This window comes from Bombina bombina, chromosome 1 (assembly GCF_027579735.1).
Source record: "Bombina bombina isolate aBomBom1 chromosome 1, aBomBom1.pri, whole genome shotgun sequence".
NCBI classification, from domain to species: domain Eukaryota; kingdom Metazoa; phylum Chordata; class Amphibia; order Anura; family Bombinatoridae; genus Bombina; species Bombina bombina.
Window position 1 is genome coordinate 1,165,543,011 of NC_069499.1, and position 288,358 is coordinate 1,165,831,368.

At 38.7% G+C, this 288,358-nt stretch overlaps 1 protein-coding gene across 8 annotated transcripts; it reads left to right on the top strand.

Annotated features, from left to right (window-relative positions):
• The first annotated feature begins 15,271 nt into the window (after nt 1–15,271).
• Nucleotides 15,272–144,002, top strand: LOC128646483 (G protein-activated inward rectifier potassium channel 1-like). Of its 8 annotated transcripts, none has more exons than XM_053699601.1 (5): nt 15,272–15,937; nt 45,100–45,108; nt 107,306–107,479; nt 115,830–115,875; nt 143,128–144,002. In XM_053699601.1, the coding sequence occupies exons 1-5, from the start codon at nt 15,272–15,274 to the stop codon at nt 143,727–143,729; spliced, it is 1,497 nt and encodes a 498-aa protein (XP_053555576.1). In that variant the 3' UTR covers nt 143,730–144,002. The 8 variants fall into 8 exon arrangements, with proteins under 8 accessions (XP_053555576.1, XP_053555577.1, XP_053555578.1 ...); XM_053699602.1 differs by lacking the exon at nt 45,100–45,108 and adding an exon at nt 110,379–110,383 and having other exon boundaries at nt 107,297–107,462; XM_053699603.1 differs by lacking the exon at nt 45,100–45,108 and adding an exon at nt 110,469–110,473 and having other exon boundaries at nt 107,297–107,462.
• Nucleotides 144,003–288,358: the final 144,356 nt, after the last annotated feature.

Sequence of the window (288,358 nt, forward strand, 5' to 3'; positions counted from 1 at the left end):
CAGAATCTTTATGAGTAAACCTTTACTGTGACTACTGTCAGTTTGTCTGTAGATGATCTGTAAGTGTTTCACACTAATGCCACCCTCATCTCTCCATAATACTTGTGGAATCTTTAATCTGCTTACAAATATGTTATTCTTGCCAATAGATTCTATGCTAAATGTGAAGGTGACCAAAAAGGGTAATCAATGGTTGACTTTACCTACAGAGTGATCGGTGAGTGAAATGATTGAGTAATAATGAAAATATACATTGCCTATAATCCGGAGAGATTTTAGTTCAGATGTAATGTGCCTTTCAGGGCAGTGGACCACATGCGTTTGTCCATGAGCTAATACACTAATACACTTGTGAACCTTCATGGTTGTTTTCATTTTATAAAGTTTCAATAGCCTGTTCTGTGTTTATTACTTTGCTACAACATCATAAGCATCAAATGTAAAGTTAAAGAAACATTAAACATCTGAACATATTAATATATTTTGTTTATTGTTATTATTGTTTGTATATTGCAAAGTTACAGTAAAACAACTTTGCAGTATACTTTAATTATTTATTTTGTTCTTTCCTGTAATTTAATTCTGAATATTGTGGGCTTTCTAATTCATATTAAACATGGGAGTTCAGACACAACTATATTCCACACAGTTATTTGTTGCACACTCTGGTAAGCCATTTATATGCCTCAGCAGAAAAGGTAACTTAAGTTACAATATGGCAGTGCCCACTGCTTTATGGACATTAGAATGTTAACTTTCGGCTATGGCCGAAGTCCTAAACGAAGTCGGGAGAAGTCTTCATCCAAGCCGGGCGAAGTGGTCCTCCAGACGGGCAGAAGTCTTCATCCAGACGGCATTTTCTATCTTCATCCATCCAGCGCGGAGCGGGTCCATCTTCAAGACATCCGACGTGGAGCATCCTCTTCTGCCGATGGACTAACGATCAATGAAGGTACCTTTAAGTGACGTCATCCAAGGTGGCGTCCCTTAGATTCCGATTGGCTGATAGAATTCTATCAGCCAATCGGAATTAAGGTAGAAAAAAATCCTATTGGCTGATGCAATCAGTCAATAGGATTGAGCTCGCATTCTATTGGCTGCTCCAATCAGCCAATAGAATGCAAGCTCAATCCTATTGGCTGATTGGAGCAGCCAATAGGATTGAACTTCAATCCTATTGGCCGCGACGTTGGGGGCGACAGATTTGGGGTTAATAAATGTAGGTAGGTGGCAGCGATGTTAGGGCCGGCAGATTAGGGGTTAATAATATTTAACTAATGGCGGGAGTGCGGCGGTTTAGGGGTTAATATGTTTATTATAGTGGCGGCGACGTTGGGGGCGGCAGATTAGGGGTTAAAAAGTGTAGATAGGTTGCGGCGACATTGGGGCAACAGATTAGGGGTTAATAAAAATAATGTAGGTGTCGGCGATGTTGGGGGCAGCAGATTAGGGGTTCATAACTATAATGTAGGTGGTGGCGGTGTCCGGAGCGGCAGATTAGGGGTTAATAATATAATGTAGGTATCGGCGATGTTGGGGGCAGCAGATTAGGGGTTAATAAGTGTAAGATTAGGGGTGTTTAGTCTCAGGGGTTCATGTTAGGGTGTTAGGTGTAGACATAAATTTTATTTCCCCATAGGAATCAATGGGGCTGCGTTACTGAGTTTTACGCTGCTTTTTTGCAGGTTTTAGACTTTTTCTCAGACGGCTCTCTCCATTGATTCCTATGGGGAAATCGTGCACGAGCACGTTACACCAGCTCACAGCTGACTTAAAGTGATGGTAAAGTCATCTGTTGTGCAGTACATTATCCTTTTTCTTTTACCTTAACTAGCACATCGATGTGCTTATATAAATAAAAAACAATTTATTCACTCTGTAATGATGATTTTATTTCCCCTCCGTAGAGTTTTTTTAAACAGCCTCTCTATAATTTTTTCACCGGTGCAGCTTTGATTGACAACGCTTTTAGCCAATCATCAGCTCACCATGCGCCCTATGTAAAATATGAACCGCACGCTCCCGGCATCTACACTAACTCTTTGCTACTTACTGCGCATGCGCACTTCTTACGCTAACTGCGCATTGCTATCTGAGAATACTCAGCTCCTGGTTTTAGCCGATGTAAGTAAACAGTAAATCATTCCTTTCGTAATGATTCACTGTTTGCTTTCATTTCTCTCATCAGCCAGATATTTTTCGATGTCTATATGTTTCAATGTTTGCTTTAATTTCTACCATCAATAATTTCTCTCTTCATATATAAAATAATTGTAAGTATTTTTTGCCCAAAAAATACTTACAATTATTTTATATATGAAGAGAGAAATTATTGATGGTAGAAATTAAAGCAAACATTGAAACATATAGACATCGAAAAATATCTGGCTGATGAGAGAAATGAAAGCAAACAGTGAATCATTACGAAAGGAATGATTTACTGTTTACTTACATCGGCTAAAACCAGGAGCTGAGTATTCTCAGATAGCAATGCGCAGTTAGCGTAAGAAGTGCGCATGCGCAGTAAGTAGCAAAGAGTTAGTGTAGATGCCGGGAGCGTGCGGTTCATATTTTACATAGGGCGCATGGTGAGCTGATGATTGGCTAAAAGCGTTGTCAATCAAAGCTGCACCGGTGAAAAAATTATAGAGAGGCTGTTTAAAAAACTCTACGGAGGGGAAATAAAATCATCATTACAGAGTGAATAAATTGTTTTTTATTTATATAAGCACATCGATGTGCTAGTTAAGGTAAAAGAAAAAGGATTATGTACTGCACAACAGATGACTTTACCATCACTTTAAGCAGCGCTGGTATTGGAGTGCGGTAATGAGCAAAATTTTGCTCAACCGCTCACTTCTAGTCTTTTAATGACGGTTTTGTAAAAATCCGTAATACCAGCGCTGCATGTAAGTGTGCGGTGGGCAAAAACTGCTCGTTAGCACCGCATAGCCTCTAATGCAAAACTCGTAATCTAGGTGTTTATTTCTTTAATATTTAAACAACTAATTTTTTTTTTTTAACCCTTTCGTGACTGGGTTAAAGTGTCTACATCGGATCAACTGTTCCGATGTAGACAAATTGAAACCACGCGATCGTGCACACGATCACAAGATTTCAATTATTGGATCGCGTCTCTGGGGCATCCCTACAACCCTAGGAACGCCCTCCAGACCGCGATCAAATCCTGGAAGCACAGAAGGCTTCAGGACAGTCGTTTGCTATGACGTTCTATTCCGTCATAACGGCTCAAAAGCCAGTGTAATTATGACGGAATAGAACGGCATAACGGCATTAAAAGGTTAAATACATGTACAAATTATTCCCAGGCTAAACTTTGCTTTGAATACATAATTCAAGCAATGATTTATTTAGTTTTTAACCCCTTAACGACCAAGGACGTACCAGGCACGTCCTACAAAAAATGGTCATAAACTACCAAGGACGTGGCTGGTACGTCCTCAGGGGTTTCAAGTGCGTTATCGCTTCCAGCCACTTTCGGGGTATTGCAGCGATGTCTCGATATTGAGGCATCGTGCAATACCTTCTGGTAAGCACCTCTCTGCATCGGCCAGTGATGGTGCTGATCGTTGGTGGCGTGGGAGGGATAGGAGGGAGGCGGGTGGGTGGCCCATCGCTGGAGGGGGCGGGAGGATGGTGGGAGGAGGCTTGAGAGCTCCATCAGAGGTGCTAGAGCGGGCGGGACCGCTACGGCAAGATATGGCAATCTCCCCTAATCAAAATTTATGATGAGACTCTAAATGTATTGAGGTCTCAAATATATAAATGGAGGGGAGTGGTGCTGTGCAGTGATAATAATTTAAAGAGCATTGTGGGGGAATGGACCATACAGAAAAGACTGCACTAATAGCACTCTATGCCTAGACTATAATAGGAGAGAACAAAAAGAGAGAATAAAAAATATTGTAGCAATTAAAATTATGGACCCACTTTTAAAGTGTTACACACTGGGTCCGTAATTTTAATTGCTACAATAAAAGTTTTTTTTCTCTCTTTTTGTTCTTTCCTATTATAGTCTAGGCATAGAGAGCTATTAGTGAAGTCTTTTCTGTAGGGTCCTTTGCCCCACAATCCTCTTTTAATTAGAGGACAATAAAAGTTGGGAAATGGATCTGGGAGGGGGGAGGGGGTATTGTGGGGGGCAGCTACACAACAGAAGAAAATGTTTTATTAACATTTTTATAAAAATAAAGCCCAATTTCTTTCATGTAATTAGCAAGAGTCCATGAGCTAGTGACGTATGGGATATACATTCCTACCAGGAGGGGCAAAGTTTCCCAAACCTCAAAATGCCTATAAATACACCCCTCACCACACCCACAAATCAGTTTTACAAACTTTGCCTCCTATGGAGGTGGTGAAGTAAGTTTGTGCTAGATTCTACGTTGATATGTGCTCCGCAGCAGGTTGGAGCCCGGTTTTCCTCTCAGCGTGCAGTGAATGTCAGAGGGATGTGAAGAGAGTATTGCCTGTTTGAATTCAATTATCTCCTTCTACGGGGTCTATTTCATAGGTTCTCTGTTATCGGTCATAGAGATTCATCTCTTACCTCCCTTTTCAGATCGACGATATACTCTTATATATGTACCATTACCTCTGCTGATTTTCGTTTCAGTACTGGTTTGGCTTTCTACAAACATGTAGATGAGTGTCCTGGGGTAAGTAAGTCTTATTTTCTGTGACACTCTAAAGCTATGGCTGGGCACTTTTTTTAAAGTTCTAAATATATGTATTCAAACATTTATTTGCCTTGACTCAGAATGTTCAACATTCCTTTTTTTCAGACAGTCAGTTTCATATTTGGGATAATGCATTTGAATCAATCATTTTTCTTATCTTAAAAATTTGACTTTTTCCCTGTGGGCTGTTAGGCTCGCGGGGGCTGAAAATGCTTCATTTTATTGCGTCATTCTTGGCGCAGACTTTTTTGGCGCAAAAAATCTTTTCTGTTTCCGGCGTCATACGTGTCGCCGGAAGTTGCGTCATTTTTTGACGTTCTTTTGCACCAAAAATGTCGGCGTTCCAGATGTGGCGTCATTTTTGGCGCCAAAAGCATTTAGGCGCCAAATAATGTGGGCGTCTTTTTTGGCGCTAAAAAAATATGGCCGTCGCTTTTGTCTCCACATTATTTAAGTCTCATTTTTCATTGCTTCTGGTTGCTAGAAGCTTGTTCTTTGGCATTTTTTCCCATTCCTGAAACTGTCATTTAAGGAATTTGATCAATTTTGCTTTATATGTTGTTTTTTCTCTTACATATTGCAAGATGTCTCACGTTGCATCTGAGTCAGAAGATACTTCAGGAAAATCGCTGTCTGGTGCTGGAACTACCAAAGCTAAGTGTATCTGCTGTAAACTTTTGGTAGCTGTTCCTCCAGCTGTTGTTTGTATTATATGTCATGACAAACTTGTTAATGCAGATAATATTTCCTTTAGTAAAGTACCATTACCTGTTGCAGTTCCAACAACATCTAATGTTCAGAGTGTTCCTGATAACATAAGAGATTTTGTTTCTGAATCCATTAAGAAGGCTATGTCTGTTATTCCTCCTTCTAGTAAACACAAAAAATCTTTTAAAACTTCTCTTTATCCAGATGAATTTTTAAATGAACATCATCATTCTGATTCTAATGATTCTTCTGGTTCAGAGGATTCTGTCTCAGAGGTTGATGCTGATAAATCTTCATATTTATTTAAGATGGAATTTATTCGTTCTTTACTTAAATAAGTTTTAATTGCTTTAGAAATTGAGGATTCTGGTCCTCTTGATACTAAATCTAAACGTTTAGACAAGGTCTTTAAATCTCCTGTGGTTATTCCAGAAGTTTTTCCTGTTCCTGGTGCTATTTCTGAAGTAATTTCCAGAGAATGGAATAATTTGGGTAATTCATTTACTCCTTCTAAAAGTTTTAAGCAATTATATCCTGTGTCGTCCGACAGATTAGAGTTTTGGGACAAAATCCCTAAAGTTGATGGGGCTATTTCTACCCTTGCTAAACGTACTACTATTCCTACGGCAGATGGTACTTCCTTTAAGGATCCTTTAGATAGGAAAATTGAATCATTTCTAAGAAAAGCTTATCTGTGTTCAGGTAATCTTCTTAGACCTGCTATATCATTGGCTGATGTTGCTGCAGCTTCAACTTTTTGGTTGGAAACTTTAGCGCAACAAGTAACAGATCATGATTATCATAATATTATTATTCTTCTTCAACATGCTAATAATTTTATCTGTGATGCCTTTTTTGATATTATCAGAGTTGATGTCAGGTTTATGTCTCTAGCTATTTTAGCTAGAAGAGCTTTATGGCTTAAAATTGGAATGCTGATATGTCTTCTAAATCGACTCTACTTTCCCTTTCTTTCCAGGGTAATAAATTATTTGGTTCTCAGTTGGATTCTATTATCTCAACTGTTACTGGTGGGAAAGGAACTTTTTTACCACAGGATAAAAAATCTAAAGGTAAAAACAGGGCTAATAATCGTTTTCGTTCCTTTCGTTTCAACAAAGAACAAAAGCCTGATCCTTCATCCTCAGGAACAGTTTCAGTTTGGAAACCATCTCCAGTCTGGAATAAATCCAAGCCTTCTAGAAAAGCAAAGCCAGCTTGAAGGTGCGGCCCTCATTCCAGCTCAGCTGGTAGGGGGCAGATTACGTTTTTTCAAAGAAATTTGGATCAATTCTGTTCACAATCTTTGGATTCAGAACATTGTTTCAGAAGGGTACAGAATTGGTTTCAAGATAAGACCTCCTGCAAAGAGATTTTTTCTTTCCCGTGTCCCAGTAAACCCAGTGAAAGCTCAAGCATTTCTAAAATGTGTTTCAGATCTAGAGTTGGCTGGAGTAATTATGCCAGTTCCAGTTCTGGAACAGGGGCTGGGGTTTTATTCGAATCTCTTCATTGTACCAAAGAAGGAGAATTCCTTCAGACCAGTTCTGGATCTAAAAATATTGAATCGTTATGTAAGGATACCAACATTCAAAATGGTAACTGTAAGGATTATCTTGCCTTTTGTTCAGCAAGGGCATTATATGTCTACAATAGATTTACAGGATGCATATCTGCATATTCCGATTCATCCAGCTCACTATCAGTTCCTGAGATTCTCTTTCCTGGACAAGCATTACCAGTTTGTGGCTCTGCCGTTTGGCCTAGCTACAGCTCCAAGAATTTTTACAAAGATTCTCGGTGCCCTTCTGTCTGTAATCAGAGAACAGGGTATTGTGGTATTTCCTTATTTGGATGATATCTTGGTACTTGCTCAGTCTTCACATTTAGCAGAATCTCATACGAATCGACTTGTGTTGTTTCTTCAAGATCATGGTTGGAGGATCAATTCACTAAAAAGTTCATTGATTCCTCAGACAAGGGTAACCTTTTTGGGTTTCCAGATAGATTCAGTGTCCATGACTCTGTCTTTGACAGACAAGAGACGTCTAAAATTGATTTCAGCTTGTCGAAACCTTCAGTCACAATCATTCCCTTCAGTAGCCTTATGCATGGAAATTCTAGGTCTTATGACTGCTGCATCGGATGCAATACCCTCTGCTCGTTTTCACATGCGACCTCTTCAGCTCTGTATGCTGAACCAATGGTGCAGGGATTACACAAAGATATCTCAATTAATATCTTTAAAACCGATTGTACGACACTCTCTGACGTGGTGGACAGATCACCATCGTTTAGTTCAGGGGGTTTCTTTTGTTCTTCCGACCTGGACTGTAATTTCAACAGATGCAAGTCTTACAGGTTGGGGAGCTGTGTGGGGGTCTCTGACAGCACAAGGGGTTTGGGAATCTCAGGAGGTGAGATTGCCGATCAATATTTTGGAACTCCGTGCAATTTTCAGAGCTCTTCAGTCTTGGCCTCTTCTGAAGAGAGAATCGTTCATTTGTTTTCAGACAGACAATGTCACAACTGTGGCATACATCAATCATCAAGGAGGTACTCACAGTCCTCTGGCTATGAAAGAAGTATCTCGAATTCTGGTTTGGGCGGAATCCAGCTCCTGTCTAATCTCTGCGGTTCATATTCCAGGAATAGACAATTGGGAAGCGGATTATCTCAGTCGCCAAACGTTGCATCCGGGCGAATGGTCTCTTCACCCAGAGGTATTTCTTCAGATTGTTCAAATGTGGGAACTTCCAGAAATAGATCTGATGGCTTCTCATCTAAACAAGAAACTTCCCAGGTATCTGTCCAGATCCCGGGATCCTCAGGCGGAGGCAGTGGATGCATTATCACTTCCTTGGAATTATCATCCTGCCTATATCTTTCCGCCTCTAGTTCTTCTTCCAAGAGTAATCTCCAAGATTCTGAAGGAATGCTCGTTTGTTCTGCTGGTAGCTCCAGCATGGCCTCACAGGTTTTGGTATGCGGATCTTGTCCGGATGGCCTCTTGCCAACCGTGGACTCTTCCGTTAAGACCAGACCTTCTGTCGCAAGGTCCTTTTTTCCATCAGGATCTCAAATCCTTAAATTTAAAGGTATGGAGATTGAACGCTTGATTCTGGGTCAAAGAGGTTTCTCTGACTCTGTGATTAATACTATGTTACAGGCTCATAAATCTGTATCTAGAGAGATATATTATAGAGTCTGGAAGACTTATATTTCTTGGTGTCTTTCTCATCATTTTTCCTGGCATTCTTTTAGAATTCCGAGAATTTTACAGTTTCTTCAGGATGGTTTAGATAAAGGTTTGTCTGCAAGTTCCTTGAAAGGACAAATCTCTGCTCTTTCTGTTCTTTTTCACAGAAAGATTGCTAATCTTCCTGATATTCATTGTTTTGTACAAGCTTTGGTTCTTATAAAACCTGTCATTAAGTCTATTTCTCCTCCTTGGAGTTTGAATTTGGTTCTGGGGGCTCTTCAAGCTCCTCCTTTTGAACCCATGCATTCATTGGACATTAAATTACTTTCTTGGAAAGTTTTGTTCCTTTTGGCCATCTCTTCTGCCAGAAGAGTCTCTGAATTATCTGCTCTTTCTTGTGAGTCTCCTTTTCTGATTTTTTATCAGGATAAGGCGGTGTTGCGAACTTCTTTTGAATTTTTACCTAAGGTTGTGAATTCCAACAACATTAGTAGAGAAATTGTGGTTCCTTCATTATGTCCTAATCCTAAGAATTCTAAGGAGAAATCGTTGCATTCTTTGGATGTTGTTAGAGCTTTGAAATATTATGTTGAAGCTACTAAGTCTTTCTGAAAGACTTCTAGTCTATTTGTCATCTTTTCCGGTTCTAGAAAAGTTCAGAAAGCTTCTGCCATTTCTTTGGCATCTTGGTTGAAATCCTTAATTCACCATGCTTATGTCGAGTCGGGTAAAACTCCGCCTCAAAGGATTTGCAAAGCAGCAACTTGGTCCTCTTTGCATACTTTTACTAAATTCTACCATTTTGATGTGTTTTCTTCTTCTGAAGCAGTTTTTGGTAGAAAAGTACTTCAGGCAGCGGTTTCAGTTTGAATCTTCTGCTTATGTTTTCATTAAACTTTATTTTGGGTGTGGATTATTTTTAGCAGGAATTGGCTGTCTTTATTTTATCCCTCCCTCTCTAGTGACTCTTGCGTGGAAAGATCCACATCTTGGGTAGTCATTATCCCATACGTCACTAGCTCATGGACTCTTGCTAATTACATGAAAGAAAACATAATTTATGTAAGAACTTACCTGATAAATTCATTTCTTTCATATTAGCAAGAGTCCATGAGGCCCACCCTTTTTGTGGTGGTTATGATTTTTTTTTATAAAGCACAATTATTCCAATTCCTTATTTTATATGCTTTCACACTTTTTTTTATCACCCCACTTCTTGGCTATTCGTTAAACTGATTTGTGGGTGTGGTGAGGGGTGTATTTATAGGCATTTTTTAGGTTTGGGAAACTTTGCCCCTCCTGGTAGGAATGTATATCCCATACGTCACTAGCTCATGGACTCTTGCTAATATGAAAGAAATGAATTTATCAGGTAAGTTCTTACATAAATTATGTTTTTACTATAAACTAGGTACTGACAGACAGTTGCCAATACCGAAGATGGCTGCAAATGGGTAGAGGGGGGGGAGTTAGAGAGCTGTTTTTTTTTGGGGGGGGGGGGATCAGGGAGGTTGGGGGGTTAGGGAGGATCCTACACTGAATAAACTATATATATTTAAAAAAAGCCTTTTATTTTAGTACTGGCAGACTAAAACAGGAAAATTACAGCTAAACACAAACACAGCAGAAATGTAAAAATAGCCCTGGTCCCTAACGGTAAGAAAATTGAAAAATGCTCTGGTCACTAAAAGGGTTAATATACCTTTAAGTCAGTTTTGTTATTTAACAAAGCAGGTAACTGCATTATGCAGCTGTCACTCAGAGGGGCCATTTTATATTTATACTCCATTCCCTTTTGTTTAAACCATGTGTGCCTTTTTTTGATTAATCACATACATGTTTATGTGTTAACCATATAACAATAGCAGGGTTTATCAAATTCTCCATCACTGTCTCTAATAAGATGTCTCAGTGTTCTAAAAAGAATTGTTGGTTGCTGCCGTTGAAAATAATAAAAAGCAAAATGACTTTCAAGTGTCACTGAGGGTTTTGTTGAATCTGTTTGTACCAGGATTTAATCTGGCACAAGTTGCAGTTCTTTCCATAATGGTTGTTGGTATGAAGTGGTCACAACATTCTAGAATGCTAGTCCTGTGTCCAAACCAATGAAGTGGTGAGACGCTCAAGTAATGTAATGGTTTTTTTTAGAAATATAATACAAATCAAGCATTTTGTCACAACTCACAATTGTAATGTCAATGTTAAGTCTTTTCTATAATATTCTAAAATAAAAATGTAAGCAAGTTCTAGAACTTTTACATTACAATAGTTATTATTTCTAAATGCTTTATTAATAAACAGACATGAAAATCATATTTAAACTTTCATGGTTCAGATCGAGCAAGCAGTTTTAAGAGACTTTTCTATTTACTTCTATTATCAAATTTACTTTGTTGACTTTGTACTCTTTACTTAAAAGCATACATAGGTATGCTTAGGAGCAGTAATGAACTAATCTGAGATATCTGTGACTGGTGGCTACACACATATGCCTCTTGTCATTGACTCGTCAGTTATGTTCAGCTAGCTACCAGTAGTGCAGTGCTGCCAGGGAGATGACTTAAATGTGCTTAAAGGGAAATGAAACCTTTTATGATTCAGATAGAGTATAGAGTTTTAAATAGTTTTCCAATTTACTTCTATTTTCAAATTTGCTTTATTCTCTTGTTAACCGTTGAAGGAGCAGCAATGCACTACTGGGAGGTAGCTGCACACACCAGGGAAGCTAATGAAAAGAGGCATAGATGTGCAGCCACCAATCTTCTGCAAGCTCCCAGTAGTGCATCTATCTTTCTGTCTGTCTGTCTGTCTGTCTATCTATATCTTAATGTAACTAGTGTTTGTGATGGTGTGGGTTAATATTCTTGTGAATTGCAATTGGATATTTTCCCTACAACTAAGGTTTGGTGAGCAATTTAAAATGGTCCTTTAAGTAACTTGATTGGGGGCAATTTATCTTCATCACTGTATTAAAGGGACACTATACCCATTTTTTTTTTCATGATTAAGGTAGAGAATACAATTTTAAACAACATTCCAATTTACTTCTATTATCTAATTTGCTTCATTCTTTAGATATCCTTTAATTAAGAAATAGCAATGCACATTGTGAGACAATCACAGGAGGCATCTATGTGCAGCTACCAATCAGCAGCTACTAAGCATATCTAGATATGCTTTTTTCGCAAAGAATATCAAGAGAATGAAGCAAATTAGATAATAGAAGTAAATTAGAAAGTTGTTTATAATTGTATGCTCTTTCTAAATCATGGGGAAAAAAAATTGGGTTTCATTTCCCTTTAAGTTTATGGGGCCGATTTAAGAAGCTGCAAATGCAGCTGTTTCCGCGCAAGCCTTTTGGCTCGCCGGAAACAAAAGTTAAAGGTAAGGTAAAGTTTAGCGCTATTGAAAGCCTATAAGCATTCTATTATTTAACAACAACGTAGTTGCTAACTTTTTTTTAATTTTTATTCTATACTTTTGATGCAATTGAATCTTTATTTTTCCTATCGTTTATTTGAATACTCCTCCCCCATGCCACTTCCGTGTTTCTCTGTATAATGTCAGAGAGCAGTCTCACCCTCTCTTTACGTCAGTTGAAAGCGCGTTCACAAAGTAGATTTCGTCTGCGCATGCGCCACTTGCCGATACAAATGCTTATTCTGAGACAAAACAGCGCAATAGTAACAGAGGTAGCACAGAGCATGCGCGTCTCACGAACGAGCACGGGTGGAACTACGATGATTGTAGTCATACGCATGGGCTCAGAAATCTAGTGACGTAGGAATGGATGGGCTGACCCCCTAATGGGGAAAAAGCTAATTGGACGGTTATATAGATCGAAACTGTTAATCAAAGTTTTAAAAATGGCGGGCGGACGAAAGATTGATGTCGGGAGAGTACTTGTAAGGTAGAAATATAAGTAATTACAATAATTATTATAATATTGATAAATGAAACGTATGCTTATTTTTTAATCTAAGTAAGATATCGTTAATTAGTGTGCTCAACTTTACCTTATCTTTAAGAAGCAGTTAACTCATTCTTTGAGGTGGTGGATAGCAATCATCCCAATCAGATATGATCGGGATGATTGACACTCCCTGCTAGCGGCCGATTGGCCATGGATGTGCAGGGGGCGGTATAGCACAAGTATTTCACACGAAATGCTTGTGCAATGATAAATGCCGACAGTGTATGCTGTTGGCATTTATCGAAGTCGGGCGGACATGATCTGCTACAGCTCCTATGGCTCAGGTGGTCTATAAGAAGTGATATAAACATAAACCAGAAGCCAAATTTGAATTTAGCTAGAGGGCAATTAACTTTACATTGATATACATTGATTTTAGTTAATAATTTATACCTCTAGGTTGTTAATTATTGCAAATATGATACATTTTGTATCAAAAAGATCTACGTGGTTCCACAATGTAATTGAGCTTAAATGTATTATTACTAAATGTGCCTTTATTCATTTGTAATATATTTCATCCAGGTTTGGTAACGGGTTTATTGCGTGCCATAAAGACTTGGGCATTACACTTCTCTAAAACAAGGGCCAGACTAGTAACTTGATTTCAAACTAAAAATCATTGTGAATTGGTTATTCACTTGGGAGGCAACAGGGAATTGGGTTGATGGACATTCCTTCCTAAATTTCCCTTGGGACAGAAAACTATGCTTTTAAAGTAATAGGTTCTATTATTTTCTCATTCTTTTTATCTGTTTGCTTTGTGTAATTTTGTTTGTAATTCTCATGTTTATGTAAATGCAACAATGATTATTTTTGTTCATAAAAAAAACATTCAGTTATTAAGTTGGCCTTTGCCTTATATCAGAACTACATTACCAAATATACAGATATAACAGTATTGTATTTTTACATAGATTTTTGCCAGATTGTGTTTTTGGGTTGTAACTATTTTTTCCATGATGCTCGACTAGACTGCAGAGCCTAAGCATCATGGGAAATGTAGTTCTAAAACATCTAGAGTGTCAAGGTTCGCCATCACTGGTCTATAGAGCGCTCCTTTTTTTTACCCATTTCTCCAATGAATCAAGCCACAGGCTCATCTGGTGTGGCCGCCTGTTCATAACAATATTTACAAATACTGTATATTTATTTGTCTGTTGGTGAGATGTTTTGTCTCAATTTCTTTTGTATCATTATTTGGCTGCAAGATATTTAATTTTCTATACTTAAAATTATAAAAAAAAAACAAAAAAACATAATTTTGCACTAATTTAATTGATTTATTGCTTATTTTGTTGCAAGTTAAAATGCTAGCAGTAGGATCAGACATGTTGACAGCACAAACAATTCTGAAAAAATATGGGTTTACTTAATATACATGAAATGTTCATTTATTTAATTGTTTTTATGTTTTTTTTTTACCTTTCTCTGTTAAAACAGCTTATTCAATTACAGGTTTTTGATAAAAAGAAATTCAACATAATAGACCCATTGAGACTGGAAAAACACTCTCAACTAGTATTTTAAATTCCCATGTTGTAGGTAGCTGGTCACTAAAGGAAATGCATCTCTCAATGTATTATGGACAGATTAACAGAAATAACCTTGGCTGTAGAGGTTATCCCAAGTTTAATTAATCTAGAGGACATTTTCAGTTATTTCTGCCTAGTATTTATCTTTTTTCATTTACCCCATTACCAGTTTAGCTGTAAGAAGAAGTTATTGTATTTTTGTCAGAATATTTTTTTAACAAGTACCATTTAATCATTTCATGAGTGCACTATATTTTAGAAATATATATATGTGTGTGTATGATTATACAATAGTAGAGAGATCCTCACTCATTGGAATTGTAGAATGTTTTAATCATTTATATATAAAATGAAAGTTTTGGTGTGTGATGCTGTGGTACTTTTTAACACACTAAAATACACACACACATATATATATATATATATATATATATATATATATATATATATATATATAGATATATATATATATATATATATAGATATATATATAAAATGGTATAGGTATTTTATTGTGTCAACACACATACAGTTGATGTCTTTTTAGTCCATTAACATTACTTTTTGACACATTCAGTAACATTATAATATTTCACAGAAAATGACATGGCAGAGATTCAGCTAAATCAGAACCAATTTTCTGAAATACAATGCAGAACTGTATCTAATTTTCACTATACTGCCTGAGTTATCCACTATGATGTGGCACATTATTGTTAGGACTCTAGAATCAGAATCACTGCATGTGATGGATTTCCAGTGTAATCGTCAGCATCCTTACATCTGCACTGCCATCTAGAGGCTTTTTGAGTGCACATGTTTTATTATTGTGTTTATAGCCAGTTTTCATTGATTGGCTTCGGGCATGCACACACAACACGTTTAGTTCAAGCTCTCTTGAGCAGCTTGTGATCAGAGCCTTCCTATTCCAAGCACACAGCCCGAGCATCAAGCTAAAGGGCTGAGGAAGCTGAATCAGTAACAAAATCAATTTTAACATTTTTTTTTACATATTCTGCAAACAGATCTCTGCTTCATTTTATTTATGTTTTTGGATAAAGAGATGGAGATAAATGAAAATTATCTATGAGGTTGATGAGAGAAAAAATAAACTTTTAACCCAATATCTTTCTTGTTCAACAAAGAAGAAAATATGTCGGCATTAAGAAGGAAATTTGGGGACGATTACCATGTTGTGACCACTACAGTGGGTGGTGGGTTCTTCCCTTCTGTTAAAAGGAAAAGACAAAGATTTGTAGACAAGAATGGACGTTGTAATGTGCAGCACGGGAACCTAGGAGGAGAGACCTCCAGATATTTGTCGGACCTTTTCACCACACTGGTTGATCTGAAATGGCGATGGAACCTTTTAATTTTTATTTTGACTTATACAGTAGCTTGGCTAGTGATGGCTTCAATGTGGTGGACTATTGCATACATACGGGGTGATATCAACAGAGGACAGGACGAAAATTATACACCTTGTGTGGCAAATGTCTATAACTTCCCTTCTGCTTTTCTTTTTTTCATAGAGACAGAAGCAACCATTGGTTACGGTTTTAGATATATTACTGAGAAATGCCCAGAAGGGATCATTCTTTTCTTGTTTCAGTCCTTGCTTGGTTCTATTGTGGATGCTTTTCTTATAGGCTGCATGTTTATTAAGATGTCACAGCCCAAAAAGAGAGCTGAGACTTTGATGTTTAGTCACAATGCTGTCATTTCTCAACGAGATGGAAAACTGTGTCTGATGTTCCGAGTGGGCAATTTAAGAAATAGTCATATGGTTTCTGCCCAGATAAGATGTAAGGTCATTAAGGTAAGTTTACTCTGTTCTTTATCCCTTAAATAGTTTTTATGTCTCCTATTAAAAATCTACAGTTTGAAAACTGTTTGCAAATTAAATGACTCGATGCGCTAAGTACTACACAAATAATTATTTTAAATAAGTGATTTTCTACTGGGAGGTAGATGCACCCTTTGGTGTCACAGCCTTTAGGGTTGTGAGTGAGGGTGTCACACAGAATTAGGACGAGTGTGAAAAAATCCAAACTCTGTTTATTTCTAGCTCTGCAGAATCTGTCGGCGCTCTACAAATAAATAATAATAGTAATAATAAATTACCTGAGTCATTATGATTTCAGAGGAGACTAATAAATAAGTAATGTTCAGTAAATTTTAAAATACACCAAATGATAGAGCAAAATAAGATTCCTTCAAAATAAATTAAAACCATGCACATAAATGGGGGAAGACATGTATATCACTGTAATGAACTGCACTACTTAATAAAAGATAATTAAGCTGCTTTAACCCCTTAAGGACCTGCGGCATACCATGTTTGTCGCCGGTCTCTCTGTAGAGATTGCGACGGCAAGACCATGCTTTTGCCAGTGACCAGAAGAGAAGGTATAACAGTATGGTCCCGCCGTTTGTGGTGGGACCCACGCTATTATAAACAAGAAAATCCTTAACAACCAGCGACGTACATGTTACGTTGCAGTCATTAAGGGGTTAACCAATATAACATAACAGCTTTGTCTAAACTTTGAAGATTATATCTAAACTGTGACAACAAAAATGTCACATCTGTGTGTGCTCCAGTTTACAAATACATAACTATTTTGGAAAAGAAGGGTCTCTAAATGTTAAAAACAGGGAATAATAATAAAGGTTGTCCCAAATACTTCAAGGGCGGAAAGTGGTACAAGGGGTTATTATCCTCAGCAGTAACTTAGTAATGCACTTCACACATCCCTCCCCCATTTACTTGTCTCTTTTTCCTGAGTAGAACAAGGACCATGTATAAAAGGTACTACCTTTCAAATGTAAGATTGTAATACCATTGAAAACTGGGGATGCCACAATAGCCACTGGAAATGCCTGGAGTCTTCAGCAACCCCTAGAACTGACACTGTTTGAAGCACTTTCATTGTTTTATATCATTAGAAAACTGCAACGTATGCATTTGCTTTTAGTTAGTCCCCCACCTTATAATAAACTCTGTTATGGATGATTGTCACAGGCTTATACTAGTTATGTATTGTATTTTGAATTGGTTTTACATCACTGTCAGGACTTCAGATTTAAACCAATGGAAATGATTAAATTCACATGGTTAAAGCAAACAATTAAACGCCTTCATTTTGAAAAATTAGAACCAAACCACACAATATATGTGGAAAAACATATGTGATAGTGAAACAAATGGGTAATGGAATGTCTAACACTCATCCTGCGATGAAGTGCACTTGCAGTATGCTGCATATTAAACAGTAGTTGCACATGGTAACGCAAAATGAATAATTATAACCCATGGAACCTCAATAAGGATTGATAAATCTCTTTTAATAAAAGCAGGAACTGATAAAAGATGGAAACAATTAGGGGAGGGGCTAAAGACAGAAGCAATTAATGATTGGCTGTGCTGATTGAACCTTAGACGTTATGTTCCTAAATCTATGTATTTGCTCTTCTCTTGCATCATTTTATCATCTTTTTTAAATGTGACTACAGAAGATTTACATGATAATAAAGTTGATAAGGATGTATCGTAAAAGAATATTAATCTAAAAATCTAACCCCTTTAAAATGGTACATTAAAGGGATAGTAAACATACAAAATAGTGCACATAGTGCAGAATTATATAACATTATCTTAGCGGCAGCTTTATGAAACTAAAGCATTTCCTGATTTTTTATTTCAAAGTTGGACTCCGCTCAAGGTCCTACTGAATGGGTCGTATTGTTCAAAATCGCTTCCCAGGTGCGCTGTCTAGTCACAGCCTGCTTGGTTGCGCCATCGAAGTGAATGTAGCTCGCTCCCGCTACCAGATCAGAGTGGGAGCGAGCTACATTCACTTTAATGTCGCAATCGGGCAGGCTGTGACTAGACATTGCGCCTGCAAAGCGCTTTTGAACAACAAGACCCACTCACTAGAACCTTGAGCGGAGTCCAACTTTGAAATAAAAAAATGACGCTAAGATAATGTTATATAATTCTCCACTATGTGCAGAATTGTATAACATTATTTTGTAGGTTTACTGTCCCTTTAAGTACATTCATTATTTACATTACGTGATTTTTTGTTCTTCTACATACAATTTACTAAATAAATATGATAATAAAAGTATGAAGTTAGAGGGTAATTTGCATCTTTAATTCATCACTTCTTTTTGAAGACTAAAATGCTTTTATATTTCTTATGCTTGATTAAAATTTAAACCTACACAGGCAGCTTGCTTTTTTTATTATTATTATTATTATTATTATTATTATTATTAATAATATTATTTTTAAATTTTTTGTTTTAGCTTTATCCAAAGTAGGCAATTAGAGGTGTCATAGAGTAGAAATTGAATGTGAGGAAACCACCCAAAACAGGCTAGTTAATGAGCAAGATAAAATAAATCTGTTTTAGTTTTGTGTAAAGAGCTTTTTATTATTGCAGTGTAATTTATACCTTATAGGAGCACTGTACTGTACAATTTGTTTCTGCTTAATATGTTCCCAATCCCTTGCTGTACTGTACTGCAGAGTATTAAATGTAGGGGAGATTGTTCATTTATTTTTATTTGTTTATCTGATATATTAGTTTTTGCTCATTACATCCATTACCTATTGATCTCAACATTATAACAATGTTAATGGTCTGACCCTTCAGAAAGAGCAAACCTGCTTATGTTATCTCTTTTTGTTCACAAAATCTGATAATTAAGCATTGTAATGTTGGTTAACTATAGGGGGTTCAATGAGCAAAAACAGCTATATCTCTCTTTTTCCCACCTCCTACTTTAAGTGTTTTTTGTATGCTGTTAACTCCTGTTTACATAACTTTTCTACAGAGAATACAAATTATTCATGTTTTCAGTACAGGTAGTGGTTTCAACAGGCAAAAAAAGCTTTTTCAAATGATAACTAAAAGGTAAAGAAGCTGTTTGCAAACATTTTAAAACACTCCAAAGGTAAAATGAATCAGAAACATATTGAAGAAGAATACATTTACAGAATAAAGTCCCTTTAAACCTGATACATAATTTCCATGTCCCATAAAGGCATTCAAGAATTACCAGTATACGCATAAAGCTAAACTAATTAATAGATTAAAACTCAGTTCCTTTAGGCAGCTAGATAAAACGGCTATACATATATATATATATATATATATATATATATACAGTGTATATATATATATATATATATATATATCATGTCAATTTATCATCAAAATCTATGTTTCAATGACAAGTAAAACACATAGCACATACAGAATCCACCAGTTCCTGCTCACATTTAACCCCTTGTCTCTTGGGGAACTGTGGCTGCCCTCTCCTAGAACTATGGGGTTAAAGTTTCAGTTTTTCAAAATATTTGACATTTTATATTCAAGATAATCCAGCACTAATCCTAACATTATTTATGTTTGCTTGCTATGGATGCTGGATCAGAGGGAGCTTTAGTCCAAATATCTCCATTCTGCAAAATAGGTCTTTTTACGTTTGCCATGAGACTGCCATCCTTAGAGGATTATCACTTAATCTGACAGTTTCTTTGGAATATTTTAACCTCCTTTACATATTAACCTGTTAAAGTATTTCTGCCTGTACAATATAATGTACAATATAGCTTAGTAACTAAACTGGTTTTAAAGATGTCCCTATCATCAGAATATTCATTTAGTTCTATTAAATAAGTGTTCATGAAATATAAAGCTTTATAAGAACATCACAGCTAAATATTAAGGAGTAAATGTCAATCTAGCAGTCAGTTAACTGATCTAATGCATCGGGTCAGGCTGCCTGATTGCAATCAGACATCTCTATAAATTGATGCTTGTCTTCCCCTTGATTTTCATCACTGTTTCCTGACCTGTCTGCTCAACTCCTGCAATCCACACAGCTCCATCCTTAATGTCTTCTGACAATTGTGCATCTTTCTGATTGCAATTCTCCCACTATCCTAATGCTCTTAACACGTGTCAATGCGAAAGAAAGAAAGAAGGAAAGAAAAAAAGAAAGAAAAAAAGAAAGAAAGAATGAAGAGAAGTCATGACCAAAAAAAAAAGAGAGAATGGACACTTATAAAGAGAAACAGTGAAATAGAGCTTTAGGGGCATATCTATCAAGCTGCGTATAGAGCTTGATGCCCCGTGTTTCCAGCGAGCCTTTAGGCTCGCCGTAAACAGAAGTTATGAAGCAGCGGTCTAAAGACCGCTGCTCCATAACCTGTCTGCCTGCTCTGAGGCGGCAGACAGAAATCAACCCAATCGAATACAATCGGGTTGAGTGACACCCCCTGCTAGCGGCCGATTGACCACAAATCTGCAGGGGGCGGTATTTACAAGAACTGCTGGTGCAATGATAAATGCTGACAGCGTATGCTGTCGGCATTTATCGATGTGCAGCGGAGATGATACATCCCCTTAGTCCTAAAGATTTTTATTTCTCCTTATATGATTTGATCTTTGACAACGTTATTTAGCAACCAGTGTATTACAGCACGACACAAGATTGACTTCAGCCTTGCTTCACTTATTTTCAGAATATTTACAAGAGGACACAATTGTGACTCTCCTTCAAGATGTGATGTAGATATTTAGGGGGAGATTTATCAAGCAGCTGATGCCGCTTGCTCCGCCCGATGTTTGTGGCTCACCGGAAACACAAGTTAAGAAGCAGCCATCGCCATTTAGGGATGTCGGGCTGACATGATTAGCTACAGCGAATCATGTCCTGCCGCCATTTGATAATTCGTCCCCTTAGACTTTTAATAGATGCAATGCTAGATAGTAGATAATCTACTGATTTTTTTTTTTTTAATTTCCCATTAAAGTCTAAGGAATGAGATGAACCCCTTTGTTGATAAGCTTTACTACAATGCAGTTCTTCTTCAGTTACGATCTTGTAGCGCATCATTTTTTGTAGCTGGAATTTACTGTTTAATTTATATCTAAGTAAATAAAAATTTCTCAACAGCAAATGAGAAAACTTAAAGGGATTCAGGTAGAACATAACATTTTACTCAGTGTTCCAATTTAATTATTTTATCTAATTGGTTTCATTATCTTGGTATCCTTTGTTGAAAGAGCAACAATGCAGTGTAAGGAGCACATATTGGGTGTGCCAATGAAAAGAGACACATTTGTGCAGTCACCAATCAGCAGCTAGCACCCACTAGTGCACTGCTGCTGTTAAGGCTACCTACCTAGGTATGCTTTTCAACAAAGGATACCAAAAGTATGAAGCAAATTAAGTGATGGAAGTAAATTGAAAAGTTGTTTAAAATTGTATGCTGAATCATAAAATAAACATTTGGACATTTCTGTCCTAGAGTATAACGTGCACATATGACCAAGATTACGAGTGGAGCGTTAAAGTGAAGGTAAACTTTGAAGAATGAAAGCACGTTTTTTTAAATACTATTAAAAACAGGGGCACTTTCATTCATCAAAGTTTAGAAAGCAGCCATTTTGGTTAAAAACTTACCTTTGTTTTTTTCCCAGTCAGGGCAGCTTCCCCCACCTGGAGATCCTCTCTTCACATGTCATTAATGACTAATCCAGCTTCCTCCAATCACGGACTGGCCTCAGACAATGACTACCCTGGGGGGAAAGCCGTGATTGGGGGAAGCCGGATTAGTCATTGATGAGGTGTGAAGAGAGGATCTCCGGGGTTGGGGAAGCAGCTCTGGCTGTGAAAAGAAAAAAAGGTAAGTTTTTAATCAAAACGGCTGCTTTCTAAACTTTGATGAATGAAAGTGCCCCTGTTTTTAATAGTATTTTATAAAAACGGACTTTCAGTCATCAAAGTTTACCTTCACTTTAATAGTTATGTGCAAGTGATTAAGGGTTAATCTCGAGTGTTTATGCATGCTGGGTTTTCCACTCATATTACAAGTTGAAAGTAAACGCGATTGCTTGATCGCAATTGAAGTTAACATGCATTGGGTTAGCGCAACCTCAGAGCTCTGATAAACTGTTTTGCAAAAAAAAGTCTCACAAATACATTACATTTAAACTCATAATAATACCATCTAATAATAATTAATAATAATAATAAAATTATTCAAAAACAATATTGCAGAAAAAAAAGTTATAAAGGCTCAAAGATATGAGGTCTCAGGTAAAGTGCTTTAACGTATAAATACACACACACATATATATATATATATATATATATATATATACTGTATATATATATATATATATATATATGTATATATGTATATATATATATATATATATATATATATATACATCACTAAAGATGTATATGTATTTTTATATATATATATATATATATATATATATATATATATAAAAGCATGCATATATATGTTAAAGGCCTTTACAGACTTTTTTTGTCAAACACCTTATAGCATATATCTTTGAGCCCTTATAACTTTTTTTTTAAAATCATTTTTATCAGAAAGTGTTTATATGGGTTTATGTGTATGTATGTTTATGTGTGTGCATGTATGTATGTTTGTGTGTGTGTGTGTATGTATATGTAAGTGTGTATATATGTATGTATTTGTGTGTGTATGTGTATGTATGTTTATGTGTGTGCGTGTATGTATGTTTGTGTGTGTGTGTATGTATGTATGTATGTATTTGTGTGTGTATGTATATGTAAGTGTGTATATATGTATGTATTTGTGTGTGTATGTGTATGTATGTTTATGTGTGTGCGTGTATGTATGTTTGTGTGTGTGTGTATGTATGTATGTATTTGTGTGTGTATGTATATGTAAGTGTGTATATATGTATGTATTTGTGTGTGTATGTGTATGTATGTTTATGTGTGTGCGTGTATGTATGTTTGTGTGTGTGTGTATGTATGTATGTATTTGTGTGTGTATGTATATGTAAGTGTGTATATATGTATGTATTTGTGTGTGTATGTGTATGTATGTTTATGTGTGTGCGTGTATGTATGTTTGTGTGTGTGTGTGTATGTATGTGTGTGTTGGTGTGTATGTTTATGTGTGTGTGTGTGCTTGCATATGTTTGTGTGTGTGTATATGTGTGTGCATATATGATATGGTATGTTTTATCATGTAACTTTGTAATAAATATTTATAGTTGTTTGATATATTCGTGCTTGGTAGCTTCTCTGGGAAATGGTCTGTTTTATATATAAATAAATATATGGGGTACGTACTGCAAAAAAATGCAGTTAACGGCCGAGGACGTACCCCGTACGTCGTTGGTCTTTGAAAGCGGTGGAAGTGATCCTGATTGCTTCCAGCCGCTTTCCTGTTATTGCAGTGTTGCCTTGATATTGAGGCATCTTGCAATAACTGTTTTTAACCATCCGATGCAGAGAGACACTCTGTGGCTACACTACAGAAAAATCGAAAAAAAAACCCCACAATTTTATTGTAAACTGGGTACTGGCAGACAGCTGCCAGTACCCAACATGGCTCCCAATAAGGTAGAGGGGGAAGATTAGAGAGCTGTTTGGCGGGGGGATCAGGTAGGTTGGTGGCTAAGGGGGATTCTACACAGCAGAATAATTAAAAACAAAACAAAAAAAACCTTTTATTTTAGTACTGGCAGACTTTCTGCCAGTACTTAAGATGGCGGGGACAATTGGGGGGTGGGGGAGGGAAGAGAGCTGTTTGGGAGGGATCAGGGGGTGTGATGTGTCAGGTGGGAGTCTGATCTCTACACTAAAGCTAAAATTAAACCTGTAAGCTCCCTACAAGCTCCCTAATTAACTCCTTCACTGCTGGGCATAATACACGTGTGGTGCACAGCGGCATTTAGCAGCCTTCTAATTATCAAAAAGCAACACTAAAGCCATATATGTCTGCTATTTCTGAACAAAGGGGATCCCAGAGAAGCATTTACAACCATTTGTGCCATAATTACTCGAGCTGTTTGTAAATAATTTCAGTGAAAAACCTAAAGTTTGTGAAAATTTTTGTGAAAAAGTGAACAATATACATGTCAAGGAATATTCAGGGATTCCTGAAAGATATCATTGTTCAATTGTAACTATCGCTAATTTTGAAAAAATGTGGTTTGAAAATAGCAAAGTGCTACTTGTATTTATTGCCCTATAACTTGCAAAAAAAGCAAAGAACATGTTCACATTGGGTATTTCTAAACTCAGGACAAAATTTAGAAACTATTTAGCATGGGTGTTTTTTGGTGGTTGTAGATGTGTAACAGATTTTGGGGTCAGAGTTAGATAAAATGTGTTTTTTTTCCATTTTTTCCTCATATTTTATAATTTTTTATAGTAAATTATAAGATATGATGAAAGTAATGGTATCTTTAGAAATTTAATGGCGAGAAAAACGGTATATAATATGTGTAGGTACAGTAAATGAGTAAGAGGAAAATTACAGCTAAACACAAACACAGCAGAAATGTAAAAATAGCCTTGGTCCCAAACGGACAGAAAATGGAAAAGTGTTGTGGTCCTTAATGGGTTAAAGACAGGAGGTCTCAGGTGTTAGAAAAAAAAAGCAGGAAAAGGGCTTTAACATTTAGATACATACATATACATGTCTAAAGATGTATATTTATGTATATATATATGTCTATATATGTGTACATATGTATTTATATGTGTATATAGGTATTTACAGACATATATACACATATTAACACATAAATACATACATATACATGCATAAACATATATCGAAGTGCATTTTAGCCTTTTGCATTTAAGTAGACAAAAACATGTAAAAACATATTTATGCAATATTTATATTTAATAAATGTCTTAACTATGTATTTATTCTAAATATTTCACATTCCAATGTTCTGTACATAGCATAATATGTTCTAAGTATTTTTAAATAGATATGGCTATATATACTGTATATATATCTGTATTTTTCTATATATATCATGTGTATATATAGATATAGCTATATACTGTGTGTTACCAAAATACCATCAGATATATGTAGAAATATGTATTTATGAATAAACAGAACATATTCTTGTATTTAAAGAACATTGAAATGTGTTCATATTTTCATGTCGGGTCAGCGTACATGAGAATATGTGATTGGGTTTGCATGCGAGTAGGGTGGGGTTTTTTCCACTTTTTTTTCTCCTTTGACTTATATGGGGGAAAACGTGAACGTGCATGCTATATTCTAAGTTCGGCTTTTTGCGCTCATCTGGTTAGCGTGCAAGAGAAAACAGTTTACTCTCAACTCGACAAGCACAAACAGCTTACTTGTAAAGCAGTTAACGCTTGAGCGGGAGCATTAATTAGCGCTCCACTAGTAATCTTGTCCTACATCTTTAGAAGCAATATACACCAACACCAGCTCTCTGAGCAAGTATGATGTTTGAATACCGGTTCACTTTCCCTCAACGGTGGCGTTGCAGTTCTAGGATTACATATAAGATGAATTGTGGAAATACATTATACTCCATTAGTCATTGGATTTCAAGCTGAATGACGTATTGTGCCTCATTCAATATTATTATTATTATTATTATCGGTTATTTGTAGAGCGCCAACAGATTCCGCAGCGCTATAAACAAAGGGGGAGGACAACAAAACAATTATAGGGTAGAGGGCCCTGCCAAGAGTTGCACTGTTGTAGTCAGCTCTTAAGAAGGTGATCTACAGACAGCTGGACTTTTAGGCTTACATGCTAAGAGGGTTCAGGGGATTGCAGTGGAGGAGAGGAACTGGTATTAGGAAAGGTTAGCGTAGGTTGTATGCGTCCCTGAACAGTAGAGTCTTTAGGGAGCACTTGAAGCTTTTAAAACTAGAAGAGAGTCTTGTGGAGCGAGGCAGAGAGTTCCATAAGATGGGAGCCAGTCTGGAGAAGTCCTGTAAACGGGAGTGTGATGAGGTGACAAGAGAGGAGGAGAGTAGGAGGTCATGAGCAGAGCGAAGGGGACGGGAGGGAGAGTATCTGGAGACAAGGTCTGAGATGTAGCGGGGAGCAGTGCAGTTGAGGGCTTTGTATGTAAGAGTGAGAGTTTTGTGTTTGATCCTAGAGGCAAGAGGAAGCCAGTGAAGGGATTGGCAGAGAGGCGCAGCAGATGAAGAGCGACGTGTAAGGAAGATGAGTCTGGCAGAGCCATTCATTATGGATTGTAAAGGAGCTAGGCGGTAGGAGGGGAGACCAGAGAGGACAGAGTTGCAGTAATCAAGGCGGGAAAGAATGAGAGAGTGGATTAAAATCTTAGTTGTGTCTTGTGTAAGGAAGTGTCTAATTTTAGAGATGTTTTTAAGGTGGAAGCGGCAGGCTGTAGCCAAGGACTGAATGTGAGGAGTGAAGGAAAGATCTGAGTCAAATGTGACCCCGAGACATCGGGCATGCGGGGTAGGGGTAATGATGGAGTTGTCGACAGTTATAGAGATATTGGGGGTGGAGATTTTGGAAGAAGGGGGGAAAATGAGGAGCTCAGTTTTGGAGAGATTTAGCTTGAGGTAGTGAGAGGACATCCAGGAAGAGATGTGAGAAAGACAGTTAGTGACACGGGTTAGCAAGGAAGGAGATAGTTCTGGTGCAGAGAAGTAGATTTGGGTGTCATCGGCATACAGATGATATTGGAAACTGTGGGACTTAATAAGGGAACCTAGTGATGACGTATAGATTGAGAAGAGAAAGGGACCGAGGACAGAGCCTTGCGGTACTCCGACAGAAAGGGGTGACGGGGCAGAGGAGGCCCCAGAGAAGGCTACACTGAAGGTACGGTTTGACAGGTAGGAAGAGAGCCACGAAAGGGCTGTGTCACAGATGCCGAAGGATTGGAGGGTTTGGAGCAAAAGAGGGTGGTCGACAGTGTCAAAGGCTGCGGACAGATCAAGGAGGATAAGCAGAGAGAAGTGGCCTTTTGATTTAGCTGTAAGTAGGTCGTTGGTGACCTTAACAATAGCTGTCTCTGTGGAGTGATAGGGACGAAATCCAGATTGCAGCGGGTCAAGAAGGGAGTTTAACGTAAGGAAATGGGATAGGCGTGCATATACTAGTTTTTCGAGAAGCTTTGAAGCAAGAGGGAGGAGGGAAATTGGGCGGTAGTTGGATGGGGTGGTAGGATCAAGGGAAGGTTTTTTGAGGATAGGTGTGACCAGTGCATGTTTCAATGATGAGGGAAATGTACCAGTGCTGAGGGAGAGGTTGAAAATGTGTGTTAGTATAGGGGTAAGGGTAGCAGAGAGAGAGGGGAGCAGCTGTGAGGGGATAGGGTCAAGGGGACAGGTAGTGAGGTGAGAGCGCAGTATAAGTGCTGAAACTTCGTCCTCAGTAACAGGGGAGAATGAACTAAGTTTCAGGTTATGAGGGTTGTGGTTGAGTGAGAGTATTTGAGGGGGGGAGAGAATGGAATTGTGTTGAGAGCTGATTTCATGTCTGATGGAATCAATTTTGTTAATGAAGTGACTGGCAAAGTCTTGAGCTGACAGAGAAGTTGTATTAGGAAGTGGGGGAGGGCGGAGGAGAGTATTGAAAGTGGAGAACAGACGTTTTGGATTTGAAGAAAGATTAGAGATAAGAGTAGAGAAGTAGTGTTGCTTGTGGAGATTAAGGGCAGAGTAGTAGGAGTTCAAGATGAATTTGTAATGAAGAAAATCAGCTGAACTCCGTGATTTTCTCCAATGCCGTTCAGCAGTACGGGAACATCTGCGTAGGTACCGTGTCAGAGGAGTATGCCAGGGCTGGGGATGAGTGTGTGATTTCCTAGCAGTGGTAAGAGGGGCGAGATTGTCAAGGACGGATATAAGGGTGGAATTATAGTGGAAGATAGATTGTTCAGGGCAGGAAAAGGAGGAGAAGGATGAGAGGAGCGGTTGAAGGGAATTAGCAAGTTGTTGCTGATCTAAAGACCTAATGCTTCTGTGAAGTTTGGTGTGAGGAGTAGAAGGTGGGAGAGTTGTAGGAAGGGATATGTTGCAGGTAAGGAGATGGTGGTCAGAAAGAGGAAAAGGGGAGTTTGAGAAGTTTGAGAGAGTGCATCGATAGCTAAAGATCAGGTCAAGGGAGTGACCGTCTTTGTGAGTGGGAGAATCAGTCCATTGTGACAGACCGAAAGAGGAAGTGAGTTGCAGAAGTTGTTTAGCAGATGAGGCAGTGGGATTGTTAATGGGGATGTTGAAGTCGCCAAGAATGAGGGCAGGGGTGTCTGAGGAAAGGAAATAAGGAAGCCAGGCAGCAAAGTGATCTAAAAATTGAGTTGGGGAGCCAGGGGGGCGGTATATGACTGCAACACGTATAGAGAGGGGAGAGAATAACCGAATCATGTGTGCTTCAAATGAAGAAAATGTGAGTGAAGAGAAGGGCTGTATTTGTTGGAAGGTGCAACGAGAGGAAAGTAAAATACCGACACCACCTCCTTGTCTATTGCCAGACCTAGGAGTGTGGCTGAAATGGAGACCCCCATGTGACAGTGCAGCAGTGGATGCTGTGTCTGAAGCAGAGAGCCAGGTTTCTGTAAGAGCCAGAAGGTTAAGAGAGTGGGAGATAAAGAGATCATGGATAGAAGTTAGCTTGTTGCAAACAGAGCGAGAGTTCCAGAGTGCACAAATGAAGGGGGAGGGGGTTTTAGATGTAAGAGGAATGCGATTAAGGTTACCAGAGTTTAGTTTATGAAGTCTATTGAAAGGCACACAAGGATGTGAAAGGTTAGGAGGTTGTGAGGGACCAGGATTAGGGGAGATGTCGCCAGCAGCTAGTATGAGCAAGAGGGAGAGTGACATGAGATGAGAAGCAGATTTGCAGTAATGAGACTGCTGTTTAACTGAAGTGCAGGGGGGAGAGAGAGTATTTAGGAATAAGTAGAGTTCATGAGTACAAAAGTAAGGTGAGTATAAGAGAGATGGGCTAATGAACAGTGCAGGTGGAGAGGGAAAAGGAATAACTGAGTAATGTAGTTTGTTGTAGAGACAAGAGGTAGCAAAAAGGAATATGAAGATATTGAGCATTATTCTGAAAGTGGGAACCAAGTAAACACATAAGACACAGTGTTACAGAAGCACTTGCAAGAGGATACAATGATATAAATAAAACATAGTAATACAAGAGTACTTGCCTTGTGTCTTGCCCCTTGCCCAATCCTTGTTCAATTCTTGTATAATTCTTAAAAATTAATGCCTCACTTATAAAATGTTCACTTTGAAAATGTGAACATATGCTATTGTTAAAAAGTAAACTGCCCTGTTACCAATGCACAAACCCCTGTGCAATGCACATCCCCTAACTAGTCTGAAATATATACAGGGATATATATAAAAGGGACAGAACTGTCCATTTTTTTCTTTCATGATTTAGATAAAGCATGCCATTTTGAACAACTTTCCAATTTACTTGTATTAGCAAATTTGTTTTGTTCGCTTGGTATCCTTTGTTGATGAGTAGACTCAGGAGCAACAATGCACTAATGGAAACTAGCTGAACACGTAAGGTGAGACAATGACAAGAGGCATATATGTGCAGCAACTAATCACCAGCTAGCTCCCAGAAGTTTATTGCTGCTGTTGAGACTACCTAGGTATGTTCTTTAATAAAGAATTTCAAGAGTACGAAGCAAATTTAATAATAGAAGTCATTTGTAAAGTTATTTAAAATTGTATGCTCTATCTGATTCATGTTTAATTTGGACTCGTCCCTTTTAAGTATTTTTTATATATGTCTTGTATATATCAACAAATGGGTGTTGCGCTCGTATTACAAGTTAAAAGTAAGCACGATTGCTTGAGCATAATTGAAGTTAATGCTCGTCAGGATAGTGTGTCCTCAGAGATCTGGTTAACTGTTTTGCAAAACAAAAAAGTGTCACAAAACACATCATAAATACATTAAAGGACCATTAATACAGTAGAATTGAGTAATTAACAAGTGCAAGACAATGCAATAACACTTACTGTGAATTTCACAAAAGCAGTGGGGGGTTTTTCTGGCAAATTTATTTTTCTCCCATTTTCCAGTCCCATGTACCATGTGACAGACATCAGCCAATCACAGACTAGTATAAATATACCCTTTAAAGAGACAGTCTACACCAAAAATGTTCTTATTTAAAAAGATAGATAATCCCTTTATTACCCATTCCCCGTTTTTGCATAACCAACACAGTTATATTAATATACTTTTTACCTCTGTGATTACCTTGTATCTAAGCCTCTGCAGACAGCCTCCTTATCTAAGTGCTTTTGACAGACATGCAGTGTAGTCAATCAGTGAAGACTCCTAAATAACTTTACGGGAGTGAGCACAATGTTATCTATATGACACATGTGAACTAACACTGTCTAACTGTGAAAAACTTTCAAAATGCTCTGAGCTAAGAGGCGGTTTTCAACGGTTTAGAAATCGGTTTGAGCCTAGCTAGGTTTAGCTTTTCAAAAATACCACCAAGGGAACAAAGCAAATTTGATGATAAAAGTAAATTGGAAAGTTGTTTAAAATTGCATGCCCTATCTGAATCATGACAGTTTAGTTTTGACTTTACTGTCCCTTTAACCTTGTGCACATGCTCAGTAGTAGCTGGTGCCTCAAAAACTGCATTTAAAAGATTGTGCACAATTTGATATTGGAAGTAAATTTGAAACATTCTTAAAATTGTGTGCTCTTTCTGAATCATGAAAGTTTATTTTAGACTTGAGTGTCCCTTTAATAAGTAAAGTTGCACTCATAAAAACACTATCTAATAAAAAAATATTAAAAAAAATAAAATTGCAATAAAAAGTTATAAGGGCTCAAAGGTGTTAGAAAAAAGCAGACAAAGGGCTTTAACACAGAGATACATACATATACATGTCAGACTCTAAGGCCTAGATTTAGAGTTTGGCGGTAGCCGTGAAAACCAGCGTTAGAGGCTCCTAACGCTGGTTTTAGGCTACCGCCGGTATTTGGAGTCAGTCAGGAAAGGGTCTAACGCTCACTTTTCAGCCGTGACTTTTCCATACCGCAGATCCCTTTACGTCAATTGCGTATCCTATCTTTTCAATGGGATCTTTCTAACTCCGGTATTTAGAGTTGTGTCTGAAGTGAGCGTTAGAATTCTAACGACAAAACTCCAGCCGCAGAAAAAAAGTCAGTAGTTAAGAGCTTTCTGGGCTAACGCCGGTTCATAAAGCTCTTAACTACTGTGCTCTAAAGTACAATAACACCCATAAACTACCTATGTACCCCTAAACCGAGGTCCCCCCACATCGCCGCCACTCGATTACATTTTTTTAACCCCTAATCTGCCGACCACTACCTACGTTATACTTATGTACCCTAATCTGTTGCCCCTAACACCGCCGACCTCTATATTATATTTATTAACCCCTAACCTGCCCCCCACAATGTCGCCGCCAGCTACCTACAATAATTAACCCCTAATCTGCCGACCGCAAAGCGCCGCTTCTTACGTTATCCTTATGTACCCCTAATCTGCTGCCCCTAACATCGCCGACCCCTATATTATATTTATTAACCCCTAACCTGCCCCCCTCAACGTCGCCTCCACCTGCCTACACTTATTAACCCCTAATCTGCCGAGCGGATATCACCGCTACTATAATAAAGTTATTAACCCCTAATCCACCTCACTCCCGCCTCAATAACCCTATAATAAATAGTATTAACCCCTAATCTGCCCTCCCTAACATTGCCGACACCTAACTTCAAGTATTAACCCCTAATCTGCCGATCGGAGCTCACCGCTACTCTAATAAATTTTTTAACCCCTAAAGCTAATTTTAACCCTAACCCTAACACTCCCCTAAGTTAAATATAATTTTATTCTAACAAAATAAATTAACTCTTATTAAATAAATTATTCCTATTTAAAGCTAAATACTTACCTGTAAAATAAACCCTAATATAGCTACAACATAAATTATAATTATATTATAGCTATTTTAGGATTAATATTTATTTTACAAGTAACTTTGTATTTATTTTAACCAGGTACAATAGCTATTAAATAGTTAAGAACTATTTAATAGCTAAAATAGTTAAAATAATTACAAAATTACCTGTAAAATAAATCCTAACCTAAGTTACAATTAAACCTAACACTACACTATCAATAAATTAATTAAATACAATACCTACAATTATCTACAATTAAACCTAACACTACACTATCAATAAATTATTTAAATACAATATCTACAAATAACTACAATGAAATAAACTAACTAAAGTACAAAAAATAAAAAAGAACTAAGTTACAAATAATAAAAAAATATTTACAAACATTAGAAAAATATTACAACAATTTTAAACTAATTACACCTACTCTAAGCCCCCTAATAAAATAACAAAGCCCCCCAAAATAAAAAATGCCCTACCCTATTCTAAATTAAAAAAGTTCAAAGCTCTTTTACCTTACCAGCCCTGAACACGGCCCTTTGCTGGGCATGCCCCAAGAAATTCAGCTCTTTTGCCTGTAAAAAAAACACATACAATGCCCCCCCCAAATTACAACCCACCACCCACATACCCCTAATCTAACCCAAACCCCCCTTAAATAAACCTAACACTAAGCCCCTGAAGATCTTCCTACCTTATCTTCACCATACCAGGTTCACCGATCGGTCCTCGGAAGTGTTGATCGAAGCCCAAGCGGGGGGCTGAAGAGTGACGTCCATCCTCGGGCTGAAGTCTGGATCCAAGCTGCGGCTGAAGAAATCCATCATCGGGCTGAAGTCGGAAGTCCATCATCGGGATGAAGTCTTCTATCAAGCCGCATCTTCAATCTTCTTTCTTCTGGAGCGGAGCGGAACCATCTTCTTCCAAGCCGACGCGGAACATCCTCTTCAACCGACGACTAGACGACGAATGACGGTTCCTTTAAATGATGTCATCCAAGATGGCGTCCCTCGAATTCTGATTGGCTGATAGGATTCTATCAGCCAATCGGAATTAAGGTAGGAATATTCTGATTGGCTGATGGAATCAGCCAATCAGAATCAAGTTAAATCCGATTGGCTGATCCAATCAGCCAATCAGATTGAGCTCGCATTCTATTGGCTGTTCCGAAAGCTTGTCTACTTATAAATGTAAGGTTAGTCCAATAAAAAGTATCATTGCTCAATGCAAAACTCTTGTTATTTTGCTATCTATTTAAACAATAAACATTTTCTAGTTGACTGTCCATTTAATTATGGCCGGCTAGGGCTAGCTGTAAATTAGGCTAATTCTCCAGTGCACTAAGTAGTTACTTGGTTGTTTTAAGATAATTTGCAGCATTTTGCAAAATACCTTGGTTACATAATTCCATTTGCCTTTGGACTCTAGGGACAATCGTGAAGAATGTTTACAAATTTGTACTCCACTAAAGGTGTTTAATGTCCCTTTAATCCACAGATATACAAAGCAATTTTCCATAGCACTTGCCCAGAATTAAAGTGTTGTTGGCTCCTAATTGACTGCAGACCTGTTCCCAGTCAATCCAGACCTGTAATTTTAAGGAGAATCCTTTTTGTGTTCAATGGAAAGCGTAACAGGCAGCTGTTCTTTAGATTTATTTTGACATAGTAAGTATATTTGTTTTTATACAAACAGATGTAAGGTTGGCAAGTGGAAATCACTTTGCATCTTTCTGGCCTCTCCAAAAAGTGAATCTCTTGTTTGCTATCAGCTGCAATTAACCTCTTCTCTGCCTGATTAAATGTATAATTATAATTGTAGCATTAACATAGATAACTGCCTTTTAGAATTGATCCATCTGAAAACCCTTAAAGGGACATTAAACCAAGTTTGAATGTCACAGAAAGGGTCAGATTACAAGTGGTGTGCTAATGGTAGCTCTGAACATGATACGCAATAACGCTGGATGGCATTAACTTTAGCATGTGACTTGATAATACAAGTCCATAGTAAAGCTGATTTACCAGAGAATGGTTGACGCGACCGACATTGCTCTGGCGCGACCTGTACTTTCAATAGAAATCGCAACCGCGCTAAAAAGTGCTCATATAAGAAGTTGAACGTTATAGGTTGCGCTCTAGCGAAAGACAAAGCTGCGCTAGAATATTTAGCTCAACTTGAGACCGTGGGGCATATTTATCAATGTGCGAGCGGACATGATACGAAGTAGCTGTCTGCATTTATCATTGCACCAGAAGATCTTGTGAATGTGAGAGTTTAATGACTCGTATAATAGTAAATTGCATGAATCCCAACTGTTAAAATAGCTAAGTGTAATAATTATCTTAGACTAAACTTCTGAAATTTAGAAAGTTCCTAGTACAATATTGCGTGTTACTGTGAAAAGGTAACTCTATGTAATGACATGTAAACGTAGAGTTAAGTAAATGATTTGTGACTGTGATAGGATTGTTAGTCACAGTGTTGCTCTATGCATGTGTAGTGCATGAAACACATATACAGTAAGTCTGAATAGGACAATGTGCTAAGAACACTAACTGTGGGAATACAAGGTACCAAACAAGATGAGATCTCAATACATAAACTGCTACAGGTGGAGACTAGAAAATAGCTTAAGCAAGTAACATGAGGGTGCTGCACAGACTTACTGTGTACAGATGACAGATCCGATGCAGCAGGAGCAAGCTGTGAAGTTCAGCAGTTAGGAGGAAGTCCGATCAGCTGATCGCTATAGTGGTGTTGTCAGATGCTGCAGAGAAGTCTGAGGTAGCTACACACTGATCCGTAAAACACAGCAAATACACAAAAGAAGGTAGGCGAAATAAACTTGAGAGGTAAATGGAATAACCGTTTAGGATAATATTCCTAGAAGACAGGTCAGCATAAGGTTTCTGTTAAGGTTTCTGTGACTGGAAATCAGCAATCTAGTATAACTTCGATAGGCTCAGGACTGAGATAGAATCAAAATACCAAGCATTTAGGAACAGGAAGAGGAGGTTTTTAAGAGATGGGTCTGAGAAGTTTACACCCAGTTTGTTAAAGGGACATAACCCTGACATTGAACTGCTGGTGCAATGCCGCCCCCTGCAGATTCACGGCCAATCGGCCGCTAGCAGGGAGTGTCAATCAACTTGATCGTTGATGATATCATTATTGTATGGAAGGGAAGTCCAGAATCCCTGAAAGAAATGTTTCTTTTGATGAATAGTAATGATAAGGGTCTAAATTTTACTTGCAATATGAGCCAGGACAATATAACTTTCCTAGATCTAGACATTGAGATTAAAGAAGGGAAGATAGAGACCAAAACACATTTTAAACAGGTCAACGCCAATAACTATATCCATGCTACTAGCTGTCATTTCCATAAATGGAAAGAAAACATCCCAATTGGTCAATGTTTAAGAGTTAGGAAGAACTGTACTAGAGATAAGGACTTATATATATAGAACGGGATATAAAGAAGAGAATATAGAAAGAGCAAAAACTAGAGCAAGGGAAACACCAAGGACAAAATTATTGGAAATAAAACAGAAAATAATAACCCAGAGAGACAATATAGAAGTCCCTTTTATAAATGAGTTTAGTGATGATCACTGGGTAATGAAGAAAATAATAAGGAAACACTGGCATCTTATTAAAAAAGATCCAGTAATAGGAGATAAGATCTCCACATACCCAAGAATTATTTATAAAAGAGCAAAAAATCTCAAAACGATCTTAGCACCAAGCGAATTTAAAAGAAAGAGAGGTAATAATGGTTTAGAAATGGATTTAAAAGGGGTTGAAGTGAAGGTTTTTTTCCCTGCCACACTCGTAGAGCTTGCAGATATAGCAGTAAAGTGAAAAAGATAGAGCTTCCTGGTCAAAATAAAGATTTTGAGATTAGAGACACTATCAGATGCAATAGTAAAGGAGTCATTTACATGCTAAAATGTTCGTGTGATTTTATTTACATAGGTGAGATTACTAAGATGCTTAGGGACAGGATAAGGGAGCATTTGTGTAGTATAGAGAGAGGAGTCACAAGCACACATCTATATAAGCATTTCACTGAAATCCACAATAAGAAAATCAAGGACTTAAGGTATTGGGGTTTATGTAAAGTCAGGAGAGATTGGCGAGGGGGGGATTATGAAAAGAAGCTGTTGAAGAGAGAAGCTGAATTCATCTATAACTTTGATACTCTGGATATAACCCCATTTTTGCACTAATTACATCAGACCCCCATGAATTGGATATATTCCATTTTTGAACTACTAACATCAGATCCCCATGCATAAAAAAATTATTTGATAATTTTTCAATTTTTTTTTTTCCAATAAACCATTGTAATTAATATGTGAAATAGTGATTATTTGAAATAAGAATGAATTTAAACTAAGGAGATTTTAAGAGATCTTTATAAGTTGTCTTTATGGTATAGAAAAATCTTTTAAAAATGAAATCTTTTAAATTTTAATCATGAAATGTTTTTATGTTTGTATTTATAAAATGTGAAAGGTGGCAATATTTATAACACTCTGCAACTATATAATTATATATAATCTTATTAGATAAGCTAGAATCTAATGATGAAATAAATATGGTATGGGAGTATACAAGGATAAAGTAATACATTGCGCTATAAGGAATATAAGAAAATAAGATCATGCACTGCACCAAAAAACAGAAATGAAAATATCCCTTTAAGAAAACATGGATTGAAAAAACCGGCCCTCTCTTTGTAACAAATCTGATAGGTTGAGACTGAGACCAATGAAAAGTAAGGATGACATTTAAAAGACTGAAATAAACCTCACACAGCATCTTGATAAAGCCCTAATAACAGGGGTGAAACGCGTAGAAAAGCTAAGTGTGAGAGTCTGGAATTGTGGAACTGTGGATCGTACTGAAAATAAAAATAACCCCCCCAAAAGGATCCGTATCTGTGGAAATCTGAAAAGTGGTCTGCGTACACATAGTACTCAAGTGCAGAGCCTTGAAAAGATATCGGACAGCGGTGAGGGTGGAGACTTGTATTTAGATTACTTGCGCAAGTAAGGAGTTCACCGACAGGAGAACATCGACATTGACGTATGAGGACGTCAAGTTCAATACACAGAATCACTGTTGTGGCGGGCTTGGAATAACGTAAGCCGACAAGTGAGGAAGAGTAACAGATGAGCACTACTCACCCCTTCCTCTTGTGTTCCTAAAAACCGTATGAAAAAGTATACAAAGAGAAGGTGTGGTAAGAAAACAAACCTTAACATTTAAAGAGCTTTTTAAAAAGTGCTTTTACTCGATAAGGAAAAATACTTAAAAAATCTGAACTTTTTATATATAAAAAAAAGGGGATTACGTTCTTACCAGTGCAAAATACGTGACTATTTACTATTTACTATAATACTATAATACTTTTAAGCAATAGCTAGCGGATATAGTATCCTAAAAACACCTGTGTCATATTTTCTGTGAATTATCAAAGTTGACTATATGAATTTGTTTTGGCTTAGAAATATCTATTTCGAGGAAAATCTATTTCCTCTTAATAATTATTTGTTCTTAGTTTTTTAATATTTTATCCAAGAGATTTGCTATTGTTTGTTTTACTCGTGCTACATTAATCTTATATTAAATGATCGTTATAATCATGAATTGTTTTAGATCGCTACATTTATGAAATATTTAAGATTGCTACATTTATGAAATATTAAATTTTTTCATTTTTATATGTTTCATATGCTGTTCATATGTTTTATATTCCCTATCTGGATGAATTAAACGTGAAGTAGAATTAAAAATATTTTTGAATTAGATATAGAGTCACTAGTCTCTCGAATGTACTGATAAATCCAATTGTCAGTTAGACGATTGCTTTTTATATTAATGTATTGAATCCATAGCTTAAGTGCCTTCTTATCCATTTATTTATTTTTGGCCTAAATGGTCCTTAATAAGATATTTTCTGTCTAACCTTGGTTTAAGGTTATATTGTCAGTTATATTATTGCTCCATTACCCTATAGCTGGAAGCGCCCTCTTCCTTTTTGTATTAATTAATTATTATACCTATATAGTATCTTGGAAGGAGATATTTTTAAGAGTGGCAATATAGGTTAATTTGCGCTGGTACGTTATACTTTTGTTTCAATCAACTCGATCGTATTCGATCGGGTTGATTTCTGTCCGCGGCCTCAGAGCAGGCGGACAAGTTATGGAACAGCGGTTCATACGGAGCTTGATAAATATGCCCCCATAACTAAAGTGTAGGGGTCAATTTATTATAGTGCGAGCGGACATGATACAATGTAGCGTATCATGTCTGCTGCACATCGATAAATGCCAACAGCATACGCTCCCAGCATTTATCATTGCACCAGCAGTTCTTGTAAATGGCTGGTGCAATAGCGACTCGTGCAGATTTGCCCATGATAAATATGCCCCTAAGGGTTAAAAATTTTTTTTCTAAAACATATTAAAATAAAGTATCACACTCATATGCTGGTTGATAGGGATAACTGACATACAAAATGTTGGTATTATTGTGCACAGGAACATTATACACACACACACACACACACACACACACACACATATATATATATATATATATATATATATATATATATATATATATATATTTATTTGAAACATTTCTTCATTATATTATATGAAAACAGAGAACAATATTGAGCACCATGTCCCTTTAAGGAATTTTATATTTTTAAAGAACATATATGCTTTTCATTTTACCCCACATTACACATATCCCCTCCCCTAGCCTTCTTTTGTCTAATCCATACCTCTCTGCATTGGATTTTTTAATTCTCTGACCACGAGTCTTTGGGCATAATGTGGCTGTCTGCTGAAGAAGCTTGGGGGTGGGCTAAACATGCAGAGATGGAGTATGGTTACTCCTGGGTTGGATTTTAACATTCTTGAGTGGGATTTGGTTGGTCCAAATTTTTAAATTAGGTAGAAACAGCAGGAGCTCTCAGTTCAGAAAAATCCTGCAAAGTACACTTGTTTTGCAAATATAAGGGTTAATAGAACTGTGCTATCCTACAGCGGAGAATCACAATTCTGTTTTAATTTCTTGCAACCTGTTACTATTCAATCTCAACGCCTTTTTTTTTTTTACACCTATTGTGACCCAGTATATAGAGTTTGCAATAGCGGAATAAAAACAGCTCAAATGCAATGTAAACAGATCAAATATAAATTCTATTCCACACTGAGTATACTATGGCCCTTATAATGTAAAGGGGATCAACTGATCCCACCAGACCCCCACACATTAAACCTTAACCATGATTCCCCCAAATTAGCCCTCATTAATAGTAACACCCAAGTAACTCTAACTGAAACCCCCACAGCAGGGGTTGAACTACCATTGGTGCAGAAGGTGCAGTGGCACCAGGGCCCAAGTGCTGGAGCCTGTCTATACAATAGGAGTGTGCAGAATGTGTACAATCCTAAATCCTAATGCAGGGGAGCCTTTTATTAGAGCAGTATCTATCTATCTATCTTTCTATCTATCTATCATCTATCTATCTATCATCTATCTATCTATCCTCAAAATCATTATACAGGACAGCATGTACATTATTACTATTGCTTACTACTGAGTTACCTATGGGGGACCCAAAAAAACTTTTCACCATGGTTCCCTGTTGACTCTGTTGATTAGGTCCACTACTGCCCCAAACCCCACCATTAACCATAACTGAACTGGCCCTCTAATGCTATTGAGCTCCTACCCCTCACATATCTAGAAATAAGTGATATTTGCTTTTCTATGGTATTAAATAATAGCAAATGTAGATTTAGTTTGATAATGAGTGAAATAAGATTTTTTTTTTCAAATGATTGTTTCAATTCACACAAACAAAAATAACAATGGAAAATTTGCATGAAAAAAGATAATACTGCTCATTCAACAAAATATTTAATTATATTTCAAAAGCTTCTTGTAATAAAATGGATGGTAAATATTATGCAGAAGATCTAAATCAAGTCGCTTAGATGTGCTAGAATTCTGAAATTGTACAAAAATAGGATATAAAAAGACTTCTTATGTTTTAGTTAATCAGCTCCGTAGGATAACATAAATTTGCAAATGAAATGAAATAGATCTGTGCTACAAGAGAGTGCTTTGGATTCGTATTCATGTAGACCACTAGGATGGCAACAAGATAAAGTTATAAAGGAAAGCAAGGATTTATAAAATAAGCCGACCCAGTCCCAGTGCAGCAGCAGAAGAGATCTGTGCTGGCAGCATCTACTCAAATGCAGGCTCTAATAGCAACAGCAGACTGCAGTCTACATACGGCATTGCTAGAGGCTGTTTGAAGGGGTTGAGATGACTGTTTATAATTGAATAATCATTTATTTATACAGTTTTAATTTATTCTACACATATTTAAAAAAAAAAAAAAATCAGTGCCTAACTGCAAATATTAGAACACACCAGAAGAAAGGTAGTCAGGGACCAGTGCACAGAATGTATATCTTCTATACTAAGAGCAATAGACACATGTTCAAATAGTGCCGCACTTTAGCTGCAAAGCGATGGAGTGGTTAACTACATGGGTGTGCTTAAAAGGACATTAATCTTAAAATCTATTTCATATAATATATTTTTGCAGCTGCTTTCTAAACGTTGGACAGTGTTATCAGTGTGTTTTTGCAGTGATCACAATCTAAAAATGTTTTTGCTACCTGCTGAAGTTCTGAATTATTACCTCCCCAAACTACACAAATAATTGTCTGTGTCGTAATCCAAAAATCAAATGTGCACAATTTATGACAAGCAAAAAGGCTGTTTGGTGGGTTTAGCAATTACATTACAGGTTAAAGGGATTGTATGTGTACTGCTCCCTTTCACTGGTATGTAGTGAAGCTAATAAAGGTGAAATGTGCGATTAACCTGTTGTGCTCTAAACCATAGAGATATGTGTATATGGCTTTTTAAGGAATGTAAATAGCATTGGTATAGTGGGCATGTGTGTTTTTTTATTTCTCTAATTTTTATTAACGTAAAAGTGCTTATTATTATTATCGGTTATTTGTAGAGCACCAACAGATTCCGCAGTGCTTATTATTACTTTTTAACTTTATTTGATTGATCAGGTAGCGTTTGTACTTGTTTGTTGATGTTGCTCCCTAAAAATATCCAATATGGCAGTGGTAATGCCAGTCTGTCTTGTGGATACTTTAAAACCAATGTTACATTCTAAAACTTTTTCTGGTACTTGGCAATAATTTAAACATATGCAGGTTTATCTAGTCTTTTTAGCAGCTGAATCTGATATTTGGAAACATAGTCACCAAATAAAAAAGAAAAAAAAATGCTAGTGATAAAATTTTAAATGGCCTATTATGAGTGTGTCAACATAAAAAAGACCATATGCAGTTTTTAACATGCAGATAGTTATCAACTGATTGCTTCTAATCAACCCCTTAATGTCAGTTTGACTTATTTGATTTTTAAGCAGATCTTTCAAAATGCAGAAATAATTGCAAATATATACTATGCATATACATGATGTTAAATACATTTCACACATTATTATTATTATTCTTTATTTATAAAGCGCCAACAGATTCCGCAGCGCTGTTCATAGGTAACAAAGATAAAAGGACAGTACAATATGAGACACCAGACAAAATTTAACAAACAAATACAGGAGGAATTGGGAGCCCTGTTCCCGTGGGAACTTACAATCTAAATGGGTAGGAGGGTGAGAAACAGGAGGTGGGGACTGCAAAGGTGGGAATGATGTTAGTGTGAAGTTAGATGAGGGCAACTATTAGGCAAGTGGAATTCATTAGCTACTGATTTGGTTATAGGCTTCCCTGAACAAGAAGGTCTTTAGGGAGCGTTTAAAGGAGGAGAGGTTGGGGGAAAATCTGACAGCACGAGGAAGTTGGTGCTGCACGAGAGAAGTCCTGTAGTCTAGCATGAGAGGAGGTGATGGTAGAAGAGGCAAGGAGTAGATCGTTGTTGGATCTTAGGGGACGGGCTGGAGTATATTTGTTTATGAGTGAGGACAGGTATAGGGGGGCTGCATTGGTAAGGGCTTTGTAAGTCAAAGTGAGAATTTTGAATTTAATTCTGCTGTGAATGGGGAGCCAGTGAAGGGACTCACAGAGGGGTGCGGCAGATACAGAGCGTCGGGAGAGGTGGATTAGCCTAGCAGAGGCATTTAGGATGGATTGAAGGGGGGAGAGGCGGGAGAGAGGAAGGCCAGTTAGTAGGTTGTTACAGTAGTCAAGCCGGGAAATTACTAGGGAATGGATTAGCTGTTTAGTAGTTTCAGCGCTCAGAAAAGGACGAATTTTGGAGATATTGCGTAGGTGGTTGCGACAGGATGAAGAGAGCGATCGGATGTGGGGTATGAAGGACAGATTGGAGTTGAGTGTAACTCCAAGGCAGCGGACTTGGGGTGATGGGGAGATAGTGGTGTCACCGACAGTGATAGTAAAGTTAGAAACTGGAGTAGAATTAGTTGGGGGGATTAGAAGAAGCTCAGTCTTGGACATGTTGATTTTTAGGTGGTGAGAGGCCATCCAGGAAGAAATGCCAGATAAGCAGCTGCTGATGTGGGAAAGGATAGACAGAGAGAGTGCAGGGGTGGATAGGTAGATCTGAGTATCATCAGCATAGAGGTGATAGTTGAAGCCATAGCTTCTAATAAGTTGACCCAGCGAGGAAGTATAAATAGAGAAGAGTAGAGGGCCTAGAACAGAGCCTTGAGGTACTCCAACAGAGGCAGTGGAGAGGATGAGTAACCAGCAAATGAGACAGAAAAGGACCTATTAGAGAGATAAGAGTGGATCCAGGAGAGGGCAATGTCACAGAGCCCAAGGGAGCTGAGAGTCCGTAAGAGGAGGGGATGGTCAACAGTGTCAAAGGCAGCAGACAGGTCAAGTAAGATAAGTATAGAATAGTGGCCATTGTTTTTAGCAGAAAGAAGATCATTAGTAACCTTGGTGAGGGCAGTCTCAGTTGAGTGTTGGGGACGGAAGCCAGATTGCAGGGGGTCAAGCAGTGAGTTGGAGGATAGGAAGTGTGTTAGGCGATCGAAAACTAGTTTTTCCAGGACTTTAGAAGCTAGCGGAAGTAGTGATATGGGGCGGTAGTTTGCAGGAGAATTGGGGTCGAGGGAGGGTTTTTTGAGGATGGGGGTGACCTTTGCATGTTTGAAGGATGATGGAAATGAACCAGTAGTAAGGGATCGGTTGAATATGTGAGTAAGAGCTGGGGTGAGGGTAGAGGACAGAGAGGGTATTAGATGTGAAGGGATAGGGTCAAGGGGGCATGTAGTGAGGTGTGAGGAAGATATTAGGGAACTCACTTCATTCTCAGTGGTTGGGGGGAAGGTACTGAGAGTGTTGGAGGGGGTGACCGGGGGCGCAGTTGAAAGGTTGCAGTCTTGTGGTGGGATGTTGCTTCTGATGGTAAGTGTTTTGTTGAAAAAGTAATCTGCCAAGTCTTGAGCACTAAAGTCAGATGAGGGGGGTGTTGCAGGTGGATAGAGGAGAGTGTTGAAAGTGGAGAAGAGACGTTTAGGGTTTGAGAAGTGAGAAGATATGAGAGAAGAGAAGTAGTTTTGCTTGGCTAAGCGAAGGGCAGAGGAGTAAGAATAAAGAATGAACTTATAGTGTAGGAAATCATGTTCAGAGCGGGATTTCCTCCAGGCACGTTCAGCAACACGGGAGCATTTTTGTAGATAGCGTGTTTGCTGAGAGTGCCAGGGCTGGAGCTGACGACGTGGGGTTTTGCGTATTTGTGGAGGAGCAAGGGTGTCGAGTGCAGAGGAAAGAGTATTGTTATAGTGGTTTGTAGCAAGGTCAGGGCAGGATACCATGGAAGTGTGGGGAAGGCATTTTTGAATAAGGTTAGAAAGTTGGAGAGGATCCACAGTGTGCAGATTTCTACAGGTGCGGAGGCGGGGGGTAGAAATAGGTTTAGCCTGTACATTGAGATTATAGGTGAGCAGATGGTGGTCTGAGATGGGAAACACATACAAAAGAGCTATCTAAATAGGCTTTATTTCAAGGACTATAGATGTAATTTCCATCTGCAAGGAAACTTCTGTCCTAGTAACAGCAGCTGCGTAAAGTTTCATTGTACAAACCACACGCAAGCTGAGCATTTACTGAGGTGTCAGGTTGCCATTTATAAGGGTATCCAAAACAAACAAAGATTAGTTAGTGCTATTATGGGCTAAGAAACATGGCTGTGGTTTTTACCTTCATGGTGATGTGCCTGCCTCAGTCATTACAAGAAAGATATAAACTAACGTGTCACCCAGTCACTGCACCCGCTAGACATCTCAGTTGGCTCAGAATATATGGCCTCTATTTAACAAGGTCTGGCGGACCTGATCCGACAGTGCGGATCAGGTCTGCCAGACCTCGCTGAATACAGAGAGCAATATGCTCTCCGTATTCAGCATTTCACCAGCAGCTCACAAGAGCTGCTGGTGCAACACCTCCCCCTGCAGATTCGCAGCCAATGGACCGCCAGCAGTGGGGTGTCAATCAACCCGATCGTACTAGATCGGGTTGATTTCCGGCGATGTCTGTCCGCCTGCTCAGAGCCTTTGTGACCGCTGCTTCATAACTGCTGTTTCTGGCGAGTCTGAAGACTCGCCAGAAACACGGGCCATCAAGCTCCTTTCGGAGCATGGTAGATAGGCCCCTAAGAGTCAGATGAGTTTAAAAAAAGTGAAATGTGTTGCTTACATTTAGGAGACGTGCTTGATTATTATGTGGAGGCATTATGATTAAATGGGCATGGAAATTATGCATTTAATTGAATTAATCACATTCATTTCAGACACTATAGTGTTAATTTGTTTTTATTGCATGATTAATTTATTCTTCATAAACATATAACATGTAACCCAAAGTACCTGCCCCAGAGCATAGCACAACAAATGCAAGAAGCATGACTGGCAAAACGGGGGAGCAAGAAGAATATGGTGTTATTAGCATGAATTAAACCTGGTGGGATCATTCACATGACTGGGCAGTTAAAGGGATATGACATTTCTTTTGTGATTCAGACAGAGCATACTGTTTTTTAAAAAATGTTTCCAATTTACTTCACTTATTGAATTTGCCTCCTTCCCATGATATTCTGTGTTTAAGAGATACCTAGGTAGACATCTGGAGCCCTACATGGCAGTAAATAGTGCTCTTGCAAATGGATAACATTCTTGCAAAACCGCTGCCTTATAGTGCTCCATAAATTGCCTGACTCCTAAGCATACATTCCTGCTATTAAAAAAATATATAAAGAGAACGAAGAAATTTTATAATAGAAGTAAATTAGAAAGTTGTTTAAAATCGCATGTTCTGTCTGATCCAAGAAAGAAACATTTTGGGTTTCATATCCCTTTAACATAGAGGTTTATACCATATTTATAAAGCATAGGGTTAATAAAACATGTATATTAAACCTGACCTTAAACCTACAATGAGGGAATATATATTATGATGATACAGGTGATAATGTAGAGACACTGTGAGTTGAAATAAAGAGTGGGGGGGGGGGAATCCCTAAACAGTATTATTAGATACATTGTACAAGCCCCTCAACATTAGTTAAATGGAAAAACTCAACTGCTAAAGCAAACAGGAAAGGCTGCTAATAATACCAGTTTTGTAATTATAGCAGATTTGAACTACCCTGAATAAATTAAGCCAATGAAACTCTCTCTCTCTCTCTCTCTCTCTCTCTCTCTCTCTCTTTTCCAGGTTTAGATGTAGTACACCCAAGGGTTCTAAGCGAGAAATAGCAACATCTTTATTTGTGCAGATGATATGACGTTGTGTAAGGTGATTAGATCAGTGCAGGATGTCATTGCTTTACAAAAATTGCATACTGTTTAAAAATGAAAAGAACATTTTCTTTTAGTGACGAACACAGGAATGGACGCGGTAATCATTCTAGTATAACTCGCTATTGCGCTCAAGTGATCGCGTAAACTTGTAATACCAACTGTAAACCCAACGAGCGCAAACACTTATCGCTTACGTGCAAGCATTAGCACTCCACTCATAATTTGGCCCATAGTTGGCCATTAAGTCGCTGTTTAAGGCAGTTGTTTGTGATAAGAGGTCACAATTTAAGGCTAGAGGAAAGGAGATTTAATGACCAGCAACGTAAATGTTTCACGGTAAGAGCAATCAAATTGTGGAACACCTTGCCTTAGATAAAATTAAAAATGTTTAGATACATTGCTATACAAAAACAGAATTCAGGGATATGATTGCTTGTGTTAAATGAGTATGCTTTCTAATTGTTTAATGAAAGTTCAATTGTCAGCTTATTTATTTAAAGTCTGCTAGGATCTGTATAGGTTGACTTTGATGAACTTCTGCCTTCTTTCAACATCATCTACTATTTTACTATATAAATGAAAGTTTGTTTAAAGGGACATGAAACCCAAATAAGTAGCTAAGTAGTGCCCATTTTACAAGTTAAAAGTTATAGGTTGCGCTTGAGCGCAAGCCAAAATTTGAACTAGCATATTTAGCCCGACTTGAGACTTGGGCCTCTAGTTATCAAAGTCTGGCGGACCTGATCCGACAGTGCATATTGCTCGCTGTATTCATCATTGCAACAGCAGTTTACAAGAGCTGCTGGTGCAACGCCGCCCCCTGCAGACTCGCGGCCAATCGGCCACCAGCAGGGGGGTGTCAATCAACCCGATCATACTAGATCGGATTGATTTCCGGTGATGTCTGTTATGGAGCAGCTGTCTTTGTGACCGCTGCTTCATAACTGCTGTTTCTGGCGAGCCTGCAGGCTCGCCAGAAACACGAGGCCCCTAGATGTCAAGAATAAGGGTTAAAATGCCCCTAGATGTCAAGAATAAGGGTTAAAAAACAAAATTCACAAAATACATCAAAAACATTTTAAAATAAAATATTACACTCATACACATTTTTAATAAAAAAATATATATAATTTTAAAATTTTTAAGGTTTTAAAAGGGATATGGTATATGGCAAGGTGTTTGACTTGAAAAATAATATATATATATATATATATATATATATATATATATATACAGGGCACTGTATGTGTATACACTGTATGTGTATCATGTGAAAATATGTACTGTATGTGCACACATACATATATACACATATATGCACACACATATATAAATATATAAATATATATATATATATATATATATATATATATATATATATATATACTTCTGAGCCCTTCCCAGTCAAATACCTTGAAACATGCAACATCATTTTTATTCAATCCTAATGTTTAATGTTTCTAAATGGAAATACCTTATATTCCTGTTTTCTTCAATTAACAAAAAAAATCTTTTTATTCTTAAATATATATACAGTTGTAATCAAAATTAATCAACCCCATTGCAAATCAGGGTTATTGTCAAAATTTACAGACTTTCAGTTGTTTGCAATGAACAAATCAAACAAAGCAATTGAAATAGCTCAACACAATGAATGCTTCAAGTGGTTTCCCCAATTGCAACTGAAAATGCTACTTTTAATGAATTCTGCAGTCTCAAAATTATTTAACCCCCAGAATAGAATCCCTCACAACAGCACAAATATGCAAAACCGGTGTTGTCTCAAGTACACCTAATGCAACTAATCAAGGGCTTCATTAGTTGCACCATGTGTGTTTGAGTTGCATGTTAGAAATATGGCCAGGGCCGGATTGGGGCCGGCAGCTGTACAGGGCTGGATTGGGCCGCCACATAGACAAGATAGAGGCTTCATGCAGCTTCACGGGCGGCACACACTCCAATATACCCCATGTAATCTTGGCATGCATGCTGGGCTGGCGCTATTTGCTCCTCCTCCTCCAGACCGGTCACGTTCCTACCTTCACAGCACATGGAACATGACTGACCTGACCAGAGACTTTGAAGAGGAAGAGGGAGGAGCCATCCAGCAGGTGCTGTGTGCCAAAGCACGGGTGGGCGAAGGAGCAGGCACCTGGTCCAGTCCGTGATGTGACAAAGATAGAGAAGAGAAGAAGAGCTGATTCTGGGGTAAGCAGATCATTCATACTACATCATGTAGTATTGTTCCTTGCCCGCTGGTCCAAAACTTTAGTTTACCCTGCCTGATTATCTGAAACAGTACCTCTAAGCTATGCAGGATCAGTTGCCTTGTGTCACGTCAATAGAACAGTAGTGTAGCCAGCTGTTGCATGTAGAACCATGGTTGTTTCGTGGTACAAGGCAGGGCTGGTACTTTTAGGGTTAATTGTGGTATAGGAAGCATAGCTTACAGTTTACAGTTATGAGTGATTGGTGTGTTGGATGTAGGAATGGGAAAATGTTTCGCAACATTCAAAAAATTAAACAAATTTTAACACATTAGTTTGTTCGAATCGAATTTCGAATATTTACATAACCTTCTAACATTCGATTTTCAAATGTTCGGTTTCAAATTTTATGATTACATTAAAAAAATTTCGGTTAAAAAAATTTGAATTTATATATTTGTAACAGTATTTCTAATGCTTTCTTTAAATATAATATTTGAATTATGCAATATTCGAATTAGAAACATTTGAATTTATATGTTTGTAATAGTATTTCTATAATGCTTTATTTAAATGTTATTTAAATGTAATATTCAAATTATGCAATATTCGAAATCGAAAGATTCAAATTTATATGTTTGTAATAGTATTTCTAATGCTTTCTTTAAATGTAATATTCAAATTATGCAATATTCGATCGAAATAGAAACATTCAAATTCATATATTTGTATCTATTATGTATCAATTTACTAGATTCCCTACCTTATGAACTATTGAATTTCTATTTAGTATTTGTTAAATAGAATGTTAAATTCGAAATTTCGAATGTGGACATTCAATCTAATTATAAACATTCAAAATCGAAAGTGGCATTCAAAAACTGTAAATAGCATTCGATTATAGAATTTTTAAGAATATTCGTTCATATCAACATCTGGATTTGTAATTCGAATTTCAGTAATAAAATTCGTTCTAACATTTGAATTCGGAAATTTACACATTCGCCTATCCCTAGTTGGATGGTGGTTTTAATTTTTATGGGGAGATGTCATGGTTATGGTTACTAAGGCAGTAACACTGGTACTTGTATAATAAACAATAGTCTAGCATAAGCAAAAATTAGTAGTCAATATGACTGGGCTGGAGGGGGCGTGGCTGGGCTGGAGGGGGCAGGGCTGGGCCGGTCTATACAAATTTCCAGGGCCGGTCTGATTTCCCAGTCCAGCCCTGAATATGGCTAAGTCAAAATATGGTCCAAAAAGTTAAGAGATCATCGTCCTTCACAAACAAGTAAAAGGATACAAAAAGATAGATAGAAGGCACTGAATGTTCCTAGAGACACCGATGGAAGCATAGTTCACAAGTTCAAAGTTAAAGGAACAGTGGTTACACTACCTGGATGGGGCAGAAAAAGGAAGCTATCAACTATTGCAACCAGATTTCTGAGAAGGCATGTTGAGAAAAACCCTTGAGTGACTGCAAAAGACCTGCAGCAAGGCTTGGTGGCATCAGTCACTGAGGTTTTCCGTTTTCACAGTAAGGCGCGTACTAAACACAGAAGGTTTCCATGCCAGAACTCCAAGACATACACCACTATTGACCCAAAAGCACAATATGCTCCAATATGCTCAAAATCATATAAATAAGCCACCAAAGTTTTGGGATTATGTTCTGTGGAGCGATGAAACAAAACTGGAACTTTTTTGCCTGATGGATCAGCTGTATTTCTGGAGGAAGAAGAATGAAGCATACACTAAAAAGAACACTCTGCCTACAAGAAGGCATGGTGGTGGCTCGGTGATGCTCTGGGGCTGCTTTGCATCCTCTTGCACTGGAAACCTATAGCGTGTGGAAGGCAAGATGGATTCATTGAAGTAACAGGAGACAATGTCATGCCGTCTGTGAAGAAGCTGAAGCTTGGGCGTCATTGGAGCTTCCAACAGGACAATGATCCCAAGCATACCTCAAATTCCACCAAGGCTTTGTTGCAGAAGAAGTCTGGAAGATTCTACAGTGACCATTACATTCACCTGACTTGAAACCTATAGAAAATCTCTAGTGGGATTTGAAGAAGGCGGTTGCAGCATGCAAACCCAAGAATATAACGCAACTGGAGGCCATTGCTCATGAGGAATGGGCTAAGATTCCTCATGAACGCTGTTAGAAGTTGGTGTCTGACTATGCATCTTGTTTGCAGCAGGTCATAACAGCAATAGGTGCTCTACTAAGTACCAAAGATGTTTGCCATGAAGGGTTTGAATAATTTTGAGATTGTAAAATTCATTAAAAGTTGCATTTTTAGTTGAATTTGGGGAAATCACTTGAAGCATTCATTGTGTTGAGCTGTTTCAATTGCTTTTCTTTTGTTTAATTTGTTTATTGCAAACAGCTGAAAATCTGGAAATTTTGACAATAAACATGATTTGCAATGGGGTTTGACTAATTTTCATTACAACTGTATATATGCAATACCTATCTACTGTATCTATTTCTCTATCTATCTATCTATCTATCTATCTATCTATCTATCTTCTATCTATCTATCTATCTATCTATAAATAAATAAATATATATAATATATAATATGTATATATATATATATATGTATATATTTATATATATTTATATAGATTTATAGGTATAGATAGATATTTTACAAAAAACATATTTTTATTGCACATCTGATTTGAGAATTGTATGTAAAGTGCAATATATATGATGATTCATTGAGTGCATAGGCAGCCTTTTGAATGATACAAGTAATCTGCCACTTCTTGTATTATACAGCTGTTTTGCATTCTGTTTAAAAATAAGAAGAACATTTTCTTCTAGTGAAGAACACAGGAATGTGAAGTATTCCTAAAGCACCTTCAGCTTTAGCGCAGTTAATCTGGGTCATATATTTTTACAAAAAAACACACACACATATATATATATATATATATATATATATACAAAGAATATTTTCTAAGTGAAGAACATAATAAATATTCCTAACGCACCTCCAGCTTTAGCGCAGTTGATCTAGTGTAGTGTCAGATTAGTGCTCAAGCGATAATTTAACAGGCTATCTTCATCGCACCCCTTAGAAAATCTACGGGGAAAATAAGTTAGTGCGGTTGTGATATTCCTGAAATTAGCGCGCCTGAGTCTTTTGCTTGAGTGCTAATTTTATATAACAATTTTTCATACTCCTGCTAATCCAGCCGCACTCATTTTTTAATTTGAGCGCAGTTCATGCCAGTTATAATCTGGGCTTGTGTGTAAATGTTACAAAGAAGTCAGTGGATGGAAAACACTTGAATTCAATGTTTAAAAATGTCCAGGTATTTCTAACATTCTTTTGTCTTATATCCAATAGAAATCTGTATGAAAAAGACAAGAAAGAATTTGTTGTTGTCTGTAGCACGTGTTTCACAACCCTGTTAAGAATAAAATTGTAAAATTTGCCCTAATCTGTTTAGACAACTCATAGTTTAAAAAGTTTGAGAAGCACTGGTCTAAGATATAATGATATAGTCCATATATATTATGTTTAGGTCTGTATAGTGGGTGTTGTATAATAGGGGCATGGTCCCTGTCTAGCTTTTTACTTATATCTGGAATAAGGTGTCCACAACAACACCCAGACCCCTTAAAAACTAGAAAGAAAGAATTATTATTATTATTATTATTATTATTATTATATATATTTTTTGTCTTCTTTTCTGGAAATGGCCATATGTTCATGATAATGCTGCCCTGTTGTTGAAGCTATCTGCAGCCATCTTGAAAGTTTATTGTTAGAACACTGAACCACACTGTACACATTGTAAAACTGATAGTAAACATATGAAAGAATATACAATAATTGCATTTTTATATATATTTTTTGCAATTTTGTATATAATTTGTGTAGCTCGAAATCACTAGAAGTAACAACTCAAACATGCTTTTATTTTCTTTTTGATTCTCTGGTAGGAAGTAAGTTAAAAGAAGTCTGTTATGTCTCAGAAATACATCCATAATTAAATGAAAAATATTTAAATGACAGATTTTGGACTCATTGCTCATTCAATACTATGCTAATCACTTGAATTTCCAAGCGAAAGACAATGCTGCAAGGAACATGTTGCACTATATGCAGCCTCAGAAATAGACATTTTTAAATACATGAACAGATTTCATGAAGTACAGCAGGGAATAATTTCAAAGTGCTAGAAATAAATAAATAACTAAATATGTTTAAGAGATGCCTGGGGAAGTGTTATTGTACAGAATGACATGCTGGTTCTAAGGACTGTCCGCTCATATAGTATTCCCAGGGTAACTGAATGATTAAAAATCTATGCAGTAATATTATATACACAGTTCATAAAGCATAGTAGCAAAATGAAGAAATAAAAAAATAATTAGTTAATAATTTTAATAATTACAAAATAAAAACATCTGCAAATAATTATTTCTAATCTAGTTCTCATGTATACTTTTATTTATAACATCTATAATAAGATGATACAAGCCACCATCTAGACAGCATGTTAAACTGAAGGGACCATTAGTCTGCATTTTAAGATCACCAGCGTTTTTTGCAACACTATACAAATAGACCCAGTGGTAAGCTCTGGGAGTCCTGGTACGTAACAAAATACCAGGACTCACTCTCCACTCCTATAAGTCTCCTTATTCCACTCACCCCAATAAACAAATGACATTAATGCACTTTTTATTGCACATCAGATGTGAGGATTATATGTAGTGTAACATTTTTGATGATTCATTGACTGCATACGCAGCATTTTGAATGATACGGGTAATCAGATGTATTACATACTGTAGCCCACTTGAATGTCATGCTTCAACTTTTTTTAAAAAAAAAGGGAAAACTGCTTTTTGAATATTTAGGTTGGCTGTCTTAAAATTATTTTGACAGGATGAAATGTGGAAAATAAATTCTAAGCTATGTATCAGCAAGATTACAAGTTGTGCGCTATACCAAAAGCGTAAAGAATGCAAAAAAATTAGCATTATCGCACTTTCCATAGGGCTGTCATTATGAGTTACTAAAAAACCTTCTCTTGTTGTACGGTACGGTGCGTTAAGCTCCATACCGCATAAAACCCAAGGACTGACTTTACATACTTGTGCACGCTTTCCCCCATAGACTTCAATGGGGAGAAAGTGGCAGAAAAAAATTAACACCTGCGATCGCAGAATGGCGATCGCTGTAACTCAACCCTATTGATGTCTATGGGGAAAAGAAAGTTATGTTAAAACCTAACACCCTAACATAACCCCCTAGTCCGCTGCCCCTGACATCGTCGGCACTAAATAAAGTTATTATTCCCTAATCCGCCGTTCCCTGACATCACCGACACTAAATAAAATAATTAACCCCTAATCCACCGCCCCCGACATCGCCGACACTAAATAAACCTAATAACCCCTAAACCACCGGCCCCCCACATCGCCAAAACTATATAAACCTATTACCCCTAAACTGCCAGTCCCCCACATCGCCAACACTGTAATAAAGTATTAACCCCTAAACTGCCAGCCTCCCACATCACAACTAATAAACAAAACCTAATAACCCCTAAACCGCCGACCCCCCACATTGCCAACACTATATAAACCTATTAACCCCTAAGCCGCTGGTCCCTCACGTCACCAACACTATAATAAAGTATTAACCCCTAAACCGCTAGCCCCCCACATCACAACTAATAAACAAAACATATTAACTCCTAAACTGCCGGTCCCCCACATAGCATCTAATAAACTAAACCTATTAACCCCTAATACACTGGCCTCCCACAACGCAAAACACTAAATTAAACTATTAACCACTAAACCTAACACCCCCCTAACTTTAAATTAAAAGTACAATATAACTATCTTAAAATGAATAAAAACTTACCTGTGAAATAAAAAAAAACCTAAGATTGAACTATAAATTAAACTAACATAACTATTCTAATAAAATAAAATAAACTACAAATTAAAAATCCTATATTACAAATTTAAATAAACCTAACACTACGAAAAAAAATAAAAAATCTAACATTACAAAAAATTTTTTTTAAAAAAATCAGCCAATAGGATGAGAGCTACTGAAATCCTATTGGCTGTTCGGGTTTACTGTTAGGGGGATTTAGTAATTTTTTAGGTAAAAGAGCTGTTTAACTCAGGGCAATGCCCTACAAAAGGCCATTTTAAGGGCTATTGGTAGTTTATTGTTATGTTAGGGGATGTTTTTATTTTGGGGTGGCTTTTTTGTTTTTATAGGGCTATTAGATTAGGTGTAATTTTTATTATTTTGGATAAAAAAGGTTTTTTTTTGTAATGTTATTTTTTTTTTTTTCGTAGTGTTCGGTTTATTTAAATTTGTAATTTAGGATTTTTAATTTGTAGTTTATTTTATTTTATTAGAATAGTTATGTTAGTTTAATTTATAGTTTAATCTTAGTTTTTTTTTTTCCCAGGTAATTTATTTTAAGATAGTTATATTGTACTTTTAATTTAAAGTTAGGGGGTGTTAGGTTTAGGGGTTAGTAGTTTAATTTAGTGTTTTGCAATGTGGGGTGCTGGCAGATTAGGGGTTAATAGGTTTAGTTTATTAGTTGCGATGTGGGGGGCTGGCGGTTTAGGAGTAAACTTAATACTTTATGATAGTGTTGGCGATGTGGGGGTGCAGCGGTTTAGGGGTTAATAGGTTTAGGCCTAGATTTGGAGTTCGGCGGTAAAAGGGCTGTTAACGCTCCGCGGGCTTTTTTCTGGCCGCACCATAAAATTAACTCTGGTATCGAGAGTTTAAACAAATGCTGCGTTAGGCTCCAAAAAAGGAGCGTAGAGCATTTTTACCGCAAATGCAACTCTCGATACCAGAGTTGCTTACGGACGCGGCCGGCCTCAAAAACGTGCTCGTGCACGATATCCCCATAGGAAACAATGGGGCTGTTTGAGCTGAAAAAAAACCTAACACCTGCAAAAAAGCCGCGTTCAGCTCCTAACGCAGCCCCATTGTTTCCTATGGGGAAACACTTCCTACGTCTGCACCTAACACCCTAACATGTACCCCGAGTCTAAACACCCCTAACCTTACACTTATTAACCCCTAATCTGCCGCCTCCGCTATCGCTGACACCTGCATATTATTATTAACCGCTAATCTGCCGCTCTGTACACCGCCGCAACCTACGTTATCCCTATGTACCCCTAATCTGCTGCCCTAACATCGCCGACCCCTATATTATATTTATTAACCCCTAATCTGCCCCCCTCAACGTCGCCGACACCTGCCTACACTTATTAACTCCTAATCTGCCGAGCGGACCTGAGCGCTACTATAATAAAGTTATTAACCCCTAACCCGCCTCACTAACCCTATCATAAATAGTATTAACCCCTAATCTGCCCTCCCTAACATCGCCGACACATACCTTCAATTATTAACCCCTAATCTGCCGACTGGAGCTCACCGCTACTATAATAAATGTATTAACCCCTAAAGCTAAGTCTAACCCTAATACTAACACCCCCCTAAGTTAAATATAATTTACATCTAACGAAATAAATTAACTCTTATTAAATAACTTATTCCTATTTAAAGCTAAATACTTACCTGTAAAATAAATCCTAATATAGCTACAATATAAATTATAATTATATTATAGCTATTTTAGGATTAATATTTATTTTACAGGCAACTTTTTAATTATTTTAACCAGGTACAATAGCTATTAAATAGTTAAGAACTATTTAATAGTTACCTAGTTAAAATAATAACAAATTTACCTGTAAAATAAATCCTAACCTAAGATATAATTAAACCTAACACTACCCTATCAATAAATTAATTAAATAAACTACCTACAATTACCTACAATTAACCTAACACTACACTATCAATAAATTAATTAAACACAATTGCTACAAATAAATACAATTAAATAAACTAACTAAAGTACAAAAAATAAAAAAGAACTAAGTTACAAAAAATAATAAAATATTTACAAACATAAGAAAAATATTACAACAATTTTAAACTAATTACACCTACTCTAAGCCCCCTAATAAAATAACAAAGCCCCCCAAAATAAAAAAAATCCCTACCCTATTCTAAATTAAAAAAGTTACAAGCTCTTTTACCTTACCAGCCCTGAACAGGGCCCTTTGCGGGGCATGCCCCAAGAATTTCAGCTCTTTTGCCTGTAAAAGAATAAATACAATACCCCCCCCCCAACATTACAACCCACCACCCACATACCCCTAATCTAACCCAAACCCCCCCTTAAAGAAACCTAACACTAAGCCCCTGAAGATCTTCCTACCTTGTCTTCACCATACCAGGTTCACCGATCCGTCCTGGCTCCAACATCTTCATCCAACCCAAGCGGGGGTTGGCGATCCATCATCCGGTGCTGAAGAGGTCCAGAAGAGGCTCCAAAGTCTTCCTCCTATCCGGCAATAAAAGGACATCCGGACCGGCAAACATCTTCTCCAAGCGGCATCTTCAATCTTCTTCCATCCGGTGCGGAGCGGGTCCATCTTGAAGCAGGCGACGCGGATCCATCCGCTTCTTCCGTTGTCTCCCGACGAATGACGGTTCCTTTAAGGGACGTCATCCAAGATGGCGTCCCTCGAATTCCGATTGGCTGATAGGATTCTATCAGCCAATCGGAATTAAGGTAGGAATTTTCTGATTGGCTGATGGAATCAGCCAATCAGAATCAAGTTCAATCCGATTGGCTGATCCAATCAGCCAATCAGATTGAGCTCCGCATTCTATTGGCTGTTCCGATCAGCCAATAGAATGCGAGCTCAATCTGATTGGCTGATTGGATCAGCCAATCGGATTGAACTTGATTCTGATTGGCTGATTCCATCAGCCAATCAGAAAATTCCTACCTTAATTCCGATTGGCTGATAGAATCCTATCAGCCAATCGGAATTCGAGGGGACGCCATCTTGGATGACGTCCCTTAAAGGAACCGTCATTCGTCGGGAGACAACGGAAGAAGAGGATGGATCCGCGTCGCCTGCTTCAAGATGGACCCGCTCCGCACCGGATGGAAGAAGATTGAAGATGCCGCTTGGAGAAGATGTTTGCCGGTCCGGATGTCCTCTTCTTGCCGGATAGGAGGAAGACTTTGGAGCCTCTTCTGGACCTCTTCAGCACCGGATGATGGATCGCCAACCCCCGCTTGGGTTGGATGAAGATGTTGGAGCCAGGACGGATCGGTGAACCTGGTATGGTGAAGACAAGGTAGGAAGATCTTCAGGGGCTTAGTGTTAGGTTTCTTTAAGGGGGGTTTGGGTTAGATTAGGGGTATGTGGGTGGTGGGTTGTAATGTTGGGGGGGGGTATTGTATTTATTCTTTTACAGGCAAAAGAGCTGAAATTCTTGGGGCATGCCCCGCAAAGGGCCCTGTTCAGGGCTGGTAAGGTAAAAGAGCTTGTAACTTTTTTAATTTAGAATAGGGTAGGGAATTTTTTATTTTGGGGGTCTTTGTTATTTTATTAGGGGGCTTAGAGTAGGTGTAATTAGTTTTAAAATTGTTGTAATATTTTTCTTATGTTTGTAAATATTTTATTATTTTTTGTAACTTAGTTCTTTTTTATTTTTTGTACTTTAGTTAGTTTATTTAATTGTATTTATTTGTAGCAATTGTGTTTAATTAATTTATTGATAGTGTAGTGTTAGGTTAATTGTAGGTAATTGTAGGTAGTTTATTTAATTAATTTATTGATAGGGTAGTGTTAGGTTTAATTATATCTTAGGTTAGGATTTATTTTACAGGTAAATTTGTTATTATTTTAACTAGGTAACTATTTAATAGCTATTGTACCTGGTTAAAATAATTAAAAAGTTGCCTGTAAAATAAATATTAATCCTAAAATAGCTATAATATAATTATAATTTATATTGTAGCTATATTAGGATTTATTTTACAGGTAAGTATTTAGCTTTAAATAGGAATAAGTTATTTAATAAGAGTTAATTTATTTCGTTAGATGTAAATTATATTTAACTTAGGGGGGTGTTAGTATTAGGGTTAGACTTAGCTTTAGGGGTTAATACATTTATTAGAATAGCGGTGAGGTCCGCTCGGCAGATTAGGGGTTAATAATTGAAGGTAGGTGTCGGCGATGTTAGGGAGGGCAGATTAGGGGTTAATACTATTTATGATAGGGTTAATGAGGCGGGTTAGGGGTTAATAACTTTATTATAGTAGCGCTCAGGTCCGCTCGGCAGATTAGGGGTTAATAAGTGTAGGCAGGTGTCGGCGACGTTGAGGGGGGCAGATTAGGGGTTAATAAATATAATATAGGGGTCGGCGGTGTTAGGGGTAGCAGATTAGGGGTACATAGGGATAACGTAGGTGGCGGCGCTTTGCGGTCGGAAGATTAGGGGTTAATTATTTTAAGTAGCTGGCGGCGACGTTGTGGGGGGGCAGGTTAGGGGTTAATAAATGTAATACAGGGGTCGGCGGGGTTAGGGGCAGCAGATTAGGGGTACATAAGTATAACGTAGGTGGCGGTCGGCAGATTAGGGGTTAAAAATTTTAATCGAGTGGCGGCGATGTGGGGGGGACCTCGGTTTAGGGGTACATAGGTAGTTTATGGGTGTTAGTGTACTTTAGGGTACAGTAGTTAAGAGCTTTATAAACCGGCGTTAGCCAGAAAGCTCTTAACTCCTGCTATTTTCAGGCGGCTGGAATTTTGTCGTTAGAGCTCTAACGCTCACTTCAGAAACGACTCTAAATACCAGCGTTAGAAAGATCCCATTGAAAAGATAGGATACGCAAATGGCGTAGGGGGATCTGCGGTATGGAAAAGTCGCGGCTGAAAAGTGAGCGTTAGACCCTTTAATCACTGACTCCAAATACCAGCGGGCGGCCAAAACCAGCGTTAGGAGCCTCTAACGCTGGTTTTGACGGCTACCGCCGAACTCCAAATCTAGGCCTTAGTTTATTAGTTGCAATGTGAGGGGATGGCGGTTTAGGGGTTAATAGGTTTAGTTTATTAGTTGTGATGTGGGGGCTGGCGGTTTAGGGGTTAATAGGTGTTGGTGATGTGGGGGGGTGGTGGTTTAGGGGTTAATAGGTTTAATATAGTATTTGCGATGCAGGAGGGTTGCAATTTAGGGGTTAATAGGTAGTTTATGGGTGTTAATGTACTTTGTAACATTTTAGTTATGAATTTTGTGAAACATTTTTGTTTTGCAAAATCCATAACTACTGGTCTCAGATCGCGGAATGGATCGCGGTGGTATAAACTATAACGCTAGAGTTATAGCCTGCCTGAACAACTAATACGGCGCAATGGAAAATTCTGCACTCAAACGTAATTTTTTGAGTGTGGAATGGATTGTTGCATTACAGGCTAAGATGCTTGCGGTATAGCTATACCGCTGCGACTTGTAATATGAGAGACCTGCCATTCCATGCGCAATGGCCAATTTTTCAGCAGTATAGCCGTACCGCACCATAACGCAAAACCTGTAATCTAGCTGTTAGTTATTTACCGTATGTTTCGGGAATTAAACATAAATCAGCTCGTAAAACCCAAACTTTTATATCATTGGTGTATTAAGTTGCTCATAGCTAATGTCACTTGATGAAATTAAAATTTCTTGACTGGAAAAGGCTAATTTACATATATTCACTAATTGTATTAATGACTTTACCAGCACTACCATAATACAATGTTTTCTTTCACATTTTACACACTATGGGCTAGAATATAAGTAAAGCACAAATTAGCGCTTCCGTTTGTGCGTTAACTCCGCTAGAAGTAAGCTTTTTGTGTTTGTCGGGTAGCTCGCATATTACAAGTAGAAATTAAAAGTTTGCGCATGAGAGATAAACTGACGCATGCAAAAAGCTGAAGTTTGAATATCGCGAACGCATTAACATATTCCCCCATAGACTTCAATTGTGCGCAAATAGTGGAAAAAGTACTGCGTTTACTCAAGTGCGCTAACCCAACATAAAATATGAATATTTCACATTCCATCATTCTTCTCATAGCAGAATATGTTCTATTTATTCTTAAAGGGACAGTCTACTCCATTTTTTTATTGTTTAAAAAGATAGATAATCCCTTTATTACCATTCCCCAGTTTTGCACAGCCAGCATGGTTGTTTTGATATACCTTTTTACGTCTGTGATTACCTTGTATCTAAGCCTCTTCTGACAGCCCCCTTATCACATAGCTATTTATTTATTATCTATTGACTTGCATTTTAGCCAGTTAGTGCTGTCTCCTGCACAACTCCATAGGAGTGAGCACAATGTTATCTATATGGCACACATTAAATAGCAGTCTCTTGTTGTGAAAAGCTAATTAAAAAGCATTTGATAAGAGGCTGTCTTTAGTGGCTTAGAAACAGGCAGACATTTAGAGGTTTAAATGTTATAAAATATATTAATATAACAATGTTGGTTGTACAAAGTTGGGAAATGGGAAGTAAAGGTGTTATCTATATTTTTAACCAGTAATAAGTTTGGTGTAGATTCCCCCTTTAAATGCTTATTTCTATATATATCTGGGCGTCGATCTGATATAAATCGGCGCCCGCAAAAGCAGGCAACGCCAAATTTTGCGCGGGTTTGGTATCCTATATACGGCATAACTTAGAAGTTACGCACGTATATTTCTGCCTTCGCCCATCGTTTTTTTGGCCCATAAACTGACATACAAAACACGCGCAGTTTGGTATCCAATATACAGCGTAAGGACTTACGCACGCAGATTTCAGAAAATCTACTCTATTCTCATCTCGCCACAAATTGCAGCCGCAGGAGCTCTTGCACTGACTACAAAAACAACATAACTCCCTGGAAGCCTTAACAAACACATACATTTAAGCAACATCTCAAGGTTAAAGGGACAGTATACTATGATATTTCTTTTTTAAGGTTTATTTGTGTATTTGAAATAGTCAAATGGATTGAGCTTGTAGGTACTTTATCACATTGGGGACATATACTTGCTTATTTACTGTAAATTGGATTACCTAGCCAAATCCCAGAGACATATCACTGCCTTGATAGCGTACATTAACGTAAGCCTTATTCCCTTGACAAATAAGAGTATTGCCCTCACGGCACACAAATATTCTAACTGCCAGGCATTCCGCCGTGCTGCCAGCGGCCGAGGTAGCATGGCGTGCTGAGCGTTATTGCTGTAGAGGCAAATGAGGTCTAAGTAGCATAAAGTATGGGCTTGGGTTTATCTGACGGGTCAAACCATGTACACTGAATTCATAAAATGTCAGTAGTAGTGTTACAGATCTACTATACTATGAGTTCATATACTTTGAGGTACAGCCAACGATAATAAGTGAGTTATCTTCTTAAATATTCATTCCAAGCCTAAACAATAATAGCTCCTTGAATTTCAAAAAGTTTTTAAGACCCCTATCTACTTAATCTAAGGCTACCCTATACAACACTCAAAGGTTTGTAGTAAGAAATATGGAAAATGGGTAAGAAAGAAAACTGGTAACTCCAATATATCACGCAGACACTCCTCAGATCATAGTCCTGCCTCTTGCAATAGATATAGGCTCCTCATTGTGTACATGAATGTGTGACATTAAAGGATGTTATATCTCAAATACATATAATACTGGTGTGTGGGATGTTACTCACCAGCATGCTGTGCTGATGTTGCAGCCCCTGAGTCACGAGCCCCTGGAAGTCCACGGACTGCTGTGACGCTCAGGGACCTGCGAATTATCTCCTGCCACTCATTATATTCCGCCTCCTGGGGTGGACCACCGCCTGTTCCCCTCTGGTGCATGGCTTCTTGGCCCATTTTCTTCTTCACCCGCCTCTTGCAGTCATTCCACCTTTTCTTGAGCCCATCCACATTCCTCTTCTGCTGGGCCACGCTGTTGACTGCCTCCTCGACCCTCAGCCATGCATCTTTACGCCTTCGGGCAACTCCTTTGCCCTTCTCTTGGCCAAACAGGGCAGTGTGGTTCTCCATGACAGCCTGGACTAGCGCGAGGTTTTCGGCAAAAGAGAAGTTGGGGCACCTCATGCGCTCCTCGTCCTGGGCCACCTGGCTCCCTCCCTGGGATGTCCCTGGTGTGGGTTCCTCCCTATCCTCTCCCTCCTCCCCCCTTCTATCCCCATGTGCACCCTCTATCCCTCTTCTGAGTGTGCCTGGCCTTGGGGCAACCCCACTCCCATCCTCCCTTCTAACTCTCCCTCTCCCCACTCCACTCACTCCCTGGCCCTGCTGCTCCTCCTGTCTCAGGGGACCCTGCTGCTCCTCCTGTCCATAATCCTCTCCCTGCAACTCCCCTTCCCTCCTCCCCCCGCCCTAGCTCTCCCTGTCATCCTCAAACTACACACACTCACACTCACTCACACTTCAATCACACACAATCACAACCAAACACTCAGCCTATCACACTGTAAAAGATAAATAAAATGTGTGAGGTGTTAGAAAAAAAAGTGTTGTGTATTTTGTATATGTGTGTATGCAAAATGTGTGCAATATGTAAAAAAAAAGTGTTAGTAAATGTACAGGCTTAACAATTCAAAAATCCGACCTAACTAACTGAATGAAATGCTCCTCTCTCACTGCTCTTACCACTAATCTCTACTCACTGTAGTGTGCTGTAGCTCCAAGAACCAATCAAACACACTAAAGAAAATGGCTGCTGCGCATGGGTTTATGTATGAATTTTGAATGGTGTAATTACGTGTCGCATCTTTTAGAACTGGCCATTGTTTTTTACGATTCGTAGCCTAATTTGCATCAAACTACACTTTATTGAGACTTTACATGAACAAAATACTGGCGTAAGTACTTGCGACGACTAAAAAGTGTATTTGCGCACATTTTAGTTGATCGACGATTTTTCCTACTTACGCCAGTTTTGCATCTGACGAATAGTATAGTATATTGGATAGCTCTAGTTGCGAGCTGAAATTACGGGCGGCACGGGTTCCCTCGCTTGCGCCAAAAACTACGATGGATATCGGATCGTGCCCTTAATAGTTTTTTGGTAATATATATACACACAGAGAGAAATGCACTCACAGGAACGAACAACCAGCTCAATACCATTGTTAGCCTGTTCTATGGCGATTTACCACCTGGGTGCAACTTCTTTTAGCCCAGCAATGCTTTTCACAGAGTAGAACTTTCCTGTAGTATATCAGTCTGATCCCGCCTATTACGGTCAGTCCAGCACCGAAATACCAGGCAATTCCTCTCTGAACAAGGAACAAAGCAACCCCAGACGATCGTTTCGGCCTTCATTGGGCCTCGTCAGTGAGGTGTAGCAGTATTCCTCTAAGCACACTGAGCAAGGAGTCCACGTCTGGTTTCCCCTTTTTTCCCATAGGGAGACTAAATACACACAGAGAGAAATGCACTCACAGGAACGAACAACCAGCTCAATACCATTGTTAGCCTGTTCTATGGCGATTTACCACCTGGGTGCAACTTCTTTTAGCCCAGCAATGCTTTTCACAGAGTAGAACTTTCCTGTAGTATATCAGTCTGATCCCGCCGATCGTCTGGGGTTGCTGTGTTCCTTGTTCAGAGAGGAATTGCCTGGTATTTCGGCGCTGGACTGACCGTAATAGGCGGGATCAGACTGATATACTACAGGAAATTTCTTCTCTGTGAAAAGCATTACTGGGCTAAAAAGCTGCACCCAGGTGGTAAATCGCCATAGAACAGGCTAACAATGGTATTGAGCCACTTGTTCGTTCCTGTGAGTGCACTTCTTTCTGTATGTATTTAGTCTCCCTATGGGAAAAAGGGGCAACCAGACGTGGACTCCTTGCTCAGTGTGCTTAGAGGAATATAGCTACACCTCACTGACGAGGCCCAATGAAGGCCGAAACGATCGTCTGGGATTGCCTGGTATTTCGGCGCTGGACTGACCGTAATAGGTGGGATCAGACTGATATACTACAGGAAATTTCTTCTCTGTGAAAAGCATTACTGGGCTAAAAAGCTGCACCCAGGTGGTAAATCTCCATAGAACAGGCTAACAATGGTATTGAGCCAGTTGTTCGTTCCTGTGAGTGCACTTCTTTCTGTATGTATTTAGTCTCCCTATGGGAAAAAGGGGCAACCAGACGTGGACTCCTTGCTCAGTGTGCTTAGAGGAATATAGCTACACCTCACTGACGAGGCCCAATGAAGGCCGAAACGATCATCTGGGGTTGCTGTGTTCCTTGTTCAGAGAGGAATTGCCTGGTATTTCGGCGCTGGACTGACCGTAATAGGCGGGATCAGACTGATATACTACAGGAAATTTCTTCTCTGTGAAAAGCATTACTGGGCTAAAAAGCTGCATCCAGGTGGTAAATCGCCATAGAACAGGCTAACAATGGTATTGAGCCAGTTGTTCGTTCCTGTGAGTGCACTTCTTTCTGTATGTAATTAGTCTCCCTATGGGAAAAAGGGGCAACCAGACGTGGACTCCTTGCTCAGTGTGCTTAGAGGAATATAGCTACACCTCACTGACGAGGCCCAATGAAGGCCGAAACGATCGTCTGGGGTTGCTGTGTTCCATGTTCAGAGAGGAATTGCCTGGTATTTCGGCGCTGGACTGACCGTAATAGGCGGGATCAGACTGATATACTACAGGAAATTTCTTCTCTGTGAAAAGCATTACTGGGCTAAAAAGCTGCACCCAGGTGGTAAATCGCCATAGAACAGGCTAACAATGGTATTGAGCCAGTTGTTCGTTCCTGTGAGTGCACTTCTTTCTGTATGTATATATATATATATATATATATATTTATATTTATATATACATATAATATATATATATATATATATATATATAATTATATATAGTTATAGATATATACAGATATAGTAACATAGTAGATGAAGTTGAAAAAAGACAGAAGTCCATCGAGTTCAATTTTATACAAATCTTAATTTATCTATAATAAAAGCTCCAGCTGATCTTCAAAAAAGGTACCCCATTTAACACCAACAATCATATCCCTGAATTTTTGTTTCTATTCAGAAATATATCTAAACCATTTTAATGTATCTAAGTTATTGGCATTTACTACCTCCTTAGGTAATGAGTTCCACAATTTAATTGCTCTTACAGGGAAAAAAACATTTACGTCATTGGAGAATAAAGAGACAGTCTAGTAAAAATTAATTTCATGATTCAGATGGAGCATTCCATTTTAAACAACTTTTCAATTTACTTTTATCATCAAATTAGCTTTGTTCTCTTGGTATTTTTTGTTGAAAAAATAAGCCTAGGTAGGTTCATATGCTAATTTTTAAGCCCTTGAATGCTGTCTCTTATCTCAGTGCATTTTGTCAGTTTTTCACAGCTAGACAGCGCTAGTTCATGTGTGCCATATAGACAACATGTTGCTCACTCCTGTGGAGTTATTTATGAATCAGCACTGTTTAAAATGCAAGTCTGTAAGAACTAAAATTAAGAGGCAGTCTCCAGAGGCTTAGCTACAAGGTAATCACAGAGGTAAAACATATATTAATATAATCATGTTGGTTATGCAAAACTGGGGAACAGGTAATAAATGGATTATCTATCTTTTTAAACAATAACAATTCTAGAGTAGACTGTCCCTTTAAATCTTCTTTTCTTCCAACATTAAATTGTGACCTATTGTCAAAAGTCGGCAATGTCTTTTTTAGAGATTAGTCCCCAGAACAGCACTCAATACTCAAGGTGAGGTCTTACCAGGGATTTATATAATAAAAGAATCATGATTTTCTCCCTTGCACCAATGCCTCTTTTGCATTTACTTGCCCTTTCTTCTAATTTTTGTAATCCGCCTAAAACAATTTAATCCTGCACTGGCCTAATGACCTTACACAATTTTGTATAATCTTCAAAAATAGAGATGTAGCTAGTTAATACTTGCTCCAAGTCATTAATAAGAATATTAAAAAGAACAGGGCCCAGTACTGATCCCTGGGGACTCCATTGATTCCTTTGTTCCAATCTGAGTATGATCCGTTTACAACAACTTATTGCTCCCTATCTTTTATCCAGTTATTTATCCATTTTCAGATTTTCCCAGTCCCTTAAATTTGTACATTAATCTCTCATGTTGCACTGTATCAAGTGCCAAGTATATCACATCAACTGATACCCCTTTATTTATATTTGTACTTACTTTCTCGTAGAATCTAATTAGATTAGTTTGACATGATCTATTTATCATAAAACCCTGCTGATTTGAACTCATAATTTTGTTCACACAAATATACTCATCAATATAATCCCTTATAATCCCTTCAAGCATCTTCCCCACTATCAATGTCAGACTAACTGGTCTATACCTTCCTGGATCAGCCCTGTTTCCCTTTTTAAAAAGTGGCACCACCTCAGCTTTACGCAAGTCTTGGGGTACTATGCCTGAGGATAATGAGTCTTGAAAAATTAAGAGTAGAGGTTTGGCTATAACAGTGTTAAGTTCTCGTAAAACCGTTGGTTGTATTCCATCTGGGCCTGGAGTTTTATTTACCTTAATATTATCCATTTTATTCCTTATATCCTCTAGAGATAACCCAGTTAATATTATGAGCTTGTATATAGGAATATATTAGAATGTCGCTTTAAAATACTTAGAACCTATTTCACTATGTGGAGAACATTGGCATGTAAAATATTTTCAGTACATTGTCAGTATATTTATGAAAATCTTAGTAGTGCTATCCAAATAATATATATAAGTTTATGGCAGGGTTATAAACACAATACAAAGAAATAGAAACCCTTATCAACCATGCACCTACTAGACCATACAATTAATATAAATATCTGAATTCTTTTATTTAGTTAATATCCATAAACATATTGAACTATATTTGCAATAAAAGGAAACTAAATAAAAGTTTATATGCGTTAGAACCAACTCTTAAGATATGCTATTCTTCTTACAAAACCCAGAACAATATACCTTCACAATTCAGCCTTATTTATTTAACACAATGGGACTAAAAACCTTTAACATCCAAGCAATACAATTCTAAACAGTGTTTATAAAACAATAGGATAAAATATATATTCTGCTATTTAACTGCAATTTATCCTAATACAAAATTAACCGACAATATCAGAACTTGTATAGATGAGTTACTTAGCCAATTCAGACACAGATTTGAACAAAACCTAGGCTTATAACTACCAATTTAAAATACAATATACTTCACCAATTTTGAACCAATTCGTAGCGGTCTTTAGGTCATCTCATTTGAAAGAAGGTTTTGCACAAATCAAGGATAAGTTTTAAGCTCCTTGCTGAAGTGAACTTTTTTTTTTCAGGTATATCGCAGCCAAAATCAGATCACTAATTTTCAACAAGTTACAGACAACTCTCCCTTGTGCATTCAACACTCCCATTATATAATCATTGATGACATCATGTGGGTGGCACTACGGGAGCTGACCTTCCCATTGGTTATCTGGGAAGTCTAAATCGGATTGGCCCTTGGAAATTTCATTTTTAACAGCCAGAAAGAACCTTCTGGCTGTAGTTCTCGCAACATAACACCAGGTGGCAGCATACAGTACAACATAGCAATACAATACAGCATTTCTGACATTTTTAAGCAAGTTAATTTTTTTTTTATAAAATGGTTATTTAATCAGATCACACTCTCTGCATTAATCATATATAACCCCAATTACAGATGGTTAATATTAGGTTATTTTTTCTGATTATTCTGATACCAAATATGTTATATTATTAACATTTTATTATATTAAGGTAATTTAACACTGCTAATTATTAGCTTAAAATGCATTATAATTTTATCAGTATTCTGGCATTTCTTTGCAAATAACAGCTTATTTTTATATCTCCAGATTGGTAGTATTTAAAACTCCTGATATTTGCATCCACCCAGATATAGTATGTGACATTTCTGTGTATTTCTTCCTGAATACATAAATCCTGTTTATGTCGATCTGAAATAAAAATAAATGTTAATAATCACTTCTCTTCAGGTCCATAAACATCTATTCATGTTCTTAAACACACAGAGGCTAAGATATTCATGCCTTCAAAATATATATATATATATATATATATATATATATCATTCAATCTTTTACTTTCCATATATATATATATATTTAGATGTTAATGTTTGATATCACATAAATATACATCTCATATCCATTAAAATATATATAGTTGTTTTGAAATCATAATGTAAGTCATGGGCCTTCACTGTATTATCCTAACATTCTAACTTTTCAGTAACTTCAGTTGCCAGACTTTTTGTCTCATACTCACCACATGGGGTCAATCCATGAGGAGTTGTAAGAGTCTTTAAAACAGCATATTTCCTGTTTAGCCAGCAGTGCAGATGTGTATTTGATTTTATTTGTGTCACCTTCCCCCAAGAGGGGTTTTTGCAGTAAGTCTTCAAATAGAGATTCAGTGAGATAGAACTGTTGTATCACACGTGTCAAATTCCAAAGGGGTCCTTGAACACATTCTTTTCTCACCTCACCAAATGTTCTGAGGTTATAAAAATCTGCATATATAGTCAAATGAATAGGGTCCCTGAGCTATTTCCTTTAGAAAAGAAATGTTTGTGTTTCAAAAAGGCTCTACTGATCGTCAATCCTGATAGACGTGTATTAGAAGCTGTGTTCAACAAACTCATGTTTAATTAATCCTGAGTTCTCATCTAACATATACAGTGTATAAAATATACATATATATATATATATATATATATATATGTACACATATGTAATATTCATCATAATATTCATATACTCTGACATAAATCCCCCTTCCAACTTCAAATAGATGTAGGACACATGTATTTGAATTGGCTTAAAGTCAGTGGTATTTGATGAGGATCAACCGTATACCTCATAGACAGTCTCTTATGAAGAAAGTTTGTTATTTTGAGCTTTCATGTTTATCAGTTAGGCATCTTTAAATTACAGTATGTCTTTAGTGCATTTGGGGATATGACACTTCATTCTCCCTCTATGACTTGTAGTTGGGACCTGGGATGACATGCCCGCAGTTGATTTATATGTACCCATTTATCTATGAAACCTTCATTTTTGGGGATCCGTATTTTATAGGCCACTGGAGATATTTTGTCAGTAATGACAAAAGGACCTTTCCATGAGGGAAGAAATTTCTTCTCCCTAACCTGATCTCTTCCAAAGTTATAAAGATAAACTTTATCATTTATTTCATATTCCTTTTTGGATGTTTTGAGATCATAATAGGTTTTAGTGGCAGTTGCGGCTCTTTCTAAATTCCTTTGAGCAAATGCAAAGGCATATTGCAGGTGCTTTCTTAAGTTTTCCACATATTGATGTGTATTGGCAGCGTTTATCAAATTTTGGTCTGATGTACGGTACAGCAGATGCTGAGGTAGAACCATTCTTCTACCAGTCATCAGCTCAAAAGGTGACATCTTGGTAGCACTACTTGGAGTTGCTCTTAATGCCATTAAGACTAGAGGTAGTTTTATATCCCAGTCTTTACCTGTTTCACTCACAAACTTTTTGAGGATTTTAACAATGGATTGGTTGTAACGCTCTACACCACCACTTGAGGCAGCTCTATAAGCAATATGGAGCTTTCTTTTAACCCCTAGTATTTTCCACATTTTTGTCATCACTTCGCTAGTGAAGTGGGTCCCCCCTATCTGATTCGATTCTTTGGGGCAAACCAAATCTGGAAAATACATGGTTGATGAGCAATGCTGCACATGTTTCAGCACTATTGTTAGGTGCACTAATGCACTCTACCCATTTAGTGAACAGGCATGTCACTGTTAACATGTACTTGTTACCTCTTGATGACCTTGTTACCGGACCAATAAAATCAATTTGTATATCTGACCATGGCATTACCATCCCCCTTTTCTGCAATGGCGCTCTATGCGTTGGTGCAGTGGGTTGGAACTGTGGACAGATTAAACACCCTTGACAGTAGGTTTGAACATCTTTCAACATGTGTGGCCAAAAAGCGTAGTCACGCAATATTTCGTACGTGAGTTTGGCACCGCGATGACCAGATGTGGGAGCATCATGGGCATGTTGAAGCATTAGACCTCTGAACTTGGTGGGTACTACCCACTGTTGGATGCCAGTTTTGGAGGTTCTAATTAACAAACCATCCTGTAATTTGAATTGTGATTTAGATTTTATTAAGATTCTCAGATCTTCTTTGCCAATACAATCATCTTTTGAGATGGGGTTGCTTTCAGGATCTTCTATGTGTTTATAGAAGATGCCTACAATGGGGTCTTCTTTTTGACTAGTGATCAGGTCCTCACTAGGAGAATCCTGACTCCATTGTACCAAGTTAGGCTCACTCTGTTGTTTTGCCTGGTTTCTGGTAATGGCTTCTACCTGAATTGCACCCATTAAGTGTTCAATATTAAGGAGTTCTCCAGTTATGGCTCCTTGTTTGGCTAATGAGTCCGCAAGGTCATTGCCTTCCTTATCAGGACCTAAAACTCTGGAATGACCCTTGGTCTTTTTCCAGTGTATGGTTAAATCATTGGATACTACCAGATTATCAATCTCGCAGAACAATTTGCCATGCTTGACTGGTTTGTTATTGCTTTTCTGCATGCCATTTCTTTTCCAAGTTGGCAGGTATTCAACAAAACTGTCACGCACATAATTTGAGTCAGTTATGATCACAAATTCATGAATACCATGTTCAATAGCCATTTCAATGGTTTTGAAAACAGCAGTTAGTTCTGCAACTTGACTGGATCTTGGTCCAATGTTGAAACCTACAGATATATTTGAGAATCCGTTTGCCCCAGTTATACCAATGCCAGCGACTAATCTGCGCTCATTATCAATAGTGGCATGGTAAGAACAACCATCAACATATACCCAAGGTAATGTTTGACAATGGTCCTCATTGTACATTTTATATGGGGAAAGCAATTGTTCTTCCAGAAAATCATCTTCTGATAATTCTTCCCCAGGATCTCTAGCAGTACAGTCGTGGAGCTCAGCAAGCCCTTGCGCGACTGGATTCTTTTTATTCTGCTTGTAGCGAATTTCTAAGGGCCAGCCTTGTAAGGAAAGAGTCCACGCTGTTATGCGGCTATTAGACAAATTCCCATCTCTTATTCTCTCACTTTGCAAATATAGCAAAGGCTGGTGGGCCGTTTCTACAATAATTTTCTCGCCCTGTATATAGCTGCGGAAATTTTGTAGAGCCCATACAGTAGATAAGAGGGCTTTTTCGCAATCGTTAAACTTTATTTCTACTGGGGATAGATTTTTGCTCGCATAAGCAATGGCTTTGTTCAAATTATCATGCTTTTGGTATAACACAGCACTCATGCTTACATCTGTGTACCCTGTTTCTAAGTAGAAAGGTTTACCACCTTCAGGGTACACTAAGCAAGGTGCTTGAGTGAGTTTTCTCTTCAGCTCTCTGATGGCTGTCTCTTGAGACTCACTCCAGTGCCATTTCACATCTTTCTTCAGAAGAAGTAGTAGTGGTTTAGTTAATTCCGCATAATTATCAATGAATTTGCGAGAATAATTTGTCATACCCAGGAATGATCTCAATTCCTTTAAGTTAGTTGGGTTTTTAGAATTCACTATCGCTTCTACCTTTTTCTTCTGGGGATTTAATCCGTCAGAAGTAACTTCATGTCCCAAGAAGTTTACACGAGTGCGGCACCATTGAGCTTTTTGCAGGGATAATTTGACACCTGCCCTTTTAAGTTGGCTGAGGACGTGTTTAAGCTCTGCAATGTGTTTTTCAAAGTCTGTGCTTTTGATTAAAACATCATCCACATAAGATAAGGTCCCCCTTTCCAGTGCGTCAGGCATAGCCTTATGCATGAATACAGCAAATTCATGTCCAGAATTTATGTATCCAAATGGAAGTCTCTGGAATGCATACTGAATCTTTTGGAAGGAGAATGCTAGCTTATATTGGTCCTCTTCATGTACCTTTATGGTCCAATATCCCTGTGCACAATCAATGGCAGTGAATATTTTGGATCCCTGCATTTGTGCTAGACACTGGTCAATGTATGGTACAGGCCAGCCAGACATGTATACTCGTTTGTTTAGCTGTCTTAAGTCAGCACACAAACGCCATTGTCCATTGGGCTTAAGGACACCTAGAATAGGATTATTATAAGAGCTGTGCACCTGTCTGATAATACCTCTTTCTTCCAAATTCCTTATGATCTCTGCAAGAGAATCATATGAGGCTAAGGGAAGTCTGTATTGTTTGACAAATACAGGTGGCGCATTAGGATCTGTTTGTATTCTTGCAATGTGCAAGTCTGTGGTACCACAGTCATAAGAATCCTTAGCGAAAATATCCTTGTACTCCATCAGGAGTTCTCGCAGCTGTTGGCGTTCATCATCGCTAGAACAGCCATTGGCTAAGGATATTTGCTCTTCGACTATTTGCTGAAATCCTGGAAAGATTTCAGGCTGTCCTATTTCATAGGCTTCTTCCAACCTAGAGGTGAGATCCCCTTGATTATAATTTATATTGCTCCCATGACTCTGGGGATTGGGGTAATCTTGCTGTTTGATTGGCTGATCAAACACTAGAGAGGCTTCTTCAATTTTACAGATGCCTTCCTCTGAGCTGAAGGGATAAATAGACTGAATATTAAATAGACCCTCTGGCATAGATGCAAAGGATTGTTCTATTAATTGTTCTTCAGTTAGGTATCCTTCAGGTATTAGCCCAATTACATTATTCTGGAATCCAAAAGTGTAATAACTTGATTCCAGTGCATATCCTATGGTAGTTCCCTTGGATAATGTTATATCCTGTGGGGTCATGTTATGCACAATAATATTTATTGGAACAGTTCCAATATTCACCATAGGAGTGTAGGTTACTGAGACACCCAGATTTTGTATTCTATGGGAGAGGCAAATCAGTGTTTCAGAAGTTTTTAATTTCTGACCTCTCTTTACCTGTAAGGGTAAAAGAAATTTATCAGCCCCAGCAGGAATTATAACATCGCTAGATACCTGCATATTCACAGCATATGGCAATTGCTGGTTTGATTTCAGGGCTGCATTTTCATCCTGAAATACTTCAGGGTCCCCCTTTAACCTGCTCCAGAGGCAAGAATTAATCAAATCTATTTGTATGGCATATCTATGTAAGATATCATTGCCAATGTATATTTGATTATGGGGAGTATTTAAAACTAAAAACAGGTGCTTCACTGACTTATTACCAATAGAGATAGATAATAAGCACTTAGCTGTGATGTTATAGCTTTCAGACCTGTCATCCAGGCCGTTGACACAGTGGTCTTGGGGAGAAAGATATTTAATCACTTTAGGTTCAGCTATTTGCGCTAATAAACCTTCGCTTATATAGCTAGCTTCCTGTTTTAAATTTATTTTAGCATACTTGGTTTTACCAAGGTCATGTACTTGTATAGGGATAAATAGATCCTCTTTAACTCTCTCAATCCCTGTGAGGTATTGAGCATGGTCTCCCCCTTTAGGGATTTTAGGATCCCCCTTGTGGAGTGATATGGTTAATATATCGCCATCTAGGGAGATATTTGCTATCTTTCCGGGCGAAATTTTAAAAGTATTACCATCAGAGCCACTAAAAGGAGTCTGGTCATCTATTTGTAGAATAGTGATTTCAGGTACAGAGTTATTCCTGAAATGAATCTCCACAGCATCTGGTTTCTCTTCCACCACGTGACAGCTATGTCGGGTGCGAGATATACCAGATTTTTCATAATTGATAGGCCGTTTAACTTGTGACCAAATTACATTATTTATGCAATCAATTATGGTGCTTAATCGTTTCAGGAGATCACTACCAATAATTAAACGATCAGTTGGCAGATCCACTATAATGACAGGGTGTCTTATGATCCTGTTCCCCAATTTAAATTTTAACCAGGCAGTACCGTAGACTTTTAGGGAGTCACCCCCAACACCTATTAGAGAACCGTCAAATTCTCTTATTTTGGGTTTGTGGGGTGTTAGCTCATTTAGCTGTGTGTAGTACCTGTGGGATAAGGTAGTTGCCTGTGACCCAGTGTCAATTAATCCCCTGATAGGGTTGGAGACTGAATCTTGCAGCTCAACTAGTACATAATATCTTCCTGTAGTTTCTATCATTTCACACATAAAATTTGCATTCTTGTACATCTGTGGGCTTCGCCACGTTTTACCTGGATCCGCTGTGTCATTCGATGCAGAGGAAATTTCATACCTACCTGTTTCCCCTATGACAAGGTCAGCTGGGTTCTTGTGTACTGCATCTGTGGAAATAATGTTAAGAGAACACTGCAGAGGAAAAGTTTGGTTAATTTTTCCCGGCTGATGTCGCTCATTGTCACAGCTAATTTGTCCGTTTCCGGTCTGTGGGGAGATAACATGATTAGTATCATTGATATTTATTACTACATTTTGTATATCTCTCCCCTCCCCTTCAGGTGATACTGCAGTATTTATGACTGTGCCTGTGGTCCACTGCTGACCACTGGCTGTACCCCTAAAAAAGTATTGTTCGGTTGCTGAGCCGTAGATTTTTGACTCATATTAGCGATTTGTTCGCTCAACCGATTTAATTGGGTAAACAGCATATCTACCTGATTGTACAAGTTACCTCTACCCCTGGGCCTATCTCTTGGTGCCCCATTGTACTGATTCCTGGACCATTGTGTTCCCTCAGAATCAGGGCCACTATTTCCATTCTGGCGTGGTTGCCCCTGGGGTTCAGCTTGTTCAGTATTAATATTTTGGGGAGCATTATATACCTGGGGTGTCTGGTTACCCTGAGAATATCTTCGCCGTTTATTGTATCTACCCTTGCGCGGATACCAATTATTTGGTGAGTATTCTCTTTGTGAGTAATTATTCACCTGATTATGTCCCCCACTTTGGTTATAGTCTCCCTGCGCCTCAACCTGTGTAGGGGGAGGGGCAGAATTAAACCTCTGTGGAGATGGCCTGTTTTGACTGGCCACCTCTGCATAAGTCCTCTTGTTAGACTCCAAATTGAGGGGGCTAGGTGACACCCTAGTTTCTGCCACAATTTTGGGTTTTGACTCCTTTTTAACCCCCTGCTCACTGGACTGCTGAATAGAGTATAACTTCGTACTCTCTTTGATCAGCCATTCCAATGAGCAGTCCTCATCAAAATCTCTAGCTAAGTTGATTTTGATGGGTGTAGGCAATGCTTCAAAAAATAAATTTACAAATTCTGAGCCATCAAATCTGGGATTATCTTCAGCCATACTGTACGCATTTTTCAATACAGAAAGGAATTCGACTGGACTCTGATTCGCACGACACTTTAAACCATATACCGCTATTTTCGCGGCAGTTTTAGTGCGATATTGCCCGAATTCTTTTCTGCATTGTTGTTTTACCCCATTCCAGGAATGAATATTCATATCCTTTAGTGAAGCAAAGAATTTGTGATGCTTACTGTCAAATACCCAAGGCAGAAATTCAATTTTCAATTTCTCACTTGTAACATTCATTATAGCTAACGCATTTTCAAAAGCCTGTAAATGATCAATTACAGATGTTGTTCCCTTATTGGAGAATATAGGTACTGCGCGTTGTACGAAAGTGATTATTTTATGGGAATCATAGACTTTATCAGACTTATTTTGGGATTCTCTGTTAGAGTTTCCCTCCCCCGCATCAGCTGCGCTACAGCTGTCCTCTGGATTTACATCCTGAGGGGATTGTCTATTTGGGAAATCTACTTCTGACCCGTTAGGGGTCATTTGTCTATGTTGTTCTATATATTTTCGTACCTCGTCCCTGACGCGTTCGCTAAAGGAGTTAGCATTATCTGTATTATTCTCATTGCTAATATAGGGGTTTTCATTATGGCGATATGACCTTTTTAAATCGCTTAATTCTCTCTGGCTTTGCGCAAGCTGTTTATTTAAATCTTGTATCTGCGCGATTAAGTCCATATTGTGCTTATCTAAGGTGGCTAGGTTTTGGGCAAATTCATCCATTTTATTTTTGGCTATTTTTAAACCCTCTTCGCGTCTGCGCGAGGAACGAATACTATTTTCTAGCTCCTGTATTTGCAATCGTTTGTCTGTGACACAAAACGACATTTCGTCAATTATGCATATTAAAAGGGGCCAAGATTTTAGTATTAGTTTTTCTCGCTTTTTGGGATCTTTGCATTGATTAATCATTAATAATTCCTGGAAGAATTCATTCTCTTCATTCCACATATTATTATTAACGGTAATATTTTTAGCCCTAGTTTCAAGCATATCCACAAAATCATTTAATTCACCAGCAATATTTAACTTCCCTTTAATGTAACTTAAGATATCTTTCTTAAGGACCTGACCTTTAGTAATAGGTATGGTTATGGGACCAATTTCATTGCTATGTATAGAATTAAATGAGTCACTTCTGGCTACAGACATTATTATATTGGTTTAGTATTTATTTAACTAAAATGCTAATACAATTTTTGCCAATAAAAAGAGAGAAAAATTTTATATTTCAAAAAAAAAATATTATTAATTTTGAAATATGAAAAATTAATATTCCAAAATATGAGAAATTAATATTTTTGATTAACTTTGAAAATATGAAAAATCAATATTTTTGATTAATTTTGAAATATGAAAAATTAATATTTTTATTAATTTTTCAAAATTAATCTTTAATAATATTTCAAGATATTAATGTCAATCTCGAAATATGAAAATTAATATTTCAACTTTTCAAAAAAAATTATATCTTCAAAATATTAATATCGAAATATGAATTTTTTTTTTTTCTCTTTTATAATAATTTCTATTTACTTACAAATATATTATATCAATTATGATGGAATATTAATAAATCTCAGAAAAAGTGCCTCCAATTATTATGTCAGTATATTTATGAAAATCTTAGTAGTGCTATCCAAATAATATATATAAGTTTATGGCAGGGTTATAAACACAATACAAAGAAATAGAAACCCTTATCAACCATGCACCTACTAGACCATACAATTAATATAAATATCTGAATTCTTTTATTTAGTTAATATCCATAAACATATTGAACTATATTTGCAATAAAAGGAAACTAAATAAAAGTTTATATGCGTTAGAACCAACTCTTAAGATATGCTATTCTTCTTACAAAACCCAGAACAATATACCTTCACAATTCAGCCTTATTTATTTAACACAATGGGACTAAAAACCTTTAACATCCAAGCAATACAATTCTAAACAGTGTTTATAAAACAATAGGATAAAATATATATTCTGCTATTTAACTGCAATTTATCCTAATACAAAATTAACCGACAATATCAGAACTTGTATAGATGAGTTACTTAGCCAATTCAGACACAGATTTGAACAAAACCTAGGCTTATAACTACCAATTTAAAATACAATATACTTCACCAATTTTGAACCAATTCGTAGCGGTCTTTAGGTCATCTCATTTGAAAGAAGGTTTTTGCACAAATCAAGGATAAGTTTTAAGCTCCTTGCTGAAGTGAACTTTTTTTTTTCAGGTATATCGCAGCCAAAATCAGATCACTAATTTTCAACAAGTTACAGACAACTCTCCCTTGTGCATTCAACACTCCCATTATATAATCATTGATGACATCATGTGGGTGGCACTACGGGAGCTGACCTTCCCATTGGTTATCTGGGAAGTCTAAATCGGATTGGCCCTTGGAAATTTCATTTTTAACAGCCAGAAAGAACCTTCTGGCTGTAGTTCTCGCAACATAACACCAGGTGGCAGCATACAGTACAACATAGCAATACAATACAGCATTTCTGACATTTTTAAGCAAGTTAATTTTTTTTTTATAAAATGGTTATTTAATCAGATCACACTCTCTGCATTAATCATATATAACCCCAATTACAGATGGTTAATATTAGGTTATTTTTTCTGATTATTCTGATACCAAATATGTTATATTATTAACATTTTATTATATTAAGGTAATTTAACACTGCTAATTATTAGCTTAAAATGCATTATAATTTTATCAGTATTCTGGCATTTCTTTGCAAATAACAGCTTATTTTTATATCTCCAGATTGGTAGTATTTAAAACTCCTGATATTTGCATCCACCCAGATATAGTATGTGACATTTCTGTGTATTTCTTCCTGAATACATAAATCCTGTTTATGTCGATCTGAAATAAAAATAAATGTTAATAATCACTTCTCTTCAGGTCCATAAACATCTATTCATGTTCTTAAACACACAGAGGCTAAGATATTCATGCCTTCAAAATATATATATATATATATATATATATATATATCATTCAATCTTTTACTTTCCATATATATATATATATTTAGATGTTAATGTTTGATATCACATAAATATACATCTCATATCCATTAAAATATATATAGTTGTTTTGAAATCATAATGTAAGTCATGGGCCTTCACTGTATTATCCTAACATTCTAACTTTTCAGTAACTTCAGTTGCCAGACTTTTTGTCTCATACTCACCACATGGGGTCAATCCATGAGGAGTTGTAAGAGTCTTTAAAACAGCATATTTCCTGTTTAGCCAGCAGTGCAGATGTGTATTTGATTTTATTTGTGTCACCTTCCCCCAAGAGGGGTTTTTGCAGTAAGTCTTCAAATAGAGATTCAGTGAGATAGAACTGTTGTATCACACGTGTCAAATTCCAAAGGGGTCCTTGAACACATTCTTTTCTCACCTCACCAAATGTTCTGAGGTTATAAAAATCTGCATATATAGTCAAATGAATAGGGTCCCTGAGCTATTTCCTTTAGAAAAGAAATGTTTGTGTTTCAAAAAGGCTCTACTGATCGTCAATCCTGATAGACGTGTATTAGAAGCTGTGTTCAACAAACTCATGTTTAATTAATCCTGAGTTCTCATCTAACATATACAGTGTATAAAATATACATATATATATATATATATATATATATATATATGTACACATATGTAATATTCATCATAATATTCATATACTCTGACAACATACACACGGCTAGATTTAGAGTTTGGCGGCCAAAGGGGTGCGTTAGCTACACGTGCTTTTTTTCTCCCGCACCTTTTAAATACCGCTGGTATTTAGAGTTCACAGAATGGCTGGGTTTTCAGTGCGTTAGGCACCAAAAAGGGAGCGTAGAGCATAATTTAACGCCACTGCAACTCTAGATACCAGCGGTGCTTACGGACGCGGCCAGCTTCAAAAACGTGCTCGTGCACGATATCCCCATAGAAAACAATGGGGCTGTTTGAGCTGAAAAAAAACCTAACACCTGCAAAAAAGCAGCGTTCAGCTCCTAACGCAGCCCCATTGTTTTCTATGGGGAAACACTTCCTACGTCTACACCTAACACTCTAACGTGAACCCCGAGTCTAAACACCCCTAACCTTACACTTATTAACCCCTAATCTGCCGCCCCCGCTATCGCTGACACCTGCATATTTTTTTAACCCCTAATCTGCCGCTCCGTATACCGCCGCTACCTACATTATCCCTATGTACCCCTAATCTGCTGCCCCTAACACCGCCGACCCCTATATTATATTTATTAACCCCTAATCTGCCCCCCACAACTTCGCCACCAGCTACCTACAATAATTAACCCCTAATCTGCCGATCGGAGCTCACCGCTACTATAATAAATGTATTAACCCCTAAAGCTAAGTCTAACCCTAACACTAACACCCCCCTAAGTTAAATATAATTTTTATCTAACGAAATAAATTAACTCTTATTAAATAAATTATTCCTATTTAAAGCTAAATACTTACCTGTAAAATAAACCCTAATATAGCTACAATATAAATTATAATTATATTGTAGCTATTTTAGGATTAATATTTATTTTACAGGCAACTTTGTAATTATTTTAACCAGGTACAATAGCTATTAAATATTTAAGAACTATTTAATAGCTACCTAGTTAAAATAATTACAAAATTACCTGTAAAATAAATCCTTACCTAAGTTACAATTAAACCTAACACTACACTATCAATAAATAAATTAAATAAAATTCCTACAATTATCTACAATTAAACCTAACACTACACTATCAATAAATAAATTAAATACAATTCCTACAAATAAATACAATTAAATAAACTAACTAAAGTACAAAAAATAAAAAAGAACTAAGTTACAAAAAAAAAATATTTACAAACATTAGAAAAAAATTACAACAATTTTAAACTAATTACACCCACTCTAAGCCCCCTAATAAAATAATAAAGACCCCCAAAATAAAAAAATGCCCTACCCTATTCTAAATTACAAAAGTTCAAAGCTCTTTTACCTTACCAGCCCTTAAAAGGGCCCTTTGCGGGGCATGCCCCAAAGAATTCAGCTCTTTTGCCTGTAAAAAAAAACATACAATACCCCCCCAACATTACAACCCACCACCCACATACCCCTAATCTAACCCAAACCCCCCTTAAATAAACCTAACACTAAGCCCCTGAAGATCTTCCTACCTTGTCTTCACCATGCCAGGTATCACCGATCGTTCCAGGCTCCAAAATCTTCATCCAAGCCCAAGCGGGGGCTAGACATCCATCATCCGGCTGAAGTCTTCTATCAAGCGACGGCTGAAGAAGTCCAGAAGAGGCTCCAAAGTCTTCATCCTATCCGGGAAGAAGAGTAGATCCGGACCGGCAACCATCTTCTTCAAAGCGGCATCTTCTATCTTCATCCGATGAGGACCGGCTCCATCTTGAAGACCTCCACCGCGGACCCATCTTCTTCTTCCGACGACTTCCCGACGAATGACGGTTCCTTTAAGGGACGTCATCCAAGATGGCATCCCTCGAATTCCGATTGGCTGATAGGATTCTTTCAGCCAATCGGAATTAAGGTAGGAAAATTCTGATTGGCTGATGGAATCAGCCAATCAGAATCAAGTTCAATCCGATTGGCTGATTCAATCAGCCAATCAGATTGAGCTTGCATTCTATTGGCTGTTCCGATCAGCCAATAGAATGCGAGCTCAATCTGATTGGCTGATCAGATCAGCCAATCGGATTGAACTTGATTCTGATTGGCTGATTCCATCAGCCAATCAGAATTTTCCTACCTTAATTCCGATTGGCTGATAGAATCCTATCAGCCAATCGGAATTCGAGGGACGCCATCTTGGATGACGTCCCTTAAAGGAACCGTCATTCGTCGGGAAGTCGTCAGAAGAAGAAGATGGGTTCGCGGTGGAGGTCTTCAAGATGGAGCCGGTCCTCATCGGATGAAGATAGAAGATGCCGCTTGGATCAAGATGGTTGCCGGTCCGGATCGCCTCTTCTTCCCGGATAGGATGAAGACTTTGGAGCCTCTTCTGGACCTCTTCAGCCGCCGGATTATGGATCGCCAGCCCCCGCTTGGGCTTGGATGAATATTTCGGAGCCAGGACGGATTGGTGTGATACCCGGCGAGGTGAAGATAAGGTAGGAAGATCTTCAGGGGCTTAGTGTTAGGTTTATTTAAGGGGGGGTTAGGTTAGATTAGGGGTATGTGGGGGGTGGGTTGTAATGTTGGGGGGGGTATTGTATGTGTTTTTTTTACAGGCAAAAGAGCTGAATTCTTTGGGGCATGCCCCACAAAAGGTCCTTTTAAGGGCTGGTAAGGTAAAAGAGCTTTGAACTTTTTTAATTTAGAATAGGGTAGGGCATTTTTTTATTTTGGGGGGGCTTTGTTATTTTATTAGGGGGCTTAGAGTAGGTGTAATTAGTTTAAAATTGTTGTAATATTTTTCTTATGTTTGTAAATATTTTTTTATTTTTTGTAACTTAGTTCTTTTTTATTTTTTGTACTTTAGTTAGTTTATTTAAATGTATTTATTTGTAGGTATTGTATTTAATTAATTTATTGATAGTATAGTGTTAGGTTTAATTGTAGGTAATTGGAGGTATTTTATTTAATTAATTTATTGATAGTGTAGTGTTAGGTTTAATTGTAACTTAGGTTAGAATTTATTTTACAGGTAATTTTGTAATTATTTTAACTAGGTAACTATTAAATAGTTCTTAACTATTTAATAGCTATTGTACCTGGTTAAAATAATTATAAAGTTACCTGTAAAATAAATATAAATCCTAAAATAGCTACAATATAAATATAATTTATATTGTAGCTATATTAGGGTTTATTTTACAGGTAAGTATTTAGCTTTAAATAGGAATAATTTATTTAATAATAGTTAATTTATTTCGTTAGATTTAAATTATATTTAATTTAGGGGGGTGTTAGGGTTAGGGTTAGACTTAGCTTTAGGGGTTAAAAAATTTATTAGAATAGCGGTGAGCTCCGGTCGGCAGATTAGGGGTTAATGTTTGAAGTTAGGTGTTGGCGATGTTAGGGAGGGCAGATTAGGGGTTAATACTATTTATTATAGGGTTATTGAGGTGGGAGTGAGGCGGATTAGGGGTTAATAACTTTATTATAATAGCGGCGCGGTCTGGTCAGCAGATTAGGGGTTAATAAGTGTAGGCAGGTGGAGGCGACGTTGAGGGGGGCAGATTAGGGGTTAATAAATATAATATAGGGGTCGGCGGTGTTAGGGGCAGCAGATTAGGGGTACATAAGTATAACGTACCTTGCGGCGGCGTGCGGACGGCAGATTAGGGGTTAAAAAATTTTAATAGAGTGGCGGCGATGTGGGTGGACCTCGGTTTAGGGGTACATAGGTAGTTTATGGGTGTTAGTGTACTTTAGAGCACAGTAGTTAAGAGCTTTATAAACCGGCGTTAGCCCAGAAAGCTCTTAACTACTGTTTTTTTTCTGAGGCTGGAGTTTTGTCGTTAGATTTCTAACGCTCACTTCAGCCACGACTCTAAATACCGGCGTTAGAAAGATCCCATTGAAAAGATAGGATACGCAAATGGCTTAGGGGGATCTGCGGTATGGAAAAGTCGCGGCTGGAAAGTAAGCGTTAGACCCTTTAATGACTGGCTCCAAATACCAGAGGGCGGTAAAAACCAGCGTTAGGAGCCTCTAACGCTGGTTTTGACGGCTACCGCCCAACTCTAAATCTAGGCCACAGTTTCTTAAAGGGCCATAATACCCAAATGTTTAAACACTTGAAAGTGATGCAGCATAGCTGTAAAAAGCTGATTAGAAAATATCACCTGAACATCTCTATGTAAAAAAGAAAGATATTTTACCTCAAAAGTTCCTCAGTAGCCACCTCCCATTGTAAAGGATTTCTAAGCAGCATTTTAGTGTGTTTGTGCTGGGACATCTGAAGGGACTAGCATCGTGCACTCTCATATTATTTCACCAATCAGGTAAAGGAAGCTTACTATGAAATCTCATGAGAGTTAAGTCAAATCTCATGAGATCACAGTAAGAGTTCATGACCTCAGCACTGCTGATGCTGATTGGCTGCTGTTCATTTCTTCAATTTTTTTAATTTTTTTACCTGCAGCTGGGAGCAGCTGAGTATAACTTTTTACACAGAACTTACTCTGCTGAGCTGAGGAAATTGTGAGGTAAAATATCTTCCTTTTTTACATAGAGATGCTCAGGTGATATTTTCCTGTCAGCTTTTTACAGTTATACTGCATCAGTTTCAAGTGATTTAGCATATGAGTATTATGTCCCTTTAAGTATGAATATTGCAGAAATATGATTTTTCATGTTTTCAGCTTCTTGACTGCAAAGGGCTCCAATACACTTATATATACGTGTCTAAACAGTATACAACAAAAGTGAGTACACCCCTGTGCATTATCACTTAAATCTCAAATGATTCAAAATTGTATCAGTTCTGAATAGCTGTATTATTTCTAAGTTCTAAGTGTAGTATATTGTAGTATACTTTAGAAAAACAATATTGAAAATACAGGCCCCAAAGTAGAAACTCAATGCAACAAAAGTGAATACATCTGTCTGTGACCACTGACACACAAGTTAGAGCATTGAAACAAAATAGAGTACACGTGTGATTTCCAATTAGCCTTATTGAATGAACATGGCTATAAAATGACCTGTGAACACCAGAACTTTCTCAATTTTGGACCTATTGGCTGTGTCTATCTGTGCATCTGCATTATGGCTTCACATGGAAAAGAATTGCCAGAGGAATTGAATCTGATTGTGAGACTTCACAAAGATGGAAAAAGATGGAGGAAGATCGGTGGCCAACTAAAAATCAGTCTAAACACAGTTGCAGCAGTAATCAGGAGATATAGAATGAGCCATAGTACCACTAACCAGAACTACAGTTGCTCTTGTCCTAAAATGATGCCACTGACAGCGTGCTACTTGCACAATCTAGCTCAGAAAAGCTCACTTACCTACAGCGCTGGTATTACGAGTTTTCAGAAACCCATCGTTAAAAGGCAAGAAGTGAGCGTTGAGCAAAATTTTGCTCCAATACCAGCGCTGCTTAAGTCAGCTGTGAGCTGGTGTAACGTGCTCGTACACGATTTCCCCATAGGAATCAACAGGAAGAGCCGTCTGAAAAAAAGTCTAACACCTGCAAAAAAAGCAGCGTAAAACTCACTAACGTAGCCCCATTGATTCCTATGGTGAAATAAAAGTTATGTTTACACCTAACACCCTAACATGAACCCCAAGTCCAAACACCCCTAATCTTACACTTATTAACCCCTAATCTCCCGCTCCTGACATCGCCGACACCTATATTATACTTATTAACCCCTAATCTGCCGCTCCGGACACCGCCGCCACCTGCATTATACTTATGAACCCCTAATCTGCTGCCCCCAATGTCGCCGCCACCTACCTACACTTAGTAACCCCTAATATGTCGCCCCCAACGTCGCTGCCACTATATTAAAGTTATTAACCCCTAAACCTAAGTCTAACCCTAAACCTACACCCACTAACTTAAATGTAATTTAAATAAATCTAAATAAATATTGCTATCAACTAAATTATTCCTATTTAAAACTAAATACTTACCTATAAAATAAACCCTAAACTAGCTACAATATAAATAATAGTTACATTGTAGCTAGCTTAGGATTTATTTTTATTTTACAGGCAAGTTTGTATTTATTTTAACTAGGTAGAATAGTTATTAAATAGTTATTAACTATTTAATAACCACCTAGCTAAAATCAATACAAATTTACCTGTAAAATAAAACCTAACCTAAGTTACACTAACACCTAACACTACACTACAATTAAATCAATTACTTAAATTAAATACAATTAACTAAATTAAATTAGCTAAAGTACAACCCCCCCCCACTAAATTACAGAAAATAATAAACAAATTACAGAAACTTAAACTAATTACACCTAATCTAATAGCCCTATTAAAATAAAAAAAGCCCCCCAAAATAAAAAAAAAAAAAACCCTAGCATAAACTAAACTACCAATAGTCCTTAAAAGGACCTTTAGCGGGGCATTGGCCCAAAGTAATCAGCTCTTTTACTTGTAAAACAAAATACAAATAACCCCCCCAACAGTAAAACCCACCACCCACACAACCAACCCTCCAAATAAAATACTATTTAAAAAAACCTAAGCTCCCCATTGCCCTGAAAAGGGCATTTGGATGGGGATTGCCCTTAAAAGGGCAGTTTGCTCTTTTGCCACCCAAACCCTAATCTAAAAAATAAAACCCACCCAATACACCCTTAAAAAAACCTAACACTAACCCCCTGAAGATCGACTTACCGGGAGACGTCTTCATCCAAACTGGGCGAAGTGGTCCTCCAGGTGGGCAGAAGTCTTCATCCAAGCCGGGCAGAAGTGGTCCTCCAGACGGGCAGAAGTCTTCATCCAAGCCGGGCAGAAGTGGTCCTCCAGATGGGCAGAAGTCTTCATCCAAGCTGGGCAGAAGTGGTCCTCCAGACGGGTAGAAGTCTTCATCCAGACGGCATCTTCTATCTTCATCCATCCGGCGCGGAGCGGGTCCATCTTCAAGACATCCGACGCAGAGCATCCTCTTCTGGCGACAACTAAAACAGAATGAAGGTACCTTTAAGTGACATCATCCAAGATGTCGTCCCTTAGATTCCGATTGGCTGATAGAATTCTATCAGCCAATCGGAATTAAGGTAGAAAAAATGCAATCAGTCAATAGGATTGAAGTTCAATTGAGTTCAATTGAGCTTGCATGCATTCTATTGGCTGTGAGCTCAATCCTATTGGCTGATTGCATCAGCCAATAGGATTTTTTCTACATTAATTCCGATTGGCTGATAGAATTTTATCAGCTAATCGGAATCTAAGGGACGCCATCTTGGATGACATCACTTAAAGGTATCTTCATTCTGTTTTAGTTGTCACCAGAAGAGGATGCTCCGCGTCGGATGTCTTGAAGCTGGACCCACTCCGCGCCAGATGGATGAAGATAGAAGATGCCGTCTGGATGAAGACTTTTGCCCGTCTGGAGGACCACTTCTGCCCGGCTTGGATGAAGACTTCTGCCCGTCTGGAGGACCACTTCGCCGGGCTTGGATGAAGACGTCCCCCGGTAAGTCGATCTTCAGGGGGTTAGTGTTAGGTTTTTTTAAGGGTGTATTGGGTGGGTTTTATTTTTTAGATTAGGGTTTAGGCGGCAAAAGAGCTAACTGCACTTTTAAGGGCAATGCCCATCCAAATGACCTTTTCAGGGCAATGGGGAGCTTAGGTTTTTTTAGATAGTATTTTATTTGGGGGGTTGGTTGTGTGGGTGGTGGGTTTTACTGTTGGGGGGTTGTTTGTATTTTGTTTATACAGGTAAAAGAGCTGATTACTTTGGGGCAATGCCCCGCAAAAGGCCCTTTTAAGGGCTATTGGTAGTTTAGTTTAGGCTAGGGTTTTTTTATTTTGGGGGGCTTTTTTATTTTAATAGGGCTATTATATTAGGTTTAATTAGTTTAAATTTCTGTAATTTGTTTATTATTTTCTGTAATTTAGTGGGGGTTTTTTGTACTTTAGCTAATTTAATTTAATTTAGGTAATTGTATTTAATTTAGTTAATTTATTTAATTGTAGTGTAGTGTTAGGCAGATTAGGGGTTAAAATTTTAATTTTAGTATTTGCGATGCGGGAGGGCCTCGGTTTAGGGGTTAATAGGTAGTTTATGGGTGTTAGTGCACTTTTTAGCACTTTAGTTTTGAGTTTTATGCTACAGCGTTGTATTGTAAAACTCATAACTACTGACTTTTAAATGCTTTAGGGATCTTTACAGGGTAGGCTGCACCGCTCACTTTTTTTTTTTTTTTTTTAATAAATACTTTTTATTATTATGGTTCAGGAAAATAACATAATACAATCCTTTGCAAGACAAGTTACAGAGCTTCACACATATTACAGATGATTTTAAGAAGTGAGGTACAATAAGAGTAGGTAGTCAGATAGTTGAAACAAAGCTCCATACATGCGCTGAACCTTTCTTTTTAACTTTTTTATAATGAACTGTACACACATTAGGTGGCCAGTGAGTCACCTTTGGGCTCACTAGACCAAAAGCATTTGGAATATACACCAATATAGTCGAACATATCTGGAGAGAACAACCTCAGAGTAAATAGAGTTGCAAGAGAGAGAGAAAAGAGAGGAAGAAAGAGAAAAAAAAAAAAAAAGAGGGGAGGGAGTAGGGGGATTTAGGTGGGCGGAGGGGAGATAAAGGGAGGAATTATTTGACGTTTGGGGCCTACAGCTGCTGCTCCCATTCACTACCTAGCAACAGAATCAGTCCAGATGCTGCCATATTTCCCAAATTCCTGAGTGTAAAAAGATTTTATTGCGTTGGGTAAAAATCGGGCCCTCCATTATCTCTAGATAGGACATAGTTTTGACTACTTCCCCCCATGTAGGTGGTGTTTACTGTCTCCATAATCTCGCTATAGCTAGTTTGGCTGAGATAAGTATATAAACGGAGAGTAAGGCCTCTGGGACTGTGGCTGTATCTATGTTTAGGTGCAATAGAGCTGTTTGCGGGGAGGATTCTAAGTGAGGGAGTAGATTCCTGCATTTGTGTGAGACAACTTGCCAGAAGGGAGCCAGTTTCAGGTACTCCCACAAGACATGAGCTGGCGAACCCACCATCCCGCACTGTCTCCAACATAATGAAGAGTAATTCTGGGAGATTTTGTATAGTCTAAGTGGAGTGAGATGCCATTGTGTGCAGACTTTAAGATATAACTCTAGTAAAGTAACACAGTGAAGTGCCTGTTTGGTTAGAGCCACTGCCCGGGCCCAGCCATCCTGTTCTGCTCGAAAGTGAAGAGCCTTTTCCCAGGCCAGTGTGTAAGCTGACCTGTAGAAAGTGGGGGAGTTCATCAGATCCCTGTAGGACACAGATAGTGATCTGGGTATCTTCACGTTGCACCGCTCACTTTTTGACCTCCCAGGACAGACTCGGAATATCAGCGCTATGGAAGTCCCATAGAAAAGACTTTACGAAGTTTACGTCGTTTAAGTCGTTTTGCGGTAAGGCCAAAGAAGTGTGCGGTCACCCTAAACCTGCAAGACTCGTAATACCAGCGGGCGTAAAAAAGCAGCGTTAGGATGTCTTAACGCTGCTTTTTTACTCTAACGCACAACTCGTAATCTAGCCGTTAGTTTTTTATTTTACATTAGAGCAAATACACTACTGTAAAACTTAGAAGTAATACAATTACTGCAAGGTTAGACAATTTTTAATTATTTGGCATTTAAGTGATATTGCTCAGGGGTGTACTCACTTATGTTGTATACTGTATATGTAAACATATGTAAACATATGTATTTATGTGTTCATATATATATACTGTAATTTGCATACCTAATTTGCATATCTTACCCACAATTCTCTTGTGCTTTGGAAACATTGCATATTAAGAATTTCTGGGGGCAAGCGGGGATACTTGCTTAGATGTACTAATTTCCTATGCAAATATTTACATTGATTTATATATATATATATATATATATATATATATATTTATATATACAGTATATGAAGTAACTACACATATACACATATAAATACATATATAATGTACACACATATATACATATATTTATATATATTTATATATACAAAATATACATATACAAATTTAGACATGTGGATGTATGTATCTCTATGTTAAAGCCATTTATCTGCCTTTTTTTAACACCTTTGACCGCTTATAACTTTTTTATGCAATTTTTTTAAAAATATTTTTTTATTAAACAGTGTTATGATTGTAACTGTACTGTACAATGTGAACACGTTTACTTTCAACCTGTAATAAAAATGAGTGCGTGCAACGAGCCAAAATATACCCCTTGTCTCTCACACTCAATAGTTAGCACAGCACTCATACTCTAGCCTTTAATCTGAAAAATGGTTTATGGTCTGTTAAGCACTCTTGAGTGGTTAAAAGATCCCGAATAAAGTATTTAGCAACGTAAAAGATAACTTTAATATCACTTTACATACAGTATACTACTGTGAGCCTATGACCACTTTTCTGCAAATTCAATGGTAATTATCACACAATTTGTCACGTTAAAAGTTGTAATGTGCAAGAGACACCAGTTTCTATATATCTAGGTTGTTGTCACACAAAACATTACCCTGTTTTTCTTTTCTGTTGTGATTTTACTTACACTGGCACCACTCACACAGTAGATATTCTCTTTATTCCGGAAAAAAAAGAATGCTTTTAAAGCAATGTGGTGTAAGGGCAGGGGGTTAGGTCTTTCTGAGTTCTGTAGGTGAACACATCCACTTGTGTGCAAGAGAGCTGTAGCCAGATGCTAGAGAGATGCTTCTGTGGTATTATTTTCCTTCTCTAAAGATATGCTGATATTACTGTCTGCAGAAAACCCCCACATGACAATAAACAAATCCTTTTTTTCTCTTCCTGTTAGATTTCTCCTATTTTTTTTTATATGAGAAAGGGTAAAACTATTAGGAATCATTGCTGTATCTTGCTATTTTGTTATCACTTTGTTTTTGTGAGGTGTTTTCTCTTCCATATTTATAGGATATATGTGTCTGCCAGGCCCGGACTGACCATAGGGCATACTGGGCTAATGCCTGGTGGGCTGCTGGTTACCTTGCCCCACCCATTATTACCGCTGCACACACAGACTGCTGTAGGGTCGCCATCAGGTTCTGAATGCTGTCAGGGGCCCCAGTGGCAGGCCGCACTAACATCAAGACATTGTTTTTTTAATTTTTGCCGAGCAAGAGAGCATTATTACAATAGGATTTTTATTGTTATTGCTATACCAGAGTAGAGTGTGTCTACCTGAGGACCTAGAATCCTTTTATTATTTACAATAGAAAGAAGCGCTATAGCACTAGCAGGGAACAGTCACGGGAATATTGCACCCTTTAAGTAAGTTCTTTTTTTCTCTGCTTTATATTCTTCCCTGCTTACTCTGACTCACCTCTCACAAGGAACTGCTGTGAGATGGGTCCGGGGCTGCATCAGTGCAGTGAGAAAGGAAGGGTTGCCTGCCTCTAGTGCTGTACTGCCCTGTTTATTGTAGTGCAGGCTTATGTAACCAGCCTAAAACTTCAACTGCTCACTGCAGTGGTGCAGCCCCGGACCCATCTCACAGCAGTTCAACAACAGCTGAGGTCTGTCCTAGCTGACAGGGGATTATCGCTTCTCATTTAGCTAGCTCTAGGTCGTAAAACTGAGCTGCTGATTCCCCTGAGCCATGTCCTTCTGCACATGTGCTGGCTGCATACTTACAAGAAGCAGAATATGTTTCCCGGACACTTCAGGATGAGTTGTCAGGTCCAGACTCAGCAGCAGCAACACGGTTAGGTAGTCATTTGGAGATCACATAATGTACAGATGATAGAATGAACAACATAGAAATGAGCAAGCTTTTTTATTCAGTCCTGACTCCCCATGAAAGGATCTTTAGCATTTATTTATATATATATCCTCCTGTAATAATGCTCTTTTGCTCTGCAAAATAAAAAATGAAAAAAAAGGTCTTGATGTTAGTGCGGCCAACCACCGGAGCCCCTGACAGCAGTCACTCCTTTCACAACCTGATGGCGGCCCTGCAGCAGTCTGTGTGTGCGGCGGTAATAATGCATATATATATATATATATATATATATATATATATAGTAAACAAATAACAGAAAGACTAAATGGCTAATATATGTACACACAGTCAGCTCTTGTAGTGGGATTATATGTACAAATATACTATTTTAGTATGGTGCAGACCCTATAGACAAAATATCAAATAACTAACTGTAAGAGAAGGAACAGGATACATCATAATAAAGTAACCTTTAAAAGAATAGGGAATAAAGCACTCTTCTTAAAAAAAAGGATAATTTATTATGATGTATCCTGTTTCTTCTCTTATAGTTAGTTCTTTGAGATTTATTTATATTTAATTACTTTGATTCCCCAATCTCTTTTGCTTCCCCCCCCGGTATTATATACAGTTATACTTATTTAGGCAGTAGTAATTGAATGTTGTTATTTTATTGCGTATGTTCTTTTATTGCTTACATTGCAGTTCTAAACATGCTTCTGTAAAGTTTGGCATGCAAAATAGAGCCCAATGCTGTGTCGCTACTGATGTCATTTATGAGTCTGTTGCATACCTTCCAACATAAATATCTGTGGATCATTACAAGACTAGTCCTAAAGCCTGGGGACACGGGCCATTTTTTGTAGTACAGCGGTCCCACCACTTGTTCTCTCTCTTCCCCCTCTCTTTTGCGCTCTCTCTCTCTCCCCTCTCTTTTGTGCTCTCTTTTGCTCTCTCTCCCCCTCTCTTTTGCTCTCTCCCCCCTCTCTTTTGTTCTCCCCTCTCTCCTTTGCTCTCTCTCCCCCTCTCTTTTGCTCTCTCTCACCCCTCTCCTTTGCTCTCTCTCCCCCCTCTCCTTTGCTCTCTCTCCCCCTCTCCTTTGCTCTCTCTCCCCCCTCTCCTTTGCTCTCTCTCCCCCTCTCTTTTGCTCTCTTTAACCCTTCTCCTTTGCTCTCTCTCCCCCCTCTCCTTTGCTCTCTCCCCCCTCTCCTTTGCTCTCTCTTCCTCTCTCCTTTGCTCTCTCCCCCCTCTCTTTTGCTCTCTCTCACCCCTCTCCTTTGCTCTCTCTCCCCCCTCTCCTTTGCTCTCTCCCCCTCTCCTTTGCTCTCTCTACCCCTCTCCTTTGCTCTCTCTCCCCCCCTCTCCTTTGCTCTCTCTCCCCCTCTCTTTTGCTCTCTTTCTCTCTCCCCCTTTCTTTTGCTCTCTCTCCCCTCTCTCTTTTGCTCTCTCTCCCCCTCTCTTTTGCTCTCTCTCCCCCCTCTCTTTTGCTCTCTCTCCCCCTCTCATTTGCTCTCTCCCCCCCTCTCATTTGCTCTCTCCCATCTCTTTTGCTCTCTCTCCCCCATCTCTTTTGCTCTCTCAACCCCTCTCATTTGCTGTCTCTCCCCCTTCTTTTGCTTTCTCTCCCCTCTCTTTAACTCTCTCTCCCCCCTCTTTAACTCTCTCTCCCCCCTCTCTTTCTCTCTCCCCCCTCTCTTTAGCTCTCTCTCCCCCTCTCTTTGCTCTCTCTCCCCTCTCTTTTGCTCTTTCTCTCCTCTCTTTTGCTTTCTCTCCCCTCTCTTTAACTCGCTCTCTCCCCTCTCTTTACCTCTCTCTCCCCCCTTTCTTTTGCTCTCTTTCTTTCTCCCCAGTCTCTTTAGCTCTCTCTCCCCCTCTCTTTTGCTTTCTTTATCTTTACCCACTCTTTGTCGCTCTCAGACCACGCCCACTCCCGGTCAACCACACCCACTCTCAGGCTGACCACGCCCCAATCATGGCACCCCAGTCATCCACGCCCCCTCACCACGCCCGCTCCACCCGACCACGCCCATGACCACTTCCCCCGCAACGGGCAATCTGATCTGAAGTTGATCCTAAAGGCCAGGTATGTCCTTGCGCATTCTCTACTGCGCATGAATGCATCTGACTAACATACCTGGCCTTTTATTATATAGTATGGCCTTATTAAATAGTCAAATTTGCTTTGTTCTGTTAGTATTCTTAGTTGAAAGCTAAACCTAATTACTAATCCCTTGAAGGTGCCACCTCTTACATGAATGTATTTGACAGTTTTTCACAGCTAGACGGCATTCGTTTATGTGTGCCTTATAGATAACATTGTGCTCACGCCCATGGAGTTACTTATGATAGGGCACTAACTGGCTAAAATGCAAGTCTGTCAAAAGAATTGAAATAAGGGGGCAGTCTGCAGAGGCTTAGATACAAGGTAATCGCAGAGGTAAAAGTATATTAATATAACTGTGTTGCTTATGCAAAACAGGGAATGAGATATAAATAGATATGTGCATGGCGAAAAAATTTGGTTCGGTTTCGGTTCGGATTGATTCGGATTTTTCGAATTTCGGTTCAGATCGATTCGAATTCGGCAAAATTTGAATGAATTCGTTTCGGATTTATTCGGATTTGAATGAATTCGTTTCGGATTTATTCGGAATCTGATAAATTCGGCTGAATTCGGTTCGATTCGGTATGTTTTAGGTGGGATATGCTGTGTATTAGACTAGTATTATGTACTGTATATTAGGTGTAAATACTAGTGTAATACACGGCCATCCGAATCTACCGAATAAAGTCAGTAGTTAAGAGCTTTATGGGCTAACACCGGAATATAAAGCTCTTAACTACAGTGCTAAAGTACACTAACACCCATAAACTACCTATGAACCACTAAACCGAGGCCCCCCCACATCGCAAACACTATCATAAAATAATTTAACCCCTAATCTGCCGACCGGACACCGCCGCCACCTACATTATAGCTATTAACCCCTAATCTGCTGTCCCTAACATCGCCGACCCCTACATTATAGTTATGAACCCCTAATCTGCCCCCCCCCAACGTCGCCGCAACCTAACTACAAGTATTAACCCCTAATCTGCCGACCGGACATCGCCGCCACTATAATAAATGTATTAACCCCTAAACCGCCGCACTCCCGCCTCGCAAACACTATAATAAATTTCATTAACCCCTAGTCTGCCCCCCCCCAACGTCGCCGCAACCTAACTACAAGTATTAACCCCTAATCTGCCGACCGGACATCGCTGCCACTATAATAAATGTATTAACCCTTAAACCGCCTCACTCCCGCCTCGCAAACACTATAATAAATTTTATTAACCCCTAATCTGCCCTCCCTAACATCGCCGCCACCTACCTACAATTATTAACCCCTAATCTCCCGCCCCCAACTTCGCCGCTACTATAATAAAGTTATTAACCCCTAAACCTAAGTCTAACCCTAACCCTAACACCCCCTAACTTAAATATAATTTAAATAAAACGAAATAAATTTACTATAATTAAATAAATTAATCCTATTTAAAACTAAATACTTACCTGTAAAATAAACCCTAATATAGCTACTATATAACTAATAGTTACATTGTAGCTATTTTAGGATTTATATTTATTTTACTGGCAACTTTGTATTTATTTTAACTAGGTACAATAGTTATTAAATAGTTATTTACTATTTAAAAGCTACCTAGGTAAAATAATTACAAAATTACCTGTAAAATAAATCCTAACCTAAGTTACAATTAAACCTAACACTACTATCATTAAATAAATTAAATAAATTTACTACAAGTACCTACAATTAAATACAATTAAATAAACTAAACTAAAGTCCAAAAAACCCGCCCACTAAATTACAAAAAATAAAAAAATATTACAAGAATTTTAAACTAATTACACCTAATCTAAGCCCCCTAATAAAATAACAAAGCCCCCCAAAATAAAAAAAATGCCCTACCCTATACTAAATCACAAAAGTTAACAGCTCTATTATCTTACCAACCCTTAAAAGGGCCTTTTGCGGGGCATGCCCCAAAGAAAACAGCTCTTTTGCCTGTAAAGAAAAACACAATACCTCCCCCCAACATTACAACCCACCACCCACATACCCCTACTCTAACCCAAACCCCCCTTAAATAAACCTAACACTAAGCCCCTGAAGATCTCCCTACCTTGAGTCGTGTTCACCCAGCCGGGTCGAAGTCTTCATCTGATGGGGCAGAAGAGGACATCCAGACCAGTAGAAGTCTTCATCCAAGCGGGGCAAGAAGAGGTCTTCCATCCATCAGAAGTCTTCATCCAGGCGGCATCTTCTATCTTCATCCATCCGGAGCGGAGCGGCAGCATCCTGAAGACATCCGACGCGGAGCATCCTCTTCTTTCTTGATCCGACGACTAAATGACGGTACCTTTAAGTGATGTCATCCAAGATGGCATCCCTTGAATTCCGATTGGCTGATAGGATTCTATCAGCCAATCGGAATTAAGGTAGGAAAAATCTGATTGGCTGATTCAATCAGCCAATCAGATTGAAGTTCAATCCGATTGGCTGATCCAATCAGCCAATCAGATTGACCTCGCATTCTATTGGCTGATGGAAGACCTCTTCTTGCCCCGCTTGGATGAAGACTTCTGCTGGTCTGGATGTCCTCTTCTGCCCCATCGGATGAAGACTTCAGCCCGGCTAGGTGAACACGACTCAAGGTAGGGAGATCTTCAGGGGCTTAGTGTTAGGTTTATTTAAGGGGGTTTGGGTTAGAGTAGGGGTATGTGGGTGGTGGGTTGTAATGTTGGGGGGTGGTATTGTGGTTTTTTTTACAGGCAAAAGAGCTGTTTTCTTTGGGGCATACCCAGCAAAAGGCCCTTTTAAGGGCTGGTAAGGTAATAGAGCTGTTAACTTTTGTAATTTAGTATAGGGTAGGGCATATTTTTATTTTGGGGGGCTTTGTTATTTTATTAGGGAGCTTAGATTAGGTGTAATTAGTTTAAAATTCTTGTAATATTTTTTTATTTTTGTAATTTAGTGTTTGTTTGTTTTTGTACTTACTAGTTTAGTTTATTTAATTGTATTTAATTGTAAGTACTTGTAGTTAATTTATTTAATTTATTTAATGATAGTGTAGTGTTAGGTTTAATTGTAACTTAGGTTAGGATTTATTTTACAGGTAATTTTGTAATTATTTTAACTAGGTAGCTATTAAATAGTAAATAACTATTTAATAGCTATTGTACCTAGTTAAAATAAATACAAAGTTGCCTGTAAAATAAATATAAATCCAAAAATAGCTACAATGTAACTATTAGTTATATTGTAGCTATATTAGGGTTTATTTTACAGGTAAGTATTTAGTTTTAAATAGGATTAATTTATTTAATTAATTTAATGATAGTTTAGTGTTAGGTGTAATTGTAGCTTAGGTTAGGATTTATTTTACATGTAAATTTGTATTTATTTTAGCTAGGTAGTTATTAAATAGTTATTAACTATTTAATAGCTATTGTACCTAGTTAAAATAAATACAAAGTTACAGGTAAGTATTTAGTTTTAAATAGGATTAATTTATTTATTTATAGTAAATTTATTTCGTTTTATTTAAATTATATTTAAGTTAGGGGGGTGTTAGGGTTAGTGTTAGACTTAGGTTTAGGGGTTAATAACTTTATTATAGTAGCAGCGACATTGGGGGCGGGAGATTAGGGGTTAATAATTGTAGGTAGGTGGCGGCGATGTTAGGGAGGGCAGATTAGGGGTTAATAAAATTTATTATAGTGTTTGCGAGGTGGGAGTGTGGCGGTTTAGGGGTTAATACATTTATTATAGTGGCGGCGATGTCCGGTCGGCAGATTAGGGGTTAATACTTGTAGTTAGGTTGCGGTGACGTTGGGGGTGGGGCAGATTAGGGGTTAATAAATATAATATAGGGGTCGGCGATGTTAGGGACAGCAGATTAGGGGTTCATAGCTATAATGTAGGTGTCGGCGGTGTCCGGTCGACAGATTAGGGGTTAATGCTTGTAGTTAGGTTGCGGCGACGTTGGGGGGGAGAGATTAGGGGTTAATACTATTTATTATAGGGTTTGCGAGGCGGGAGTGTGGCGGTTTAGGGGTTAATACATTTATTATAGTAGCGGCGAGGTCCGGTCAGCAGATTTGGGGTTAATACTTGTAGTTAGGTTGCGGCGACGTTGGGGGGGAGCAGATTAGGGGTTAATAAATATTATCTAGGTGTCGGCGATGTTAGGGGCAGCAGATTAGGGGTACATAGCTATAATGTAGGTGGCGGCGGTGTCCGGAGCGGCAGATTAGGGGTTAATAAGATAATGCAGGTGTCAGCGATAGCGAGGGCGGCAGATTAGGGGTTAATAAGTGTTAGATTAGGGGTGTTTAGATTCGGGGTTCATGTTAGGGTGTTAGGTGCAGACTTAGTGTTTCTCCATAGGAAACAATGGGGCTGCGTTAAGAGCTGAACGCTGCTTTTTTGCAGGTGTTAGGTTTTTTTTCAGCCGAAACTGCCCCATTGTTTCCTATGGGGGAATGCCGAATTTACCGAGCTAATTCAAATTTATTCGGTAGATACGGCAGCTAATTCTGATTCATTTGGTAGATTCGGAAGTATTTTAATTCAGAAATTCGAATCGATCCGAATCTCCGAATTTGCCGAGTTTTCCGAATTTCCGAATTAATCCGAAACGAATTGCACATGTCTAGTTATAAAGGGATCATCTATCTTTTTAAACAATAACAATTCTGGAGTAGACTTTTCCTTGCACTTAGCTTCACACAAAAAATAACTCACAAAGTCGATTCTTTAAAATTAAAGTAAAGCATCTTAACATGGTTAACACTTTTTTTAGCGTGCTCAGTACTGTTAAAGACAGCACAGAAAGCATTATTAGCATTCTTATTGCGCTCATATCACATGTTGAGTTAAGTGTTGTACTCGAGCACAATCCAAAATATTGCTTATAGCACAGAGCTAAATGAAGAATTACACTACTTTATCAGTTCTTTTGTGCTCCATGGGATTAGAGCTCTATTATGTGAGAGAATGAATGCACTTGTGGTATACTAAATGCTGATGTTAGTGTGTACTACATCATTGCTTGAGTGAAAAATAACTTTTAATAAAGCACAAAAATGAAAGCAGTTAAATGTTAGCAATATTGTGCTTGAGCAATGTTAATGCACAAGTGCTAACTTTTTTGTATTCCACTTGTAGTCCTTAAAACTGGGGTTTACAAACCTGTCCCCAGGCCTCCCTAACAGGCCAGATTTTGCAGGTATCTGAACTGGAGAACAGGTGAAATAATCAGCTGATTAGTAAACATACGGCTAGATTACGAATTTTGCTGTATGAGTGAAAAAGCAGCGTTAAGGCTCATAACACTTTTTTACTACCGCTGGTATTACGAGTCTTGCTGGTTTAGGGGCACCACAAACTTTTTTGGCCTTAAGGCAAATTAACTTACGCAATTTGCGTAAAGTCTTTTTTAAATGCCTGGGAGGCCAAAAAGTCCAAAAATGCCTGGGAGGCCAAAAAGTGAGCGGTACACCCTATACCGCCAAGATCCATAACGTAACTGAAAGTCAGTAGTTATGAGTTTTACGTTACAAAGCTGTAACATAAAACTCATAAGTAAAGTGCTAAAAAGTACACTAACACCCATAAACTACCTATTAACCCCTAAACCGAGGCCCCACTGCATCGCAAACACTAAAATAAAATTATTAACCCCTAATCTGCCACTCCGGACATCGCCACCACTATAATAAACATATTAACCCCTAAACCGCTGCACTCCGCATCGCAAACACTATTTCAATATTATTAACCTCTAATCTGCTGTCCCTAATATCGCCACAACCTACATTACTGTTATTAACCCCTAATCTGCCACTCTGGACATTGCCGCCACTAGAATAAACATATTAACCCCTAAACCACCGCACTCCCGCCTCACAAACACTAGTTAAATATTATTAACCCCTAATCTGCCGCCCCTAACATCGCCGTCACCTACCTACACTTATTAAACCCTAATCTGCCGCCCCCAACGTCGACGCCACTATACTAAATGTATTAACCCCTAAACCTAGGTCTAACCCTAGCACCCCCTACCTTAAATATAATTAAAATAAATCTAAATAAAACCTACTATTAATAACTAAATAATTCCTATTTAAAACTAAATACTTACCTGTAAAATAAACCATAAGTTAGCTACAATATAACTAATAGTTACATTGTAGCTATCTTAGGTTTTATTTTTATTTCACAGGCAAGTTTGTATTTATTTTATCTAGGTAGACTAGTTTGTAAATAGTTATTAACTATTTACTAGCTACCTAGCTAAAATAAATACAAACTTACCTGTAAAATAAAACCTAACCTGTCTTACACTAACACCTAACCTTATATTATAATTAAATAAATTACCTAAATTAAATACAATTACCTAAATTACAAAATAAACCCCACTAAATTACACAAAATAAAAAAAGAAATAATCAGATATTTAAACTAATTACACCTAATCTAATAGCCCTATCAAAATTAAAAAAGCCGCCCAAAATAAAAAAAAAAACCCTAGCCTAAACTAAACTACCAATAGCCCTTAAAAGGGCCTTTTGCAGGGCATTGCCCAAAGAAATCAGCTCTTTTACCTGTTAAAAAAATATAAACAACCCCCCAACAGTAAAAACCCACCACCCACACAACCAACCCCCCAAATAAAATCCTAACTAAAAAAACCTAAGCTCCCCATTGCCCGGAAAGGGGCATTTGGATGGGCATTGCCCTTAAAAGGTCATTTATCTCTTTTTCAATTGCCCAAACCCTAATCTAAAAATAAAACCCACCCAATAAACCCTTAAAAAAACCTAACATTAACCCCTGAAGATCCACTTACAGTTTTGAAGACCGGACATCCATCCTAAATGAAGCCTGGAGAAGTCTTCATCCAAGTGGCAAGAAGTCCTCAACGAAGCTGGGAGAAGTCTTCATCCAAGCCGACAGAAGTGGTCCTCCAGATGGGCAGAAGTCTTCATCCAGACGGCATCTTCTATCTTCATCTATCCATCGCAGAGCGGGTCCATCTTCAAGACATCCGGCGCAGAGCATCCTCTTCAATCTCTTCTTTCTTTAAGTGATGTCATCTAAGATGGCGTCCCTTGAATTCTGATTGGCTGATAGAATTCTATCAGCCAATCGGAATTAAAGGTGAAAAAATCCTATTGACTGATGCAATCAGCCAATAGGATTGAGCTTCAATCCTATTGGCTGATCCAATCAGCCAATAGGATTGAGCTTGCATTCTATTGGCTGTTCCAATAAGAATTCTATCAGCCAATCGGAATTCAAGGGATGCCATCTTGGATGACGTCACTTAAAGGAACCTTCATTCTGGAAAAAAAGACTTAGATTGAAGAGGATGCTCCGCGTCAGATGTCTTGAAGATGGACCCGCTATGTGTCGGATGGATGAAGATAGAAGATGCCGTCTGGATGAAGACTTCTGCCCGTCTGGAGGACCACTTCTGCTGGCTTGGATGAATACTTCTCCCGGCTTCGTTGAGGACTTCTTGATGCTTGGATGAAGACTTCTCCCGGCTTTGTTTAGGATGAATGTCCGGTCTTCAAAACTGTAAGTGGATCTTCGGGGGTTAGTGTTAGGTTTTTTTAAGGGTTTATTGGGTGGGTTTTACTTTTAGATTAGGGTTTTTGCAATTGAAACAGAGCTAAATGCCCTTTTAAGGGCAATGCCCATCCAAATGCCCTTTTCAGGGCAATTGGGAGCTTAGGTTTTTTTAGTTAGGATTTTATTTGGGAGGTTGGTTGTGTGGGAGGTGGGTTTTACTGTTGGGGGGTGTTTGTATTTTTTTTTTACAAGTAAAAGAGCTGATTTCTTTGAGGCAATGCCCCGCAAAAGGCCCTTTTAAGGGCTATTGGTAGTTTAGTTTAGGCTAGGGTTTTTTTTATTTTTTGGGGGGGGGGCTTTTTTTATTTTGATAGGGCTATTAGATTAGGTGTAATTAGTTTAAATATCTGATCATTTCTTTTTTTATTTTCTGTAATTTAGTGGGGTTTTTTGTAATTTAGGTAATTGTATTTAATTTAGGTAATTTATTTAATTGTAGTATAAGGTTAGGTGTTAGTGTAAGACAGGTTAGGTTTATTTTACATGTAAGCTTGTATTTATTTTAGCTAGGTAGCTAGTAAATAGTTAATAACTATTTACTAACTAGTCTACCTAGTTAAAATAAATACAAACTTGCCAGTGAAATAAAAATAAAACCTAAGATAGCTACAATGTAACTATTAGTTATATTGTAGCTAGCTTAGGGTTTATTTTACAGGTAAGTATTTAGTTTTATATAGGAATTATTTAGTTATTAATAGTAGGTTTTATTTAGAGTTATTTTAATTATATTTAAGTTAGGGGGTGTTAGGGTTAGACTTAGGTTTAGGGTTTAATATGTTTATTATAGTGGTGGCGACGTTGGGGGCGGCAGATTAGGGGTTAATAATTATAATGTAGGTGTCGGCGATGTCGGGGGTGGCAGATTAGGGGTTAATAAGTGTAAGATTAGGGGTGTTTAGACTCGGGGTTCATGTTAGGGTGTTAGGTGTAAATATAAATTTAGTTGCCCCATAGGAATCAATGGGGCTGCGTTACGGAGATTTACACTGCTTTTTTTTGCAGGTGTCAGAATTTTTTTCAGCCGGCTCTCCCCATTGATGTCTACGGGGAAATTGTGCATGATCACATAAAACCAGCTATCTGCAGCTTTCAGCGGTGCTGGTATTGGAGTGCGGTATGGAGTTAAATTTTGCTCTGCGATCACTTCTTGTCTGCTAACGCCGGGTTTTTATAAACCTCTAATACCAGCGCTGTAGGTAAGTGAGCAGTGATAATAACGTGCAAGTTAGTACCGCACCCCTCATAACGCAAAACTCGTAATCTAGCCGATAGTTATTAACCTGCTCTCCCCAAGGTAACCTGCAAATCTGGCTTTTTAGAGAGGCCTGATGAGAGGTTTGAGAACCCCTGCCTTAAAATGTAGAAATATTTAAGCAGTATATTTTTTGTGTTTTGGTTACGTAAATATTCCAAGTAGACAATTTCTTAAATAAACCTTGTGTCCACTTAATAGGGTTAGAAAACAGCATAATATAATATTTTACAACTTTCCCAGCAGTCAAGAGATTAACCAGTGCCTGTATTTTTGCCATTCTCACTTTACATTTGGTTACTTGTCATGCAGTAGAACTTTGAGTTTCTGACTCATCCTATCACTCTGGCAATAAGATGTGTGTGTATGTGTGTGTGCATGTGTGTGTGTGTGTGTATGGGTATGTTTGTGTGTGTGTGTTTTTGTGCATGTGTGTGTGTGTGTATGGGTGTGCATGGGTGTGTTTGTGTGTGTGTATGTGGGCATGTGTGTGTGTGTGTTTGGGTGTGCATGTGTGTGTTTGTGTGTGTGTGTATGTGGGCATGTGTGTGTGTGTATGGGTGTGCATGGGTGTGTTTGTGTGTGTTTGTGTGTGTGTGTATGTGGGCATGTGTGTGTGTGTATGGGTGTGCATGGGTGTGTTTGTGTGTGTTTGTGTGTGTGTGTATGTGGGCATGTGTGTGTGTGTGTATGGGTGTGCATGGGTGTGTTTGTGTGTGTTTGTGTGTGTGTGTATGTGGGCATGTGTGTGTGTGTGTATGGGTGTGCATGGGTGTGTATGTGTGTGTTTGTGTGTGATCTGCTGAGAAGACTCATTGTCACAGGTTTTTAACCACATACTTATCATGAGAATGATTCTTTATGAGAAAAGTGATACAAATCTACAGAGATTTTAATTATTTTCCTCTGCAACTAAATTCCTCAAAGAAACTAGCCTTATTATAAAGATCACAACTTCAGACATTAATCTTATTGCTCTGTGTTTAAATTTGGATATATTAAAAACATACTCAATCAGTAGTACTTCTGGTGTTTGGTCAAAATGATCTGATACATTCGACCAAAGGTTTAGGGCACAACCCTTAGCTCTAATACAAGAAACTACTGTCATAATAGATCAGGACCAAGCTTTAGACTTTAAAAATGTCACCACCATGCTCTAAAGGTGAACAAAATCAAGCTTCGGTTTATTCCTGCTCATATTTGTGAGGTGAAGTAGAGAGAATTAATGGAGAATAGAGGGAATAGGAGAATTACAGTGAGAACATATGCAGGAGAACAGGTAAAAAGCCTGTTTTCTTCTGAGACACTAGAGGGCTTAGGCTTCTTGCAATTTGTGTACTTCCTAGTTGTTTGCACCAGGAAGAGTGATAAGGTAACTATTAGTACTGAATAAAGGGAGGACACAGGAAATTTGTGAAATAGAACCCTTTTATTGACAACTTATGCTAAACAAAGCAATGTTTATATATAAGGCTTCCATTGTTACATGCTTATTAGTTGCTAAAGATGGAATACACTGGCAGGGAAGAAGATAACAGTTATCATACACAGGAGAAACTCCATCTCATCAGGTGACAAACACTTTATAGAAGATGTTCAGCCTAGTCTCATCTCAACAGCAACAGTCAGTGTTCAACACTTTGATGATACCTAAAAGCAATACTGAACCAAACATTCAGTCTTTGTCTCTCTCTCTCCCTTAATGGTGTCAGAGAGACAATTGCTGCTCACCCGCAGCTCTTTCCCCCCTTCCACAGAATCACAGAAAAAAACATTTTATTGCAAGACGATGAACAATATAATAATAAAAAGTGACATATATGCTTCCCTGCCAGTTGATTAAAAATATTATATTAATTAATCATAATAAAGTTAGTTTCTCTTAGCTCTATGCAATAATAAAAGTCTATATTGTTTATGTTGTGTGCGGAGCAGGAATGTAAACAAAGCCTTATTTCCAAGGCCTTAGCTGGCATGCTATTATAGGTGTCCTCTATTGGGTGCTCTAGAATCTAGACTTAATACATAGGGGGAGATTTATCAAGCAGCCGATGCTGCCTGCCCCACCCAAGGTTTCAGGTCCATCTGAAACCTAAGATAAGACGCAGCGGTCATAAGGGTGGCAGACTGCGATCATCCCGATCAGATAAGATCAGGATGAGTGACACCCCCTGCTAGCGGCCAATTGGCCTAGAATGTGCAGTGGGCGGCATTGCACAAGCAACAAATCTATGCTCAATCTGCTCCACTCAGAATACATTTCCTCCAGTCAGCACCATGCCTCCAAAAAAAAGTGGATTTTGGTAAAGCAACTCTACCAAAGTGTCTAGTGACCACAGTCTTCTCCACAACACTATAAGCAGGTCTTTATAATATATTCAATTAAAGTTTAGTAAAACAATTAAAAAAATAAATAAAATATAAGTAACACATTTCTCAGCCACATACAACTATTTCATCACGCTTATTTTAAACAGTAACTCAACCTGATATATATATATATATATATATATATATATATATATATATATATGTATATGAGTCCAGTCTACAGACCAACCCCACCAGATGCCAGCTGCCTGGGTGCAAAAATGCAATGTAATATTCCCACAAACGAATGCACTCACTGGACTTGCACAAAACAAACCAAAGTTTAATGGAACGTTTTCATAAATACAAACTCTTTCTGCTGATGCTGAAGAAGGAATTTGTATCTCCGAAAACGTTCAATTAAACTTTGTTTTGTTTTGTGCAAGTCCTGTGAGTGCATTTGTTTGTGGGAATATATATATATATATATATATATATATATATATACAGTATATCCTATATAAGTAAAGGGATATAGTGATCACATGAATAAATTACATCTATATGGCATTGGTAAACTACATAATAACCTTTTGTGATGACATAACACTTTATTGATTAACTTTGATTGGTTTGATTGGGTTATCTCCTATTGGTTTATATTTATTGGAGGTTGTGTTATATCTGCGATGATGTGGAGATTTTTATGTTGCAGTTTGCATTTATTAGTGGGAGGGAAAGCTATCTCATATTTATGCCCTCATGGTTGTTTTTTATTGGGTTAGTATATGAGCTTTTCCTTAGACATTTTCATTTCTTTTTTTTATGCACTATAAGATTTGATATACATGGCAGTATACTTTTGTCAGGGAGCAGGGCTACCCTGTGTGCAGTAGGAGAAACCCAATGGCAAGAAGCACACAAATCCAAAGCAAGGTACAGACAGGGAAGATCCAAAAATGCGTAGTCAGAATAATATAGGTCAGTTCAGGCAGCAAGTATCATACACAGAAGTCAGGCCAGGGATCAAAACCAGGAAATCCAATATCAGGGAAAAGGGAATAGGAACAGAGAAAATAAAGCGCTTAGTTATGCAGATAAACTGGCAAAATAACTCAGCAACAAGCCAGGGCTCAGACCGGAATTTAAACCTAACAGGGCCCAGGAAAGCCCCCGTATCCAAGACAACGACAGCATCAGATACCTAGTACCCAATGAGAAGGCAGAGAGAGGCATGTCACAAAGATTCCCCTAGCTGATGGAAAGCATCTGCGACATCACCTGCGCACATGTGCACCCACGTGCTTGCACACACGCGCACGCCAAAGCGCACCCACGCTCACATGAGTGCGCACAAACTGGCGCAAACGTAACATCAGGAGCAGTCATGGCTGCAGAGAAACTTGCGACGGCGCCCTCCGCCTTACCCACGGGTGAACTGGTAAGGAGGCATCACTGGAACCCCTGGTACTATGACAACCTTTTGTAAATGCTACACAGGTGCAATTTATTTTATATGGTTTACAAATGCCATACAGGTGTAATTCATTTATGTGATCTTTGTATCCTTTTGTTTATAAAGAATATATATACCAGGTCAGATTACTGTTTAGAATAATCCTCATGAGATAGTCATGTGATATGCATTGCTTATAGTTTATTTTTTTTTAATTTTGTTAATAAACATTTACTGAATATATCACAAAAACCTGCTTATATTGGCTAGATTACAAGTGGAGAGCTTATTTATCGCGTGCCCATAAATAGGCAAATTAGTCGTTTACAGGCAGGCAATAAATAACCACGGCATGAGAATGAGGCTCCCATTAGAGCCTATGGAAGCTTCCGTGCAATGCAAACGCGAGGTCACATTTACATTGCACCTCACTTGTAATACCAGCGCACATTTGTGTGCATTGGTATTACTAAGTTGAGCGCAAATATCGCTTTCACGGAAGCATTATTTTGTGCTCAACTTGTAATTTAATCCATTATTGGTTACTAGACACTCACTTGGGTAGAGTTGCCTATCAGAATCAGAATCATGGTGCTGACTGGAGAACATCTATCCAGGGTGGAACAGTTTGACAGGAGATCAGTGAAACTGGGTAACTGCAAGGTCCTAGCCTATGGTGACAGCACTCCGAGGTGCTCAGTGATTCTAAGTACAATTTTTATATTATTTTTATGGTGTAATTGAGATATCACACCATGTGGCACACTTGTTTAGTTGTATCTTTTTAAAATAGTGCATGGTCTGAAAAAACTTGGTCTAAAAAAAGGCTTAATGAATTTAATAGGAATAGCATAACACATTGAGGAGGGAGAGAGATTATAAGATTAATAACTTGAAGTATATTTAGGGGTTTAATAAAAGTTAGGATAAAAGCATGTTCTATAAAATAGCAACACCAGAACAAGGGTTTTTATTCTGAAGGGATACGGATTCATGAGTAAATGGCATAAACACTTCTTTACAGAAAGGGTGTTTAATTCATGGAACAGATTTTCAATAGTGGTGGTGGGAAATTTAAGAATACTTGAGATATGCATAAGGTTGTCCTGAAAAAATAATAAATCTTATACTAGACAAGAAAATACAGGCAGACAAGATGGTTTTATGGTTCCTACATGCTGTCAATATCTATGTTTCAATTTTCACGAACCCTCACGATTTCCATTTTGTTTAAAATTAATTATGCTGCTCATTGTGTATATGTCAGATTGTTTACAGTAGTACTGCTAATTTTTTATTTGTGTTAATAATAACATTAATTAGTGGCTGTACTTAATTAATGAAGGGAGAGATGCCTAGCAGCATTAATCTAATAATATTAACAGTTTAAAATGCCACACATGCTTACCTATTGGGTCGCATAGGCGGTGATAGATTATATTATCTATACAAAATATTACTTTATTTATTCAATACAAACATGGCAATTTGTAGTTTTATAGATATGTTTGTACTAGCAGTTTTCAGGTTTTATTGTCTAACAATAATTTGATGATGTGCTGACCATTGACACCTGTATTGCCTATTTAACTACCATTATTTTCTTTATTCTTAAATGATTACTGTGTAGTGCTATGTACAACCATTATCCAAGGATAATAATGCAATAGGATAAGAAGAGCCAGTATGGTTGATTTTTAAAAATAACATGATAATTATTATTGTTAGTTTACCTTTCATTTCTGTTAATCTGGAGCTGAGCTTTCTTGGCCTATGTATAACTCTACCTTAGGATCATACATAAATTACAGGGACAATGTATCTGAAAATTGCTGTAATCTGATGATCATGTTCTTATTTTCAGTCCCGGCAGACACCTGAAGGAGAGTTCCTACCATTAGATCAACGGGAGCTGGATGTTGGATTTGGTACAGGAGCAGACCAACTCTTTTTAGTGTCACCTCTAACTATCTGCCATGAAATTAACACCCGCAGTCCATTCTTTGATCTCTCTCAGAAATCATTGAGAAGTGAGCAGTTTGAAATAGTTGTTATTTTTGGAAGGAATTGTAGAGACCACAGGTAAGAACCAGATGGAAGCACAAATTGCTAACTGGGCACGGAACGGACAGTCTTACATAAACTTTCATCTATGTGTCTATGGGCCTGATGATCAAAAACTCCCCAGCATGAAGAGAAATACTACAAAATCTCTGGGGGGGTTTTAGCATTATATTGTAATGTAGGTGTTTATTCTTCACACCCAGATCCTTGCATAATTAAACAGCTCAAGTTAAATTTGCCTTTTTTTTTAAAAAAAATTGAGGAACCTCTCAGTAATGACAAAAATTGTTAGGTAATTTCACCAGACCAGAGAGCTTTAGATCATCGTTCCTAAGAGTCTATCTAACTTATTAAAAGATATGTGCTTTACATGGGATTTGTGTGTGTGTGTACATCAAAACACTGTCAGATGACATTGATAAACTAATAGTTTTCTAATCTATCAGAAACGGGTTCTATTATTATTTAGTTAACAGATTTGACCACTTGAAAAACAACTAATGAAAAACTAAGAACATTTATCATTTGTTGCATGGCAAACCTTGGCTGCACTGTCTGCACACATGTTTTTTAAGTCTAAATTCTTAAATATGTTCAGATTACATGTTTAGAAACAAGATTTTGTTCTTGGTTAAAAAAAAATACTTCAAATCAAACTTTTAAACTATAAAGCTTATATGCAACCCGGATATAATCCTCAGAATGTTCATTTATGATTGAAGGTTTGAAGGTAAAAATAATTAATTATAAAATTATAGAAAATTATTTGATTGTTAATTATACATGTCATAACTTTTATGATTAAACAAGTGAAAACAAATTTCATTCAAATAGATTAGGCAGTAATTTTATATTTTACTGAACAAATGCAAATCCTTCTAAATTTTTACCAATCTGAATATAAGAAAACCTGATCTTTTAATTAAATCACATAGGTAATCTGAGCATTGAACCCAGTTTAAAGGCAGATTGAACTCAACGTTTCATTCCCCATAAAGGGCTATATTTCTAGTGAAGTTTAATGTAGAGTGGGTTATCTTTTACAGATCCTCACACAAAGAATATCCATCCACTTGCTATTGTTATTTCATCTGCAATTCTCTAGGGCTGGGGTATCAAACTCAAATTATCTGGGGGCCACTGGCCAAGTGTTCTTCTCCATGGGGGCCGCTTTAACTTAGTAAGTGCTCTGGAACTAGATATACTAGGAAATGGAAGAGACATTTAGCCAAGTAGTAGTGCATGGTGGGAGTTGTGGCCAACAATAGACATACACAGTTGTCTATATTTATCTTCTGAGTGCCAAATAAAGTGATCATCTTGGTGGTGGTGGGAGTCTAAACTGGACGCTTGTCTTTATATTTATCATGTGAGTGCCCATATAGAACATCAACTAGTTACACCTCTTAGAACCCCAAATGAATGGTTTACATATTAAACAAGGGAGGGCCATATGAAACTATCTTAAGGGCCGCATTTGGCCCTGGGGCTGGTACTTTGAGACCACTGCTCTAGAGCCTTTTACTTGTTGAGTGATAAGTAACATGTGGTATGATTTCCCTCAAAGGGAGAGAGGAAAAATAACTGTTACTAAAAAATTATTTCCTTAATTATACATAGTTTTATGCCACATTTATGTTGTAACGTTGGACAACATTTAATCTGTGTGACTTGAATTATCAAATATTAGTTGACACAAATGTTTTTATTAATCATTAATACAAACAAGTATAACAATTAATAAAATGCCTCAAAATCCCTGAACAATCCAGTAACAAGTTTCAGCTAAATTTTTACAGAATTCATACCCATCTCAGATCAGTCAGCTTGTTCTATACCATAAACGCAATGGCTAAATATATACTTTATTTCCTCATAAGGCTTTCACCAATATGCATGAAGTATACATAATTATGTTTTAGTTCTACTCATGCGTAGTACTCTGGCATAACATAATATAAGTTAAATTAAGGTTTCCTAAGTTTTTATGTACTAAAGGTCTAATTATTTCTTTGATTGGCATTGTCAACTGTTCTATATATCTAAGTGTTTGTCCGGGACCTGTAAAACAGTGCATATGTTTCTAACAAAGTGAAAGTTTTTAATGCTTTTAAAATGTTTAATTTGCATGTCAAATGTTTTTAATGCAGTGAATAATTTCCAATACATTTAGTGGTAAAAATAATGTGAACCCTTTCAAATTAGTTAATTTTCTGCATGAATTGGTCATAAAACATCATCTCATCTTTATCAAAGTCACATAGACAAACACAATCGCCTAGATTACGAGTTTGGCGTTAGCCTTAAAAAGCAGCGTTGAGAGGTCCCAACGCTGCTTTTTTCCTAACGCTTGTATTACGAGTCAGGCAGGAAAGGGTCTACCGCTCACTTTTCTTCCGCAACTCGAGGCTACCGCAAATCCCCTTACGTCCATTGGCGTATCCTATCTTTTTAATGGAATTTGCCTAATGCTGTGAATTACAAGTCTTGGAAGAAGTGAGCGGTAGACCCTCTCCTGTCAAGACTTCTACCGCATTTAAAAGTCAGTAGTTAAGAGTTTTATGGGCTAACGCCGTAACATAAAACTCTTGACTAAAATGATAAAAAGTACACTAACACCCATAAACTGCCTATTAACCCCTAAACCGAGGCCCCCCCACGTCGCACACACTAAAATAAATTTGTTTAACCCCCTAATCTGCCGGACCGGACCATCGCTGCCACCTACATTATACCTATGAACCCCTAATCTGCTGCCCCCTAACATCGCCGACACCTACATTATATTTATTAACCCCTAATCTGCCGCCCCCAACGTCGCCGCCACCTACCTACAATTATTAACCTCCAGAGGGTCCAAAGTCTTCATCCGATCAGGGCAGAAGAGGTCCTCCAGACGGTAAAAATCTTCATCCAGGCGGCATCTTCTATCTTCATTCTTCCGGAGCGGAGTGGGTCCATCTTCAATCCAGCCGATGCGGAGCATCCTCTTCAAACAAAGTCCTAACGAAGAATAAAGGTTCCTTTAAATGACGTAATCCAATATGGCGTCTATTGAATTCCGATTGGCTGATAGAATCCTATCAGCCAATCAGAATTAAGGTAGGAAAAATCCTATTGGCTGATGTAATCAGTCAATAGGATTGACCTCGCATTCTATTGGCTGTTCCAATCAGTCAATAGAATGCGAGGTCAATCCTATGGGCTGATTGGATCAGCCAATCGGATTGAACTTCAATCCGATTGGCTGATAGCATCAGCCAATAGGATTTTTCCTAACTTAATTCCGTTTGGCTGTTACGTTCTGTCCTGTTCCTTTAAGGATTTCCTCCCAGAATCTACTTAAGGCTTCTCCTAATCCTGTTCAGGGCTAAGTATTTTGACTTTTAGGTTATACCTGCCTGTAGAGAAAGTGCTCTACTTAGCCCAAATCTAGGATTACCAATGAACTTGTTCCAGCTACTTAAGCTACACAGCTAATTCAATAGTTACATCTGCAACTCGGATTGTTACATTCTTGCAGCCCCGTTATTTCATTTGTATCAACTTGCGCAGCACACGCTGCATACGGAGCACTCACAGACTCTCTCAGCCCAGCCGCATCTACAGCTTGTCACACGCAGCTCACGCTGCTCACGGAACCTCCGATCAACCTCTTAGCTGTTCCTCACGTACATCAAGCTATGAGCAGCTCACGCTGCACTTGGATTACCTACGGCCTCTGTCAGACATGCCCGCTGCATACTCCGGTCTCCCTCCATAACTGCCTAAACGCCCCAAGTGACGGAGTAATTCCACCTTACCGGAAACAGGCAAGTTACTGTGAATAGCCCTTCAGCTCAGTTCACACAACACAACGTAGTTGGTTAACGTGGTTGTCTGCCACTTCCAGGAGCTTGATTGCCTGAATCCTACATTCATACTCAGCTATAGCCTATACATGTTAGCTTGTTCAAACCAATAGCTACAACACAATTAAGCTGGACTGTGAACTATGGAGGCTGATCAGTCATTTCTTTAAACACCAACCTCTATGCAGCAACACATATGCAACACCGATAAGCTGTTTTCTTAACGTAGCACACATTAGCTACATCTTTCTCTCTGACTGTGTTCTGGGTTTTATTGCCACACTTTCTGTGCTGCTCTGTACTACATTATATCATCCTCCATTCTATCTCTGACTGTTCTATGTCCCCTCACGTCTATGAGCAAGAACTTGACTCTATAGTTACCTAGAGTCTAAGGTTTGGTGTGAGACTGAGCAGGTCACATAGGTTTGCATGCATTACACTCTGACACAAACTTTACATACCCTAACATTGGCTGATAGGATTCTATCAGCCAATCAGAATTCAAGGGACACCATCTGGATGACGTCATTTAAAAGGAACCCTTCATTCTTCGTTAGGACTTCGTTTGAAGAGGATGCTCCGCATCGGCTGGATTGAAGATGGACCCGCTCTGCTCTGAAGGATGAAGATAGAAGATGCCGCCTGGATGAAGATTTCTACCGTCTGGAGGACCTCTTCTGCCCCAATCGGATGAAGACTTCGGACCCTCTGGAGGACCACTTGTGCCCAGCTGGGTGAAGACGGCTCAAGGTTAGGGTGGTCTTCTTCAGGGGTTAGTGTTAGGCTTTTTAAGGGGGGATCGGGTGGGTTTTAGAGTAGGGGGTGTGTGGGTGGTGGGTTGTAATGTTGGGGGGTTTGTATTTTTTTTTACAGGTAAAAGAGCTGATTACTTTGGGGCAATGCCCCGCAAAAGGCCCTTTTAAGGGCTCTTTGTAATTTAGTATAGGGTAGGGATTTCTTTTTTATTTTGGGGGGCTTTTTATTTTATTAAGGGATTAAATTAGGTGTAAAAATTCTTGTATTCTTTTTAATTTTCTGTAATTTAGTGTTTGTTTTTTTTCCGTAATTTAGTTTATTTATTTAATTGTAATTAATTGTAGGTAGTTTAGGTAATTAGTTTAATTATAGTGTAGTGTTAGGTGTAATTGTAACTTAGGTTAAGATTTATTTTACAGGTAATTTGGTACTTATTTTAGCTAGGTAGTTATTAAATAGTTAATAACTATTTAATAACTATTCTACCTAGTTAAAATAAATACAAACTTACTGTAAAATAAATATAAACCCTAAGCTAGCTACAATGTAACTATTAGTTATATTGTAGCTAGCTTAGGGTTTATTTTATAGGTAAGTATTTAGTTTTAAATAGGATTAATTTATTTAATTATGTTAATTAATTTGGTTTAATTTAAATTATATTTAAGTTAGGGGGGTTAGACTTAGGGTTAGACTTAGGTTTAGGGGTTAATAAATTTATTATAGTAGCGGCGACGTTGGGGTCGGCAGATTAGGGTTAATAAATGTAGGTAGGTGGCGGCGACATTGGGCGGCAGATTAGGGGTTAATAAATATAATGTAGGTGTCGGCGATTGTTGGGGGCAGCAGATTAGGGGTTAATAATTATAATGTAAATGTCAGTGATAGTGGGGGCGGCAGATAAGTGGTTAATAAGTGTAATATTAGGGGTGTTTAGACTCGGGGTTCATGTTAGGGTGTTAGGTGCAGACATAAAATTAATTTCCCCATAGGAAACAATGGGGGCTGCGTTAGGAGCTGAACGCTGGTTTTTTGCAGGTGTTAGTTTTTTTCACCCAGCTCAGCCCCATTGTTTCCTATGGGGAAATCGTGCACGAGCACGTTTAGCCAGCTTACCGCTACCGTAAGCAATGTCGGTATTACAGTGAGATGATGGAGCTAAATTTTGCTAAACGCTCACTTTTCTGAGGCTAACGCCGGCTTGCAGAAAACTTGTAATACCAGCGTTGGCTTAAGGAGCGGTAAGAAAAAAGGAGCGTTAGCCCCGCAAGCCTTACTGACAAAAACTTGTAATCTAGCCGTAAGTGCTTAAACTATCAACACGCAAACAATTATCATTTTTCATATATTTATTGAAACGCATCCCATTAAGCATTCACAGTGCTGAGGAAAAAGTAAGTGAAAACTTTGATTTAATAGCTAGTTGATCCTCCTTTGGCAGCAATAAGTTCAACCAAGCGTTTCCGGTAGCTGCAAATTAGACCTACCCCATCATTCAGGAGGAATTTGGGACCACTCTTACTTACAGAACTGCTTCAGCTCAGCCATATTCTTAGGATGTCTGGTGGTGAACAGATCTCTTGAGGTCGACTCACAGCATCTCTATGGGGTTAGGGTCGGGGCTCTTACTGGGCCCTCCAAAGGTGGATTTTCTTTTTGAAGCCATTCTGTAGTAGATTTACTTAGATGTTTTAGGATCATTGTCCTGCTGCATCACCCAACTTCTACTGAGCTACAGCTGGTGTGCAGCCACCCTTATAATATCTTGTAGGATATCTTTATAAACTTGGGAATCCATTTGTCTCTTGATGAAGGCAAGTAATCGAAGCCCCAAAGCAGCCCCAAATCATGATGCTCCTTCCACCGTACTTACCCATTGAAATTATATTTTCATGTTGGTATGCTGTGCCCTTTTTATGCCATACATAGTGCTGTGTGTTCCTCACAAACAACTCTAGCTTAGTTTTCTCAGTCCACAAAACATTTTCCCACTACTGTTGTGGAGTGTCGTTGTAGTTTTTGATAAACTTCAGCCGTGCAGTAATGTTTTTTTGGGAAAGCAGTGGATTTCTTTGTGGTGTCTTGCCATAGACACCATGCATGTTCAATGTTTTCCTTATAGTAGAGTCGTTAACCGAGATGTTAACCACCAGTTCCAATGATTTCATCAAGTTTTTAGCTGTCACTCTAGGGTTCTTTTTACCTCATTGAGAATTGTGCTGTGTGCCCTTCGAGTCATCTTGGCTGGACAGTTACTTCTACGGAGAGTAGTCACAGTATTTAATCATCTCCCTTTATAGAAATTTGTCTAACAGTGCACAGATAAATATCTAAGCTCTTTCAGATAACTTTGTAAACCTTTCTAGCTTTATACAACGCAACAATTGTTGATTATAGGTCTTCTGAGAGCATTTTCACATCAACAGATGCATTTTGTGAATAGCAAACTCAGAATGTTTGAGTGTTTTTTCTAAGTCAAAGTAGCTCTATCTGACACCTCCCATCTCATTTCATTAATAAGACACAGGTTTGCTTTTGTTAAAGTCATTAGCCTAGGGTTTAAAATGCTTTTTCCATTCTATACTGTGAATGATTGAATTGTATATCAATATGTACAACAATACAATCATTTATTTGTTAATAGTTAAAACAGATTGGGCTAGATTACAAGTGGAGCGCTATTTAGTGCTTTTGCTATATAGCTAATTGTGCTAGATGTAAACTTTTTGTGCGTGTCTGGCTACGCCGGAATTAAGAGTTCAAAGTAAAAAGTTATCACTCTTGCGCCTAACCTGACACACGCAAGGAGCCGCACTTACAAAGTATTCCCCTATAGAAGGCAATGGAGACCAGGACCCCACTCTCGCGCAAACCTGATCCCATATTCTCATTTTCTCTAACCCGACATGAAAATATGAATATTTCACATTCCAATGTTCTGCACATTGCAGAATATGGTATATTCATTCATAAATACATATTTATAAATATTTCTGATGGTATTTTGTTTCAATATATATATATATATATATATATATATATATATATATAATTATATATAGGTATAGATATATACAGAAATATATAGGAATATCTATTTGGAAATACATAGAACATATTCTGCTATGTGCAGAACACTGGGAAATATTTACAGTAAATACATAGTTTAAATCTTTATTAAACAGGAATGTTGCATAAATATGTTATACATTATACATGTTTTTATCTACTTAACTACAAAGGGCTCTTATGCACTTCTCTATATATGTCTATATATGTGTATCTTCATGTTATTTATATTTAAGCTTATATACAAAGCGGCCAACTTAGGGCTTGTTTCCAGTGAGTCTGAAACAATTGAGCTGTAAGTTAGAAAAGTTGCCAACTGCTAAAAGTATTTTATGACTCAATTTTAGTACCAGGTTTCCATTGAAACCCATGCATTTGGTAAGTTAATGTTGTGTTAACGCTTACATTCGACTTCGGATTTCTTGATAATTGCTACATAACAAGTTTGTTGCTATGGCAACCCAACCTTATATTATAAAAATTACCTGTGATTGGCTAGAGATGGAGAGACACAGTAGTTATTTGCAGTGTTAGGATTATGGTATTTTTTGAGCTAGGTAGAGTGATTTGGTCACCTAATAATTATTCAAAGAATTTAAAGAAATTATTTTAAATTAAGGTCAGCCTTTTTTGGAGTTACATGCTTGAATTGAGCAATTTGAAATAGTTGTTATTTTGGAAGGAATTGTAGAGACCACAGGTAAAAACCAAATGGAAACACACATTGCTAATCTGGGCAGGGAAAGGATAGTCTTACATAAACTTTCATCTATGTGTCTATGGGCTTGATGATCAAAAACTTTCCGGCATGAAGAGAAATACTGCTAAATCTCTGGGGTTTTTTTTTAGCATTATATTGTAATGTAGGTGTTTATTCTTCACACCCAGATCCTTGCATATTTAAACATCTCTTAAGATAAAATTTGCCTTTTTTAAAAAATATTTGAGGGACCTCTTAGTAATGAAAAGAATCGTTAGGTAATCTCACCAGACCAGAGAGCTTTAGATCATCGTTCCTAAGAGTCTATCCTAACCTATTAAAAGATATCGCCTAGATTTAGAGTTCTGCGTTAGCCGTCAAAACCAGTGTTAAGGGGTCCTAACGCTGCTTTTGGCCGCCCGCTGGTATTTAGAGTCAGTCAGGAAAGGGTCTAACGCTCACTTTCCAGCCGCGACTTTTCCATACTGCAGATCCCCTTACGCCAATTGTGTTTTCTATCTTTTCAATGGGATCTTCCGTTATTTAGAGACTTGGCTGAAGTGAGCGTTAGAACTCTAACGACAAAACTCCAGTCGCAGAAAAAAATCAGGAGTTAAGAGCTTTCTGGGCTAACGCCGGTTCATAAAGCTCTTAACTACTGTGCTCTAAAATACACTAACACCCATAAACTACCTATGTACCCCTAAACCGAGGCCCCCCCACATCGCCGCCACTCTAATAAATTTTTTTAACCCCTAATCTGCCGACCGCACACCGCTGCAACCTACATTACCCCTATGAACCCCTAATCTGCTCCCAATAACATCGCCGACACCTACATAATATTTATTAACCCCTAATCTGCCCCCCAACGTCACCGCTACCTTACCTACACTTATTAACCCCTAATCTGCTGACCAGACCTCGCCACCACTATAATAAATGTATTAACTCCTAAACCGCCTCACTCCCGCCTCGCAAACCCTATAATAAATTTTATTAACCCCTAATCTGCCCTCCCTAACATCGCCGCCACCTAACTTCAAGTATTAACCCCTAATCTGCCGACCGGACCTCACCGCTACTCTAATATTGACCCCTAAAGCTAAGTCTAACCCTAACACCCCCCTATATTAAATATAATTTAAATCTAACGAAATAAATTATTTCTTATTAAATAAATTAATCCTATTTAAAGCTAAATACTTACCTGTAAAATGAACCCTAATATAGCTACAATATAACAAACAATTATATTGTAGCTATTTTAGAATTTATATTTATTTTACAGGCAACTTTGTATTTATTTTAACTAGGTACAATAACTATTAAATAGATCGGAACAGCCAAAAGAATGCAAGCTCAATCTGATTGGCTGATTGGATCAGCCAATCCGATTTAGCTTGAATCTGATTGGCTGATTCAATCAGCCAATCAGATTTTTCCTACCTTAATTCCGATTGGCTGATAGAATCCTATCAGCTAATCGGAATTTGAGGGACACCATCTCGGATGACGTCATTTAAAGGAACCTTCATTCTGACTTAGGACGTCGTTAGAAGAGGATGGATCCACGCCGGCTGCTTCAATATGGACCCGCTCCGCTCCAGATGGAAGAATATAGAAGATGCCGCCTGGATGAAGAGTTTGGACCCTCTGGAGGACCTCTTCTTGCCGGATAGGATGAAGACTTCGGACCCTCTGGAGGACATCTTCTCGCCGGATAGGATGAAGACTTCGGACCCTCTTCTGGACGGATCGGTGATACCCGGCTGGGTGAATACAAGGTAGGAAGATCTTCAGGGGCTTAGTGTTAGGGTTTTTAAGGGGGGTTTGGGTGGGTTAGATTAGGGGTATGTGGGTGGTGGGTTGTAATGTTGGGGGGGGGTATTGTATGTTTTTTTTTTACAGGCAAAAGAGCTGATTTCTTTGGGGCATGCCCCGCAAAAAGCCCTTTTAAGGGCTGGTAAGGGTAATAGAGCTGTTAACTTTTTATTTTAGAATAGGGGTTAGGGCATTTTTTTATTTTGGGGGGCTTTGTTATTTTTTTAGGGGGCTTAGAGTAGGTGTAATTAGTTTAAAATTCTTGTAATCTTTTTTTATTTTTGTAATTTAGTGTTTTTTTTTTGTAATTTAGTTTAGTTGATTTAATTGTAGGTAATTGTAGTTAGTTTAGTTAATTAATTTATTGATAGTGTAGTGTTAGGTTTAATTGTAACTTAGGTTAGGATTTTATTTTAAAGGTAATTTTGTAATTATTTTAACTAGGTAGCTATTAATAGTAAATAACTATTTAATCGCTATTGTACCTAGTTAAAATAAATACAAAGTTGCCTGTAAAATAAATATAAATCCTAAAATAGCTACAATATAATTATTCGTTAGGGTAAGGGTTAGACTTAGCTTTAGGGGTTAATACATTTATTAGAGTAGCGGCAAGGTCCGGTCAACAGATTAGGGGTTAATAAGTTTAGGTAGGTGTCAGCGACGTTGGGGGGGGGCAGATTAGGGGTTAATAAATATAATATAGGGGTCGGCGGTGTTAGGGGCAGCAGATTAGGGGTTCATAGGGATAACGTAGGTTGCGGCGGTGTCCGGAGCGGAAGATTAGGGGTTAATAATAATATGCAGGGGTCAGCGATAGTGGGGGCGGCAGATTAGGGGTTAATAAGTGTAAGGTTAGGGGTGTTTAGACTCGGGGTACATGTTAGGGTGTTAGGTGCAGACTTAGAAACTGTTTCCCCATAGGAAACAATGGGGCTGCGTTAGGAGCTGAACGCTGCTTTTTTGGAGGTGTTAGGTTTTTTTTTCAGCTCAAACTGCCCCATTGTTTCCTATGGGGGAATCGTGCACGAGCACGTTTTTCAAGCTGGCCGCTACCGTAAGCAACGCTGGTATTGAGAGTTGAAGTGGCGGTAAATTATGCTCTACGCTCCCTTTTTGGAGCTTAACGCAGCCATTCAGACAACTCTAAATACCAGCGTTATTTAAAAGGTGTTGGTGGGAAAAAAAACACGCGTAGCTAACGCACCCCTTTGGCCGCAAAACTCTAAATCTAGGTGTAAGTGTTTTACATGGGTTTTTATTGTGTGTGTGTGTACATCAAAACACTGTCAGATTACATTGAGAAACCTAACAGTTTTCTTAATCTATCAGAAAAGGGGTTATATTATGATTTAGTTTAACGGATTTAACCAATTAAAAAAATAAATAATGAAAAACTAAAAACATTTTATCATTTGTTACATGGCAAACCTTGGCTGCACACAAGTTTTTGAAGTCTACATTTTTAAAAATGTTCAGATTAAATGTTTAGAAACAAGATTGTTTTCTTGGTTAAAAAAAAAAAAACTTCAAATCCAACTTTTTAACTATAAAGTTTATATGCAACCCGGATATACTCCTCAGAATGTTCATTTATGATTGAAGGTTTGAAGGTAAAAATAATTAATTATAAAATTATAGAATTTTATTTGATTGTTAATTATACATATCATAACTTTATGACAAAACAAGTGAAAACAAATTTCATTCAAATAGATTAGGCAGTAATTTTATATTTTACTGAACAAATGCAAATCCTTCTGAGGTTTAATCAATCTGAATATAAGAAAACCTGATCTTTTAATTAAATCACATAGGTAATCTGAGCAGCGTACCCATTTTAAAGGCATATTAAACTCAACGTTTCATTCCCCATAAAGGACTAACACCTAGATTACGAGTTTTGCGTTAGAGGCTGTGCGGTGCTAACGAGCAGTTTTCCCTCACCGCTCACTTACCTGCAGCGCTGGTATTACGAGTTTTCAGAAACCCATCGTTAAAAGACAAGAAGTGAGCATTGAGCAAAATTGTGCTCCTTACCGCACTCCAATACCAGCGCTGCTTAAGTCATTTCCCCATTTTTGTCAGCGTTAAAACATGAACGCAAAACTTGATCTGCATCAGAACTGGTTAGCCAATCAGGAGTGGCATTTGAAAGTAGCCATCAATTACCATATACATTCAGAGCATCAATGATTGAGCATCTCAAGTTAGATTTTATCTATGTTCAACCTCTTTGTTTTGTCAGTTACACACAGTAACAAGTTAGGCCATGTAAGTTTTGGACTAGAATATTCCTTTAAATGAATGATTAATAGAAGCTGCCTTCCTTTGGTCTGATAAATGTTTTTTTAAGTAAAATAACTCCCAGTGCACTTCCTACTGAAGCATAAATGTATTTGAACTGCTTGTTGTTGTTTTTTTATCGTGTTAAGAAACATTTTGTACTCATATGAAATAGCTTCACAAGGAGTAAATATATCATATAAGCATCAACATAGAGCGCTACTGAATATTTGTAACACCAAATAAACAACTGCTATAATATCTTAGACCTTAGTGTAATAGTCGTTCATTGTTATCACTATAGATCAACACAGAATGTTTAATTTTTTTTCACATTTCTATAACTATGTTGGTGGCATATAATGTACATATGCTAATCTATCATTATCAGTGCACAACACACAATCAGATCAATATTTTCTCAGCAAGTATAGCTTGTAATAACGTCATCTCTCTCTATTTCAGGCTATGCTTTGTTTTCCTTTAACTAAAAATAGTGAAGAAATCCATAGTGTAATATTGTAATTATACTTAATGTAATGGTAGGTAGCGGTACTTAAATACAGTAAAGCTTCAATAGCTCTAAGGAAATCGCTCAATGAGATCTGTTTACGCAACATCACGTCACAAGGAGGGGCAGACCCTTTTCTGTAATACAGACTGTAACACCAGTCCTAACGCAGAGTAAGAGCTAGAATATGTCTCCTTGTTGCGGACTATAACCAGAAGGTGCATATAGTGCTGATTAGGCATGGGCATTTATGTGCTTTGTTAGCATCCGAATGCGGAGGAAGGCAGCCATTTGCGGCCTTCTGCTCTTTTTGTAACTGGATTTCTTCTTGTGAAAGCGCAAAACACTAAGATCTCTGCAAATCCAGATTGTAGTGTGTTGCACTTTCAGAAGAAGGAATCCGGCTCCACATTCAGATGCTAACAAAACATTCAAATGCTCAAGCCTAGTTCTGATATTGGGAGATTAAAAAGATCCCAGAGTGATTCTGATTTGCTACATTGTTTTTATGCTAAACAATGTTTTAATAAAGGTGGAATTCCTTGTTTGACCTGGGCTAATCATTGAGCAATTTCCATAGAGCTATCAAAGCGTCACTGTATATGAGTACAACTACTACCACCACATGAATAAAGTTTAATTTACAATACAGTATTATGCTCAGAGAGAGCGGAAGGTATTACAAGCTAAACCTGTTGAGAAAATATTGGTTTGATTGTTTGTTTAGCACATGAATATATTATTACTTGGTATTACTTTTGTTTATTTAATAATTAGCTCTGCAGAGTGTACACCATATATACAGTATTTGCTGTCACTGATATATAATTATGCTAGTTGTGTGAAGTGCATTAAAGAATTACTAGAATAGGCACATCTGGAATCAAATTTTAGGGCAGAATAATTAAAAATATAGGAGAAAAATCCCACAAAACCTTTATTTAAACGCATTATAATGTAATGTACACCCAGAAGCCCTGTTAGCAATAAAAACAGTTATTAAGCTAAAATGTGCCCTTAGAGGGAATCTCACAGTACTGACAAGACTTCTTAGATAATCTGTCCAGACTGAGTGTGCTTTCGTGAATGGACCCTTATTTACAACTTTACAATTTACTTTTTATCATCAAATTTTCTTTGTTCTCTTTGTTGAAAGCTAAACCTCTGGAGGCTGCATATGCTAATTTCTAAGCCCTGAAGGCCAACTCTTATGGCATTTTGACATGTTTTCTCACCTAGAGGGCATTAGTTCATGTGTGCCATATAGATAACATTAAAAGTAGGGCGGAGTCTGGCCATGCTTGCAAATGGCCGCGTTCTAAAGGGCTCCAATACCCCATTCTGGCAAAAGCCCTCTACTTGGGTGGGTAACCCCCTTTCTTCCCCACAAACCTTGCTTCTTAGCCCTGCTAACTCCCGGTGACAGGACACAAGTGAACCGGCTTCGAAAACAGCCGCAAAGCACCGCAAGCACAGGCATACAATCTGAGGCCATCCGACACTGGCTGCGCCTAACTGTGGAGCCGGGATTCTGGAGGTAAGACATCAAAGGACCTGCAAACCGGTCTTTGCTCCTACCCTTCCCCACGGCCTCCTTACCTTATCGGAGACCTAGGCGCACACTCCCCCGCTCCTTGCATCTGACCTCCAACGGCTCCATGACAGGGGGAATAACTAGTGAGGTGCGCAACAGCACACGGGCGAATATCCCTTACTGGGACTCGCTGCCCGCACACAGGGGATTTCTGCTCCAAGCCTGGGGATAATAACAGAGGCAGTCTGACAAGCGGCTTTACCCTCTGAACACCCGGACGTGCTCTTTAGCAGCTGACCTCAGGGCTCAGGGGGACAACAGACCAAGGCAGATACTTTATCTCACGGGTGAAAAACCCTTTACAGTGACTACTGCCACACACAGGGGATTACTTCTTCAAGCTTGGGGGTAACAACAGGACAGATTGACCAGGTGAGCCTGCCCTCTGAACACCCGGGCTCTTCTCGCAGTGGCCACTAGAGCTCTCCCACCTTGTCCTCCCCAAGTACAGCAACAACCCCTAATTCTGCTAAAGGAGTACACCAAGGCATTTACTGATTAGAGGCACACACTTACGCTCCTAGGTGATGCCTTGTAAAAAGACAGAGCAAAGCAAGCACACCAAAACCGAGCAAAACCCTGAAACTATATCTTACTGCCAAAGAGATTCCAACTGGCATCTTCTGTAAAGAAGACTTGGCTAATCCGCGGCAAAGCTCTTCAGAACAAGCCCTCCCTGATAACCCCTCCATATGTAACAAAAAATGGCATTCTCCACTTATCCTCAAAAGAAGATATCAATATAGTACTGCAGGAAATGAGATCCCTTTTTGGAGATCTTAGGAAAGACTTAGGGGCTCTCGACTGCAGGGTTCCAAGCCCTAGAAGAAAAACAAACCCCTATCAATACTGCAATACAGAACAATACTCAAACATCAGCGACCATGACGATAAACCCTTCTTCTCAATGAAAACTGGAAGATTTGGAAATCGCTGCCGAAGGAACAATCTTAGATTTAGAGGGGTCTCTGAGACTGTCTTTCCTACAGCAATAGAAGGATACTACAAGCCCTTTTCAAAGTAATAAAGGATAGCCCAGCTGCCCCAGATATTCCAATAGAACGAGCACATAGAGCCCTGCGAGCAAAGCCCCCCCCAAGGCGCCTCCACGAGACATCATCGTGAAATTTGGCAAGATTCAAAGACAAAGAGGACATCCTAAAGCACACTAGATTGAAGCGTACCATCTTCCACGCAGGAGAGGAGATCCACATTTTTTCGGACTTATCCCAAGCTACACTGCAAAAGAGAAGAAGCTTGCCCCTATCACCACCCAACTTCGGAACCAAAAAATCCCATACAGATGGGGTTTCCCTGTCTCCTTAATAGTGAACTATAACAACAAAACCAGCATTTACAAACCAGGATCGGACCCTTCCCTCTTCTTTAGTGAACTCTCTCTGTCCTTCATCCTCAAGACAAGAAGACGCCCCCAGCTCCAGAGACGGTTAAGTAGGATCCACAACACCACAGAACTCATGCATAGACCTTTATTCTTAGCCGATAAGAGAGGATAGGGTTGTTGTTAAATGGTTAATCGCTTCATTATTCCCCATTATGCCACATATAGAGTGAATGTCCCTTAACTCTTGACCTCACTTGCCTTGCGAAGCAACCTAACATCTCCCTTCTCCCTGACCATAAGCTCTTTGCCCTAACAAGCACCTACAAGGTGGAAATGTAGAATAGCTACTACCAAACCACTCTCCCCTGAGCCAGATCTCCCTTGGCTCTCCCTACGGCAGACGGGGACATCGGGCGAACTGCTCTTTTACTAATATCAATGAGCCACAGCATGTGTATACACACACTACATGCATTGAAAGCGCTTAGATAATAGCACAAATCAAACCACCTCATAGCATATTATCACCCAGATGCGTAAACAAGGGCCCATTAGGCTAAACCTTCTGGTATCCAAGCAAAAGCTACCACTTATATGTTCTTTGAAGCAGTCATGACATGTTTCTTCTCCTATAGGCCTAAGATATGTTATAGAAAATGTATTGCCTTTGTTTTACAGTTGCCTTGTTTCCTATCATTGTTTTGTTGATTCTAATGTTGAAAGTTTCTCCATCTCTCTCCAACCAACATCAGCTTTCTTAATGTGTAGATAATGCTCATTATATGGCCCAACATGCCATATGTTTCTACTCCTATCCTCATCACCACACTCACCACTGAATCACAGACACCTACCTTACAGTGCCCGGATTGTCGGAACAATACACTATAACACCACTCCTGACCACACACTGACTTAATCCTTACTAATCCTAAAATAAAAACACTCACACATAAGAGTCCTTTTCCCAAAAAGACTACTAACTCTCCTTTAAAACAGCTGCACCCAACCTAATTTTACCCTTAGCCCTCACACTTCGACCACAGGACACTATTTTTCACCCCCCAACACACAATTAACAGCAACCTAGTACACTTTTGCATACACGTAACAATCTCGTAGCAGACACAACTATCACCCGCAAACCATGTCATAATCAAACCTCAATCCAAATCCATGAATAAATACAGCACCACTGGGTGTGCACGGTGGTAAGGAAAAAACTGCAATTCCTCAATATAATAATGTAATTCATGCAATCCACCAGCACTAGTAGGTAAAAAATATCTTTTATTGAAGATCAAATTTTAAAACAAGCAACGTTTCGTGACCCAGTGTCACTTAGTCATGCTTTCTGTTACATACTAACAAGTTGAGCCTTTTAAAACGTTTGATTTCTCGCGCCAAACTGTTGCCCATAGTGGACTCCTGGCGCCATATATTGATACATTTTTTATATTACATCTCATAATACTTTCTATATTTTCATAGACAACTTGTGTAACAATTAAAAACAAATCACTGTATAAATTTATATAACAGCAAACAATGTATTATAGAACTATGCATCCTAATAGAGTGTTATTACACTTTACTGTGCTACGGCTAGAATGGCTTTCACTCATATATTATTAGATTCAATTAAATTATTATGAGATGTAATATAAAAATGTATCAATAGATGGCGCCAGGAGTCCACTATGGGCAACAGTTTGGCGCGAGAAATCAAACGTTTAAAAGGCTCAACTTGTTAGTATGTAACAGAAAGCATGACTAAGTGACACTGGGTCACGAAACGTTGCTTGTTTTAAAATTTGATCTTCAATAAAAGATATTTTTTACCTACTAGTGCTGGTGGATTGCATGAATTACATAATCAAACCTCGATTATACTTGGATATTTTTAAGAAGGTGTTCTACTTGGGTATTTTCTGGTAGATTGCATATGTTCATAATCACCCTGTTTGTAACTTGTTCTAAAAATGTTAACAACGGCTCTTTCTCCACGACTATTGCTCTGTATACTGAGATATGTTTAACTATGCAGTGGCTATAACACCAAAGAGAAGGGGAAGAGAGAAAAAAAAAATGCATTGTGACACATAACTCCAGAGTTACTTCTAACAGCTGTGTCAAAATACATATGTTCTTACTGCCCTGGACTACCTACATGATATTTTCATACACTTATCATATTGTATGCCACCAGTCAAATAATTTGTACCAGCGAACGCAACCTTGCCTCAATCGCTCTATCAATAGACACATACTACGCCCTTTCTTTCCGCAGACTCTTTTCTGTCCTCACCTAGTTGCAACCAAAATTTATCATAAACCCCCCACATATTACACTCCCCCCTGTTCCACCCCCCACCCCCACTATCAAGAAACCTTTAATTTATCCTCTACCAACACCTTCCCCCCCCACACCTCTGCCCCACCAAGTAGACCAAATAAATACACAGCACCTATTTGCCCCAATGCCAGATATGGGGTTACTTCCCCTACGGAATCCCTATCCCGCTTTATACAACCTCAATCAAATCAAACCTAATTCCCTAGCCAACACCCCAAGCTCCTCTTCCCTCCCTGTTCTTCTTACCCTGCCTGTTAATACCTAAACCCCCCTCCTAGTTCCAATCTTTATCTCATTCATTCTCTCTTTTCTTGCTCGCTTTTTTTTTTTTTTTTTTTAGCATGCCCAAACACAGCAGATTCCAAGACCACACCTTTAAGGTGACCTCTATTAACGCAAAAGGACTTAACAGCCCAGGCAAAAGATCTATTGCACTAAGGGAACTCCATAAATTAAACAGTCAAATCTTATTAATTCAAGAAACACACTTTCAAAAAGGAAGGGAACCCAAATGGAATAATCCACACTATCCCGCTATGCACTTTGCTTCTGGCCCACAAAAAAAAAAACGGTGTCGGAATATTGATCCACAAATCCATCCCATTAAATATCACACAAATTGAAAAAGACCCAGAAGGACGCTTCCTTATCCTGGTAGGGACTCTATATGGACACCAAATCACTATCGCCAATATCTACGCCCCAAATCAGGCACAGAACACTTTTTTAAAAAAAAGTAGCAACTAAACTACTAGATCATGCAAAGGGCGTGACCTTCCTAGCGGTGACTTTAATCTCTCACTAGACCCCACACTAGACTCCTCAAAGGGCATTTCATGTACATCTCCTAAAATTCTTAAAACGGTCAAAAACACCATCGCTAACCTAGCTCTACACGATAGTTGGAGAACTTTGCATCCCACTCAGAGGGACTACACTTTTTTCTCCTTCCCTCATAATAGCTACTCACGACTAGACCACATATTCACAGACTCCAACGGTCTCTCTATAACTACTCATTGCGACATAGGGGCTATAACCTGGTCTGACCATGCTCCAGTAACAAGTACAATACTATGGCCCGACCTTCCCATTACTAACAAAACCTGGAGACTCGACGACTTTCTTTTAGATAACCCTATCATACTTCAGGACATACAAAAGGAACTAACGAAATATTTCCACCTTAATGCACATACCACTACTTCCACTCTGACCGAATGGGAAGCCCACAAATCCGTAATAAGGGGCATAAAGCTAAAATTAACAGACAGAACAGGGAGAAACACACTAATCTACTAGCCCAAATTAGCAAATTAGAAGCAGAACACAAAACAGATACATCCAACGAGACAGTTAGAAACTGCCTCCTTGAGGCAAAAATTACCTCACGGAGATTCACCAAAGGAAAGCCCTTTACCTCAAACAATATTACTACGAGGGGGGCAACAAACCGGGTAAAATCCTGGCTCGGTGAGTGCGTAGAAAACAGTTAAATAGCCACATACAATCCCTTACCTCAGAAGACAACACCACTATCAAAAGCAGTGATCACATCGCCTCCGCTTTTAGAACATACTATGCCAACTTATACAACATAGATGATACTCATTCACACGAGCGACCATTGTCTCCCGGTACCCCTCTACAGGTAGCAACAGACACCAACTTTAGTGGCTTAAACCTCCCATCTTTATCTACTGAAGATGCAGCATACCTTGAATCTCCTATTTCTCTTGTAAGGTGTATCCAGTCCACGGATCATCCATTACTTGTGGGATATTCTCATTCCCAACAGGAAGTTGCAAGAGGACACCCACAGCAGAGCTGTAATATAGCTCCTCCCCTAACTGTCATAGCCAGTCATTCTCTTGCAACTCTCAACAAGCAAGGACGTTGTAGGAGAGAGTGGTCAAATATAGCTAGTTTATGTTCTTCAATCAAAAGTTTGTTATTTTTAAATAGTACCGGAGTTGTGCTATTTTATCTCAGGCAGTAAATAGAAGAAGAATCTGCCTGAGGTTTCTATGATCTTAGCAGGTTGTAACTAAGATCCATTGCTGTTCTCACATATGTCTGAGGGGATTACACAGATGAGGTAACTTCAGCGAGTGAATGGCGTGCAGTTTATTCTGCTATCAGGTATGTGCAGTTATAATTTTTTCTAGAGATGGAAAACACTAGAAAATGCTGCTGATACCGGATTAATGTAAGTTAAGCCTGAATACAGTGATTTAATAAGACTGGTATCATGCTTACTCCCAGGGGTAATACCCTTATGATATTGCAATATAAAACGTTTGCTGGCATGTTTAATCGTTTTTATATATGCTTTGATGATAATACTTTATTGGGGCCTAGTTTTTTCCACATGGCTGGCTTAAATTTTGACTAGAAACAATTTCCACTGTTGTAGTATAAAAGTTACAGTTGGTGCAGTTAAAATTACAAACTGTGACATCCAGCTTCCCTCAAAGGCCCTCTGAATGCTATAGGACATCTCTAAAGGGCCCAAAGGCTTTCCAAAGTCGTTTATTGGGGAAGGTAGGGCCACAGCTTGCTGTGGCAGTTGGTTGTGACTGTTAAAAAACGTCTATTTTGTTTTTTTGATCCGTTTTTTGAACTAAGGGGTTAATCATCCATTTGCAAGTGGGTGCAATGCTCTGTTAGCCTATTATACACACTGTAAAAATTTCGTTTGATTTACTGCATTTTTTCACTGTTTTTCAAATTCTGACAAAATTTGTTTCTCTTAAAGGCACAGTACCATTTTTTATATTTGCTTGTTAACTTGATTTAAAGTGTTTTCCAAGCTTGCTAGTCTCATTGCTATTCTGTATAAACATGTCTGACATAGAAGAAACTCCTTGTTTATTATGTTTAAAAGCCATGGTGGAACCCCCTCTTAGAATGTGTACCAAATGTACTGATTTCATTTTATGCAATAAAGATCATTTTCTGTCTTTAAAAAATTTATCACCAGAGGAATCTGACGAGGGGGAAGTTATGCCGACTAACTTTCCCCACGTGTCAGACCCTTTGACTCCCGCTTAAGGGACTCACGCTCAAATGGCGCCAAGTACATCTAGGGCGCCCATAGCGTTTACTTTACAAGACATGGCGGCAGTCATGGATAATACACTGTCAGCGGTATTAGCCAGACTACCTGAACTTAGAGGTAAGCGAGATAGCTCTGGGGTGAGACAAAATGCAGAGCATACTGACGCTTTAAGAACCATGTCTGATACTGCCTCACAATATGCAGAAGCTGAGGAAAGAGAGCTTCAGTCAGTGGGTGATGTTAATGACTCAGGAAAGATACCTGATTCTAATATTTCTACATTTAAATTTAAGCTTGAACACCTCCGCGTGTTGCTTAGGGAGGTTTTAGCTGCTCTGAATGACTGTGATACCATTGCAGTGCCAGAGAAATTGTGTAGACTGGATAAATACTTTGCAGTGCCGGTGTGTACTGATGTTTTTCCAGATACCTAAAAGGTTTACAGAATTTATTAATAAGGAATGGGATAGACCAGGTGTGCCGTTCTCTTCCCCTCCTATTTTTAGAAAAATGTTTCCAATAGACGCCACCACACGGGACTTATGGCAGACAGTCCCTAAGGTGGAGGGAGCAGTTTCTACTCTAGTAAAGCGTACTACTATCCCTGTCGAGGACAGTTGTGCTTTTTTTTTTTAGATCCAATGGATAAAAAATTAGAGGTTACCTTAAGAAAATATTTATTCAACAAGGTTTTATCCTACAGCCCCTTGCATGCATTGCCCCTGTTACTGCTGCTGCGGCGTACTGGTTTGAGTCTCTGGAAGAGGCTTTACAGGTAGCGACTCCATTGGATGACATACTTGGCAAACTTAGAGCACTTAAGCTAGCCAATTCTTTTATTCTGATGCCATTGTTCATTTGACTAAACTAACGGCTAAGAATTCTGGTTTTGCTATACAGGCTAGCAGAGCGCTATGGCTTAGATCATGGTCAGCTAACGTGACTTCAAAATCTAAGCTACTTAACATTTCCTTCAAGGGGCAGACCCTATTCGGGCCTGGTTGAAGGAGATTATTGCTGATGTCACTGGAGGAAAAGGTCATGCCCTTCCTCAGGACAGGTCCAAATCTAGGGCCAAACAGTCTAATTTTCGTGCCTTTCAAAACTTCAAGGCAGGTGCGGCATCAACTTCCTCTAATAATAAATAAGAGGGAACTTTTGCTCAATCCAAGACGGTCTGGAGACCAAACCTGACCTGGAAAAAAGGTAAGCAGGCTAAGACAGCATGAAGGAACAGCCCCCTATCCGGGAACGGATCTAGTAGGGGGCAGACTTTCACTCTTTGCCCAGGCGTGGGCAAGAGATGTTCAGGATCCCTGGGCGTTGGAAATTATATCCCAGGGATATCTTCTGGACTTCAAAGCTTCCCCCCCAAAAGGGAAATTTCACCTTTCACAATTATCTGCACACCAGATAAAGAGAGAGGCATTCTTACACTGTGTACGAGACCTCCTAGTTATGGGAGTGATCCATCCAGTTCCAAAGGAGGAACAGAGACAGGGTTTTTACTCAAATCTGTTTGTGGTTCCCAAAAAACAGGGAACCTTCAGACCAATTTTGGATCTAAAGATCTTAAACAAATTCCTCAAAGTTCCGTCGTTCAAGATGGAAACTATTCGTACCATCCTACCACTGATCCAGGAGAGTCAATATATGACTACAGTGGATCTAAAGGATGCTTATCTTCACATTCCGATACACAAAGATCATCATCGGTTTCTCAGGTTTGCCTTTCAAGACAGGCATTACCAGTTGTAACTCTTCCCTTTGGATTAGCTACAGCCCCAAGAATCTTTACAAAGGTTCTAGGGTCACTTATGGCGGTCCTAAGGCCGCGGGGCATAGCAGTAGCCCCTTATTTAGACGACATCCTGATACAGGCGTCAAACTTCCAAATTGCCAAGTCTCATACGGACGTAGTACTGGCATTTCTGTGGTCGCATTGGTGGAAAGTGAACGAGTTCTCTATCCCCACTCACAAGAGTTTCCTTTCTAGGGACTCTGATAGATTCTGTAGAAATGAAAATTCACCTGACGGAGTCCAGGTTATCAAAGCTTCTAAATTCCTGCCGGGTTCTTCATTCCATTCCGCACCCTTCGGTGGTTCAGTGTATGGAAGTAATCGGCTTAATGATAGTGGCAATGGACATAGTGCCGTTTGCACGCTTACATCTCAGACCGCTGCAACTATGCATGCTCAGTCAGTGGAACGGGGATTACACAGATTTGTCCCCTCAACTGAATCTGGACCAAGAGACCAGGGATTCTCTTCCCTGGTGGCTATCTCGGGTCCATCTGTCCTAAGGTATGACCTTTCGCAGGCCAGATTGGACAATTGTTATGACAGCCTTCTAGGTTGGGGTGCAGTCTGGAACTCCCTGAAGGCTCAGGGATCATGGACTCAGGAGGAGTCTCTCCTTCCATTAAACATTCTGGAACTAAGAGCGATATTCAAGGCTCTTCAGGCTTGGCCTCAGTTAGCAACTCTGAGGTACATCAGATTTCAGTCGGACAACATCACGACTGTAGCTTACATCAACCATCAAGGGGGAACGAGAAGTTCCCTAGAGATGTTAGAAGTTTCAAAAAATAATTTGCTGGGCAGAGATTCACTCTTGCCACCTATCAGCTATCCATATCCCAGGTCTAGAGCACTGGGAGGCGGATTTTCTAAGTCGTCAGACTTTTCATCCGGGAGAGTGGGAACTCCATCCGGAGGTATTTGCACAACTGATTCATTGTTGGGGCAAATCAGAACTGGATCTCATGGTGTCTCGCCAGAACGCCAAGCTTCCGTGTTACGGATCCAGGTCCAGGGATCCCAAGGCGACACTGATAGATGCTCTAGCAGCGCCCTGGTCTTTCAACCTGGCTTATGTGTTTCCACCATTTCCTCTGCTCCCTCGATTGATTGCCAAGATCAAGCAGGAGAGAGCATTGGTGATTCTGATAGCACCTGCGTGGCCACGCAGGACCTGGTATGCAGATCTAGTGGACATGTCATCCTTTCCACCATGGTCTCTGCCTCTGAAACAGGACCTTCTACTTCAGGGTCCTTTCAACCATCCAAATCTAATTTCTCTGAGGCTGACTGCCTGGAGATTGAACGCTTGATTTTATCAAAGCGTGGCTTCTCCGAGTCAGTTATTGATACCTTAAGACAGGCACGAAAGCCTGTCACCAGGAAAATTTACCATAAGGTATGGCGTAGATATCTTTATTGGTGTGAATCCAAGGGTTACTCATGGAGTAAGGTCAGGATTGCTAGGATATTATCTTTTCTCCAAGAAGGTTTGGAAAAAGGATTGTCAGCTAGTTAAGCGTCTGACAGATGTTCCAGACGTTCAGGCATTTTGTCAGGCTTTAGTTAGAATCAAGCCTGTGTTTAAACCTGTTGCTCCACCATGGAGCTTAAACTTGGTTCTTAAGGTTCTTCAAGGAGTTCCGTTTGAACCTCTTCATTCCATAGATATCAAGCTTTTATCTTGGAAAGTTCTTTTTTGGTAGCTATTTCCTCGGCTTGTAGAGTCTCTGAGCTATCTGCCTTACAATGTGATTCTCCTTATCTGATTTTTCATACGAATAAGGTAGTCCTGCGTACCAAACCTGGGTTCTTACCTAAGGTGGTATCTAACAAGAATATCAATCAAGAGATTGTTGTTCCATCCTTGTGTTACACAATCTGGACGTGGTCCGTGCTTTAAAGTTTTACTTACAAGCTACTAAAGATTTTCGTCAAACATCTGCTTTGTTTGTTGTCTACTCTGGACAGAGGAGAGGTCAAAAGGCTTCGGCAACCTCTTTTTCTTTTTGACTAAGAAGCTTAATCCGCTTAGCCTATGAGACTGCTGGACAGCAGCCTCCTGAAAGGATTACAGCTCATTCCACTAGAGCTGTGGCTTCCACTTGGGCCTTTAAAAATGAGGTTTCTTTTGATCAGATTTGCAAGGCGACGACTTGGTCTTCGCTTCATATTTTTTCAAAATTTTACAAATTTGATACTTTTGCTTCTTCGGAGGCTATATTTGGGAGAAAGGTTTTACGGGCAGTGGTTCCTTCCATTTAAGTTCCTGCCTTGTCCCTCCCTTCATCCGTGTACTTTAGCTTTGGTATTGGTATCCCACAAGTAATGGATGATCCGTGGACTGGATACACCTTACAAGAGAAAACACAATTTATGCTTACCTGATAAATTTATTTCTCTTGTGGTGTATCCAGTCCACGACCCGCCCTGTCATTTTAAGGCAGGTAATTTTTAAATTTAAACTACAGTAACCACTGCACCCTATGGCTCCTCCTTTCTCGGCTTGTTTTTGGTCGAATGACTGGCTATGACAGTTAGGGGAGGAGCTATATTACAGCTCTGCTGTGGGTGTCCTCTTGCAACTTCCTGTTGGGAATGAGAATATCCCACAAGTAATGGATGATCCGTGGACTGGATACACCACAAGAGAAATAAATTTATCAGGTAAGCATAAATTGTGTTTTCAGCAGAGGAGCTAGCCCAAGCCATCAGGGACTTACCTTCCGGGAAAAGCCCGGGACCTGATGGCTTCACCCCCAGATATTATAAAATCCTCAAAGACATACTATCCCCCCACATGCTTACCATCTTAAACAAACTGAGAGACAAACCACACCTTCCCAGAACCCTCCTAGAGGCCGTCATCACAGTTATCCCCAAACCGGGCAAACCACACACCTGTCCTGAACACTTCAGACCAATCTCACTAATAAACACAGACATGAAAATCTTTGCCAAAGTCTTAGCCAACAGGCTCAACAAATTTCTCCCGACCCTGATATCCAACGACCAGGTGGGCTTTGTACCTGGCAGAGAAGCCAGGGACAACACTATCAAAGTATTAAACTTGATAAACTATGCCAAGACCTCAGGGACGCCCATGGTCCTTTTCGCAACAGATGCGGAAAAGGCCTTCGATAGGGTGAAATGGTCCTTCTTAAAGAGAGCTATGCAAGAGATGAACATCCCCGAGGCATTTGTAAACATGACTTTCTCACTTTACTCAAACCCAAATGCTAGAATAAGAGTCAACAATGTCCTCTCAGAAACACTAGATATCAAGAATGGAACCAGACAGGGGTGCCCCCTCTCCCCTCTCCTTTTCGATATCTCCCTAGAGGTCCTGGCACACAAAATAAGAAACAATAAGGAAATCAAGGGCTTGACGGTGGGCAACAGAGAGTATAAACAAGCTCTCTTCGCCGACGACATACTTTTCTCTCTGACGGAAGCCGAGAACTCTGTCCCAGCCCTGTTAAAAGAACTAGACCGTTATGGCAATATATCTAACTTTAGCCTCAGCCTTAACAAATCGGAACTCCTTAATATTAACACACAACAGTTACATATAAAAGCCCTGAAAAATAACCATAACATGTCAATTGCTCATCACAAACTCAAATACTTGGGAATCTATCTTACCACATCGCAGCATGACCTGTTTAAATATAATTATCTCAGTTTAAAGCAAGACATCTCTAGGGACCTTTCCACCTGGAAGAATAAGCCTCTTATCTGGTTGGGCAGGATTGGAGTGGTAAAGATGAATGTTCTCCCTAGGATTCTCTATATCTTTCAGACGCTCCCCATCCCCCTTTAGAGGGGTTACCTCGACCAACTCCAGGGACTACTAGAGCAATTTATCTGGGCGAACACCAAACCCAGAATACCCAAACGAACTATGTATCTACCCAGGGAAAGGGGGGGGGTCTAGGTGTACCCAACCTACAAGATTATAGAAGGGCTACCCTCCTGCAACATATCGTAGAATGGGCTCACAACACCAATTATAAAGCCTGGGTTGAACTAGACAGACACATCTTCAAACTTAACAACGTGAGCACACTAGCATGGTCGCCCCCCCCCCCAGAGCAGACCCAAAAATCTTTCCAAATACCCGATATCATTAGTGACTTTAGCAGAGTGGGACAAACTCATAGCCACAAGCACCCACGTTTCCTCTAGCCACGGGCCCCTTACATCCTTCTTAGAAAATCCAGAACTCCCATACAGCAAATTAGGTTCATGCATTAAACAACCTTATAGCCTCAACAGGGTCTCCATTCACTCTCTAACAGAAAACGGAAAAATGAAATCACAAGCATCTCTAATGGAGACACATGGGGAGGTCTTTTCCTCATGGTTTCACTACTCTCAACTCACTCATTACATCTCGCATCACACACACAAGAGAGAGCTAGGGAGGGAAATCACGCAATTCGAAAAAATATGCTCCACGACCCCCACGCCCAAACACCTCATTTCGACCCTATACAAAATCTTGAGGGTCCCCGACTCGGACACCTTACCTTCATACACGCTAGCCTGGTGTAAAGACATAAATGTTGACATTGACACCAATCTGTGGCTTAAAGCATTCGAAACCACAAGAAAATCATCGGTCTCTGCACAGATACAGAAGATGCACCTAAAATTTCTGTGTAGGTGGTACCTCACCCCAACCAGAATCCACAAGATGTTCCCTAGACTTAGCGCCTTGTGCTGGAGGGGGTGTGGAGAGGAGGGCTCACTTCACCACATATGGTGGTCCTGCCCGAAACTTAAAAAATTCTGGCTCGAGGTATCTCATGAAATCTAGGATTTATTGGGTACTCCAACCCATATTGATTTTGAAGCCCTCCTGCTCCGGTCACTCCCCAAAACAAGTAGCGATGCCCACAACACTTTCCTAGTGATCATGATCACAGCAGCCAAAAAATTAATCCCCAAACTCTGGAAAACACAAAACACCCCTTCTCTTCAAGATTGGAAAAATCAAGTTTCGGAGCTCCTCACCTTAGAGAGGTACCACTACTCTCAAACCCATAACCTCACAAACCATGAAATGATATGTGCATTGTGGAACAGAACAATCTGACAATACTAGTCGAACATTTAACCACCCCACACGACCTTAGCAGGTCCCCCCCCCCTAAGTTAATTTAATTATTTTTTTTTTTTTTTCTCTCCCTTCTTCTCTCTCTATCTCTCCCTACCCTCATCTTCTCTCCTTTTTTCCTTCCTTTCATATTCCCTTCCCCTGACCACCATTCCTCCTCCCTCCTTATCTCCCTCACACAATCAACTTAGTTCAAAACTTCAACCTCTAATCAAATTCCTCGACTCCTACATTATACTTCATAATTGATAAATAGATTCCCTATATTGGCATCATTAACCACTTTTATTCTGAAATTTTATATAGAATTTGTTGTGTCGAGGTTTTTGTTAACAATGTACTATGAGAAGGTAATTTCAGGCCTACTTCATAATCTTGTTCTACCCTGCATTACCTTTTCCTCCCCCCGTATACTCACTATACCTGGCAATTTATCAACGTTACTCAACTGTAATATTTGTTATAATCTTTCTTGTGTATATTGACAATATAATAATTATTCTCATTATTGTATTATTTACATTTTTCAATAAAATAAAAAAAAAGTTAAAAGTAAATGCGATCACAAGAACTCAATCACATTTTACACTTGTTGGGTTAGCGCTACTGAAACCCTAGCAAAAAGGGTAGTGCATTAAAACAAAGATGCATAAAAAATAACATAAACACATTTGAAATTATAGTTACACTCATATAAACACTATCTGATAAAAAATAAATCATATACCAGTAAATATTAAAAGAAAAGTTATAAGCGTTAAAAGGTATATGATAGATGACAAGGTGTTTGACTGCAAAGGTCTGTTTTGTATATATACATACATATACATGTCTAAATATGTGTATGTATGTGTATATATATATATATATATATATATATATATATATATATATATATATATATATATATATATATAAATGTGTGTACATATGTATTTAATTATTTATTTGTTTTACTGTATATTTATTGTACATATTTTACATTCCAATGTTCTTTACTTACAAGAAAATTATTTTTTTATTGTAAATACATATTTCTATATATATCTGTCTATACCTATACCTGTATATCTATATAGATATATAGGTATAGATATATATTTTACATTAACATTATCATATATTATTACAGTGTAATTTTTGCTGTTTTTACTTACGCTATTCTCAATAACGGATTCCTTGTTTTGAGCTGCTGTCCGGACCTCTTTTTATATATATATATATATATATATATATATATATATATATATATATATATATATATATTTAATAGTAAAAATTAAAACATTCAGGCCTAGATTTAGAGTTCGGCGGTAGCCGTCAAAACCAGCGTTAGAGGCTCCTAACGCTGGTTTTGGGCGCCCGCTGGTATTTGGAGTCAGTGATTAAAGGGTCTAACGCTCACTTTACAGCCGCGACTTTTCCATACCGCAGATCCCCCTACGCCATTTGCGTAGCCTATCTTTTCAATGGGATCTTTCTAACGCCGGTATTTAGAGTCGTTTCTGCAGTGAGCGTTAGAGCTCTAACGACAAGATTCCAGCCGCCTGAAAATAGCAGGAGTTAAGAGCTTTCTGGCTAACGCCGGTTTATAAAGCTCTTAACTACTGTACCCTAAAGTACACTAACACCCATAAACTACCTATGTACCCCTAAACCGAGGTCCCCCCACATCGCCGCCACTCGATTAAAAATTTTAACCCCTAATCTTCCGACCGCCACCTACGTTATACTTATGTACCCCTAATCTGCTGCCCCTAACCCCGCCGACCCCTATATTATATTTCTTAACCCCTAACTTGCCCCCCACAACGTCGCCGCAAGCTACTTAAAATAATTAACCCCTAATCTTCCGACCGCAAATCGCCGCCACCTACGTTATCCCTATGTACCCCTAATCTGCTACCCCTAACACTGCCGACCCCTATATTATATTTATTAACCCCTAATCTGCCCCCCTCAACGTCGCCGACACCTGCCTACACTTATTAACCCCTAATCTGCCGAGCGGACCTGAGCGCTACTATAATAAAGTTATTAACCCCTAATCCGCCTCACTAACCCTATCATAAATAGTATTAACCCCTAATCTGCCCTCCCTAACATCGCCGACACCTACCTTCAATTATTAACCCCTAATCTTCCGATCGGAGCTCACCGCTATTCTAATAAATGTATTAACCCCTAAAGCTAAGTCTAACCCTAACACTAACACCCCCCTAAGTTAAATATAATTTTTATCTAACGAAATAAATTAACTCTTATTAAATAAATGATTCCTATTTAAAGCTAAATACTTACCTGTAAAATACATCCTAATATAGCTACAATATAAATTATAATTATATTATAGCTATTTTAGGATTAATATTTATTTTACAGGTAACTTTGTAATTATTTTAACCAGGTACAATAGCTATTAAATAGTTAAGAACTATTTAATAGTTACCTAGTTAAAATAATAACAAAATTACCTGTAAAATAAGTCCTAACCTAAGATATAATTAAACCTACCACTACCCTATCAATAAAATAATTAAATAAACTACCTACAATTACCTACAATTAACCTAACACTACACTATCAATAAATTAATTAAACACAATTCCTACAAATAAATACAATTAAATAAACTAGCTAAAGTACAAAAAATAAAAAAGATCTAAGTTACAGAAAATAAAAAAATATTTACAAACATAATAAAAATATTACAACAATTTTAAACTAATTACACCTACTCTAAGCCCCCTAATAAAATAACAAAGCCCCCCAAAATAAAAAATTCCCTACCCTATTCTAAATTAAAAAAGTTACAAGCTCTTTTACCTTACCAGCCCTGAACAGGGCCCTTTGCGGGGCATGCCCCAAGAATTTCAGCTCTTTTGCCTGTAAAAGAATAAATACAATACCCCCCCCCCCAACATTACAACCCACCACCCACATACCCCTAATCTAACCCAAACCCCCCTTAAATAAACCTAACACTAAGCCCCTGAAGATCTTCCTACCTTGTCTTCACCATACCAGGTTCACCGATCCGTCCTGAAGAGCTCCTCCGATGTCCTGATCCAAGCCCAAGCGGGGGCTGAAGAGGTCCATGATCCGGTCAAAGTCTTCATCCAAGCGGGGCAGAAGAGGATCTTCCATCCGATTGAAGTCATCATCCAGGCGGCATCTTCGATCTTCTTCCATCCGGAGCGAAGAGGCAGGATCCTGAAGACATCCAGCGCGGAACATCCATCCGGACCGACGACTGAACGACGAATGACTGTTCCTTTAAGGGACGTCATCCAAGATGGCGTCCCTCGAATTCCGATTGGCTGATAGGATTCTATCAGCCAATCGGAATTAAGGTAGGAATTTTCTGATTGGCTGATGGAATCAGCCAATCAGAATCAAGTTCAATCCGATTGGCTGATCCAATCAGCCAATCAGATTGAGCTCGCATTCTATTGGCTGTTCCGATCAGCCAATAGAATGCGAGCTCAATCTGATTGGCTGATTGGATCGGCCAATCGGATTGAACTAGATTCTGATTGGCTGATTCCATCAGCCAATCAGAAAATTCCTACCTTAATTCCGATTGGCTGATAGAATCCTATCAGCCAATCGGAATTCGAGGGACGCCATCTTGGATGACGTCCCTTAAAGGAACAGTCATTCGTCGTTCAGTCGTCGGTCCGGATGGATGTTCCGCGCTGGATGTCTTCAGGATCCTGCCTCTTCGCTCCGGATGGAAGAAGATCGAAGATGCCGCCTGGATGATGACTTCAATCGGATGGAAGATCCTCTTCTGCCCCGCTTGGATGAAGACTTTGACCGGATCATGGACCTCTTCAGCCCCCGCTTGGGCTTGGATCAGGACATCGGAGGAGCTCTTCAGGACGGATCGGTGAACCTGGTATGGTGAAGACAAGGTAGGAAGATCTTCAGGGGCTTAGTGTTAGGTTTATTTAAGGGGGGTTTGGGTTAGATTAGGGGTATGTGGGTGGTGGGTTGTAATGTTGGGGGGGGGGGGTATTGTATTTATTCTTTTACAGGCAAAAGAGCTGAAATTCTTGGGGCATGCCCCGCAAAGGGCCCTGTTCAGGGCTGGTAAGGTAAAAGAGCTTGTAACTTTTTTAATTTAGAATAGGGTAGGGAATTTATTATTTTGGGGGGCTTTGTTATTTTATTAGGGGGCTTAGAGTAGGTGTAATTAGTTTAAAATTGTTGTAATATTTTTATTATGTTTGTAAATATTTTTTTATTTTCTGTAACTTAGATCTTTTTTATTTTTTGTACTTTAGCTAGTTTATTTAATTGTATTTATTTGTAGGAATTGTGTTTAATTAATTTATTGATAGTGTAGTGTTAGGTTAATTGTAGGTAATTGTAGGTAGTTTATTTAATTATTTTATTGATAGGGTAGTGGTAGGTTTAATTATATCTTAGGTTAGGACTTATTTTACAGGTAATTTTGTTATTATTTTAACTAGGTAACTATTAAATAGTTCTTAACTATTTAATAGCTATTGTACCTGGTTAAAATAATTACAAAGTTACCTGTAAAATAAATATTAATCCTAAAATAGCTATAATATAATTATAATTTATATTTTAGCTATATTAGGATGTATTTTACAGGTAAGTATTTAGCTTTAAATAGGAATCATTTATTTAATAAGAGTTAATTTATTTTGTTAGATAAAAATTATATTTAACTTAGGGGGGTGTTAGTGTTAGGGTTAGACTTAGCTTTAGGGGTTAATACATTTATTAGAATAGCGGTGAGCTCCGATCGGAAGATTAGGGGTTAATAATTGAAGGTAGGTGTCGGCGATGTTAGGGAGGGCAGATTAGGGGTTAATACTATTTATGATAGGGTTAGTGAGACGGATTAGGGGTTAATAACTTTATTATAGTAGCGCTCAGGTCCGCTCGGCAGATTAGGGGTTAATAAGTGTAGGCAGGTGTCGGCGACGTTGTGGGGGGCAGATTAGGGGTTAATAAATATAACATAGGGGTCGGCGATGTTAGGGCAGCAGATTAGGGGTACATAGGGATAACGTAGGTTGCGGCGGTTTACGGAGCGGCAGATTAGGGGTTAAAAATAATATACAGGAGTCAGCGATAGCGGGAGCGGCAGAATAGGGGTTAATAAGTGTAAGGCTAGGGGTGTTTAGACTCGGGGTACATGTTAGAGTGTTAGGTGCAGACGTAGGAAGTGTTTCCCCATAGGAAACAATGGGGCTGCGTTAGGAGCTGAACGCTGCTTTTTTGCAGGTGTTAGGTTTTTTTTCAGCTCAAACAGTCCCATTGTTTCCTATGGGAGAATCGTGCACGAGCACGTTTTTGAGGCTGGCCGCGTCCGTAAGCAACTCTGGTATCGAGAGTTGCATTTGCGGTAAAAATGCCCTACGCTCCTTTTTTGGAGCCTAACGCAGCATTTGTTTGAACTCTCGATACCAGAGTTAAATTTATGGTGCGGCCAGAAAAAAGCCCGCGGAGCGTTAACAGCCCTTTTACCGCCGAACTCTAAATCTAGGCCTTAGTATGTGGGTTCGCAATTTAGGTCTTTGGGTTAGCGCACATGAAGAATGGCTAACTTCAATTTATGTTATTGAAATATTAAATACAAAATATTAAAAAATATTATAACTACTGTAAAAATTCTAAATAATCCACAGAATATATATATATATTTACAGTATTTATAATAATACAGGTAGATATATATAGAAATATATATTTACAATAAAAATTACATTGTTCTGTATGTGTATTTTTTCTTGTGCACTCTCTATTGACTTATATGGGGAGAATACATTTTTACTTTTTTACTTTCAACACGTGCAAAAAGCTTACTTCTAGCAAAGTTTAAGATCAAGCAAAGGCGCTAAATAGCACGCCACTTTTAATCTGGCCCTGATTATTTTAAAAAATTTTTAACAGATTTGTGCTCACTGAAATCCCCATTGAGACAGTCAGGCCCATTTATCAAGCTCCATATGGAGCTTGAAGGGCCGTGTTTCTGGCGAGTCTTCAGACTCGCCAGAAACACAACTTATGAAGCAGCGGTCTAAAGACCGCTGCTCCATAACCCTGTCCGCCTGCTCTGAGCAGGCGGACAGGAATCGCCGGAAATCAACCCGATCGAATACGATCGGTTGATTGACACCTCCCTGCTGGCGGCCGATTGGCCGCGAGTCAGCAGGGGGCGGCGTTGCACCAGCAGCTCTTGTGAGCTGCTGGTGCAATGTTAAATGTGGAGAGCGTATTGCTCTCCGCATTTAGCGAGGTCTTGCGGACCTGATTCACAGTGTCGGATCAGGTCCGCAACACCTTTGATAAATTGGGGCCATAAACTCACTACTGATAAACCACAAACATGTATCCTCTTTAGACAAGCTTCCACAATCTTGGTACCGATAATTACTATTAACTCTTAGCAAACAGTCCTATATTTAGGTTCTTAAAAAATAGTTTGCTCATTTTAATGTGATATTTATGAATTTATGTTTTTGTTGTCCTAACCACTCTACAACCACATTTTTTATATTTTTAATTTCTTAAAATAGATAAAAGTTTATGTCTTCTAAATATGTTCTAACGCTATGAAACCCAATTAAGGTATTAAATATTAAAATGAAGGTCTTTGGAGAGAGAAGGCTACCTGTTATTTATATTAAAAGCTTTCTGAAATATGCTTATAAAATAAGAATATTTAAAACGGCTTTGATCTGTGTTCTTCCCAACGATATTCTATACTCATTTTTCTTCCTCTTCCTCGTGTACTTGTTGATGAATGCCTCCTTCAGACTAATGCTTTGAATTTGCAAACTACCCTGTTTCCTCTTAAAGTGACAAAGTAATTTTTTATATGCATATAATGTATGTTAGTATTCAAGTACTGTAATGCAAATGTACTGTATATAAAGAAAATAAAGAAACAAATCATGTAGCTGCCATTTTGGAGTTGTAAAAAAACAACAGTTCAGGGATGCACCCCTTGAAAAATCTTGTGGAATTCTTATTGACTGGCTGTGACTATTTTGGGACAGATGTAAATGACTGTGTGTTCTAATCTAACAATCACTGTGTAGAATGTGGTAAAGTCAGATAAATTTCATCATTGTAAATTAGGATGGTTTGACTCCAGACTCTCTAGAGTGAGTAGTATAAGCATAATTTTCAGAGGCAGGTAAAATATTTTTGTTTTGTTTTGTTTTCATCAATTATTTCATAGTACATTATGTTTTAAATGCAATATCCTTTTAATAATGTAACTGTTAATTTCATATCAAAATAATCACAGTAACCAAATATATTTTCCAATTTACTAACACTTTGCAAATTATTTCCCCCTCAGGGATGACATGCCAGGCAAGGACATCATACACAGAAGATGAAGTTCTTTGGGGACATAGATTCTTACCTGTAATGTCTTTGGAGGAAGGGTTCTTTCGTGTAGACTACTCTCAGTTCCATGCTACATTTGAAGTTCCTACACCCTATTACAGTGTAAAGGAACAAGAGGATAAATTACCCCTTAACTCCCCACTAAATTCTTTCTGTAATGAGAAATACAAACGAGAAGGGGTCTGCTCATTAGACTACCTCAATGTGTTTGAAGTTGGAAGTAGCATATTGCCAACCAAACTTCAAAAACTTAATCAGGGAAATGATGATGTTCGGGGGAAATTTCTAAGGATGTGCACCAACAATGTTGAGAGAGCTTGTAGCACAGGAGATCTTCCGCTCAAAATCCAAAGGATCACCGTGTCCACTTGTGAAGATAGTCAAGAAAACACACCATTGAAATACTTCAAAGTCAAACCACAATGCATGACACAGTCCACTGGTGATCTCCAGCTGCAGAAGAAGGCTCAAGGCTTGTTAAGCCTGGGGTCTATGATGGACAGCAATCTACCACCAAAATTAAGGAAAATGAATTCTGGTTACATAAGCTAAAAAGGAAAAGGAAACAGCTTGTCAAATACTTTACTTAAATACATGGCCTTAATCTATGTAACAAGGAGAGACTTACACTGTTTCATAACATTTTTATTTGTCAGAAAATATTGTTTCAACCATTAAAACGTATAATTAAAAACATCTGCCTTCTCATACATCTCAAAACCGAATGTAAAATACATAAGCATGAAATTTAGCTACTGCATTCTGTAGTTACTCATTCTGGAAAATGAAATGATACTGTGTCATTAAAATCTGTTATGAACTAGATGCATTAGCAATGAAAGATTATATAAGAAAGAGTTTCATTTATTACATCTTGTATGTAGAACATTTGGTGATTTAGAGAGAAATGCTGGATTGAGATTGTACTTTGCATGATGGTTAGACTTTTTAGGAATAATAAAAATGCAAAATAAAGGACCTACGATTATACTTGCTGCAATTAATAGTGACAAGGTCACTGCTACCACCCTGTTACTATCATTTGTGGCTTGCACTCAATCAAGCTCCTGTCTGCAATTAAGTGACATCTCACAATATTGACAGTAACTTTCAGTGGGAGATTGTAACAATTAAAGTGCCGGTATCTCATAGTTTTCATTACTATGTGCAATCTGTTGCAACACCTGTGCAATACCTTTTTTATTACAGTTACCATTACCTGGTATAAAGTATTTACACCATCTACAACAGCCTAAAACTAAATATGGATGGATAAAAAAAAAAATATATCCTCCACAATGAGCTAAACAAATGTCTTAATGGTATGAGTGCTTTAAATTACACCATGATGATGCACCGTGCTATAATTACCCTAGCTTAACAGCAACAGCTACACTGCAATTAAGCCTAATTGATAGATCCCCAAGCCCAATTAATACCTATCCTCCTTAACTTATTCCAGCTAACAATAAAAAGACTCCCTGCATGACTCCCTTATCTCAATATCCACCTACAGCTAAGCAATCCCCCTTGGTGGGAGCTAAGCCCCACCAAGGTTTAGTTAGTAAGCCCTCTAACAGCAAGAAATGAAAGATGAGAAATGCCTCCCCCTAGATAGGGTCCAGACTGCTGACAAAGAAGAGGAGGGCAAGGAACATTGTAGTTGTTTGCTTTAAAAAGCTGAATTTAGATGATGCTGAAAAAGTGATTGTGATAGGATCTGTTGGGGTTACTTATGATAATGGAATACTTAAAGGGACATTATACCCAAATGTTTAAACACTTGAAAGTGATGCAGCATAGCTGTAAAAAGCTGACTAGAAAATATCACCTGAGCATCTCTATGTAAAAAAGGAAGATATTTTACCTCAAAAGTTTCTCAGTAGCCACATCCCATTGTAAAGGACTTCTAAGCAGCAAATCAGTATGTCTGTCCCGGGACAGCTAAGGGAGTGAGCTTTTGTGCACACTCATCTTATTTCCCTATTCAGTGTCAGGAAGTTTACAATGAAATCTCATCAGAGTTAAGTGAAATCTCATGAGATCACAGTAAAAGAGTTCATGACCTCAGCACTGTTGATGCTGATTGGCTGCTGTTCATTTCTTCATTTTTTTTTTTTACCTGCAGCTGAGCAGTAACTGAAGTATAACTTTTTACACAGAACTTACTCTGCTGAGCTGAGGAAATTGTGAGGTAAAATATACATAGAGATGCTCAGGTGATATTTTCCTGTCAGCTTTTTACAGTTATACTGCATCAGTTTCAAGTGATTTAGCATATGAGTATTATGTCCTTTTACATATTGGGGAGGTTCCTGAGCCTTATGGGCATATTGCTTTGAGCAGTTTGTATTGGGGAGCCTCAGGGATTAGAAAAGGATTGTGCTATAATAAAGATGTATTTACAATTTCCTGGATGGCAAATAAAACCTTGTTATAACTTGCTGGGACTGCCTTCAGGAAATTCTCTAAAAAGGAGGCTGCCCATGTGAGATGTCTCTCTAAGTAATGCATTTCGCTAAAATGGTTAACATCTCTAGGGAGAAGAAAGTTGGCAGCATATGTTAAAATGAAATACTGCAACTAATACAAATCAAATGACTCTGTTTCCAGTGTATGTTATCTTACAACCACTTCCATTTTGTGTGCATTTGTCTTTCTATTGGCGTAATTAAGTGTTTTGCATATTTTGGCACAATTTTAACACCTTTCATTTGCAAAATTAATCAGGGAGATCTGCATAAGTGGAATGTTTAGAGAATACACAAGCTTCTTAACTGCGATCCTCAAGTACCCCCAACAGACCAACTTTTCATTATAGCTGAACCAGTGCACAGGCAAAATAATCAGTTGATGGGTGAGAGCAATTTAGTAAACATGGTGTTACTGATCAGCTGATTATTTCACCTGTGCACTGGTTCAGCTATAATGTAAACCTGCCCTGTTGGGGGTTCTTGAGGACTGCAGTTAAGAAGCACTGCACCCATGGAACATCCCTTTTCTGGCCATTAGTAGAGGCGGGAAGCTAAGTTTACAAAAATGGAAAAACAATGCACTTTTAATTTCATTCTTGCGACTATACAGGGAGTGCAGAATTATTAGGCAAGTTGTATTTTTGAGGATTAATTTTATTATTGAACAACAACCATGTTCTCAATGAACCCAAAAAAATCATTAATATCAAAGCTGAATAGTTTTGGAAGTAGTTTTTAGTTTGTTTTTAGTTATAGCTATTTTAGGGGGATATCTGTGTGTGCAGGTGACTATTACTGTGCATAATTATTAGGCAACTTAACAAAAAACAAATATATACCCATTTCAATTATTTATTTTTACCAGTGAAACCAATATAACATCTCAACATTCACAAATATACATTTCTGACATTCAAAAACAAAACAAAAACAAATCAGTCACCAATATAGCCACCTTTCTTTGCAAGGACACTCAAAAGCCTGCCATCCATGGATTCTGTTAGTGTTTTGATCTGTTCACCATCAACATTGCGTGCAGCAGCAACCACAGCCTCCCAGACACTGTTCAGAGAGGTGTACTGTTTTCCCTCCTTGTAAATCTCACATTTGATGATGGACCACAGGTTCTCAATGGGGTTCAGATCAGGTGAACAAGGAGGCCATGTCATTAGATTTTCTTCTTTTATACCCTTTCTTGCCAGCCACGCTGTGGAGTACTTGGACGCGTGTGATGGAGCATTGTCCTGCATGAAAATCATGTTTTTCTTGAAGGATGCAGACTTCTTCCTGTACCACTGCTTGAAGAAGGTGTCTTCCAGAAACTGGCAGTAGGACTGGGAGTTGAGCTTGACTCCATCCTCAACCCGAAAAGGCCCCACAAGCTCATATTTGATGATACCAGCCCAAACCAGTACTCCACCTCCACCTTGCTGGCGTCTGAGTCGAACTGGAGCTCTCTGCCCTTTACCAATCCAGCCACGGGCCCATCCATCTGGCCCATCAAGACTCACTCTCATTTCATCAGTCCATAAAACCTTAGAAAAATCAGTCTTGAGATATTTCTTGGCCCAGTTTTGACGTTTCAGCTTGTCTGTCTTGTTCAGTGGTGGTCGTCTTTCAGCCTTTCTTACCTTGGCCATGTCTCTGAGTATTGCACACCATGTGCTTTTGGGCACTCCAGTGATGTTGCAGCTCTGAAATATGGCCAAACTGGTGGCAAGTGGCATCTTGGCAGCTGCACGCTTGACTTTTCTCAGTTCATGGGCAGTTATTTTGCACCTTTGTTTTTCCACACGCTTCTTGCGACCCTGTTGACTATTTTGAATGAAACGCTTGATTGTTCGATGATCACGCTTCAGAAGCTTTGCAATTTTAAGAGTGCTGCATCCCTCTGCAAGATATCTCACTATTTTTGACTTTTCTGAGCCTGTCAAGTCCTTCTTTTGACCCATTTTGCCAAAGGAAAGGAAGTTGCCTAATAATTATGCACACCTGATATAGGGTGTTGATGTCATTAGACCACACCCCTTCTCATTACAGAGATGCACATCACCTAATATGCTTAATTGGTAGTAGGCTTTTGAGCCTATACAGCTTGGAGTAAGACAACATGCATAAAGAGGATGATGTGGTCAAAATACTCATTTGCCTAATAATTCTGCACACAGTGTAGATTTCAAAGGTGTTTTTTTTTTTGGGGGGGGGAGGGGTTTCACATACAGCATAGTTGTATTATGATTTTTATTGTGTGCATTAAACATTTTTTTCCTAAGTACTTTCAATACAAATTTAAATTTTTCTATAAAATATGATTTTTTTTCAGAACAATTTTGCTCCAATTTTTAATGTCATTTAACAATACTGTACAATTATTAATGTTTTGTTATTTTTTTAATTTCAATAACTCATTTAGGGCTAGATTACAAGTAGAGCGCTATTTAACTCTCAAGCATGAGCGTTAACTGCTCTAGAAGTAAGCTTTTTGCATGCTCGTATTGTAATTTGAAAGCAATTTTTTTTTCTATATCCCGACACGTAAAAAAACTAACTTAGAATATCGCGCACAATAATTTATTTCTCCATAGACATCAATGGAGCGTGCAAACACAATCCCATATTCTCAAATGTGCTAACCCGACATGAAAATAAGAATATTTCTAATTCCAATGTTCTTTACATAAAATGATAAGTTCTATTTATGTATAAATAAATATTTTTACATATATATGATGTTTTTTTAGTAAAATATATATTTATAATTACATACTTACAGGTATAGATATATACAGACATATATAGAAATATATATTTATAAATACATAGAACATATTCTGCTATGTGCAGAATATTGGAATGTGAAATATTTAAAGTAAATACATAATAAAACAGTTGATTAAATATGTTTTCATCTACTTAATTTCAAAGGGCTCCAATGCACTTATATACATGTCTATATATGTGTACATTTGCATTTATGTGTTTATATGTCTATATATGTCTGTAATTACATATATACACATATGAAGACACATATACAGTATACTGTATGTATATATATATATATATATATATATATACATACATATACATCTTTAGACATGTACAGTATATGTATGTATATTAATGTTAAAGCCCTTTGCCTGCCTTTTTTTTTTTCTAACACCTGAGACCTCATATTTTTTTAATAATTTTTATTAGATGATGTTATTATGAGTGTAAGTGTACTTTGTAATGTATTTTTGATGTGTTTGTGACACTTTTTTGTTTTGCAAAACAGTTAACCAGGACTCTGAGGTCACTCTAACCCGACGTACGTTAACTTCAATTGCGCTCAATCTTGTTTACTTTTAACTTGTAATACGAGCGGAAAACCCAACGTGCGCAAACAGTCACGATAAACCCCATATTGTTCGCGCATAACTGTTAACGTACCACTTGTAATCTGGTCCTGGTAATCCTTATTTGTTTCATGTGATTTTTAAATTATGGTTTATTTTTTTGTGAACCAATTTATTAGGTACACCTGTTCAATTGGTTGGTAACACAAATTGCTATTTAGCCAATCACATGGCAGCAACTCAATGCATTTAGACATCTAGACGTGGTGAAGACGACTAGCTGAAGTCCAAACCGCGCAACACAAAGGGGATTTAAGTAACTTTGAACGTGGCATGGTTGTTGGTGCCAGACGGGCTGGTCTGAGTATTTTAAAAACTTCTGATCTACTGGGATTTTCATGCACAACCACCTCTAGGGTTTACAGAGAATGGTCCGAAAAAGAGAAAATATCCAGTGAGCGGCAGTTGTGTGGACGAAAATGCCTTGTTGATGTCAGAGGTAAAGAACAGTTAAGATCAGCTCACCAGCCATATATGCTCAATATCCAAAGTGACATTCAGTGTGATTTCTTGATCAGACTCTTGGAGTTAGTTTTGACTAGCAATTTCTTTATGTTTGATGACAATTTTTACCTGCAGAAGAAACGGACAGCGATGGGGTCCAATGTGGCCCCAGCATTCCCTTGCCTTGTGATGACTAGCATTGAGGAAAAGTATATATACACACACCCATTGTACAGGGAATTTTGCTCAGAGTGGGTCCGCTACATTGATAGAAATAAACTGTGAAAGCAGGGAACAGTCACTATGCACTTAAAAAATATTTATTGAAACAGGAATAAAATCAATAAAACTATTCTTACAAGTTCAAAAAGCTTGACATGTTTCGGCTTATGCCGTCCTCAGAAGCCTAATCCTTTAGTGCACACCTGCATCTTAATAAAGGCATAACCTGCCCCTGATTGGATAACACAGCCATCTCTAAATTAACCATTTCTTTTCTGCTATAAACTTTTATTTTTGTTTTGGTGCTTTTACGTTATTCTCCTCGCCGTTTACATCATAAGGGTTGTCAAAATTCTCATTTTCCCTATTACATAGCATTCACTAAGCATAGACAAAAGGTAACAAAAGCAATAAAACAATTTATCACCATATTTGAATGTAAATTCTTTTTGATTATTTGCCATGTTTACTTATTAAAGCAAACCCTTTCTATTGTGATTGCATACCAATGTTTCATTTGCTATCCCTGAAAGATGTCAAGAGATTACTGACACCCTATATGATTCCAATCATAAGTATCCACAATTGCCTATTAGTGACCTTAGAGGGTTGTACCATATTATATGTATTATGCAGCTAATCAAATTAATCAAATATAGAGTTAAACCCCCATTATTTCAAAGAGGGCATGTTAAGTTGCATTATATAATGTACCCCAATCTAAGGCACCAAACAGACATGAAATGTCATTCAATGTATATCAATGCTTGTTGAAACCTATGCCTGCTCGTTGCCAGGGGTTGTGTCGGGTCCGGAGGTGTGCGGCGCTGATGTCATCGCCACATGCTCCTCTCTTGTCCGGATGCCTGGGCGCAAATCCAGCGCCTATTTAAAATCCTTCCTCACGATCTATCACTGCCCAAGTATAGGTGTTACTTTGTGTACTCCTGGGAGTGATAGATAATTTTTTGTATTGCCTTGCTGTGTATGAACCCTGCCTGTCTGACTACTCTGCCTGCTATACCCATGAAACAGTGGATCAATACGCTGCTGCTGAACTCTGCCTGTCTGACTACTCTACCTGTTTAACCCCTAAATTGCTGGACTGATATATTGCTGCTGAACCCTGCCTGTCCGACTACTCTACCTGTTTTACTCCTATATTACTGGACTTATATATTGCTACTGAACCCTGCCTGTCTGACTACTCTACTTCTTAACCCCTGTTATTCTCGATTACCTCTTTGTTGCCGAACCCTACCTGCCTGATTATTCTAGTGGTGTGCCCTTGGACTGATTTACCGTTGCCAAACCCTGCCTACTTGACCATTCCAGTGATTTGCCTTGCCCTGTTCTGCCTGACTATAGGGGCTGGAGCAGTTTTAACCCAAAGGGATCCTTTGACTTCCAAGTCACACCCTGTAGCCTTTTTCTCTAAACACTTTACTCCTGCTGAGAGGAAATACAATGTTGGTAATCGTGAACTCCTATCCATTAAGATGGCTTTGACTGAATTACGTCATTGGTTAGAGGGCACCGCCAATCCCATTCAGATTCTCACCGACCACAAGAATTTGACTTACCTAGAGACTGCTCATCAACTTAACCCTTGACAGGCCAAGTGGGCCTTGTTCTTTTCTCGTTTTAACTTTGTGGTCTCTTATCTTCCTGGGACCAAGAACAAGAAGGTGGACGCCCTTTCCTGTCAGTTCCCTCACTCAAGTGACTCCTCTGAATCTCCTATTGAACATTTCATACCTCCCTCCTGTGTGGTTGCTCAACTGAATACCACCCTTCTGCAAAGATTGCAACATGCCCAGTCTAGTAAACCTCCTGGAGCCCCCTTGGCCTCCGATATCCTCTTTGTATCTCTGAACTTACACACTACTGTGCTAGCCTGGGCTCATGATAGCAAATTCACAGGACACCCTGGTTCGACGAGGACTTTCAAGCTTCTTTCCCAACATGTATGGTGGCCTACTATGAAATTTAACACTCAGGATTACGTGAAAGCCTTCACAACTTGTGCTGCCAACAAAATTTCCCGATCCTTGCCTCCTGGCTTGCTCCAACCATTGTCCATTCCCAAACAACTATGGACACACATAACAATGGACTTCATTGTGGACCTTCCTCCTTCTGACCACCATACAGTTATCTGGGTTGTGGTGGATCGCTTTTCAATACTGGCTCATTTTATACCCCTAACCAAACTGCCTTCTGACCAAGAACCATTGTCTCTTTTTCTCTTGCATGTGGTACGACTTCATGGCATTCCTGTGAATATCGTTTCCAACAGAGGTCCAAAGTTCATCTCTACCTTTTGGAGAGCCTTCTGCAAGTTGATCGGAACCACTGTATCTTTGTCTTCTGGCTACCATCCTCAGACCAATGGACTAACTGAGAAGGTAAACCAGGATCTTGAAGCCTACCTTAGACCCTTTGTTAACACTTGCTATATCTACTGGTCTGAATTGTTACCCCTAGCAGAGCTGGCAAGAAACACTCATTGGCACTCTTCGATGTTCTCCATTTCAAGCTGCAGCAGGGTATCAACCTTGTGTTTTCCCTCTTTCTGCTCAGTCCACTGGGGTTTCTGCTGCAGACTGACACATCACTAGACTCACTACTCATTGGCAACGTCTTCGCTCTCAGCTACGTTCAGCTGTCTCTAGATATAAGAAGTTTGCTGATCGTCATAGAGCTTCTGTGTGTGCCATCCCAGTGGGTGTGTTTAGATTTCCACTCGACATATTAATTTACATCACACCTGTCACAAATTGAGGCCTAGGTTTATCGGCCCTTACAAGGTCCTGAAGAGACTATCTTCTGTTGCCTACAAAGTGGCATTGCCCAAAACCCTGCGCATACACCAAGTCTTCCATATTTCACTTCTCAAGCCTTACATCAAAAATAGATATACCCGGCTCCAAGCTCCTCCTCCTCCGCTCCTGGTCCAAGGTGAACCTGAATATGAGGTAACTAAGATCCTGGACTCCAGATACAGGTGCAGACAACTGAAGTATCTAATACATTGAAAGGGTTACTCTGTGGCAGATCGTTCCTGGGTCCCTGCCTGTGATGTGCATGCTCCATCTTTGGTCCCTAGATTCCATGCTGCTCATCCTTTGAGGCCAACTTTGGTTCCTGGAGGGAACCCTTGAGAATGGGGCTATGTCACGCCGCGCCACTCTAGCCGTTGCTAGGGGCTCTGTGTCTCCTTCCCTGCTCGTTGCCAGGGGCTGTGTCGGGTCCAGAGGTATGCAGTGCTGACGTCATCACCACATGCTCCACTAGGATCCTGATGCCTGGGCGCAAATCCTGCACCTATTTAAAATCCTTCCTCACGATCTATCACTTCCCAAATATAGGTGTTACTTTGTGTACTCCTGGAAGTGATAGATCATTTTTTGTATTACTGTGTATGAACCCTGCCTGTCTGACTACTCTGCCTGCTATACCCCTGAACTGCTGGATCAATACGCTGCTGCTGAACTCTGCCTGTCTGACTACTCTACCTGTTTAACCCCTAAATTGCTGGAATGATATATTGCTGCTGAACCCTGCCTGTGTGACTACTCTACCTGTTTAACCCCTATATTGCTGAACTGATATATTGCTACTGAACCCTGTCTGTCTGACTACTCTGCTTCTTAACCCCTGTTATTCTGGATTGCCTCTTTGTTGCTGAACTCTGCCTGCCTGACCATTCTAGTGGTGTGCCCTTGGACTGCTTTACTGTTACCAAACCCTGATATATTGCTGCTGAACCCTGCCTGTGTGACTACTCTACCTGTTTAACCCCTATATTGCTGAACTGATATATTGCTACTGAACCCTGTCTGTCTGACTACTCTGCTTCTTAACCCTTGTTATTCTGGATTGTCTCTTTGTTGCCAAACCCTGCCTGCCTGACCATTCTAGTGGTGTGCCCTTGGACTGCTTTACCGTTACCAAACCCTGCCTGCCTGACCCTTCCAGTGATTTGCCTTGCCCTGTTCTGCCTTTGCCACTGGGGACTGTCCTGCCTGTGGTGAGTGCCGCTCTCCTCATCTTACTACTTTCTCTGCTCTGGGATACTCCCTATCACTCTGGCTTGATGCCAGGATAATAAGACTACTGGCCGAGTTCGGTCTGATAGAAGGGTATCCCACTAGAGACCTTACATCTCTGTTAGATAGGAGCACATCAATGTTACCTCCCCAAAACGGCCTTTTTATACATTCTATCACTTGCCATTTGAATGTACACACCTGGCCAGCATGAATTTCTATATAATATGCAGAGCACGGAGTAGACGTGGAAATATAATTGAGGTGCTTCCTTATGCGGACACTTACCTCCCTGGTGGTCATGCCCACATACTGTTTATTACACTTCATACAGACTATCAGATAGATTACATAACAGTTTCTACAGTTAGTACAGCTTGTGAGATCATACACCTTTTAAGTCACTTTTGATTGGAAATTCTTTGTCACCAAGGCATGGCCACAGGCTTTGCAGCTGGAGGTTCCACATTTATAGTGACCTTTACGGTCCAACCAGCTGCCAATCCTTTGTTTATTTAATATTTACCATGCTTGGTGACAAAAAAATTCCCCAAATTTTGAATTCTTTTTTAAACAAAACTACAGCCATGTTTAATAAGATCTTGTAGATAGCCATCCACGTGTAACATTAGTAAATTCCACCTGATAATGCTAACCACATTATCATATTGATTACTATGTGTTGTGATGAAGGTTAGTTTGTTTTTATCTTGAGTGTTTTTTTCTAGTAGTTCTAGAATCAGGCAGAAGGTCCCCTCTATTCATTTAAGTTACTTGTTTGTAAGCTCTGTCTATCACACAAGGTCTATAACCCCTTTCCATAAGCCTAATTTTTAGGGGATGACTCTCCAATGCAAATGTTTTATCATGTGAACAATTCCTTCTAAGCCTAATATATTCCCCTTTGATCAGGCCAAAGCCCTTATTCTTTGGGTGCTTTATTTTTGCATGTAATAGAGTATTTGCTTTCTGAAAATCTCACTTATGATAATTCCAGCTTCAACCTGTCCCTTTAAAGACAGATCAAGATATGCTATTTCACTGGAATGGCTAATGGAAGTAAACTCCAGACCCACCTCATTGGTATTTAAATAGGTGACAAAGATTTCAGCTTCCTGGGTTGTGCCATTCCATATAAAAAGCAAATCATTGATGTACCTTCGATAAAATCTGATATTGCCAACAAACGGATTACTGTCTCCAAAGACACGGGACAGCTCCCACCATGCCAAATACAAATTATTATTTAATTGTAGTGTGAGGTTAGGTGTTAGTGTAACTTAGGTTAGGTTTAATTTTACAGGTAAATTTGTATTTATTTTAGCTAGGTAGTTATTAAATCGTTAATAACTATTTAGTAACTATTCTACCTAGTTAAAATAAATACAAAATTCCCTGTAAATTAAAAATAAACCCTAAGCTAGATACAATGTAACTATTAGTTATATTGTAGCTAGCTTAGGGTTTATTTTACAGGTAAGTATTTAGTTTTAAATAGGAACTATTTAGGTAATGATAGTTGGTTTTATTTAGATTTATTTTAATTATATTTAAGTTAGAGGGAGTTAGGGTTAGACTTAACGCTGAGGCTTAATGCTGCTTTTTTTACTCATAACGCAAGACTCGTAATCTAACCGTCTGTGTTTTTTGGATCATTAATTGATCATTCAAAATCTTTAGTTCTGCCTCCACTCATCTGTGGAACTTCTCCATGATCCCTCCTCTACACTTGGTAGGGTAAAAGATAGAACTTGGTTTAAACTGTGTACTTCTTTTCACCACCCAAAAAATATTTTTGTGGGTTTCCATCTCCAGATCCAGGAGACTCATGTAATTGTTGGTGTCGTCAAAAGCAATATCAGTACTATTAACCAAATTGGGAGTGACCAACTCCTGATCCTTAACAATACCTGGAGCCCCTTGTTTGGCAAAAAAACTTTTTTAGTTTGAGCTTTCTTATTAAACAGTTAAGATCTATTATATTTTCAAACAGGTTACAATTGTTAGTGGGGACATAACCCAATCCTAATCTTAGGACCTCTGTTTACCCTTGGGACACGTCCAAATCTGTTAAAATAATAACTGCTAGATTTCGTACTTTTTTTTTCTACCTTTCTGTTCTCAGGCCATAGCGGCTTGTCCTTTGTACGTTTTCCTCTCCTTTTTCTCCTTCTACCCCTATGCCCTTTTTGTGTGTTTCCTGAGGAAAAACCTGCTGTTCTACATTTTCTCTATTTATTGGGCCTATATATGATGCTTGCTTGGCTGGTATATATTTCCTTCTCACTACCATCTGGTCCCAATTACTTGTGGTATCTTGGGACAAACTCTGTGACACTGCCTGTTGTTTACTGTTAACTAGATACTCTCTATTTTCAATAATATTTACAGTTGTCTCTTGTTCCCTGGGTAGGGCTGATTGATCTTCTGGGGCCTGATGGATTATGGTAGAAAACTTTGCTTCCTCATCAGTACTTGAAAGATCAGTATCTGAAAAAGAAACATGTTTAGTCCCTGTATTAACATTCCTTCTCCTATTCTGACGTTTTTGCTTATTTCTCTTTTTAACATTAGTGGAATACAAATAGACTGTATTATTCCTATAGTTCATTTGATCTCTATAAAATTTCTTGATTTTAAGAGCATCAATGTCCCCTTTTACTGCTGTGATACTGTCACTTAGAAAGTCATCCAAATGTTTGTATTCTTGGTGAGTGATGAAAAGATTAAAATCCTGTTGTAGGCCAGTAATCGGTCCCCTCAGCTGTTCTAGATGTTGTTTCGTGTGTTTAACTAGCATTAACATTAATCTCACAGAACATTCTGACAGAATCGAGTTCTATTCATTTATAAACTCTTGATCTGTAATTTTATTTCTCTATTAACTTATTTTCTCACCATGTCTTGTGTTCATTGATTAATAAGGATTCCATTTTCTGAAAAACATCTGATATGGTAGTTTTGCGAAACTGTCAGAAAACAAATCCTCTAGAGATGGTCTCTTGTTATCCAATTCAGAAACAGTCCTCAATGAAAAGGGTAAAGTTTCCATGTTTCTAAGAACAGAAATATTAATGTATATGTATAGAAAATATACTATTGTTAATATTTCAAGTGGATGTCAATTTGGGATAACAATCATTAATTTATTGTAATAGCACTGTGGAAAGAGTGGCTTATCTCAAACTGCGTGGAGACACTATGAATGAGGCGAAAGTGTTACTACTCAGTCAATAAATACAAAAGAATTTTAGTGTCCAACCACTGCACAGAGTAACCATTATTCCCAAATATTGTAACACATTGCCTTAATTCCTTACCAGTTCTATCTCACATTGATGAGCTGAATACAGATATAATGTTGTAATAGCAACATTGATGACTTGTTCATCCTGTGATGGGGCACCCCTGAGAGCTTGATGCAGTTCGAAGAGGATATATATATATAAGTCCCCTTCTTAAAATTCAGTGCTAAGATGGATATGGAGAGTATTGAATTCCTTGACACTCTGGTATATAAGAGCAATGACAGTTTATAGACAGATCTATATGTCAAACTGACCGATCACAACACATTACTACACAGAGCCAGCTTCCATCCTCCCAGGGTATTCAAAAGCGTCCCAGGGTATTCAAAAACTGTAAGTGGATCGTCGGGGGATAGTGTTAGTTTTTTTTTTTTAGTTTTTTTGGGTGGGGTTTTTTCAGATTAGGGTTTTGGGCATTCTTAAAAGAGCTAAATGCCTTTTCAGGGCAATGGGTAGCGTAGTTTTTTTTTAGAGTTAGGTTTTTTATTTTGGGGGGTTGGTTGGGTGGTGGGTTTTACTGTTGGGGGGTCTTTGTATTTTTTACAGGGAAAAGAGCTGATTTCTTTAGGGCAATGCCCTACAAAAGGCCCTTTTAAAGGCTATTGGTAGTTTATTGTAGGCTAGTTTTTTTTTTATTTTGGGGGGCTTTTTTATTTTTATAGGGCTATTAGATTAGATGTAATTGGTAATTATTAGTGTTAGGTTTTTTTAATGAACAATTTAATTTATTTAATTTGTTCATTAATGATAATTTAATGATAAGTTTTTATTTATTTTAAGATAGGGATCTTGTAATTTTAATTTAAAGTTAGGGGGTTGTTAGGTTTAGGGGTTAATAGTTTAATTTAGTTTTTTACGATGTGGGGGGATGGCGGTTTAGGGGTCAATAGGTTTATTTAGTGGCAGTGATGTGAGAGGCCAGATGTTTAGGGGTTAATAACTTTATTTAGTGACGGCGATGTTGGAAACGGCAGATTAGGGTTTAATAGATTTATTTAGGTGGCGGCGATGTCGGGAGCAGCAGATTAGGGGTTAATAACATTATATAGGTGTCAGCGATGTTGGGGCAGCAGATTAGGGGTTAATAACATTATATAGGTGTCAGCGATGTCGGGGCAGCAGATTAGGGGTGTTTAAATTTGGGGTTTATGTTAGGGTGTTAGGTTTAAACCTAAATATTTTGTTACGGAGCTTTTCATTCCGTGATCACAGGTGTTAGGTTTTTTTCTAACACTTTATCCCCATTGATGTCTATGGGGAAAGCGTGCACGAGCATGTCAAAGCAGCGCTTGGATTTTGAGCGGTATGTAGCCACCATATCGCATGCACAAGGCGGCTTTTTCAAAACTTTTGTTGCATTTGTTTCGCACCTTCTATAGCGCAAAACTTGTAATCTAGGTGATTGAGATTAGTCCCACTGTTGGTAACAATACTCACAGAGGGGATAACAGCAATAGGATCTCTGGAATTAAATACAACACTATGAGTAACAAAACTTTTAACATTATTAAAAATAATTTGTTTTTGTCCTGAGATACATGAATTCGAACAATACCCTAGAGCATCCTACCGCAAAGGCAATACTATGGGTAAAACATTAGTTCATGCACATCAGACAGTGACCACTAGGGGCAGCACTACACAATTTTTGGGAAACGCAAAGATGTAACATTTCTATGTGTGGGAGGAGTTCAATGCAATAGCATGATAAAAGGAGGGGAAATATCACACCCCTACACAGGAAAAAAATCCTTGGCTACTATAAATGTAATTCCACATACGTAGTTTAAGCGCTTAAATGCCTGTGTAGCCTATTATATATAGAAGATGCCATCGGGATGAAGATAAAAGATGCCACTTGGATGAAGATAGAGCCGTCTGGATGAAGATGGAGCCGCCGGGATAAATATCCTTCAAGTGGGACTTCAGCAACTGTAAGTGGATCTTTGAGGGTTAGTGTTAGGATTTTTTTTTTATTTTTTTGGGTGAGGTTTTTTTTTAGTTTAGGGTTTGGGGTTTTTGTAAAAGAGCTAAATGCCCTTTTCAGGGCAATGAAAAATAGCTAAATGCTCTTTTAGGGGCAATACCCATACAAATGCCCTTTTCAGGGTGATGGGTAGCTAAGGTTTTTTAGATAGTTTTTTTTATTTTGTGGGTTCGGGGGTGGGAGTTTGTAATGTTAGTGGGTCTTTGTATTTTTTTTTCAGGTAAAAGAGCTGTTTAACTTAGGGCAATGCCCTACAAAAAAACCTTTTAAGGGCTATTGGTAGTTTATTATAGAATAGTTTTTTTATTTTGGGGTGTTTTTTAAAAAAAATGGGTATTAGAATAGGAATAGTTGTTAATATTTTTGATAATTCATTTGTTATTTTGTGTAATGTTTTTTTTTTGTTTTGGGGTGGGTTTTTCTTTTTAGAATAGACATTTTTTATTTTTAATGGGCAGCAAAAGAGCTGAATGCCCTTTTAAGGGCAATGCCCATGCAAATGCCCTTTTCAGGGCAATGGGTAGATTAGGTTTTACTTTATTTTTATTTTGTGTGTTTGGGGGGTGGGAGTTTGTATACTGTTAGGGGGTGTTTGATTTTCTTTTTTAGAAAAAGAGCTGTTAACTTTAGGGCAATGCCCTACAAAAGGCCCTTTTAAGGGTCCTTGGTAGTTTATTATAGATTAGGGTTTGGGGTGTTTTTTTTTTTGTTTTTTTTTTTAAACGGTATTAGAATAGGAATAATTTTTATTGTTTTGCATACTTTCGTTTGATATTTTTTGTAATAGTAGGTTTTTTTATTTTTGTAATTTTAGTGTTTTTTATTTTTTATAATTTTAGTGTATTTTATATTTTGTAATGGTAGTTTTTTTATTATGTAATGTTAGGTTTTAGTGTAAGGCAGCTTAGGTTTTATTTCACAGGTAAGTTTGTATTTATTTTAAATAGGTAGTTAGTAAAAAGTTAATTACTGTTTACTAACTAGTCTATCTAGTTAAAATAAATACAAACTTACCTGTGAAATAAAAACAAAACCTAAGCTAGCTACAATATAACTATTAGTTATATTGTAGCTAGCTTAGGTTTTATTTTACAGGTAAGTATGTATTTAGTTTTAAATAGGTATTATTTAGTTAATAATTTTACCCTTAATTTAGCTCTATTTTAATTATGTTAAAGTTAGGGGGTATTAAGGTTAGGGTTACGTTAGGGTTATGTTAGGGTTAGATTTAGGGGTTAATATAGTTTAATTTAGGTTGTTGCAATGTGGGGGCTGGCGGTTTAGGAGTTAGTAGGTTTATTTAGTGGTAGTGATGTGGGAGGCCAGAGGTTTAGGGGTTAATAGCTTTATTTAGTTGTGGCGAAGTCAGGGAGCGGCGGAATAGGGGTTAATAGATTTATTATAGTGTGGTCAATGTTGGGGTGCAGGAGAATAGGGGTTAATAACTTTAGTATAGTCGTGGCGATATTGGGAGTGGCAGATTAGTGGTTAATAGATATATTTCGGTGGCGGCGATATCGGGAGCGGCTGATTAGGGGTTAATAACATTATGTAGGTGGAGACGATGTCGGGGGCAGCAGATTAGGGGTGTTTAGACTTGGGGTTTATGTTAGGGTGTTAGGTTTAAACGTTACTTTTTTTTTCCCATAGACATCAATGGGGCTGCATTACGGAGCCCTTGGTAGTTTATTATAGATTAGGGTTTTTTATTTTGGGGTGTTTTTTTTTTAACGGTATTAGAATAGGAATAATTTTTATTGTTTTGCATACTTACGTTTGTAATTTTTTGTAATAGTAGGTTTTTTTATTTTTGTAATTTTTGTGTTTTTTATTTTTTGTAATTTTAGTATATTTTATTTTTTGTAATGGTAGGTTTTTTTATTATGTAATGTTAGGTTTTAGTGTAAGGCAGCTTAGGTTTTATTTCACAGGTAAGTTTGTATTTATTTGAACTAGGTAGTTAGTAAATAGTCAATTACTATTTATGAACTAGTTTACCTAGTTAAAATAAATACAAACTTACCTGTGAAATAAAAATAAAACCTAAGCTAGCTACAATATAACTATTAGGGGCGCAATAAGATATACGGCGTAATTTTCGGCTCAAGCGAGGTAACCCGCGCCGCCCATAGTTTCACATCGCACATCGGGGTATTACATATACCCTGCCGGCAGTTGCTAAAGTGCCGTAAGTCGGATAAACTAGCGATGTCCAGAAATAAACGTAACTACAAATTTCTGGAGTCGCCAGTGACTTACGGCACTTTAGAAACTGCCTGTGCCTAAAAAAAGTAACTAAAATATTAAATCTCCCGTAACTGTTTAACACGCCTCCCAAAAATAAGTCCGACACGTATATCCCTATATCCGCAATCCCCCCTCTCACTCCTAATAATAAATGTATTAACCCCTAGACCGACAACCCCCCACAACGCAATAAGCCTAATTATTAACCCCTAAACCGCCATAGCCCACACTGCAATAGACCTATCCTAGTATTAATCCCTAAACAGCCGCTTCTGGAGCCCACCGCCACCTACATTATATGTATTAACCCCTAAGCCGCCACTCCCAGACCCCGCCGTGCCTAAATAAAGTGTTTAACCCCTAAACTGCTGCTCCCGGACCCCACCGCCACCTTCATTAAATTTATTAACCCCTAATCTGACCCCCCTACACCGCTCGCCACCTACATTAAATATATTAACCTCTAATCTGACCCCCCTACACCGCCGCCACCTACATTAAATATATTAACATCTAATCTGACCCCCCCTACACCGCCGCCACCTACATTAAATGTATTACCCCCTAGACCTAAGTCTAACCCTAACACCCCCCTAACTTAATTATTATTTAAATAAATCTAAATAATATTAATATTATTAACTAAATTATTCCTATTTAAAACTAAATACTTAACTATAAAATAAACCCTAAGATAGCTACAATATAATTAATAATTATATTGTAGGTATTTTAGGATTTATTTTTATTTTACAGGCAACTTTGTATTTATTGTAACTAGGTACAATAGATATTAAATAGTTAATAACTATTTAATAGCAACCTAGTTAAAATAATTACAAAATTTCCTGTAAAATAAATCCTAACCTAAGTTACAAATACACCTAACACTACACTATCAATAAATTAATTAAATAAATTAACTACAATTATCTAAAATAAAATACAATTAAATACACTAAACTATAGTACAAAAACAAACACTAAATTACAAAAAATAAAAAAATATTACAAGAAGTTTAAACTAATTACGCCTAATCTAAGCCCCCTAATAAAATAAAAAAGCCCCCCAAAATAATAAAATTCCCTATCCTAAACTAAATTACAAATAGCCCTTAAAAGGGCCTTTTGCGGGGCATTGCCCCAAAGTAATCAGCTCTTTTACCTGTAAAAAAAAGAACAATACCCCCCCCCAACATTACAACCCACCACCCACACACCCCTACTCTAAAACCCACCCGATCCCCCCATAAAAAAAACCTAACCCTACCCCATTGAAGATCACCCTACCTTGAGCCGTCTTCACCCAGCCGGGCCGAAGTCTTCACAGATGGGCCAGAAGAGGACATCCAGACCAGCAGAAGTCTTCATCCTATCCACGCAGAAGAGGACATCCGGACCGGCAGACATCTTCATCCAAGCGGCATCTTCTATCTTCATCCATCCGACGAGGAACGGCTCCATCTTGAAGACCTCCTGTGCGGAACATCCTTCTAGGCCGACGGACTAACGACAAATGAATATTCCTTTAAATGACGTCATCCAAGATGGCGTCCCTCGAATTCCGATTGGCTGATAGAATTCGAGGGACGCCAATCGGAATTCGAGGGACGCCATCTTGTATGACAAGCCGTCTGTTTAAAAACTTGTAATGGCTGCGCTATAGAGGGTTAAATAACGTTCGTTAACTTCCCTATAGAGTGCATAACTTGTAATCTACCTGTATTAGAGACGTGCCGGAAAGAAAATTTGGTTTTGGGTGAAAATTTTATTTCGGATATTCAGGGAAATTCATTCCCCAAATATTCATTCCCTGCACTATATCAAATTTTTGTTAAATATTTACATTAATTTTCATTAAAACGATATATAAATGTTTCAAAGCTACAGGGCAAATGTTCACCTGTAGCTACAGTATGTATCTTAATGTGCTCTCCAGAGCATGGAGAGCACGTTATGGTAAGTATGATTTTCATAAGTATTTATTAGTTTCCTTTATTTTTGTTGATGGCTTGTTTTGGATTTTTGTTTGGTAAAAACAAAACGAAAATTTGATTTTCATGACGAATGTGCATTTGTCCGACAATGGCTGCATATCTCCAAAATATATAGCTCTAAACATTATAATTGGTAACTATGTCATCAAATTCATTATCCACAATAAAATGTAAGCGTCTAACATATGGTAATATGGTAATCCACTTGTATACTGTTCTGATTAATACTTAAGAGTTTTGTGAAAAATGCACATATTATTTTAAAAATTAAGTAAAATTTGGGTAGACAGAGCCAGATGTAAAGAAAAGATACCAATGTTGAGATTGTAATGCTGAGAGCCATATTCATTTTGATTTGTTTCCAATTTTTTTCAAATGCATTTACATTCCCTTCGCTCATTTCCGCTATTAGAAAACAATAATGAAAACCTACAATATTTCTCATGCAATATGTTTTCACTTAATTTTATAGTGATTAAAATCAATTCCCACAGCTTAGTTTAAGCCCATGTTCTTAATTTAAAGCCAGAATAAAACTTATTCTATGTTGGCTAAAAATTCAAAATATTTCAAATCCCAATCAGTGCATGTACCCCATTAATACTTAAAGAATATTCACTCGTGTATAAAGGGGACAACACTTTCACAAACAGTATAATAATCCACACTACACATAATCAATGTTCTTAGAGTAAAAGTCTCATATGATCTGATGTAGGTTGAAAATATTCCATCTGCACAATCATAGTTAAACCATTCCCAATGCTCATATAGCTCATTGGGTACATTATAAATTGCCAATCAGAGCATTATCTCAATATTTCTACCTTGCATGAAATCTCCACATATATATCCATTATTTGTCCCCTATTCTTCTCCATCTTAAGGCACATGCTATCTTTTCCATCAATACAGTAAGAGATAATATTTGTATGTTCAAAAATAGTAAATGACCTAGTTTCCTCTGCGACATTACAGCATTCCCTCTCTAAATTTGAAAACATGGTTATATTAATGATCCTCAGTAGACCACACCATTATATAAAATACTTAAAGAATTAGGGCTAGATTGCAATTGGAGGCTAGAGTGATAACTGTGCTAGCCGTAAGCCTTTTGCGCTCATCGGGCTGCACTGGTATTATGATTAGAAAGTAAAAATTTATTGCACTTGCGGTAACCCGACGAGCGCAAAAGCCGACCTTACACTATCACACGCTCGATAACCTATTGCCCCATTGAAGTTAATGGTTAGGAGGGTTAGATGTTAGTGAGTTATTTTGCGTTAGGGGGCTGGCGGTTTAGAGGTTAATTATATGGTGTTTTACTATGCTTTGGGGTGCTGGCAGTTTAGGGGTTAATAGGGCAGTTTTTTTACTATGCATTGGGGGCTGGTGGTTTAGGGGTTAATAGTGTACTGGAGACTTTACGGTGGGCTATATGGCAGTTTAGGGGTTATTAGAGTAAAGGCTTATGACAATCGGGTTTGTGCAAGTATGTTGTTAGTTTTTTTTCCACTTTTTTTTTTAAATACAATTCTTTCAAATGTAACTTTTAGAGGAGAATGTTTCTAGAGTCCTTAATGGTACTTTTATTCAGCATATACATATAGCAAAATTAGTGAATTAAATCTGTAGTGACTGTGTGACACAGTCAGGGATTTAGAAGAATTTTAATTTGTCAGAAAATTTGGATCCTTATCATAGTGACATAAATTGTATAATGTATTAAAGGATACGGTCAGTAAGTCTGCACCTGTGTTGTCAAGTTCTTTAATTCACTAAACAGTTTGTCATTAAAGGAACAGTCTAGTCAAAATTAAACTTTCATGATTCAGATAGGGCATGCAATTTTAAGCAACTTTCCAATTTTCTTTTATCATCAAATTTGCTTTGTTCTCTTGGTATTTTTTGTTGAAAGCTAAAGCTAGGTAGACTCATGCTAATTTCTAAGTCCTTGGAGGCTGCCTCTTATCTCTCTTTGACAAATTTTCACAGCTAGACAGAGCTAGCTCATGTGTGCTCCATAGATAACATTGTACTCACTCCCGTGGAGTAATTTATGAGTCAGCAATTTATGAGTCAGCACTGATTGGCTAAAATGCACGTCTGTCAAAAGAACTAAAATAAGGGGAAGTCTGCAGAGGCTTAGATACAAGGTAATCACAGAGGTAAAAAGTATATTAATGTAACTGTGTGTCTGTAAAGTCTGCAAAACTGGTGAATGGTTAATAAAGGGATTATCTATCTTTTTAAACAATACAAATTTTGGAGAAGACTGCACTAGTATGAGGAATGTGATAGGAAAAGGTAATTTATAAACTGCTATTGGGAACATCTTAAAGGGACAAATATGCATTAATTTCCTCAGGGCCTGGCCTACCCCTCTTTGCAGAAGAGAGCTCTTCCATCAGAAGCCAATTTATTCACATTCCGTTCAGTTATTTCTACCGGTCTTTTGCTCCATGGTAATCTTTAATGAAGTTAATGCCACTTACAGCTGTTAATACCAAAATTGTTCCACAATCCACATATATCTGGCAGGGGTCCCTCCTGAAAGTCCCTGGTAATGGATTTAGACATATTTTGTCATATACTTACACAGTATATTTAGCAATTGATAATATGAAAATGTCAATGTAATGGAGTCTCATAGAGAAAGCATCCCTTTCAATAACTAATGGGCCTCACAAAGTGACCAGGCAAACCAATAACTAATGAGGGCACAAAAAGTGCACTCAAGTTAAAAAATTAGCACAGTCGGATTAGCGCAGGCTTTACAAGTTGAAAGTAAAAAGTTAGCGTGCAACCAAAAGGCTCGTACTTCAGAACAGACACGCTAAAGAAAAACGTGCTCGTGTACTAACCTGACACTGTGCTAGATCAACTGTGCTAAAGCCGAAAGATGAACATTAGGAATACTTCAATTCTTATGTTCTTTATTTAGACACTGAGAAGAAAATATTCTTGTTATATTTTGTAAAATATATACACTGTGTGCAGAATTATTAGGCAAATGAGTATTTTGACCACATCATCCTCTTTATGCATGCTGTCTTACTCCAAGCTGTATAGGCTCGAAAGCCTACTACCAATTAAGCATATTAGGTGATGTGCATCTCTGTAATGAGAAAGGGTGTGGTCTAATGACATCAACACCCTATATCAGGTGTGCATAATTATTAGGCAACTTCCTTTCCTTTGGCAAAATGGGTCAAAAGAAGGACTTGACAGGCTCAGAAAAGTCAAAAATAATGAGATATCTTGCAGAGGGATGCAGCACTCTTAAAATTGCAAAGCTTCTGAAGCCTGATCATCGAACAATCAAGCGTTTCATTCAAAATAGTCAACAGGGTCGCAAGAAGCGTGTGGAAAAACCAAGGCGCAAAATAACTGCCCATGAACTGAGAAAAGTCAAGCGTGCAGCTGCCAAGATGCCACTTGCCACCAGTTTGGCCATATTTCAGAGCTGCAACATCACTGGAGTGCCCAAAAGCACAAGGTGTGCAATACTCAGAGACATGGCCAAGGTAAGAAAGGCTGAAAGACGACCACCACTGAACAAGACACACAAGCTGAAACGTCAAGACTGGGCCAAGAAATATCTCAAGACTGATTTTTCTAAGGTTTTATGGACTGATGAAATGAGAGTGAGTCTTGATGGGCCAGATGGATGGGCCCGTGGCTGGATTGGTAAAGGGCAGAGAGCTCCAGTCCGACTCCCGCCAGCAAGGTGGAGGTGGAGTACTGGTTTGGGCTGGTATCATCAAAGATGAGCTTGTGGGGCCTTTTTGGGTTGAGGATGGAGTCAAGCTCAACTCCCAGTCCTACTGCCAGTTTCTGGAAGACACCTTCTTCAAGCAGTGGTACAGGAAGAAGCCTGCATCCTTCAAGAAAAACATGATTTTCATGCAGGACAATGCTCCATCACACGCGTCCAAGTACTCCACAGCGTGGCTGGCAAGAAAGGGTATAAAAGAAGAAAATCTAATGACATGGCCTCCTTGTTCACCTGATCTGAACCCCATTGAGAACCTGTGGTCCATCATCAAATGTGAGATTTACAAGGAGGGAAAACAGTACACCTCTCTGAACAGTGTCTGGGAGGCTGTGGTTGCTGCTGCATGCAATGTTGATGGTGAACAGATCAAAACACTGACAGAATCCATGGATGGCAGGCTTTTGAGTGTCATTGCAAAGAAAGGTGGCTATATTGGTCACTGATTTGTTTTTGTTTTGTTTTTGAATGTCAGAAATGTATATTTGTGAATGTTGAGATGTTATATTGGTTTCACTAGTAAAAATAAATAATTGAAATGGGTATATATTTGTTTTTTGTTAAGTTGCCTAATAATTATGCACAGTAATAGTCACCTGCACACACAGATATCCCCCTAAAATAGCTATAACTAAAAACAAACTAAAAACTACTTCCAAAACTATTCAGCTTTGATATTAATGAGTTTTTTGGGTTCATTGAGAACATGGTTGTTGTTCAATAATAAAATTAATCCTCAAAAATACAACTTGCCTAATAATTCTGCACTCCCTGTATGTATACATATTTATCTATATGAATATATATATATATATATATATATATATATATATATATATATATATATATATATATAGAGAGAGAGAGAGAGAGAGAGAGAGAGAGAGAGAGAGAGATTGAATATACACACATATATAAATATTGTATATATATATATATATATTTATATATATATATATATATATATATTTACACACACACACACATATATATATATATATTTATTTAAACATAAAAAGAACATTTTCTTCTATGAAAAACGTAGGAATTTCAAGTATTTGACTGTGAAGGGCACATAGAATATATATATATGTATATATATATACACTGTGTGGCAACGTTATTAGGTACAACTACCTAATAATCGGCTAGATTACGAGTTTTGCGGTATGAATGAAAAAGCAGCGTTATGGCTCTTTTTCACTACCGCTGGTATTACGAGTCTTGCAGGTTTAGCTGCACCGCACACTTTTTTGGCCGTAACGCAACGTAACTACCGTAGCTATCCAAAAGTCCCTTTTCAATGGGACTTCCTTTGCGCCGGTATTACGAGTTTGCCTGGGAGGCCAAAAAGTGAGCGGTACAGCCTATACCCTCAAGATCCGTACCGTAAATTGAAAGTCAGTAGTTATGGGTTTTATGCTACAACGCCGTAACATAAAACTCATAACTAAAGTGTTAAAATGTACACTAACACCCATAAACTACCTATTAACCCCTAAACCGAGGCCCTCCCGCATCGCAAACACTAAAGTAAAATTATTAACCCCTAATCTGCTGCTCCAGACATCGCCGCCACTATAATAAACATATTAAACCCTAAACCGCCGTACTCCCGCATCACAAACACTAGTTAAATATTATTAGCATCCTACATTACTGTTATTAACCCCTCGAATGAAAGTTCCTTTAAGTGACATCATCCAAGATGGCGTCCCTTGAATTCCGATTGGCTGATAGAATTCTATCAGTCAATCGGAATTAAAGGTGAAAAAATCCTATTGGCTGATGCATTCTATTGGCTGATTGGAACAGCCAATAGAATGCGAGCTCAATCCTATTGGCTAATTGCATCAGCCAATCGGAATTCAAGGGATGCCATCTTGGATGATGTCACTTAAAGGAACCTTCATTCGAGAAGAGCCGTCGGAAGAAGAGGATGCTCCGCGCCGCATGTCTTGAAGATGGAGCCGCTCCGCGCCGGATGGATGAAGATAGAAGATGCCGTCTGGATGAAGACTTCTGCCAGCTTGGATGGAGACTTCAGCCCGCTTGGATGAAGACTTCAGCCGGCTTCACTGAGGACTTCTGCCGCTTCGTTGAGGATGGATGTCGGGTCTTCAAAAACTGTTTAGTGGATCTTCGGGGGTTAGTGTTAGGTTTTTTTAAGGGTTTATTGGGTGGGTTTCATTTTTAGCTTAGGGTTTGGGCTGAAAAAGAGTTAAATGCCCTTTTAAGGGCAATGCCCATACAAATGCCTTTTCAGGGCAGTGGGGAGGTTAGGTTTTTTTAGGTAGGTTTTTATTTGGGGGGTTTGGTTGTGTGGGTGGTGGGTTTTACTGTTGGGGGTGTTTGTATTTTTTTTTACAGGTAAAAGAGCTGATTTCTTTGGGGCAATGTCCAGCAAAAGGCCCTTTTAAGGGCTATTGGCAGTTTAGTTTAGGCTAGGTTTTTTTTTATTTGGGGGGGGGGGCGTTTTTATTTTGATAGGGCTATTAGATTAGGTGTAATTAGTTAAAATATTTTATAATTTATTTTTTATTTTGTGTAATTTAGTGTTTGATTTTTTTTGTAATTTAGTTAATTGTATTTAATAAATGCATTTTTTTTAATTGTAGTGTAAGGTTAGGTTTTAGTGTAACTCAGGTAAGGTTTTATTTTACAGGTAAATTTGTATTTATTTTAGCTAGGTAGTTAGTAAATAGTTAATAACTATTTACTTACAAGTCTACCTAGTTAAAATAAATACAAACTTAGCTGTGAAATAAAAATAAAACCTAAGATAGATACAATGTAACTATTAGTTATATTGTAGCTAGCTTAGGGTTTACTTTACAGGTAAGTATTTAGTTTTAAATAGGAATTATTTAGTTATTAATAGTAGGTTTTATTTAGATTTATTTTAATTACATTAAAGTTAGAGGGTGTTAGGGTTAGTGTTACGATAGGGTTAGGGGTTAATAAATGTAGGTAGGTGGCGGCAATGTTAGGGGCGACAGATTAGGGGTTAAAAAGTATATGTAGGTGGCGGCGATGTTAGGGGCAGCAGATTAGGGGTTAATAAGTGTATGTAGGTGGCGGCGATGTTGGGGGTGGCAGATTAGGGGTTATAAGTGTATGTATGTGGCTGCGACATTGGCTAGCGACAGATTAGGGGTTAATAAGTGTAGGTAGGTGGCGGCGGTGTCAGGGGCAGCAGATTAGGGGTTAAAAAAATAATGTAGGTGTCAGCGATGTCGGGGGCGGCAGATTAGCGGTGTTTAGACTCGGGTTTATGTTAGGGTGTTAGGTGTAAACATAGCTTTTGTTTCCCCATAGGAATCAATGGGACTGCTTTACAGAGCTTCACGCTCCTTTATTGCAGGTGTTAGGCTTTTTTTTTAGCCGCCTTTTCCTATTGATGTCTATGGGGAAATCGTGCACGAGCACATAAAACCAGCTAAAAGCAGCGCTGGTATTGGAGTGCGGTATGGAGATCAATTTTGCTCTACGCTCACTTATTGCCTGCTAACGCCGGGTTTATGAAAACCTGTAATAGCGGCGCTATAGGGAGGTGAGCGGTGGCAATAAAATGCAAGTTAGCACAGAGCAGCTCTTACCGCAAAACTCGTAAGCTAGCCGCAAGTGTTGAGCCTCCTTTAGCCTTTGTCTAAGCATGGATTCAACAATATGCTGAAAACATTGTGGAGGTATTGTGTACCAAGCAGACATGAGTGTGATACACAACTACTGGAGATCTGACGGAGGTGTAGGTCTGCAGCAAAAAGCCCTTTCCAGCGGGTTCATAGATTCAAGCTGTTTTTGTCAAATTCGGAACCTGCCATCAACGTCACACACTAAGAACTTTGACTCGTCAGACCAAGTGACCTTTTTCCAGTCTTTGATGGTCCAGTGCTGGTGTTGGTGTGCCCACAGAAGGCATGATCTTTTGTTCTTCTCTGATAACAATGGCAGCCGACGTCGCCGCTGGCTGTTGTAGCCCAAAGTGCGCCAAGTGGTGCATTGTAATATGTTTTTCTCCACACCAAGGTTGAATTCTGATGTTATTTGTGAAATTCTCCTCTGACCTCTCTTATCAACGATCGTTTTTCTTCCACAGGACTGCCACTGACTGGATATTTTTTGTTCATTGCATTATTCTCGATAGACCCTTAAAACTGTGGTATGTGAAAAGTTCAGCAGTACTGCAGTTTCAGATACGTTTCGTCCAGCACGTCTTGGACCTACTATCATGCCACTTACAAAGTCCATTAGATCACTGCTCTTCCCCATTCTCGCTGCGGTTTGTACGCTTAAAGGGACACTGAACCCAATTTATTTCTTTCGTAATTCAGATAGAGCATGCAATTTTAAGCAACTTTCTAATTTACTCCTATTATCATTTTTTCTTTGTTCTCTTGCTATCTTTATTGAAAAAGAAGGCATCTGAGCTATTTTTTGGGTTCAGAACTCTGGAGAGCACTTTTTTATTGGTGGATGAATTTATCCACCAATCAGCAAGGACAACCCTGGTTGTTCACCAAAAATGGTCTGGCATCTAAACTTACATTTTTGCATTTCAAATAAAGATGCCAAGAGAATGAAGAAAATTTGATAATAGGAGTAAATTAGAAAGTTGCTTAAAATTTAATGCTCTATCTGAATCATGAAAGAAACAATTTGGGTTCAGTGTCCCTTTAACTGATAGTAGGGAGGTTTTCCTGCTGTAATTATACAAAAACTGTAGCCATGTGACCTGCAACGTGGTGGAACTAACCATTTGTGTGCACAGCAGGGCTGTACCTTATAAAATGGCCACACAGTCTATATATATATTTTCCAAGCAGGGGCTGAAGCACTCTCATGACTACTTATAATCCTTTAGCCCAGGGTGCAATCCTTTTAACAAATATACAGAGAATCCAAGTGATAGGAGCACTCGCTGGGTCTTTACAACAAAATCCTTTATTATGTAAAGTGTATATATGTGTGTGTGTGTGTTCACATGTGTATTTAAAATTGTATGTGTTGATATGTATGTATGTGTGTACAACATACATATTTATACATATAAACAAGTAAATACACATGTATTCATATATACACATACAGTATGTAGACAAGTATACATACACACCTACACACATTTAGACATATGTTTTTTTGTTTTTTTTAAACAAGTGTACATATGAGTGTAACAGAATATTTTAATAGGTTTTTGGTGTGTTTTGTAAAAAAAAATTCTAACCCTTACACTTTGCTTCAGGTTTCAAGTTGCGCTAGATAATGTACTTGTACTTGAACGCAACCAATATGAAGGTATAGGTTCCGCTAGAGCAATGTCGGTCATGCTAACCCTTCTCTGGTAAATCAGTTTTACCATGGACTTTTAATATTATTTATTTTGCACTAATGTTAGCAAACCTAGCTATTATTAGTGTGCCACATGTAATCTAGCACAATAAATGTTTGATCTTAGACACGTTTTTCAGCAGGATTTTTGAGCGATCTCAATCCAATATAGATCTGATAGATAAAAGGTCCCACCCGTGAATGGCCACTTGGTACCACTAAAGATTATATTATAGGTGGTTGGATAAATCCCTTTGTAGAGTATACAAAGAAAATAATAATTTGCATGTGTAAAAATAACCTATTATCTGCTGAAACCATCCTGATAAATGGCAAATAGTCAATGATTTATCTACGTTACAAGGTTTACTCCATTGAAATATTTTAGTTGCTAATATATTCTTTCCAAGCCTCACTGTTTAGACAGAGGTTTGTCTTTGCAAATAATGGCATATATATACATATATACACTAGTTATCCATTAGGAATGGCACTGCACTCAATGCTTTAATAAAAGTAAAACATAACATTTATTGCCAATCCTTAAAATGTATCCATGACGTTTCAGTTAAAAAAATGGCTCATTTGTCAAATGGAATCAAATATAGAGAGAACATAAAGGGGGAAGAGAAGAGGAAGGGGAGGGAATATGGTTGAAGAGATAGCAGAGTTGGGAGAGAACAGGGGGTTGTGGCAGATAGCTAAATAAAATGCAGTATGCATCATTGTGCAAGTGCAAAGCGTCATTCATTTGCTGTTGCCCAGAAGCCACATGTACACAGTTTTTTATTAAAAATAAATTAATACAATTTCCAAAGTCTTCTTTACATTGTCTTACTTACCCAGCTCCAGCTTGCTCCCATACCATCCCTATGCATGCCAGTCAATCAGCCACTAGGCCACTGGCACTGAATTGTAGGCTGGAGGGCGATATACAATTTCCCCTGCCTGACATTTTCTGCACTAGTTAGGGCTGGTCCATAAAATCAAAAATCCTTAAAACAATGAAAATACTTTCTGTGCTGCTCCTGATGTGCATGATATTATAGGTTGTGTGTGCTCCCTCTACAAAACGCGTACATGAGCACAATTTAGAGGAAACGGTGCATGGTATAAATATTTGCCAGCAATGTGCTGTTGCCCACACCTTTTAGGAAAAGTAATTAGACAGTCAAGTATTTCCTGATGAACAATCTGAAGGATTTGGTGGTATAATGTTAGCTGGAGTGTGTCAGTGGTAGCAGTTGTCTGGAATTGTCAGGACAAAGTATTATCCTGGACTTGCTTTTTTCCAGGAATATAAGACATAAGAATCGTACTGCACAGCCAGGCAGTGAGGTACTAAAGCAAGCAAGAACAGAATCAGAATCTGAGAGAAGAATCAAGCAAATCCAGGATACAACTATCATAAACATAATCAAATATTGCATCTTCACTTAATAAATAGGCAATGAGTTTGTGCCAAAAATCATGCGATGCACAGAACAGTGATGCTGTAATAAATACTACTGCAGGGGACAAAAAAATTAAACAAATAGTAAACCAGAAGCGGAAGCGCCACAAGAAATCACACAATGAGCATAACATAAGTAAAAAGTGTTTTTGATGGATTGGAATATCAAGGGAATCTCAATGTTAAGTGAACACTCAAATTTATTAAAAAAATAAGTGGATTCAATTTGAAAGGTCACTAATGATACCATGTTAAGCCGTCTGAAAACCACATCAATTATATTATTTGGTTGGGATGGGAAGTACATTTAATTTTAAGTGTTCTTTTGTGGTTCTCGGTTCAAGACCCACATGTTTAATTTAAAGGCAGTTTTCAGCTATTGGGAGTGGTTGATGTTGCTTCTTTCCTTAATTAATGTGATGCATTTACTCTATGACCATAGAATGGTGTTGTTTGATTGGTCGTTTTTTTTTTTTCAATTATGCTTGATTTTTTTGACAGATTTTTGGGGATTTTCTCTGAAAGGAAAAATATGATTATGGGGCCCCATCCAATATGCAGCGTCGCCCGCAAAAGCCGGTGACGCCGGTTTTTGTGCGGGTTTGGTATCCTATATACAGCGCCACATATAAATGCGGCATGTATATTTCACCCGTCGGACGTAGTTTTTTTACCCATAGACTAACATATAAAACCCGCGCAATTTGGTATCCAATATCCAGCGCAAGGCCTTACGTGGCAAAAATGGAGAAAACTTACTTACCGTTACTTACCGTAACTCCTTAAAATGCCTACAAAAAAAAAAACCTTACACCTAACGCATGCGCAATGTCTATCTACCTGTCAACCGCAATCCCCCACCGCAATACCTAATAAAGTGTTTAACACCTAAACCGCCGCTCCCAGACCTCGCCTTCACTAAATAAAGTGTTTAACCCCTAAACCTCCACTCCCAGACCCCGCCGCCACCTACATTAAATTTATTAACCCCTAATCTGACCCCCCTACACCGCCGCCACCTACATTAAATATATTATCCTCTAATCTGACCCCCCTACACTGCCGCCACCTACATTAAATGAATTACCCCCTAATCTGACCCCCTACACCGCCGCCACTTACATTAAATATAGTAACACCTAATCTGACCCCCCTACACCGGAGCCACCTACATTAAATATAGTAACACCTAATCTGTCCCCCCTACACCGGCGCCATCTACATTAAATATAGTAACACCTAATCTGACCCCCCTACACTGCCGCCACCTACATTAAATGTATTACCACCTAAACCTAAGTCTAACCCTAGCACCCCCTAACTTAATTATTATTTAAATAAAAAAAATAATATTAATATTATTAACTAAATTATCATCTGAAATGTAAATAATTACCTAAATTAGTAAGCATTACGCTTACTACTGCAAATACTACTACTACTACTAATAACAATCATAGTAATACTGTAAGGCTTCACTTTTCTCAGAATGCTTTCTATTTTTAGTATTTTTGGGAAATGTATTATTTATTATGAATTGAGTGAATATACCAGGGATAAAAAGTATTGATCTAACAGCAGGAAATGCTACATTCCGTTAGAGGCTTCCATGACTTTCTCCTCTCACTAACACATCACATTGTAACTTCATCATTTTTTTTTTATCGATTATTATCTTACTCAATTTAAAAACTGATGAAGAGTAATAAAGTCTCATTGTGAACATTAAACTACATTGTAACTGTGGTGTCATCAGATATTAAAAACATATATTATGTTACTGTTGGTTGTAATAAATATAATCTGTTTTACATTTTCCAGTAATCTGATTTTCTATCTTTTTAAATAACATTCTAGTGCTTTTCATAGGGCATTAAACTGATGAGCACAACTACAATTGAATAGTTAATACTCAGCAGTTGTATTCCATCCTGTGTTTCCAGCTCTCTTCTCCTATCTTAACACCTTAAGGTGCCAGATACTGAAGCTTTGCTCTTCATACTGGTTGCCGCCATCTTGGATCACATCTATTACACCGTGGGACAGAAGGGGTACACACAAATCAGTGATGTTGCCAGCTTTATAACAGCTGTATAACTTGCTTGGGTTAACATGCATGGTAGAAAGTGTTAGCTTTACATCTTTGCATTTAGTTACACAGTTTTTGCGCACCCTAACCAGATGTGCATGATGCCGTTGTTAAAAAACATGCAACCTCACTGCTCTGTGAGTGTGCACCACTTCTGTGAGTAGGAGAATAGCTGTGCTCCAAGATGGCGGTGGAGCTTTAGTATCCGGCACCTTTAAGGAGAAAGGTGTTGAATAGAGCCACTGGCATATGAGGTAAAAACAATAGCAGAGTGATTAGTAACCATTCTTTTGTAGTTGTGCCCAACAGTTTAATGTCCCTTTAATGTGGCAACAACCCTTTCCGGTCCTTTAAATATTTAATTGGTGCGGCTGGCAGGTCTTACTTACTTTCGTGCCAATATTTTTGAATTACACAGCTAAATAGCAAGTCACCGGCTAGATGTCGCAATTTAGCTGTGAAATTCAAAAGCAGCAAAGTCGGAATATATCCGACATTTGAGTGCATGCGCTAAAACCCTTTGTCGGATATATTCCTACAAAGGACCGCAAATGTGAACTTTTTGTAAATGTTTGAGCCTGTGTCTTGTACATTTTAATTTATTTAGTCTGATCTGGTGAACAGACCTCAAGCAGCGTGTCACACTGTCTCATAGTGTCATTTGACAGCTCTATTAAAAGATAACCACTTTTTTATATTGCCCCCCAGTGTCAGTCTCAGAGCATTCAGAGCCGAATGCAAAGTGTATTAAAAATGCTTAAAGGGTACATTGCTTGGGGGTGTCCCTTTAATTAAATGCATTTATCAGTACATTTACTGAGGATTCTTTCTAGCATCATCTCATGTTCTGTTAAAACTTATTAATTGTAGGTCAGTGGCAAGTTAAATACAGTAAGCAATTCACTGTTGGCTGCACAATCATTGATAGTAAATATTAGCAGACACCATTAAGGGAAAAAAAGTAATTTCAGGCGCACATGAAACCTAGCAGCCACACACAGCCATAAACATATTTCAGTGTGGAGAGGGTTATTTTGTTATCAGTGTCTAGGCAATAAAAGCTGAGTCCAACACAACCTTCCCTGGTGTACATTCTGCAACTAAATAATTATTAACTCAGTCATTTTTAGATACACATAGACCAGCAGAGAATGAAAGTGAAAACAAAGGCTAGATAGATAGATAGATAGATAGATAGATAGATAGATAATTACAGAACAATGTACTTTGTATTGTAAATACATATTTATATATATTTATATATATATATATATATATATATATGTAACAAACACTCGCCTTGCGCTCACACTACCCGTCTAATGCTTCCTCCTTCCTGGCTACGGCACACTGGAGCGTGGGAGACGTCACTCATAGACGTTCTGCGCAGGGGATCCAAGCTGCAGCGCTCACTTCATCCAAAGAGCGCTGAAAAAGTGTATAGGATACAAAGAAAAGTCCGGATCCTCAAATGCAGATAAAACATAAATCCTTTATTTGATAATGCAGGTAAAAGCATAGAGTATCGGCAGTGAACAAGTGCCTGTAGGCACGAAACATGTCTGCTGCAGATTGCCCAGCTGTCTATGTTAAAATGTCAGTCTTGGTTTAAATAACTGTATCTGCCGATACTCTATGCTTTTACCTGCATTATCAAATAAAGGATTTATGTTTTATCTGCATTTGAGGATCCGGACTTTTCTTTGTATCCTATATATATATATATATATATATATATATACACATATACCAATATATACCTATATATATATATATATATATATATATATATATATATATATATATATATATATATATGTATAAATATCTATTTTACATTAACAGTATTATATATATAGATATATATATGTATATATATATATATATTTATTTAATAATAAAATGTACATTATTTTCTATGTGAAGAACATAGGAATGTAAAATATGCGTAACGCACATCAGGGTTTGCAATTTAGGTCTAAAGCGTTTGGGTTAGCATACATGAATTGATAACTTAAATGTGCATTGTTGAAATATTGGGGCATATTTATCAAGCGCAGTATGGATCTTGATGCCCCTTGTTTCCGGCGCGCCTTCATAACCATAACCTGTCCTCCTGCTCTGAGGCTGCGGACAGAAATTGTCAGAAATCAACCCGATCGAATACACCGCCCGATTGGCTGCAAATCTGCAGGAGGTGGTATTGCACCAGCAGTTCACAAGAAATGCTGGTGCAATGATAAATGCCGAGAGCGTATGCTCCGGCATTTATCGATGTGCAGCGGACATGATCCACTATATCGGATCATGTCCGCTTGCACAATTATATAAATCATATAAAACTGTAAAAAATAATACTTGTTAAAAAATATTATACATATTGTAATATATATATTATTATAGACTTTTTAATCATTTTTGTCAAAATTTTTTAATATTTAATATTTCAATAACGTGTATTGAAGTTAGCAATTCTTTATGTGCGCTAACCCGACTGCATTAGACCTAGATTACGAACCCTGATGCGCGTTACGCATATTTTACATTTCCATGTTCTTCACATAGTAAATAATGTACTTTTTATTATCAAATATGTATTTCTATATATATTTATATAATGCTGTTAATGTAAAATAGATATCTATATTTCTATAAGAATAGATATGTAGGTATAGCTACATATAAATATATATAGAAATATGTATTTACAATAAAAAGTACATTATCCTGTATGTGAAAAACGTTGGATTGTTAAATATGTACAGTAAATATACAGTAATACACATAAATACTTAAATACATATGTACACACATTTATATATATATATATATATATATATATATATATATACAGGTATATATACTGTATATATATATATATATATATATATATATATACGTACACATAATAAGACAAGTCTATTGATGTATATATGTTAAAGCCCTTTGTAGCCCTTTTTTTGTAAAACCTTATGCCATATATCTTTGAGCCCTTACAACTTTCTTCTTCTTTTTTGTAACTAATAATGTTTATATGAGTGTAACTGTACTTTTAAGTGTATTTATGTTGTGTTTAATGCAACTTTTTTCTTCCCCTACTGTTTACACAAGTTTTCAAGTCCCTCTAGCCATACAAGCGTAAATCTTGTTTGTGCTCAAATGAACACGTTTACTTTCAACTCATAATACGTGCACTATTTCCGTTGTGCACAAAAAGCCTATAAAAACCCGATATTGCTTGCACACAACAGTTAACGCATGACTGGTAATTTAGTCCTTAGTGGTAATGCAGCTTTGTGCCAGCAATTGATATAGCTCGAGAAGTATTTTATTTTTGCTATTCTGGTGCTTGGGAGATATGAAAATAAGATGAGTTCTGTATGAAGACCCAACAAGCAATTAGAAATTGTCTGTGCCTCCATGCGTTATGTGGTAATGTCACCATGCTTCCCAGATATTTCTTATAAATAAATAAAGGACTTTAGTGTAAATATTAACACTGGTTGATGGGGATTTGTGAATTCTTTTCCATCACTGTAATATTTTACACTACTTCTGCACTTCTGAATAGCAGGATGGGTTCGGTGAACGTAACATAAATAGATGCCATTTTAAGAGACTTCCAGAATTGTCAATTTTTCATCTATTTTCCTACACATACTGTATATGTGAATGGGCCAGCAAACTGTTTTTTTCTTACTTTTTTTTGATACTGTGTAATAATTTTAGAAGGAAGTTAAAATTGATTGCACAGTAGCACAATCTTTGTATAAAAGGTCAGTTATGAGGGGGCGGAGCCTGCAGCCTAACATGGAAGCCGTGTTTCTGTGAGCTCCGTGTGCTCAGTTGCAACAAACTGCTTTTTATATGGGATAACAACTCCAGATGAGATACCAAATGGGAGATATGCCTGCCTAAACTATTCGTCCAACATCGCTGAAGAGAGAGACAGGGGAAAGCTATCCGGCGTACACTTAAATAGGAGCCTTTGTTTTAACTGCGCCACAACTCCCGGAGCAAGCGGTCACCCACGTGACTGATTACATTACTAACTGGCAGTTACTCTCAGGCTGACATAAGGGAGCACCATTGAACGCTGCGGTAAGGCTCGGACATTACCTTTTCCCACTCTCCCGTTACAAGTGGCTAGCACGTTCACACTTTAGAGCTTCAGCCGACCGCCATTGCGGCCTACTTGTCTAACCGGTCAGAAACTTTATGTGCTTACCCGGGTGCTTCCCCTTGAAATACAGAGGCACACATTAAACTGTTGACAGCCATAGGACATCCAGCTCACCAAGCCTCCCTAGCCCCATAGTTAGCCAGCGCACCTACCTCCCTGACTACAGCTAGGCCCCTGAGGCATAACGGCACAGTCTATAACAGGGAGCGGCAAGTTCAAGATAACAGGACACTACACTCACTTGATATAATCTGTATAATTGCCGCTCCTGTATACAGCCTTACACCATCATGTCGACTAGGAAGGGCCATAAACCACAAAAAGGGCCCAAAAGCACCAAAGGTTCCCAAGGCCCCAACCTGGCTATGAAGGAATATTTTAAGCCACTAGATTCACTGTCACATGACCACATAACTGCACAGCAAGAAAATGGTAGCGATTCAGAAGACTCAGACTCAACCTCAATACAGCATACCCCACCCAGGCCCCTTACCAAGGCTGACTTAAGCACGCTACCTACTAAAGATGACTTTGCAGCGCTGATGACTCACGTTAGCCAGCTTATTAAAGAAGGTCTGAAGGAGGTTAGAAAAGACCTAAATGAACTGGGCAACAGGGTAGAATACTTAGAAGAGGGAACGGAGTATATAAACAACCAGCATGAGGAAATGTCACGGCAACTTCATCAGCAAAGTGTTATCATAGATGACCTACAACATCACGTTGAAGACCTCGATAACAGGGGCAGAAGGCAGAATATTCGTATCCGCGGCATCCCAGAAAGTGTACTAAATCAGCAACTTGGGGACTATCTGCAAAATCTATTTAAACACCTTGCTAACCCATTGGAGATCCCAAACATGCCGCTTGACAGAGCCCACAGAGCCCTACGTCCTCCCCCAAGGCCTTCAGACCCACCCAGGGATGTGATCCTGAAATTCCAGAATTATAAGGATAAAGAAACTATATATAACGCTGCCAGGAAAACTCAAACTGTTCTATTTGAAGGATCAAAACTTCAGATATTCGCAGACTTAAGCCCCATTACACTGGCTAAAAGAAAGGAGGCTAGATACCTTACTCAGCACCTTCAAAATCTGGGCATTCAATACAGATGGGGCTTCCCCTTCTGCCTCAAAGTCATTAGAGGCCCCCAAACGTATATCTACAGAACACCAGAAGATCTAGAGATTTTTTGTAAGGGGCTCAATATCTCTTTACCTGTCCTTCCTAAGTTGAATGATCACCCTCACCCTGCATTAGAGCTGAAGGATTTACACCCCAAACCACAACGGCAGAATTGGTCGACAGTAAACAGGAAAAGAAACAGAACCACCTGTAACTCTCCACAACCCGCCGATACTGCTTCTGCACCACCTCTTACTTGATCAAGTTTTCCTGAGGGCTCTAGCTCGCCCTTTCCTCCCTATCATTCGGTGTAATATGAAGCTTATTTGTGGCTCTCTTCGCTTAGTTAGCCTCATTAAGCGTACACTGTATTGTAATGACTTAGTGACTTTCTGACCACATGAAAACCACAACCTCTCTACAAGCAGACTTTTGTTTTGTCTTTTGTTTTATTGTTTCCAAGTTGCTCCCCTCCCCAGTTTTATATAAAATGCATGTGCTATATCCCATGATGTATGGGCTGGGTTTCTACACTAATTATCCCAACATGTGTGCCCAGGAATATGCTCAAGAGAATCTGCCTGATGCACCGCTCTCTCTCCTTCCTAAATTTAAACAGGCTGCCTTACAGTAGCATCCTCAGGCAATAATCCCTGACAGCTTCATTCAGCCCGAGTTTATTGTTGCATCGAGCGTAGCTCTAAATATAGAGTTTCCTTTTTCCCCCTTTTATCATTGTTTGTTTGATACCCTCATTTAGTGTGATGTCAACACTTAGTTTTTCTTTCAATTTGAACCCCTCCTCTTTTAATTGTTTTATTTATAGTTTCTTTGTTTTATGTCATCCAACAATGCTCTACTTGTTAAAAATGTTGTTTTATGCAAATTTCTTACTATATGAACTAATGTTTTTGCTTGTGCTCTCCCTCCAGCAAGCCGGATTTCACTCATTCTTCTCTACTCCCTCTTCTCCCAAGTTGTATCCTGTCACTGTTGCTCTACTGCCGGGTCTCAAGGTTACAGGTAGGTGCTCCTCAGTGGGTGACCATACACTCCATACATATAATATAACTCATACACAACGCATAGCAGCATATCATAGTACTATATTCAATTTACTTCTCTTTCGTCATGAGCTCCCCTAATGTTAAATTCCTTTCACTAAACGTGAAAGGTCTTAACTCCCCGACCAAGCGGTCTGTCGCTCTAAACTGGTTTCATAAGCAAGAGGCCGACATTATCTATATGCAGGAGACTCACTTTGCCCTAGCAGCGGCCCCGACATGCTCCTCTCGCACCTATCCAACGGGATACTTTGCTCATAACACAACTAAAACAAACGGAGTGGGTATATTGGTTCACAGAAGACTTCCCTTCTCTCTCTCATCCAAACATCAAGATGAAACAGGTAGAATCCTAGTCTTAATAGGCACCCTGTATAACCAGCCAGTCACTCTAATGAACTTATATGCACCTAACAAACACCAGGCGAAATTCTTTAGGAAGGCTCTAGATATTCTCACACCTATAGCTACTGGTCTTGTGCTGTTGGCAGGAGACTTTAATGTCGCTCTGTCACCGGCACTGGACTGTTCACTGGGGCGCAGCTGCATACCTACCTCCACACTACATTCTATTCAGAGTAAAATACAGAACCTGACTTTAGTGGATATTTGGAGACTCCATCACCCCCAGACAAAAACCTATACCTTCTATTCATATCCCCAGAGATCCTCATCTAGGATCGACTATATTTTTATTGATCAGAATAACCTACACTTGACAAGACACTCGTACATTACCCCCGTGTCATGGACAGACCACTCCGCTGTCTCCATAGAGATCTCCTGGCCCTCAGCCCCCGTGTCCCAATACTGTTGGAGACTAGACGAATCACTGCTTAAGAATGTACAACTGTCCGAGGAGATCACCCGATCCTTAGCGGACTATTTTGCCCTAAATGACAATGGCACGACGAAATCTCAAATAGTATGGGACGCACACAAGGCAGTTATCAGAGGGGATTTCCTTAAATATAAAGCAAACCTAGTTAAACTAAGGAGAAAAGAATTCGACTCACTGACAACAAATCTAAATAGAGCTGCGACAGAATTTGCAATTGCACCACACGACAAACTCCTAGAGAATAAGCTGACGAAAGCCAGAAGAGACCTTAACGCATATCTCAATAGGGAAGCCCTGAAACATGCCTTTTTCTTACGCAAGCTTTACTTTACAGAGGGGAATAGGATAGGCACATTATTGGCCAAAGCGCTCCGTCAAAGGACGCTTAACTCCTTTATACACAAAATATCTTCGCAAGACTCAGTAGATATTCAAGATAGCAAGGGAATAGCTAGAGTGTTTCATACATTTTTCAAATCCTTATACCAACTCCCCCCCTTAAATGACAGCCAAACTCGAGCGGAATGTGAGGATTATGTTCGCCGTGCAGGTCTTCAGACCTTGTCCCAGTCGGAATCAGACCAACTTGATGCACCCATTGAAGTGGCCGAGATTCTCTCAGCTATTGAATCCCTACCTAACCACAAAACCCCTGGCCCAGACGGACTGTCCAATTCCTATTATAAATCTTTCAAGCACATTCTAGCCCCACATTTAGCCACTTTATTCAAATCAGTAGATAATCATGAACCTTTCTCCAGAGATATGATGTCAGCACATATTACCTTGATCCACAAGCAAGATAAACCCCCTAACCTTCCGGGTAGCTACCGCCCCATTTCCTTAATTAACACGGACGCAAAAATTTATGCCAAAATTATCGCTACCAGAATTAATAAACTGCTACCACGACTTATACACACTGACCAGACAGGCTTTATTCCGCGTCGGGAGGCCAGGGACAATACTATCCGGACATTGCACTTAATAGACTACGTGTCTACCTCCAAAATTGAATCAGTCCTGGTCTCTACCGACGCGGAAAAAGCATTCGACAGACTGAACTGGACATATCTTAAATCGACTCTGACGGAATTCGGCTTTGGAGACACGACCATAAATAGAATCTTTAGTTTATATCACTGTCCTTCAGCTAGGATCAAAGTTAATAACACTCTCTCAGATCCCTTTCAAATATACAATGGAACCCGCCAGGGGTGCCCACTTTCTCCATTGCTGTTTGCAATAGCAATGGAACCATTAGCCGCACACATTAGGAATAATATGAACATTAAGGGGATTACAATAGGTCCTTCCGAATACAAAATCAGTCTATATGCCGACGACATCTTGTTAACTCTGTCCGACCCCCGTAATTCGATTACTCACCTCCTAGCAGAGTTCCGCCGGTTCGGTAACCTCTCACACTTTCACATAAATGATCAAAAATCTAATATCCTTAATATAAACATGAAGCCTAAACAATTTGCGGCCATTTCCGAAATATGCCCATACCATTTATGTACCGATCAGATAAAATATCTAGGTATTGCCCTCACTCCCAAAGTAAGCTCCCTCTTTCAGGCTAATTATATCCCGCTCCTTAAACGTATCCAATCTAATAGCCAAAATTGGCAATCCAAGCCGTTTTCCTGGTGGGGCAGAATGCAGGTAGTTAAGATGTCCATCTTGCCTCTTGTGCTATACACTCTCCAGACAGTTCCTATTGACCTCCCTCAGACTTACCTAGACCAGCTGCAGTCGACCCTTAATAAATTCATATGGGGAAGCAAAAGACCTAGAGTAGCGAGGCACACTTTATATCGACCAAAGATCAAAGGAGGACTGGCGGTCCCATGCATCACCCAGTACTACCAAGCGGGCACACTACAACGTGTGTTCGACTGGCATGTAGGACACATAGATAAAGCATGGATATCACTAGATGCACACATTCTCCAATCTCCTCAAATAGGCCCTCTCTGTTGGCTGCCTCATACTTATAGACCGCTAGTGACAAAAACTTCGCCCCTATATAAACATATTTTCCACACATGGGACAATATCCTGGATCACGTCCCTGGAATCTCCTCCCCTTTTTCCCCCATGTTTCCGATTTTCCAAAACACGGAATGGCTACAAAGCATCCATAACGCGAGCAAATACACTAGATTTTCTGACTTAGGCCTCTCCTCTCCACTTTGTGAATTCCTTCACTTGGGCACATTGAAATCTGCTCCTGAATTGTCAGATGTGCTGCAGGGCACCTTTGGACAATGGCTTAAATATTCTCAATTACAGCACCTTTTAGCAACCTCCCCCCATAAACTCTCTCTCCTTCGCCCCCTTACACACTTTGAATCTATTTGTAGACATGGAGGAGCCCTAAAGGGTTCCCTAGCCTTGTCTAAAAGAATCCTTGACGCGTGCCTATATAAACGGTTACCTAAAACCACTCAGACTTGGTCAGCTGAGTTGGAACTGGAATTCTCAGAGGAGCAGTGGGAAAAAATGTATCAGCGCACTCACAGCTCATCCACCTCCACCCAAATTTTGGAAATGAATTACAAAATCATAACCAGGTGGTACTTAACACCGTTGAGGCTCTCCCGCATTTATCCGGGTTCCCCTTCTGGATGTTGGAGGGGCTGTGGAGGCGTTGGTCACATGACCCATATATGGTGGTCATGCCCTAAGCTGCGGGCCTTTTGGCAGGCTCTGCGACGATTTGTAGCACCATTATTTGATACACCATTTGTAATTACACCCGCCATGGTACTATTCAATGACACATCCAAACAGTCCTGTAAACTCCGCGCGCATCTCCTCCAGATATGTTTGAATGGAGCGAAATCCCTTATAGCTAGGGCTTGGAAAACAGAAATAGTTCCCACAATAGAGACCTGGAAGGCGCGAACACAAGAGTTAATCCACCTAGAGGAGTACTATTATTTTAAAAATAACAGGATGACACACTACCACCTTGTCAAGTTCTATTGGGAAACCATTAACCCACTGAGACCCCAGCACTAGCACCTGTAACCTCTCCTCTCACTTCTCCCCTTTCTATCCCCTCCCTAACACTGTCTCCGCCTTCACCTCCATCTTTGTATTCGCCTTAGCGCACTTGTTGTCAATTGTCCTACTAGCCTTTACCCGGCTGATAATTAACTAATTAACTAATTGTTTTACTACAATCCTAAAAATTGTTGTGATGACTTATACCGTCTTGTCCCTTCTTCATAATGTTCTTAATTATACTTGTCTACTTGGAATTTTATTTATTTTTCCCCCTTTTCCTTTCCCTCTTTTTCTTATTTTGTTGTAAACTTGAAAATTGTTCAATAAAAAACAATATTTAAAAAAAAAAAAAAGGTCAGTTATTTCATATGCACCTTCTTGTCAATTAAATTGTGAAATGTATAATTTAACAAGACAAATAGCTGATGATGTTGAAAGGACTAAAATGGGAGTAAAATTCAAATACAATTTATTCAGAAGACTATGATTAAAATGAAATCTAAATTACCATGTTATAAATTGGGGTAGAATTTGTAGAAGATTAAAATCAGTAAATTTGACTTCCGGTGGGCGGAGCAACGGACTGGCAGCAGGCATGAAGAACTCTGCATACTGAGCTCCAAAAAAACGTTAAATTCAGCTGCCAGCCTATTTTCCCCACACACCAACCTTGTTGGGCACCCTTGCAGAGAGCAATCCCAACTGGCAGAACAGTGTGAAGGGCTAAACATCGCCCTTGTCCCCAGAAGATAGTAAGTGCGCAACAGAGCGCAGACCGTGGGCTCCATCTTGGATCGCGGCCTCCCCACTCCAGCACCCGCAACGGCCCGAGTAGACCCATCATGAAGACACAGCCCTTTCTGGCATTGGATCAAGGGGGGTGAGCTGCTTACGGTCATAGACCGGTTTATCTTGCTAAATAAGGGCAGCGGTGAAAACGGCAGTGAGAGAAAACATAGCAAACTCACAAAATTCAAGAGATACAGATACGGAGCAAGCAACCCACAGCTCTGACCTATTTTAAGTATTCCTTGAACATTGGCGAGTCCTGCAGGTGGTCTGAGGTGAATTGTGGACTTCCTAATTAACGCTTTAAAGGCTAGTGTGATACCTTTCTGTGACACTTATCACTGAAATATAGTACTGAGGCAGCCACTGCATATACAACCATCCTCTCCCAGCTTAAGGCTGCCCCTTCCCCCTCTTACATGGACACTCAAGTTAAGGTTTCCCATTGAAATCCATACCATAAGGAGAAAACCTGGATGCCTGTCCCTTTCCCCTCCAGATCCAGTGCAGTCAACCATACACAAAGACTTGCAACTCTTAATGTTTGTTTGTGGCAGATTTTTAGGGAGGAGAGAGAGAAAGAAAACTGCAGAATAAATCCTCTCCCAGCTTAAGGCTGCCCCCTCCCCCTCTTACATGGACACTCAAGTTAAGGTTTCCCATTGAAATCCATACCATAAGGAGAAAACCTGGATGCCTGTCCCTTTCCCCTCCAGATCCAGTGTAGTCAACCATACACAAAGACTTGCAACTCTTAATGTTCGTTTGTGGCAGATTTTTAGGGAGGAGAGAGAGAAAGAAAACTGCAGAATAAAAATTGTATGCATTCACTTTGTTTAGCTAAAGCTGCCCCTCCCCCCCCTCCTGCATGGACTTTCAAGCAAAGGTTTCCTAGAAACCTCATACCATAAGAAGTGACCCTAGATAACTATCCCTTTCTCCCCCAGATTCAGTACAGCTAACCATACACAAAGATTTACAGCCTTTATTGTTCAGACTTGGGCATTTGTTTGTGGCAGATTTTTGGGGAAGAGAGAGAGAGAAAGGAAAGCTGCAGAATATAAGTTATATGCATTCAACTGCTTGGCTATATCCCTGCATATATTGAAATGTCGTCCTATACTGCCATCTAGAGGACATTTGCACTTATTACAAGCAAACTTCAACACTGTAAAAAGGCTAGTGAAAATTTTGTATGAAGCTTTACCAGTATTTCACGCCTGTTTCCAACTCGTTGGCGGGAAAGATGGCTTCCAGAAGCAAACACTCAGATAAGAGAAAGCCGAAAGCGGACCAGAATATGGATTCTCCACCCTCTCCTAGACCCTCAAGTGTGATTACAATAGATTCGGCTGCACTGCTTCAAGAGCTCAAGTAATTTTTTCTACCAAAGAGGCAGGAGTAGACACTCTCATTAGTGAATCACTCACGCATAGCAACACATATCAGATGTGGAAGATATGCAAACATCTACCTCTGCCTCAGTGAGGCAGCTTCAGCGCCAAAACCAAGCACTGCAGGAGAAAGTAGACGATCTTGAAAATCGCAGCCGAAGAAACAACCTTCGGGTGGTGGGGGTCCCTGAAACAATAGAAAACAAAGATCTGCTAGAATTCACAGCCTTAACACTCCCTAAGCTGCTAAAAATGAACACAGACTATCTACCTCTGGATGTCGAGCGTGCTCATCGTATCGGCCCAGATAAAGGCCTGGAGACCTTGAATTCTCGACCACGCCAGGTAATCTTCAAATGCCTTAACTACCAGGAAAAACTTGCCTTGCTGAGAGCATATCGAGCCCACACTGGAGACCTGGTTTTTTAAGGGAAACAACTGTTAATCTTTCAAGATTTTTCCGCTGAAGTGACCAAGCTTCGCAGGGACTTTGCTACACTGTGCTCTTGTCTGTACAAAGAGGGGAAACAGGCCACGTTGTTATATCCTGCAAAGTTGAGATTGCAGACACATTGCTGGACCTAAGTTATTTCGTACCCCTAAGGAACTGCAGTCATACCTAGACAAGGAAACTCAGCATGATGTACACTGACTCTAGATGCCTGACCTTCTTGCCCCTTTTTTCCTTTTCCTTTTTCTTCCGTCTCTTTATGGGGACGTTGAGGCTTAAGGAGCTCTCCTATCTTGGGGGAACCCTCAGTATATAACTTGTGAATGATGGACTGCTCCGATGGTTCATAATTTCCTGGTTACTCCAACTAGTACTGGAGCTGCAGAGGACTGCTCCCACTCCTAGTTTCTTGTACTGGACAATCAGAATTATAAGTTATAGAACAATTGCACTTTCACCCTTTATTGTTGAATTTTGTTATGTTGAATATTGTATTCTGTCACAGTATGTTGGGATGGCAGTTATTGTCTTGCACCTTCTAACACTTTTACAATTGTGTTATGTTGTTCGAGGCCCTGGGGGTGGGATGCTCTTGTCTTTTTGCATAGCTGCATCTAGACCAGGAGAGGACTTATTCCTCTTTGCCTTAAATAAGTGGCACAAAGTTTTTCACTTAAGCGCACCTACACTACATATTCAGACTATGCAAATCTCTTCAGGTAGCGGACGGATACCTTGGTTCGTACACCAATTATTGATATTTTCTGTTCTTTTGGTTTTATCTTATGTTGCAAAGTGCTATCTTCCTATATGCCTATGCCTGAGGGTGATGGACGCACATCTGCCACCACATTGCCACTCCATCAGAGCCACCCAAGACACTGTGATTTGTATGGCCCAATTTCTTAGCAATTCTAACTTTAAATCAAATGATACTTCACCTGGCCGCATAGACCCGCTTAGATATTTCTTACACAAGTGGTTGGTTTCGATGACTGTGTCTCAGCTCTTTGCTGTTATGGCCTTTACCCTTAATGTTAATTACCCCTTTGGACTACCCTCAGGCAACCCTATGCTATATTTCTTGGCTCACTTCCACTTACTTGGGGTTGCCGGAAACTGCACTATAACCATAGTACGTACCCTGCAGTTTCAAAAACCCATATCGGCTTCACCACCGCACTCACTACCATGTTCATGTTTACTACTGACTACCTCATACCCTGACGATGGTCTGTCCCCCTACTCCAAAACATGCTTGAAACGTATCTTTTCCTCCTGACTGGGTATAACTTATGTGTTAATAATTAACTTTGGATTATCTTGCTAAGTTGCTTGTATGAGGGGGCCTTGGGGACATCACCATGTGCTCTGTTAATGTCAGTGTTTTTTTATCCTCAGCAGCACCTGCACCTCCACTCCAGGGAACCCCTACCTCAACGGCTACTGGAGCCCTGGAGGCCATGTAATCTGGCTTTTCGGCTTCTCTCTTCTCTTCCTAATTGTGAGTACAACACCCTGGCACAAAATATTAAGATTATTGGTAGCTTGACCTCATACTACACCATGCAATTAGCACACCTTATCACTTTATTTCTCCTCCCTCAGGAAAACCACAGACTGCTTGAATTAATTAATTTCCCCCTACTTAGAATATGGCGTTGCGGTTTTACATAGTTTCATGGATTGTTGGAGCTATCACCTCCCCTGCCAAGCTTAGTAAAATATTACACTTTTTAAACTCAATACATGGTGATATAGCCCTTTTACAAGAGACCCACTTAACTCAAGAAGAACACGACAAGCTAAAAATTAGATGGGTAGGGCAGGTCATAAACATGCCTACAGAGGGCAGAAAGAGGGGGGTAGCTATTTTGGTCAGGAAGGGACTTTCTCTAACATTCACGGACACATACTTACACACAAAAGGGCGCTACATACTCACCAATCTACACATAGCATCAAAAACATACTTGCTCTGTAATGTATATGGCCCGAACAATCTCTCCCCTCAATTTTGGCACCAGTTACAGTTCAATATAGCAAAACGGAATGGGTTTCCAATTATCATTGGAGGCGATTTTAATATGGCACAGCACTTGCCACTTGATAGATTTGTAGAACCCTCATATTTTCCAACTCTATGCATTACTTCTCAAAGGCAGAAAGCTGAAGTAAAACTTACTGGGAGGCTTAGGGAGGGCTTGGGACTAGTGGACTTGTGGAGACTGCGCAACCCAACAGATAGAGACTACACATGCATGTCCAAAATGCATCATACGATGTCCAGGATTTATTATTTTCTTACATCCCCTGGCCTCACACCACATATTTCCTCTGCTAAAATATATCCTGTCACTATCTCAGACCATGCATCCATCATGTTGTTGTTAGACTTTACCCCCCCAGATAGTCCAAAGAGAACGTGGAGATTTCCCTCCTACCTTTACAACAATGCTGACTTTCGTCAGCAATTGCTCTCTTACTGGATAGATTATAGTGCAGACAACGCACAACATCGTTGCAACCTAGACCTCTTTTGGCATGCCTCAAAGGCTGTGCTGAGAGGGAAGATCATGGCATATACTTCGCATCACAGGCTTAAGGCCAAAAAGATAACTGATCAAATGCTGGCAAACCTCACAGAAGCATACAACACCTATCTGTCCCACCCCACACGCCAAACTAGACAACACTACTATGATCTCAAACAGGAGAGAGACACTCATATTCAAATGGTAGATAATACACATGAAATACACAGGCAGGGCAAATTCTACAGGTATGGGAATAAAGCTGGCAAAACCATGGCTAATATGGTCAAAGTTGTTACACCCAAGTCCTATATCCCGGTGCTGGTTACCAGGAAAGGACTCTGCACAGACACTCCTGCAATTATGCAGGAGTTTGTCTCCTTTTACACTAACTTATATACTAAGCAAGAGGTTTCAGAACCCGATAAACGCCTGTTTTGGAATGATGTAGTGATCCCTACCCTGACACAGGACCAATTGTCCTCTCTTAATGCTCCTATTCAACCGCAGGAAGTAATAAACACTATTAAATGTATCAAGCTCGGCAAGGCAGTGGGACCTGATGGTCTCCCTGTGGAGTATTACAAAATCTTGTGTCCGGAAATAGCTCCTACGTTAGCGACTCTATTTTCTGAATATCTCTCTGGGAATTCCATTCCCGACTCCAGATTCTCAGATGCTAATATTTGTGTTATCCCTAAACCAGATAGGGACCCTACTATACCTTCATCCTATAGGCTGATCTCTCTTTTAAATGGGGACTATAAGCTACTAACCAAAATCCTGGCTGATTGACTGGCGGGGGTCCTACTTCTGTTAGTTCACCCAGATAAAACGGGATTCATTAGACAGCGCTCTTCGGTAATCAACTTGAGGAAAACACTTGCAGTTATTGAACACGACCATCAGGCCCAGAACTCTCCATCAGATACCCCATTGCCCGATGCTTGCTTACTCGCTGTAGACGCCGAAAAAGCTTTCGATAGGGTAGAATGGAATCATCTCTATACTTCTCTGACAATATTTGGCGTAACGGGTCACTTCTTTGAAATAATACAAAGGCTTTACGATACTCCCTCAGCATCCATCATTATAAATAATGGTTTGTCCCCCTCCTTTAAACTTGGGAGAGGAATGAGACAGGGCTGCCCATTGTCCCCACTCCTCTTCGATTTGGCCATCGAAGCTCTAGCATGCTACATCCGCCAGCATTGTGCTGGCCTTCGGATCCATTCACAACTTCTACACCTATCTCTTTTTGACGATGATCTCTTACGTAGGTAACCTCGCCCTAAATGTGCCTAAATTGTTGGAAATAATGACAAGATTTGGTAGTTTCACCGGTTAAAAAATAAATGTAGACAAATCGGAGGTGACATGGCTTCAAAATAACAGGGGCGCTACCCTCAATGACACGAACCTTAACATCACGGCCGGCACCTTTAAATACTTGGGTATCCAACTACATGTCGACCCTACATGCATCTATCACCTTAATATCCCAAAAGTCATAGCTAACTCGCAGAATCTCATTAGGGGATGGAGAGGGCTTCCTCTTACCCTTCATGGTAGAATCCACTTACTAAAAATGATTATTTTGCCAAAAATGTTATACCCCTTGCAAATGCTTCCCCTGCTAGTCCACAATAAAGACATACAAGTAATTTCCTCTACCTTTGCCTCGTTTGTTTGGAATCAGAAGAAACATAGGATTAGCACAACTAAACTATCTATGACATTGGGTGCGGGGGGTCTTAAATTCCTAAACATTCAATGGTATAACTGGGCAACGCTAGCTAAACTAGTTATGGGATGGTTTACCAGGTCTGATTACTTCAGCCCTGCTATAGAATTTGACATTGTTGCACCGCTTAACGTGGCTTACCTACTGCATGCCAAACTGATGGCCCTCCCCTTCATATCTCTCAAAATATACTGTTTCCCGACCCACTAAGAGCATGGCATAAGCTTTTATGCATGTTTTCGATGTTGCACCGCGGCGCCAGAATGTTCTTTATTCTGTGATACTCCTTGCCAGGAGATTAATCTTACAATACTGGGTGGCCAGTAAGGCTCCTCCTTTCAGGAAATTATTACATGCAATACACACTCAGTTACTCTTGGAACAGGCAGATGTACAGGGGGACCTCGAAAAGAGAATTAAATCCTTTATCCATAAATGGGAACCCTACTTATTATACATCTCCCCACAAGTAAGAAATAGGATACTCTACACCTTTCGTAATTCTTTGTTTATGCTAGAAGAGAATCTCTGTGGCAGGTGGTGCTCTCCGTCCTCTCTCCCTACACCTTGATTGTTGCAGCTTGTGGTCTCTCCCCCCTCTCCTCTGCCCCTCAATTTGTTCCTACACAGATTTCAGAATCCCTCACTGATACTTGTCCATTACTTGTGCCAGGGTGTAATCACGGCCACCTTCCCCCTCCCTTCCCTGGAGTGGAGGACCTAATATGGTAATTTCTTCCCATGTTTTGTGATGTGTTGTTTTATGTTATGTGTTATTGTTATGTTACTTGTTTTTTAAAAAAAAGAAAATAATACTGGGTTCTGTATGACATGGAGACTAAACCACTTCTGGCGATGTTCGCCCGCCTAAGAGGTGGGGGAGATTGTTGCAACTTCTATACCTCACAAATGTTTATATGCTATGTCTGTACATGTATTTCTCATGTTGTGATGGACCTAGTATATATATATAAAGTTTAAAAAAAATCAGTAAACTTAAATTAAAGGAGTTTGTTACGGTTGTGGGACTGTTTGTAAGAGAAAATTAGGTGTTATTGTGACTTATTGTGATAAAGAATTCAGTGGAAGGGATTAATTATGTTGTGGGAATATATTAAACTGGGGGAATTATATTTATAAAGTTAATTTTGATAGAGCATCATGTCGAAAGTGGATTATGTATAAAGGGAGTTGTTTCTGTGCTGCATTATCCTTTATAGTACGTGACCTCAGAGGTAGATAAGGGGAATTGCTGCTTAAAGGGATACTTAACACAATTATTTTCATTTGTGATTCAGATAGAGCATGCCATTTCAAGTAAACATAGTCAATTTTGAGCAAATGTAGCCACCAATGAGCAAACACTAACCAGGTGCTGAAACAAAAATGGGCTGGCTCCGAAGCTTACATTCTTGCTTTTTCAGATAGAGATAGCAAGAGAATGAAGAAAAATTGATAATTGGAGTAAATTAGAAAGTTGCTTAAAATTGCATGCTCTTTCTGAATCATGGAAAAAAAATTGGGTTTAGTATCCCTTTAAAGTAGCATTTGTAGCATATGCACACTAATTGATGCAGAAAATAGGCAATCCTCTTAGCATAGGACAGAACTTCTTGAAGTTGCACTAAGATTGATTATGATGCTTCAGTTTTGGCATACTCATTAGCCTGAGAGGATATAGGAGGAACTCTATGGCCTTGGTACAATCTATCAGAAGTCAAATTTTTGGCTTTTTTTCCAGGCTAAAAAGGCTCCTTTTTATTTCAGCTCGATCACAATAGCACAAGTTCAACTTATTCTCCCACTTACAAACAGGTCTTCGGTTGCCCTATTTACCCTATGAAGCCAAAAACTTCCCAGCAATCACAATACATTTTCAGCTCACTTTTCAACTACTTTTTAAACCCAGTTTTGGCTTATTGAATTTGGCACCTTAAGGCACTTGATAAGTCCTTCAGTAGAGATTATTAGACACACTATTTCCAAACAGTCTTAAGTTTGCACCTATGTTAAACACTCTGAAATGGACACTGGAGACATTCTAGAGAATTGTTAACATATTTAGGGCTTCATTTATTAAGCAGCGGATGCTGCTTCAGAGCCCCATCGTTTCAGATCTGCCTAAAATAGAAGTTAAGAAGCAGCGTTTGTAAGACGGCTGCTCCTTAACTTGTCCGGCACCTTTTAGCTGGCGGACTGAAATCCTCCCAATCCGATATGATCGGGATGATTGATGGCCCCTGCTAGCGGCCGATTGGCTTCCAGTGAGCAGAGGGCAGGATTGCATAAGCATTTCACCAGAAATGCTTGTGCAATGTTAAATGTCGACAGCGTATGCTGTCGGCATTTAGCAAGGTCGAGCGGACCCCATAGTGTTAATCCATTAAAGCTCCATTCATCCCTACTGGAGAGGCTGTACACAGTTAACAGTGTACACATTTACATATGAATAAGCACATCTACATATGTAGATGTGAGGAATATGTGATATCATGTACAGCTATGGGGATCTGCAGAAAAACTCACTTCAGGAGACCTAATTCTACAAATGGTGCGATTTTATATTTCATTTTTAATATTTGATTGTTTTTTTCACTTGCACTGGCATAATTGTCATAAACAGTATTGGCGTCATGAAAATTGTGTTATTACAGGTGATTGCTTAATCTCAATTTTTATAGTTATTGGGACAATCTACTTGATTTTTTAAAAATTGTTTAAAAAGATATAAATATTCATATTTTCATGTTGGGTTAGCACACATGAAAATATGCCATCGGGTTTGCTCGCGACTAAGGTGTTACGTTTTTTCCACTTTTTTTTCCTCCATTGACTTCTATGGGGGGATACGTGAACGCGCATGTGATATTCTAAGTTCGTCTTTTATGGCTTGTCAGGTTAGTGCGCAAGCAAAAACAGTTTACTTTCAACTTATAAAACGAGCCCAACCAACCCGTGCCAAAAGCTTACTTCTAGCGCAGTTAACGCTCTAGCAGGAGCTTTAATTAGTGCGGCACTTGTAATCTGGCCCTAAATCTCTGCCTGTTTCTAAGCTACTGCAGGCCACCTTTATCTCAGTGCATTTTATTAGCTTTTCACAGCAAGACAGTGCTAGTTCATGTGTGCTGTATAAGATAACAATGTGCTCACTCTTGTGGAGTTACGCATGAGCCAGCACTGATTGGCTAAAATGCATTTTTGTAAATAGCACTGAGATAAGGGGGGAGTCTGCAGAAGCTTTGATACAAGGTAATCACAAAGGTAAAAAGTTTTTTTTTATAACCATGTTGGATATGCAAAGCTGAGCAACGGGTAATAAAGGAATTTTCTATCTTTTTAAAGAATAACAATTTTCAAGTAAACCTTGGGGTCTATTTAACAAGGCGCAGATGGACATGATCCGATATTGCGGATCATGTCCGCCGCATATCGTTAAATGCCAACAGCGTACGATGTCGGCATTTTCATTGCACCAGCAGTTGTTGTGAACTGCTGGTGCAATGCCGCCCCCTGCAGATTCGTGGCCTATCGGCCATTAGCAGGGGGTGTTAATCAACCCGATCGTATTGTATCTGGTTGATTTCTTGCGAGTTCTGTCCACCTCCTCAGAGCTGCTGCTTCTAAATTTGTGTTTCTGGCGAGCCTGAAGGCTCACCAGAAACACGGGGCTTCAAGCTCCATATGGAGCTTGATAAATATGACCCTCTCTCTTTAACTATTGTAATAAATTTCCATCTGCACCACTGCTAATCAATCTAAATGCATCTTTTAGATGAGTTAGCAGTGGTGCGGATGGAAACAGATTAAAATAGTTAACTATGAAAGCTGTGATTAAGCTATCTCCTCTACAAACACAATTTCATAACGCCTGTACTGTTAATGACAACCACTCCTTTATTAGTGAGAAATACAACTGAATATTAAAAATGAGATATAAAATCACATTTATAGATGTAGGTTTCCTGAAGTGCCTATAGAAGTATGTCCATCGTTCCAAGATACATTTGCTTGGGACTGAACAAGGTTTGGACTTCGGAATAGTTTGGATTTTGGAATATTTTCATGTATAAAATGGGATGGTTTGGAGATGGAATGGAACCAAGTGTAAACAATATCTTATGTCATTTAGGCAATATTTACATGCCATTATACCGCTTATACATGCACCCTAAAGGTAGTTTTATAAAAATTGTAATACATTTGTATATATAGTACCCTCAAGAAAGCACTTTAGGTACCCCACATGCCCTCACTTTAACCCCTTATAATTGCAAGGTGCAATAGGGGCATTTTTTCATTTTTAACCAGAGGTCTGACCTCTGGTTAATTGTGCTTAGCTCAAAGTGAAACCGTGAGCTTGCGGTCACATTAACCAACCACTTGTAATGGCTGGTTATTTATTATGCGCCCATAAACAGGCAAATTTGCCTCTTTACAGAAGCACATTTAGATAGTTCTCCACTCGTAATCTCACCCTAAGTTGAAAATAAATAATACGTACTGTATACATTGGTCAGTGTAGTTGTATACCACAAGACCTATAAATGTTTATTATCAAATTAATGCATAGTATTTTTTTTTTAACTGATCCTTGCAGTAGGATACAACAAGTGACATCTTGTGGATGTAATATATTTTACTAACTTATTATATATTAGTCAGGAACGCATATTACGAGTAGTGTCAGTATAGCTATACTGGAAGCATTTTAGCCTGTAACGCAACATCTATTCCTCCCTCAAAAAAATGGCATTTTTGTGTGGGATTTTCATAGCGCGGGTATTACAGGTTGTGCGTTCCGGCTAAAATGCTTGCATTGCAGCCTATACTGATACGATCCATACCACCATCTGAGACCAGTAGTTATGGGTTTTGCGAAACAAAAATGTTTCACAAAACTCATAATTAAAAAGTTACAAAGTACACTAACACCCATAAACTACCTATTAACCCCTAAACTGCCCCACTATTTAAAACTTATTAACCACTAATCTGCCACCCACCCACATCGTGAACACTATAATAAACCTAATAACCCCTAAACCTCCGGCCTCCCACATCGCCGCCACTAAATAAACCTATTAACCCCTAAACCTCTGGCCTCCCACATCGCTGCCACTAAATAAATCTATTAACCCCTAAACCTCTGGCCTCTCACATCGTCACCACTAAATAAACCTATTAACCCCTAAACATCCGGCCTCCCACATCGTCTCCACTAAATAAACCTATTAACCCCTAAACCTCCAGCATCCCACATCGCCGCCACGAAATAAACCTATTAACCCCTAAACCTCCGGCCTCCCACATCGCCGCCACTAAATAAACCTATTAACCCCTAAACCGCCGGCCCCCTACATCCCAAAACACTAAATTAAACTATTAACCCCTAAACCTAACACCCCCCCTAACTGAAAATTAAAATTACAATATAACTATATTTAAATAAATAAAAACTTACCTGTGAAATAAAAATAAACCTAAAATTAAACTATAAATTAACCTAACATAACTATTCTAATAAAATATAAAATACTACCAATTAAAATATCTAAATTACAAATTTAAAAAAATCTAACACTACGAAAAAAAAATAATCTAAAATTACAAAAAATAAAAAACACTAAGCTTACAAAAAATAATAAGTGAAATTATCAAAAATAAAAACAATTACACCTAATCTAATAGCCCTATAAAAATGAAAAATTCCTCCCAAAATAAAAACACCCCCTAGCCTACAATAAACTACCAATAGCCCTTAAAAGGGCCTTTTGTAGGGCATTGCCCTAAGTTAACAGCTCTTTTACCTGTAAAAAATACAAAGTCCCCCCAACAGTAAAACCCACCACCCAACCAACCCCCTAAAATAAAAAACCTAACTCAGCTCTTTTTCACTGCCCTTAAAAGGGCATTCTGCTCTTTTACAAAAGCCCAAAGCCCTAATCTAAAAAAAAAAAAAACACACAAAAAAATAATCTAACACTAACCCCAGAAAATGTACTCACGGTTCCTGAAGTCCGGACATCGATTTTCATCCAGGAGGCGAGAAATTTTCATCCAGATGACAACACCTTCATCCATCTCGGGGATGTCTTCTATCTTTATAGAACAACGATTAGTGGATTGCAGATTCGTCATTTGTCAATCAATTGAGGACTTTAGCGGGCAGAGGTACTGCGCTTATCGTTATAGCATTAAAAGGTAAAAATCACAGAAGATCAGGATATATTACCAATTTTACATTTACTTTAAGAGGCCTTGGCCATTTCTGTATGGCCTCCACTTTTGCTATTTGTGGCTTAATCACCCCCTTCACAATTGTGTACCCCAAGTTTTTTGCTTCTTCCAACCCTATAGTACACTTTGAGGAGTTAGCATGATTGCACAAGTGGTATGTAAATAATTTCAGTGAGAAACCCAAAGTTTGTGAAAATGATCACATTTGGCGGTCAAATGGTGGCATGAAATATACCAAAATGGGCTTAGATCAATATCTTGGGTTGTCTACTTAAAAAAATATATATATAGATTTGACAGGTAAATAAAAAAAACAAGGCTCTAAATCTGTTTAAATGGAATGGTAGCAAAAATGCTAAAAATTTTCCGGTATTTTGGGCAAGTTCTTCCCAAATCCCGGTAGTGAAGGGGTTAAGGCTTATCTTTTTCCCAGTTCCTGTATAAGTGTCATGCTTGATTACATTAGTCCTGCCTGGTACCTCAGAAAATGCATATTTATTCCTTCATACAAAATCCCTGACTTTCTGTTTCTGATGGGCAAACAGTCACCTAGATTACGAGTTTTGTGCTAAACAGGGTGCGCAACAAACGCAACAAATGTTGCGTTATTTCACTCTCCATATCGCTGCCATTACGAGTTTGTGAAAAGCCTCCTTGTGCGTGCGATATGGTGGTGTTAAGCTCCATACCGCACAAAATCCAAATCAGCCAATAGGATGAGAGCTACTGAAAATCTATTTACTGATTTGAATAGCCAATATAATCTTATTAGCTCTCATCCTATTGACTGTTTTGAACAGCCAATAGGATTTCAGTAGCTCTCATCATATTGGCCTATTTGAATTTCAAGAATCAAATCAGCCAATAGGAATGCAAGGGACGCCATTTTGAAAAGGCTCCCCTGCATTGAAGATCCAGTGTACGGCGGTGACCGTATGAAGAGGACGCTCTGCGCCGGATGTCTTCAAGGATGGATCCGCTCCGCGTCGCCGGGATGAAGATAAAAGAAGCTGTCTGGATGAAGACTTCTCGCCGCCTGGATGAGGATGGATGTTCGGACTTCAGAAACTGTGAGTGGATCTTCAGGGGTTAGTGTTAGGGTTTTTTTTAAGTTTTTTGGGTGTTAGTTTTTTTTTTAGATTAGGGTTTGGGGCTTTAGGTAAAAGAGCTGAATGCCCTTTTAAGGGCAAGGCCCATACAAATGCCCTTTTCAGGGCAATGGGTAGCTTAGGTTTTTGTTAGAGTTAGGTTTTTTTTATTTTGGGGGTTAGTTGGGTTGTGGGTTTTACTGTTGGGGGGTCTTTGTATTTTTTTTCCAGTTAAAAGAGTCGATTTCTTTAGGGCAATGCCCTACAAAAGGCCTTTTTAAGGGCTTTTGGTAGTTTATTGTAGGCTAGGGTTTTTTTTATTTGGGCAGGGGTTATTTTTATAGGGCTATTAGATTAGATGTAATTGTTTTTATTTTTGATAATTTTGTTTATTTTTCATAATTTAGTGTTTTTTTATTTTTTGTATTTTAGTATTTTTTATTTTTTTTAATTTTAGATTTTTTTTTAGTAGTGTTCGTTTTGTTTTAATGTGTAGTTTAGTTTTTTTTAATTGATAGTTATTTTAATTTTAGTATAATAGTTTAGTATAATAGTTATGTTAGGTTAATTGTTAGTTTATGTTAAAATATTTTTATTGTCACTATGCAAAATACATTCCATCACAAATTAATAAACAGTCATATATCGGTACATCACATAATCAGTAGGTGTTACATCAAAATAGCAATTGTACTTCTTCCTTTTTTCTGCGTCAACTTTTACCATTGACTGTAGTTTGAGATTATAGTCCCCAGTGTCCATCCAGTGTTATATAATATCTCATCAAGGAATTTTAATACAAGTATTGGAGATCAGTCTCCATCTGTTACACCCTACAACGTGACTGCTGACATAGATTCTTTGCATATTAATTTTCATAGAGAAAAGAATAAAAATTATCTTTCCCTTCCTTTTTTAAGAAACAAACAAAGAAGAACAAAAAACAACAAAAAACAAAAACAAAACAACAAGTGGTCAAGTGATAAGCATATGTATGTGTCATTGCCGTTTGGTACCTTAAGAACTATATTCCATATAGGGGGTAAAGCATCTATGAGAAACCCTGTCCTATTTCAACATTTTGGATGCGTGTTAGTAGTCTGTCTACCATTGTAGTTTAGGGCCTCAAGGAAGTCAGTGTGTCAATTCGATTGCATTAACCAGTAAAACCATGTTTTGTGGTAAGCATCTACGTTTCCCAGGATGAAAGCTGCGGTTTCATGGAGTTTATGTGTCAAACTAATTCTATTTAGGATTTCCTGCCATAGTGGTGCCCTCTCCCTCCAATACTTAGCTATGCATATTCTTGTGATTGTGCAGAGTATTCTAATGAAAGTATTAATATGATGGTGGTATTTTGGGAGTGGCATATTAAGGAGTCCCTGGGACATAGTTAATGTTATCCGTTCCTCCAGTAGTGTACTAAGAAGGTCAGACAGCTTCATCCAAATCCGTCTAACTTCATGACATTCCCACCACATGTGTGCATAGGTCCCTATTTCATTGCATCCCCTGTAGCAATTCCTATTTTTTACGTCTGTAAAGTGGGAGGTTTTTATTGGGGTTAGATACCACCTAAAAAAAATGGTCTTACAACTATTTTCTCGTAGATCCGCACTTATCAGTCCTCTGCAGGAGGAATAAAGTAGCTCATACCATTCCTTCACCTCCATACTGTTGCCTAAGTCAGTCTCCCATTTGCACATAATAGAAGACTTTTCCTCACTTGTAGTTGACTGTATTGCTATGTATAGCCGCGAGATGGTATGTTTTAGTCTAGTGTCAGCACTGCATATTTTCTCTAAAGTGGTACTGAGTTGATTTTGTGCGTTTGACAGAAATTTATGTAAGGCAGAAGTAACTTGTAAGTATAAGTACCATCTAAGGGGGTCTGGTGCAAGCTTTTCCTGAGTCTGTGTGAAGGTTAATGGCTTACCATGTGATATCATATCTCCCTATAAAGGCCCTTATTTACCCATTTGTCTAATTGTTTCCTATATTCCCTTGGGATAAGGTATCTGAGTGGTGTCTTAAGTGAGTTATCTGGGACCAGTTTTTTTTTCTTATTTAAAGTTCTCCAGTGTTCTACCAAGAGGCCAGTAATTGGGGAGTAGTTGTGAATTTCTTGTACAGATATGGAAGTGTCCCATATTAGAGCCCCCGGGGAGTCCACCTCTCCCAGATCCGATTCCATCTCTATCCAGATTATATCCGGGTTAGAGGATCCCATTAATGCTGTTTGAGCCAGTCTAGAGGCGTCATAATAATCTGTCAGGTTAGGGATTCCGATCCCACCTAGCTGTCTGTGTTTTGTCATTATCTGATAAGGGATTCTGGAGTGCTTTTTGTTATTAACAAAATGAATAAATTCTGACTGCATTGTCTCCAGATCTCTCTTAGGAACCGCTATCGGCAAGGTCCTGAACAGGTATAGTAGTCTCGGGAGAATATTCATTTTTATAGCTGAAATTCTGCCATACCACGAAAAGTTAAGGTGTCTCCATTTTGCGATATCTTTACGAATATCTCTATATAATGGCAAATAATTAGTTTTATATAGGTCCATAAATTGAGCAGATAAATTGATTCCTAAGTATTTGACATGTGTCTTAACCCAAGAGAATTCAAAATTGAGTTCAATTAATTTTTTGTTTGGGGTGGTAATGCTATTGCCATTGCTTCACTTTTGTCCATATTTATTTTATATCCCGATATGGCAGAAAATCGGTCCAAGACTTCGTAAAGGTTAGTAAGGGAGGTCAATGGCTTGGTCAAAGTTAACAGGACATCGTCTGCAAAAAGGGCAATCTTGTAGTCCTTCTTTTTAAGTTGGAAGCCTGTAATACCAGGGTTTTGTCTAATAGAAGCAGCTAATGGCTCCATACAGAGCGCAAACAACAGTGGCGAGAGAGGGCATCCCTGTCTCGTACCATTTTTAATATTTATAAGTTTGGAATGATGTCCAATAGCCCTAACAGTGGCTGTAGGTGCAGAGTATATACTCCTTAGAGCTGTTACAAAGGGGCCCCTAAATTCCATGTTATCTAGGACAGCGAACATGTATGCCCAATCAATTCTGTCAAACGCCTTCTCCGCATCCAATGATAGGACCAGAGAAGGCGTTTTCGATCTTGTCAGTTGGTTAATGATCGTGAGTATTCGTCTAATGTTATCAGGAGCTTCCCTTCCCATCACAAACCCAACCTGATCTGGATGGACGATATCTGGCAGTATGGTTTTGAGCCTATTAGCTAATATCTTGGTAAAGATCTTAAGATTTTGATTTATAAGAGAGATGGGTCTATAACTAGCACACCATTTGAGATTTTTCCCTGGTTTGGGTATCACAGCTATCCTTGCTCTAAGGAGGTCTGGAGGTATTGCATGTCCTTGCATAATGTGATTTGAAAGTTTAACCAAATGGGGTACTAATGAGGATTGGAACAACTTATAGTATTCCCCTGGGAGTCCATCAGGACCCGGGGCCTTTCCTGGTTTTAAGTCTTTAACTGCTTGTTGGACTTCAGTCAGTGTAATGTCTTGATTCAAGCTATCCCTGTCTTTGTCCGTCAACGAGGCTAGTGATGTTTCATTAAGAAAGTTAGTTAGTGAGACTTTAGTTTGTTCTGATTGGGTTACCTTATTTCCGTCATAGAGATCACTATAGTAGTCCGCAAAGCAGTCAACTATCTCCTGCGGGTGAGTTGTAGTGGTACCGTCTAGTTTCTGAATTTGTGCAATGGCCGCTACCCTTAATTTATCTCGAATTTTATTAGCCAGATATCTATCCGGTTTATTGGAGTATATATAATAATTTGTCTTAAGTCTGAATGCCGCCTTAACTGACTGATCATTAAGAATATTGGCTAATGTTGAGCGTTTGTCTTGTAGTTTTTGGTAAAGAGCCTTAGAATGTGTAAGTCTGTGTTGCCGTTCTAGAGTGTTTATTTCTTTTTGGAGTTCAAGTCTTTGACTGTTACATTTTTTAACCAATGTAGCTTTTTCCCTTATAAGCAGTCCTCTTAAAAAGGTTTTGTGAGCTGCCCAGGTTGATATGGGATTTTCCGTCGTCCCTGTATTGATCCCCCAATATTCACACATTTGTCTCGTTATAGTTTTTAGTGTTAATGGGTCCTTTAGACAGAAAGGGTCGAAAGTCCATGTTTTGGTTCTGTTTGTTGTCTGCAAAGTACCTAGCTTCAGTTGTGTTATCGAGTGGTCTGACCACACACAGGGGTGGATAGTGGCGGATTCTAGGGAAGGCTGTAATATTTGGCTAACAAAAATGTAATCTAATTTTGTGTATGTCTTGTGTTCTGCAGAATAATATGTGGTGTCCACCGTGTTTCCATATAGGGTCTGCCAGGAGTCGATTAAGGCATGTGTACTCAGGTGATCTAGTATCGTCTTGGCTTTGTTATATTGTTTGTGCTGTTTATTGGTCATTAATTGGAGACGTTTTCTGGATTGTAATGCCAGATCTACATTAAAGTCTCCCGCTAATATCGTCCTAGACTGAGTCCAATTTGTCATTTGATGCGATAGTAGCTTAAAGAAAGTGTCTTGTTTATTGTTAGGGGCATATAAATTACAGAGTGTAATGTCCGTACCTTGTATCTGACCTCTAACTATCAAGAATCTACCCTCTTTATCTCTGATTGTTTCTGTGTGTACAAAGGGTATAGAGGAGTGGATAAGGATGGAGACACCCCTTTTTTTTGAGTTAGTTGTGGCGTGATAGTGTAATGGGAAGTCTCTCGTCCAATACTTAGGTATTTGTGAGCCTAAGAAATGTGTTTCCTGTAGGAAAATCACATTGGCTCTTAAAGATCTATATTGTGTAAGAGCTGTTCTCCTCTTAATATCTGAGTTCAGCCCTCTAACATTATGTGAGATAAGATTAATAGCCCACGTTTCCATAGATAAAACAGTGTGTATGATCAATAATGCTATTAGTATCCATTGTCTCGAGTTTGCATTGTTCTAAATATTTCCCTTCTAGGGGCTGTTTGTCTGGTGCAGAATTAGTAAACAATGAAAAGGGGCCTCTACAGCTTGTGTCTTTCCCCCAAATATGTGACACAACATAAAAAAAATAATAAAAAAGTGAATAGTATTTCCATGACCACATAACTGTAAACATCATAAATATACAAACTAAATATATCCCTATTGGATATATAACAGTAAATAAGCTAATAATGTAATATAAAAGCTGTAATAAAAAACATTTTACAAAACTTTTAACTTGTGTTGTATGAAAACAAAACATCACAATTGGTGTGCATAAGAAAAATGAAAGTTATACGTATGTTTCAATTAGAAAGTGTGAGGGGACACTCCCCCGACCTGCAATGGGTTCGTCTCTGAGTCTCATTTGTCCAATTTGATACACAGTGTAAACCATATAAAGTATTATGACATAACTTAAGGGGTGGCTGGTATTTTTTGCTGTTGTCCAACTCAGTACCATTATAATAGCCTAATATGTTTTTCAATAGACAATTCAAATAGAGAAATATACTTATCTCCAGGTCAGTCTCGTGTCAATGGCATCTCACAAGCAAGAACCATATCCAGCCAGAATGTCCCTGACTGGATTTTTTCTTTCCTTTTCCTCCTTCAGTGGGTTATCTAAAGCGAGTGTTTAGGGGTTTGGGATGGTCAGGTTTTCTGTTTTTTCTTAGGGACTTTCGTCCATCTTCCACTAGATGATGTTCCCTGCTGTGAGGCGTTTCGAGTTGTGTTTTGGTCTTGAGATGAGGTTGGCAGCTCCGGACATTCCAGTTTGAGATGTTTACATACCTCCGGGATATCTGATAGATTATCAATTGAGGTTATTCTACCTTCATGTTGGATATGTAGAGCAAATGGGAAACCCCATCTGTAAAGAATTTGGTTTTTGCGTAGTAACTGCGTGAGAGGTCGTAGTGCACTTCTTTTTTGTAATGTTCTCAGGCAGAGATCTTGGTAAAACTGGATGATTGACCCTTTAAATTTAAAGGTGGGATTTTTTCTGGCTGCCGCCATTATTTCTTCTTTTTCTTGAAAACGAAACATTTTTACAATTATGTCCCTTGGAGGGTCTCCTTTTTTTGGTGGTGCTCTTAGAGCCCTATGAGCTCTTTCTATTTGAAATTTGCCCTCTTCCCTATCTTCTGTTATGGTTTGGAATAGTTGTAGTAAAAAGGATTTTATTTCTGGTGCAGTCACCGCTTCAGGTATTCCTTTTAATCTTATGTTACATCTCCTTCCCCTATTCTCCAAGTCTTCTAATTTATTATTGATGTCAGATAGTTCTTGTTGTTGGGATGATATCTGTTGCTGTAAGATGGATATGTCTTCAGTGACAGAGTCCTCTCTGCCCTCCAATGTTTCGACTCTTGCTCCCAATTCCTGTAAGTCTTGTTTAATATCTGCCAAGCTATTAGTGACCGTATTTTGTAAAGTGTCCATTTTCTCTAGCATTTTGTCAAAGATAGTGTTAATGTCTTGCTTTGATACTAGATTTTGTAGGTCTGCTTTTGTAATAGAGATCATGTCTGTGTTGTCTGATTGGGGTTCTGAGTCTGAGTCCATGTCCTCTGCAGGGGGTGAGGTCTCTCTTTCTGGTGTTTTTCCTCCTTTAGTGGGTTTAAAAAAGGGGTGCTGTGTAGTGGATTTAGGAATAAGTTGTGGTTTGGTTTTTTTGACCGACATAGTTCACGTGCAGAGGAACAGGTATCCTAGTTCTGGCTGATAACTTGTGCTAAACTGCACTGTGTAGTTTAATTTGTTCCCTTCTGTTCACTAGCAACCCTTTGCAGCGTATTGCAGTTTTTGTAAATAAGTTTACTCCCTTAGAAGCTTTTAGTAATGGTAAAAGTCAGACAGAACCTATTATATATGTTTCTTGTATCCTGGTAAGCGTTTCAAGACTTTAGTATAACTTATGTGTCAGATACACGGTAAATACCAATCCAAATGAACCTTATACAGCACAGAACTCTTGTTCTTTGATCTTAACAGATAAGACAGTGCAGGCTATATCTTTTAGTGCATCTTTAAAAGTGAGGGATTTGATCAATCAGCATGTATTAAGCGTAAGGTAAATACCAATCCAAATGAAACATAGGCATAACAGAGCACTGCATCTCTGGTGCTGGATAGTGAAGCGTTTAAAACGGCTGTATTTTAGTTTTAATTCTGCATTGCCCCTCTTTGTGGTTTATCCGTGAGTAGCAAACCCATTCCTCCATCTTTATCCCTCCTCGTATCATTACTGACTTCCAAAAGCCGTGGGGCTATCTGTCTTACAGAGTGTTAGATGTGCCTGTTAGTTGTGTCCCACGTGGGCACAAAAAATTAGGGCCTTGCAGTACAGCGTTCCCTTATCTCTCCTCAAATCATGGCTAGCCCCCACATATAATTTCGATCCAGCTTACCGGATACTTCGGTACTTCTCACATGGTGTTTCCCAAACTTCAGTACTCCTCTTGCTGCCCTTGCAGGTGTTGTATCACTAACTGCATGCAAACTTTTAAATTCCAAGATGGCGGATCCGTGTCTCTCAGTGCCGCGCACCAAGTCTGGTATCTTTCTCACTTTCTGTGTAGCTTTGCAATGCGAGTCCTGTAGAGTTGCGCTCAGTGAGCTCAGAAGTATTCCCGCAGCATATTGTTAGCAGTTATGTTGCTATATGAAAAGTTTAACACACTTTCAATGTTCTCTATGCACAGAGCTCAGCAATTATGCTGCCATCACTGAGCTCGTCCAGGCTCCGCCCCGTTAATTGTTAGTTTAAACGTTTTATTTATTTTAAGATAGGGATATTGCAATTTTAATTTAAAGTTAGGGGTTGATAGGTTTAGGGGTTAATAGTTTAATTTATTAGTGGCAATGTGGGGGGCTGGTGGTTTAGGGGCTAATAGGTTTATTTAGTAGTGGCGATGTGGGGGGCTGGCTGTTTAGGGGTTAATATGTTTAGTTAGTGGCGGTGGTGGCCTGGAGCGGCGGAATAGGGGTTAATAACTTTATTATAGTGGCGGGGATGTGGGCTGGTGGCAGATTAAGGGTTAATAAGTTTAATACAGTATTTGCGATGCGTGGGTGGCGGTTTAGTGGTTAATAGGTAGTTTATGGGTGATAGTGTACTTTGTAACAGTTTAGTTATAAGTTTTGTGAAACATTTTTGTGACACAAAATCCATAACTACTGGTCTCAGATGGCAGTATGAATCGTATCAGTATAGGCTGTAACACAAGCATTTTAGCCTCACCGAACAACCTGTAATACCGGCGCTATGAAAATCCCACGCCAAAATGTCATTTTTTTGAGTGCAGGATTGACGTTGCGTTACAGGCTAAAATGCTTGCTAAAATGCTTGTGTTTAAACTGTAACACACAACTCGTAATCTAGGTGACTGTTTCTAATATAATTACCTCAGGGTTATTATTAACAGTAGTGTCTTTGATTTTTAAAATAATTAAGACCTCTGTATCTTTCCAGGGTTTTAGCAGGTTGACATTATATAACTGCTTTGGCTTCCTTCTACCAGGCTGACTTACTTTATAGTTAACTTTCCCAACTCTTCCAATAATCTCATAGGGACTGTGCCATGTTGCAAGAAATTTATTCTCAACTGTAGGGTCTAAACTAAAATTGTAACCCCTGCATTTCTATTGTAACTGTTTTCATGTGCCTACTAAGCAGGGCCGGACTGGGAAAAAAAATAGGCCCTGGCATTTTAAGGCAGAGCAGCCCTCACCAATATTTTAAATGACCATATGGAGGACTGGCAACTTTTGGTCTAGCAGTCAAGTACAACCCAGAGGCCCCGGGAACAGCAACTGCGCAACTTTAAAATCCAATATTTAATAATGAAAACAACAGAGCAAGTTAAATACATAGCATATAATAAATAAATAAAGGCAGTTTAAAATTTAATTTTAATGTAAACTATATAATGGTTATCATAATCTATACACTGTGCATGCTACACTGTATAAGGGAAGAGTATATATATATATATATATATATATATATATATATATATATATATACAGAATTAATTAGTGAGGTGGCACATAAATAAATACAGGATTAATTAGTGCAAGGCTTTAAGCAAAACTTAAACATGAGGCCCCACTGACGCCAATAATGGAAACAATGCAAGCAATAGAAATTATCTAATTTAATCTAATTTAATTTCTTGAATTGAATTTGTCTCATAACCATTTATTCTTTAGTCAAATATCTATAGACAAACATAGGGTATAGATAAAATGTGTGCAGCTGCACATGTGTAAATATGAAATAAATCTGTCAACGAAGGTTTTAAACAAAAATAAATTAATCAGTTTACAACATATTATGCCCCCCCGCACAGGCATAATAACATTATGCCCCCAGACCCCCTTTAATAACTGAAGCTCCCCAGCAATAAATTATGCCCCCCAGGACATTATGCACCCCAGCAATAAATTATGCCCCACAGCCCCCCATCAATACATTATGCCCCCAGTCCCCCTGTAATAAATCATGCCCCCAGCTCCCCTTCAATAAATTATGACCCTCAGTCCCCTGTAAGGAATTATGCCCCAGCTCCCTTCAATAAATTATGCCCCCAGAACCCCTGTATGAATTTATGCCCCCAGCCCCCTTCAATGAATTATGCCCCTAGCCCCCTGTAATAAATTATGCCCCCCAGCCCCCAGCAATAAATGATTCCCCCAGCCTCCCTGCAATAAAATAATGCCCCAGTCATAAATGATGCCCCCAGCCCCCCTACAATAAATAATTCCCCCAGTCCCCTGCAATAAAATTATGCCCCCAGCCATAAATGATGCCCCCAGCCCCCTGCAATAAATGATCCACCCTGTCCCCCTGTAATAAATGATGCCCCCAGCCCTCCTGCAATAAAATGATGTCCCCAGCCATAAATGATGCCCCCAGCCCCCCTGCAATAAAATGATGCCCCCAGCCCCACTGCAATAAAATGATGCCCCAGCCCCCTGCAATAAAATAATGCCCTCAGTCCCCCTGCAATAAAATGATGCCCCCAGCCCCACTGCAATAAAATGATGCCCCAGCCCCCTGCAATAAAATAATGCCCTCAGTCCCCCTGCAAAAAAATAATGCCCCCAGCCCTATGGAATAAAATAATGCCCCCAACCCCCTGCAATAAAATAATGCCCCAGCCCCCCTGCAATAAAATGATGCCCCCAGCCCCACTGCAATAAAATGATGCCCCAGCCCCCTGCAATAAAATAATGCCCTCAGTCCCCCTGCAATAAAATAATGCCCCCAGCCCTCTGGAATAAAATAATGCCCCCAACCCCCTGCAATAAAATAATGCCCCAGCCCTCCTGCAATAAAATGATGCCCCCAGCCCCTGCAATAAAATAATGCCCCCAGCCCCCTGCAATAAAATGATGCCTCAAGCCCCCTGCAATAAAATAATGCCCCCAGCCCCCTGCAATAAAATGATGCCTCAAGCCCCCTGCAATAAAATAATGCTCCCAGCCCCCTGCAATAAAATGATGTTCCCAGCAATAAAATGATGCCCCTGCAATAAAATGATACCCCAAGCAATAAAATGATGCCTCAAGCCCCCTGCAATAAAATAATGCCCCCAGCCCCCTGCAATAAAATAATGCTCCCAGCCCCCCTGCAATAAAATGATGTTCCCAGCAATAAAATGATGCCCCTGCAATAAAATGATACCCCAAGCAATAAAATGATGCCTCCCAGCCCCATAAAGTCTGTGATTATATTAGCCTTCAAGTTCAGAAAGAAGTAAAAAAAACTTTAACTTACCATCCATCTTTCTGACGGTGAACTCATCCTTCAGCTTCAGATCCTTGTGCGGCAGGCAGAGAGGCTGATTGGATGAACTCTGTGAGGAAACGGAGTCATCAAATCAGAGAGGGGAGAGTGACAGGGCTCTAGGCTGCGGTGTGCATATGAGTCCTGTGTGGGGGTAAGGGACCCGGATGGTGGGTTTGGGTGTCTAAGGGACCCAGCAGTAGGCAAGCTAAGAGATCCGCTCAGTGGGTGGGACTAAGGGATCTGGTCAGTGGGTGGGGCTAAGGGACCTGCAATAAAATGATGCCCCCCAGCCATAAATAATGCCTCCAGCCCCCCTGCAATAAATGATACACCCAGCCCCCCTGTAATAAATTATGCCCCCAGCCCCCTTGCAATAAATGATTCCGCCAGCCCCCCTGCAATAAAATGATTCCCCAGCCATAAAAGATGCCCTCAGCCCCCCTGCAGTAAATAATTCCCCCAGCCCCCTGCAATAAAATTATGACCCCAGTTATAAATGATGCCCCTAGCCCCCTGCAATAATTGATGCACCCAGTCCCCCTATATTAAATGATACCCCCAGCCTCACTGCAATAAAATGATGCCCCCTGCAATAAAATGATACCCCCAAGCAATAAAATAAGAGCTACTGTAATTCTATTGGACATTTAATGTAGCTGGCGGCGTTGTAGGGGGATCACATTAGGGGGTTAGACATTAAATGTAGGTGGCGGTGGTGTAGGGGGATCATATTAGGGGGTAATCATTTTAATGTAGCTGGCGGCTGTGTAGGGGGATCACATTAGGGGGTTAGACATTTAATATAGCTGGCGGAGGTGTAGGGGGGTCAGATTAGGGGGTAAGACATTTAATGTAGGTTGCGGCGGGGGTCCGGGAGCGGCGGTTTAGGGGATAAGCACTTTATTAAAGATTGCGGTTGGCAGGTAAATAGACATTGCGCATGCGTTAGGTGTTAGGTTTTATTTTGCAGGTAGTTTAGGGAGTTACGGGGCTTCAATACTCAGCGTAAGGCTTACTACGCCTGCAATTTGTGGCGAGGTGAAAATGGAGTAAGATTTCTCCATTTTCGCCACGTAAGTCCTTATGCTGTATATTGGATACCAAACTGTGCGGGTTTGGTATATCACTCTATGGGCTAAAAAACTACGGCCGAAGGGTGAAATATACGAGCGTAACTTCTAGGTTACACCGTATATGTGATACCAAACCAGCGCAAAATTTGGCGTTGCCGGCTTTTGCGGGCGATGCTGCATATCGGATCGGGCCCCTAATAGTCAGTATAAGCAAATGTGGCAGTTCATATCCTGATTGTTTGAAACTCGGTAGATATTGCAGAAGTAACATAAGTAATATAAGTTTTTACTTATACAGCAGCTAATGAGTTAAATCTTAAGGGTTTCCAATTACACGCTAGCTCAGTTACCTGTAAGGGGAGTTCTCACAGATCGCACATCTTACCCAATCAGATAGTCAGCACCATGTTTTTAATTAACCTATCAGAGCACTGTAGGTATTTTAAAAATGTTCAATGTGTATAGTTTCTTTATGCTATGATTATGGCTATCGCCGAAACACGTAAGCTAGAAACGCTGTTCTATCTGTGTTAGATGATGTTGATGTAAATGAACATTTTAATGGAAGCTACAGAAGCAAAATAAATCTACTTTTTATCGTTGGATCTGCCTGGTGCTCCTCTTATTTGTGTGTTTTGTATACCAACAATTGGAGTTGGGGGAGAAAGAGTGAGCGCAGGTCTCAAGAAAAGTTCTGTTTCAGACCCTGGGAAATCATAAGGATATCTTGCAGTTTGACAGCACAAGAGGCACGAGAAAATGGAAGTACTGGTAACGTCATTACCGTGGTTGAGGAGGGAGCAAAGTAGGAAGTAACAGTTACCGCAAACGACTCACATGAGGACAGGTAAACTGCAAGAAACAAGGCTCCTGTGGTCCGACACAAACCCGTGAGGGTAATACAGTATTTCCTCTGCAGTTGGTAAGACTCACAACGCACACACAGTGTGCATACACACGGCTAGATTTAGAGTTTTGTCGGTAACCACCCGCGTAGCTAACGCTGGCTTTTTTCTGGCCGCACCTTTACAATAACTCTGGTATTGAGAGTCCACAGATTGGCTGCGTTAGGCTCCAAAAAAGGAGCGTAGAGCATATTTAACGCAACTTCAACTCTCGATAACAGAGTTGCTTACGGACGCGGCCAGCCTCAAAAACGTGCTCGTGTACGATTCCCCCATAGAAAACAATGGGGCTGTTTGAGCTGAAAAAAAAACCTAACACCTGCAAAAAAGCCGCGTTCAGCTCCTAACGCAGCCCCATTGTTGTCTATGGGGAAACACTTCCTACGTCTGCACCTAACACTCTAACATGTACCCCGACTCTAAACACCCCTAACCTTACACTTATTAACCCCTATTCTGCCGCCCCCGCTATCGCTGACCCCTGCATATTATTATTAACCCCTAATCTGCCGCTCCGTAAACTGCCGCTACTTACATTATCCCTATGTACCCCTAATCTGCTGCCCCTAACACCGCCGACCCCTATATTATATTTATTAACCCCTAATCTGCCGCCCACAACGTCGCCTCCACCTGCCTACACTTATTAACCCCTAATCTGCCGACCGGACCGCACCGCTATTATAATAAAGTTATTAACCCCTAATCCGCCTCACTAACCCTATAATAAATAGTATTAACCCCTAATCTGCCCTCCCTAACATCGCCAACACCTAACTTCAAACATTAACCCCTAATCTGCCGACTGGAGCTCACCGCTATTCTAATAAATGTATTAACCCCTAAAGCTAAGTCTAACCCTAACACTAACACCCCCCTAAATTAAATATAATTTAAATCTAACGAAATAAATTAACTCTTATTAAATAAATTAATCCTATTTAAAGCTAAATACTTACCTGTAAAATAAATCCTAATATAGCTACAATATAAATTATAATTACATTATAGCTATTTTAGGATTTATATTTATTTTACAGTTAACTTTGTATTTATTTTAACCAGGTACAATAGCTATTAAATAGTTAAGAACTATTTAATAGCTAAAATAGTTAAAATAATTACAAAATTACCTGTAAAATAAATCCTAACCTAAGTTACAATTAAACCTAACACTACACTATCAATAAATTAATTAAATACAATACCTACAATTATCTACAATTAAACCTAACACTACACTATCAATAAATTAATTAAATACAATACCTACAAATAACTACAATGAAATAAACTAACTAAAGTACAAAAAATAAAAAAGAACTAAGTTACAAAAAATAAAAAAATACTTACAAACATAAGAAAAATATTACAACAATTTTAAACTAATTACACCTACTCTAAGCCCCCTAATAAAATAACAAAGACCCCCAAAATAAAAAAAATGCCCTACCCTATTCTAAATTACAAAAGTTCCAAGCTCATTTACCTTACCAGCCCTAAACAGGGCCCTTTGCGGGGCATGCCCCAAAGAATTCAGCTCTTTTGCCTGTAAAAAAAAACATACAATACCCCCCCCCCAACATTACAACCCAGCACCCACATACCCCTAATCTAACCCAAACCCCCCTTAAATAAACCTAACACTAAGCCCCTGAAGATCTTCCTACCTTATCTTCACCTCACCAGGTATCACCGATGCGTCCTGGCTCCAAAATCTTCATCTAAGCCCAAGCGGGGGCTAGACATCCATCATCCGACGGCTGAAGAAGTCCAGAAGAGGGTCCAAAGTCTTCATCCTATCCGGGAAGAAGAGTAGATCTGGACCGGCAACCATCATCTTCCAAGCGGCATCTTCTATCTTCATCCGATGAGGACCGGCTCCATCTTGAAGACCTCCACCGCGGACCCATCTTCTTCCGACGACGACTTCCCGAAGAATGACGGTTCCTTTAAGGGACGTCATCCAAGATGGCATCCCTCGAATTCCGATTGGCTGATAGGATTCTATCAGCCAATCGGAATTAAGGTAGGAAAATTCTGATTGGCTGATGGAATCAGCCAATCAGAATCAAGTTCAATCCGATTGGCTGATCCGATCAGCCAATCATATTGAGCTCACATTCTATTGGCTGATCGGAACAGCCAATAGAATGCGAGCTCAATCTGATTGGCTGATTGAATCAGCCAATCGGATTGAACTTGATTCTGATTGGCTGATTCCATCAGCCAATCAGAATTTTCCTACCTTAATTCCGATTGGCTGATAGAATCCTATCAGCCAATCGGAATTCGAGGGACGCCATCTTGGATGACGTCCCTTAAAGGAACTGTCATTCGTCGGGAAGTCGTCGTCGGAAGAAGATGGGTCCGCGGTGGAGGTCTTCAAGATGGAGCCGGTCCTCATCGGATGAAGATAGAAGATGCCGCTTGGAAGATGATGGTTGCCGGTCCGGATCTACTCTTCTTCCCGGATAGGATGAAGACTTTGGACCCTCTTCTGGACTTCTTCAGCCGTCGGATGATGGATGTCTAGCCCCCGCTTGGGCTTAGATGAAGATTTTGGAGCCAGGACGCATCGGTGATACCCGGTGAGGTGAAGACAAGGTAGGAAGATCTTCAGGGGCTTAGTGTTAGGTTTATTTAAGGGGGGTTTGGGTTAGATTAGGGGTATGTGGGTCGTGGGTTGTAATGTTGGGGTGGGGGTATTGTATGTTTTTTTTTACAGGCAAAAGAGCTGAATTCTTTGGAGCATGCCCCGCAAAGGGCCCTGTTCAGGGCTGGTAAGGTAAAAGAGCTTGGAACTTTTGTAATTTAGAATAGGGTAGGGCATTTTTTTATTTTGGGGGTCTTTGTTATTTTATTAGGGGGCTTAGAGTAGGTGTAATTAGTTTAAAATTGTTGTAATATTTTTCTTATGTTTGTAAATAGTGTAATTAGTTTAAAATTGTTGTAATATTTTTCTTATGTTTGTAAATATTTTTTTATTTTTTGTAACTTAGTTCTTTTTTATTTTTTGTACTTTAGTTAGTTTATTTCATTGTAGTTATTTGTAGGTATTGTATTTAATTAATTTATTGATAGTGTAGTGTTAGGTTTAATTGTAACTTAGGTTAGGATTTATTTTACAGGTAATTTTGTAATTATTTTAACTATTTTAGCTATTAAATAGTTCTTAACTATTTAATAGCTATTGTACCTGGTTAAAATAAATACAAAGTTACCTGTAAAATAAATATTAATCCTAAAATAGAAAGTCTATTTAATGGCGAGAAAAACGGTATATAATATGTGTGAGTACAGTAAATGAGTAAGAGGAAAATTACAGCTAAACACAAACACCGTAAAAATGTAAAAATAGCCTTGGTCCCAAACGGACAGAAAATGGAAAAGTGCTGTGGTCATTAAGGGGTTAACCAGATTTGCCAAGAGTTTCCCAGTTTTATTACCGTAATGATATATCTTGGCCTGTAGTCTAAGGTCTCTCTGAGATGCTTTATATAGTAGAAAAGAATCTCTTTCTGCTAATGCAGTGGTGTATCTAGACCAATTTTCTAAAGTTCTCTGATAAATGTATCGGTTAAACGCATTCGTGACTGCCCTCAGTAATTCCCTTTCCCTTACTTTAAGTCTCTTAGACCTGGATATACTATATGCTAGCATTTCCCCCCGAAGAACCGCTTTAGCTGTTTTCCAAAACAATGCAGGTTGAAGAATGTGTTCTCGATTAAATAGAGTATATACACAAAATCTTACGTTAAGCCAGTTTTTAAATTTAAGATCAGAGGCTAAATATCGTGGAAATAGAAAACCAGTATTCCTACAATTCGAGGAGCTTAATTGGAACTTGAGAAAATTTGGGAGTGATCCGAAATAGTAATTGGTGAGATCCCGACTAGTACCTTCGATTTACACAGTCTCTCATCGATCAAAAAAAGATCTATTCTTGAAAGAGATTATTGTGCCTTTGAGTGACATGTGTAATCTCTCGCATCAGGATTCTGTAATCTCCAGATGTCGCATAGCTTCAAATTGCGACTCATTTTAATAAATAATTTTGACTCCAAATTATCTCTCTTAGTTTTAAGAAGAATAGAGTTCTGTCTCAATCTATCAAAGGAATATTGCGGAGCCATGTTAAAATCGCCTCCAAATATCAAATAGCCTTTTGCATATGACATGAGTTTATTTTGTAACGTTTACCAAAAGGGGAGGCTAAAGACATTGGGAGCATAAACATTACAGAGTGTGTATAATGTTTTTAAGATCTTAATTTTTACCATAAGATACCTGCCCTCGTGGTCTGTATCTACATGTATAACTTCATATGAGAGTTTTTTCCCCAAGAGAATCTCTACTCCACTTTTCCTCTTTGAGGTAGAAGAAAATAAAACTTCCTTAACCCAAGCGGTTTTGAGCTTTAGAACTTTCTCAGGTTTTAAATGGGTTTCTTGTAAGAAAGCTATGTCAGTATTACTTTTCTTTAGATGGGACAGGATTAGTTTTTGTTTTATAGGAGAAGAAGGACATCCTATGTTCCAAGAGGTCAATTTAAAACTGTTCTCCATGACCATCTTCTAGTGAGAAAAAAAATGCCCCAATAAAAAACAAGCGGTTAGGGGAAGTTTACCCTCACTTCCCTCCCAACCCTTATATTCAAGAGATTTAGTCATTTATAGCGGTCAAGATATCTAAATTCTCTACATTATTTTATCTCAAATCTGTTTTTATCCTAACATAAAACTTTCCAGCATCTTGCGCTGATTCAAAAAAGTGTGTGTGGCCATCTATCAGGAGTTTCAGCTTTGCTGGGTAGAGTAAGGTTGCACGAGCACCTTGTTTTATGAAATTAGTACAGAATAGGGCAATTTCCGGCCTTTTTGTAGCTGTTTCTTCAGAGTAATCCTGAAACATAAGAATTTTTTGCCTCGCCTAGAAAAATGGTTTGGTGTTTACAGAAAGCTTGCAACATTGTAACTTTGTGCTGGAAATTCAAAACCTTTGCAATTATTGGCCTTGGTCTGGTGTTCGTTTTATTTGAACTGAGTGAGCCTATCCTATGAACCCTTTCAAAAACTATCTGTGGGTAGGATTTCGGGATTTGAAGTAGTCGGGGTAATGTAATAGTCAACAGCTTATCTAAATCTTCAAATTGTTTTTCCTCCGGGACCCCAATAATCCTCAAATTATTTCTTCTTGCTCTATCCTCTAAATCTTCTATTTTATTCTGCATTTTCAAAAGTGTGTTATTTGTAGATTCAAGAGCAGTTTTATGGGTCATAGTCAGATCCTCAAGATCTGAAATTCTTTGCTCGGCCTCAGATATTCTGTGAGCAAATTGTTTTACTTCACTAGATAAGGATGCAATGTCCTGTTTGATCTCATCCTTTAAAAGATCAAATTTAGGAGCTAGGGCTTCTGAAATACTAGTAACTAATGATTGGAAATCTAGTGGCTCAGTCAGAATTGAAGGATTTGAAATGAGTAATTGTGCATCTGTTGAAGTTTCGAGAACAACTTTATTCTTTTTGTCTCTTTGTCTCCCCGTCATAGCTAAAGGAGATGTTTTAGAGTGACTGTGAAAATATTTATCCATATATAATTGGATATCTCCAAGAGTACCAAGATGAGTTGTGAAGGATGTGAAGTCATAGTGGGAGAAAGAAAGGCCCAAAGGGCGTGCAAAATAGAAGGGGCAATATGTACCCAATTACCCAGCTTGTGGAAGGGGATGATGAAAAAAAAACAAAAAAAAAACGTGAAGTGAAAATTGTGCCAAATTTTTGAGTTTTAAAGAAGATCTCTTTTACCGTTATGGGGGGAGATGCCAAGTAATCTTATTTTGTCCAAGATGCTGGGGTTAAAATAGTTTACACCCTCTAGTCTATTTATTTCAAAGATTAATTCCTTTATGAATAGTTCTCAAATATTCTGCCTTAGGCTGGAGTAATTCCTACACTTCGTCTGTCTACACATGCTGTTTTGTATAAATAGAAATATTTATCTTAAACAGGGTAGGGAACTAAATTGGCCTAATAAAGTTTTGTTTATTGGTAAAGCGGTCTTGTTCCTCTCCTGTTTCTCATAAGAATAAGGAGTTTCTGGGAAGTTGTAATAGTAAGCAGTAACTACAAGGGGGAACACATAAGGAAAAAAAAAAGTTATTTTGTTATCTATCCCATATCTGAAAGAGATATTAATTCACTCATATATGACTCTATTGGTTTTACAAGATTTTTTGAAAAAACAGGGGTACAGAGCAAACGTTATACTAAGCTATTTAAAACTAACCATAATAAGCCCCTAGATGTAATCAGTTTCTAAACACAATTGTATCTCTAGATTGAGGGGACCTCTAGCAGTTTTGTACCATTATATAATAAAAGGATACAGCGAGTAAGTATATAGCAATCCCACTGCTTTCTATGGAAAAACAGAATCTGCCAGAAAAAAAAAACCACAGTCTCTGCTTTATATTTGCTAGGCCTTTAAAATTAGGTCCTATCCCCCATGTTATTTACACCACATGAATAGAAGGTTGCAATGGTGTCTCTTCAGGTTCATTTATTAGTTACCAATAAGTGGGTACTATTTCTGGTATCCTCAAGTTTTCTTTCCTGTTGCTTCCTTTCCTGAGCTATTCTAGAAATTAATAACACTACCTCCCTATTTTTAGGAGCACGGAATTTGTTCTAAACCCCACTTTTCTCTGTTTTTCTCCCCCTTCCTTTCCCTCTCCCCCTCTCCTAATTCTTATAGCAAGGAACAACAATCAGCAAAAGCAGTATATACATTTTTTCATATTAACAAGCAGCAATACAGAGCAGCATAATAAATGTCCCAAAGAAAAAAAAAAAACAAAAGGGAAAAAATCATTTAGGATATTGATTTGATACAAAACTCTGATCTCCTCGAGCTTAGAGCGTGTTTGGGAAATTTAAGTGAGGCGATCTTCTTAATTGTATGTACCGTGTAAGTCTTTTACTCAGAGTGATCCAACTAAATAGAAAAATTGTCCCAGTAGATACAAGGATCCTAGTTGTGGGCTCTAACATTTTTAAGAATACCCAGCTGCAGAGATATATCCACAAGAAGCACACGTTGTTAAAATGGTGTCTCTTAGCCCCTAAATAGTGATATTTACAGAACAATGCTTCTTTTACTTTCTTCTTTGCTCTCTCTTAAGTTTCCTTTTGTCTATGCAATTATAATAAAGGTTCTAACACCAGATTAACCAGGGCACATTTCCTCAACATAGCCTGTGGATATTTTTAGGCATTTTGATTATACTAGTACCATATACTACAGTACTGAATGACCCACTTATCAAATAGCACATTCCCAATACTCCCCTCTACACACTTAGGGCCATGTTTTGCTATGAGATGTCTCTCCTTCCACACATTAAGATACTCAGTCAGGAAGCTGCAAAACTCACCTCCTCTCCCGCCACCTGCCTACCATGGATTAGTGCTCGCTGAAACTTCTTGCGGAGGCAGAAAGTAATCCTTTAAAGAGACAAAAGACTCCCTACTATTTGCTACAGTGTTCTGGAGCTCCGGTCACAGCCCCAGTCAATCTCACCTCCTCTCACGCAGCATCGGTGGGAGAGGAGGGAGCAGGGCTCAAGCGAGAAATCTTCCGAGAGCAGGACGCACTCCTGATGGTGTCCCTCCAAACCTCCACCAAACTTACCAGTGCCCGCCCCCTCTCACGCAGCACCAGTGGGAGAGGAGGGGAGTCAATTGTCAGGGGTAAGCAGAGTCCCCGGCAAGATCCCGGAGGGAAAGCAGCTGAAACCTGCAAGTAGGATGCAATAACCACAGAGGGGTATATTCAGCAGACACGATGGTGGTGAGGGCAGGTGAGAGAGCCAAGAGCAAGAATTGAGAGTGTCGCCTCTGAGCTGCAGGGAGAGCGGGAGTGTCTTTCCACTATGTAGTAGGTTTTTTAGTGCTCTTAGCTCCTCTCCCGCAACCGCCGCGGGAGATGAGGGGTAACCGTTTCTGTGGAGGGTTTATCTGGAACAGTTCCTCCTCCACCTGAACAATGAGTATATATGAGTCCACAACATTAATCCCAAGAGGTCTCAATAGGGACTTTGACTTATCATGTTTCTAATAATCCACTCCAATATAATACAGTGTTTAGTAAGATCCTGATGTCCCTACAGTAAAAATAAAGATATTTAGAATTTCAAGGTATATATTAGTCTAAAGAATCAGTACCATTAAAGAATGCTCTGCAGTGACTGCATAAGTTAACAAACTATTTACTCTGACTGTTATACTGTAAATCACTTAGGTAAATATGAACAAGAAAGGCTACACACAATGTTACAAGTGTTACAAATGCTATAAGTTTTCAGCTATTTTGTAAATGTTATCCCAATGTTTTTAATATTGCATAATTAACAAGTGCATATTAAAAATAATTTCCCAAAAGCAGTAGACTTTGTTCTTGCAAATGTATTTTTCTCCCATGTACTAGCCCCCTGTATCATGTGACAGAAAACAACCAATCACAGACTAGTATAGGTATACTCTGTGAGCTTGTGCACATGCTCAGTAGGAGCTGTTGTCTCAAAAAAAATGTGCATTTAAAAAACATATGTAAAATTTGATAATGGAAGTAAATTTGAAATATTTTTAAAATTGTGGGCTCTTTCTAAATCATGAAAGTTTAATTTTGACTTGTTTGTTTGTAAAATCAGATGTGCAAATCCTGGCTAAAATCATTTTTTAAATACAAACAGAAAGAGAAGCAATCAGCCAGCAACGAACAACAGCACAGTGGCTTGCTTTATGACCTGGTTACCACCTGGGAGTAGCTTCTTTTAGCCCAATTGTGCTTTTTATAACGCTGTTTTTTTTGTTTCATTGGAGCAGTGGCAACCATGTACTAAAGGATTTTCTAGTCTCCAACTCCAAACAACTGATTCTTGCGTATCTGTGGTGCATCCACATTTAGTTTAATGACCCAAAGAACATTTTATGATGACAAATATTTAAACATGTTTTTGTCAGTTCTTTAATAAGAATGATAGATGTTTTTACTCTAGTTAAAAATTATCGGCTAGATTACGTGTTTTGCGCTATGAGGGGTGCAGTAATAACTTGCACGTTACTGTCAATGCTCACTTCCCTACAGCGCTGCTATTACAGGTTGCAAAAAACCCGGCGTTAGCAGGCAAAAAGTGAGTGTAAAGCAAAATTGAGCTCCATACCGCACTCCAATACCAGAGCTGCTGAAAGCTGTGATGAGCTGGTTTTAGTGCTCGTGCACGATTTCCCCATAGTCATCAATGGGGAGAGCCGGCTGGAAAAAAGTCTAACACCTGCAAAAAAGCAGCGTAAAGCTCTGTAATGCAGCCCCATTGATTCCTATGGGGAAACAAAATTTATGTTTCCACCTAACACCCTAACATGAACCCCGAGTCTAAACACCCCTAATCTTACACTTATTAACCCCTAATCTGCCGCCCCCGACATCGCTAACACCTATATTATACTTATTAACCCCTAATCTGCCACCCCCGACATCGCCAACACCTACATTATACTTATTAACCCCTAATCTGCTGCCCCCAACATCGCCGACACCTACATAATGTTATTAACCCCTAATCTCCCACCCCCAATGTCGCTGCAACCTACCTACACTTATTAACCCCTAATCTTCCGCCCCCAATGTCACTATAGTAAATTTATTAAACCCTAAACCTAACGCTAAGTCTAACCCTAACACCCACTAACTTTAACGTAATTAAAATTTATCGAAATAAAACCTACTATTAATAACTAAATAATTCCTATTTAAAACAAAATACTTACCTGTAAAATAAACACTAAGCTAGCTGCAATATAACTAATAGTTACATTGTATCTAGCCTAGGTTTTATTTTTATTTCCCAGGCAAGTTTGTATTTATTTTAACTAGGTAGACTAGTTAGTAAATAGTTATTAACTATTTACTAACTACCTAGCTAAAATAAATACAAATTTACCTGTAAAATAAAACCTAACCTGTCTTACATTAACACCTAACCTTACACTACAATTAAATCAATTACCTAAATTAAATACAATTAACTAAATTACAAAAAAACACTAAATTACACAAAATAAAAAAAGAAATTATCAGATATTTAAACTAATTACACCTGATCTTATAGCCCTATCAAAATAAATAATCCCCCCTAAAATAAAAAAAACCCTAGCCTAAACAAAACTGCCAATAGCCCTTAAAATTGCCTTTTGCGGGCATTGCCCCAAAGAAATCAGCTCTTTTACCTGTAAAAAAAAAATACCATCAACCCCAACAGTAAAACCCACCACCCACACAACCAACCCCCCAAATAAAATCCTAACTAAAAAAACCTAAGCTCCCCTGAAAAGGGCATTTGGATGGGCATTGCCCTTAAAAGTGCATTTAGCTCTTTTTCACACACTAACCACCGAAGATACACTTACAGTTTTTGAAGACCCGACATCCATTCTCAACGAAGCCAGCAGAAGTCCTCAACAAAGAGACAGAAGTCTTCATCCAACTGGGCAGAAGTTTTCATCCAACTGGGTAGAAGTCTTCATCCATCCGGCGCAGAGCGGCTCAATCTTCAAGACATCTGGCGTGGAGCATGCTCTTCTTACGACGACTCTTCCAGAATGAAGGTTCCTTTAAATGACATCATCCAAGATGGCGTCCCTTGAATTCCGATTGGATGATAGAATTCTATCAGCCAATCAGAATTAAAGGTGAAAAAATCCTATTGGCTGATACAATCAGCCAATACGATTGAGCTTGCATTCTATTGGCTTTTCCATTCAGCCAATAGAATGCAAGCTTAATCCTATTGACTGATTGGGTCAGCCAATAGGATTGAAGTGCAATCCTATTGGATGATTGCATCAGCCAATCTGATTTTTTCACCTTTAATTCCGATTGGCTGATAGAATTCTATCAGCCAATCGGAATTCAAGGGAGGCCATCTTGGATGACGTCATTTAAAGGAACCTTCATTCTGGAAGAGTCGTCGTAAGAAAAGGATGCTCCGTGCCGGATGCATTGAAGATGGACCCACTCCGCGCCGGATGGATGAAGATAAAAGATGGAAGTCCCATTGAAAAAGGACTTTTTGAAAGCTGCGGTAATTACGTTGCGCTAAGGCCAAAAAAGTGTGTGGTGCCCCTAAACCTGCAAGACTCGTAATACCAGCGGTAGTGAAAAAGAGCCTTACCGCTGCTTTTTCACTCATACCGCAAAACTCGTAATCTAGCCGAAAGGTAATTAATAAGAAGCCCATTACAATACTGTATTTTAGGCTGCCTATTAGTTATATTATTGAATGACTCAGAAACATACTACAAAAATAAAATTTTGAGCTCTACACCTAGATAGACTCAAACTAATTTCTAAACAGTTGCATTTTTACAGTTTTTCACAGTTAGACAGTGCTAGTTCATGTGTGTCATATAGATAACATTGTGCTTACTCCCGTGGAGTTATTTATGAGTCAGGACCGATTGACTAAAATGCAAGTCTGTCAAAAGAACTGAGATAAGGAAGCTGAGATACAAGGCAATCAGAGAGGTAAAAAGTGTATTAATATAATAGTGTAGGTTATGCAAAACTGTGGAATGGGTAATAAAGGGATTATCTATTTAAACAAAAACAGTTTTCAAGACTGTCCCTTTAATAGAAATAATTACAATATCTATTATTTAACATTTTAAAAGGATTTTAACTTTTATTTCCTTTTTTAACTTAATTTGTGCAGATTTTACAGGAAGGCAAAGGAGTAACTTAACCTTTTGAAGTGGTTGCTAGAGGAAACATGTAGTAGCTCCAGTCAGTTTCTTTCCCATGCTCAGTAGAGGACGTTTGCTGCAAAAAGTCATGTGATAGTAGAAATTAAGTTTCATAATTATAGTTTACTTTTCTCACTATAGGCAGTGGCTACATTGAGAATTTATGTGTGCTATTTTTTTGTTTTTAACATGATCTGTCATTTTATACTTACTTTGATTTATCATACGTTTTTACTAAATAAGCACTTTTTCATATCCCTTTAACACAGTGTAATGGACCAGTGCGATTATAAATTTTTTCAAATCTGTTGCATCCATCAGAAGGGGATAAACAAGCAGCCCGTTAATGGAAAATACTTGAACCAAATGCATTCGGAAAAAATAATTTAGTTGATTAGTTTGAGTGGTTATAACTGTTATTCTAGAGGTGGGAAAAGCATCTTTGCAGATAGGAAAAGTTTTTTTGCAGACAAGAAAAACTTTTAAAATGATTTTGTCATGTTCTTGTCCATTGATTTATTTTAGTGTCAGCTAATAAGGCTGACACCATTAACAAAGAAATAAAAAAGATATTTTTGTTGTTGTTGTGGTGTAGATGACTTGTAGCAGTAGTAATAGTTACTACTTTAAAGTGAAGGTAAACTTTGATGAATAAAAGCCTTTTTTTAAAAAAATACTATTAAAAACAGGGGCATTTTCATTCATCAAAGTTTAGAAAGCAGTTGTTTTGTTTAAAACCTTACCTTTCTTCTCCTGACAGCCGGAGCAACTTCCCCCGCCCTGAGATCCTCTCTTCACAAGTCAGCAATGACTAATCCGTCATCCTCCCTAACATCGCCGCCACCTACCTACATTTATTAACCCCTAATCTGCCGCCCCCAACGTCGCCGCCACTATACTAAATGTATTAACCCTTAAACCTAAGTCTAACCATAATCCTAACACCATCCTCTAATTCCGAATTATTAATTTTAATCCTAACACCCCCTAACTTAACTATAATTTAAATAAATCTAAATAAAATTATTATCATTAACTACATTATTCCTATTTAAAATGAAATACTTACCTATAAAATAAACCCTAAGCTAGCTACAATATAACTAATAGTTACATTGTAGCTAGCTAACCTATCTTATGATTTATTTTTATTTTACAGGCAAGTTTGTATTTATTTTAACTAAATAGAATAGTTATTAAATAGTTATTAACTATTTAATAAATACCTAGCTAAAATAAATACAAAAGTACCTGTAAAATAAAACCTAACCTAAGTTACAATAACACCTAACACTACACTATAAATAAATAAATTAACTAAATTAACAACAATTAAATCAATTAAAATAAATTAGCTAAAGTACAAAAATAACAAACACTAAATTACAGAAAACAATAAACAAATTACAAGATATATAAACTAATTACACCTAATCTAATAGCCCTATCAAAATAAAAACTACCAATAGCCCTTAAAAGGGTCTTTTGCGGGGCATTGCCCAAAAGTAATCAGCTCTTTAACCTGAAAAAAAAATAAAACCACCCCCAAAAACAGTAAAACCCACCACCCACACAACCAACCCCCCAAATAAAATACTATCTAAAAAAACCTAAGCTCCCCATTGCCCTTGGATGGGCATTGCCCTTAAAAGGCCCAAACCCTAACCTAAAAATAAAACCCACCCAATACACCCTTAAAAAAACCTAACACTAACCCCCTGAAGATCGACTTACCGGGAGAAGTCTTCATCCAAGCGGGGCGAAGTGGTCCTCCAGACAGGCAGAAGTCTTCATCCAGATGGCATCTTCTATCTTCATCTATCTGGAGCGGAGCGGGTCCATCTTCAAGACATCAGACGCGGAGCATCCTCTTCATCCGACGACTAAAGAAGAATGAAGGTTCCTTTAAGTAACGTCATCCAAGATGGTGTCCCTTAGATTCTGATTGGCTGATAGAATTCTATCAGCCAATCGGAATTAAGGTAGAAAAAATCCTATTGGCTGATGCAATCAGCCAATAGAATTGAAGTTCAATCCTATTGGCTGTTCCAATCAGCCAATAGAATGCAAGTTCAATCCTATTGGCTGATTGGATCAACCAATCGGATTGAACTTCAATTCTATTGGCTGATTGCATCAGCCAACAGGATTTTTTCTACCTTAATTCCGATTGGCTGATAGAATTCTATCAGTCAATAGGAATCTAAGGGACGCCATCTTGGATGACGTTACTTAATGGAACCTTCATTCATCTTTAGTCGTCGGATGAAGAGGATGCTCTGCGTCGGATGCCTTGAAGATGGACCCACTCCGCGCCGGATGGATGAAGATAGAAGATGCCGTCTGGATGAAGACTTCTGCCCATCTGGAGGATCACTTCGCCCGGCTTGGATGAAGACTTCTCCTGGCTTCGTTGAGGACTTTGGCCCAGCTTGGATGAAGAATTCTCCCAGTAAGTCAATCTTCAGGGGGTTAGTGTTAGGTTTTTTAAGGGTGTATTGGGTGGATTATATTTTTAGGTTAGGGTTTGGGCCTGCAAAAGAGCTAACTACCTTTTTAAGGGCAATGCCCATCCAAATGCCCTTTTCAGGGCAATGGGGAGCTTAGGTTTTTTTAGATAGTATTTTATTTGGGGGGTTGGTTGTGTGGGTGGTGGGTTTTACTGTTGGGGGGGTTGTTTGTATTTTTTTTTCTGGTAAAAGAGCTGATTACTTTGGGTCAATGCCCCGCAAAAGGCCCTTTTAAGGGCTATTGGTAGTTTAGTTTAGGCTAGGTTTTTTTTTATTTTGGGGTGCTTTTTTATTTTGATAGGGCTATTAGATTAGGTGTAATTAGTTTAAATATATTGTAATTTGTTTATTATTTTCTGTAATTTAGTGTTTGTTTGTTTTTGTATTTTAGCTAATTTACTTGATTTAATTGTTGTTAATTTAGTTAATTTATTTAATTATAGTGTAGTGTTAGGTGTTAGTGTAACTTAGGTTAGGTTTTATTTTACAGGTACTTTTGTATTTAATTTAGCTAGGTAGTTATTAAATAGTTAATAACTATTTAATAACTATTCTACCTAGTTAAAATAAATACAAACTTGCCTGTAAAATAAAAATAAACACTAAGCTAGCTACAATGTAACTATTAGTTATATTGTAGCTAGCTTAGGGTTTATTTTATAGGTAAGCATTTAGTTTTAAATAGGAATAATTTAGTTAATGATAGGAATATTTAGTTAGATTTATTTTAATTATATTTAAGTTAGGGGGTGTTAGGGTTAGGGTTAGACTTAGATTTAGGGGTAAATAACTTTAATATAGTGGGGGCGGCAGATTAGGGGTTTATAAGTGTAGGTTGCGGCGACATTTGGGAAGACAGATTAGGCATTAATAAATATAATGTAGGTGACGGCGATGTTGGGGGCATCAGATTAGTTGTTCATAAGTATAATGTAGGTGGCGGAGGTGTCCGGAGCGGCAGATTATGGGTTAATAAGAATAATGCAGGTTTTGGCAATGTCAGGGGTGGCAGATTAGGGGTTAATAAGTGTAAAATTAGGGGTATTTAGACTCAGGGTTCATGTTAGGGTGTTAGGTGTAGACAAAAATTTTATTTCCCCATAGGAATCAATGGGGCTGCATTTTTTGCAGGTGTTAGACTTTTTCTCAGCCGGCTCTCCCGTTGATTCCTATGGGGAAATCGTGCACGAGAACATACGAGCATCTCACCGCTGACTTAAGCAGCGCTGGTATTGAAGTGAGATATGGAGCAAAATTTTGTTCAACGCTCACTTCTTGTCTTTTAACGCCGGGTTTCTGAAAACTCATAATACCAGCGCTGTAGGTAAGTGAGCGGTGAGAGAAAACTGCTCGTTAGCACCGCACAGCTCATAACGCAAAACTCGTAATCTAGGTGATAATTAGGAAATGAAAAATAATATGCAATTTGTAGTAACTTATACAGCATTTCTTCATATTAACACAATATGACATAGGCAAACATGATAAAAGGAACACCATCTCATGTTTCAGAAGAGGAAGCTGAGAAGTGCTAAAGGCAGCTGCATCGTATACTTACATGCACATGAGATATGGTTAGAAATGTGCAGACAGATGAATGGCTAAGTTGCTTGATCAGTTTCTCTCCATCTGGTTAGGTTTGGAGCAAAAAAGATCTTGAATTAGTGGCAATTTAGTAAAGTTTTCTGTGAAGTTCTTGGCTTTACAGTAGTCCCAAAGGATGTCTAGTTTATATTTAAAAATAGATACTTCTGATGACAGCACAAATTAAATTAGCTGCCATGCCAGGTGACTTTGGCACTCGAGAGCTTCAAAGGCTTCATCTTTCAGGATCACTATAGCTTGGAACAATCACTGCATATAGCCAATCTGGTTCACAGCTTTAATCTCCAGCAACATGCTTCATATTCTGTTGTTCCTCTGGGGTGATTTGTGTAACATGACAGGAAGTCTCTAAAAGTCCACAGAAATTTCTATTGCCGAATAATTTGTCACTGGTCCTGTAATTGTGAAGTCTTGTTGATACTATTCCACTCCACAAAATCATGCAGCTTATTTTTTCAGGTTACAGAAAGAATAGTAATATATAGCTATCTATGCAGAAATCTAAAAAGATAAGCGCACAAAAACACCTCTCATAGTGCAGATCAATTTTAATAAAATATTATAAACATATAAAATACACCTTTCCCAAGGGTAATCCCTACTCACAATATGAGACCTCAATCATATGAAATAAGGAAGGACGAGTTGATATAGAAGTGTCCCCACTGTGTCCACAGAATAGCGTCTTGATGTGAGAAAAGTTCCTTCCTTTAAATCATAAATGACCAAGTTCTGTATTGAGGACCAACTTCTTCACAGAATAAGATGAAGGCAAAGAGTGGTCAGAGACAGGCAGAGTCCGGCAACAAAAAGGTAATCCATCAGTATAACAGTTCAGGGGTAAACCAATAGAATAGTCAGGAACAGGCAGGGGTCAGAAACAAAAGGTAATCCATCAGTTTAGCAGTTCAGGGGTAAGCCAGTAGAATGGTCAGGAACAGGCAGAGGTCAGCAACAAAAGGTAATCCAGCAGTTTAGCAATTCAGGTGTAAACCAGTAGAATGGTCAGGAACAGGGAGAGGTCAGCAACAAAAGGTAATCCAGCAGTTTAGCAGTTCAGGGGTAAACCAGTAGAATGGTCAGACAGGCAGAGTTCGCTAATGATGAGGCAATCCACCAATACAAGGGTTAAACAGGCAGAGTGGTCAGACAGGCAGAGTTCAGCAAAGATAAGGCAATCCAGCAATACAAGGGTTAAATAGGCAGAATGGTCCGACTGACAGAGTTCAATAACGATAAGGCCACCAGCAATACAAAGTAATATAGCACCCAGGAGCACACACAGTAACACCTATACTTGGGCATAGATGAGAGCAACTGAGGTACTTACATAGGTGCAGGATTCGCGCCAAGAGAGCACAGCCTCTCTTGGCGCGAATCCTGGAGCCTGAAGCAACTGCCGAGTCCATGGCAACGGATCATAGCGGCGGCCGGAACCCGGGGAGCGGCATGACACCAATGTTCTTCACATAGGGGAATATGTTCTAAGTATTTTTATATAGATATTCCTATATATATATGCATATATCTATAACTATATATAATTTTATATATATAAATATATATATATATAAATATATATATATATAGGTATAGATATATATTTTTTCAAAAAATTTAACAGATATATATAGAAATATTTATTTAAGAATAAATAAATAAAACATATTCTTCTATGTAAAGAACATTGGAATGTGAAATATTAATATTTCATGTCAGGTTTAGTGCACTTGAATAAACGTGGTCGGGTTAGTGTGCGAGAATAAGTTTTCATGCTCCATTGAAGTCTAATGGGGAATATGATACTGAGCTTTCAATATTCAAACTTTTTGCGTGCGTCGGCTTTTCACTCTCATGCTAACTTTTTACTTTCAACTTGTATTATTAGTGCAACCCGCAACAGTAACACACAGTAAATTGATAGATAATGTATAAGACACTGTTTATGAGGTATTACACTGTGAATTTAGTTAAGATGATTATTGCACCCGTTGATATACAAATTCTCTAATAGGAGGTTAGGTATTGGGGAAATTACATGGTTGTTTCATCTAGGATGTAATTTGCTTATTATGAAAGGAATCTATCACTGAGCACTTGATGAAGAGTTTGAAAATGTATTTGATTGATTAGTAGCTATTATCATGGAACAATACAAAGCAAATTGATATATGACACATTTCAAAATTACATTTGGGTTAATACACTTTGGATTGCTGAAGGATGCAAGCAAGATTATTACTGTTCTGTTTTTTTTTTGGGAGGGGAGATAGACATTAATCTGGGGAAACAACTGATTAAAAGATTGTTAAAGACACAGAGAATAAAGATACAGAGAATAGCTGTAATTATGATGTTTTAATGATTAAAGAAACTATTACATGAAAGGGACACTGAACCCACATTTTTTCTTTTGTGATTCAGATAGAGTATGCAATTTTAAGCAACTTTCTAATTTACTCCTATTATCAAATTTTCTTTGTTCTCTTGGTATCTTTATTTGAATAAGAAAGTCCAGAACTTTGGACAGCACTTGTTCATTGGTGCATGAATTTATCCAGCAATCAGCAAGAACAACCCAGGTTGTTAACCAAAATGGGCCGGCATTTAAACTTACATTCTTGCTTTTAAAATAAAGATAAAGAAGAAGAGAATGAAGAACATTTGCTAATAGGAGTAAAATAGAAAGTTGCTTAAAATTGCATGCTCTATTTGAATTACAAAAGAAACAATTTGGGTTCAGTGTCCCTTTAAGTTTTAAATTTTGTGTGTATGTGTATGCATGTATATATGCATGCTTATGTATGTACATAGATACATGTACACTTTCCTGGGGTTTGTGTTTTTTGTTATTTTTTCTATTTGCCTCTCTTCCCCTCTCTTCCTTCTCTCTCTCTCTCTCTCTCTCTCTCCCTCTCTCCCTCCAACTCTTCAATCTCTCTTCCCTCCACCTTTTTGTCTTTCTATAAATAATGGTTAAAATAATTTCATGGAATGTGGGAGGAATCCACTCCCCAATTAAGCGACAGGCTATCCTGAATTATTTGAATAACAAAAAGGCAGACCATATCTTACTTACCTGGGCATACATATCTCTGCTAACCACATAAATGGTATGAGTATAACTTTACCCCAATTCTTAACAGAACCAAAAACGACCTTAACACATGACAAAAATCTACCACTTTCTCTAACAGGAAGAGTACACATAATAAAAATGATTATACTTTCTAAACTCTTGTACCCTATGCAGATGCTGCCACTCTGAATACGGAGAAGTGATTTGACAACACTGTCACGCACGTTCCTGCCTTTCTATGGAAATTAAGCAAACCGAGGATTAGTCTCACCAAAATGTACCTGCCTTACACAAAGGGTGGATTGGGGCTACCAAACATTCTCTACTATAACTGGGCGTCTCTGACAAAATTTATCTTAGACTGGACATTAAATACCCAACACTTTTCCTCTTCATAGTTAGAGGAAATATTACCACAACAGATCTCGTTAGCCTTTATACCACATGCCACTCGCACAGAGCTACCACTCTCTCTCCTAAACCACCCAATGTTCATAGACATAATTTCAACTTGGCATTTGGTAACTAAACATCTAAATATGGACCCCTCTCACTCCCCCCTACTTACCGATTTATAGAAATCCAAGATTCCCTCTGGGCCTCTTGTACATGGTGTTCCCTGAGTGGAAACAGCTAGGAGTCGACAATTTTAGTACATTTTTTAATAAATCTACAAAATCAGTACTACCCTTTGATGTCTTGTGTCGAACCTATTCTATACCCTCCAACCAAAGGTTCGCCTACTTTCAACTTCGCCATTATATAAACCAAGTCTTGTGACACATTTTGGGATCTCCCTCCACTGGGACCTATATACGGTTTATTTTGGGCAAGTAATTTTGTCATTTCCCCATTTTACCAATTATTATTACAAACGACCGTACAACAAGGTTTCATGACCACCTGGAACAAATATACACTCAGACTGCAAACCATAGATACCATATATAACAGCCTAAAACTGACTTGGTCAGCCACTCTAGCGGTGGACCTTAGAGAATCTCAGATTAGAGTTATAAACCAGGATTATATTACCCCCAACAGACTGAGCAAATGGTGGAAGAACTTCTCTAATGTGTGTGGGAAATGTTCCTTCCCAGACGATGACTTTTTACATTACCTATGGTACTGCCCCAAAATTAGGAGATACTGGAGCCGAGTCTCATACTGGCTGTCTAGGATGCTACACCAACAGATATCACTTCATCTATCACATATATTATTCTTTGATCAACTACCCTGACAAATTCTAATGACTAAAGACTAATGATTGTGGTTTTATTACTTGCTAGAACATGTATTTTCTGTAAATGGTTACATAAAAAAGCACTCTCTATTGCCTTTTTCAAACCAATGTTATTTAAATATGTGATCTAGGAGCAGTTTTTATACTGTCTCTGATATTTCTGCAAGGACTCCAAGCTTCCTAGACAAGTAGCAACCCTACATATATCTTCTACACTTGCCCACCAAAAGACAGCTGGTGATTCCTTTCAGAAATACCATATATATGCTGGAAGCAAACTTGAGAGAGAAATGGAATATATGGGAGCAAATGAGATAACTATATTTATGGGCCTCTCACAGCACAGTTAGTTTTGTTACAAGTATGTTAAATATATTGTTTTTGTTTAGACACTTAGAGAAGACGATTAAAAGATGTTTACTAATATGTCAATGACATTGATGTTGAGTTTCATGCTAATTACTCTTTTGCACCCTGTGCCTATTAAGGTTGCAGGGCTGCTATCACTGTTATGTCTTATATAAAAAATAAATGTTGACAGTAGAATAACCAATTTGATTGAACTGGGGAAACCCCTCTGAACTTCATGGACTCAAGATTTGGACATTGGAGTGACTTGTCACCCCTAATTTATGCTAAGTTTTTTTTTCTTTCTGTACTATATGAAAATGTCAATATATTCATTGTACCTGACGTTCTGATGTTTAATAAAAATTATTATTTTAACTTTTGAAAAAAGGCAGTCATAATATGTTTTCAAGAGTCGCATCTTTCGGATGTTGAACACTCAAAAATCAGAGCTAGATGGGTTGGAGAGGTCTTCTGCTTATCATTCTCTAAAGCGGCAAGATAGGTAGCAATACTGATTAACCGTAATTTGAACAGATAATAAAAGATAGGGACAGGAGATTTTTATTCTTAAATGTAATAATAGATGGTAGAGATGGTGTATTTGGAAACATTTATGGCCCTAATAATTTGGACTGGATGTTTTGGAGGAAGATATTCAACATTCAGGAGATTTTAACGTGACGCCCAATTCACTGGATTGAAAGAAATTGTCTCTAGTACACAAAAATACTGGGATAAAGAAATCACAAAAATAATATAAAATATAATAATATAAAAAAAATATGAAGCAAAGATTTTCTCTACCTTTATTTCTCAATGTAAAGCAGTAGACATATGTAGACTTTAAACCCTAATATTCTCGAATTTACATGCCTTTCTAAAACCCATAACACTGTATCCAGGCTGGATATTTTTCTAATTTTAGAATGCTTGGTATCAAGGGTTAAGGAATCTACGATTATGGAGTTTGTTCTTTCAGATCATGCACCAGTTCTTCTTGTCTTAGATGAACCACTCAATTCCAATTATAATAATTTCTTTTTTTCCTTTGTACCTATCCAATTCTGCTAAGTTTAGACATTTCCTAAATCAAAATTTGAAGGATTACTGCACGGCTAATGAAGGATATAAAATGAATGCTCCAATTTGTTGAAATTGTGTCCTATGTGATAAAGTTAAAAAAAGAACACAGGGCAGGGAATAACAAGCTTGCGTCTGAACTTACTCTAGCCTATGCAACATTTAGGAAAAAATGAATCTAGAAGCAATAGAGATAGATATTTCTTAATTAAGAAAGAGATAGAGTCAGCACAAGAATATATTAATAAGAACATGTTACAATTTGACAAATTTGGGAACAAGGTGGGGAGATATTTCTCAAATCTGTTCCAGGGGGTTAAGAAGAGGAAATATATTTTAGCCATCTGGAATGGGAAGGAAACTACTAATAAAGTAAAAGAAATGATAGTCCTATTTCAGGAATATTTCAGGAAACTATACACCTCTCAAAATACTTTAAAAGAAGACATCATTATCTGAAGGAATTAAAGCTCCCCAAAATTTCTGAGCATGATTTAAAACTTTTAAATGTTTGTATTATTAGTGATGAAATCATAGATATAATAAAATCCATGAAAAAATGGAAGGCACCAGGCCCAGATGGAATTTTATTCAATCAAGAGAGGAGTTTACTCCCGTATTGAAGGAGAAATATGGACAATACTATTCCCACAATCTTAAAATTACCGAACAATTCAAGGTGGCAAATATAATTCTCATCCCAAAAGAGCATAAGAATCATACAGAAGTTTCATCTTATAGACCTATCGCCCTTCTAAATCTTGATTACAAGATACTTATGAAAATTCTAGCAGGGAGACTAAAAAAGATTCTACCAAAACTTTTTCACCCAGACCAGGTGGGTTTTGTTATGGGCAGAACCTCAGAACTTAATATAAGGAAGATCTAACATGTTATCTGTCAATTTAGTAAAAAGGGGGAGGTCAGAAATCTCTTCTCTGCCAAAGGTCTTCCTGTTGTCCTTGGACGCAGAAAAGGACTATGATAGAGTGGAATGGAACTTTATGTGTGAAGCCTTACTCAACTTTGGGTTTGGTGGAAACTTCTTAAATCTTGTTTCTAATATTTATTCAGATGCCAGTGTCACCTTACTGGTTAATAACAATATTTCATCCTCCTTTCCGCTTTACAGAGAAACTAGGCAGGGTTGTCCGATGTCACCACTTCTTTTTGACTTGATCTTAGAACCTTTGGCTATGAGGATCAGGGATACCATAATAGGTCATAGAATTGGTAAAGATTATTTCCAAATTTCACTCTTTGCAGATGATCTATTGCTGTGTATAACTACTCCAGATAAACAATTAAATGCAGTTATAAACCATATGGAAGAATATAGCAGGGCTTCAGGATATAAGATAAACTATTCAAAGTCCAAAATTCTTTGGTTAAAGAAAGTTAACCTAGATCAGAAATATCTATTTACAAAAATGCTATCACTAAAATACCTGGGCATCTATTTATATGCCAGCCAAAATAAATGGTATAAAGAGAACATCATGGTTATTCTTCAAGATAGTATAGATAAACTGAAAAACTGGGCTAAACTCCCTTTATCATTGTCAGGTAGAGTCACAGCTTTCAAGATGTTTACATTACCTAGAATATTACATTCTTTACATATGTTTCCTATATTAATTAAAAATCAGAATATGAATAGATTCCTGAAAGACTTGAGATATTTTCTCTGGCAGTTTAGGAAGGACAGGATAAAGTTGAAGAAGCTATTTCTTCCCTGCAATAGAGGTCTAGCGTTACCAAATCTACAACTATATAATTATGCAATTTTATTAAGATTGCAGTTAGACTGGCTATTTCACTCCTGCAAATATACAAGCCATAATTTGGATAAAAAGATATGCGATCCCTTCTCTTTAGAGTCCATTTTTCATGCTCATAATAAAGAATTAGTAAAGAATTAGGACATAATATACATGCACATCCACTATTTAGAGATGTTTTTAAGGATTGGAGAAGCTCAATGAAATTATTAGGCACAGAATTTAAAGCTTCCAATTATAGTGATTTCGCGAACCTAAAATTTTCAGTTTGCGAACGGCGAACTTCCGCAAATGTTCGCAAACTGGCAAACCGGGCGAACCGCCATAGACTTCAATAGGCAGGCGAATTTTAAAACCCACAGGTACTCTTGCTTGCCACAATAGTGATGGAAAAGTTGTTTCAAGGGGACTAACACCTGGATTGTGGCATGCCGGAGGGGGATCCATGGCAAAACTCCTATGGAAAATTATATAGTTGATGCAGAGTCTGGTTTTAATCCATAAAGGGCATAAATCACCTAACATGGAATAACGTGCTTTAAAACATCAGGTATGATGTTGTATCGATTAGGTAGTGTAAGGGTTACGCCTGCTTCACAGTGACAGACCAAACTCCCCGTTTAATGCACCGCAAACAACCGCAAACAGTCCATTTGCACAACCGCAAACTCCCCATTTGCACAAGGTTGGCAATGAGCGCTGCAATGACGGCATTCTGGTGGTGGCAACAGCATGCGTTGATTGGCGTGCTGTCTGGCTGACCCCGGGTGCCGATGCATGCTGTTTGACTGTGCCACTAGCTCCTTGCGACAACCTCCCCCTGCTTCCAACTCGTCTCCTCCTCCTCTCTGTCTCCCCATCTGAACTTTCCCCCTGTTCTTCTTCTCTTCTAGCGGGCACTCACGTGACATCCACGGACGCATCGTCATCATCAACCGCTTCACTTGTATCTGACAACTCAGCAAAGGAAGCAGCAGCGGGTACAACATCATCATCATCATCACACCGTACGTCCATGTGTGTAATGCTGCCTGACTGAGACATATCCCTGTTATCTACATCCTCTGGCAATAATGGTTGCGCATCACTCATTTCTTCCAACTGATGTGTAAATAACTCCTCTGACAGATCAAGTGAAGCGGCTGTGTTGCTAGTGTTGGTGGTAGCGGCAGGCGGGCGAGTGGTAACTTGAGAGGTGCCCGAAGCTAAGCTGGAGGAGGATGGTGCATCAAGGTTCAGAGCGGAAGCTATAGAAGATTGGGTGTCCTGTGTTAGCCAGTCAACTATGTCCTCAGAACTTTTCGAGTTCAGGGTACGTGGCCTCTGAACACTGGGCATTATTCTAGGGCCAAAGGGAATCACAGCACCACGACCACGACGGCCCCTGCGGGGTGGCCTGCCTCTGCCTGTCATTTTTTTTTCCGATTAGTGGTACTATGCGTGCAAGCTACTGTGACAACAGATATGAGTGGCACTGTGCACTGGCAGAAGTTGGCAGAGTAGACACTGTAGGCCTGACACACACGCTTGCAGACAACTAACTGCTATTCAATCTATTACAGTCAAAATTGTATTTTTTTTTAAAATGTACACTACTGTTACACCAGATATGAGTTGCACTGGTGTGACACTGTGCCCTGGCAGGCCCTGACACGCACACGTGTGAAGGAAACTGATTGCTATTATTTCACAGTCAAATTTCTATTTTTTTTTTTAATGTACACTACTGTTACACCAGATATGAGTTGCACTGGTGTGACACTGTGCCCTGGCAGGCCCTGAAACGCACACGCGTGAAGGAAACTAACTGCTATTATTTCACAGTAAAGTTTCTATTTTTTTTTTTTAATGTACACTACTGTTACACCAGATATGAGTTGCACTGGTGGGACACTGTGCCCTGGCCCCTGGCAGGCCCTGAAACGCACACGTGTGAAGGAAACTGACTGCTATTATTTCACAGTCAAAAAAGTGTTGTTTTTTTTAAATGTACACTACTGTTACACCAGATATGAGTTGCACTGGTGTGACACTGTGCCCTGGCAGGCCCTGAAACGCACACGTGTGAAAGAAACTGACTGCTATTATTTCACAGTCAAATTTCTATTTTTTTTTTAATGTACACTACTGTTACACCAGATATGAGTTGCACTGGTGTGACACTGTGCCCTGGCAGGCCCTGAAACGCACACGCGTGAAGGAAACTGACTGCTATTATTTAACAGTCAAATTTCTAGTTTTTTTTTTAATGTACACTACTGTTACACCAGATATGAGTTGCACTGGTGTGACACTGTGCCCTGGCAGGCCCTGAAAAGCACACGTGTGAAGGAAACTGACTGCTATTATTTCACAGTCAAATTTCTAGTTTTTTTTTTAACCCCTTAATGACTGAGGACGTACGCCATACGTCCTCAGAAAAAATACAGTTAACGCCTGAGGACGTATGGCGTACGCCCTCGGTTTGGAAAGCAGCTGGAAGCGATCCTGATCGCTTCCAGCTGCTTTCCGGTTATTGCAGGATGCCTCGATATTGAGGCATCCTGCAATAACAAATTTTACCCCTCCGGTGCAGAGAGAGCCACTCTATGGCCCTCTCTGCACCGGGCATCGATGGCCGCATTCGTTGGTGGGTGGGAGCTGAAGTGGGAGGCGGCTGGGCGGACATCAATGCGGTCAGAGAGGGGGGCGGGATCGGGACGGGATTGCCGGGGGTGCGCGCGCGTGCACGGGAGGAGGCGGACGGGCGCTTGCACGGGGCGGGAGCGGGTGGGAACCGCTACACTACAGAAAAAATGTTTTTATAAGTGGGAGAAAGGGGTGCAAAATATTTAGTACTTGGAAATCTAAGTGATCTGGGAGCGGGTGGGGGATTGGTCTTGGGGGGGGAAGCTACACTACAGAAAAATTAAATAAAAATAAAAAAAAAACATTTTATTTGCAAACTGGGTACTGGCAGACAGCTGCCAGTACCCAATATGGTCCCCAATAAGGCAGAGGGGGAGGGTTAGTAAGCTGTTTTGGGGGGATCAGCGAGGTTGGGGGCTAAGGGGGGGATCCTACACAACAGCATATGTAAATATGCTAAAAATATATATATATATATAAAAAAAAAGATACCTTTTATTTTAGTACTGGCAGACTTTCTGCCAGTACTTAAGATGGTGGGGACAATTGTGGGGTGGGGGAGGGAAGAGAGCTCTTTGGGAGGGATCAGGGGGTCTGATGTGTCAGGTGGGAAGCTGATCTCTACACTAAAGCTAAAATTAACTGAGGTGGAGGTAGGTGGCGCAAATGAATGCTAATTCCCTGTGACTACGTGTTACTATCCTGATATACTTGGTTATATAAGTATCGCTTCGAGTTTAAATAGCCTAAATTGCTACGTAATAAAATTCTATTTGTGTGACTGCGTATTAATAATATACTCCTTACATAAAATAAATGCCAATATGCTGATGATAATAAAACAATTTATTAAATCTTATAATATATATATGTATACACTTTACACAATATTGACACCGGTGTCAGAAGATACGTGAATTTTAAAAGAAATATAAAATGCTTCGAAGTATTAAATACATAAAATGACGATAGAAATATAAAATGATAAAAGGATATTAATACATTGAAGTAATTTTATGCCACATTGATTTACAGTGTTATTGACATTCGGTCTAAAAACGTTTTAACCTTACAGTTTAGGCCGGGTATGCGTGATGGTTCACTATATTATATTATTGCGGATAGTGCTGTATTTTATTACGCTTTATAGTACCTTTAAGTGTATCCGTCTGATGACACTTTGTGCGTTGGAGAATACTGCGGTTAAATATATGCCGCTGTTTGATTCTCTTTAGTGTATCCGTCTGATGACACTATTTTTGTTGGAGAATGCTGCGGTTAAATATATGCCGCTGTTTGATTCCCTTAATTCCTAGGTGAGTCGTGATGTATGAGCGTTCTAGCGGTTAAATATATGCCGCTGTGATGACTTATTGCAGTCTAAGTTCCACCTGCAGTAAGCGAAGGATGATGATAATCTTCGTGGTGATTCACACTGACGTGTGAATATTTCCTGCGGTTCCCGTGACCGCTTAATGTGTTGTCGGTCAGTGACCGATTTAGCTCTTTAAAGGATGTTGGTTCCTGATACTTTGTTCCTGAGGTGTGGGATCTTTGCCGCTTCAGTTGTTTCTTCTTCTGCCTCCGTTTGCTGCCGGTCAGTGACCGGTCCGGCTGAGTTCTTTGAAGTTTTTGGGTGGAGGTGCTGCTCTTGTGTCCTGCAGATCCGTGTGAGGGTGATCGGGTATCAACGCGTTTCGGCTTCCAAGCCTTTTTCAAGATACCTGATGAGTAGATTGGCCAGCTATTTATACCTGTTTCGGTTAACTGTTAGACTGCCAGTAAGAAATTATTGTAATTTTCGCTTCTAGTCAGTTCAATTCATAATGACGCTAAAACTGACTAGAAGCGAAAATTACAATAATTTCTTACTGGCAGTCTAACAGTTAACCGAAACAGGTATAAATAGCTGGCCAATCTACTCATCAGGTATCTTGAAAAAGGCTTGGAAGCCGAAACGCGTTGATACCCGATCACCCTCACACGGATCTGCAGGACACAAGAGCAGCACCTCCACCCAAAAACTTCAAAGAACTCAGCCGGACCGGTCACTGACCGGCAGCAAACGGAGGTAGAAGAAGAAACAACTGAAGCGGCAAAGATCCCACACCTCAGGAACAAAGTATCAGGAACCAACATCCTTTAAAGAGCTAAATCGGTCACTGACCGACAACACATTAAGCGGTCACGGGAACCGCAGGAAATATTCACACGTCAGTGTGAATCACCACGAAGATTATCATCATCCTTCGCTTACTGCAGGTGGAACTTAGACTGCAATAAGTCATCACAGCGGCATATATTTAACCGCTAGAACGCTCATACATCACGACTCACCTAGGAATTAAGGGAATCAAACAGCGGCATATATTTAACCGCAGCATTCTCCAACAAAAATAGTGTCATCAGACGGATACACTAAAGAGAATCAAACAGCGGCATATATTTAACCGCAGTATTCTCCAACGCACAAAGTGTCATCAGACGGATACACTTAAAGGTACTATAAAGCGTAATAAAATACAGCACTATCCGCAATAATATAATATAGTGAACCATCACGCATACCCGGCCTAAACTGTAAGGTTAAAACGTTTTTAGACCGAATGTCAATAACACTGTAAATCAATGTGGCATAAAATTACTTCAATGTATTAATATCCTTTTATCATTTTATATTTCTATCGTCATTTTATGTATTTAATACTTCGAAGCATTTTATATTTCTTTTAAAATTCACGTATCTTCTGACACCGGTGTCAATATTGTGTAAAGTGTATACATATATATATTATAAGATTTAATAAATTGTTTTATTATCATCAGCATATTGGCATTTATTTTATGTAAGGAGTATATTATTAATACGCAGTCACACAAATAGAATTTTATTACGTAGCAATTTAGGCTATTTAAACTCGAAGCGATACTTATATAACCAAGTATATCAGGATAGTAACACGTAGTCACAGGGAATTAGCATTCATTTGCGCCACCTACCTCCACCTCAGCTTAATTTTAGCTTTAGTGTAGAGATCAGCTTCCCACCTGACACATCAGACCCCCTGATCCCTCCCAAAGAGCTCTCTTCCCTCCCCCACCCCACAATTGTCCCACCATCTTAAGTACTGGCAGAAAGTCTGCCAGTACTAAAATTAATAGGTATCTTTTTTTTTTTATATATATATATATATTTTTAGCATATTTACATATGCTGTTGTGTAGGATCCCCCCCTTAGCCCCCAACCTCGCTGATCCCCCCAAAACAGCTTACTAACCCTCCCCCTCTGCCTTATTGGGGACCATATTGGGTACTGGCAGCTGTCTGCCAGTACCCAGTTTGCAAATAAAATGTTTTTTTTTTATTTTTATTTAATTTTCTGTAGTGTAGCTTCCCCCCCCAAGACAATCCCCCACCCCCGCTCCCCAGATCACTTAGATTTCCATGTACTAAATATTTTGCACCCCTTTCTCCCACTTATAAAAACTTTTTTCTGTAGTTGTAGCGGTTCACCACCCGCTCCCGCCCCGTGCAAGCGCCCGTCCGCCTCCTCCCGTGCACCGCGCGCGCAACCCCCGGCATCCCGTCCCGAATCCCGCCCCCCTCTCTGACCGCATTGATGTCCGCCCCAGCCGCCTCCCCACTTCAGCTCCCACCACCCAACGAATGCGGCCATCGATGCCCGGTGCAGAGAGGGCCATAGAGTGGCTACTCTCTGCACCGGAGGGGTAAATTTGTTATTGCAGGATGCCTCAATATCGAGGCATCCTGCAATAAACCGGAAAGCAGCTGGAAGCGATCTGGATCGCTTCCAGCTGCTTTCCAAACAGAGGACGTACGCCATACGTCCTCAGGCGTTAACTGTATTTTTTCTGAGGACGTATGGCGTACGTCCTCAGGTCATTAAGGGGTTAAAAAAAAACTAGAAATTTGACTGTGAAATAATAGCAGTCCTGTTTCCTTTCACACGTGTGCGTTTCAGGGCCTGCCAGGGCACAGTGTCACACCAGTGCAACTCATATCTGGTGTAAACAGTAGTGTACATTAAAAAAAAAACTAGAAATTTGATGTTAAAATAATAGCAGTCAGTTTCCTTCACCGCGTGTGCGTTTCAGGGCCTGCCTGGGCACAGTGTCAACACCAGTGCAACTCATATCTGGTTGTATCAGTAGTGTACATTAAAGAAAAAATAGAAATTTGACTGTGAAAATAATAGCAGTCAGTTTCTTTCACACGTGTGCGTTTCAGGGCCTGCCAGGGCACAGTGTCACACCAGTGCAACTCATATCTGTGTAACAGTAGTGTACATTTAAAAAAAACAACACTTTTTTGACTGTGAAATAATAGCAGTCAGTTTCCTTCACACGTTGTGCGTTTCAGGGCCTGCCAGGGGCCAGGGCACAGTGTCCCCAACAGTGCAACTCATATCTGGTGTAACAGTAGTGTACATTAAAAAAAAAAAATAGAAACTTTACTGTGAAATAATAGCAGTTAGTTTCCTTCACGCGTGTGCGTTTCAGGGCCTGCCAGGGCCACAGTGTCACACCAGTGCAACTCATATCTGGTGTAACAGTAGTGTACATTAAAAAAAAAAAATAGAAATTTGACTGTGAAATAATAGCAATCAGTTTCCTTCACACGTGTGCGTGTCAGGGCCTGCCAGGGCACAGTGTCACACCAGTGCAACTCATATCTGGTGTAACAGTAGTGTACATTTTAAAAAAAAATACAATTTTGACTGTAATAGATTGAATAGCAGTTAGTTGTCTGCAAGCGTGTGTGTCAGGCCTACAGTGTCTACTCTGCCAACTTCTGCCAGTGCACAGTGCCACTCATATCTGTTGTCACAGTAGCTTGCACGCATAGTACCACTAATCGGAAAAAAAAATGACAGGCAGAGCAGGCCACCCCGCAGGGGCCGTCGTGGTCGTGGTGCTGTGATTCCCTTTGGCCCTAGAATAATGCCCCAGTGTTCAGAGGCCACGTACCCTGAACTCGAAAAGTTCTGAGGACATAGTTGACTGGCTAACACAGGACACCCAATCTTCTATAGCTTCCGCTCTGAACCTTGATGCACCATCCTCCTCCAGCTTAGCTTCGGGCACCTCTCAAGTTACCACTCGCCCGCCTGCCGCTACCACCAACACTAGCAACACAGCCGCTTCACTTGATCTGTCAGAGGAGTTATTTACACATCAGTTGGAAGGAAATGAGTGATGCGCAACCATTATTGCCAGAGGATGTAGATAACAGGGATATGTCTCAGTCAGGCAGCATTACACACATGGACGTACGGTGTGATGATGATGATGATGTTGTACCCGCTGCTGCTTCCTTTGCTGAGTTGTCAGATACAAGTGAAGCGGTTGATGATGACGATGCGTCCGTGGATGTCACGAGAGTGCCCGCTAGAAGAGAAGAAGAACAGGGGGAAAGTTCAGATGGGGAGACAGAGAGGAGGAGGAGACGAGTTGGAAGCAGGGGAGGTTGTCGCAAGGAGCTAGTGGCACAGTCCAAACAGCAATGCATCGGCCACCCGGGGTCAGCCAGACAGCACGCCAATCAACGCATGCTGTTGCCCCACCAGAATGCCGTCATTGCAGCGCTCATTGCCAACCTTGTGCAAAATGGGGAGTTTGCGGTTGTGCAAATGGACTGTTTGCGGTTGTTTGCGGTGCATTAAACGGGGAGTTTGGTCTGTCACTGTGAAGCAGGCGTAACCCTTACACTACCTAATCGATACAACATCATACCTGATGTTTTAAAAGCACGTTATTCCATGTTAGGTGATTTATGCCCTTTATGGATTAAAACCAGACTCTGCATCAACTATATAATTTTCCATAGGAGTTTTGCCATGGATCCCCTCCGGCATGCCACAATCCAGGTGTTAGTCCCCTTGAAACAACTTTTCCATCACTATTGTGGCAAGCAAGAGTACCTGTGGGTTTTAAAATTCGCCTGCCTATTGAAGTCTATGGCGGTTCGCCCGGTTTGCAGTTTGCGAACATTTGCGGAAGTTCGCCGTTCGCAAACTGAAAATTTTAGGTTCGCGAAATCACTATAATTGGAAGCTTTAAATTCTGTGCCTAATAATTTCCATTGAGCTTCTCCAATCCTTAAAAACATCTCTAAATAGTGGATGTGCATGTATATTATGTCTAATTCTTTACTAATACTTTATTATGAGCATGAAAAATGGACTCTAAAGAGAAGGGATCGCATATCTTTTTATCCAAATTATGGCTTGTATATTTGCAGGACGTGAAATAGCCAGTCTAACTGCAATCTTAATAAAATTGCATAATTATATAGTTGTAGATTTGGTAACGCTAGACCTCTATTGCAGGGAAGAAATAGCTTCTTCAACTTTATCCTGTCCTTCCTAAACTGCCAGAGAAAATATCTCAAGTCTTTCAGGAATCTATTCATATTCTGATTTTTAATTAATATAGGAAACATATGTAAAGAATGTAATATTCTAGGTAAATGTAAACATCTTGAAAGCTGTGACTCTACCTGACAATGATAAAGGGAGTTTAGCCCAGTTTTTCAGTTTATTCTATACTATCTTGAAGAATAACCATGATGTTCTCTTTATACCATTTATTTTGGCTGGCATATAAATAGATGCCCAGGTATTTTAGTGATAGCATTTTTGTAAATAGATATTTCTGATCTAGGTTAACATTCTTTAACCAAAGAATTTTGGACTTTGAATAGTTTCTCTTATATCCTGAAGCCCTGCTATATTCTTCCATATGGTTTATAACTGCATTAATTGTTTATCTGGAGTAGTTATACACAGCAATAGATCATCTGCAAAGAGTGAAATTTGGAAATAATCTATACCAATTCTATGACCTATTATGGTATCCCTGATCTCATAGCCAAAGGTTCTAAGATCAAGTCAAAAAGAAGTGGTGACCATCGGACAACCCTGCCTAGTTTCTCTGTAAAGCGGAAAGGAGGATGAAATATTGTATATTAACCAGTAAGGTGACACTGGCATCTGAATAAATATTAGAAACAAGATTTAAGAAGTTTCCACCAAACCCAAAGTTGAGTAAGGCTTCACACATAAAGTTCCATTCCACTCTATCATAGTCCTTTTCTGCGTCCAAGGACAACAGGAAGACCTTTGGCAGAGAAGAGATTTCTGACCTCCCCCTTTTTACTAAATTGACAGATAACATGTTAGATCTTCCTTATATTAAGTTCTGAGTTCTGCCCATAACAAATCCACCTGGTTCTGGGTGAAAAAGTTTTGGTAGAATCTTTTTTAGTTCTCCCTGCTAGAATTTTCATAAGTATCTTGTAATCAAGATTTAGAAGGGCGATAGGTCTATAAGATGAAACTTCTGTATGATTCTTATGCTCTTTTGGGATGAGAATTATATTTGCCACCTTGAATTGTTCGGTAATTTTAAGATTGTGGGAATAGTATTGTCCATATTTCTCCTTCAATACGGGAGTAAACTCCTCTCTTCGATTGAATAAAATTCCATCTGGGCCTGGTGCCTTCCATTTTTTCATGGATTTTATTATATCTATGATTTCATCACTAATAATACAAACATTTAAAAGTTTTAAATCATGCTCAGAAATTTTGGGGAGCTTTAATTCCTTCAGATAATGATGTCTTCTTTTAAAGTATTTTGAGAGGTGTATAGTTTCCTGAAATATTCTGAAATAGGACTATCATTTCTTTTACTTTATTAGTAGTTTCCTTCCCATTCCAGATGGCTAAAATATATTTCCTCTTCTTAACCCCCTGGAACAGAATTTGAGAAATATCTCCCCACCTTGTTCCCAAATTTGTCAAATGGTAACATGTTCTTATTAATATATTCTTGTGCTGACTCTATCTCTTTCTTAATAAGAAATATCTATCTCTATTGCTTCTAGATTCATTTTTTCCTAAATGTTGCATAGGCTAGAGTAAGTTTCAGACGCAAGCTTGTTATTCCCTGCCCTGTGTTCTTTTTTTAACTTTATCACATAGGACACAATTTCAAACAAATTGGAGCATTCATTTTATATCCTTCATTAGCCGTGCAGTAATCCTTCAAATTTTGATTTAGGAATTGTCTAAACTTAGCAGATTGGATAGGTACAAAGGAAAAAAAAGAAATTATTATAATTGGAATTGAGTGTTCATCTAAGACAAGAAGAACTGGTTGCATGATCTGAAGAACAAACTCCATAATCGTAGATTCCTTAACCCTTGATACCAAGCATTCTAAATTAGAAAAATATCCAGCCTGGATACAGTGTTATGGGTTTTAGAAAGGCATGTAAATTCGAGAATATTAGGGTTTAAAGTCTACATATGTCTACTGCTTTACATTGAGAAATAACGGTAGAGAAATCTTTGCTTCAATTTTTTTTATATTATTATATTTTATATTATTTTGTGATTTCTTTATCCCAGTATTTTTGTGTACTAGGAGACATTTTCTTTCAATCCAGTGAATTGGGCGTCACGTTAAAATCTCCTGATGTTGAATATCTTCCTCCAAAACATCCAGTCCAAATTATTAGGGCCATAAATGTTTCCAAATACACCATCTCTACCATCTATTATTACATTTAAGAATAAAAATCTCCTGTCCCTATCTTTTATTATCTGTTTCAAATACGGTTAATCAGTATTGCTACCTATCTTGCGCTTTAAGAGAATGATAAGCGAAGACCTCTCCAACCCATCTAGCTCTGATTTTTGAGTGTTCAACATCCGAAAGATGCGACTCTTGAAAACATATTATGACTCGCCTTTTTTCAAAAGTTAAAATAATAATTTTTATTAAACATCAGAACGTCAGGTACAATGAATATATTGACATTTTCATATAGTACAGAAAGAAAAAAAAAATTAGCATAAATTAGGGGTGACAAGTCACTCCAATGTCCAAAATCTGAGTCCATGAAGTTCAGAGGGGTTTCCCCAGTTCAATCAAATTGGTTATTCTACTGTCAACATTTATTTTTTATATAAGACATAACAGTGATAGCAGCCCTGACAACTTAATAGGCACAGGGGGTGCAAAAGAGTAATTAGCATGAAACTCAACATCAATGTCATTGACATATTAGTAAACATCTTTTAATCGTCTTCTCTAAGTGTCTAACAAAAACAATATATTTAACATACTTGTAACAAAACTAACTGTGCTGTGAGAGGCCCATAAATATAGTTATCTCATTTGCTCCCATATATTCCATTTCTCTCTCAAGTTTGCTTCCAGCATATATATGGTATTTCTGAAAGGAATCACCAGCTGTCTTTTGGTGGGCAAGTGTAGAAGATATATGTAGGGTTGCTACTTGTCTAGGAAGCTTGGAGTCCTTGCAGAAATATCAGAGACAGTATAAAAAACTGCTCCTAGATCACATATTTAAATAACATTGGTTTGAAAAAGGCAATAGAGAGTGCTTTTTTATGTAACCATTTACAGAAAATACATGTTCTAGCAAGTAATAAAACCACAATCATTAGTCTTTAGTCATTAGAATTTGTCAGGGTAGTTGATCAAAGAATAATATATGTGATAGATGAAGTGATATCTGTTGGTGTAGCATCCTAGACAGCCAGTATGAGACTCGGCTCCAGTATCTCCTAATTTTGGGGCAGTACCATAGGTAATGTAAAAAGTCATCGTCTGGGAAGGAACATTTCCCACACACATTAGAGAAGTTCTTCCACCATTTGCTCAGTCTGTTGGGGTAATATAATCCTGGTTTATAACTCTAATCTGAGATTCTCTAAGGTCCACCGCTAGAGTGGCTGACCAAGTCAGTTTTAGGCTGTTATATATGGTATCTATGGTTTGCAGTCTGAGTGTATATTTGTTCCAGGTGGTCATGAAACCTTGTTGTACGGTCGTTTGTAATAATAATTGGTAAAATGGGGAAATGACAAAATTACTTGCCCAAAATAAACCGTATATAGGTCCGTGGAGGGAGATCCCAAAATGTGTCACAAGACTTGGTTTATATAATGGCGAAGTTGAAAGTAGGCGAACCTTTGGTTGGAGGGTATAGAATAGGTTCGACACAAGACATCAAAGGGTAGTACTGATTTTGTAGATTTATTAAAAAATGTACTAAAATTGTCGACTCCTAGCTGTTTCCACTCAGGGAACACCATGTACAAGAGGCCCAGAGGGAATCTTGGATTTCTATAAATCGGTAAGTAGGGGAGTGAGAGGGGTCCATATTTAGATGTTTAGTTACCAAATGCCAAGTTGAAATTATGTCTATGAACATTGGGTGGTTTAGGAGAGAGAGTGGTAGCTCTGTGCGAGTGGCATGTGGTATAAAGGCTAACGAGATCTGTTGTGGTAATATTTCCTCTAACTATGAAGAGGAAAAGTGTTGGGTATTTAATGTCCAGTCTAAGATAAATTTTGTCAGAGACGCCCAGTTATAGTAGAGAATGTTTGGTAGCCCCAATCCACCCTTTGTGTAAGGCAGGTACATTTTGGTGAGACTAATCCTCGGTTTGCTTAATTTCCATAGAAAGGCAGGAACGTGCGTGACAGTGTTGTCAAATCACTTCTCCGTATTCAGAGTGGCAGCATCTGCATAGGGTACAAGAGTTTAGAAAGTATAATCATTTTTATTATGTGTACTCTTCCTGTTAGAGAAAGTGGTAGATTTTTGTCATGTGTTAAGGTCGTTTTTGGTTCTGTTAAGAATTGGGGTAAAGTTATACTCATACCATTTATGTGGTTAGCAGAGATATGTATGCCCAGGTAAGTAAGATATGGTCTGCCTTTTTGTTATTCAAATAATTCAGGATAGCCTGTCGCTTAATTGGGGAGTGGATTCCTCCCACATTCCATGAAATTATTTTAACCATTATTTATAGAAAGACAAAAAGGTGGAGGGAAGAGAGATTGAAGAGTTGGAGGGAGAGAGGGAGAGAGAGAGAGAGAGAGAGAGAAGGAAGAGAGGGGAAGAGAGGCAAATAGAAAAAATAACAAAAAACACAAACCCCAGGAAAGTGTACATGTATCTATGTACATACATAAGGATGCATATATACATGCATACACATACACACAAAATTTAAAACTTAAAGGGACACTGAACCCAAATTGTTTCTTTTGTAATTCAAATAGAGCATGCAATTTTAAGCAACTTTCTATTTTACTCCTATTAGCAAATGTTCTTCATTCTCTTCTTCTTTATCTTTATTTTAAAAGCAAGAATGTAAGTTTAAATGCCGGCCCATTTTGGTTAACAACCTGGGTTGTTCTTGCTGATTGCTGGATAAATTCATGCACCAATGAACAAGTGCTGTCCAAAGTTCTGGACTTTCTTATTCAAATAAAGATACCAAGAGAACAAAGAAAATTTGATAATAGGAGTAAATTAGAAAGTTGCTTAAAATTGCATACTCTATCTGAATCACAAAAGAAAAAATGTGGGTTCAGTGTCCCTTTCATGTAATAGTTTCTTTAATCATTAAAACATCATAATTACAGCTATTCTCTGTATCTTTATTCTCTGTGTCTTTAACAATCTTTTAATCAGTTGTTTCCCCAGATTAATGTCTATCTCCCCTCCCAAAAAAAAAACAGAACAGTAATAATCTTGCTTGCATCCTTCAGCAATCCAAAGTGTATTAACCCAAATGTAATTTTGAAATGTGTCATATATCAATTTGCTTTGTATTGTTCCATGATAATAGCTACTAATCAATCAAATACATTTTCAAACTCTTCATCAAGTGCTCAGTGATAGATTCCTTTCATAATAAGCAAATTACATCCTAGATGAAACAACCATGTAATTTCCCCAATACCTAACCTCCTATTAGAGAATTTGTATATCAACGGTGCAATAATCATCTTAACTAAATTCACAGTGTAATACCTCATAAACAGTGTCTTATACATTATCTATCAATTTACTGTGTGTTACTGTTGCGGGTTGCACTAATAATACAAGTTGAAAGTAAAAAGTTAGCATGAGAGTGAAAAGCCGACGCACGCAAAAAGTTTGAATATTGAAAGCTCAGTATCATATTCCCCATTAGACTTCAATGGAGCATGAAAACTTATTCTCGCACACTAACCCGACCACGTTTATTCAAGTGCACTAAACCTGACATGAAATATTAATATTTCACATTCCAATGTTCTTTACATAGAAGAATATGTTTTATTTATTTATTCTTAAATAAATATTTCTATATATATCTGTTAAATTTTTTGAAAAAATATATATCTATACCTATATATATATAAATTTATATATATATATATTTATATATATAAAATTATATATAGTTATAGATATATGCATATATATATAGGAATATCTATATAAAAATACTTAGAACATATTCCCCTATGTGAAGAACATTGGTGTCATGCCGCTCCCCGGGTTCCGGCCGCCGCTATGATCCGTTGCCATGGACTCGGCAGTTGCTTCAGGCTCCAGGATTCGCGCCAAGAGAGGCTGTGCTCTCTTGGCGCGAATCCTGCACCTATGTAAGTACCTCAGTTGCTCTCATCTATGCCCAAGTATAGGTGTTACTGTGTGTGCTCCTGGGTGCTATATTACTTTGTATTGCTGGTGGCCTTATCGTTATTGAACTCTGTCAGTCGGACCATTCTGCCTATTTAACCCTTGTATTGCTGGATTGCCTTATCTTTGCTGAACTCTGCCTGTCTGACCACTCTGCCTGTTTAACCCTTGTATTGGTGGATTGCCTCATCATTAGCGAACTCTGCCTGTCTGACCATTCTACTGGTTTACCCCTGAACTGCTAAACTGCTGGATTACCTTTTGTTGCTGACCTCTCCCTGTTCCTGACCATTCTACTGGTTTACACCTGAATTGCTAAACTGCTGGATTACCTTTTGTTGCTGACCTCTGCCTGTTCCTGACCATTCTACTGGCTTACCCCTGAACTGCTAAACTGATGGATTACCTTTTGTTTCTGACCCCTGCCTGTTCCTGACTATTCTATTGGTTTACCCCTGAACTGTTATACTGATGGATTACCTTTTTGTTGCCGGACTCTGCCTGTCTCTGACCACTCTTTGCCTTCATCTTATTCTGTGAAGAAGTTGGTCCTCAATACAGAACTTGGTCATTTATGATTTAAAGGAAGGAACTTTTCTCACATCAAGACGCTATTCTGTGGACACAGTGGGGACACTTCTATATCAACTCGTCCTTCCTTATTTCATATGATTGAGGTCTCATATTGTGAGTAGGGATTACCCTTGGGAAAGGTGTATTTTATATGTTTATAATATTTTATTAAAATTGATCTGCACTATGAGAGGTGTTTTTGTGCGCTTATCTTTTTAGATTTCTGCATAGATAGCTATATATTACTATTCTTTCTGTAACCTGAAAAAATAAGCTGCATGATTTTGTGGAGTGGAATAGTATCAACAAGACTTCACAATTACAGGACCAGTGACAAATTATTCGGCAATAGAAATTTCTGTGGACTTTTAGAGACTTCCTGTCATGTTACACAAATCACCCCAGAGGAACAACAGAATATGAAGCATGTTGCTGGAGATTAAAGCTGTGAACCAGATTGGCTATATGCAGTGATTGTTCCAAGCTATAGTGATCCTGAAAGATGAAGCCTTTGAAGCTCTCGAGTGCCAAAGTCACCTGGCATGGCAGCTAATTTAATTTGTGCTGTCATCAGAAGTATCTATTTTTAAATATAAACTAGACATCCTTTGGGACTACTGTAAAGCCAAGAACTTCACAGAAAACTTTACTAAATTGCCACTAATTCAAGATCTTTTTTGCTCCAAACCTAACCAGATGGAGAGAAACTGATCAAGCAACTTAGCCATTCATCTGTCTGCACATTTCTAACCATATCTCATGTGCATGTAAGTATACGATGCAGCTGCCTTTAGCACTTCTCAGCTTCCTCTTCTGAAACATGAGATGGTGTTCCTTTTATCATGTTTGCCTATGTCATATTGTGTTAATATGAAGAAATGCTGTATAAGTTACTACAAATTGCATATTATTTTTCATTTCCTAATTATCACCTAGATTACGAGTTTTGCGTTATGAGCTGTGCGGTGCTAACGAGCAGTTTTCTCTCACCGCTCACTTACCTACAGCGCTGGTATTATGAGTTTTCAGAAACCCGGCGTTAAAAGACAAGAAGTGAGCGTTGAACAAAATTTTGCTCCATATCTCACTTCAATACCAGCGCTGCTTAAGTCAGCGGTGAGATGCTCGTATGTTCTCGTGCACGATTTCCCCATAGGAATCAACGGAGAGCCGGCTGAGAAAAAGTCTAACACCTGCAAAAAATGCAGCCCCATTGATTCCTATGGGGAAATAAAATTTTTGTCTACACCTAACACCCTAACATGAACCCTGAGTCTAAATACCCCTAATTTTACACTTATTAACCCCTAATCTGCCACCCCTGACATTGCCAAAACCTGCATTATTCTTATTAACCCATAATCTGCCGCTCCGGACACCTCCGCCACCTACATTATACTTATGAACAACTAATCTGATGCCCCCAACATCGCCGTCACCTACATTATATTTATTAATGCCTAATCTGTCTTCCCAAATGTCGCCGCAACCTACACTTATAAACCCCTAATCTGCCGCCCCCACTATATTAAAGTTATTTACCCCTAAATCTAAGTCTAACCCTAATCCTAACACCCCCTAACTTAACTATAATTTAAATAAATCTAAATAAAATTATTATCATTAACTACATTATTCCTATTTAAAATGAAATACTTACCTATAAAATAAACCCTAAGCTAGCTACAATATAACTAATAGTTACATTGTAGCTAGCTAACCTATCTTATGATTTATTTTTATTTTACAGGCAAGTTTGTATTTATTTTAACTAAATAGAATAGTTATTAAATAGTTATTAACTATTTAATAAATACCTAGCTAAAATAAATACAAAAGTACCTGTAAAATAAAACCTAACCTAAGTTACAATAACACCTAACACTACACTATAAATAAATAAATTAACTAAATTAACAACAATTAAATCAATTAAAATAAATTAGCTAAAGTACAAAAATAACAAACACTAAATTACAGAAAACAATAAACAAATTACAAGATATATAAACTAATTACACCTAATCTAATAGCCCTATCAAAATAAAAACTACCAATAGCCCTTAAAAGGGTCTTTTGCGGGGCATTGCCCAAAAGTAATCAGCTCTTTAACCTGAAAAAAAAATAAAACCACCCCCAAAAACAGTAAAACCCACCACCCACACAACCAACCCCCCAAATAAAATACTATCTAAAAAAACCTAAGCTCCCCATTGCCCTTGGATGGGCATTGCCCTTAAAAGGCCCAAACCCTAACCTAAAAATAAAACCCACCCAATACACCCTTAAAAAAACCTAACACTAACCCCCTGAAGATCGACTTACCGGAGAAGTCTTCATCCAAGCGGGGCGAAGTGGTCCTCCAGACAGGCAGAAGTCTTCATCCAGATGGCATCTTCTATCTTCATCTATCTGGAGCGGAGCGGGTCCATCTTCAAGACATCAGACGCGGAGCATCCTCTTCATCCGACGACTAAAGAAGAATGAAGGTTCCTTTAAGTAACGTCATCCAAGATGGTGTCCCTTAGATTCTGATTGGCTGATAGAATTCTATCAGCCAATCGGAATTAAGGTAGAAAAAATCCTATTGGCTGATGCAATCAGCCAATAGAATTGAAGTTCAATCCTATTGGCTGTTCCAATCAGCCAATAGAATGCAAGTTCAATCCTATTGGCTGATTGGATCAACCAATCGGATTGAACTTCAATTCTATTGGCTGATTGCATCAGCCAACAGGATTTTTTCTACCTTAATTCCGATTGGCTGATAGAATTCTATCAGTCAATAGGAATCTAAGGGACGCCATCTTGGATGACGTTACTTAATGGAACCTTCATTCATCTTTAGTCGTCGGATGAAGAGGATGCTCTGCGTCGGATGCCTTGAAGATGGACCCACTCCGCGCCGGATGGATGAAGATAGAAGATGCCGTCTGGATGAAGACTTCTGCCCATCTGGAGGATCACTTCGCCCGGCTTGGATGAAGACTTCTCCTGGCTTCGTTGAGGACTTTGGCCCAGCTTGGATGAAGAATTCTCCCAGTAAGTCAATCTTCAGGGGGTTAGTGTTAGGTTTTTTAAGGGTGTATTGGGTGGATTATATTTTTAGGTTAGGGTTTGGGCCTGCAAAAGAGCTAACTACCTTTTTAAGGGCAATGCCCATCCAAATGCCCTTTTCAGGGCAATGGGGAGCTTAGGTTTTTTTAGATAGTATTTTATTTGGGGGGTTGGTTGTGTGGGTGGTGGGTTTTACTGTTGGGGGGGTTGTTTGTATTTTTTTTTCTGGTAAAAGAGCTGATTACTTTGGGTCAATGCCCCGCAAAAGGCCCTTTTAAGGGCTATTGGTAGTTTAGTTTAGGCTAGGTTTTTTTTTATTTTGGGGTGCTTTTTTATTTTGATAGGGCTATTAGATTAGGTGTAATTAGTTTAAATATATTGTAATTTGTTTATTATTTTCTGTAATTTAGTGTTTGTTTGTTTTTGTATTTTAGCTAATTTACTTGATTTAATTGTTGTTAATTTAGTTAATTTATTTAATTATAGTGTAGTGTTAGGTGTTAGTGTAACTTAGGTTAGGTTTTATTTTACAGGTACTTTTGTATTTAATTTAGCTAGGTAGTTATTAAATAGTTAATAACTATTTAATAACTATTCTACCTAGTTAAAATAAATACAAACTTGCCTGTAAAATAAAAATAAACACTAAGCTAGCTACAATGTAACTATTAGTTATATTGTAGCTAGCTTAGGGTTTATTTTATAGGTAAGCATTTAGTTTTAAATAGGAATAATTTAGTTAATGATAGGAATATTTAGTTAGATTTATTTTAATTATATTTAAGTTAGGGGGTGTTAGGGTTAGGGTTAGACTTAGATTTAGGGGTAAATAACTTTAATATAGTGGGGGCGGCAGATTAGGGGTTTATAAGTGTAGGTTGCGGCGACATTTGGGAAGACAGATTAGGCATTAATAAATATAATGTAGGTGACGGCGATGTTGGGGGCATCAGATTAGTTGTTCATAAGTATAATGTAGGTGGCGGAGGTGTCCGGAGCGGCAGATTATGGGTTAATAAGAATAATGCAGGTTTTGGCAATGTCAGGGGTGGCAGATTAGGGGTTAATAAGTGTAAAATTAGGGGTATTTAGACTCAGGGTTCATGTTAGGGTGTTAGGTGTAGACAAAAATTTTATTTCCCCATAGGAATCAATGGGGCTGCATTTTTTGCAGGTGTTAGACTTTTTCTCAGCCGGCTCTCCCGTTGATTCCTATGGGGAAATCGTGCACGAGAACATACGAGCATCTCACCGCTGACTTAAGCAGCGCTGGTATTGAAGTGAGATATGGAGCAAAATTTTGTTCAACGCTCACTTCTTGTCTTTTAACGCCGGGTTTCTGAAAACTCATAATACCAGCGCTGTAGGTAAGTGAGCGGTGAGAGAAAACTGCTCGTTAGCACCGCACAGCTCATAACGCAAAACTCGTAATCTAGGTGATAATTAGGAAATGAAAAATAATATGCAATTTGTAGTAACTTATACAGCATTTCTTCATATTAACACAATATGACATAGGCAAACATGATAAAAGGAACACCATCTCATGTTTCAGAAGAGGAAGCTGAGAAGTGCTAAAGGCAGCTGCATCGTATACTTACATGCACATGAGATATGGTTAGAAATGTGCAGACAGATGAATGGCTAAGTTGCTTGATCAGTTTCTCTCCATCTGGTTAGGTTTGGAGCAAAAAAGATCTTGAATTAGTGGCAATTTAGTAAAGTTTTCTGTGAAGTTCTTGGCTTTACAGTAGTCCCAAAGGATGTCTAGTTTATATTTAAAAATAGATACTTCTGATGACAGCACAAATTAAATTAGCTGCCATGCCAGGTGACTTTGGCACTCGAGAGCTTCAAAGGCTTCATCTTTCAGGATCACTATAGCTTGGAACAATCACTGCATATAGCCAATCTGGTTCACAGCTTTAATCTCCAGCAACATGCTTCATATTCTGTTGTTCCTCTGGGGTGATTTGTGTAACATGACAGGAAGTCTCTAAAAGTCCACAGAAATTTCTATTGCCGAATAATTTGTCACTGGTCCTGTAATTGTGAAGTCTTGTTGATACTATTCCACTCCACAAAATCATGCAGCTTATTTTTTCAGGTTACAGAAAGAATAGTAATATATAGCTATCTATGCAGAAATCTAAAAAGATAAGCGCACAAAAACACCTCTCATAGTGCAGATCAATTTTAATAAAATATTATAAACATATAAAATACACCTTTCCCAAGGGTAATCCCTACTCACAATATGAGACCTCAATCATATGAAATAAGGAAGGACGAGTTGATATAGAAGTGTCCCCACTGTGTCCACAGAATAGCGTCTTGATGTGAGAAAAGTTCCTTCCTTTAAATCATAAATGACCAAGTTCTGTATTGAGGACCAACTTCTTCACAGAATAAGATGAAGGCAAAGAGTGGTCAGAGACAGGCAGAGTCCGGCAACAAAAAGGTAATCCATCAGTATAACAGTTCAGGGGTAAACCAATAGAATAGTCAGGAACAGGCAGGGGTCAGAAACAAAAGGTAATCCATCAGTTTAGCAGTTCAGGGGTAAGCCAGTAGAATGGTCAGGAACAGGCAGAGGTCAGCAACAAAAGGTAATCCAGCAGTTTAGCAATTCAGGTGTAAACCAGTAGAATGGTCAGGAACAGGGAGAGGTCAGCAACAAAAGGTAATCCAGCAGTTTAGCAGTTCAGGGGTAAACCAGTAGAATGGTCAGACAGGCAGAGTTCGCTAATGATGAGGCAATCCACCAATACAAGGGTTAAACAGGCAGAGTGGTCAGACAGGCAGAGTTCAGCAAAGATAAGGCAATCCAGCAATACAAGGGTTAAATAGGCAGAATGGTCCGACTGACAGAGTTCAATAACGATAAGGCCACCAGCAATACAAAGTAATATAGCACCCAGGAGCACACACAGTAACACCTATACTTGGGCATAGATGAGAGCAACTGAGGTACTTACATAGGTGCAGGATTCGCGCCAAGAGAGCACAGCCTCTCTTGGCGCGAATCCTGGAGCCTGAAGCAACTGCCGAGTCCATGGCAACGGATCATAGCGGCGGCCGGAACCCGGGGAGCGGCATGACACCAATGTTCTTCACATAGGGGAATATGTTCTAAGTATTTTTATATAGATATTCCTATATATATATGCATATATCTATAACTATATATAATTTTATATATATAAATATATATATATATAAATATATATATATATAGGTATAGATATATATTTTTTCAAAAAATTTAACAGATATATATAGAAATATTTATTTAAGAATAAATAAATAAAACATATTCTTCTATGTAAAGAACATTGGAATGTGAAATATTAATATTTCATGTCAGGTTTAGTGCACTTGAATAAACGTGGTCGGGTTAGTGTGCGAGAATAAGTTTTCATGCTCCATTGAAGTCTAATGGGGAATATGATACTGAGCTTTCAATATTCAAACTTTTTGCGTGCGTCGGCTTTTCACTCTCATGCTAACTTTTTACTTTCAACTTGTATTATTAGTGCAACCCGCAACAGTAACACACAGTAAATTGATAGATAATGTATAAGACACTGTTTATGAGGTATTACACTGTGAATTTAGTTAAGATGATTATTGCACCCGTTGATATACAAATTCTCTAATAGGAGGTTAGGTATTGGGGAAATTACATGGTTGTTTCATCTAGGATGTAATTTGCTTATTATGAAAGGAATCTATCACTGAGCACTTGATGAAGAGTTTGAAAATGTATTTGATTGATTAGTAGCTATTATCATGGAACAATACAAAGCAAATTGATATATGACACATTTCAAAATTACATTTGGGTTAATACACTTTGGATTGCTGAAGGATGCAAGCAAGATTATTACTGTTCTGTTTTTTTTTTGGGAGGGGAGATAGACATTAATCTGGGGAAACAACTGATTAAAAGATTGTTAAAGACACAGAGAATAAAGATACAGAGAATAGCTGTAATTATGATGTTTTAATGATTAAAGAAACTATTACATGAAAGGGACACTGAACCCACATTTTTTCTTTTGTGATTCAGATAGAGTATGCAATTTTAAGCAACTTTCTAATTTACTCCTATTATCAAATTTTCTTTGTTCTCTTGGTATCTTTATTTGAATAAGAAAGTCCAGAACTTTGGACAGCACTTGTTCATTGGTGCATGAATTTATCCAGCAATCAGCAAGAACAACCCAGGTTGTTAACCAAAATGGGCCGGCATTTAAACTTACATTCTTGCTTTTAAAATAAAGATAAAGAAGAAGAGAATGAAGAACATTTGCTAATAGGAGTAAAATAGAAAGTTGCTTAAAATTGCATGCTCTATTTGAATTACAAAAGAAACAATTTGGGTTCAGTGTCCCTTTAAGTTTTAAATTTTGTGTGTATGTGTATGCATGTATATATGCATGCTTATGTATGTACATAGATACATGTACACTTTCCTGGGGTTTGTGTTTTTTGTTATTTTTTCTATTTGCCTCTCTTCCCCTCTCTTCCTTCTCTCTCTCTCTCTCTCTCTCTCTCCCTCTCTCCCTCCAACTCTTCAATCTCTCTTCCCTCCACCTTTTTGTCTTTCTATAAATAATGGTTAAAATAATTTCATGGAATGTGGGAGGAATCCACTCCCCAATTAAGCGACAGGCTATCCTGAATTATTTGAATAACAAAAAGGCAGACCATATCTTACTTACCTGGGCATACATATCTCTGCTAACCACATAAATGGTATGAGTATAACTTTACCCCAATTCTTAACAGAACCAAAAACGACCTTAACACATGACAAAAATCTACCACTTTCTCTAACAGGAAGAGTACACATAATAAAAATGATTATACTTTCTAAACTCTTGTACCCTATGCAGATGCTGCCACTCTGAATACGGAGAAGTGATTTGACAACACTGTCACGCACGTTCCTGCCTTTCTATGGAAATTAAGCAAACCGAGGATTAGTCTCACCAAAATGTACCTGCCTTACACAAAGGGTGGATTGGGGCTACCAAACATTCTCTACTATAACTGGGCGTCTCTGACAAAATTTATCTTAGACTGGACATTAAATACCCAACACTTTTCCTCTTCATAGTTAGAGGAAATATTACCACAACAGATCTCGTTAGCCTTTATACCACATGCCACTCGCACAGAGCTACCACTCTCTCTCCTAAACCACCCAATGTTCATAGACATAATTTCAACTTGGCATTTGGTAACTAAACATCTAAATATGGACCCCTCTCACTCCCCCCTACTTACCGATTTATAGAAATCCAAGATTCCCTCTGGGCCTCTTGTACATGGTGTTCCCTGAGTGGAAACAGCTAGGAGTCGACAATTTTAGTACATTTTTTAATAAATCTACAAAATCAGTACTACCCTTTGATGTCTTGTGTCGAACCTATTCTATACCCTCCAACCAAAGGTTCGCCTACTTTCAACTTCGCCATTATATAAACCAAGTCTTGTGACACATTTTGGGATCTCCCTCCACTGGGACCTATATACGGTTTATTTTGGGCAAGTAATTTTGTCATTTCCCCATTTTACCAATTATTATTACAAACGACCGTACAACAAGGTTTCATGACCACCTGGAACAAATATACACTCAGACTGCAAACCATAGATACCATATATAACAGCCTAAAACTGACTTGGTCAGCCACTCTAGCGGTGGACCTTAGAGAATCTCAGATTAGAGTTATAAACCAGGATTATATTACCCCCAACAGACTGAGCAAATGGTGGAAGAACTTCTCTAATGTGTGTGGGAAATGTTCCTTCCCAGACGATGACTTTTTACATTACCTATGGTACTGCCCCAAAATTAGGAGATACTGGAGCCGAGTCTCATACTGGCTGTCTAGGATGCTACACCAACAGATATCACTTCATCTATCACATATATTATTCTTTGATCAACTACCCTGACAAATTCTAATGACTAAAGACTAATGATTGTGGTTTTATTACTTGCTAGAACATGTATTTTCTGTAAATGGTTACATAAAAAAGCACTCTCTATTGCCTTTTTCAAACCAATGTTATTTAAATATGTGATCTAGGAGCAGTTTTTATACTGTCTCTGATATTTCTGCAAGGACTCCAAGCTTCCTAGACAAGTAGCAACCCTACATATATCTTCTACACTTGCCCACCAAAAGACAGCTGGTGATTCCTTTCAGAAATACCATATATATGCTGGAAGCAAACTTGAGAGAGAAATGGAATATATGGGAGCAAATGAGATAACTATATTTATGGGCCTCTCACAGCACAGTTAGTTTTGTTACAAGTATGTTAAATATATTGTTTTTGTTTAGACACTTAGAGAAGACGATTAAAAGATGTTTACTAATATGTCAATGACATTGATGTTGAGTTTCATGCTAATTACTCTTTTGCACCCTGTGCCTATTAAGGTTGCAGGGCTGCTATCACTGTTATGTCTTATATAAAAAATAAATGTTGACAGTAGAATAACCAATTTGATTGAACTGGGGAAACCCCTCTGAACTTCATGGACTCAAGATTTGGACATTGGAGTGACTTGTCACCCCTAATTTATGCTAAGTTTTTTTTTCTTTCTGTACTATATGAAAATGTCAATATATTCATTGTACCTGACGTTCTGATGTTTAATAAAAATTATTATTTTAACTTTTGAAAAAAGGCAGTCATAATATGTTTTCAAGAGTCGCATCTTTCGGATGTTGAACACTCAAAAATCAGAGCTAGATGGGTTGGAGAGGTCTTCTGCTTATCATTCTCTAAAGCGGCAAGATAGGTAGCAATACTGATTAACCGTAATTTGAACAGATAATAAAAGATAGGGACAGGAGATTTTTATTCTTAAATGTAATAATAGATGGTAGAGATGGTGTATTTGGAAACATTTATGGCCCTAATAATTTGGACTGGATGTTTTGGAGGAAGATATTCAACATTCAGGAGATTTTAACGTGACGCCCAATTCACTGGATTGAAAGAAATTGTCTCTAGTACACAAAAATACTGGGATAAAGAAATCACAAAAATAATATAAAATATAATAATATAAAAAAAATATGAAGCAAAGATTTTCTCTACCTTTATTTCTCAATGTAAAGCAGTAGACATATGTAGACTTTAAACCCTAATATTCTCGAATTTACATGCCTTTCTAAAACCCATAACACTGTATCCAGGCTGGATATTTTTCTAATTTTAGAATGCTTGGTATCAAGGGTTAAGGAATCTACGATTATGGAGTTTGTTCTTTCAGATCATGCACCAGTTCTTCTTGTCTTAGATGAACCACTCAATTCCAATTATAATAATTTCTTTTTTTCCTTTGTACCTATCCAATTCTGCTAAGTTTAGACATTTCCTAAATCAAAATTTGAAGGATTACTGCACGGCTAATGAAGGATATAAAATGAATGCTCCAATTTGTTGAAATTGTGTCCTATGTGATAAAGTTAAAAAAAGAACACAGGGCAGGGAATAACAAGCTTGCGTCTGAACTTACTCTAGCCTATGCAACATTTAGGAAAAAATGAATCTAGAAGCAATAGAGATAGATATTTCTTAATTAAGAAAGAGATAGAGTCAGCACAAGAATATATTAATAAGAACATGTTACAATTTGACAAATTTGGGAACAAGGTGGGGAGATATTTCTCAAATCTGTTCCAGGGGGTTAAGAAGAGGAAATATATTTTAGCCATCTGGAATGGGAAGGAAACTACTAATAAAGTAAAAGAAATGATAGTCCTATTTCAGGAATATTTCAGGAAACTATACACCTCTCAAAATACTTTAAAAGAAGACATCATTATCTGAAGGAATTAAAGCTCCCCAAAATTTCTGAGCATGATTTAAAACTTTTAAATGTTTGTATTATTAGTGATGAAATCATAGATATAATAAAATCCATGAAAAAATGGAAGGCACCAGGCCCAGATGGAATTTTATTCAATCAAGAGAGGAGTTTACTCCCGTATTGAAGGAGAAATATGGACAATACTATTCCCACAATCTTAAAATTACCGAACAATTCAAGGTGGCAAATATAATTCTCATCCCAAAAGAGCATAAGAATCATACAGAAGTTTCATCTTATAGACCTATCGCCCTTCTAAATCTTGATTACAAGATACTTATGAAAATTCTAGCAGGGAGACTAAAAAAGATTCTACCAAAACTTTTTCACCCAGACCAGGTGGGTTTTGTTATGGGCAGAACCTCAGAACTTAATATAAGGAAGATCTAACATGTTATCTGTCAATTTAGTAAAAAGGGGGAGGTCAGAAATCTCTTCTCTGCCAAAGGTCTTCCTGTTGTCCTTGGACGCAGAAAAGGACTATGATAGAGTGGAATGGAACTTTATGTGTGAAGCCTTACTCAACTTTGGGTTTGGTGGAAACTTCTTAAATCTTGTTTCTAATATTTATTCAGATGCCAGTGTCACCTTACTGGTTAATAACAATATTTCATCCTCCTTTCCGCTTTACAGAGAAACTAGGCAGGGTTGTCCGATGTCACCACTTCTTTTTGACTTGATCTTAGAACCTTTGGCTATGAGGATCAGGGATACCATAATAGGTCATAGAATTGGTAAAGATTATTTCCAAATTTCACTCTTTGCAGATGATCTATTGCTGTGTATAACTACTCCAGATAAACAATTAAATGCAGTTATAAACCATATGGAAGAATATAGCAGGGCTTCAGGATATAAGATAAACTATTCAAAGTCCAAAATTCTTTGGTTAAAGAAAGTTAACCTAGATCAGAAATATCTATTTACAAAAATGCTATCACTAAAATACCTGGGCATCTATTTATATGCCAGCCAAAATAAATGGTATAAAGAGAACATCATGGTTATTCTTCAAGATAGTATAGATAAACTGAAAAACTGGGCTAAACTCCCTTTATCATTGTCAGGTAGAGTCACAGCTTTCAAGATGTTTACATTACCTAGAATATTACATTCTTTACATATGTTTCCTATATTAATTAAAAATCAGAATATGAATAGATTCCTGAAAGACTTGAGATATTTTCTCTGGCAGTTTAGGAAGGACAGGATAAAGTTGAAGAAGCTATTTCTTCCCTGCAATAGAGGTCTAGCGTTACCAAATCTACAACTATATAATTATGCAATTTTATTAAGATTGCAGTTAGACTGGCTATTTCACTCCTGCAAATATACAAGCCATAATTTGGATAAAAAGATATGCGATCCCTTCTCTTTAGAGTCCATTTTTCATGCTCATAATAAAGAATTAGTAAAGAATTAGGACATAATATACATGCACATCCACTATTTAGAGATGTTTTTAAGGATTGGAGAAGCTCAATGAAATTATTAGGCACAGAATTTAAAGCTTCCAATTATAGTGATTTCGCGAACCTAAAATTTTCAGTTTGCGAACGGCGAACTTCCGCAAATGTTCGCAAACTGGCAAACCGGGCGAACCGCCATAGACTTCAATAGGCAGGCGAATTTTAAAACCCACAGGTACTCTTGCTTGCCACAATAGTGATGGAAAAGTTGTTTCAAGGGGACTAACACCTGGATTGTGGCATGCCGGAGGGGGATCCATGGCAAAACTCCTATGGAAAATTATATAGTTGATGCAGAGTCTGGTTTTAATCCATAAAGGGCATAAATCACCTAACATGGAATAACGTGCTTTAAAACATCAGGTATGATGTTGTATCGATTAGGTAGTGTAAGGGTTACGCCTGCTTCACAGTGACAGACCAAACTCCCCGTTTAATGCACCGCAAACAACCGCAAACAGTCCATTTGCACAACCGCAAACTCCCCATTTGCACAAGGTTGGCAATGAGCGCTGCAATGACGGCATTCTGGTGGTGGCAACAGCATGCGTTGATTGGCGTGCTGTCTGGCTGACCCCGGGTGCCGATGCATGCTGTTTGACTGTGCCACTAGCTCCTTGCGACAACCTCCCCCTGCTTCCAACTCGTCTCCTCCTCCTCTCTGTCTCCCCATCTGAACTTTCCCCCTGTTCTTCTTCTCTTCTAGCGGGCACTCACGTGACATCCACGGACGCATCGTCATCATCAACCGCTTCACTTGTATCTGACAACTCAGCAAAGGAAGCAGCAGCGGGTACAACATCATCATCATCATCACACCGTACGTCCATGTGTGTAATGCTGCCTGACTGAGACATATCCCTGTTATCTACATCCTCTGGCAATAATGGTTGCGCATCACTCATTTCTTCCAACTGATGTGTAAATAACTCCTCTGACAGATCAAGTGAAGCGGCTGTGTTGCTAGTGTTGGTGGTAGCGGCAGGCGGGCGAGTGGTAACTTGAGAGGTGCCCGAAGCTAAGCTGGAGGAGGATGGTGCATCAAGGTTCAGAGCGGAAGCTATAGAAGATTGGGTGTCCTGTGTTAGCCAGTCAACTATGTCCTCAGAACTTTTCGAGTTCAGGGTACGTGGCCTCTGAACACTGGGCATTATTCTAGGGCCAAAGGGAATCACAGCACCACGACCACGACGGCCCCTGCGGGGTGGCCTGCCTCTGCCTGTCATTTTTTTTTCCGATTAGTGGTACTATGCGTGCAAGCTACTGTGACAACAGATATGAGTGGCACTGTGCACTGGCAGAAGTTGGCAGAGTAGACACTGTAGGCCTGACACACACGCTTGCAGACAACTAACTGCTATTCAATCTATTACAGTCAAAATTGTATTTTTTTTTAAAATGTACACTACTGTTACACCAGATATGAGTTGCACTGGTGTGACACTGTGCCCTGGCAGGCCCTGACACGCACACGTGTGAAGGAAACTGATTGCTATTATTTCACAGTCAAATTTCTATTTTTTTTTTTAATGTACACTACTGTTACACCAGATATGAGTTGCACTGGTGTGACACTGTGCCCTGGCAGGCCCTGAAACGCACACGCGTGAAGGAAACTAACTGCTATTATTTCACAGTAAAGTTTCTATTTTTTTTTTTTAATGTACACTACTGTTACACCAGATATGAGTTGCACTGGTGGGACACTGTGCCCTGGCCCCTGGCAGGCCCTGAAACGCACACGTGTGAAGGAAACTGACTGCTATTATTTCACAGTCAAAAAAGTGTTGTTTTTTTTAAATGTACACTACTGTTACACCAGATATGAGTTGCACTGGTGTGACACTGTGCCCTGGCAGGCCCTGAAACGCACACGTGTGAAAGAAACTGACTGCTATTATTTCACAGTCAAATTTCTATTTTTTCTTTAATGTACACTACTGTTACACCAGATATGAGTTGCACTGGTGTGACACTGTGCCCTGGCAGGCCCTGAAACGCACACGCGTGAAGGAAACTGACTGCTATTATTTAACAGTCAAATTTCTAGTTTTTTTTTTAATGTACACTACTGTTACACCAGATATGAGTTGCACTGGTGTGACACTGTGCCCTGGCAGGCCCTGAAACGCACACGTGTGAAGGAAACTGACTGCTATTATTTCACAGTCAAATTTCTAGTTTTTTTTTAACCCCTTAATGACTGAGGACGTACGCCATACGTCCTCAGAAAAAATACAGTTAACGCCTGAGGACGTATGGCGTACGCCCTCGGTTTGGAAAGCAGCTGGAAGCGATCCTGATCGCTTCCAGCTGCTTTCCGGTTATTGCAGGATGCCTCGATATTGAGGCATCCTGCAATAACAAATTTTACCCCTCCGGTGCAGAGAGAGCCACTCTATGGCCCTCTCTGCACCGGGCATCGATGGCCGCATTCGTTGGTGGGTGGGAGCTGAAGTGGGAGGCGGCTGGGCGGACATCAATGCGGTCAGAGAGGGGGGCGGGATCGGGACGGGATTGCCGGGGGTGCGCGCGCGTGCACGGGAGGAGGCGGACGGGCGCTTGCAGGGGGCGGGAGCGGGTGGGAACCGCTACACTACAGAAAAAATGTTTTTATAAGTGGGAGAAAGGGGTGCAAAATATTTAGTACTTGGAAATCTAAGTGATCTGGGAGCGGGTGGGGGATTGGTCTTGGGGGGGGAAGCTACACTACAGAAAAATTAAATAAAAATAAAAAAAAAAACATTTTATTTGCAAACTGGGTACTGGCAGACAGCTGCCAGTACCCAATATGGTCCCCAATAAGGCAGAGGGGGAGGGTTAGTAAGCTGTTTTGGGGGGATCAGCGAGGTTGGGGGCTAAGGGGGGGATCCTACACAACAGCATATGTAAATATGCTAAAAATATATATATATATATAAAAAAAAAGATACCTTTTATTTTAGTACTGGCAGACTTTCTGCCAGTACTTAAGATGGTGGGGACAATTGTGGGGTGGGGGAGGGAAGAGAGCTCTTTGGGAGGGATCAGGGGGTCTGATGTGTCAGGTGGGAAGCTGATCTCTACACTAAAGCTAAAATTAACTGAGGTGGAGGTAGGTGGCGCAAATGAATGCTAATTCCCTGTGACTACGTGTTACTATCCTGATATACTTGGTTATATAAGTATCGCTTCGAGTTTAAATAGCCTAAATTGCTACGTAATAAAATTCTATTTGTGTGACTGCGTATTAATAATATACTCCTTACATAAAATAAATGCCAATATGCTGATGATAATAAAACAATTTATTAAATCTTATAATATATATATGTATACACTTTACACAATATTGACACCGGTGTCAGAAGATACGTGAATTTTAAAAGAAATATAAAATGCTTCGAAGTATTAAATACATAAAATGACGATAGAAATATAAAATGATAAAAGGATATTAATACATTGAAGTAATTTTATGCCACATTGATTTACAGTGTTATTGACATTCGGTCTAAAAACGTTTTAACCTTACAGTTTAGGCCGGGTATGCGTGATGGTTCACTATATTATATTATTGCGGATAGTGCTGTATTTTATTACGCTTTATAGTACCTTTAAGTGTATCCGTCTGATGACACTTTGTGCGTTGGAGAATACTGCGGTTAAATATATGCCGCTGTTTGATTCTCTTTAGTGTATCCGTCTGATGACACTATTTTTGTTGGAGAATGCTGCGGTTAAATATATGCCGCTGTTTGATTCCCTTAATTCCTAGGTGAGTCGTGATGTATGAGCGTTCTAGCGGTTAAATATATGCCGCTGTGATGACTTATTGCAGTCTAAGTTCCACCTGCAGTAAGCGAAGGATGATGATAATCTTCGTGGTGATTCACACTGACGTGTGAATATTTCCTGCGGTTCCCGTGACCGCTTAATGTGTTGTCGGTCAGTGACCGATTTAGCTCTTTAAAGGATGTTGGTTCCTGATACTTTGTTCCTGAGGTGTGGGATCTTTGCCGCTTCAGTTGTTTCTTCTTCTGCCTCCGTTTGCTGCCGGTCAGTGACCGGTCCGGCTGAGTTCTTTGAAGTTTTTGGGTGGAGGTGCTGCTCTTGTGTCCTGCAGATCCGTGTGAGGGTGATCGGGTATCAACGCGTTTCGGCTTCCAAGCCTTTTTCAAGATACCTGATGAGTAGATTGGCCAGCTATTTATACCTGTTTCGGTTAACTGTTAGACTGCCAGTAAGAAATTATTGTAATTTTCGCTTCTAGTCAGTTCAATTCATAATGACGCTAAAACTGACTAGAAGCGAAAATTACAATAATTTCTTACTGGCAGTCTAACAGTTAACCGAAACAGGTATAAATAGCTGGCCAATCTACTCATCAGGTATCTTGAAAAAGGCTTGGAAGCCGAAACGCGTTGATACCCGATCACCCTCACACGGATCTGCAGGACACAAGAGCAGCACCTCCACCCAAAAACTTCAAAGAACTCAGCCGGACCGGTCACTGACCGGCAGCAAACGGAGGTAGAAGAAGAAACAACTGAAGCGGCAAAGATCCCACACCTCAGGAACAAAGTATCAGGAACCAACATCCTTTAAAGAGCTAAATCGGTCACTGACCGACAACACATTAAGCGGTCACGGGAACCGCAGGAAATATTCACACGTCAGTGTGAATCACCACGAAGATTATCATCATCCTTCGCTTACTGCAGGTGGAACTTAGACTGCAATAAGTCATCACAGCGGCATATATTTAACCGCTAGAACGCTCATACATCACGACTCACCTAGGAATTAAGGGAATCAAACAGCGGCATATATTTAACCGCAGCATTCTCCAACAAAAATAGTGTCATCAGACGGATACACTAAAGAGAATCAAACAGCGGCATATATTTAACCGCAGTATTCTCCAACGCACAAAGTGTCATCAGACGGATACACTTAAAGGTACTATAAAGCGTAATAAAATACAGCACTATCCGCAATAATATAATATAGTGAACCATCACGCATACCCGGCCTAAACTGTAAGGTTAAAACGTTTTTAGACCGAATGTCAATAACACTGTAAATCAATGTGGCATAAAATTACTTCAATGTATTAATATCCTTTTATCATTTTATATTTCTATCGTCATTTTATGTATTTAATACTTCGAAGCATTTTATATTTCTTTTAAAATTCACGTATCTTCTGACACCGGTGTCAATATTGTGTAAAGTGTATACATATATATATTATAAGATTTAATAAATTGTTTTATTATCATCAGCATATTGGCATTTATTTTATGTAAGGAGTATATTATTAATACGCAGTCACACAAATAGAATTTTATTACGTAGCAATTTAGGCTATTTAAACTCGAAGCGATACTTATATAACCAAGTATATCAGGATAGTAACACGTAGTCACAGGGAATTAGCATTCATTTGCGCCACCTACCTCCACCTCAGCTTATTTCTATAAAACATTGGGATATAGTTTTATAAGGTGTGCATTATTCCCCTCCTTACTTAAAGTCTAATCACTATCCCAAACGCACATAAAGCTAAAATTAACCCTGCAAGCTCCCTACAAGCTACCTAATTAACCCCTTCAATGCTGGGCATAATTCATGTGTTGTGCGCAGTTGCATTTAGTGGCCTGTTAACTACCAAAAAGCAACGCCAAAGCCATATATGTCTGCTATTTCTGAACAAAGGGGATCCCAGAGAAGCATTTACAACCATTGTGCCATAATTGCACAAGCTGTTTGTAAATAATTACAGTGAGAAAACTAAAGTTTGTGAAAAAGTTGACTATTTTTTTAAATTTGATCGCATTTGGCGGTGAAATGGTGGCATGAAATATACCAAAATGGGCTTAGATCAATACTTGGGGTTGTCTACTACACTAAAGCTAAAATTAACCCTACAAGCTCCCTACAAGCTCCCTAATTAACCCCAGCACTGCTGAGCATAATACACGTGTGGAGCGCAGCGACATTTAGCGGCCTTCTAATTACCAAAAAACAATGCCAAAGCCATATATGTCTGCTATTTCTGAAAAAAGGGGATCCCAGAGAAGCATTTACAACCATTTGTGCCATAATTGCACAGAATCTTTGTAAATGATTTCAGTGAGAAACCTAAAATTTTGAAAAATGTAACGTTTTTTTTTTTATCGCATTTGGCGGGGAAATGGTGGCATGAAATATACCAAGATGGGCCTAGATCAATACTTTGGGTTGTCTACTACACTACACTAAAGCTAAAATTACCCCAAAAAGCTCCCTACATGCTCCCTAATTAACCTCTTCACAGCTGGACATAATACACATGTGGTGCGCAGTGGCATTTAGCGGCCTTCTAATTATCAAAAAGCAACGTCAAAGCCATATATGTCTGCTATTTCTGAACAAAGGGGATCCCAGAGAAAAATGTACAACTATTTATGCCATAATTGCACAAGCTATTTGTAAATAATTTCAGTGAGAAACCTAAAGTTTGTGAAAAAATTTGTGAAAAAGTGAACAATTTTTTTTATTTGAAAAGAGAAAGAGTTCACCTGCGCTAAAATCTAGGATGTGTGTCTCTGGGTATTGTGGGTTAAAACAGCCCAGTGTGCGTCTAGTGTGCTGCCTCTATATTGAAACAGAGTACCCCTGACTCTGTGAAAAATGTATAGAAAGAGAAAAAACAATATAAAAGTGGAGGCACTCAGCTTACAATATAAATTATGAATTATAAATATATGTATAACAAATATAAGTCTTTCGTGGTGAATTGTGTCACAAGAGTTGAATCAATTGAGGAATTACTGCTTACCAGCTATTACCTCAATCGTATGAGGTAAGGTGAGTGCCCTGGTTTAAAGGTGATTCGCTGTAAAGCAACTTCTATGTCCTGATGGTATCCCTGGAGGTCTGTTGTTCAGAATTGGTCCTTCCGTTGTGGGAATGAAGATCCTGGACTCTCTTTAGATAGAAGAATGTAGACTGTTATCCGTCTTTTTTATCTTTTTTCGATGGTGGTAGGAATACTTGATTCTTGTTTGTAATATCCCTTAGAGAGAGGTGCCTTTTGGTGGTGAGAATCTCCGTTCCCTCAGTATGCAATCAGGACGTTGTTCATAAAAGGAAAAAAACAGAAGCACATAGCATAATATTGTTTTTACACAAAGTGAATATTTATTAAGTATTAATATGCGCTTACATTAAAATCCCTCAATCAATATGAGGTAAATTATAGACATGTATACAACATGAGGAGCCGTGTCCTTAGGTGTAGTAGAAATGGTAGTAGTAAAAGGATCCTGGTGCTTGATGGTAATGTACCAGTCCAAACTTAGAAGGGTGTACTCTGTACCGTCACAGACAGTTGTATGGACAGTGTTTATAGTAGTGGGGGGACTAAGAGATCTGCCCACAAAGTTCACAAATCACACTGATATGGTTAGTACTGTTATAGTCTGACCGCTTTATAAATCCTACTGTGACGGATATAGGGCTGTATGTCAAACCCCTGTGTTAATATAGAGGGGTGTGAGGAATTTGCCATGTATATGGCTGCGGTAACAGATTCGTGTGTAAATATCAGTGAGATAAGCGCTGTGAAAATCTAGAGTCCAGAGCGCGTTAGATTCCCAAGTGTATAAAAAAGACAATTGCGATAAAATGTCATATAACAAGATAAAACAATAACAGTTTAAAAATAAGCATAAAATGACATGAAATGTTGTAGAATGTAATTAGGCCCTGTCCGCCCACTGTGAGAAACCTTACGCGTTTCGAAGTCTATCGTGACTTCTTCAGAGGTAAAAGACCTCTTCCTTTTATGAACAACGTCCTGATTGCATACTGAGGGAACGGAGATTCTCACCACCAAAAGGCACCTCTCTCTAAGGGATATTACAAACAAGAATCAAGTATTCCTACCACCATCGAAGAAAGATAAAAAAGACGAATTACAGTCTACATTCTTCTATCTAAAGAGAGTCCAGGATCTTCATTCCCACAACGGAAGGACCAATTCTGAACAACAGACCTCCAGGGATACCACCAGGACATAGAAGTTGCTTTACAGCGAATCACCTTTAAACCAGGGCACTCACCTTACCTCATACGATTGAGGTAATAGCTGGTAAGCAGTAATTCCTCAATTGATTCAACTCTTGTGACACAATTCACCACGAAAGACTTATATTTGTTATACAAATTTTTTTTATTTGATCGCATTTGGTGGTGAAATGGTGGCATGAAATATACCAAAATGGGCCTAGATCAATACTTTGGGATGTTTTCTAAAAAAATATATATACATGTCAATGGCTATTCAGGGATTCCTGACAGATATCAGTGTTCCAATGTAACTAGCGCTAATTTTGAAAAAAAAAATGATTTGGAAATAGCAAAGTGCTACTTGTATTTATGGCCCTATAACTTGCAAAAAAAGCAAAGAACATGTAAACATTGGGTATTTCTAAACTCAGGACAAAATTTAGAAACTATTTAGCATGGGTGTTTTTTGGTGGTTGTAGATGAGTAACAGATTTTGGGGGTCAAAGTTAGAAAAAGTGTTTTTTTCCATTTTTTCCAAATATTTTATAATTTTTTTTATAGTAAATTATAGGATATGATGAAAATAATGGTATCTTTAGAAATTCCATTTAATGGTGAGAAAAACGGTATATAATATGTGTGGGTACAGTAAACGAGTAAGAGGAAAATTACAGCTAAACACAAACACCGCAGAAGTGTAAAAATAGCCCTGGTCCCAAACGGACAGAAAATGGAAAAGTGCTGTGGTCATTAAGGGGTTAATGTACACTACTGTACATTACACCAGATATGAGTTGCACTGGTGTGACACTGTGCCCTGGCAGGCCCTGAAACGCACACGTGTGAAGGAAACTGACTGCTATTATTTCATAGTCAAAAAAGTTTTTTTTTTTTTAAATGTACACTACTGTTACACCAGATATGAGTTGCACTGGTGTGACTCTGTGCCCTGGCAGGCCCTGAAACGCACACGTGTGAAGGAAACTGACTGCTATTATTTCACAGTCAAAAAAGTTTTTTTTTTTTAAATGTACACTACTGTTACACCAGATATGAGTGGTGGCACTGGGCAAGTGGGCACAGTATACGCTGTGAGCCTGACACACACGCTGGCAGGCAGGCAACTGCAATTAGATTACACAGGAAAAAAAAAAAAGCAGACTGATGTTCTAGCCCTAAAAAGGGCTTTTTGGGGTGCTGTCCTTACAGCAGAGATCAGATGAGTCCTTCAGGAATGTAGTGGACACTGAATACACTAGCCTAGCTATCGATTTCCCTATTAAATCAGCAGCAGCTACACTCTCCCTCCTCTCACTAAGAATGCAGCTTCCGAATTAATCTAAAATGGATGCTGTCCAGGAGGTGGGAGGGTCTGGGAGGGAGGGTCTGCTGCTGATTGGCTGGAATGTGTCTGCTGACTGTGAGGTACAGGGTCAAAGTTTACTCAATGATGACGAATAGGGGCGGACCGAACATCGCATATGTTCGCCCTTCGCGGCGAACGCGAACATGCTATGTTCGCCGGGAACTATTCGCCGGCGACCTATTCGCGACATCACTACTTCCAAATGGCTCCCCTTACTTGGTAACAAACATTTTTTACCTGGTTTCCATAATAATTCTTTCCAATTCTGGAAAGACCAAAATATATTAGGGTATATTGGGGGTTTAGGGCTTTAAGCCCAGTATAGAATTATACACTAATAATATCAAAAATAGAAAAATTAAAACAAACACTTTATTGAAAAAAAAGAACAACAACAACATAAATCTATTGTTGGGAAAAGGAAGGTGAATTTCACATCCAATCATTCTATTCAATGTGAACCCAACACTAATTTAAAAACAAAGACAAAGAAGGGGCCAGGTGGCTAAAGTGTTAACGTGTGTATAATATAGGGTTAATTTTGCTTAACAAGCATTCAATACTGGCATTCCTATGCGCTCTAAGAGCATCTACTTGCCTGCAAACTTCGTGGGAGTTACCTAATCAACCAATTTCTTGCTGGAAACCCTAGATAAATGTCGACAACACATCTTACACACACAGTTTACTTATTTGTAATATATCATTATAGGTATACACCATAATAATGTCCTATTGTAACAGCAACTAACTATAGTTCTTTTTATTAATAGTGATATTATACTAAATCCCTGTATCTATTAAACCAACAGACGTTATCATTAGTTAAAGACCACTGCTGATTAGGCTCAGTTATTTTTGTCATGTGCTTTTATCACAGTTTCATATAAATATAACATCAACAGCAGTTTAAATTTAAACTGTTAAGAATTTACAGCCAGATTACGAGTTTTGCGCTATGAGCTATGCGGTGCTACGTGCAGTTTATTCTCACCGCTCACTTACCTGCAGCGCTGGTATTACAGGTTTTTACAAACCTGGCGTTAACAGGCAAGAAGTGAGCGTTGAGGAAAATTGTGCTCCATACCGCACTTCAATACCAGCTCTGCTTAAAGGGACACTGAACCCAAATTTTTTCTTTTGTGATTCAGATAGCGCATGCAATTTTAAGCAACTTTCTAACTCGCTCCTATTAGCAAATGTTCTTAATTCTCTTGGTATCTTTATTTGAAAAGCAAGAATGTTAGTGTAAATGCCGGCCCATTTTTGGTGACCAACCTGGGTTGTTCTTGCTGATTGGTGGATACATTCATCCACCAATAAACAAGTGCTGTTCAGGGTGCTTGACTTTCTTTTTCAATTAAAGATAGCAAGAGAACAAATACAAATTGATAATAGGAGTAAATTAGAAAGTTGCTTTAAATTGCATGCTCTATCTGAATCACAAAAGAAAAAAATTTGGGTTCAGTATCCCTTTAAGTGAGCGTATGTGCTCGTGCATGATTTCCCCATAGACATCAATGGGGAGAGCCGGCTGAGAAAAACTTTAACACTTGCAAAAAAGCAGCGTAAAACTGAGTAACGCAGCCCCATTAATTCCTATCGGGAAACACATTTTATGTTTACACCTAACACCCTAACATGAACCCCGAGTCTAAACACCCCTAATCTTACACTTATTAACCCCTATTCTGCTGCCTCCAACATCGCCGACACCTACATTATTCTTATTAACCCCTAATCTGCCGCTCCGGACACCGCCGCCACTTACATTATACTTATTAACCCCTAATCTGCTGCCCCCAACATCGCCGACAGCTACATTATATTTATTAACCCCTAATCTGCCGCCCCCAATTTTGCCGCCACTATATTAACTGTATTAACCCCTAAATAAGTCTAACCCTAACCCTAACACCCCCTAACTTAAATATAATTTAAATAAATCTAAATAAAATTACTCTCATTAACTAATGACAGGCAATCAGCCAATAGACCAATATAATTAAACTTCAATCCTATTGGCTAATCCAATCCGCCAATAGGATTGAGCTCGCATTCTATTGGCTGATTGCATTAGCCAATATGATTTTTTCTACCTTAATTCCGGGTGGGGCAGCATTGGTGAGGGTTTTGCAGGTCAGGGTGATAATTTTGAATTTAATTCTGCTGTGAATGGGGAGCCAGTGAAGGGACTCACAGAGAGGTGCAGCAGAAATGGAGAGTCAAGAGAGGTGGATTAGCCCAGCAGATGCATTAAGGATGGATTAAAGGGGAGAGAGGCGGGAGAGAGGGAGGCCAGGTAGCAAGTTATTACAGTAGTCAAGTTGAGGAATTACCAGGGAGTGGATTAGCTGTTTAGTAGTTTCAGCACTCAGAAAGGGACGAATTTTGGAAATATTGCGTAGGTGGTTGCGTCAGGATGAAGAGAGCAGTTGGATGTGGGGAATGAAGGACAGATTTGAGTCAAGCATTACTCCAAGGCAGTGAACTTGGGGTGATGGGGAGATAGTGGTGCCGCCGACAGTGATGGAAAACTTAGAAACTGTAGTAGAGTTAGAGAGGGGATTAGAAGTAGTTCAGTCTTGGACATGTTTATTTTTAGGTGGTGAGAGGCCATCCAGGAGGAAATGCCAGATAAGCAGTCGATGATGTGAGAATTGACAGAAGGAGAGAGTGTAGGGGTGGAAAAGTAGATCTGGGTATCATCAACATAGAGGTGGTATTTGAAGCCATAGCTGTTGATATGTTTACCCAGTGAAGAAGTGTAAATAGAGAAGAGTAGAGGACCCAGGACAGAGCCTTGAGGTACTCCAAAAGATAGAGGCAATGGAGAGGAGGAGTCACCAGCAAAGGAGACGGAGAAGGATCTGTTAGAGAGATAAGAGTGAATCCAGGAGAGAGTAATGTCACAGAGCCCAAGAGAGCTGAGAGTCCGTAGGGGAATGAGATGGTCAACAGTGTCAAAGGCAGCAGAGAGGTCAAGTAAGATGAGTATAGAGTAGTAACCTTGTTTTAACAGAAAGGAGATAATTTGTAACCTTAGTAAGGGCAGTCTCAGTTGAGTGTTGGGGACAGAAGCCAGATTGCAGGGGGTCGAGCAGTGAGTTGGAGGACAGGAAGTGGGTTAGGAGATCGAAAACTAGTTTTTTAGGGTTCTTGAAGCTAGTGGGAGCAGTGATATGGGGCTAAGTAGTATGCAAGAGGGTTAGGGTCAAGGGAGGGTTTTTTGAGGATGGGGGTGACCTTTGCATGTTTGAAGGAGTCAGGGACTGAGCCTGTAGAAAGGGATAGGTTGAATATGTGGCTAAGAGCCACAGTGAGGGTGGGAGACAGAGAAGGTATTAGATGTGAAGGAATAGGGTCAAGTGGGCAGGTAGTGAGGTGTGAGGAAGGAGGAGGGTGCAGAGAGCAGCAGAGAGGGCGACTGGGAGCGAAGTTGGGAGATTGCAGGATTGTGTTGGGATGTTTCTTCGGATGGTAAGTGTATTATTGAAAAAGTAGTCAGCCAGGTCTTGAGCACTGAAAGCAGATGGGGGGGGGTGCAGGTAGGTAGAGAAAAGAGTTGAAAATGGAGAAGAGTCTTTTAAGGTTTGAGGAGTGAGTGGATATAAGAGAAGAGAAGTAGGTTTGCTTAGCTAAGTGAAGGGCAGAGGTGTAAGAGTAAAGGATGAACTTATAGTGCATGAAATCAGGTTCAGAGCGGTATTTCCTTCAGGCACATTCAGCAGCGTGGGAGCATTTTTGTAGGTGTCATGTTTGCTGGGAGTGCCAGGGCTGGAGCTGACAATGTGGGGCTTTGTGAAGTTGGGGCAGAGCGAGAGTGCCAAGTGCAGAGGAGAGACTATTGTTATAGTGGGTTATGGCAAGGTCAGGGCAGGATATCGTGGAAGTGTGGGGGAGGCATATTTGAATAAGGTTGGAGAGCTAGGAAGGGAGGGTCCACAGTGTGCAGATTTCTACAGGTGCAGTGGCGAGGGGGGGAAGTAGGTTTAGCCTGTATATTAAGATTAAAGGTGAGCAGATGGTGTTCTGAGATGGGAAATGGGTGACAGGCAACATCTTGGAGAGAGCAGAGATAGGAGAATATATATAGGATCAATAGAGTGTCCATGGTGGTGGGTAGGGAATAGGGTGGATTGTGAAAGGCCGAAGGAGTTAGTGAGTGAGAGAAGTTTAGAGGCAGCAGGGGCAGATGGGTTGTAAATGGGGATGTTGGAAGTCCCCCAGAATTAGAGTAGGTGTATTTGTAGAGAGAAAGTAAGGAAGCCAGGCAGCAAAGTTGTCAAGGAATTGGGAGGTTGGTCAAGGAGGGGGCGATAGATAACTGCCACTCTGAGAGAGAGGAGATAGATACTGATAGGAGCAGGAGGGGGAGAGTAAGATTCCAACACTGCCACAGTGTCTCTCACCTGGGCTAGGTGTGTGGTTAAAGTGAAGACCACCATGTGTGAGAGCAGCAATGGAAACAGAGTCAGAGGAAGAAAGCCAGGTTTCAGTAATTGCTAAAAGGTTGAAAGCTTTGGAAACAAATGGGTCGTGGACAGTTGTAAGTTTGTTACAGACAGAGCAAGCATTCCAGAGGGCACAAGAAAAGGGAGGGAATAGGCGCTGTGGGTTAATAGAGATGAGATTGTTGGTATTGCGTGACCTAGAGTTTTTGCAGTGGAAGACAGAGCGAGAGGGTAAAAGTGTGGTGATTGCTGCAGGGCCAGGGTTAGGAGAGACATCACCAGCAGCAAGCAGTAGTAGCAGTGAGAGTGACAGAAGGTGAGAGTGAGACTTGTAGGAGCGCGTATGACTAGACACAGGAGAGTTAGAGGGGGAAGTGTTTCTAAGGATACAGAGTAGTACATGAGAGGACAGCATAGGGGGTGAGAGGAAGGATGGTGAGATATGGATAGTGTGGGGGTTGTTGTTATAGGGACATGCATTAAGTTTTAGGAAAATGGCAGACAGAGAGAGCAGAAATTGCATAGAGAGCATTGTGTAGGTGTATAGTTATTAAGTTTACCGGTTAGTGGGACTGCAGTTTCCACCTCCAGAGCATGAAATGTTCAACAACTCTCTGTCACTCTCTGTAAGGGAGAGTGATCTGTACTCCCTTACCATATGAAGACAGATGTATTTTTCCCCATGGTTGTGGCTCCGCCTGTCTAAGCTGACAGCAGGGACCGTATCATATGCCTCTCTTTGCTGGACATAGGTACTATGTCAACACAGTACACTGGGCATTGTACTGTGTAACATAGTACCTACGCCCATATGATTCAAGGGGTTAAACATATAACACTTTGCACATGATTAAATACATGTGCTTTGGTTAACATTTTAAGCATTTACTTGTAATACCAGATTGTGCATTATTCTTTGTGAGGCCAACATAAATCCCCATGAGCTATCTATTGAACTTCTGCATGTAATCTAGGTCATTATTAGTGCATTTTTCCAGTGATCCCAAAATTCCATTAATACTCTTGAAGATGAAAATCGTTACCTCTTAAAACCAACACAAATCAATATTAGCATCTTTATTTACCCAGTTTCATAATCCAATCACCAACTGTGCAGTGCAAGATTAATGGAAAACAAATTGGTGACTAAGTGCATTTAACAATAACATCACAGATTGAAGGGCCCGTATGTTGATTGATTCCATTTTATAAAGTGTACTGATAATAGATGACAATGTGCAATTAACATAGAAATACAAAATATGGCCAAAAGTATGTGGATACCTGACCATAACACCAATATGATCTTGTGGCACATCCTATTCCAAAACCATAGGCTTTGAAGCTATAACAGCCAAAAAAGTTTGGAATATGTCTGTGGGAATTTTTGCCAATTTAGCCAAAAGAGCATTTGTGAGGTCAGGCTCTGATATTTTATTAGAAAGTCTGATACGCAATCAGCATTTCAATTCATCCCAAAGGTGTTCAGTGGGGTTGAGGTCAGGGATCTGTGCAAGCAACTTAAGTTCCTCCACATCAAACTTGTACAGGGAGTGCAGAATTATTAGGCAAGTTGTATTTTTGAGGATTAATTTTATTATTGAACAACAACCATGTTCTCAATGAACCCAAAAAACTCATTAATATCAAAGCTGAATAGTTTTGGAAGTAGTTTTTAGTTTGTTTTTAGTTATAGCTCTTTTAGGGGGATATCTGTGTGTGCAGGTGACTATTACTGTGCATAATTATTAGGCAACTTAACAAAAAACAAATATATACCCATTTCAATTATTTATTTTTACCAGTGAAACCAATATAACATCTCAACATTCACAAATATACATTTCTGACATTCAAAAACAAAACAAAAACAAATCAGTGACCAATATAGCCACCTTTCTTTGCAAGGACACTCAAAAGCCTGCCATCCATGGATTCTGTCAGTGTTTTGATCTGTTCACCATCAACATTGCGTGCAGCAGCAACCACAGCCTCCCAGACACTGTTCAGAGAGGTGTACTGTTTTCCCTCCTTGTAAATCTCACATTTGATGATGGACCACAGGTTCTCAATGGGGTTCAGATCAGGTGAACAAGGAGGCCATGTCATTAGATTTTCTTCTTTTATACCCTTTCTTGCCAGCCACGCTGTGGAGTACTTGGACACGTGTGATGGAGCATTGTCCTGAATGAAAATCATGTTTTTCTTGAAGGATGCAGACTTCTTCCTGTACCACTGCTTGAAGAAGGTGTCTTCCAGAAACTGGCAGTAGGGCTGGGAGTTGAGCTTGACTCCATCCTCAACCCGAAAAGGCCCCACAAGCTCATCTTTGATGATACCAGCCCAAACCAGTACTCCACCTCCACCTTGCTGGCATCTGAGTCGGACTGGAGCTCTCTTCCCTTTACCAATCCAGCCACGGGCCCATCCATCTGGCCCATCAAGACTCACTCTCATTTCATCAGTCCATAAATCCTTAGAAAAATCAGTCTTGAGATATTTCTTGGCCCAGTCTTGACGTTTCAGCTTGTGTGTCTTGTTCAGTGGTGGTCGTCTTTCAGCCTTTCTTACCTTGGCTATGTCTCTGAGTATTGCACACCTTGTGCTTTTGGGCACTCCAGTGATGTTGCAGCTTTGAAATATGGCCAAACTGTTGGCAAGTAGCATCTTGGCAGCTGCACGTTTGACTTTTCTCAGTTCATGGGCAGTTATTTTGCTCCTTGGTTTTTCCACACGCTTCTTGCGACCCTGTTGACTATTTTGAATGAAACGCTTGATTGTTCGATGATCACGCTTCAGAAGCTTTGCAATTTTAAGAGTGCTGCATCCCTCTGCAAGATATCTCACTATTTTTGACTTTTCTGAGCCTGTCAAGTCCTTCTTTTGACCCATTTTGCCAAAGGAAAGGAAGTTGCCTAATAATTATGCACACCTGATATAGGGTGTTGATGTCATTAGACCACACCCCTTCTCATTACAGAGATGCACATCACCTAATATGCTTAATTGGTAGTAGGCTTTCGAGCCTATACAGCTTGGAGTAAGACAACATGCATAAAGAGGATGATGTGGTCAAAATACTCATTTGCCTAATAATTCTGCACTCCCTGTATACATGGAACAGAAAAGGGCCTTCCCTAATCTGTAGCATTAAGATGACCCTTCACATGAACTAAGGGGCCTAGTCCAAACCTCTAAAAACATCCACAGACCATTATCCCTCCTCTACCAAATTTTACAGTAGGCACTAAACATTCTGGTAGGCATCTGGCATCTGACACACCCACACTCCATCAGACTGCCAAATAGTGAAGCATGATTGATTCCTTCAGAGAACACATTTACACTGCTCCAGATTCAAGTGGCAGCTTTACACCACTCCAGCTGATGCTTGGCTTTGCACATGCTTTTTGGCTTGTGTAAAGCAGCTTAGCCCGGGAAACCAGTTTAAGCTCCAGACACACAGTTGTTGTGCTGATGTTGCTTCCAGAGTTTGGATCTCGGTAGTGAGTGATGAAACAAATAATGGTTGACTTTATACAAGCTATTCTCTTCAGCACTCAGCAGCCCCACTCTGTGAGTTTGCATGGTCAACCACTTCATTGGTAGGCTGTTGTTGCTTCTAGATGCATTCACTTCACAATAATAACACTTAAATATGGCCAGGGTAGATCTAGTATGATAGAAATGTCATGAACTGACTAGAGGCAAAAGTGGCACCCTATGACAATGCCACATTTAACGTCACTGAGCTCTTCAGAACAACCCATTGTTTTTCTATGGAGATTTCATAGTTATGTGCTAGATTTTATGCAACTGTTAGTAATGAGTCTGGCTAAAACTCCTGCACTCAATAATGAGTAGAGGTGTCAACAAACTTCTGGCTAATTGGTCTCGCTATCTTTTATTAGTGCTTATTATTAATGCTTTACCTGTAGTTGCTTGATCAGGTAACATTTGTAACTGTTTGGGGACATTTTCCTAACATTATCCAATATGGCAGCTACAGTATAAGTTTCACTGTGTTTTACCTATGCACAAAACAAATGTTGCATTTGAAAAATGTTTGAGGAATTGGAAAAGTTAGAAGTTAAAAGTAGTTTTTAATTGCATAAGGGAAAAATAACACTATAAATTTGTTGCTAAGTATTGATCATTTTGATTGTGCTCAGAAAAACATAACTGTACATGTTAACTACTAAACCATTTTTAGCAGAAACCATAAGAAAAAAATACTGTCAATAAACAAAGAAAATGGCTGATTAAGGCCACTTATACCTTGAAAACAGCAAGGGCCAGATTAGAAATGAAGCGCTAAATATTGCTTGCATGTAAGCGATTTTAGCACTCCCATTTGTAATACCAATGCACGCTAATGTGAACTGGTATTACAAGTTAATTGCAATGCAAACGGGAGCTCGCTGCCATAGGCTCCTATGGGAGCCTTGTTCTGATGCCATTACAGATAAAAAAAATAAAAAATCTAATCTAATAGCCCTATCAAAATTAAAAAGCCCACCCAAAATAAAAAAATCCCTAGCCTACAATAAACTACCAATAGCCCTTAAAAGGGCCTTTTGTAGGGCATTGCCCTAAGTTAAACAGCTCTTTTACCTGTAAAAAAAAGACCCCCCCAACAGTAAAACCCACCACCCAACTAACCCCTCAAAATAAAAAACCTAACTCTAACAAAAACCTAAGCTACCCATTGCCCTGAAAAGGGCATTTGGATGGGCATTTAGCTCTTTTACATGCCCAAACCCTAAACTAAAAAAAAAAACCACCCAAAAAACCCTTAAAAAAACCTATCACTAACCCCCGAAGATCCACTTACAGTTTTTGAAGCCCCGCTTGAATGATTATGTTAAAGTTAGGGGGTGTTAGGTTTACGTTAGGGTTAGGGTTACGTTAGGTTTAGGTGTTCATATAGTTTAATTTAGGTTGTTGTGATGTGGGGGGCTGGCGGTTTAGGGGTTAATAGGTTTATTTAATGGTGGTGATGTGGGAGGCCAGAGGTTTAGGGGTTAATAACTTTATTTAGTTGCGGCGATGTTGGGGTGCGGCGAAATAGGGGTTAATAACTTTAGTATAGTGGCGGCGATATCGGGAGCGACAGATTAGGGGTTAATAACTTTATTTAGGTGGCGGCGATATTGGGAGCGGCAGATTAGGGGTTAATAACATTATGTAGGTGGCGGTGATGTTGGGGGCAACAGATTAGGGGTGTTTAGACTTAGGGTTTATGTTAGGGTGTTAAGTTTAAACATAATTTTTTTTTCCGCATAGACTTCAATGGGGCTGCGTTACAAAGCTTTTCTTTCAGCAATCACAGGTGTTAGACTTTTTTTGTGTGCGGTATGGAGCTTAAAAATCCCATATCACACGCACAAGCTGGGTTTTGAAAAACTTGTAATGGCTGCGCTATTGGGGGTTAAATAAGCAACTTTTCTTGCGTTTGTTAATTTCCCTATAGCGCGCATAACTCGTAATCTAGCTGACAGATTGCAATGAAAAGGCACTTTTCAGTTACTTTTTTTTCTAACACCCCACTCCCACCAACTTTAAAGCCCCAAAATTGCCTAGTGCAGTTATTTGCCTCTATTTTGAGGGCATTTGCGGCACTTTTAGAAAATTAACCAGAGATCTAATAGAGCTTGCGGTAGCAATAACTAGCCACTTGTAATGGCTGGTTAATATTGCGCTCCCGCAAACGGGCAAATTTGCCTGTTTGCGGGAGTGCAATAATTTAGCACTCCACTTGTAATCCAGCCCCTAATCAGCAGTCATTTACATACCAATAATTATCAAACAATAGACTGTGGCCATCCCCTAAATTTGTCAATATTTTGATTTCTATTAAAAGTGATATGTAAGACAATTGAACCATTGATATTCAGTGTTTGTGGTGCAATTGTTTCAGTAAATGGGTATAAACACTGGATGTTTAATTAATTCATTCCTATTTTCTGAATTGATTTGTATGTTGTAGGAAAATAAATACTGTAGTCATATAAGTAAAGTGCACACAATTACTATATTGCAGCCTTCATATTTGTCCCAAGATTACAAGATGTGTGTAGAAATATTAGCACTATTGTACACTAACATCACTCAAATTAAATCATTAATGCTTTCATTTTACAAGTTGAAAGTAATAGTTTAGTGCTCAAGTAAAATTCTAGGGCACACTAACATCTGGATGTCAGACAGCATAGGAGCACTAAGTCACACACATAATAGCTTCTATGGTAGTGCGCTGAAAAATCCATCGGCTAGATTACGAGTTTTGCATTAGCCTTAAAAAGCAGCGTTGAGAGGTCCCAACGCTGCTTTTTAACGCCCGCTGGTATTACGAGTCTGGCAGGTACAGGTGTACCGCTCACTTTTTTTTCGTTACTCCAACATACCGCAAATCCACTTACGTAAACTGCGTGTCCCATATTTTCAATGGGATTTTCCTAACGCTGGTATTACGAGTCTTGAAAAAAGTGAGCGGTACATCCTCTCCTGTCAAGACTCGTACCGCATTTAAAAGTCAGTAGTTAAGAGTTTTATGGGCTAATGCCGTAACATAAAACTCTTAACTAAAGTGCTAAAAAGTACACTAACACCCATAAAGTACCTATTAACCTTAAACCGAGGCCCCCCCCCCACATCGCAAACACTTAAATACAATTTTTAACCCCTAATCTGCCGACCGGACATCGCAGCCACCTTAATAAATATATTAACCCCTAAACCGCCACACTCCCGCCTCGCAAACATTAGTTAAATTGAATTAACACGTAATTTGCCGTCCCTACCTACATTTATTAACCCCTAATCTGCCGCCCCCAACGTTGCCGCCACTATTCTAAATTTATTAACCCTTTAAACCTAAGTCTAACCCTAACACCCCCTAACTTAAATATAATTAAAATATATCTAAATAAAATGCCTATCATTACCTAAATTATTCCTATTTAAAACTTAAATACTTACTGTACCTATAAAATAAACCCTATTATAGCTACAATATAACTAATAATTACATTGTATCTAGCTTAGGGTTTATTTTTATTTTACAGGCAACTTTGTATTTATTTTAACTATTTAGAATAGTTATTAAATAGTTATTAACTATTTAATAGCTACCTAGTTAAAATAAAGACAAATTTACCTGTAAAAGAAAAATAAACCTAAGTTACAATTACACTTAACACTACACAATAATTAAATTAATTCCATACACTAACTACCATTAAATACAATTATCTAAATTACAAAAAAAAATCAAACACTAAATTACAGAAAATAATAAAATACTATTTAGAATAGTTATTAAATAGTTATTAACTATTTAATAGCTACCTAGTTAAAATAAAGACAAATTTACCTGTAAAAGAAAAATAAACCTAAGTTACAATTACACTTAACACTACACAATAATTAAATTAATTCCATACACTAACTACCATTAAATACAATTATCTAAATTACAAAAAAAATAAAATAATTACAATTTTTTAAGCTAATTACACCTAATCTAATCCCCCTAACAAAATAAAAAAGCCCCCCAAAATAATAAAAATCCCTACCCTATACTAAATTACAAATAGCCCTTAAAAGGGCTTTTTGCCGGGCATTGCCCCAAAGTAATCAGCTCTTTTACCTGGAAAAAAAATACAATACCGACCCAACATTAAAACCCACCACCCACACACCCAAACCTACTCTAAAACCCACCCAATCCCCCCTTAATAAAACCTAACACTAACCCCTTGAAGATCACCTTACCTTGAGACGTCTTCACCCAACCGGGCAGAAGTGGTCCTTCAGACGGTCCGAAGTCTTCATCCTATCCGGGCAGAAGAGGTCCTCCAGATGGGCAGAAGTCTTCATCCAGACAGCATCTTCTATCTTCATCCATCCGGAATGGAGCAGGTCCATCTTCAAGACATCCAACGCGAAGCATCCTCTTCTTTCTGACGACTAACACTAAATGACGGTACCTTTAAGTGACATCATCCAAGATGGCGTCCCTTCAATTCCGATTGGCTAATAGAATTCTATCAGCCAATCCGAATTGAGGTTGAAAAAATCCTATTGGCTGATTGGATCAGCCAATAGGATTTCCAATCAGCCAATAGAATGCAAGCTCAATCCTATTGGCTGATTGGATCAGCCAATAGGATTTTTTCTACCTTAATTCCGATTGGCTGATAGAATTCTATCAGCCAATCGGAATTGAAGGGACGCGATCTTGGATGACGTCACTTAAAGGTACCGTCATTTAGTGTTAGTCGTTGGAAAGAAGAGGATGCTCCACGTCGGATGTCTTGAAGATGGACCCACTCCGCTCCGGATGGATGAAGATAGAAGATGCCGCCTGGATGAAGACTTCTGCCCGTCTGGAGGACCTCTTCTGCCCGGATAGGATGAAGACGTCCGACCGTCTGGAGGACCACTTCTGCCCGGTTGGGTGAAGACGTCTCAAGGTAAGGTGATCATCAAGGGGTTAGTGTTAGGTTTTATTAAGGGGGATTGGGTGGGTTTTAGAGTAGGGTTGGGTGTGTGGGTGGTGGGATTTAATGTTGGGGTATTGTATTTTTTTTTCCAGGTAAAAGAGCTGATTACTTTGGGGCAATGCCCCGCAAAAAGCCCTTTTAAGGGCTATTTGTAATTTAGTATACGGTAGGGATTTTTATTATTTTGGGGGGCTTTTTTATTTTGTTAGGGGGATTAGATTAGGTGTAATTATCTTAAAAAAATGTAATTATTTTATTATTTCCTGTAATTTAGTGTTTGTTTTTTTTCGTAATTTAGATAATTGTATTTAATTGTATTTAACTGTAGTTAGTGTAGGGAATTAATTTAATTATAGTGTAGTGTTAGGTGTAATTGTAACTTAGGTATATTTTTATTTTACAGGTAAATTTGTCTTTATTTTAACTAGGAAGTTATTAAATAGTTAATAACTATTTAATAACTATTCTACCTAGTTAAAATAAATACAAAGTTGCCTGTAAAATAAAAATAAACCCTAAGATAGATACAATGTAATTATTAGTTATACTGTAGCTATCTTAGGTTTTATTTTATAGGTAAGTATTTAAGTTTTAAATAGGAATAATTTATTTAATTGTAGTAATTTTATTTAGACTTATTTAAAATATAGGGGTAGAAGATAGGTAGAGGATAGGGAGGGTAGTAGCTGTGAGGGGATGGGGTTGAGGGGACAGGTAGTGAGGTGGGAGGACAGTATGAGGGCAGAAACTTCTTCCTCGGTCACAAGGGAAAAAGAGCTAAATTTATGGCTATTTGGGTTTTGGATGATTGTGAGCTTTTGAAGGGATGGGAGATTGGTGGTATGTTGAGAGTTGATTTCATATCTGATGGAGTCAAATTTGTTATTGAAGTGGCTGGCAAAATCTTGAGCTGATAGAGAAGTTGTATTAGGAGGTGGGGGTGGGCGAAGAAGAGTATTGAATGTGGAAAACAGACATTTTGGGTTAGCGGAAAGAGTAGAGATGAGAGTAGAGAAGTATTGTTGCTTATAAAGATTAAGGGCAAAATAGAAGGAGTTCAAGATGAAGTTGTAGTAAAGAAAGTCAGCTGAAGTCCGATATTTTCTCCAGTGTCGCTCAGCAGTACGGGAACATCTGTGTAGGTACCG

Excerpts from the sequence above, each read along its gene's own strand:
- LOC128646483 (XM_053699599.1), top strand. The coding sequence starts at position 15,272 with ATGTCGGCATTAAGAAGGAAATTTGGGGACGATTACCATGTTGTGACC. Across the intron at positions 15,938-107,296 it reads TAAGATGTAAGGTCATTAAG|TCCCGGCAGACACCTGAAGG; the intron begins GTAAGTTTACTC and ends TCTTATTTTCAG. Across the intron at positions 107,483-115,829 it reads GTGAGCAGTTTGAAATAGTT|CAATTTGAAATAGTTGTTAT; the intron begins GTTATTTTTGGA and ends GCTTGAATTGAG.